The 238,485-nt window shown below is 50.6% G+C and overlaps 3 protein-coding genes across 6 annotated transcripts; 2 read left to right on the forward strand and 1 right to left on the reverse strand.

Moving 5' to 3' along the window:
* Positions 1–13,842: 13,842 nt before the first annotated feature.
* On the reverse strand, positions 13,843–23,317 carry MBOAT4 (membrane bound O-acyltransferase domain containing 4). The gene is made up of 3 exons (XM_030565094.1): positions 23,199–23,317; positions 16,003–16,227; positions 13,843–14,806 (listed from the first exon to the last, which is right to left on the reverse strand). The coding sequence occupies exons 1-3, from the start codon at positions 23,315–23,317 to the stop codon at positions 13,843–13,845; spliced, it is 1,308 nt and encodes a 435-aa protein (XP_030420954.1).
* Positions 23,318–30,889: 7,572 nt separating this feature from the next.
* Positions 30,890–43,080, forward strand: DCTN6 (dynactin subunit 6). 2 transcript variants are annotated; one of them, XM_030565269.1, is made up of 7 exons: positions 30,890–30,963; positions 32,587–32,651; positions 37,080–37,185; positions 38,669–38,757; positions 39,488–39,535; positions 41,606–41,748; positions 42,620–43,080. In XM_030565269.1, exons 1-7 carry the CDS (start codon positions 30,941–30,943, stop codon positions 42,716–42,718), a joined length of 573 nt encoding a protein of 190 aa, XP_030421129.1. In that variant the 5' UTR covers positions 30,890–30,940; the 3' UTR covers positions 42,719–43,080. The 2 variants fall into 2 exon arrangements, with proteins under 2 accessions (XP_030421129.1, XP_030421128.1); XM_030565268.1 differs by lacking the exon at positions 30,890–30,963 and adding an exon at positions 31,306–31,496.
* A 41,758-nt stretch (positions 43,081–84,838) lies between these two features.
* On the forward strand, positions 84,839–218,781 carry RBPMS (RNA binding protein, mRNA processing factor). Of its 3 annotated transcripts, none has more exons than XM_030565273.1 (8): positions 84,839–84,969; positions 121,163–121,240; positions 134,174–134,212; positions 135,613–135,675; positions 158,776–158,926; positions 187,823–187,953; positions 204,941–205,010; positions 218,693–218,781. In XM_030565273.1, exons 1-7 carry the CDS (start codon positions 84,907–84,909, stop codon positions 205,001–205,003), a joined length of 588 nt encoding a protein of 195 aa, XP_030421133.1. In that variant the 5' UTR covers positions 84,839–84,906; the 3' UTR covers positions 205,004–205,010; positions 218,693–218,781. The 3 variants fall into 3 exon arrangements, with proteins under 3 accessions (XP_030421133.1, XP_030421134.1, XP_030421132.1); XM_030565274.1 differs by lacking the exon at positions 218,693–218,781 and adding an exon at positions 207,699–207,784; XM_030565272.1 differs by lacking the exons at positions 204,941–205,010; positions 218,693–218,781 and having other exon boundaries at positions 187,823–188,413.
* Positions 218,782–238,485: the final 19,704 nt, after the last annotated feature.

The following is a 238,485-nucleotide window of genomic DNA, read 5'->3' on the forward strand; positions in this document are numbered from 1 at the left end:
CTCAGGAGCAGGTAGGATTAATGTAACAGGATGGGACACTCCTCATCCCCAGCAGGGACTGGGATTAGAGAAGCTGCAGATTTTAAAAGGACCTCAACGCCGAGATGTGTGTACAGTTAGGAACAGTTCCTTTTGCTAACCTTTTCAATCCCCCGTTTCTGTAAACCAGCTTACAGCAAGCACATATTTGTCATACCTAGGCTAATCTTTGCATACTCCTGGGAAGGAGGGGCATGCCCATAATATCCCAGTGTTTCCACCACCAGGTCTGATTCATTGGGGGTAGTGATGAGGGAGTTCCATCAGCTAGGCACTGAGGCACAAAGTCTGGGATCTGACTACATGTTCTGAAGGGTTACCAAAATCCCAGACCAGCTTGGCTCCATCTGATACCAGAACCAAGCCAAGGCCGCACGCGGCTCTTTAATCCACCTTGTGAGACTGGGGAACCTCCGGCAATGGGCTGTTAGTGTGTATTAACTCTCAGGCTGCAAGGGGGCTCCCGCTTAATGCTAGTGAGCCTTTTAAAGTTAATTAGACTGGAACTCCACCTCCAATGGCTTGGGAAGGTGGAGTCTTAGCCAGAATCTTATTTTCCTGACTGGCCTGAGTTTAAAAACTATTTGAATGGGCTTGGCTAGCTATAGTGACGTCCCAGAGCTGCACCACCAGCCATAAGAATGGCCATACTGGGTCAGACCAAAGGTCCATCCAGCCCAGTATCCTGCGTACTGACTGGCCAGTGCCAGGTGCCCCAGAGAGAGTAACAGGTAATGATCAAGTGATCTCTCTCCTGCCATCCATGTCCAGCCTCTGACAAACAGAGGCTAGGGACACCATTCCTTACCCATCCTGGTCACTGCAGACTCACCCTTGTGACTAATGCTTATATGCCTGTCTCCACGACAACCTCCTTCCACCGCCCTCTGTTTGTCTCTGGGGTAGAAGCTCTCTTTGTGTTATTGGCTTACTGTGCTTAGTAGAGTGGTGCCCTGATTTTGGGGTCCCCCTCCAAGCCCTTCAGAGGAAGGTGAACAAAGCTATAAGGGGCCTGCCATTGAGGTCTAGGGGCTGGCACTTCCTCCCTGGCACCATGTAGTAATGGGCTGGTGCCCGGCAGCAGGAGCAGCCCGAGCAGGAGTGCCCAGAGTCTGAAGCGTGTTGTGCCAGCCGATGCCCTCGGAGGCTAAGCAGGGGTGTCCGTGACACTTAGGGAAATGGGGGTGCTTGCTTGGAAAAGATGGGAGAACCTAGCCCCCCGTGGTTCCTGTGTCAAGCCAATAACGTCTGGTTGGGCTAGAACAGATGGTATCGGTTTGAAAAGCATTTGATCTTTGAAATATCTTAAATCTACGTGTAGACGAAGAGCGACCCCAAGCTAACAAAAATCCCCCCAGCTGGCTTTGCTGGCTGCTTTTCAGCACGCTGTTCTCTGGCGGGCTCATTCAGCAGAGCCACATGTGCTGGCACAGCAGTGAATGAACTCGCCCAAGAACTGTTTGCAGCAGGGAAGATAAACTTGCTGAGCCTGGGCGAGAGCATTACTCAGCAATGAGTGCACATCCTGTCAGCGAGGTGAGTCCTTTGTAAACTAGCTGTGCCCGGAAAGAAGGAAACCCTAAACACCTAGCGGGCCAATCTGTTCAAAGAGGAAGGTGTGGAACAACGGAATCCCCACGCAGCTGAGCTGCAGCGTCTGTTCCATTCATCGTGGCCGGCTTGGACGTCCTCCCTCTCTTCCATGCAGCTCGAATGGGGGAGACCACCGGGCACTGTTGGGTGCACAGCTCTTTTGAAAATCAGAGCACCAACTCAGCAGCCTACTTTTAGGCTCCTATTTTTTTGGAAATCTTGGCCTTTATTTTTAGGAGTAAGCGTGTGGCTGGAGCCAAATTTACAGTTCAAAAGGGCATTTGATGTTCCATGTTACAAGACCCTAACGCATAAAAAGGGATAAAAATCCCAACGTTCCTGTCGTCATTTCTGGTCCTGTCATAACGAATGACCCCCAAGGACCTGAGCCAGGTCCCTGTGGTTCTGTGTGCTGGTAGCTCAAGGAGGTGACCCTGTCCCTGGTAAGGAGGTGAAGCCAAAGGCAGACTCAGTCTGCTCAGCAATCGACAGGGAGTGAGATGCCCTTCCCTGGGCGCTCGGGGGGGTGGGGAATGATTTTGGAGCAGTCTGGTGCCAACCAGGGAAAGGGCAGGACTGGCTGCTTGGGGAGCTGGCGAGTCCCAGGCCTGCGTGCAGGGGCCTCCTGAGAACTGGCCTCTGGGGACCTGAGAGCAAGATCCCTGAGCCTTTCCGACTCCACGGTGACTCCCCATTTGTAGAGTTTTGCTGGGAAAACTCCCCAGGCAGGCTGAATTAGCCCCCCTGCCACTCTCCAAGTGAGATGAATCACCTGGCAGCTAGTCCAGGGCTGCTGGGAGTGTCTAGGCACTGGGGACGGAGACTAAAATTGGGATTTTAGTAGGGTTCTGGTTGCAGAGTGGTAGCCCTTGAGCCCTGCATTCCTTGGTGGTGATGGGAAATCTTGGGACCAGAAACAGCCTGACTCCTGAATGAAGAGGATGCCTGTCAGCGATAATCAGCCTCTGCAGGGACTGAGGAGTCTAGAGCCATCTCTAACCCTGAGGAGTCATCACAAAGTTGTAAATGTGTCATCTTTTAGTTAGCCAGTTAAGGAATTGTTTGACAGACCCTCCCTTCCTCCCTGAACTGTGTCCTCAAGCCAGGGGTAAAGGTTTGGGGATTGTATTACCTGCTACCTACTAAACCTGCAGAGGGACTCACCCCCTTATCTCCCACTTGTGAGTCTTCAGGACTGTACTGAACCCCAGTCACCCAAGTTGCTAACTGCTGCACAGAAGATATGGTCACAGGTCATCAAAGGCCCCTACAATGTATGCCTCCAATGGGGTGCTAATTTTAGGTCACATGTATTATGTGTGGGCACCAGTCCCCCTGAGAATAGTGTTTTACCCTGGTATGTTACATTGATCTCCTGTTTAACATCATTACTGTGTATGTTTGGGTTATTTCTTGGGAGTCTCACACTATCTGGACGATAATTGGGAGGTTACCCTGTGGTTAGAATTTTCCTCTCAAGCTGCCCTGGTGACCCTGCCGGGAAGGAGCAAGGGGGTGGAGCACTGCCAAATAAATTCATATAGAAAGAAAATAAAGAAGTTACACCCTGTTGAGTGGGTGGCAGGATCTGGAAGAACCCAGGCCTGTCCATTAAAACCCATAAGAAGATTGGTATTAAAGGAGGTAACCTGGTGGAGAGGGGGCACGACATTCTGGAAGAAAGATTAAATCTCCTGCTTCAGGACTTAAGCTGATCTTTGACTATCAGAGACAGAAAGCGACCCACTTCCACCTTCTGCTGAAGCATCTGGGGCCAGTTGTGTCAGACTAACAATATTGTGTAATGTCCTGAACAAACCTTATGGAATTAAGATTAACTTCACTGAATTTAATTAAACCTTATCGAAGTAGGGTTAACACCCTTGGCATTCATTGTATTACAAATGCAAATGTTTAAGTACATTCCGAGATTGTATGGAACTTCTTTAGAAGGAAAACAAGATTACGGCAATATCTGGAATGTATGAGGAAGTTCAAAGGTCTCTTTGGAACAATAGGTGTGAGGTGGATTTCCTTAGGAAATACCTTGAGGTGAGGGGAATGCAAATTCCCTCTGAAGCCAATTCTTTGATGATTCACTTGGGGGTGTAGGGAGAGAAAAAGAGACCCTCTGTATTAACTGCATGTGTCTGGAAACTCCAGTTCAAAGACCCCTGAACTGCATAAAAAGGAATCTGAACACGTTATGAGTGGGCTTGTTCTGAACTACCTGTAGGGCTGTCTGACTGTACGCTGGGGCTTGGGAGGAGTGTTCATTCAGTGCTTGCTTCTGAGGTGCTGGAAAAACCTCACCCCCTGTCAAAAAAGCTAACAGAATGTGAGGAGCCATTAGGAAAAAGATAGATAATAAGATAGAAAATATCATAATGCCACTATATAAATCCATGGCATGCCCATTCCTGGACTATTGCATGCAGTTCTGGCTGGCCCATCTCACAAAAGATATATTAGGATTGGAAAAGGTACAGAGAAAAGCAATAACATAATTAGGGGGTATGGAACTGCTTCCATGTGAGGAGAGATTAAAAAGACGGAGACTATTCAGCTTGGAAAAGAAATGCTTAAGGGGGGATATGATAGAGGTCTATAAAATCATGACTGGTGTGGAGAATGTGAATAAGGAAGTGTTGTTTGTCCCTTCACATAACACAGGAACCAGAGGTCACCCAATGAAATTAATAGGGAGCAGGTTTAAAACATGAAGTACGATGACGTATGGTCAACCTGTGGAACTCATTGCCAGGGGAGGTCGTGCAGGCTAAAACGATAACTGGGTTAAAAAAAGGACTGAGATAAGTTCATGGAGGATAGGTCCATCAATGGCTATTAGTCAAGATGGTCAGGGATGCAAACCTGTGCTCTGGGTGCCCCTAAATCTCTGACTGCAGGAGCAGGGACTGGATGGCAAGGGATAGATCACACAACAACTGCTCTTTGTGTTCCTTCTGGAACATCTGGCACCGACCAGAGTCAGAGACTGGCTACTGGGCTAGATGGCCCACTAGGCTACCTCAGAATGGCCATTCTGATGAGTTGAAGCTCTGATGAACTTGTAACCAGACGAGCGCCCTAAGACAGAGGATTAAAACTGTACTTGTCAGAGCCTATATGAGAGGTGGGATGTACTGTGGCAAGCTTATTAGCATGTGGGTAGGTTCTTTTATTGTTTAATATGTTTGTAATGCTTTGTACTTTGACTAAAGTAGGGTTGCTTAAAAAGAGCAGTGTGGTAACTTTATATCTGGAGCAATTACATTGTGACCCATCTCTGAAGAGAAGAGAAGCTAAGCAACCTGGCTGTGCTGGGAATGACCCAGTGAAGGCAAGAGAAGTGTCCAGTCTGGGAATAGCCCGATCAGAAGGGAGACAGTGTCGCATGTCTCCACCGCAGGGAGGCACCAGCTGGGGGGTGGAAAGCCAAGAGTGGGTGCCCTTACTGAACTGCTGCTGGGGAATCCAGGAGCAGTTGTCCTGAACTGACACGAGTCATTGCCAGAGGCAAGACGGTGGATTAGGTGGCCGGCAGGTCTGCTCCCGTCTGGCAAGTCCTATGTTCTTATGACACATGACTGCCGCTAAAAGGGCAGCTTTAAAGAAGCACTTGCCCTTCATCTGCTGGGCCTGAGAGGCTGTCCTGTCTCATGGCGGGACTGGGGAACAGAAACGGGCAGGGTCTCACCACATCGTTCCCGCTTGGCAGCCCAGGCTTGCACTTCATTGATCGGACTGATGGAGTGACCTGCCTGGCCAGAATTGAGTCCAGGGAAGTGCCAAGGGGAAGGAAGGCACTGAACAATGCCCTCCGTCAGACCGCTGATGTGTGGCGTAAATAGCACAGACAGCAAAGCTGCACGTGCTTCTACACCCATTACTATGAGCAACTTATTGGTGATGAGGCCTAGCAATGGGCAGGTTCTCTTGTGCTGTCTCGGTTTGGTCCTTTTTGATCATTTGTCATGTACACCTTTGTCTAGGGGTTCCCTCGGAGTTCACAGTTCACTCCTTGCCATCTGTTCCTGCCCCGAGGCCTTGTCTGCCCTTGGAAAGGGGGCGAGGCCGGCAGGGGTTCCCCTGGGTTAGCTGGCACGTGGTCACTCACATGGTAAATAAGCACCTTTTGCCGAGGGTAGCTGCACCCCTATACTAACCTCTGTTTGAGCCCTGCCTTGGGATCTAATGAACACCTCCTGAAAGTCTGCTCAGACAGGCTTTGCTGTAGCACGTGCTAGGCCTTGTCTGGACTAGAATAAAAGGTGGGATGTTAGCTCAGACTGTAACCCAACCGCTTACCACATGCTAAATTGTACACAGACACAGGTTGCCTTGGCTGCCTAGACTTTAATCAGCGGGATCCCAAGGCCTCCTGCCCCCCTCTAACTTGGTGGTGTCCCCCCACCCTGCTTTGTTCTCGCTTTGCACTGGCATAAGTGCCAAGTACCCAAGGGCACACCCTTGGGTGTACACTGAAAGGCACGTCCATCAGTCCCCATGCTCCCATCTCCAGAGCAAACATTGCGCAATATTCCGTGCCTGGGGGCGGGGTGGGGGGGTTCTGATGCTCGCTGTGTTTTGAGAGCAGGTCGGGTGTTTGCTCACCGAGCCAGACCACAAGGTAATGAAACGCGGGTGGGTTATTGTTGGGAAAGGAGCTAGGTAGGGAATATTTGGCTGAGGTACGAAAGCTGGAAATGTGTCTGGTCTGCTCCTGGCCAAAGTCCAAGCCGTCCCTGAGCGTGGGGCGGAGGGAGCCTGCCATGGCACGCCCTCCTGCCGTGGCTGAGGGGAAGGCAGTCAGTGCTGTTCACGCTAGTGCTTGGCAGAGTTCTGCCCAGGCCTGCAGGCCACATGGCACTTGCCCAGGACCACTCCCAGGAAGCCAGGACATGCCCTGAGGCTCCCCTTGCACATCTGCTGACAGATCATCACGTGAGACAGGGAGCTTTGCAGCTGCCCCCCAGGGGTGCCAGCCTCCACCAGAGCCCCTCCCCATATGAAGTTCCTGATTCCACAGGGCAGCTGGTGTGTCTCAGCTCTCTGTGAGCTCTTGTGGGCAGGGACTGTCTCTGGCACAGGACAGCACAGCACAATGGGGCCCCACATGATTAACAAACAGTAACGCTGCCCCTCCTGCAGCGCTGCCTGCAGACAGGAGGGTCCTGCTTTGCATCACTAACAGCATCAGCACCCTTCATAGATCCTGCCCAGCCAAATCGGGGGCAGGAGTCTGAAAATGCCTCCTGATGGGGCGCAGGCTGTGTGCCAGTTAGGACTCAGGTGTGGGGGAACTCCTTTCCGCCCTGGCCCAGCCCTCTTAGCCTGCATGGGCTGCCTCTTCCCAGGCCCTTGGGGCTTGCTTGGGACCGACAGAAATAGAGGGGCCTGACTCCCTGAAATCGGACCACAGACGGTGTTGTTCCCTTTCCTTGGGGGAGCCACCAACGGGATGTAGCCACCTGCATCAGTTCGGGGGACGTGCAGGTGTTGAGGGAGCAACACACAGAGAGGGAGGTTGCAGGGAGCCCCCTTTTAATTGTCTTCTTCCACACAGCCGGTTGTCTGCACAAACGATGACCCAGCTGCTCTGCCTCATTGACTTCAGTGTTGGCTGTGAGATGGTGGAAGTGCACCACGTTGGGGGCCGCCGTCTCCTGCTCCTGCTGGAGTTTCCTCAGAGCAGCCTCAGCCATTCGAGCCCAGCACAGGCTGTGGAATGTCACCGCCATGGACTGGTGGGAACCGTTCCTGTTCAACGGTATCGAGCTTTCGGTCTCCAGCAGGGAGCAGGCCCAGTCTAGCACTTCTCCCGTCTGCACGTTGACGTCCAGGCTCACCTGGGACCTGGAGGCACGTCAGGAACAGGAGGAGAAACTGATTCACGAAGCCCCGGAACTGCTGGCAGGACCCATAAAAACGTTTCAGTAGAGGAGCCCTATGACCCTGTTCAGGGCAGGGCACTGCAAGGCGTGCCTGAAAAGTGGCCATCGCTGCTTACAGCTGGCCTACCTCTTCCTGGAGTAGCTAGTTCTCCATGGCCACCTGCATGACCAATCCTGCAGGACTTGGTTAACCACCTAAAGGTGGGTGGCCCATTTGGGTGAGTCTGCTGCTTCCAGCGACAGCGGCTGGGCAGCTTGATCCATTCCTCTCACGCCAGGCCCGCTCTTGTGGGTTACAATAGTCCATACGAGCTGTCAGGGCCAAGGTGTGGGCAGCCTGGCCTAAAGGTTAGCGTTGGGCATGGGTCGAGAGGCCAATTACCAGGAACTGGGCCAGGGTGGAGCGCCAGGAGATCAGAATTGAGACCCAAACCGGAGGGTGGGACCCAGGCGGCAGTGACCAAGAGTCAGGCGGAGTCAGGAGGGCAGGATCAGAAGGCAGGAACAGGTAAACACCGGACTCGCAGTCCGTGGCAGGGTGAACTGGTCCTGCCCAGCCCCACACAGGGACTGCTTGCCCTTTGCCCCTTGAATTGGGCCTGCTCAGCCCCATACAGGCTGGTGCAGGAAACCACTCTCAGCATTGGGCAGTCATATTTATATGGCCCCGAGAGCTAGGGCAGAGGGGTTATCACCAATCCAGCCCTTAGACTGGCAGCTATCTGTGGGAGGAGAGGAGAGGATGCGTTAGCCCTGACCCCTGGCCACGCATTGAGGGATAGCTTTCCTCTCCCTGGCTACCCCACACATCACTTGCTAGGGGCCTGACTGCTTGGGCTCAAACTTCCTCTGCACAGCGCCTGTGGCTTTCCGCAGTGCTGGGATGAGTCTGCAAACAGGCCCATGCTGCCATCTGCTGGGCTATCCAGGGCTAAAGCCCATCTGTGCCTTTCCTCAGGTGCACCCAGCGCTGCAGCCGCCTCGCTGCTGAATGGTGTGGCACAGATTCACACCCTTACCATTGAGACTGGGCATGCAGGGTCGCAGGGCCACTCGGCTTCGGCCCGGCCATCCCTCCGTCGCGGAGCGGCCGACAAGCCAAACCGGAGTGGTGCTGCAGCCGGCTTTAGCCACTTGAATGTTGGGAGGGACACAGTGGGGAGAAAGCTGGCAGGAGCAGCAGTTGTGGGGGGACTTGCAGTTACTGGAGGGGGCTAGCAGCAGCCCCTGATGGGAGAAGCCAGGGAAACCTGCCAAAGGGCAGTAGGTTGCTGAGGCAGCTATGGGGGGCCTGTGGTGGCTCCCTGTGGAAAAGGACGGAGCCAGGGCCGGCGACTGCAGGGGGAGAAGGCCCGAACACCACAGCCGTGAGCCTGTGGAGCTGGGAAGTTGTGGGGTTAGAGTCCCTAGACTAGCAACCATAGCAGAGGGGAACCACCTAGAGACAAGGGGTAAAACCCTGTGAGGAGGGAGGCAGTTAGGCTGACAGTAGAACCAGGGCCGGCTTTAGGCCGATTCGCCCGATTCCCAGGAATCGGGCCCCGCGCCTATGAGGGCCTGGCGCCTTAGACACTTTTTTTTTTTTTAAACTTACCTTGGGTCCTTGGCTGCGATCTGCTCAGGGGTCTTCCGTGGTCCCACTCCCTTGAGCGAAGCGCAGGTGGGAGCTCGGCAAGCCCCACTCTCCCGGCTGGAGTCCCGGCTGGAGCGCAGCAAGTCCCGCTCTCCTGGCTGGAGCCCCAGCTGGAGCGTGGCAAGTCCCGCTCTCCCGGCTGGAGCCCCGGCTGGAGCGCGGCAAGCCCCACTCTCCCGGCTGGAGCACCGGCTGGAGCGCAGCAAGTCCCGCTCTCCCGGCTGGAGCCCCGGCTGGAGCGCGGCAAGTCCCGCTCTCCCGGCTGGAGCTCTGGCCAGAGCGCGGCAAGCCCCGTGGCCCTGCTCTCCCAGCTGGAGCTCCGGGCCTTTAAATAGCCTCCAGAACCCTGGGGTAGTGAGGGGCTCCGGGGGCTATTTAAAGGGTCAGGGCTCCAGCTGCCTGCCTCTGCCACCCCGGTCCTTTAAATAGCCGCCAGAGCCCCGCCACCCCCATGCATTCCCCAGGGCTCCCGCAGCTATTTAAAAGGTCCAGGGCGGGGTAGAAGCTGGGGAGCCCCGGGCCCTTTAAATAGCCCCCAAAGCCCTGGGATAGCAGGGAGCTTGGGGGCTATTTAAAGGGCTGGGGCTCCAGCTGCCTCTGCTGCACCCCCTGCCTTGCCCACACCAGCCCCGCTCCCCCTGCCTGCAGCCAGCTCTGCACCCCATGCCCACAGCCAGTCCCTGTCAAACCCCCTGCCGTGTCTCCAGTCAACCCCTGCCACACACCCCTGTGGCCCTGCCCAAAGCCAGCCAGCCCCACACACACTGCTGCCCACACCAGCCCTGCACACCCTGCCCTGTCTCCAGCCAACACCCTGCTGCATCCCCCTGCCTGAAGCCAGTCAGTCTCACACTCCTCTGTCTCCAGCCCTGCCAACCCCTGCTGCATCCCCCCACGGCCCTGCCCGAAGCCAGCCCGCCCCACACGTCCCCTTTCTCCAACCAGCCCCGCGCCCCTTGCCCTGCCTGCCAGTCCCTACCTCCAGTCAGCCCCTGCCTTGCCTCCAGCCAGCCCCAGGTCCACTTGTGCCCTGCAGTTCCCAAGGCAGTAACCCTGCACACCTGCTTCAATGAGGTGGGCAGGGAGCTGCTGGGACCCACACATGTGAAATGGCAGTCATTAATAACAAATCAACAGCATATATGATGCAATGTACATAATTTATAATTTTATTATTTATATAGTTATGGAAAGTAAATAATACATGAAAGAAATGAAAGACTTTTTTTCCCCTTTTTTTCTTTTTAAGTCATCCCTGCCAGGGCCCCGCCGAAAATGTTCGAATTGGACCCCGCACTTCCTAAAGCCGGCCCTGAGTAGAACTGCAGGGCTCTATTAGGCCGACGCAGGACCAGCATAGGATGAGTGTGCTGATGGCAGGACCAGCATGAGGCGACAGGGCCGACAGCAGGACCAGCATGGGATAACTGGGCCGACGGCAGGACCTGTGCCTGGCAAACAGGCTGACGGCAGGACCAGCACCAGGGATGAATGGGCTGATGGCAGGACCCACATCAGGGATGGATGGGCCGACGGCAGGACCAGTATGGGGAGACTGGATTGATGTCAGGAGCAACGCTGGGCAAACAGGCCAATGTCAGGACCAGCGTGGGTCAACCGGGCCAACAGCAGGACTAGCCCCAGGCAAAGAGGCCAATGGCAGACCCAGCACTCTGTGTCTATGTCTAAGTGACCAAGTGACTGATGATTTGGGTACCTCAAGTTTTGGGGCTCCGGTTTTCCGAGGGCGGGGGCTCTGCACTTCCTGAAACTCAGGCCCTTTAAAGTAACTCAAGTTGGGGCCCCAAAATTGCTGCTTATTCTTTTTAATTTAGGCCTTAACTCTAGCATGAGAAGCGGGGACTTGGAGCCACCTGTGTCAGACAGCTAAGGAGTCCTCTAGCTCCTGTCAAAACGCACATGCAGGTGGAAGGCTGGGGCTGGAATGCACATGAGCACATGTGTAACGGGGACTGAGGTGGGGTGAGCGACTGTCAGGAATGGGGCGTTACTGAGGTATGGGGGAGGGACACAGATCTAGCTCGGCCCTGGCTGGCTGGGCTCCACAGGCATCATGGCAAGGGGAGTCTGAAGGTGGGATCTGATGGTTCATGGGTTTCTTATCAACAGTCTTCACTTGCCCCAGACTAGCTTTATTGTACATCATGCAGTATGTGTAACACCAGGTACATGGCAGTAGAAAGCTTTGGTTTATCTACATGTAAGCAGGGGCTGAATGAGCTCTCCCCTGACCTCTAGTGATGAGCTGAGGGACAAGACTTCAGGAATGGCCCATGTTTGCATAGAGACACTTACACTGCCTAGGCGCGCAGCATGATGGGGCTGCTTTGCCAAAGGGATCACTTTTGGCTGGTGTTGGGTTACGAGTCACTTGAGTGTAGAGGTAATGAAATGTTGTTGTCCTTATTGTATGAGTAAAGGGGGACAGAACTGTACTTAACCTGTCCTGATTGAAGGGATCACTCTGACTTGAATATCGCTCACTAAGCAGGATGCCAAATGCCAGTGAAGGAAAGAGAAGGTAGGAACAACAGATGTTCTGGTCTGGTGATGTGGGCTTTGACTTAAGGAATCCAGGACACCATTTGATTCTCTCCTCTCTACTGCTTAAAGACAGCTGAGTGGGTTCAACTGAGATTCCTTGTTTTGTTCAGTGATCACTAGAGCTGAAATCACTGATAACCAGGTGCTGAGCCTCAGGCCTGCTATTGGACGGTGTTGCAGTGAAAGAGACTGTGCAGCCTGCAGTAGTAGTGCAGTTCCCCACTGCCCTCTGAAACCTCTGAGAGTGGGGTTAAGTGGTGGAACCTCAGAATGTAATGTTGCAGCAGAGACACTGCGGTGGCAGAGGGCGGCAGCAGAGAGCCTGGTGGCAGAGGGATGACCGCAGCGGAGCAACCCATAGCGCCATGGCCAACAGCTGCAGAGTTTAACAACAGTGGCAGCTCCGTGAACCAGTTGCAGGGGTGACTGCAGCAGCTGAGACTTTGCTCAACTCATACCCAGCTGGGGGTGGGCGGTGAATTCATGTGAACATACTTCTGAACTCTGGGTCTTCGCTGACCAAGGACAGCACCTGTGCATAGGGTGCCGAGGGGGAGAGGAATGGCAGGTTAAAGGAGCATTTGTTCTTCTGACTTTCACACTGTGGCAAAGGACACAGCCCAATGTACTCTGGGGTGAGTGTTGGCTCGTGGTCACATACTTTCGAATCATGGTTGGGTGTTTTCCCAGATGAACGCTGGGTTTCTTCCCCTTTTTATTCACCATTTTGTTTGCAATACACAGACTCAGTGCTTGTGAGAGGGAAAATATTGCCTCTTAGAGTCACCCTGGGGTGGTGCTTAATTTAGGGTGACCAGACAGCAAATGTGAAAAATGGGGACCGAGGTGGGGGGATAATAGGAGCCTATATAAGAAAAAGACCCAAAATCGGGACTGTCCCTATAAAATTGGGACATCTGTCACCCTAGCTTAATTTTCCCAGTTTATTGGGTTGGGACTGGAGCAGGTTCTGTTTTGTATTGTTAAGAGGAACCCCTAAGGGGTGCAGTTAGACACTCAGCCATCCTGCACCCTCAGTTATGTTGTGCAGCCCCAGGGAATTCATGGCTAGTGCCCAGGACAGAACATGGACTTCTCCACCCTGGACTCTCTTACTGAAAAAGGTGGGCTCTGCTGGTCACACGGCGAGTGAGGCAGAGTCTGTGCTGCCAGGAAAGCCCAACAGCAGTGGTAAGTCTCAGAGCCAGGGTACACAGACTCAGTGTCGGGCTACTGTGATAAATATAACTGTGCAGCTGTTCCCATCCAGGCTGGAGCTTGGGGTCTGAGACCCACCCCTTTTGCCCGGTTTCAGAGCCCAGGCACCAGCCCAAGCAGAAACGGCTACACTGCTATTTTTAGCACCATAGCGCAAGTCCCCTGCACCTGAGTTTGTAGATCTGGCTTCTGAGGCTCGCTGCCATGGTGGTTTTTTGCAGTGTAGATGTGCCCAAAGTTATCAGTGGGTCTTTTTCGGGGGGCCTATTTACTAATAGCACCACCTTGCTCAGACACTCAGGGCCTGGGGGGACTTCATTCTTCATGGACTATTTAGCACACCAGCTCCACTCACATAAATGAGACTGAGTCCTGCCATATGAGGACTGGTTCAAATGAAAGGACAATATGGACACTCCTCCCCCAATCCCAATCTCTCCCCTCTAGCAAGGCCCAGTGGCTGGAAGGTGAAGACAACAAAGTTCAAAATGGAAATAAGATGCAAATGTTTAACAGTCAGAGTGTCTGATCAATGTCACAGTTTACCTAGAGACATGCTAAATTCTTCATCACTTGGACCCTTTAAGTCAAGACAGGATGTCTTCTTCTAAAAGATATGCTCTGATCCAACCCTGAGTTATTTGTCGGATGCGGGAATCACTGGGTGAGGTTCTCTGTCTGTGCTATGGGGCAGGTCAGCCTGGATGATCTAATGGTCCCTCCTGGCCTTCGAATGTGAGAGTCTAGCTTATGTGATGAGATGATAGTTTTAGGGGGGACTAGGGGCATATCTAGACCTAGAGAAAACCTCTCCCTACCAAGGGGACAATCTCCATCTCTCCTATGTTCTCTATGGCTCCTGGTGAATAGCCGGGGGGTGGGAGCGAACAGTGTGGGTCAGACACATTTTTCTTTGGCTCTCACGACCAGCCACAGCAGTGAAACACCATACAGGAGAGGGAAGAAGCTGTTGAAGGAGGCGCCCAGCAGCCAGAGTGCAGAGAAGCTCCTCATCTCCACCGCAGCCATGATGTATGCAATAATCAGCTGGGTCTGGACCCAGGTCAGGGCATGATACAGCACCTTGGTGTGCCAGGACTTTGCAAGTGAACGGAGAAAAGGGTGAATCCGGTAATCGGCCTCCACCATCGCTGCCCAGCACAAGAAGCCAAACACTTGCCCTGGGTGAAGCCCGTGCCACCAGGCCGAGAAAGCAAAGGTGGCCAACAGGGGATGGGCCGGGCTGCGCTGGAAGACGAGTCTCCTCAGCCACCAGGAAGTGCTCCTGTTCCAGGTCCTGGTGAAGAGGGCTATTCTGTTAGTGGTCTCCAAGGTCCATATGTCTGCATCAGAGAGGTCGCCACAGGCAGCCTCTGCACCGGGGGCATGGCCAAGCTCCAGCCCAAAGCCTGCTGTGCTGAGGAGAGCCTCGTCGAGCACCCACTGGGAGTAATAAGCCAGTCTGAAGAGCAGGGCGGAACGCCACATGACGTACACGCAGCCAAAGCCTGTGCAATCCGTCATGAGGGCCAGCGGGGCCACACAGCTCCTCACAGCTGTTCTCAGCAGGTGCAGAGCCAGAGCACGAAGGCATTCCTGGCCTGCAACTCTCAAGGGAGGTGTGGGGCGTGAAGTGCATGAGCCCTGGATCTGGACCTGAAATCTCCGGAAGGAGCATAGCGGGCCTCCCAGCAGGGCAGGGAAAAAGAGCAGGTAGCTGCATAGAGGCAGCGCCCGCAGCAGTGGCTGCCTCCCATTCCCCCACTCAGCTGCCATAGTCACCTTCCCTTCGTGGATATCCAGAGCCAGCGATGTGACCTTCTGCGTCTGCAGCATGAGAGACGAGAGGGCGATTGTCAACCTGCAAGGAGGGGAGAGAGCAAGTGGAGTGGCGGTGAGCGGAGTCCCGTAGTGCACGCCAGGGCTGGTGTTGCCCTGAATGGACACGTAGCGATGCTGCGTGCGAGGTCACGCTGTATGGAGGGCTCCTGAGAGCGACATGGCCTCCTCCACGCGGCATGACCTTGTGAAAGTGCTGGAACACAGTTCTGTTCCAGCCACTACTGCCAGGGGGCAGCTGCAGCATCAGCCCCTTCTGTGCTGGCTTGGATCGAGACATTCTGGCTGCATGGGGCTGGACCTAGCCTGTATAAACATCAGGTCATAGCAGGCGGAGCTCTGCCTCAGCCTCCCTCTCTGTGCTGCAAACATAGCTTAATAAGCAGCCACTCACCACTGCCCTGCCCCTCCCATTTTCCTGCCTTACACAGCTGTACAGATGGCTGAGCCAACCCTGCTGCATGTCTGCAAAAATCAGTTGACGCCGTGAGCCATATATAGCACCAACCTCAATACCCACGCCACACACCCGGACCTTAAAGCCTCAGCATGCTTAGTGACTGCCTGGTTATTTGCAGTGGGCCTGCTCCACTTCTGTCTGTTCCCCTGAACATGCCTGGCACCGTCCCTGCATCTTGCCAGGAGGAGCTGGCTGGACCCAGTGCACAGTCAAAGCGTGGGATGCCCAAGTGGGACAGCTGAGTCAGGACAGGGATGGGAGCAGACTGACATCCTGATGGACGAGAAGTGATTCCACCACCGTCAGTGCTGCCCTGGGTGGATGCTGAGCGCCCAGCCTGCTGAGCGAATGCTGGAAAGGTCATGAACATTTCACATCTGGAAAGGTATATGGAAAAGTAGGGGCCACCTGATTTTAGCTCTTAATGACTCTGGAAGGTGCTGAGCATGAGACAGAAAAGGCAAAAACCAGGCTGTTAAACTGTGGGGGGAATCTTCTCCCTAGAATGCTGAAGCAGACATAGGAAAGACAAGCTTTGTGAAATACGGGGACAGCTTGCTATAGCATTTCATGTGAAAAGAGAGTGCATGGTGTTAAGAGACACCAACTGTCCTCAGGAGAGTGTGACTGCCTCTAGAGACCACACAGATTCTGCTCTCAGTTATGCCCATAAAGCCCAGAAAAATCTGGATAAGTCTTGATGCAAAATCTATCCCTGTTTGAGGAAACAGGAGGGCTTGTGCATTGCTGCCTGATACCTGATGCATGGGGCTCCTTGCAGATAATGTTCTCTGTAGTGCAGGCCAAGGTGGCAAAGAGTCTGCCAGGACATCTGGAGCACAAATGCCCACGTGTGGACTTGTGGTGGGCTGACAGAGTGGAAAATGGCCATGGAGCAGAAGGTGGGGATGAAGAGCAGCAGGGCATACCATCCCATGGCAGCACACGCTAGAAGGCAGCCTCCCACCAGGAGCAAGACGTACCTAGAAGAAATCAGAGATGTTTGCAAAGGCTTTCTGAGGCCACGGAGGTTCAGTGAGTTTGACGTTGCCCAGCACTAAGACAGCCTGCGGGTGAGGAGGGGCTCTCGATTCTCTCCTGGGGTGGCTTTGCCATCCCTTGTAGCTTCTTGCTTTTGTACAGATTGCCCCTCCCGCTGCCCTCCCTTGTTAGCACTGCTTCAGTGGTCTAACAGACGGTCCCTACCAGACAGCTCATGGCACTGCCTTCCTCTTGCTTCATTTCCAGACTCATCCCTCCACCAACCCCAAAGCAGACTTGGCCAAATGCTGTGTTTTCTCCAGGCCTCCTCCACCCAAGCCCTGCTGGGTTCCCTCCTTGGATGCTCTTCAATGCCAGCAATAGCTGGTGATTCTCAGGGTTAAGTACATTTTGTCGCTAAATCTTTACAAACTCACCAGTGTAGCCCTGCTCTTTAGCCAGCCCTGCCACAACATCGTCCCTGGGCCAACGGAGGCTTAGTTCCCCATGCCAGTGCGGCTGTGTTTGACATCACCCATCTTGTCCACACACTCTTCTCTGAACCCCTGCCAAAGTCTTGGGTAGCAGGTGAGACATTCCCCACACTGCTGTGCTCAGTTCTTCCTGGCAGAGCTCAGCACTCACCCAGGGGCAGAGGGAAACCATCAGAGCACTTGAAGCTGTGCCTCCCTGGGCAATTTCCTAACCCTAACAGAGCACCATGCGGCTGATCATCACAAGCACGAAAGCGCTGAGCACTGCCAGCTCTCTGATCTCCAGGGACTCACCACCCACCAGCATCGTCTTACGCTTTTCTCTGCTTTAGCTGCCCATAGTTTCCTGTTCCTCCACTCGTTAGAGGCTGGGTACCTGTGCAGCCTAGATACGCATCTAACCTGATTGCTGCTGTGACTGACAGGGTGGAGGATGCCACATTCTGTGAGCCAACCCTTTGGGCCTGTGGGAACTCTTCCAACCTTCCAATGAGACAGGTGCCACTTGTGAGTTTGCCCTGCTAGCCAGCCAGGCAGCTTTCCAGAGGACTGTAGTCCATGGTGGATACACAGTAAGGGCTCCGGTGAAGTCCTCTGATTTGAACTTTGTATGTGTTCTCGAGGCTGGCAAATCCTCAGTGGAGGCTTTGGCCCAAACTGTCCAACCTGGGCATCCAACCCAAAGTCATTTGATTCCTAAAAGTGCTGGTGAGTTGCAGTGCCCTCAGGGCTGGTGCAACCATTTAGGCGGACTAGGCTGTTGCCTAGGGCGCCGAGATTTGAGGGCGCCAAAAAGCACCCCCAATTTTTTTTTTAAATGGTTGAGCAGCCGCTGCTGCTGGGACAGAGCTGCCGGCGGCAGCCGGCAGTCCAGGATGTCCCCTGGGTTAGCGCGCCACCGCAGCAATCGGCAGTCCAGGGTGTCCCCTGGGTCAGGGTGCTGCCGCGGCAGCCCAGGGGGTGCCCTGGCCCAGGAAAACCCCAGGCTGCCGGCTGCCACGGAGGCGCACTGACCCTGGGTCAGGGCGCCGCCGCAGCAGCCGGCAGTCCGGGGTGTCCGGAGGGGGCAGCAGGCAGCTCCCGTGCAGCTGCCGCAGTCGTGCCTGCGGACGGTCAGCTGCTCGCGCGGCTCTGGTGGACCTCCCGCAGACACCACTGCGGCAGCTCCACCGGAGCCGCGGGACCAGTGCGCGGGGCGGCAAAATTGCCGTCCGCCTCGGGCGCTCAAAACCCTAGCGCCGGTCCTGAGTGCCCTCACATGCTGGTGGGAGAGGGGGTGCTTGACATCTCTGAAAATGTAGGCTGGTGCATTGAATCCAGCTGTGGCTTTCTGTTTGGTTCATTGTTCTGTAACTCCTCACTTAAAGTCGTCCCGGTTAACGTTGTTTCGTGGTTACGTTGCTGATCAGTTAGGGAACATGCTCATTTAAAGTTGCGCAATGCTCCCTTCTAATGTCGTTTGGCAGCCGCCTGCTTTGTCCACTGCGTGCAGGAAGAGCAGCCTGTTGCAGCTAGCTGGTGGGGGCATGGAACCAGGGGGGAGTGTCAGCCCCCCATCAACTCCCCCTATCAGCTCCCTGCTCCCCTATGCGGCAGCCGCCCAGCAGGCTATCAATTGCCAGAAGTTCAGCTGTCCCTCCCCCCGCTGCCATGTGCTGCTCCTGGTCTCTGCCTTGGAGCTGCTCCCAAAGACTCCTGCTTGCATTGTGGGGGGCTGGGGGGGCAGCTAATGTCAGGGTGTCCCCCTTCCCCCTACTCCTCCTGCCCCCCCCACTTACCCCTTCTCCATATAGAGCAGGGAGGGGACACAGAGGGAGAAAGACAGAGAGAGCTTGGGGCAGTAGCTGCTGTCTCAACTTCCTGATCCACTTAAAGTAAGTGGGTCAGCTTACTTAAAGGGGCAGTGTGCATCTCTCTCTCCACCGACACACACAGGGTGTGTGTCTGTCCCTGTATGCTATGCTGTTTCCCCTCTCTGCATTGCTGCCTTGTGTGAGAGGCTACATTAACAACATGTTAACTCTCAGGGCCTGCTCTAGGTTTTTTTGCTGCCCCAAGCAAAAAAAATTTTGGCTCCCCCCCCCCCCGCTTTTTTTTTTGATTTTACATGTTTGCACTTTGCAGTTTTGTTTTGACTATTTAAAATTTTTTAAAAAATGAAAACAGAGAATTTGTAGTTAGTGAAATAAAACAATTTCCCACTAGTGTAATTTTAACATTAATTTTAACAAAATCTCACAATTACAAACAATTTGGGTTCAACTATTCAGTAATGAAAAATGTTAGTGTCTTCCAATTTCTCATAAATTGGAAGAATTTATATGAACTGAATTTTTCTGTTCTTTACACTTGCGTTGTCTTTTAATAAGTCAGTGAAATCTAAATTTTTTGCAATAGTACTTTCAACTGAAATTAATGTGAGTCCTGACAAACGATTTTGAGACATGGTGGACCTCAAATAATTTTTAAGTAATTTCAGTTTTGAGAAACTGCGCTCACCAGAAGCCACTGATACTGTTAATGTTAAAAGACTGTGCAATGCTATAGCAGAGTTTGGAGTGAAAAAATCATTTCTTGCTATAAATTCTAATACTTTTAGAGGAGACGTTTTAGGACTTATTAGCTCAGATAAATCTATTAATTCATACAATTCTACTGAATCAATGTCAGCAGCATTATCAGTACTGAGTGCTAAATGTAGGTTTTGGCATTGCTTCATGAGGTCGTCTTTGGAAAACTGATTTTTAATATTTCCAATATCATATAAAAATTCAGAAGTTTCACAATGACCATACAACTGATAATCTTTCTTCAGTGGAAGTTATAGCTACATCCAAAATACAATAGAAACATTCAACTTTAAACCTTTTGTTTGGATCGAGAATAGGATCATCATGAGCCTCATAACAAAACTGTCTTGTTTTTTTCCGAGGACGAATGAATTGTTCAGGTGCAAACATCAGTTCAAAATCAAGATCCTCTGCTATTGTTGTTGCTTCTTTGACAGTTTCTTCAAATCCTCATCTGAACAGTATTTTTTAAATATTCCAGAGTTTTATTCAAAATCATCTTTGCCTCGGATATGTCTATGGTTATGTTTTGCATAACTTAGCTCGTCAAATTAATTTGATTTAGAATATTATGCCAAATAACCATGCAACATGAAACATTGAAACTGCGTCATTTTCTGAGCCAATGTTTCAGCTTCATGTTGAAATGAAGGATCATATGACAAGTCCTGGTTTATTTCATATAGTGCATCGTAAATCTCTCCTGATGAATATCGGAATGGTCTAATAGCATCTATGCTGCTTTCCCATCTAGTTTGACTTAGAGGTTTAAGTGTGAGTTTTTGTTCAAAATGCTTCTTCAAGACTGCCTAACGGTGTGTGGAAGCACTAAAAAAGTTGTACATTGCTTGCACTGTGGTAAAATATGAAACGGCATCTTTAGATTTGGCAGCATCACTAACAACCAGACTGAGTGAATGCACATGGCAAGGAATGAAAAAAGCTCGATGGTTTAAATTCAATATTCTTTGCTGTACATCCACATGTCGTCCTCGCATACTTGAACCGTTATCGTACCCTTGGCCGTGCATATTTTCTAAAGGTATTCCATAGTGTTCCAGTCTCTTTAGAATTACATCTGTGAGGGCTTTCCCAGTAGTTTCGTTCACTGGCATAAATTCTAGGAAGTGTTCACAAATTTTCACTTCTGCATTTTTATCAGCTTTCAGAAATCATAAAACTATTGACATTTGCTCAGTTTTACTCAGATCTTGAGTACAATCAACTGTAATTGAGTAATATTTGGCATGTTTCAAATTCAATAAAATTTCATTACGCACTCCATTAGAAATTAATTCTATTATCTCATTTTGTGTATTTTTACCCAAATAATGGGTGTGAATCTCTCCAACTTTCACTCGTCGTACATGCTCAGCCATAACATTATCAAATTTTGCCAATAACTAAACCAATTTTAAGAAATTTCCATTGTTATTCTCATATAAAATATCTGAGGATCCACGGAATGTGAGGCACTGTTCGGCTAGGAAATTAATGATTGCCAGAAAACGTTCCAACACAGCTTGCCAATGTAGAATTTCTGAATTTAGTTGACGTTGCTGTACCACATCGATTGTTGTACCAAAACATAATCTGTTTGACAGCTCAATCCAATTTGTCAATGAGCGTAAATGATTTTTTGATGTTTCATGTTCTTTCAAATGCTGATGCAAATTTTGCCAGTCAATAAAACCTGCAGTTGCCAGAAGAATGTCCAAGTTACAGAACAGTTTGCAGCAAAAACAAAAAACTACATCTTTGGTCTGTGAATACACTAACCACGAGCTATTAATTTGTTCTCCATTTTTCATTTTTTTTCTTCATAGTGGATGGCATAAATAGATGATTCAGCTCATTAAATGGATAATCAAATGTAGGATCTAGTTTTGAAGGACCTTTTTTTACAATAATCATTCACATTGCATCAGTAATTATTATTGGCCATGTACTTGGATCCGATCCTATGTCAGTCTCTCCACCTTCCAATAATTGTTCTTCAGTTTTAGATTTGGATAACAGTTCTTCGTTTCTGGACTCTTCAGCTGAAGTAGTAAATCTTTGGATAGATTGCGATTGTTCATCTTTATCAGTTAACGAAGATAATCTTTGGTCAGATTGTTGTTCATCTTTATCAGTTGATAAAGATAATCTTTGGTTTGATTATTCATCAACTGATGAAGACCAATCACCTTCAATACATTGCTTAGAGCTTTCTCCTTGATTGTTAACTTTTTTAAAATACTTTTTTGAAGTATGAGATAGTTTTCCTAATTCTTTTTGCTGTTTCTCCCTTTGTTGCTGGTAGGCAGCACCAGAAAGTCATTTTAGTTTTTGTCCCGGCAAGTTAGCCCTATAACCACTGGCACCGACATGAAACAGAAATTAGCGCGAATGGCGCTGATAGGGCAGCACAGTACATACACGTAATCATGATTTGAGCGACAGATATTTTTCACGTCACGTTCCTTTTGCACTACTGTACTTGCTGTAGGTAAGGCGCTAGTCACTGGGGCAAGAGAGCTCCCCACGAGCTTGGATACACACTGGACCCAGCCCTGCTGGCATTTTCCCAGCGCTGAGGCTGCCTACCTGGGAGCCCAAGGGGCATGCAATAGAGAGAGCTCTGGGGCTGGAGGAGTCAAGGAGGAGGGGCTGGGCTTGCTGGACAGATGCTGCTGCTCTCTGCCAGGTTGCTCACCCCCTGCAGGGGGAGGCAGAAGGAGACACCAGTGCACTGTGCAGGCCCACGGGAGAGCAGCAGGGACACACTCCCCACTTAGCCAGCTCTCTGCTCCTCCACACCCCAGTGGCAGAACAACAGGCTAGTTACCGCCCACCGGGGCACTCAGGATCCAGCCCAGGATGCTGCCTCAGGTTTGAGCTGGGGCCCCAGTATTATGCCGCCCCAAGCACCTGCTTGTTTAGCTGGTGCCTAGAGCCGCCCTTGTTAAACCTTGAGGGCTCAGCCGAGTGCTAGTTCATCATTTAGCGCCAAGGCATTCCCTGGGAAATATCCTTCCCTCTTCCACCCTCTGACTTCACAACCTCACCCAAGCTTCAGAATCATCATAGCTGTGAACAGTATTCAATTGTTTGTTTAAAATGTATGCTGTGGGTATATCTATATAATATATAGTTTTTTGTCTGGTGAAAAAAAATTCCCTGGAACCTAACCATCCCATTTACATTAATTCTTTTGGGGAAATTGGATTCACTTAACACCATTTTGCTTAAAGTTGCATTTTTCAGGACCAAGGTTAAGTGAGGAGTTACTATATCACTTGACTGACCTGCAAGTCCCGTTAACTCCAGAAGACCTGAGTGAACTTGGTGCACTAATTTCCTCTCCCTACTCTTTCCTCAGACTATAACCCGTGACTACTGCCTCCATGCCCAACTGCGGAGGTGAGCTTTTATAAATCACCTAACAGAAACACTAGTCCCTCTGCAAATCAGGGAGACTTGTGCTTCTGAGTCATCTAGGTGCCTTTGAAAATCCCACCTGAAGGTCACAGGTTCTTCACTGATTCCTTGGCACGACCTGTGATTCAGATTCATATAATCTCTACATCTTCAAGCCAGATCTGCTGTAGCTTGCAGGTCTTTAGGCATTTAATGATACTTTATGATTCTCCAGGGCTGTTCATCTACGTATCTCAAAATACTTGACAAAGATTAATTACATGGGGTGAAACCAAGACACACAGAGGTTGTGACAAGGTCACAGTGTCACTCAGTTGTAATCATGAGTAGATACAGAGAGTTTTGATTCCCTGATCCTTGCTGTGCCCATCCCTCTTCCCTAGGAAAGAGGTTAGCAAAATTGCCTCACCTGTGAAACCTGCACTTAGACTAGAATCCACCACCAAAGCCCATGAGCATGGACTTAAAGCAAACATGAAAGCATACCTGGCATTTAGCGAGAGACACCCAGAGGTGCAGAGACAGTGAAAGGAAACAGCAAATGGAAACGCAACCAGCTGGTAGTAAGCTATAGGGTGCGGAGCAAGTGGACTTGCCCAATCCATTGAGTCTGCTTTTCTAGAGAGTTAATTCTGCAATGGTCTTCAGTTCCTGGGGCACCTGGATGAAGAACTGAAACTCGAGTCTTTCCCCCTTCCTTTTTTATGTGGCAGGAAGGCGGGGTTAAAGCCAAACCCCAGATAAGCAGTGTAAATGTGTCTGTAAGACAGCAAAGCCAGCGTGCTAAGAAAACAAGGTTATCTGAACTGGGGGGCCTGGCACACCGTGATACATGCAAGAAGAAAAGGAAAATATTCTCTCTGTTTCCATAAATGCTATTTCTGCTAAGTACCTACGCCCCAGGACCTGTGTTCACATGGAAAACATGCTGCTTCATATTTGGGCTGCTAAGTTCCTGAGCAACCTCCTGCTTCTCGATCCGAGGGAGTGTTACACGCAGAGATATGCGAGCATTCTTTGCCAACATGCAGCTTAAATACCAAGCTATTGGAACACCTTGGCGATGGGTGAAATGACTTCAGCAATTATCTGACGACTAAAGCAGGGCAGTCGCGTTTGCTTTGTCTGTGTGTTCTGATACCCCACCGCTGCAGCTGGATGGCGTCTCATTCAAGCTGTTGGAAGGGTATGGAGGAGCCAGTGGAAAGACAGCAAATGAGCTAGGCCTGCTGCCAAGGCTGCAGGAGGAGTTCAGAAGCAAGACAGAGACACGACAGCTCCTTGCATGCACCCCGAGATGCGTCAGGCTCGGGTTTTCCCTTCCCATGATCTCAGGGTCATTCACAGCAGTCTTGGTTTTGTCCCTGGCCAGTTTACCTTCAATATGGTCTAGGTGTGTAACTTCAGGCTTTAAAACATTGGCCAAAATGTATCGCAGAGAGCTCCAAAATGTGCAGGCAAGAGCCACACATCCAGCAGCCATGGTGCAGACAGTTCTGGAGTTCTGCTCCCTATGAGAGCCGCCCTGAGAGCCCCTCACTCCAGGGAACATCTGAGTCCTGGACATGCATTTAGCCAGCTGGCTTTGTTGCACGTAACAGAACTATATTGGATGTCTTGCTTCATTTGAATCCCTCAGCTCCAAGTGGTAGCGATGACTATGCCTTCGAAGGGGTTGAGGGGACATGCCAGTGGAACTGGCTGTTCCCAGCTTCCCTTGTCCAGGCCAGGTCTTTATTTCTATGGGGGATTCACAACACGCAGGGGTGGCAGGTGAGAAATGAGAATATGGAACAGGAGCCTTCCTGTCTGTGAGGTCCCCAAAGGCCATTTCAGGGCAATAAACGTGCCGGTGCTCCTATCCCTGCTGTGGTAACACAATTGCAGGACTGGGAATTTCAGGGCAACCGTCAGGCATTTCTGAAAGCTGGACCCTGCACCAACACTAACCCCAGGTGCACAAATATATATAGGGTGACCGGACGTCCCAGTATTAGAGGCCTTGAGTTATATAAGCACCTGTACCCCCTACTCTGAAAAGAGTATCCTGATTCTTCACACTTGCTCTCTGGTCAACCTACAGCTGCAGTAAATTAAAGGTCCGTTTAACAGTGGTTACACATTCACCTACAGATCACTTTGTCCCCATGGAGGGGAGGTAACTGGCACTCAGGACTGCCCTGTGCTCCTCCCACAGTGGACTCAAAGGCTGGCAAACCAGGGCATGCAGAGGAAAGACCCCCCACAGATAAAAGTGGCTGTTCCAAGAGCAAACAAAACACAGACATCGGCAAACCAGGCAATGTAGAGTTAAGGTGTCATAGCCGCGTGCCCTCTTTGAGCACTACACAGTCCCTCAGGCTGATTGGTGTCTTTCCCCTGCTGTCCAGCTGCAACAACATGCATTCCCTGGGTCAGCGGTGCTGCAGAGGGGCCCAGCAGTGGTCCATTGCAGGAAATGAACCAGACGGGTGAGTGGGAGTCATGCCGGGCATAGACAATGGCAGGGGCTGTTAGGGAAGCAGGACCGGTGCTAGGGGTTTGAGCGCCCTCGGCGGACGGCAATTTCGCAGCCCCGCGCGCTGGTCCCGCGGCTCCACTGGAGCTGCCGCAGTGGTGCCTACGGAGGGTCTGGTGCTCTGTGGCTCCGGTGGAGCTGCTGCAGTCATGCCTGCGGGAACGTGACCGGAGCCGCGTGAGCCGACCGTCCGCAGGCACGACTGCGGCAACTCCACCAGAGCCGTGGACCAGCAGACCCTCCGCAGGCACCACTGCAGCAGCTCCACCGGAGCTGCCTGCCACCCCTTCCGGCAAAATGCCGCCCACCAATTATTCTGGTGCCCAAGGCGATTGCCTAGGCTGCCTAAATGGTAGCACCAGCCCTGTAGGGAGGGTGATGTTATATGCCCAGAGTTAGCTCCACAACAGGATTTAGACACCTAACTGCCTGATCTGCTATTGATTATGCCCAGTAGTGCAGGGATTAAGGCATTTGCCTGGGATGCGGCCAGGCATCTGATGTGCATAGGTTGGGAGGGACGACACCTTGGTGCCTGAGGAACTGATTGGGGAAGTGGGATACCTGCAGACAAGTGATCCAGGATGGTGGGATAGACCCATAAGCCTGGACCAAGAAAATAGACTTGGGAATGCCTTCAGGATCTACAGAGTAGTACAGTTGATTAAGAAACATGAAAAGGCTTTCTCACAACATCCTGTGGATTTCAGGTGTGTCACCCAGATACTGGACACCATACCCACCGCAGTACATCCTCCAGTTAGGGAATGATTGGGAGCAATTGCTCCCGCTTTGCATTAGCTGCCGTAGGAAAGGATAAGAGGTGCTAGAAGCTAATGTAACAAAGGAGGGTCACTGTCTATGGGCTGTGCCCACTGTGCTGATTAAGACAAAAGACAGGAAACTGCACTTTTGTGTAGATTCCTGAAGAGTGAACCAAGTCACTCATAAAATAACTATCCCTTACCTAGAACTGAAGATTCCTTACTGGCATTAATGTCAGCATGTTTCTTCCCATGGTGCCAGAAGACCAAGAAAAAACTGCCTTTGTAACACCCTTGGTACTTTATGAATTTACAAGAATGTCATTTGGATTATGTAGTGCTCCGGGGACATTTCAGAGATTAGTAAAGCATTTCCTGGGGTCTGAGAACTTTGATACTGTTTTATTATACACCTCTAGCCCGATATAATGCAACCCCATATAACACGAATTCGGATATAAAGCAGTGCTCTGGGGCGGCAGGGCTGTGCATACCGGTGGATCAAAGCAAGTTTGATATAACACAGTTTCATCTATAACGTAGTAAGATTTTTTGGCTCTCGAGGACAGTGTTATATCGGGATAGAGGTGTATCTAGATGACAACACTGTATATTCCAAATCCTTTGAGAAACATGTGCAATACTTGCATGTGGTATTTGACCTATCTGGGACATACAGTGTCTTCTGCAGGGTGGCTACTGATCCAGAGAAACTGAAAGTAGTAGAGGAGTGGCCAGTATCTGCTGCTACAGTACAAGATGTTCTTGGGATTTGTCTGATATCATCGTTGATTTCTTGAGCACTTTGCTAAAGTTGCTCTGCCACTGAATGAACTGCTAAGAGAAACACCGGAGGTGAGAAAATTTCTAAAGCTGCTCAGGTAAAATGGAGTGCATAGTGCAGCATTTGAAGAACTGAAATCCCCCCTAGTGCAACCACCTATCCTGGTATATCCAGATTATGAACTATCCTTTAGAGTGTACATTGATGCCAGCAACAAGGATTGGGAGCTATTCTTGCTCAGGAGCAAGATGGCAAGGAGTGAGTTACTGCTTATGCAAATCAGGGCTTAAAGAGATCTGAGAAAAAAAAAGAAAAACAGGAAATACAAATCATTCAAATTGGAATGCCGAGCTCGTCTGGGCAGTAACAGAAAAGTTTCAGCATTATCTTACAGCAGCCTCATTTGCAGTCTTTACAGATAACACCCCATTGACGTATTTGCAAACCGCAAACTAGGGGCATTGGAGCAGCCAGGGGCTTCCTCTCTGGCAAATAACTTCACTATCAGAACAATCAACTGCACAGAATGAATATGAACGCCAGTGTCGTCTAGGCTGCCACAAAAGGTGATGCCAAAAGGAGATTCAGGTGACAAGGTGGCTTTAGAAATGCCGCCGTTTCTAAGTGTCCCTATCGAGGAAGTACAGGTTTATTAACAATATTACTATGAGGACGCAACTGGTGAAAGAGCAATTATCAATGGTTCACTGTCAAACTAAGCGGGTGTTTATAGTGGGATCCGACAGGGGCCAGTCCTGGGTTGATACTATTTAATATTTTCATTAATTACTTGGATAATGGAGTGGAGAATATGCTTATAAAATATGCAGATAACACAAAGCTAGGAGAGGTTGTGAGCAGGTTGAAGACAGATTTAGAATTCAAAACAACTGACAAATTAATGAATTGATCGGAAATCAACAAGATAAAATTAAATAAAGACAAGCGCAAAGTACTTAAGAAGGAAAAATCAAATGCACAACTACAAAATGGAGAATAACTGGCTAGGTGGTAGTACTGCTCAAAAGGATGATCTAGGGGATATACTGGATCACATATGAATGAGTCAACAATGTGATGCAGTTGTTGAAAAGGCTAATATTATTCTCTGGTGTATTAACAGGAGTGTCACACACGGGAGAACAACTGATGGCTTCCTCTTTATAACAGCCCTTAACATAGTTGAAAACTGTTTTCAGTTCCCCTTCAGCTATCTTTTCTCAAGACTAAACAGGCCCGGCTTTTTTAATCTTTCCACATAGGCCAGATTTTCTAAACTTTTATCATTTTTGTTGCTCTCCTCTGGACTCTCTCCAATTTGTCCACCTATTTCCTGAAGCGTGGCACCCAGAATTGGATGCAGTACTCCAGCTGAGGCCTCACCAGTGCCAACTAGAGCAGGACAATCACCTCCCGTGTCTGACACTCCTGTTAATACACCAGAAAATGATATTAGCCTTTTCAACTGCATCACATTGTTGACTCAATCGAAGGAGATTTAGGTTAGATGTTAGGAAAAACTTCCTAACTCTAAGAGTAGTTAAGCTCTGGAACAGGCTTCCAAGGGAGATTGTGAAATCCCCATGACTGGAGGGTTTTAAGAACAGGTTGAACAAACACCTATCAGAGACAATCTGGGTTTACTTGGTCCTACCTCAGCACAGGGAGCTGAAAGCGATGACCTCTGAAGGTCCCTTCCAGCCTTACATTTCAGATTCTATGATCAACAGGAGAGATTTAGAGAGTCCCAACCCAATAGCCTGGCGGTTATGGCACCCACCTGGCATGCAAGAGAATGGCAGAGCAGGGACTTACCCTGTCTCTCTGACAGTCCAGGTGAGTGCAATAACCACGGAGCTATTGGTTATAAGAGAGGACACCCCCCCCCCTCTTTTTTTTTTTCTGGTGAGAAAGGGCTGACCTGACACACCTAACTCCAGGAGAGGATTCACAGCTGTGAATCCGGGCAGCACCAACTCTCCTTGGGCTCAGCCCCCCCCCCCCCCTCCTTGGCATTTCCTAATGATCAGTTTAGGCTGCTACCAAGTTAATGTCCTGGCCTTTGGAAATCCCTTTCTCTCCCCATACACTGTACAGAGAACTGAGCACTTAACTTGGGACTGAGGAGTCTGCTGGGCTGCAGGGTGCTTAGTTAGGTGTTTCTATACACAGCAGTCCAACACCTGAGCCCTTGGGGTATGTTTATACTGTGGCTGGGATTGGGTCCCCAGCCCAGATAGACAGACTCCCACTAGCATGCCAGTACTAATGGTGTGGCTGTTGTGGCTGCAGTAGAGATTCGGCTAGCCACTGACCTCAGACCCAGAAGGTTTGAGAGCTCGAGTGACACATCCTCACTATTTTTATCATGCTGGCTTGAGCAGCACTAGTACAAGTCTGTGGGAGGCTTGCTGCCAGGTGCAGTTTAGACTTACCCTGAATAGCTCCAGCCCATTCCCATTGCCATCCCCCCCGGGACTGTTAGCACAGGACAGTACTTGGTGCAGTGTCCACCTCACCGCTGCACCCTGGCCAGCATTGGGAGGAGCAGCCCAGTGCAGTACGGAGCCATGGGGCTCACGTGGGAATATCTCGTTTGTGAGAAAGGGAGAGGGGCACCATGGCAGGGACTGGGAAGGATAGAGGGGGTGCTGCAGAGCAGCATGCTGGGCACCTCCATACAGTCCCTCCCTGCCAAGGTCCCCCAGCCTGTCCCCCTGTGCAGCCCCTCCCTGCTAGGGATCCCCAGCCTGGCCCCCTCCCGGGCACCCTGCACAGCCCCTCCTTGCCAGGTACCCCCAGCCTGCCCCCCATCCCAGGCATCCCCACAGCCCCTCCTTACCAGGTACCCCCAGCCTGCCCCCCATCCCAGGCATCCCCACAGCCCCTCCTTGCCAGGTACCCCCAGCCTGCCTCCCATCCCAGGCATCCCCACAGCCTCTCCTTGCCAGGTACCCCCAGCCTGGCCCCCATCCCAGGCACCCCCACAGCCCCTCTTTGCCAGGTACCCCCAGCTTGCCTCCCTCCCAGGAATCCCCACAGCCCCTCCCTGCCGGCGACCCTCTGCCTGTTCTCCTCCCCAGCACAACCCACAGCCCCTCCCTGCCAGGGACCCCCAGCCTGCCCCCCTCCCGGGCACTCCCCACAGCCCCTCCCTACCGGCGACCCCCAGCCTGCCCCCCTCCCTGGCACCCCCCACAGCCCCTCCCTACTGGCGACCCCCAGCCGGCCCCCCTCCCTGGCACCCCCCACAGCCCCTCCCTGCCGGCGACCCCCAGCCTGCCCCCCTCCCTGGCACCCCCCACAGCCCCTCCCTGCCGGGGACGCCCAGTCTGCCCCCCTCCCTGGCACCCCCCACAGCCCCTCCCTGCCGGCGACCCCAAGCCTGCCCCCCTCCCTGGCACCCCCCACAGCCCCTCCCTGCCAGGGACCCCCAGCCTGCCCCCCTCCCGGGCACCCCCCACAACCCCTCCCTGCCGGGGACCCCCAGCCTGCCCCCCTCCCTGGCACCCCCCACAGCCCCTCCCTGCCAGGGACGCCCAGTCTGCCCCCCTCCCTGGCACCCCCCACAGCCCCTCCCTGCCGGGGACCCCCAGCCTGCCCCCCTCCCTGGCACCCCCCACAGCCCCTCCCTGCCAGGGACCCCCAGCCTGCCCCCCTCCCGGGCACCCCCCACAGCCCCTCCCTGCCAGGGACGCCCAGTCTGCCCCCCTCCCTGGCACCCCCCACAGCCCCTCCCTGCCAGGGACGCCCAGTCTGCCCCCCTCCCGGGGAACCCCCACAGCCCCTCCCTGCCGGCGACCCCCAGCCTGCCCCCCTCCCAGGCACCCGCACAGCCCCTCCCTGCCAGGGACGCCCAGTCTGCCCCCCTCCCGGGCACCCCCCACAGCCCCTCCCTGCCGGGGACCCCCAGCCTGCCCCCCTCCCGGGCACCCGCACAGCACCCCCCCCCCCCCGCCCGGTCACGCTGGCCCCAACCCCACCCCGCCCAGGGGCGGAACCCCGCCCACGGCGCAAGCGCGCAGAACGACCCCCTGAGCCGCCCCGGCCCCGGCCCCGGCCCCGCCCCCTCTCGGCCAGGAAGGCCAATCGAGCCCTGACGCCGAGAGCCCCCCCCCCCGCCCGAAGCGCAGGCCGAGCAGTCGCTGGCCGATCGGGGAAGATGGCGGACAGGACGCAGAGCAGGTGAGGGGGCCGCTGACAGCCCGGCCCGGGGCGGGCGCTGGAGACCGGGACCCGTCACTGGGAAAACACCCGCCGCTGGCCCCAGCTTGGCCCTGCCAGTGTAACGCCCCGAGCCGCTGCGCCCCGCTCCCCGGCTGAAGCCCTCGGCCTCCCCCAGGCCGCCCGGCCCCGCTCCCCGACCCCCTCCCGGGCCGCCCTGCCCAGCTCCCCGGCTGCAGCCCCGGCCCCGCTCCCGGGCCGCCCGGCCACAGCCCCGGCCCCGCTCCCGGGCCGCCTCGCTCCCCGGCTGCAGCCCCGGCCCCGCTCCCGGGCCGCCTCGCTCCCCGGCTGCAGCCCCGGCCCCGCTCCCGGGCCGCCTCGCTCCCCGGCTGCAGCCCCGGGTCTTCCTTGTGTCCGGTGCTGGTGTCCATCATTCAGGAAAGCTGTTCCTGCATTCAGGAGGGTTCGGAGACGACCCATGCGAATGATTAAGGGACTGGGAAACGTGCCTTGTAACGAAAGATGTTTCCAATGTCTTTTGGGAAAAGTTCTCAGTAAGTGGCAGTGCTGGCCTGTGAGTTAGGGGTGGCTGAAGTGCAAGCCGGGCAAAGAGAGGTGGTGTTTGGTTGAAGAAACTTTGGGGCTTCGAGCCTTTCCTGATGATGGAGGAAGAAGCGCCCTAGCCAGGGAGCACCCCATCTGCTTCTCTTTCTCTAAAGAAAGATCTGTCCCACCCTACTGTTCCCTTCCCCTACCAGGTGAAGGGGGGAGGAAAGAGACCGTCACACCTCACTATCCCTCCCATGTAGGGTGTGGGGAAGAGAGAGAATACTATTGCATAAAAGCTCTCTTTCAGTGTCCTTAGATACCCATCCTCTGGGAAATTCCACCAGGTTTTCTAAAATTCCACAGGTTAGCACCTGAACCTCCCACCCCCACTCCCAACTGTATATATAGATTCTCCATCTTGGTAGAAGTTGGGATGGGGAATAGCAGAGATGTGCCACTGCATGGCCTGACACACTGTGTACGTATACTTTTGTTTGGCTGGTCACAGTCCTGCCTGCAGATGTGAACTTGTTTCAGGTCCATTATCGCTTTCTTTCCTGTCTCATCCTGTCTGTGGATGCTGAAGTGCTGCATTATCACATAACCTCAAGACCTGAGTCTGATCAATATTAAATACTACTACTGTCTCCCGTGCCATCTCAATGCAGTTCAGTGTCTCGTTTCTTTGTGTGGGAATGAAATGTTACCTATGATCACATGACTCAGACTTTTTGTCTCATCTGTTTAGTTAGTGCTGCAGAGATGAGAGGAAATGCAAAACAGAGGTGTTCATGAATCTAGATAGAGTCGCTATTTTTATCTTTCATTTCTTGGCAGAGTGATAGATTTTAAAAATTCACATTTAGAGCCCTGAGGATTTTTCTCACTGGTTTATACAGTTGTAAATTGGGATGCTCACGTGTCTCTTTAAATGTATGTTTGATCTTCTGAACTGTGGAGCTCAGTGAAAATGTTGAGAGTAGGTGCAGGTTGGGTGGAATCCGTTAGTACAGATCTACCCAGCTTTCTTAGGCTTCTTTCTTGGCCTTAAAAAGCATTATGTTTATTTCTTTTAATATTAATTTTTGGTTGCAGTGTGAAGATTGCTCCTGGAGCTGTTGTCTGTGTGGAAAGTGAAATCAGGGGAGATGTAACTATCGGTAAGAGAGATTACAATGCTGCTTCTTTTGTCTTGTTCTTCCCCAGAAGCATTGCCCTATTGAATTTGAATCCGTACTTTTGAAAATGGAAGATAGTGTATGGAGCTTCAGTTCTCTGGTAGTCAATAACTACCCAGGATTTAGTGACAGAAGACCATGTGTTTTCCCAGTAAGTTATCTGTGGAATGCTTGCGCCTCTGTGGTGGAAATCTAGCCCGAAGTGAAGACTAGTGCAATAAATTCTGTCTTCGTGTCACTGCTATCAATATTTCCTTTGACACAGTGGAGACCTCAGGAGTGGCACATAAGAACGGCCGTACCAGGTCAGACCAAAGGTCCATCTAGGCCAGTATCTACCGACAGTGGCCAATGCCAGGTGCCCCAGAGGGAGTGAACCTAACAGGCAATGATCAAGTGATCTCTCTCCTGCCATCCATCTCCATCCTCTGACGAACAGAGGCTAGGGACACCATTCTTTACCCATCCTGGCTAATAACCATTTATGGACTTAACCATCATGAATTTATCCAGTTCTCTTTTAAACACTGTTATAGTCCTAGCCTTCACAACCTCCTCAGGTAAGGAGTTCCACAGGTTGACTGTGCGCTGTATGAAGAACTTCCTTTTATTTGTTTTAAACCTGCTACCTATTAATTTCATTTGGTGACCCCTAGTTCTTGTATTTTGGGAATAAGTAAATAACTTTTCCTTATCCACTTTCTCAACATCATTCATGATTTTATATACCTCTATCATATCCCCCCTTAGTCTCCTCTTTTCCAAGCTGAAGAATCCTAGCCTCTTTAACCTTTCCTCATATGGGACCCTCTCCAAACCCCTAATCATTCTAGTTGCCCTTTTCTGAACCTTTTCTAGTGCTAGAATATCTTTTTTGAGGTGAGGAGACCACATCTGTACACAGTATTCGAGATGTGGGCGTACCATGGATTTATATAAGGTCAATAATATATTCTCAGTCTTATTCTCTATCCCCTTTTTAATGATTCCTAACATCCTGTTTGCTTTTTTGACCGCCTCTGCGCACTGTGTGGACGTCTTCAGAGAACTATCCACGATGACTCCAAGATCTTTTTCCTGACTCGTTGTAGCTAAATTAGCCCCCATCATATTGTATGTATAGTTGGGGTTATTTTTTCCAATGTACATCACTTTACATTTATCCACATTAAATTTCATTTGCCATTTTGTTGCCCAATCACTTAGTTTTGTGAGATCTTTTTGAAGTTCTTCACAATTTGTTTTGGTCTTAACTATCTTGAGTAGTTTAGTATCATCTGAAACTTTGCCACCTCACTGTTTACCCCTTTCTCCAGATCATTTATGAATAAATTAAATAAGATTGGTCCTAGGACTGACCCTTGGGGAACACCACTAGTTACCCCTTTCCATTCTGAGAATTTACCATTATTCATACCTTTTGTTCCCTGTCTTTTAACCAGTTCTCAATCCATGAAAGACCTTCTCTTTTATCCCATGACAGCTTAATTTACGTAAGAGCCTTTAGTGAGGGACCTTGTCAAAGGCTTTCTGGAAATCTAAGTACACTATGTCCACTGGATCCCCCTTGTCCACATGTTTGTTGATCCCTTCAAAGAACTCTAATAGATTAGTAAGATACGATTTCCCTTTACAGAAACCATGTTGACTATTGCTCAACAGTTTTTTTTTCTATGTGTCTGACAATTTTATTCTTAACTATTGTTTTGACTAATTTGCCCAGTACCGACTTTAGACTTCCCGGTCTGTAATTGCCAGGATCACCTCTGGAGCCCTTTTTAAATTTGGCGTTACATTAGCTAACTTCATTGGCTAACTTCATTAGCTAACAGTCATTGGGTACCGAAGCTGATTTAAAGGACAGGTTACACACCTTAGTTAATAGTTCCGCAACTTCACATTTGAGTTCTTTCAGAACTCTTAGGTGAATGCCATCGGGTCCCAGTGAGTTGTTAATATTGAGTTTATCAGTTAATTCCAAAACCTTCTCTAGTGACACTTCAATCTATGTTCCTCAGATTTGTCACCTACAAAAGCCAGCTCAGATTTGGGAATCTCCCTAACATCCTCAGCCGTGAAGACTGAAGCAAAGAATCCATTTAGTTTCTCCGCAATGACTTTATCGTCTTTAAATGCTCTTTTTGTATCTCGATCGTCAAGGGCCCCACTGGTTGTTTAGCAGGCTTCCTGCTTCTGATGTACTTAAAAAACATTTTGTTATTACCTTTGGAGTTTTTGGCTAGCCGTTCTTCAAACTTTTCTTTGGCTTTTCTTATTACACTCTTGCATTTAATTTGGCAGTGTTTATGCTCCTTTCTATTTGCTTCACTAGGATTTGACTTCCACTTTTTGAAGGAAGTCTTTTTATCTCTCATTGCTTCTTTTACATGGTTATTAAGCCACGGTGGCTCTTTTTTAGTTCTTTTACTGTGTTTCTTAATTTGGGGTATACATTGAAGTTGGGCCTCTATTATGGTGTCTTTAAAAAGCACCCATGCAGCTTGCAGGGATTTCACTTTAGTCACTGTACCTTTTAATTTCTGTTTAACTAACCCCCTCATTTTTGTATAGTTTCCCCCTTTTGAAATTAAATGCCACAGTGTTGGGCTGTTGAGATTTTCTTCCCACCACAGGGATGTTAAATGTTGTTATATTATGGTCACTATTTCCAAGCTGTCCTGCTATAGTTACCTCTTGGACCAGCTCCTGCGCTCCACTCAGGATTAAATCTAGAGTTGCCTCTCCCCTTGTGGGTTCCCGTACCAGCTGCTCCATGAAGCAGTCATTTAAAGTATTGAGAAATTTTATCTCTGCATTTCGTCCTGAAGTGAAATGTTCCCAGTCAATATGGGGATAATTGAAACCCCCCACTATTATTGGGTTCTTAATTTTAATAGCCTCTCTAATTTCCCTTAGCATTTCATCGTCACTATCACTGTCCTGGTCAGGTGGTCGATAATAGATCCCTAATGTTATATTTTTATTAGAGCATGACATTTCTATCCGTAGAGATTCTATGTAACATGTGGATTCGCTTAAGATATTTACTTCATTTGAATCTACATTTTCTTTCATGTATAGTGCTGCTATAGTGTCTCTATCATCAGACTCTCCCCTAAGAGAAGTCTGTGTCCGATCCATATGCTCCTCTGCAGCAGTCGGCTTTTTCCCATGCAATCTACCTCACTGTGAGATGCATTAGATGTTCTGTCACAGAGCACCCACTTGCAGTGCCCTCACAGTCTGAGCTACTCAGACTTTTAGACTAGAGGGCAATTTCGAAGAAAAGTGGTAGGTTTCAGACTGGCTCCCCTTTCATACACATGTGCATAATTTACACACAGCCCTATTGAAATCCATTGGACTATTCACATACCTAAATTAACTCATGTAAGCATTTGCAGGAGTGACAGTTCAGTTCTTTGTTTTTTGTTCTTTATATTATAGTACCACAGTTCGCATAGTATAATTCCCCACAGAAAGCCTTTCTTTACTGAAAGTTCAGGATGCATGCACATATCTGCATGAAGTCTGCCTGTCAAGAATTAGTGGGGTCCTGTATCATTTGATTCATGTATATACATTTCTAGTCCTAAGCCCCCAATCAACCCAGTTTTTCTGCAGGCAGATTCCTGTGCATGTGCAGAACAGCAAGCAGGATCAGTGCCTGGCCTTTGCTTTTCTTGTGTTCTTTAATTTCTGGACTGAGCACGTCTCCTGTATATGGAGACATGTCATCTCTGTCTGTAATGGCCATTGGAATTGTAGGGTTCAGTTCTCTGTGTGTGTCACTTGGCAGGATTAGACCTCTAATACAGAGTGAGCAGTTATTGCCTTCAGTATGCTTTTTGCCAATCAGAAACTTGGGTAGAGGAAGGAATCTTGTATTTGTCTGACCATAGAGAGTTTCACATAGCCCACCCACTACCCAGTTCAGGTTGTAGTAGTCTAGCTTTCCTGGGGTCACTGATAAAATGAAACTCTGAATGGAGATAGTGGTGTGAGATATTTATTCAGGCCATAGCTATAGGAGCAGGGCTAAGATTGCTTGGCATTCTTACTTGAGAAGCACAGCCTGAAATGTTTCTAACATTTAGATTGTTTTGAATTCTGACATTCTTGAATGGTGATACTCATTGTCCAAGGACATACAGGGAGACAGGCAGATCTAGTCCCAGGCCAGTGCCTTAACCACAAGAGCACCCTGCCTCTCAGTTGAGTTGAAATGTATTTTTCCTGTGTTTCGAGAAATCATGTCCATGTCCCTTTCCTTTGTTTCTGGAATTCTTGTGATGCTGAAGCACACATGACAAATCTTCAAATGATTTCCCCGCTTGGGGCCTTCTCTCTGATTTTAGCAATATCAGTTGTTTAGATTCTGCTAGTAACAAGCTTATCTTGTTTCCACAGGACCTAGGACAGTGATTCACCCTAAAGCGCGAATCATTGCAGAAGCAGGACCAATAGTGATTGGTGAAGGCAATCTCATAGAAGAGCAGACATTGATCATAAATGGGTTAGTAAGAATCTTTACAATGCTGTTGAAGGCACAAATATCTATGTTTAATGCCATCACTGGCAGTCTCAGCAGGCGGCTCAGGACTGAAAGAACATAGAAGATAGATTATCTCTTAGCCCTAGAATTTGTCTCTCCGGATTGGGGCAGTGAGTGGGAAGCCTCAGCTGTGGCTTCCTGTGTTGTACCTGTTCTGACCTAAGCAGAGGACTGGAGTCTTCTGAGCTGTCACTCTAATCTATTTATCAAAAGTGGGGATGCTTACCACAGCTGCACAGTATTAGCTGTCTGGAACCACTTATAATATTTGGAGGCAGGAGAGAGATGGCCCAGGTTTCAGTGCAACATTTGTCCCTAAAACTCTCTCAACCCAGTACTGCTGTTATTGCACACCCTAGTCTGACCACCTCCTCAGCCACAAAGTCATGTTTACACGGCCTGAGAGGGAGAGAAACCTTCATCACTGTGTTAGAAACACAAATTATTCCTATTTGTGCTTGTCAAATACATTTGTCACTTTGTCTAGAAAAAAAAAATTGCCTGCAAAATTCTTCCCTCAACTTCACCGCAAAAACCAGACTGTCAATCCTTTTGAAATAGCTAGCTTAAAATGTTGCAGCACGTTCCTTGAGATTTGTCTGGAGTGTAGGTAGGGCCGGGGCTTGAGCAGCTTTTGCCTTCGCTAGGAGGGTGGTGAAGCACTGGAATGGGTTACCTAGGGAGGTGGTGGAAGCTCCCTCCTTAGAGGTTTTTATGGTCAGGCTTGACAAAGCCCTGGCTGGGATGATTTAGTTGGGGTTGGTCCTGTTTTGAGCAGGGGATTAGACTAGATGACCTCCTAAGGTCCCTTCCAACCCTGATATTCTGTTATTCATAGCAGTATGGTGAAGCAGCAGTCGCAGAGCTGGGGTCCATAAGTTACTATTGCCTACTTTCTGTTTCCCTCTTAAATAGCCTTTCTGAGAGGCAGTATAAGGATGTTTATGAATTAGGAAACGGTCCTCTTCATCCCTCTCTGTGTTCTCAGTATTTCATCACTACTGAGATTCAAAAAATTGACTTTGAGCTTGCTGTGTTGAATTTGAGGTTCATCTCAACCCTCACAGCAGGCTTGAGGTCAAGACAACATTTTACAAAACTTTCAAAGCTCATTAGAAATATTTCCATGACTATTCAAAGTTCTAATTTTTCCAGCTGTCCTTCTGACTAACTCCTTCCTCTGCTCTGTTTGTATCTTAAACATTGCAGCATTCCGTGACTGCATGAGACTCTAGAAACTGACTAGCCTCTCTTCATTGTCCAGGCTGGGAGAAATGGACAAGTAAACCAGCAACCTTATATTTACAATTAAATGAGTAGGATTTAATAATCTAAAATGCTGTAGAGATTCTAGGGAAGGACACTTTTTCCTTTCACTTGATCTCTAAGGAGACACTACCCTTTGAATGTCAAGTTCTAAATGTATTCTTCAATCCTCTTGCAGATATCCTGAAAATATTTCACCAGACATGGAAGAGGTGGAAGCAAAACCAATGGTCATTGGCACCTATAATGTTTTTGAAGTTGGCTGTTGTATCCTTGCTAAGCAGTGATGTAAAATGCAAACTTGAACACGTCAGTATTTGATATTTTCAAAGCCCTGTACAAATGTTAACTGACTGTCATACCATTCCTTTGAGGTAACTAACTTTTATTCCCCTTTTACAGAGGGGAAAAAAGGACACAGAAGAGTTAAGTGACTTGCCAAAGGTAACACAACAAGTCAGTGGGAGAACAAGGGTTAGAATTTGGGGCTTTGAAGAACCACAAGGAAAACAAATATGTGCACTGGCCACAACCTGCTCTTGTCTGCATCACTGAAAGATCTGGAGACAATTTGTGTTCAGCCAGAAGAAGGCAACTCTTGTGGTTTGAATTTGAAACTGAAGTTAGTCATTTGAAAACACACATCTTTATATGAAATAACATGGGGGATTTATAGCTTTCAGGACACAGGAAGCACAAAATCTTTCTGGATTCAATGTGACAAAAAAGAACAAGATGAAATATTAGGCAGCAGTAATTTCCCACACGTTGTAACCTATAGGCTTTTCTGCGTGTCTTGTTGGAATACTATAGTCACAGCTTCAGTGTCCTGCCTAAGCAATGAAAACCAGTGCAGGACACCTGCATAGGTCCATGAGCACTTTCCTTCCTAGGTTGTGGGCTTATGATTTTGAAGGAGAGGTTATGTGATTATTTGTTGGTGGGAATTTGAGATATGGGCTTAGAATTATATATTTTCTTTAACTATAACTTGTAGGTTCACAAGCAATGAAAATGGGAGATAACAATGTAATTGAATCAAAAGGTAAGTGTTACTAATTGTGTCTTCATGCTGAAATATCAGACACTTCTTTGGCAGGTTTGATGCCTGTTACATTATGTTGTGTTCTGTTAAAGCCAGGGGGGCTATGTACTTGCCTGTTGCGTAAGATCTAGTGCATGGGTCTCCAACATGCAGCCTGCGGGTCGCATTTATTTCCTGCGGCCTGCCATAGACGCCAACTCCACTAGCAGCCAAGCTCCCCCTCTAAGCGCGCCATGTCTCCCCCTGAGCACGCCACGTCCCTGCTCTTTCGTCTACCTCCCAGTGCTTGCCACTGCCAAACAGCTGTTTGGCGGTGCTTAGGACTTTTCAGGAGGGATGGGAAGGAGCAGGGATGCGGTGCTCTCAGGGGAGGAGGTGGAGAAGAGGCAGGGCCGAGGCGGGGATTTGGGGAAGGGGTTGGAATAGGGGCAGGGAGAGGGTGGAGTTGGGGTGGGGACTTTGGGCAAGGAGTTGGAATGGGGGTGAGGAAGGGGTGGGAAGAGGTGGGGCCTTATGGACTAGACGAGCAGTCTGAGGTATGAAGTTCAGCATGTCTGATTCTTTGCTGTGAGCAGTTGGGAAGAATGTTAAAAGTGGCAACGTATTTTGTATGAATAGCTCCTTTAAAAAGTTCCTGCAGTGCCTGCAGTTACGGCTATGTTGATAGATTGTTAGTGTAAATCGTCATCTGTGTTACTGACCACATAAGAGATAGTTACAGGTGTTTATATTATATTAAAACCCCTCTTGGCATTACAGTTTTAAAAAAGTTAATACATTGACTTTTAATAGCATACTATATTACCCTTCTTTTTTTTTTTTCCATTTTTGACTATATTTTTGTATCGTTCCATGAAAGGGTTTCAGTGATGCAGCCCTCGGGCCTCATGTGGCCCTCATGGTGATTTGAGTTTGAGATTCCTGATCTAGTGCAGCATTGGTTTGGCATCTGTTAAGTCTTCTCTCAGGCCATGTTCACAGTAGGAGGGAAAGGGACAAAGATGTGGTTTTTAACATGGTAGCTGGTCAAGGCAAACCCTGGTCAGGAAGCTGACCAAGCAGCATATGTTAAAACTACAACTGCCTTTGTCTGCACTAGAATTGTAACATGGTGGTGTTAACACCACACCTTTTTTCCCAGTGGACTGTCCCCTACCCTTGCAGAGTGGTGGACTACATTATTGAATGGCTTATGCCATCTCTAACCCCTGTGATTCCAGTCAATTAGCAGGGTTCCCATTTGAAAGCACAGAGCCCAGCAATTTGAAAGCAACGTTTAATTGTCCTTAAAAGTGGTGAAGAGGGACCGAATGCAGCGGTGGCTTCTGTTCCTGCTGCAGAGCTACTGAATTGGGATCAGAAGGGTTTCGAGTGAATTTTCTAAAGACATTGACTTTTGGATGCTAGTCTATGAAAGCTAAACTTCTGTTGCCTGCAGGCTGTTGGAGCACATCTCCTGATACTTGCACAGATATGAAACGGAGATTGATAACCAAGGGAGACGTGGGAGTGAAATGAAGATTCAGTTGGGCTGTGCCCAGGATATGGAAGGGGCTCAAAGATAGCACGAAGCCAGCTGTGTGGCACTCCCCCTCTTGGGGGCTGCAGTGAGTGCACCTCCCAGGATTATTGATTCACTTTGTGTACACACAGCTGCTCTGCAGTAACTGTGAATGCAGCTTCCTCCCTGTGAGACTGAAGTGATATACATTAGATTTGATTTGCTTGTTGTATAGAGGATCTGTGACAGGGTCGCAGCGCAGGGAAGGTTTTCCTGCACAATTGGATGGGGAAGTGGCTGAGTTGCCTTGGGAGACCAGGGCATGGAAGTGCGAGCACTGTGCAGTTACGTGAAGGGAACAGGGTGAGGGGCAGGTCTTTTGGAGCAGGCGTGAAGGCTGGTAGAAGTCAGGATAGAGAGGGCTGGATGAGCGAAAGGAGGTTTGAGACCAGGATGGCAGTTTGAATGTATGTGAATATTGCCTGTCCTGGCTCGAGGCACTCTGGTTGCTTTGATTGTCTCTGCCTCCCCTTTCCAGCCACGGCAAGGGTTTTTTCTCTGTTTTGCAGCCGTTGTTGGTCAGAATGTGATTCTGACCAGTGGCTGCGTCATCGGGGCCTACTGCAACATCAACACAAATGAAGTGATCCCGGAGAACACAGTCATCTATGACGCGAAGTGCCTTCGCCGAGTGCAGACTGAACGGCCACAGGTGGGTATCTTGTACTGCCAGGGCCTGCAGTCTGCCGCTCCTCACTGAGCCAGGTAGTTCATTTCCATTCATCTGAAGCAGGCACACTACCCCAGGAGAGAGAAGAGCTGCTAAACATGTGATGCAAGACAGGGAAGCAAAGCTGGGAGGCAGATTTGCAGAGCTTTCTTCCAGCAGGAAAACACAGTGTGTCACTCCAAAGAACGGCCCTCCGTAGCAACCCTGCATAGTGCCTCTGGGGCAGCAGGCAGGGCAGCCAGTGGCCCCCTTTGAGGTTCACTATCCTGCTCTTCTGAGAGCACATTTAGTTTTGACAGCTTTTTAACCAACTATACTCTGGTCCTTCACTGGGAGCTTCAATTTAATTTCCTTCCATACAGTTGGTTTGCAGAATGTCAGAATTCACTGGGCCAGACATTGAAGGCCTGTCACCTAGGAAATATCTGGAGTGTGTCTCCCCCTCGCTGCCCAATACAGCATAAACATTTGCCTTGTGCGCTCAGGTTAAGGTTCTGTGCATCTGCCACTTTACATGCCTGTGTTTAACAGTCCATCCTTTGGTCTCCAAAACTTGGAGTGCTGTTTTAGTAATCCAAGGGCCTTGGCCCGGGACCTCTCTAAAGCATGTTAGTGACCAGGTGCCTTGGCTTTACACAGATTGGTGCCAGTCCCACAGTTGGCCCTGCACTCTCAGACTCATGCACTGGGTTAGAGTGCTGTGGCATCAGTGGAGTCTGCCCATATAGATCTTGGGGCAGGATTGGGGTCTAAATTAGGTGACTGACTTACAGAGCCAACTCCACTGTGTTTAACATGCCTTTGTTTCTTACCCCTTACCAGTGCTTGTCTAATTATATGTTGTTCCTACTAGCCACAAACACTGCAGCTGGATTTCTTGATGAAAATCCTGCCAAATTATCATCATCTAAAGAAGACCATGAAGATGACATCTACTCCTGTGAAGAGCTGAGAGTTTTCCCCCCAAGTACCATTCCCTCGTCGGCAAAAGGAATTGATTTGGGAATTTTCCCTCCATTTCTAGCACTCCATACGCACGGGAGGTAGCTGATCTTTCCTCATGTGTTCCATTGGGAGAGAACTTTTTTTGTTTTTTTACTATTTATATTTAGTAAAATATCTGGCTCTGAAGTCTGATTGACAGTTGCCTTGGTTATAATATTGTACACAATTCCTTCTGGATAATGATATCCCCAGTTACTCCTGTGATGTAGGACAGAAATTGTCTTTCAAAGGGGCACAAAAGGGACAGATGATTAAAAAATATTTCACAGCTTATTTTATGCTATTAATAAAGATGTTACCCACCCAGCTTTTTCATTTTAATGACCCTATTTCATCTTGAAGACTTTCAGGGAATAGTACCGTCAAAATGACTAGAGGCATCCTGGCCTAGCAGGGAGAGCCAGTAATGCTGGGTCTTATATACTGGTGTTATGTTAGCACCTCCAGGGGCCCACAGTTTATAATCTAAGTAAAGTTTATAGTCTAAATAGATTAACTCCTGTGCTCTTATTTCAGCCCTGACATTGCCCCCTGGGTGGTGGTGGTAGTGGAAAAGGCACTTAATTTGCCTAAAGCAGCAAAGAGTCCTGTGGCACCTTATAGACTAACAGATGTATTGGAGCGTAAGCTTTCGTGGCTGAATACCCACTTCATCAGACGCATGTGGTGGAAATTTCCAGAGGCAGGTATAGTGTTTGAGGCAGCTCCTCCATTTATTTACTGTGATGCTGCTGCTCTGACTCTTATGGTCTGGCAGAGCCTCAAGGACGTCTCCTATTCTAGTCGGGGGTGGGGAGAATGGCTGGTGAAAGGTTTCTGCTGTTTGTTTTAAATAGATTTCAGAAATTTCAAAAACATCATTCAATTTTCATTCTTTCTGAACCAAAACCCCATCACAAATCCTTTCTGATTGACGATTTAATACCTTTCTGTTAACCGGTGTGTTAAAACACTGGAAAGAAGTTAGTTCAGGAAATGGTGTATTTGATAATCAATGAGTTGTTCTGCCACTGTTTCTAAAACAAAAGGAGCCCTGTTCTGTGTGTGTACTGAACCGTGTCAGCACTCACAGAGAGTTGTGGAACAATGGAGGCTTCAGAGGAAGGACCTCAGGAGTGAATATTGAAAAGTGCCCAAAGCCTGGAACAGAACCTTAGCTGAGACCTGCAGACATTTACCAATCCTTCAACCCAGAATTCATTTTCTTGGTGAAAAGTTGTCTGTATTACAAATATTAGAGAGGGTGAGAGTGGCCTTGGGGAGCTGGATGTTAATTCTAATGGGATTTGTGGGTCTTGAGACCTTAAATCAGTTCTGAAATTATCAACCTGAATGACATTTTGGGGATGGGTTAAGCATACTAGGAGCTGTACTCCTATAACTCCATAGGTAAATAATCACACCCCTAACTACCCTGTTATACCAGTACAATGTTCCAGTGTGGACCCCTACCAGCAAACCTGCTCATGGTTCAGGGAGGCTTGCTAATCTTCCCAAGTGCCATTAAAGCACGGGGAGGAAGGCAGATAGTGTGAGGAGACCCAAAGTCAGTGTCAAGACACTTCAAATGGGCCAACTCATCAGCAATTTGCCCCTCTGCTAATCAGCAGCAGAACAGCATTCACTCTTGGCTGCCATGGGGCAGAGGGCTGGGCTGAGAAACCCCTTTCTCATGTCCCAGCTGTGGCAGGCAAGTGGATCCCAGCAGCCAGGGCTTTTTGGGAGTTGGCCTAGCCCAGAGATAGTCCTAATGCTGCAGTCTTTCATGTTCCCTTGGTAGGTCACCACCTCTGCTCCTCGCTAGTGTGTCCTGTTGTCAGGGCGTGAGGATGCTGTTGGCTCCAGGTGCAGGAGCTAGCAATGCCGTGTGCCTGTGGGTTTCTTGCACTGAGCTGACGTTTTTACCCAGCCGTACAGGATCTGTGGTGTTCTCCTACGAGCTGTTGCTCACATCTCACCTGCGATCCAGGTCTCGTTACCCCAGTCAGTGGTCTCTTGAAGACAGTCATTGATTAGCCCTTTCCTAGACAACATCCAACCCAAAGTTCTTCCCCTCGCACAAGGCATGAGAATGAACGATCCTTGGAGCTGTACCGAGGGAGCAACAGTAGGAGAGTGTGTCTGGGGTCCAACTTCTCACCAGGCCCTCGTGGACTAATTGGGATTTATTAAACAAGAGGCATTTCTCTTGAACTTCAGGCCTCTGGCGGGTGTTTAAAAATCCGAGTCCAAAAAAACCCAACAAAGAACAGCCCCCTTCTCCCCCCCCAAGTGCTAGACTCCCCACGTAACCTGCAGCATAAATAGCTCACCCCCACCTTTCCTGATGGCAGTGCCTTTGTCTTTTAACTGTCACAGGCCGGCAGCCGGCTGAGCTGGTACAGAGTGGGATGAGCGAATGACTGAGGTGTAGCACCTTCGTTACATAGCAGGGCCCAGCCAGGCACGGGGAGGGGAGAGCCACGTCCGAAGCCAGTTAGAGCTTCCAAGGTCAGTACCTGCACTGCACCCAATCCCCGCAGCCTCCTGTAAGGCACACTGCTGGGCAACCAACCCCCCCTCACTGTGGCCTTTTGCTCACCGACCCACCACCGTATTCTGCACTGGCTCTCAGGTCCTGCAGGGCACCCATGTCCTACAGGCACCTCCTGCCTACATGGCTCCTATGGAGAGCTCTGGCCTGCCCTTTCCTATGCGTCCAGCTTCCCGCAGCCAGTGCGCCTTCGTCCTGTCAGCCCCTAGCACCCGCCTGGCCGGAACTTCCTGCATTCTCCCAGAGAGCTCATTTCCCTCCAGAACATCCCACTCCCCCTGCCAGGGTTGGGCGCTTCTCAGGGCCCCCAGGCCACATATCCACCAACTACCCCTGGCCTTGCTGAGTCCCATCCCTCCCCTCTCACTCTGGCCTGGGGTTCGGGGGCAGGCACAGTGGGATATACAGCTGGGCACCCCACTGAGCTGCTGTCTCTGGGATGCCCTGTCCCACCCCATATCTACAGGCCTCTGCAGGGGGCATCACTGCGCATCCTATGCTTCAAACAACAAAGCTGAACTGCAAAAACCACAGAGAGACCTGCTTGTTGGGGAGGGGCAGCAGAACCATGGGTGGAGACCCATAGGGGATGGGCCACACACTGACCACTCTGTCACCCTAACAGCATCTCAGTGCAAGAGGCCAAGGCGCTATCTGGTAGTGAGTCCTAGCTACAGGTCAGTGAACCCCAACTCACTAATGCCATAACCTGTACCTAGAAGGTGTTGGGTAAGCTATAAATGGAAAGCTAATAACACACAAATCATTAGTATTATTGTGTGGTGTGGGGACAGAGGACAAATTCAAAATTACAAACCTATTGGGAATTATGTTCTTAAAGTGTGTCTGCTAGGTAGGGCAGACGTTACCCCACCTAGACAAAGGAGTGTGGTTCTGCCACCTTGAAAGTACTTCCAAGGTACATTAAGAGGCCATGGGAATGCAAGTTATATAAAAGGTAAACACAACCATCAAGCTAAGGGGAGGAGATAACGACTCAGCATCACAACAGGGAGAGGAGTCTACAGGAACAGATCAATTTGCGTTTTAGCAAACACCAGTGGGGGAGGAAACCAGCATGGGGCTAAGAAAACAAAGGAACCGAGCACTTAGGACTTTGTGGGGAATCCTGACCAAGGGAGTGATCAGCCATTTGGCTGGAAGGTAAGTGTGATAAAAATCTTACCTTGAACTAACACTGTTGTTCAGTCTTAACCTTTAGAAAGCGTTGTTTGCTTTTGAGTTGCTTGCAACAACTTCTAACTCTGTCCTTTGTGCTTGGGCTCACTTAAAACCCTATGTCCTCTTGTTAATAAACTACTTCTGCTTTTGATGTGAACCAGCCCACTGCTGCTCTGGAATGGAAGTGATTGTTAATGCCAGTTAGAGTAATCAGCTGGGCAGTTTGTCTCAGTAGAGGAGCAAACATACGTTATTGCTCTGAATGGCCCAGGAAAGGGCTGGACATTGCAGAGCACATGGTTTGGGGAAAATTCAGGACTGGGGGTGTTGGGGTGATAGTCACAGAGTCCCCGAACGATGCTCTGGAACTGTTCCCCACCAAGCCAGTCAGGACTTTGGGGAACCTCCTCTCCCTTGGTGCAGACTGTCTTCAGGGCAAGAAGCTCACACGGCTTCACCTTCCTGGTTCTCTCCTTGGAGCATTCAGCATATAACCCTCCATGCACTTCCCACAGCGAGTCCACCCAGGTGGGTCCTGGGGAAGCCAGAGGGTCCTGCATGCACCCCCACTTCGCTTCGCAGTCAGATGTGACTCTTAGACAGCCAGTAAAACAGAGCTTTATTAGATGACAGGAACATGGTCTAAAACAGAGTTTGTAGGTACAGAGAATGGGACCTCTCAACCAAGTCCATTCTGGGGCCCAGTGAGGCAGACACCCACATCTGCCCTTACTTCCAGTCCCCAGCCAGCTCCCAACTGGAACTCCCTCCCACCCCTCCTTTCTGGCCTTTGTCTCTTTCCTGGGCCAGGAGGTCACCTGATCTCTTTGTTCACTGACTCTTTTAGCATCCCCTTGCATGGGGGAAGGGCCCCAGCCATTTGTTGCTAGGATACAAAGTGTCGGCAGTTTAGGCACACTGGAGACTTAAGAAATGCATTGGGGAAACTGAGGCACCCACACAGTATTCAGAGGAAACATTAAGAACAGTCGCACTTCGTCACAGTGATCTTGCCAGGTGTAACCAAGGCTGGTGGTGTAACCAGCAGGCTGCTGGAGTCAGAGCTGCTGGCCCAGAACAGCTGATCTCCCACACTCAGTGTAACGTGTCTGCTGGCTCAGAACGTCCAGACAAAGGAGCTTCAGCAGCAGAGCATTTTAAGGCATGCAGGGTTACAGGGCTGGCGATGACAGTGACAGAACATACCCCTGTGTTCACACCCTGCACACTATTGTAATAATCTTTGGACAAGGTACGCCTTGTAAGGCATCATTTGAAAAGTCATCATATGCTGGTCAGCATTGTCCTGGTAAAATGTGTGTGACACCTTTGTATGTGAAGATATAAGATTCCCCTGTATGATGATAGGAGTGCATGTTCCAAACTCTCAGAGCATTGAACTGGTCAGGCTTGTCTTCAACAAAGCAGTGTATGTTTGCTTTAAGCAGTAAACAGACAGCTTCCGGGAGCTCCCTCCACCTTCCAATAGTGCTCCTGGACTAATCAAAGGTCATAGGGATGCTGCCATTTAGGTCTTCTGTGGGCAGCGCTTCCTGTGGTGTTTAGTCTCCCAGGGTTTACAGTGCATTGATCAAAGCTCTGCCACAGCTGCTGGAGGATGGTGTGGAAGTGGTGGTTGCCTGGGGTCTAGCCCCCATGATCCTCATTTCACATGCACCCACCTCTTGAACATCATTGGGCCAGTGTTGGGCAGATGGTTCCTGTGAAAACTCTCTACCAGTCTGGGGCACGGACATTATTAGGGGTGAAACTGAGGGTGGAATCTGTACTTGGCAAAAAAAAGGGGCTCTGCCCAGTAGAGGCAGGGTTGGTGTTATTGTACACAGATTCAAAGTAGGGCAGGAGGGTGGGCCAGTCATCTCGGTGATAGTTAATGAAACATCATAGCTAGTGCTCTGTTACTTGATTCACCTTCTCTGGTCATCCTTCTGGGGGTGATATGGTGAGGAGGCATAGGTATGGACATCTAGTAATCGGAGGGTCTTGCACCATAAGCTCAGGATGAACAGTGGTCATCAGACTGAAGTGATGCGGACGGACAGGAAGTCCATGGAGGTGAATGACGTGCACCATTAGGAACTGAGCAGTCATCTGAGCTGAAGGCGAGTGGTCACAAGGGAGGAAGTGAGCCAGCTCGGTCAGTTAATACACAACCTGGCACCTCTGGGGTGTGCTAGGCAGCAGGAGGCCCGCCCTCTCCATTCTATTATTGGGGCTTCGTCCAGAGAGAGGTCTGAGGTAGTCTGTGCAACAGGTTACAACTAGGACGTGGGTGGCCTGGCCTCATGGGTAGGACCAGGCGTTACTCCTAGTGTTTTGTTAGCAGATTTGCCCGTTACTTTGGGGTACACTCATTTATTAGGGTGACTCTTCTGGGGTGGGGGGTGTTCTGTAATTCTACCGATGCGCTGCTTGGGTCACTCGTGTGTTCATATGGAGCTCTACTTCTCCCTTCTTTGCAAGTCCCCTCCCAATGGAGCTATCCTGCAGGACCTAGGTTCCTCAGGGCTGGGTTCCTCCAGCCCCAGAATCAGATGAACACACACATACACATTAACAGAGCAAGTCTGAGTGGACCAGGTCAATCAACACTCTCGGGCTTATATGCCTCTGGACTCAGTCGTCTGGGTCGAGCAGCACTTCCAAGCTGCCACCGTCGTATGTCATAGGTTCAACACATCCCTATCCCCACTTTCACGTTACAATTGTTCTGGTAGTAACCCACTTGATGAGCAAACCCCACAGGATTTTGGGCGCTGCAGGGATCTTTAGCTTAGGTAAGAGCAACGTTGCTGCAGAGCAAATGGAGGAAGCCAAAAACACAAAAGAGTAAAGTTCAGAGAGAAGGAGAGAAGCAACCAGTTTAACCATAAGTTATTTATTGAATAATAGTGATAACCACACAAGAAGAGCCTAAACAAACATAACAGTTACCTTATTAAAGATTACAACACTCAGATACAGCAAACTATACCTGATCAAACAAGTCAAGTTTAAAAAGTTACACCTGAGGTAGAAAACGGGGGGTGGGTCTCACCACTCCATGAAGCTTGAACTGGTCGAGGTTACCAGGTGATGGTGGTAGCTCAGGGCACTGAGTGCTGGAGACAGGCAGAGCCCCCAGTACGATCAGTCAGGAGAAAATGAAATCCCAGGCGTCAGCACACTGAGGGCTTGTCTACATCACAAAGTTGCAGCGCTGGTGAGGGGGTTACAGCGCTGCAACTTAGGAGGTGTACACATCTGCAGGGCATCACCAGCGCTGCAACTCCCTGTTTGCAACGCTGGCCGTACTCCCGTTTTGTCTCGGGTGTAGAGGATCCAGCGCTGGTGATCCAGCGCTGGTAATCAAGTGTAGACACTTACCAGCGCTTTTCTTGACCTCCATGGAATAAGCAGGTATCCCAGCATACCTGAGGAAGCCTCTCTGGTAATCAAGCAGGTCTCCTTCCCCGGTTTGCTCTCGCATTCCCCGAACCCCCAAGCAAGCAGGTCTCCTTCCCTGCGGTTTGCAGGGGGGTTCGGGGAACGCGAGAGCAAACCGCGGCGAAGCTGGCCTCCTTCCCCGGTTTGCTCTCGTGTTCCCCGAACCCCCGTGCAAGCAGGTCTCCTTCCCTGCGGTTTGCAGGGGGGTTCGGGGAACGCGAGAGCAAACCGCGGGGAAGCTGGTCTCCTTCCCCGGTTTGCTCTCGCGTTCCCCAAACCCCCCTTGAAGCTGCCCAACAGCGCTGCAGTGTGGCCACATCTAACACCACTTGCAGCGCTGGTTGCTGTAAGTGTGGCCACTCTGCAGAGCTGGCCCTATACAGCTGTACTAATACAGCTGTAACAACCAGCGCTGCAAAATTGTAGATGTAGACATACCCTTACTGAGCGTGGGTGGGGGTTTTTGTAGGGAAACAACAATGGGTCAAGAGAGATTTGTTCATGGGTAAACACTAGATTTGTTTATGGGTAAACTGATGACTCAGGGGATTTCTTTAGGCTAGACACTAGGAACTGATCATTCCTGGCTATGGGCGGGGCGTTCCTTCCAAGGAGCTCACAGTGCAATTATCCTGGATACCAATCAAGGATTCATTACTAGAATTGGTCTGATAACTGCTGAGCTGGGGGTGGGCAGGTGTGGGCTCATTAACATCTGGGGCACAGATCCCCCATCATGCAGTGCTTCCCAGCTGTTCTGGTCCCAGAGTTCAGTGCGGTTCTTGCCTTGGAATCTCTGCTCTCCATTCTGTGTGCTAATGGAGATGCCTCCTTGCCCCGTCGCCGATGCAGATGAGGCTGGGCAGTTGCCTTAATCCTGTCACCCTTGTCAAGAGGGGTTTAGGTGTGTCTCTCATTTCATTCCTTTCTGTAAGTCTTTCTTCTGATTGGTTTTGGTTCAAGCAGAGGCTAGGGGCTGTATCCTTCATGGGTCAGACAGGCTGGATAGTGCGCCCTGGTTCTCCAAGAACACAGAGCTGCCTGGTATCAGTTTGGAGCAGGAAGCCAGGAATCAGGCCCAGGATCAGAGCCAGAGCCCGGAGTTGGAGGTCAAGCCAGGGGTCAGAGCCAGAGCAGGGTGTCAGAGTAGGGTGTGGTGTAGCAGAAAGCCTAGCACTGCCAATTTGCACAGACAGTGTCCTGGGACTGCTTCCATGGTTAGATAGTGCTCCTGGGCCAATTTGAAGTCATAGGGGTTGCTGCCAATCTGGTCTTCAGTGGGCAGCGCTTCCTCTCCCAGGCTTTAGAGCACATTGATCACAGATCTGCCGTGGCTGCTGGATGGAAGCATCAGTCGTCCTGCAAACCTGGCTTCTAGTCTCAAAGCCCTCACCACTGGAGAGGAACGGTGCTGTGCATCTGTCGCCCAGCACACTCTGCTGGGGAGTTAGAGCCCACTGTGCCCGTGTCGGCCTGGTCACACCCGCTGGCGTGGGGTTAGTTTCTCTCTCCAAAGCGGCACTGCCCAGGTCTGCGGTGCCAAGACCTGCCCAGGTCTGCGGTGAAAAGGGTCAGTGAATGATCAGGGTGACCTCTGGCCCCACCTCCCAGCAGTAAGAAGTGCTTGGTCCCACAGGGAGTAAGCAGAGACCACTGTGCGGTGAGAGCTGGCGTGCTCTGACATCAGACAGGCCCAGCAGGTTAACCCGGCACTGCAAACCATGCCAGCTAGACTGCACTAGACCCAGCACTGGCAAGGAGAGAGACTCGAGGGAGGAACCCCAGGCCTTTCCCATCGCTATGGCTCTGCAGAGGGGTACACGCATGTGGCATTCTCGGCATGCACCAATACTGCTTGTACCCTTATTGTCCGTTCTCCGTTGACCAGGGCCAGAAGGCTCAGCCCCAGACAGGCGAGCTAAGGCAGCTTTAGGCCAGCTTTGCACTTCCCAAAGTCATGGCTGCTTCAGAGGTTGGCACAGCCCAGAGCATGCACCATCCAGCTCTCCATTACCGCAGCCCCCCATTGCTGCCTATAGGCTTCTGTGCAGCTGGAACCCCAGATCCATCTGTCCTCATATCCAGGCACACATCCAGAGCGACCCAACAGCTGTGGTAGCTGTGTAGGCTGCTGTGTGCTGGTCTGATGCTGTCCCAGTGCTGGGGAAATTCCCCAAGGAGTTGTTCTGGCCCCTTTACATTGCAGAAGGATAGGGCAGCAGAATCTGGCCTCGTGTTCTAGGAGATTAACTACCTCCCAGAAGGGGCAGATAACATAGGCATGGAAATCATTGGGTTTTGCCTTTGTGTCTCGGTCAGAGCACAGCCCATGGGCATGGTGAAGACGGGACCCTGGCGTGTTTAAGATTTATGCTGAAGCAGCGAGGCTTACACAGGACAATGGAACCTCTTTTATCCCAGTCAGCCTGGAGAGTTATGCTGAATTTGTGGTATGGGTGAGCACCAACCACAAGGCAGCGTGACCCATGTTCACCGCAATGCACTTGTCCTAAACTTCCTGGCCCTGCCCAATGGCTGGTGTGTAACCAGGAACTAACCATTAGCACAGCTGGAATCAAAATACTGTGGAGGTTTAACTGCTGTTCAGTCCCAGTCCTTTGAAGAGCAAATCAGCATCTCCTTAGTCCTGCAATCCTTAGGCAGGGCAGCGTGAACATGGCCCTGCGATTCCTCCTGCAAGGAGAGCTTCAGGCTCTGTCCAAGAAACCTCCTGTTTTTTCCCACCGAGGAGAAGCGAGAGGGCTGTGAAAACCTTGGCTGTCTTGTATCAGAGGGGTAGCCGTGTTCGTCTGGATCTGTAAAAGCGGCAAAGAGTCCTGTGGCACCTTATAGACTAACGGACGTTTTGGAGCATGAGCTTTCGTGGGTGAATACCCACTTCGTCGTTGCATGTAGGCTGTCTCCTATCCCTACATACACACAGGACACCGCCGACTTCTTTGGCTGTAACTAATCGGAGCGCTGACGTTGATTACATTTTTTGGTTCCCCTTCAGTGGAATGTATCTAGAGTGTTCTCATTAGCCTGGCTTTCTTGCCAGCCAGCTATTTTTTGCTATTACTTTCTGTCCTACCATTAGTAATCTTGACTTTCCCCAGCCCCCTGCCAGAGCCCTGGTGTGTTTCATATCACCCTGACAGTTGTCTGCAAGCCAGGAAGAGATTCCCCCGCCCCCCCAAATGTCTGAGGTGCCTTTTGTCTAAATTGGTTCTCTCTGGGACAAGCAGATACGTCATGGCTCTGGTGTGTTTTCCTCATCGGTTCCCCAAACCCCAGCTATCGTAACCCTATACAAACGTACACCCAAAGGGGCATTTCACTTCCCCTCTCTCTCCAGACCTTGCTGGAGGGATAACGGGGAAGGACGGGGATGGGACAGGTCACTGTGGGGCTGGGGTTTGTTTGAACATCCCAGCACGTGTCTTGCTGCTGGCGGGGTCTTCAAAGTTAGTGTCACAAAAGAGCTGTGAGATGAGTGGGGGGAACACAGGGGTGGGGGGAGCGGGGCTGACACTGAAGAAGGAAAAGACAGGTGGGGGTTGAGGGAGAGAGGGAGGGAGTATGATGGGCCCCCAGGCCAGGAAGGTGAAGCCTAACACCCCATCCTGGCAATGAGCAGCCTCTGCCTGTTGGAAATAAATACCAAGTGGGGAGAGCCAGGAGATGCGGTGGGCAGTGGGGATAGGGTCAGGAGGGACTGGGGCAAGCCCGCTGGCTGCAGGGGGGAGCTGTGATGAAGGGAGTCAGGCGGTGGGGGAGGGGAGTGGCTGTGTAGCCAGGCTGCCCCCATGGAGCTATCGGGTCAGGCTGGGGAGAAAAGGAGGAGCTGCAGGCTCAGGCTGGCTTCAGGGATCTGTGGGGCAGGCTCTGGGGCGGATGGGCTGTGGGGTCAGTCTGACTGGGTGGGGGCTGTGGGGGACTGTGAGCATCCAGAGCTCCCACTGACCTCAGTTACAGTTCTGAGTGCTCAGCACTTCCATAAATCATACCCCTGGCATGTCTCACATCAGGCACCCAGAAAATGAGGAACGCCCAGTGAGTGACCACCTGAGAAGTGTTTGGAGCAAGGGACTTGCCCAGCATCACGCAGGAACGCTGTGGCAGAAGCAGGGACAGAAACCAGTTCTCCAGGGCAGCATTCATCTGCCTTAGCCATGAGACTGTCCTTTCTCTTCCTGCAGCTCCTTGCGTCCTTCACTACACACCTTCCGACCCTCCAGACTTTGTTGTCCGGCCCCTGCACCATGAGCATCGCCGGCCGCCCTGATGCACCACCTGAGCCATCTGTATGGTATCCAGCCGGTCTGCCTACGGAGCATGCCCAGGAAACGGGTTTACATGTTCGAGTTTCACATCATCCACTTCCTCGCCCTTCTGTCCTTCCCCGATATCAAGGGGCGGGACCTGCTGCTACCTGAGGAGGGCAAAGAACCCAAGGGGCCATTCTGTACTCCGTTCTGGTCCCACGGCCCACCAGCAATATTCCTGGGCAGCTACTTCCCAGAGCCATGAGAACGGACACGTATCTGGTGTGGTTCATGGACTCCCAACACCTGCCCCTTTTGCAGCGAGAGGGAGACCCTGGTGCACAGGCTGCAGCCCCTCTTCCAGCTCCTCCAGAACCTCTTACAGAGGCTGCACTTCCCCCACACCCTGATCCTTGTGCACCACATCCATAGCCCCACAAAGCTGCAGGACTGCCTTGTCAACCTCTTCCTGGCGTAGGGTGACCAGATGGCAAGAGTAAAATATGGAACACATGCCGGGGGGGGGGGGGGCGGAGGAGGGGAGGGGCAGCCACAGGCTCACAGCCCCCATTGGAGCCATGGGGGAGGGAGGCACACAGTCCTGGTTCCAGGTTCCGGGGGGTGGTTACCTCAGGCAGCTCCCCAGAAGTGGCGACATCTCCCTCTGGGTCCTAGGCTGTGGAGCTGGGGCTCATGGCGGAGGCAGCACGCAGAGCCTCCTGGCCATCCCTGCGCCTAGGACCCAGAGGGAGATGTCGCCACTTCTGGGGAGCTGTGCGGAGCTGGGTAGGGAGCCTGCCAGTTCCGTGCCAACCGGATGCCTGGCAACCCTACAATAGTGGGACAAATGGCGTCCCAATCATACATCGGACAAAGAGTTAAATATCAGGACAGTCCCAATTATATTAGGACATCTGGTCAACCTATCCCGGCACTGGCCAAGATGCCCCTCCATCACTGCAGGAGGAGGAAGCTGGACCGGGGTGCTCTGCCACTGAGGCAGAGGCCTATTTCCGGTCCCTTACAGTCACGCCTCTGAGCAAAGTTACTCTGGACAGCCTCCACTGAGCAGCAGGCGCTGTCTGGGGCTCGCTGCCCGGCACCACTTCTCCAGATTCCTTGTTATTAAACTTTGACCCCACTCCTGAGCCTCTCTCTTTTGTTATCCCCAGAAATCAGTAGTCACCTGGGCTCAGTGGTTCTGTCCCCTTAGCTGAGAGGACAGGCCTTTTTGGGGGGGCCGGCCTTCACCCGCCCAACCCCAGTGCTAATAGTATACACAACAGTACATCCCAAGTTCTGCGACAGACAAGGCAGGGGCCCCCAGACAGCAGCCGCCTTCAGTACATAACCCGCTGCAGCCCTAGCGCCAGGGCCATCCCGTGCACTGAACGAGGCGGGGCCTGTGGAAGGAATAACTCGTGCTCATGTGATTAAAGACAGTTTCCTAATGCACCAGGGAGCTGAATTCAGGTTGCACAGGCAACCATAGGTGCCGACTTCCCCTCTTTCCTGTGGGTGCCCGACCCCCACTCCACCCCTTCCATGAGGCCCTGCCCTGCCCCTCCAACCCCTTCCCCACCCCCATTCCAACCCCTTCCCCAAAGTCCCTGCCCCAACTCCGCCCCCTCCCTGCCACTATTCCAATTCCTTCCCCCAAATCCCCGCACCAACCCCGCCACGTTCCTGCTCCCCCCGCCCCCACTGGACCTTGCTAACACTGCCAAACAGCTGTTTGTCGGCAGCTGGGCAGGACATGCCGGGAGGTAGGCAGAGGAGCGGGGACACAGTGCACTCAGGGGAGGAGGAGGAGGTGGGGGAGGTGAGGAGAGCGTGGCTGCCGGTGGGTGATGAGCACCCACCAATTTTTTTCTGTGGGTGCTTCAGCCCCAGAGCACCCACGGAGTCGGTGTCTATGTAGGCAACTGTAAAGATGGCATTGCCTAACTTTGGAGTGCTTGACGTTGCATCCTTACTAAACAAATTCTGTTACATGCAAGTGTGACACTCCCCTTTTCTGCCAGCAGCAGGGTTACATCCCTGAGCTTCCAGCCTCACAGCACTGACCTCTACCACATATTACTACTAAGCAGTTCACATTACCAAGCACTGGAGTAGTGCTGTTCTCATCTGTGGATTAGTGGTTGGATGGAGGATGCATAACACACTGCAACAGCAGGGTGCATGAGCTCAGGAACATTTTACAGGCAGCATAGCCCAACTCAGACGTTTGGCTGCCTTCTTTCTTTGAGGCAGTGTTGCTAACTGGTTACACCAGTGTCATGCTCTGGGTTCTAGTCCCAGTTTGTGTAACCTCTGTATATGCTATGGGACTTTATTCAGCAATAAGGTTTAACACCAGTTAGCAGAAGATGTGCATTTAGAACTCATGACCTCTTTACTCCTAGTCCAGGGTGTTTTCCTCTAGGGAAAGAACATTAATAAGAGGCTGCACTCTCAGTTGTGTGTGTGTCATGCTGAAGCTAGAGGCTTCAGTCCAGATAGAATAGCCAGGGCTTTAACAGCCTGCCTCTAGCAAATTCTGCTGAGAAAAACACAGCTGGGAAATGGTCATTTTTGACAATTTATAACTTGGTCACATCTGAACATATTTTTCTGGACCAGCAAAAGGCACCTCCCTGACCCCAGGACCAGTCCCCTACCAAATTTCAAAGTCCTGCTGCAAACCTGGGAGGTTCTTGAATTCTTTAAAAAAACTGCCAGGGAAATTGTTAGAATGGGTTTGGTGCCGCTCCTCTTATTACTGTATTAGTGTACAGTACTCTAGGAAAGGCTTATTTATAAGTGGCGTTATTTAATTAAATTATAAATCATTTTCTGAATACAGACCAGTCACCAGCTGTCACTGCTGCGCTTGTGATAATAACGTTTTATAGCAGTTGGATAGTAACACGTCCCAGAGGGCTGTACAGGTTTAATAAATTACAGAAGTAAATAGAAATAAATAAAGAATGGTATGTTCTAGAAAACACATAACAGAGTTACAGAGGCTGCCAAGCAGAAGGGAGTAAGAAGCAGCAGCTAAACTAGGCATCTAGATGAGATTTGCTGTGAGGCAGAGGGGGACATGCCAACTGTTCCAGATCTGGGGGGGTCACAGAGGGAAAAGTTCTTTGCAGGAAGTGATGCAGTTTCTGAGCATATCAGAGCTGAAATTCACTGAGGGACAATGAGCCTGGGGCCACCGTTCTAGTCCCTTTTTAGGCTCAGCCGCCCTGCTGACAAAGCTGCCACTTGCATGAGCAAAACTTTTGTCCTTCGCGGGGGGCGGGTTTAAGTATCTGTGAAAGACAAAAGTTTTGTCAACAACTTCGCAGTGTAGACATATGACAGTGAAACAATCTGGGGCTAATTGGCTTCCTGGCAAAGCTGTCTCTTTGCTTAGGGAACAGCCGCTTTCCTCGGGGGACCCAGATTTTTAGAGTCAATCTTGCCCTTCCTGTGCTGTCTACTTTGTCTTGGTTGGATGAATAACAAGGCAAGCTCATGCTCCAAAACGTCTATTAGTCTATAAGGTGCCACAGGATTCTTTGCTGCTAAGGCAAGTACTTGTACCTGGGGGCATTGCTCATCGTGTCATCCTGTGCAACCGGGTACCCATCCCGGAGAGCACTGGTGATGGGCACAGTCATGGAGGAGCGCTTGGCTCTTCGACCTCCTGCTCTTTAGGTAACCAGTAGCTACAGCATGTTTGTGTCCATCTTTTCCTGTGTGTTACAAAGGAATTACTGTCTGACCTGCTAAATGTGGTAAGGAACCAGACAGGATTGCTTGGGGGCATACCTAGGGCGACCAGACAGCAAATGTGAAAAATCTGGGAGGTAATAGGACCCTAAATAAGAAAAAGACCCCAAAATTGGGACTGTCCCTATAAAATTGGGACATCTGGTCACCCTATACCGCACAGGGGAACTGCACTGGGGTCAGTTTCTTGCAAGCACTAAGGCTTGTCTAGGAACTGTCCCAGGATCTCATGGCAAATGTACGGCAGGGAGATCACTCTTCTCCGCGACCTCCAGTAAATGGAGCTGTTCTGAACCTGTAAATAACATTACCGGGTGGGGACCGATTGGCATGCACTTCCCTGGATTGCATTTCTTAACCAAGGTCTCTGCATCTGTGCCTCAGAACAGCTTGGGTGAAATGTTTCATTTCTCAGCTATTTGTCTTACAAACATTCACCCCTGGCAGTGGCCCAGTCCACTCTGGCTTTATGGCTGATTACAACAACCTGTAACCTGCTAACCCCCTCCTTTTGTCTAATGACTGCAGAGGTGTTAATGGGCCATTCTACCTCGAATGGGCCCTGACAATACACGCTAACTGCTTATGGGAAACAATCCCTTCCACCTTGTATTGAGCTGTGATGCTGGGAGTAGCTGTCCCACCCCGGAGAAGAGCTCTGTGTGCCTTGAAAGCTCCTCTTGCTCACCAACAGAAGTTGGGCCAATAGAACAGGAGTTCTCAATCTTCTGCTTTCTGAGTCCCCTCTCCCCGGCCTCCCAACATGCTACAAAAACTTCATGGCCCATCTGGGCCACAACAACTGTTTTTTTGCATCTAAAAGCCAGGGCCGGCGTTAGTGGGTCGGAAGCAGGGCAATTGCCTGGGGCCCCATGCCACAGAGGCCCCGTGAAGCTAAGTTGCTCAGGCTTCTGCTTCAGCCCCCGGCACTGGGGCTCAGGGCCCTGGCTTCAGCATTGGCTTTCTGCCTTGGGTCACAGCACGTCTGACACTGGCCCTGCTTGGCGGACCCCTTGCAACCTGCTTGCAGCCCGCCAGGGGGCCCCAGACCCCTGGTTGAGAATCACTGCAATGGATTCATAGAAGATATACCTCACCCACCTTTCAGAGTAGCAGCCCTGTTAGTCCGTATCCACAAAAATAACAGGAGTACTTGTGGCACCTTAGAGACTAACAAATTTATTTCAGCATGAGCTTTCGTGGGCTACAGCCCCTTGTCTCTCTACAGCTGCAACCACACTGCACACAACAAGAAATGACTGTTGGCCGTCACTGTCCTCTCCGATCCAGGGCTGATTCTAGTAGCACTAGGCATGATAACTCGCATTCTGGGAGTAGCGTTCAAATGTCAGTGTGGTAAGGGATTTCCCCCCCACACACACACAATCATGGTAGCAAAACCCAGGCTAGCCAGAGAGTGAGGAGGACATGGTGTTTTAAACAGAAGAGAAACTGGCACTTCTGGATATGAATCTCATTCTGTGGTTCGGGGCAAGTCCCGGTTTATGTTTGCCTCAGTTTCCCCAGGTGTACCATGACATTTGGCCATTGTTGGTTAGTGCTTTGATATACAGCTCTGGGTACAGGCAAGGCCTCCCTAGTGAGTCTGTCACTCCCTAACTGAGCTCCTGGGTAATGGTGTGTGTGGGGGGGTAAGCCCCCCGTGTGCTCAGGCCCATGGAATGAGTGACAAATGCAGGTGATGTCTGGAGACCCAGGCGGCCTGGCAATGCTTTCAGATGGATACAATTTGCTGGGATTTCGAACAGCATCGAACGGCGGCCAGTTCAATGGGCTTTGGGGACCTGCTTTCCAGATTTTTTGTTTCGTGTGTTTGGTTAATAACCAGGAGGAAGAACAAGAGAGACGGGGACTTCTAGGCTGAGAAGCTTCTTTGAATCACGCTACAGCGACTCAGGCATCTTCCCACCTTGTTTATTTAGTGGCAGATTCTGAGGCCAGGGTAACAATAACAATGTCACTTTGGAGCCAGTGCTTATTAAAAGCAGCCCAGCCTGGTTTCTGTCAGCGAGCCCTGTCATCGTGGGCCGAGGGGAGGGGGGCAGAAACGCGCCTGCTGACCTGTGGCTGGTTACATGCCGGAGGGTGCAAATGAGGTCAGTGACTTGGGAGCTGGGATGAGTGGATCTGGCTTCGTGCTTGGTGTTAATCACTCACCTGGGGCTTGAACTTGTGAAGAGGAATCAGTGGGGGGTGGAGGGTGCTCAGCTCCCCCATGGGGGGAGGGATAGCTCAGTGGTTTGAGCATTGGCCTGCTAAACCCAGGGTTGTGAGTTCAATCCTTGAGAGGGCCATTTAGGGAACAGGGGTAAAAATCTGTCTGGGGATTGGTCCTGCTTTGAGCAGGGAGTTGGACTAGATGATCTCCTGAGGTCCCTTCCAACTCTGATAGTCTATGATCAGGCATTTACTAGCATTAAATATACCAGGGGCCCAGCCCTGCCCCATGAACAAGGACAAAGCAAAGGTTTGCCCTGGCAGCATGGCTTCATTAAGCTGGGGGAGCGTCAATCCATCTGCCATGGGTAGCAATGGGAGCCCCCTTGCCAGGACTTTGAAAGGAGAAATACTAGCAAATGTCTTGTGAGGACAGATCCTGCCTGGACTGCAATACAAGACCTGCAGCATGGCCTGGCTCGGCTGACTTGGGCTCATGCTGCAGGGCTGAAAATGCTGGGTAGATGTTCAGACTGGAGCCCAGGCTCTAGGACCCTCTGCCCTTGTGGGATCCCAGGGCCTGGGCTCCACTCTCGGCCCAAACAGCTACAAAGCTGAATTTCACAGCACCATTCAACCGCCCAAGGCCAGGCGGGAGTGTTTAATCACATGCCTTCCTGCTGATTCTGCAATTCTATTCCTATGTGTTGGAAGCGGGGCTGAGAATGGGGAGTTACTCCAAAAGATCAGAGCAAGCACTAGCCTTGTGGCTATTCTATAGCATAGCCCCCTTTAGACTCATGCTAGTCAATGAGTGGGGCCCTGGGGATGTTCCAGCTGGGAGTAGATAGTGGTGACAGCCAGGTATTTCTTTGAAGCTGTTTGTTGACGTAAAGACTGCACAAATCCCTGTGTCTCCAAATGCAGAAGGAATGAAATAGCAGGAAACAGCTTCATTTGCTCACAGCACCAAGTGAGCTCTTTGCAGCCTGCACTCCTAGCCCAAGAACCTCTCCCCAGGTTTCTCCCAGATCAGCCACCATGCTGCCAGCTGCTGTTAGTCCTGCTGGCTGGCCGGCTGTGTCACCCTGATTGATGTTCTCTCTCTCGCTCACTCACACCCCCCCACCTCTCCAACACTCAGCAAAAGCCCCTCTGCCCACACAAGCCAAAATTCCTGGGCTGACTCTATTAGGCCTCCTTTCAGGTATGGCCCCTTAGCTGCCTCATGGTGATCTTAAGTGAAGGGATCACACATCAATTTCAAGGAGCTTTTAACTCCACCCCTGACAAGGTTTAACAACACAGCTCCTGCGAGCACTCCCGATGCACCAGTGCTTATAACAGCAGCCACCTCAGAGCAGCAGCCTCCCTGCAAGCAACTGCTGGGGACCCTCCCATAGGACAACCCACCTGATCTGCCCCTCTGGGTTCTTACCCATCATGGGGGGGCTCTGGGTTGAAGATTTGAGCTGTGGGCATCCCAATCTGAGCAGATGAGCAGTAGGGTCAGGCTGACAGCTGCACCGTCATTACAGGATTTCAGCCTAGAAAAGGGGGCTTTACCCTGAGGGATAAAGCTCGTGCCAAGTAAGCCAGCTCTTCCAATGTTCTATTCTTCCTATTGTTTTCTCTAAAGAATTGCCCCTGGATCACTTTTTATCTGAGTGCACTTTCCAGTTAGTCTTGCCATGCCAAGATATGCTTCAAAGATGCAGTTAGGGAATTGTTAAAGCAAGGAAAGGCCCCAATCAAAATGTGCGATTAAGGTCAAACTGACCCGAAACTCAAGATTTCAACATTTCCAAATCAACTTTTTTCTGAACTTTTCATTCCCCCAAAAGATCTATTTTGACTTTTCATCCCAATTTGGAACACCACCACATTTTGAGCTATCACAATTTCCTGTGGGACAGAAAGTAAGACTACGGTGAAGCAAACCCAAGATTATGGCTGTGCTGAGTTTAGATGCAGATAAGGAGTTTGTCTTGGTGTTGTCTATTTGGAGTATTAAATTAGAGGCATTGTGGAACCAAAATGTTTAAAATGGAACATATTGTTACACACCAAAGCAGTGGCAGACGCAGGAAAAATAATCAGGTTGTTTCATCTCAAATACAATTGCATAGAAATCAGAAGTTGAACTTCGGCAGCAAAATTGCAAACCTGGAGGCCCCCAAACCATGTAGATATTCCACTGAATAAAGTTGGTACATAGAACAAAAACACTGGATAGTGTTAAAGATACAACAGAGCCATCATCTGACTGGACTGTACCCAAACATGCCTTGCGTTTAGACAGTCAGAAAGGCACTACAGTTGAAAATAAGATAAAAACTATGACAAGCTGAGTGAACAATGCAAATCCTCATAGATTCCACTTTCTTCAAATGATATCTCCTATATACTTAGCAGCATGATTTCAAAAATGAAACTGATTAATAAATTACCTAGATCAGGGGCTCCAGTCAGAAGGGATTTACGCCTTCTAGCTATGAGCTCATATTTCATATAAGTTACATGGAAAACCTCCGTTACGAGCTTCTCTTCTGCAGCAACTTACTCAGATTGGTAATTCAACAGCCGAGGTCTCTCAGCACGCAATGCTAGACTCATTTAGGGTAGAGAGTGTGGAGTAGAGGTGAATAGAGACGGACACACCCTCTCCTTCTCTAGTATTATCCTTCGAAACTAGTTGTTCCAAGGAACCTTACAAAAATTGTTCATTGATAATAACAGCCTGATGGTCTAAAGAGGAGCTCTCCAGTTCTACGGGTAGGAAGAACAACCCTCTTCAGAGCCTGAATGAAGGGAAGAAGAGAATTGCACTAGTAGCCACAAAGATATTGCTAGTTAATCAGGAGAGCAAGAGATTCATGTCTGCCTTTCTAGGCATGACCACATGCAAGCATTCCTCATGACTTTAAACAGAGGACCATCTCTGATCTTACCAGGAAATAATTTCCAGAGCAGGAGACTGAAAATATTTGCAACAAAACCTAAAACTATGTGATAAAACCTAACCGCCCCCTGGGGTAGAGACTCTGGAACAGATCCTCCACTGGTGAAAATCACCATAGCTCCATTGATGCCAACTTACCATGCTGGAGTCCACAGACTCCAATGAAACGATGGCTGATTTACACCAGCTGGGGATCTGGCCTAATGACTCCACTGGAGCGACAGCTGTTTTACACTGCCTGGGATGTGGCCAGACACCGTAGAATTACCAGAAGACCTTACAGTCTCACTGTACATCCAAATCGCAGAAAAGAAGAATGCTGCGGATTGTAATGACTACAGACGGGGAAAGATTGATAAGAAAATACATAAACAACACTATAGCTTCAAACATGGAAAGGGCACGATGAACGCCATTATGAATTTGAAGCTCATATTAGAAAGTTAAGTTGAAATTGGGAAAACAATGTACTTGTGTTTCATTGGCTTCCAGAAGAGCATTTGGCAGAATCTACCACTACAAATTGCTCGACACATTGAGATCTGTAGAGACTGATGGATACCAAACACTCAGTAAGGAAAACAATTACACTGGAATCACAAGGTGATTATAACGGGAGATAAGAAAATGAAAATCTAAACAACATTTATAGTGAATGTTTGATTAAATGAATTAAAGAAACAGAAGAAGATATTAAGATGAATGGAAAATGAGTGAATAATGTTTGCAATGCAGATGACACAGTGCTGGTAGCTGATTTCAGAAGGTCTGATGACATTAGATGATATATGAATATGGGTTAGCATGGGATGCGGACAAGAAAAAAAAATATGATGGTATGCAAGGATCCTGGGAAAATACATGAGATTCCAGTGAATGACACAGCTGTACAGCTAGTGAGAAATTATTGCTACTTGGGAAGCATCATTACAGAAGATTGAAGATCGGATAGTAAAGTCATCACCAAGATAGCAAAAGTGAAGGAGACATTCAGGAAGAACAAACATCTGATGAGAAGGAACATAAATCTGAAGACTAAATTCTAACTTTTGGAAGTTTTTGGTCTGTGTCATATTACAGCTGTGAAACATGGACATTCAAACAATCGATAATACAGAAATTACAGTCCTCTGAATTATGGTGTTATACGGTGCGGCTCTACACATTTTGCTGCCCCAAGCACGGCGACATGCCGTGGGGGGGCGCTCTGCCAGTCGCCAGTCCTGTGGCTCCGGTGGACCTCCCACAGGGGTGCCTGTGGAGGGTCCGCTGGTCCCGTGGCTCCACCGAAGCCGCGGGACCAGCGGACCCTCCACAGGCATGCCGCCGAAGGCTGCCTGCCTATCATCCCCCCGGCAACCAGCAGAGCGCCCCCCGCGACATGCTGCCCCAAGCACATGCTTGGCGTGCTGGGGCCTGGAGCCATCCTGGTGTTATAGAAGAATTTTTCTATATCATGGACAGATTGCCTAACAACCGAAAAAGTGATGGAGATGACTGGAACTCAGCAAACACTAGTCATCTCTCATGAAAAGTAAGATTTCAATTCACAGGGCACATTTTAAAGGGATCAGTGGACAATGCCTATTTACGGGCAATGGAAGGCAAGGTTGATGACAGAAGAACACGAGGCAGAAAAAAGAGATCTTAGCGGGATGATGTGGTATTCTGGCTGGATCAAAAAGGCTATTCATCCACAAAGAGAGCAGGGAATCATGTAGAACGGGCTACCATGGTTGCAAGCTTCCCGTGATGGAGATGCCACATAAGAAGAAGAAGAGGATGTGGCCCATTGACTCCAGCGGACAGGGGGTGATTTTACCACATTTGGGGCTTTGGCTCCTTCCTGTTGCTATAATTTCTGTAAAGCACTGTGCCTCCTGTGGTTGTTTGCCTCTATTCTGTTCAGGGGAAAAAAGGTTGTCTGGACATTCTCCATAAATAAACAAGACTGCAACAAAGAAACCACTGACTCGTATCATCCATTTCTTCCCCAGTGAAAACAACTCAGCAAGGCCCTGGATATTGGCTAACTGCTTGGGCTTAAAAGAGACGACCGTACGAATACATGGGAATCTCTCCTACTGAGGAGTGTGGGTTTCAAATGTGGCACCCAGTCCAGGTTTGTCTGTGGGGTCATTGGAATCATAAGGGCAGTGAGTGAGTCTCAGCTGACTGAAGACTTTGTTCATCCACAAGAAACACATCAGTTTGGGTTTATTATGAACCCAGGAGAGAGGTGCATTTGAGCTGAGTTGCAGGCAGGACTTCTTTCTAATAGGAGGCTTCTGGCCTGGCCTTTCCGGCTCCTTGTTGTCCTGCATGTGCATATAGTTGGGCTGGAAGTTGGAGGGAACACCAAGTTTTTTTAATGCTCTTTTCCTTGTCACGTTTTCACTTTCTTGGTTCTTTGCCTCCACCATCCATGCCGTGTCAATCTGGGAGCATTTTCATTCTCTTTGGATCCCGCTGTCCTGTTCCCTATTTATTTTCATTCGCATCCCGGCCCCTCCCCCTGCTGCATCCAAGCTCTAACCCTCTGGAAATGGAGTGGCCGGCACTGAATACAGGAACCAGGTGAAGGTACACCATCGCATCCCCATTCCTGCATCTTACTGTTTTCTGTGGGTTTTTAACTTTTACTGCATGTTCCTTTTAACCTCGTTTTTCAAGCTGATGGGAGTCACTTTGGTTCCTATAAGAGATCTGTGCCACACCACAGCAGCAGCAGCAGCTATTATTTTAGGAGTTTGAGTATAAACAAAACTCTTCTTTTCCTAAGTGCTAGGTACCCTGGTTATGGGTCCACCACTAATACCTAGACAGCCAATGAAAATCTAGGGAAGTACTATGTCAGGTCTATGTGTTCCACATGTGTGATTTCAGCTCTTGGAGACTCTCTCACTGAATCATGGCATTTCATCCCACACAAGATTCCTGTCACACTTCCTGTCACACCTGTATTCCTCCTCCGTGGTCCACTCTAGGCTCCAGGCTCCTCAGCTGTCACCTCTTGGGGGCAGACCATGTCTTTCTCCCTCCTGTCTGGCATGGGGGGCAGGTGAACTGGCCTTTGGGGGAGGCTAGTCCCTGGCTCCTTCCCTTCTACCTGAGACCCCATACCTCCCTTTTCCTTTCACTCATCCCCCCGCCAGAGCACCCCCATCATGGCTGCTGAGCCCCCTGACTCCAGCCCCAGAGTACGGGGCAGGTGACATGACTGCAATGCCTCCAACCCCAGCCCCGGAGCGCAGGGCGGGCCCCAGCCTGCCCCAGCCTCCCCAGGTCCCAGGTGGCAGACCGTCTGGCCCCAGCCAGATGGGAACTCACTTCGGGGGTGGAGCGTTGTGGGGCCATGCCAGGCTGTTTGGGGAGGCACAGCCTCCCCTACCTATGGTACCCACTGCCCAGGCTGATCGGGGTATTTGCAGGTTGAAGAACTCCCTGACTATACTGTGAATTCCGCAGCAAAAGACAGAAACCTGGGCCATGGTGACCCCACCCCGCCTCTTCCCCTCCCTGCTCCACCCCTTCCCCGAGGCCCCTGCTGCCTGCTGCTGCTGCCTGGTGAATCTTTCTCCTCCGCTCCCGCCCCCGAGGTCCCCACATCCCTCCTCCTCACCCCCTCCCCACAACTCACAGGGGGCGAAGGGATGGGGAGGGACATGGCGAGCGGTGGGCAAGTGGGGGTGTTGCGCTTTCAGAGCTTGGGGTGACAAAAAACCTAGAGCCAGCCTTGGTCACTGCCATGCCAGCTTGTTGAGCCAGGGTGAGAATTGTGGCTGTGCAGAAAGGGGTGCGAAAAGGTTTGAATCTGAGAGCATTTTGCACTCACTCTGCAAGGCAGGAGAAAAGTTTGGCCACTTGGATGGAGGTGTGAAGTCATTTGGGCTCAGCTGCCTAGCGTTAGCTCTACAAAGAATATCTGTGCACTGTTTTAAACAAGAACTGGTCTGCACTGGTGTGTCACTGCACCCCCACCCAGCCCCTGAAGGGGGTAATGTGGTTCTGGGCAGTGGCGTAGCCAGGTTATAAGTGTAGGGGGAGCAAACATAAAAAAGGCGCCCCCTTGGCTCCTCCTCTGGCCACGCCCCCATTGGCTCCTCCTCTGGCCACGCCCACCTTGGCTCTTCCTCTGGCCATGCCCCCCTTGGCTCCTCCCATTTCCCCCCCAGATTAACCCCGGGGCCAGCTCAGGACGCCTGTGGGCTTCCCGGGGAGCAGATACCCCCCGTCCCCGGGAGAGTATCTCCTGCCCAGCGTGCTCTGCAGTTGTCCCCCTCTGGGCTGTGCCGTCCAGCCCCCACCCGCAGGGTCCAGTCCCCCCTACCCCATGCTCCAGGCTCCTGCGCCCCGCCAGGGCCCCCTGTCCAGACAGCACGGCCTGCGCCGCTGCCCTGAGGGGCTAGCCCCAGAGCCCCTTGCCTGGACCCCCCAGTGCAAGGCACTGGACCCCTGCTGCTCACCTTCCATCCTGAGCTGCCGCCTGTCTCCGGCCTGCTCCCAGCTCTCGGTGCACTCCACATGGGTCTCACCAGCCAGGCGGCCTTAAAGGCACAGGGGCCCTTTCGCCTCCCCTTGCCGCATTAGCAAGGGGCGGGGAGCACTTGGCTGCCGAGCCCTGAGCCGCCGCCGCAGAAGGTGGCTGCAGCGATGTTGGGGCCGCGCTGAGTGTGGGGCGCGTTGGCTGAGGAGCCGTCCCCCTCGCTCCTTCAGCTGCACCTGCTGTCCCCCCCGACTCCTCCGGCCGTGCTGTCACCAGCGCCAGCCCAGCTGGCACCGCTTTCTGAAAACATGCTGAGGGGGAGCAGCTGCTTCCCCTGAACCCTGCTAGCTACGCTACTGGTTCTGAGTGGCCAATTAACATACCTGGCAGCACCTGTGAAGGAGACAGCCAGGCTTAATTGAGGATGAAGCCCAACTGGGGAGGGACTAGGTGGTGATTATGCAGCCAGCCAGGAAGTTTGGAGTAGACAGAGGTTGAACGCGGGAGTCTGCAGTCACTCTCTGGGGAATAGAGGAGGTAGGAAATAGTTTATGGAGGCAGTAGTTCTTGGCTGCCAGCTACAGATGCCTGGACTGGAACCCAGAGTAGATGGTGGCCCTGGGTTCCCCTACCAGCTGCCGAGGAAGGGCTGAGGTGAGGGGTATACGGACCATGGAGCTCAGAGACTGATGGAAGACTTGCTGTAAGGTCATTGGACTATAGCTGGGTTAGACTCTCTGTTACTGTGGAAGGGGTGGACTAAACTGGGACCTGGCCAGAGGGCTAAGTTGGGGGAAGAGAGACCACTGCAGTGAGGGAGTGACTTTCAGCAGGGGCACCATAGGGGGAGACAGCCACTGTGCCATGCCTGGCCATGAGGAGGCGCTGCTGTGGTGCGTGAACACTTTTATGTGGTCGAAAAATATATATATATATTTTTGTTCTTGATAAAGTTTTGAATTTTTTCAGCAGAAATGTGAATACCAAAAAAAGTGACTGGAAACTAAAATATTTCAGTCAAAACTGGAAAAATTTCAATTGTGAAATGCTGCTCTAGTGCTTCATGGGAATTGTTCTGTCTCCTCATGCTATCAGTCTGCTATGATGCCCTACGGTCTCACCTCTTGGAGTTGGGATATGGTGCATCATGGGAGACATTGGCTGGCTGGAGAGCCCAGACCATAGGGGAATGGAGACATAACACCATAGAATTACTCCCTTATAAGGAATTGCAGCAGCATTTCCCAATTCATATTTTTAGGCCAGAAGGGTCTCCCAAAACCCTCAAAATCAGGGCTCTATAAGTTAGGCCCTTAGGGACAGATTTTGAAAAGTGTTTAGGTGTCTAAAGATGCAGACAGATACCTGGGAGTGGGAGTTAAAAGTCCCTAGGTGCCTTGGGAGCTTCTGAAATCCCCACTAGGTGCCTATCTGCATCTTTAGATGCTTAACTCTTGTTAAAAATCTGGCCCTTCAATCTTTATGAAGGAGTCTGTAATGGATTTAAATGCTTAACTTTAACAGGCTGCTGACTCTCGCAATCTTAAAGCAAGTCTCACAATATTTTGTTCTTTTATTTAAAGCCCCAGCTCCTGGAGCCTGGTGTTTGAGGGAATCTCAGCTTTTGTTTGTTTGTTTTGGTTTTTTTTTAAATGTATGTTTCCACCCTCCCTTCTGGTGGCAGAGAAAAGCCTGAAAATGTTTCAGAGTAGCAGCCGTGTTAGTCTGTATCCGCAAAAGAACAGGAGGACTTGTGGCATCTTAGGGTATGTCTACATCTACAATTTTGCAGCGCTGGTTGTTACAGCTGTATTAGTACAGCTGTATAGGGCCAGCGCTGCAGAGTGGCCACACTTACAGCAACCAGCGCTGCAAGTGATGTTAGATGTGGCCACACTGCAGCGCTGTTGGGCGGCTTCAAGAGGGATTCGGGGAACGCGAGAGCAAACCGGGAAGGAGACCAGCTTCACCACGGTTTGCTCTCGCGTTCCCCGAACCCCCCTGCAAACCGCAGGGAAGGAGACCTGCTTACACGGAGGTTCGGGGAACGCGAGAGCAAACCGGGGAAGTAGACCAGCTTCGCCGCGGTTTGCTCTCGCATTCCCCGAACCCCCCTGCAAACTGCAGGGAAGGAGACCTGCTTGCACGGAGGTTCGGAGAACGCGAGAACAAACCGGGGAAGGAGACCAGCTTCGCCGCGGTTTGCTCTCGCGTTCCCCGAACCCCCCTGCAAACCGCAGGGAAGGAGACCTGCTTGCACAGGGGTTCGGGGAACGCGAGAGCAAACCGGGGAAGGAGACCAGCTTCGCCGCGGTTTGCTCTCGCGTTCCCCGAACCCCCCTGCAAACCGGGGAAGGAGACCTGCTTGATTACCAGAGGCTTCCTCAGGTATGCTGGGATACCTGCTTATTCCACGGAGGTCAAGAAAAGCGCTGGTAAGTGTCTACACTTGATTACCAGCGCTGGATCACCAGCGCTGGATCCTCTACACCCGAGACAAAACGGGAGTACGGCCAGCGCTGCAAACAGGGAGTTGCAGCGCTGGTGATGCCCTGCAGATGTGTACACCTCCTAAGTTGCAGCGCTGTAACCCCCTCACCAGCGCTGCAACTTTGTGATGTAGACAAGCCCTTAGAGACTAACCAAATGTTGTGACCTGAGTGCAATCTGCAGGCTCAGAAGCTAGAAGGGGAAGTAAAGGATCTCCAAATATATTAATTAAAAAAAAAACAACCTGATTTTTAAGCACATCTCCTGAGGTTTTGTGGGTCTGACTCCTGGTTTTACTGCTCTGGTTGGCAATGCTGCTGAAAGCTGCTAGTTTTGATAATGTTGATGCTAGGGTCTGTTCTGTCAGGCAGGGGGCAGGAGTCCTAGGAACAGGCTGTTGGAGCATTTGGTTTCTTAGGCCGTTTTTTCAATGATATCAGCAGTGCAGTGGTGCCTGTGAGGCCTTTGGGTTTGCCTCATTTCGCTCAGAGGCTTTGTGGGGAAGATCTCAGGGCACAGTTCCAGCTGCAGTGGTTGGCTTTGCTTGTAGGGGTCAGTTATCAAGGCAAGGGGGGATGGGCTCGGTGTGCCCCAAACAGGGCTGGGAGTAGGCTCATTTCAGAAGCTGGATTTTCCCTGCAGAAGGATGGCAAATCCTGATGTTTGCTTCTCTTCTTTCCCACCACCCTGGATCTGATCCTCCCTAAACTGCTCCAAGTGAGGCTGGTGAAAGGCCAGGCCAGGGGTCCTGCACAAAGCTACGGGGAGCCGCTTCTGCAGAGAGTGGCCTTTGTGGAATGTGCCTATTCTGAGCCGAACACGTGCCCCCAGTGTGCACACCGGGGAAAGCCCCTTCAGGACAACAGCTGCCTTTCATCTCCCTTATCTCTGGCAGCCTCGCACAATCAGCATTTCTCTGGCTCTGGGGCCTTCTTGAAGCTGGTGTCTTGGTCTGAGCAGCTCCCCATCCCCGTTCTGATCCTGCTGAGGATGAGCATACACCTCTGAACTTCCTCTTTAAAGGAAGCGGAGAGCCAGGATCCTTCCAGGGCAGGGGGCAGGAGGGAGGGATGTGCTCACAAGAGAGTCACATTTATCTCCACTGGATCTGCCCTGCCATTGCCTGGCTGCTGTTCTCGTAAGGCCCAGAATCCAGTGAGGGAGTCGATAGTTGGGAGTAGTGTAGCCAAGGTATTTTCTCTCACTCCTCCAGCCCCTTCCCACATCTCTTGCCCCTTTTGCTGCTAGAGCTCTCCCATTAACCGACTCTGGCGTCAGCACAACCCCTGCATAGCTGCCTGCCATCCTCAAACCCAGCAGGACCTGGGCCACAGACATCCTGGAACTCCCCACATGGCTCTAAACCCAGTGAAGGCCCAGGCCACGTGAGTCCTGATGAAAGCCACCAGCCAAGCAAAGGAGAATCCCAATGTTGTGGAGGGCAGTGAGCAGAGTGAGGTCGAGGGCTGAACTCAGGCCAGCCCTTCTCTGGACTAGCAGCAGTGAGCTATGTCACCAGGCTCCAGCCCCTGACTGGCTTGCACACATCGGGCCAACAAGCCTATGGCAGAAAAGATGTCTTTTTTTTTTCTGAGCAGTGACTAGCAGAGAAGAATGTTCTGCTTTGTTTCCATGAGGTCCCAAAGTTCCTGCTCTAGGGCAGATACATTTTGGGTCTCCATGCTGTTAATTCCATTATTAGCTCTTGGTTCCCCAGAACAGGTCTACAGGGAGACAGCAATGGGTTCTGACATGCTATATTTAAAGAACTCCGGTTTTACTCTACTCTTTCAGGGTTCTTCTATCCATCTGTTCATGGGTCAGGCAGGGGACAAGCCAGAGTACAGAGTGCTCAGCACAGGGTCAGAGAACTAGCTACTCACTGTGGTGTATTGAGGCCTGTTGGAATTGGAAGCTATGGGGTGTTTCCTGGGCTTGCTTGCAAAGTGTGCTAGCAGCAATCAATCTGGAACTAGCCCTTAAAGCCAGGGGAGGTGAGAGGCTGCTTCCTAAGACAGGGAGGCACTAGTTTTCTTTCTGTGTGTGTTTTCGGGTTCTTGGGTGCTAGTGTTGTTTTGACTTGCAATTCAACCTTTCAGCCGGGTATTTGTTTTTATCTAATTTCTCTGTGTATGCCATGAACGTACCAGAGAGAAGCTGCCAACACGGATGTGATTAAAAAAAATAAAGGCGAGAGTGAAGATAAAATGTCTGCCCGTGGCAGTAAGGGCAGTTTCCAATTTAATAAAAAGATTTTTGCAACATATACACAGACTTGAGCAATGTTTTTGTGCAAATATTGGTAGGAAAACAGCCCTTTGTTTAACACTGGTGAGAGAAGTCACATTTATCATGCTTAACCTTATGTCTTCCACAATAAGCTGGTGAGCTGGAGTATAAGGGCTAAACAGAGATTCCATTTTTTTTAAAACCAAATGTTCAATCTAAGAAACCAAATGGAAGGAGAAAAGTACCTCTGCATTTTTTGGCAAGCCAGAAAAAAAAATTGCTGCTACTTGTTTTGGTAACTTTTTCTGAAATAGGCTCTCAGAGCTCAATCTGGTTTTGGACACTTTGAAGGCTGTGTATAAAAAGGAGCTGCCCCTAGAGGAAGCTGTGGAGACTGCTCCATTTGGATCTATAAAGAAAACTGTCAACATTTACCAAGTGGAAATTTTCAGTAATATTTTTATGATTCGTGTGTGTGTCTCAGTTTCCTTCTGTATTTTGCATTGTTACTCAGTGGGTGAAGAAGGGTTAAATTGTCCCCTGAGGCAGAACCCGAGACATGAGGAGGTGTCATGTAACTGTCTGGGTTGGTATGAATGGGTCATTAAAGGACTGGTTGAAACCAGACCATCTCAATGGAGGATCAAGACAAGGGGAGTCCCAGGGACTGAACAATTAACATCGGACAAAGGGTACCTCCAGCAGGTGGAGCATGTGAACTCAGCATGGCTCTGCAGGAAGACAATGGCCTGAGAACTGCCTGGAGGCTAGGGTAAGAATTGGCCTTTGGACAGAGGGCCCTCACTTGGGCCTGAAAAAGAGAGATCGGGAGAGAGCCAAAAATGGAGACTACGGCTGCTTGGCTGGGGGGAGTGCTGGCTTAACCAGAATGGACCAGGGCTGCCCAGAGGAGGGAGCACATGGGGCAATTTGCCCCGGGCCCCGCAGGGGCCCCCATGAGAGTTTTTTGTGGCCCCTGGAGTAGGATCCTTCACTTGCTCTAGAGGCCCCGGAAAACTCGTGGGGCCCAGGCGCCCAGAGTGTCTTCTGCTCCGGGTCTTCGGTGGTAATTTGGCTGTGGCGGGTCCTTCCGTCCCAGAGCGGAAGGATCTCCCGCCGCCAAATTGGTGCCAAAGCATGAGCCCTTCACTGCCGAAGACCCCAGGCCCCCTGAATCCTCTGGGTGGCCCTGGAATGGACTATGACTAACCCTTTATATGTCCGTACTAGCCTAGGGACTTCCGATGCTGTGTTGCTACTGGCTAATACACCCTGCTCTGTTTTGAAAAGGCTGCCTGAGGTCACTGAAAATACTTGCTGAGGTACATTCTTCAGGGACCAGTGAACAAGTCTTAGACCAGGCGTCTATCTCAGCTGGCCTTGCTGGGCAGAGCTCTCGCGTGAGGCAGGAGGGCTGGAGCACAAAAGCTCAGACTTAAGGGCTGGCCTTGCAGCCTCACAGCCTTCAAGGAAGAGGTGGGGCCCTTTGGGGGTCTGGCACACTGAAGGGTTCCTCCAAGGGCCTGTTTAAAAGCTGGGACATAGCATAGATCCTGTGGATTCCTGACATCCGTCCCCATTGTGCCAGGCCTAGGAAGAACTCCCTCAGCGGCAGGTGAAGAAGCTGATGGTCATCCAAACAAAATGGAGGGACCCCTATTTATGCAGTGTGGGGACATCACCCTGGCAGGAGCAGCATGTCTTTAATAAGTTGCAGTGCATCAAGTGTGGTAGGAGGGGACACACTGCCCGGGCTTGCCACAGTGCCCCGCAGCACAACGAAAGAGTCGCCAAGAGGAAGCCATCAATGCCTACAAGCAGGAGTCACTGAACTAGTTCTGTGACTGGAAGAGTCGGGCTCAGAGGCTGGTTTTCCCTGGATGGAAAGATGCTGGATATGGCCCAGAACTGCATGTGAAGGCAATGAACAGACCTCTCACGCCCCCCTTGTTATGTTAAGGTAATGCTGTGATAGTGACAATGGGAATGAACGGAGAAGTGGCTGTGTCAGTGATTTCTGAGGAGGGTTAGAAGTGAACTTTGCCTGGGGTGAGATTGAGACACTCATGTGCTTTTACAGAATTACCCTAGGGGACAGATAGGCATGATTGCCAATGTCACTTGTAAAGTATTGGTTAGACATAACTGGAAGGGAAGGAAATGGATGCCCAGTGATGGGCAGAAAATGGCTATACAGTGGAGTCGCATCATAGGCACATTTAACTTAGCATAGGTGATTTTAACTATACGTGCTCGGCAAAACAAAAAAGAGAGAAATAACAATTTAAATGCTGTACCCATAGTGCGGGCGATTCCACCTGCCATTCCACTCAATGAGTGTTTGACTATACACGATTTTCGCCTTATGTGCTAACTCAGAACCTAACCACCGCATAGGATGTTACTCCCCTGTACTAGCTGAACCTGGACTGGAGTAGGATGCACCATATGCCAGACAGAGTGGGGGAACTGAAAGAAAAATACAAAGCTAGGTCTGCTCCACAGTCTACAATGCAGATGAGTCCAACAAAGCTGTTCTCAAGATGTCCGTTACGTAGCAGAGCTGATTTATGTAGATCAGACTTACTGAGAGCACTCGATGAAAGACAACAGCCAGGGAAAATCCCCACAGCATAACCCTCTTCCTAGGGCAGCCAGTGTTGCTGTGAAATCACAGGGGAGGGATGAAGTGAGGAAAAGCTGTGACAAAGCAGATACTGGAACCAGCGGCATATTTGGTAGAGGTAGGGGAGTTAATGAAGAGGCTTTTTGGTCAGCTGTTACCAGATAAAAGCTCAGAAAACACAAGAATGTTCTGGCCCAGTATGGCCAATGGTCCCTCTAGCCCAGTATTCTGTCTTCTGACAGTGGCCAATGCCAGGTGCTTCAGAGGGAATGAACAAAGCAATTATCACATGATCCATCCCCTGTCGTCCACTCCCAGCTTCTGGCAGTCTGAGGCTAGGGACACCCAGAGAATGGGGGTTGCATCCCTGCCCATCCCCTGGCTAATAGCCATTGAGGGACCTACCCTCTGTGAACTTATCTAATTCTTTTTTGAATCCTGTTATAGTCTTGACCTTCACAATGTCCCCTGGCAATGAGTTCCACAGGTTGACTGTGCATTGTGTGAAGAAGTACTTCCTTTCGTTTGTTTTAAACCTGCTGCCTAATAATTTCACTGGGTGACCTCTGGTTTATGTGTTATGTGAGGGGGTAAATAACACTTACTTTCTCCATGTCATGCATTATTTTATAGACCTCTATAATATCCACACCCTTCTTAGTCTCTTTGCCGAGCTGAACAGTCCCAGTCTTGTTAAACTCTCCTCTAGGGAAGTTGTTCGGTACCTCTAATCTTTTTTGTTGCCCTTCTCTGTATCTTTTCCAATTCTAATATCTCTTCTTTTTTTTTTTGAGATGGAGTGTACTGAACTTCACTCAGTATTCTAGGTGTGGGCGTCCCTTAGATTTATAGAGTGGCACTATGATATTTAAAATCTTGAGAGGCCCCGCCTCCTCTGGATGAGGCCATGCCCCCCTCAGGACTACGGCAGTATCGGTAAGTCCTGTAAGTTACTTTCACCCCTGGTAATAGGTGCCTATGTAAGAAAAAGCTCCAAAAATCAGGACTGTCCCTATAAAATCAGGACATCTGGTCACCCTACAGTACTTGTATGAGATGAATTGAAAATACTGTTTCTTTTGTTTACCAATATCTGTGCTGTAAAAATGATCAAAAATATAAAGTGAGCACCATACACTCTGTGTTCTGTGTTGTAATAGAAATCAATATTTTTGAAAATGTAGAAAAACATGCAAAATATTTAGTATGATCGTGATTAACTCTTTTAGTTGTGAGTTAATTGCGCTTAATCGACAGTCCTATTTATTAATTAAGGAATTTACTGGAGAGGAGTGTGGTGTATGGATAGTGGAAGCAATCACCTATTGACCAGGGCTATACTAATATCTTGTCAGCGTAGTAATGTTGCTTTTTTAACATCTTCTGCCAGCAATAATCCCAGTGTAGACAGTTATCCCAGCAAAAGCACTTTTTCCCCAGTATTCCTTATCATGTTTGGGGAACCAGTATAAGCTATGCCAGCAGATGCAAGGTTGCCTATATTCCTGGCATTCCACTAGGAGGGAGAACGCCATTTGCAAAGCTTTTTAGTGTTGACTGGGGCAGAGTGCCCACCTAGGGCATTAAACCGGTGTAGCTATCGCAGTTCAAATTCACCCCCTCCCTTATACTGGAATAACTTCCCCAGGTGAGAGGCCCCAATGACGGCACCCCTACGTATGCCCCGTTGTGGCACAGAATGGAGAGAGCAGCAGGTAAGCACTGGTGCTGGGTTGCACTGAGCCCAGAGAAGTTTTATAAGCAGGCACGGTGTTGGCTACACTGCTCTCTGCTCCTCCCCAGTCGATCACTGGGGTTTGCCTGAGTACGGCTATTCCTGCTGGCATCCTTGGGGGACCCAAAACAGTAAAGCACTTCACTTGTGAATCTGAACTGCCCTGCTGTGAGAAGGCCCTGCCCATGGTGTGCTGGCACCACAGGGTGTGAACTGAAGACAGGGTAGCAAGCTCCTGTGAGCATGGCACAAAGGATTATTACACAGCTGTTCCCAGCACTCCCGCTGGGGCCCCAATATAAGCGCTAAGCTACCTCAGCTGACCCAGGCCCCAGGAGTCTTCTCTCCAGCAGACCTCCTGCCTGTGCTGGCATCACTTCAATGGAAGCACCAGTGGAGATGTCTGCTCACTTTCCTGGCCTAGTCCCACATCCGCCTTCTTTGGGCGGAGAGCTATCCCGCCCACATCAGGGCTATTGGCCTCTCTGTTAAGTTTGGCCAAAAAATCTTCTGTCAAAGCTTGTCTTCAACATTAAACATGAAACAGGGTTTTCAACACAATGAACTATTTCCTGGGGAAGATCTGCTTCCCCATACGTCATAGACACCGCATGGCTGAACACTGGCCTATGTCCATTCAGAACGGTGCCATCGTGCCTAAAAGGTGTTGCAGGTAAGGTACCTTACTCCCATTCTCTGTGGGCCAGGCTGTCTGGCCAGACGACCTCTCCCATGATGCACCATGGCCAGGGGCTCCTCTGACACACCCCTCCCCTCCCAGTGGCTCTATTTTTAATCCAAATATTTTGGGGGCTGATGTTTTGCCAGAAAGTTGGCATTTCCCATGGAAATACCTCTGCCTCCCATTTTCCCACCAGTTGTCCTCAGCCTGGTCCTAGTGTGGCCACCCACTGAAGGGAGCTGTTCTCTCATGGTATGCCCTGGCTGCTAGGAAGCCACTGGGCATTTGATAAGAGTAAAGGAGCCTTTCCTCCATCGCTCTCCTAACTGCAGGAAAGACTTCAAGTAATGGCAGCTCAGGGGATTTCTGCTTTGCCCCCTCTGAGCAGTGCCCTGATGAGCCCCAGGGAGAGATCATAGGGTGGGGGGAGACCTGGCAGGAAGGGCATGGGGCATTGCGAGGGGGCTCTTCAGCCTGGTCTTGACTGGGCAAGACACTGCCATTTGGTTGGGCTCAGTGGACAGGAGAAAACTCGGCCTGAGCTGCCCTGAGCCATGTTTCCTAGTTAAGGCAAACAGCCCAGGTATCTACTCCCGTTCCCCCTAATCCTAAGATTCCTGAGTGGTGGGCATCTAACCTGCTTGGGTGCTCCTGGAAATCGCCCCACTCCCCCCGCAAGCTGCCTAGCTGCAGCTTTAGGCACATAAACACCTTTGAAAATCCAGCCCTGGGTGACTCATTCAGTGACCCTGAGTCTGGGGCAGAGATGGGAGCAGAGCCCATGTCCCCGGCCTGTGTTAGTGCTTCAACCACAAGCTGGTCCTGCCCTGCCATCGGTGAGCCATTCACTCTGCATCACTGCAGGGGGCAGCGAAGTGGCTTCAGCATGGGGCATGGTTTGTGCAGCCCCTTTCGCATCTGCATCACCTCTCAGCAGGGTTCAGCCTTACAAGCCAGGACCACGCTCTATTTCTCAAACATAGTCCCAAGTCAATGCAGTGAGAGTTCTCCCTTGCCCCGCCCCTGCCTGGCCAGCCCAGATTCCAGGCATTCTGGCCTTGATGGCTCATACAAGGTACCTATCATCACCTGCTCACAGGGCTCAGGCAGCAGCCGCCCACGGTTTACTGCAGGCATTGGACTGGGAGCTGCATTTAAACCAAGCCCATCTCAGCCGTCTGCTACAGGCCATGGTCTGGGTCACTGAAAATGGCAGAGGAGGAGGTGGGGAGGGGGAAGGGAGAGATTCTAGGCCCGTCTCAAGAAAACAGCATTAACTGAACACACTGTTAAAAGGCAGGCTTGCCTAAAGCTGCTTCAGTGTGCATGACACCATATAAGGAGCCATCCACATGCTGCAATTAAAAACTGACTGGGGCACTCAGGGCTGTTTTATTGTGGGGGTAGATGCCTGAGCTGGAGGCCAGGTTCTAGGACCTGTTCTGAACCAGTTAAACAGCCCCTTAACCCCCTGTGCCTGAGTCAGCTGGCACAACAGGCTAGCTGAGGGCTTCTAATGGTGGTGTAGACACAGCCCCCTCACCACAGTGTGGGTGCACCTCTGTGCTGCGGGGAGGTGATCTTGCCCCCACTGATGCCCAAGCACCTCTGCCCATGGCTGCGTGGGAAGCCTGAGGCACAGCACAGACTTAAACCCACATTTTGGAAGTCACAGGCCTTTGCCCTGCTCACCAGGTGTCTGCTGAGCACTAACCTGGCCCTTGCTCTCAGGCAGGGCCCTCTGCCGGGGGATGAACGCCGTGTACAGAGAAGGGCTCAGCTGCACTCTGTGTGCTGTCTCCATACGCACACAGATGGCACTAGAACACTGGTCCCCAACCTTTTCCGGGTGACGGGCGCCAGACGAAGAGCCACCGAGGACCGTGGCCGGTGGACAAGCATCCGCCAAGAAGCAGCAACGTCAAGAGGCATCACTGCCAAAATGCTGCCACAGCAGCATCAAGAGGCGTCACTGCCGAAAATCAGCGGCATTTCGGCGGTGGCGCCTCTTGGTGATACCGCTTTTTGGTGGATGCTTGTCTGCCGCCCAGTATGCGGGCGCAGATAGATGCCCCGGTGGGCGCTATGGCACCTGGGGCACAGCGTTGGGGACCACTGCACTAGAGGCTGAGTTCAAAGTGCAATTCAGGTCATCTCTGGGGGTTAGCACATCCGGCAGAACCTAGGGACGGGGGTGGGAGGGAGCAAGTGGGCTACAGTGCAGAGTGACTGGGTTAATAAAGCCCTGAGACTGGAGAGGAGATTTTAACAGGCCGGGAGGGATTCCATTAGGCACAGGGGCTGTTCTAAGTGCCATGGGCAGCCCGAGTACAGGATCTGTTCCCTGGCAAGGAGAGGGCAGCCAGGGGAGGGCCGCACCATAGGACGCTAAGGCTGGAAAGTTTGTGAAAGATCCTGGAGACAGGACATGGTGTCTGACAAACAAGAGGCCCAGCCCTTTCCCTGGATGTGTAGTATTGATGCAGATCACTGCCTGTGCTGGCTCTGGACCTTCAGCTTTGTGATACATACAGGGAGAGGCTTGTCTGACTGTATTAGCCCCAGACCAAGAGAAGGTGGTTCCCTGCTACCCCAGGAACACTCTACAGTGCTGCACTCGGTGTCTGTCCCTGCAGCTGGCTCTGGTGGCTCGTGGTGAGCTGTGGCTCCGGACCCAGTCTGCAGACTACGTTCTCAGAGAGAGGAGTGCTGCTCAGGCAGTGAACAATGCGGGAGAAGCCGTGTAGGACTGATCCAGCTATGGGCTGTGTTAAGCCGTGGGACGACAGGACATGTTTAACGTACAGAGCAGCTCACCACAAAACAACTGCAGGCGTCTTCAGCCTTCCCTATATCCCAACTGATGGCCCCACATGGTGAGATTGTGGGCTAAGAGCATGAAGCGTCCTACATCTCACCATTGCCAGTGCCTGTGTGACGTGTGTTGTTTCACCAACCTGCATGTACCACGCAATGCTGAGATCTTCACTGTAGTGTCACAGAGTTCCTCTGAAACATCCCTAGGTGAAAACAACCGCTCTTACTCCGAGACCTGCTCCCAGGGGGTCCCTTGTGCTCACTTCAGTGCAGAAAATGAGGTTTTCTTGCTTTGAGCTCCTGTCCATGCTGCAGAGCCAGCCCAGGAAGGGAAGCTGGATGCTGCCCTGACTCAGGCATCATCAGCTGCAAGGCCAACTGGTCTTGCTTTTGCCCCTTGTGATGTGCAGAGAGCTACAAACGGACATGTGTGGTTCAAACCCTGTTTCGAGCAGGGCATCTATTCTGCAAGTGACTTGCGAGTTATCTTCTGTAACCGACCCGCCCTGCTACCAAGCTCACTCCTCTCTGCTTTTATTAGGTCACATTTGCTTCACCCGCTACTTCTTGAAGATGCTTTTCCTGTGTAAATTCCCAAATGCGGAATGTCAGAGAATGATGCCACACGGCACGGCACCGCTCTAGTTCTGAGGAGCAAAATCCCCCACAAGCGTGTTTGCAGCTGGCAGGTCCATAAAGGGGCAAGTTGCTTGTGTTGTGTTTAAAATTAAAATGGAAACATCCAAGTGGCTTAATTTGGGAACTAAGCCTAGATCTTATCAAAAATGGCAAAAACCAAAATTCAAGCAGCAGCCTTCGTGGGCATGCACAGAGCCAGCAGATTGTGCCTGCTTCTTGGGGGCTGGCCTGTCAGTGACCATTATAATGACATTCATGGGTTTGTGTCTCACTCAGAAGGGCATGCCTCTGTCACTCCAGCTTTTAAACAGACAACAGCCCCTTGTTGTGCCAGACCCCTAGGAGTCCCACGCTTTTTTTAGGGTAGGCCTCAAAACTTCTTAGACAGCTTCTGGGCTCCATCTTTCCTGTTGCTCACTCTGAGATCTGCTCAGTGAGTCCAGCTGAGAGAGACTCCTTTCCTCGCTTCAGGGATCATTGCATCTCAGCAAGCGGGGAAGGTCTCTGGCCTGATGCAGACAGGAGGTCAGACTAGATTAGTGGTTTTCAAACCATGGGTCACGACTCAGAACTGGGTCACAGAATGGTAGGGACGGGGTCGTGCCAGCTCTGGTCAGGACTGGGCCGTTAAATGTTCCATCGGTGGTGCTGCCCGGCTAAGGTAAGCACTAGCTGTTCTGACACCACGCTGTGCCTTGGACGTGGCCAGCAGCAGGTCTGACTTCTGACTTTGCTGGTTCCTGGCCAATGGGAGCTGGGGGGAGGAGGCGGTGCCTGCAGGCAAGAGCAGCACAGAGCTGTTTGTGCACTTCAACCTAGGAGCCGGACCTGCTGCTGTCTGCTTCTGGGGTGCAGCACAGTCCACGGTGCCAGGACAGGCAGGAAGCCTGCCTTAGCATCCCCGCTGTGCTGCAGACTGGGAGCTGCCAGAGGTAAGTCCACCACCCAACCCCACACCCCAATCCCCTGCCCCAGCCCTGAGCCCCCCCAAACCTGGAGCCTCTTCCTACACCCCAAACCCCTCATCCCTGGCCCCACCCCAGAGTCTGCACCACCACCCCAGAACCCCCTCCCACACCCGAACCCCTCATCCCAGCTCCACCACCACACCCCAACCCTGTGCCCCAGCCCTGAGCCCCTCCCACACCCCAACCCCCTCATCCTCAGTTCCACTGGGTTTCAGGCATCAAAAATTTTCTTCAACTGGGTCATCAGAAAAAAAGTTTGAAAACCACTGGACTAGATGATCACAATGATCCCTTCTGGCCTTGGAATCTATGAAGCATTTGCAGTAACCCCAGGCAGCCTGGATGGATTAGCCAGTTGGAACACAGCATCGGGATGTCCTTAGGTTAGCACAGAGAAACAAAGATACAGCATAGTCCATACTGGCCAAGCCATGCTCCTATAGGAACCATCTCTGTCCCTTTGTCACTTGGTCCCAGCAGGTGAGAGCTGCTGTGTCTGTCCAAAGGCCACCCTTTGTTCTCCAGCTCAGGGCCTTTGCCCTGTTTCTCTGCAGCCAGGTGGGGGGAAAACCACCTTAATCTTGGTTGGTTGCTAGGTGCAAATGTCCCAGCCATGGTATTCCCATTGTCTTTGCAGATCCTTCATTGATAGGGGTCCTTTCAGCCAGTGCTCTAACAATCCACCCATTCATCCCATCTCTGACCATTCTGTGAGGTGAGACACACACCTCATGTCTCCTGCTCTGCCCCACTGCAGCTGCTTAACCCTTCTGTACCCACTGGGTAGCAACTCCTGGTCAAGTAAGTCATGGCCAAGCGTATCCTTCATAACAATATTCCAGTGCAGTACAGCAGCACCCTGCCACATGCTTTGGCCTGAAGTTGAACTAGGCCTGGACAAATATTTTGAATGGGATGCAAATTCTTCATTCATCCATTTGTTCAGGGTAGCAATAATTGAGGTGGTCCCAGAAGTGTGTATACACAATCCCAAGGATAACATGGAGCAGCATGTTACTGGGGCCCAGTACAGGCCACACCCAGCAATTACCGCCAAGGAATGAAGCAACTCCCACAGGTCGGGAAGATGTGTCATTTTGGACCCTTCTCCAAGCATCTCCTGCAAGAGGCTCTGGCCCATGGACACTGACAGCGTGTGCTTCCCTGTATATGCTCTGTTCAGCGGAATGGGGCTGCGTGGGCCTGGCGAGCTGTGCAAGTGCTGCTAGGGTGCTGGGGAAGCTGGGCTCTGGGGCAAGGGGGGGGTCTGTCAGAGTGGGCAGGAATCCTCCAGGGAAGGGAGCAAGGAGCCAGTGGGTCCCTTTGTTATTCCTGTCCATTCCCACCCCAGTGACAAGGGATTGCACAGTGTGACATCTTTCTCCCTCACAAGGGCGAGCTGCATTTCAAAAAGGTGCCTCTTCTGGCCCCTGACAACTGAGGGGATCTCTCGCTTGCACTCGGTCGGGGTTTGGTGTGTGGAGGGACAGTCCGGTCTCGCCCCTGCCCTGCCTGCAGCACGGCCACTCCTCTCTGGGCTCAGACTGTGCTCAGTGGGGCGAGATGAGGGCGGGGGGCTGGCAGTGGGCAAGGTCCGGGGGTGTAAATCGTATGGGGGAAGTAGGGACCTGTGCAGGCAGAGCCAGTTGCCATGGGAGTGCACTGCTTCAGTGGGGCTCAGTGTGGATGGATCCGAGCCCAAGCCAGCACCAGGAAATGCAAAGAGATGCCAATTTGAAAGCGCCCTTGGTGGGGGAGGCTGCTTCCAGAGCATGCTCGTTTACTCATCTCCTACTTGTGGTGTATGTTCAATGTTATGTTCCTCCTTAATGTAATCCACAAGTTCTCTGGCTACCCGCTACTGGAGGGAGCCCTTGTGGGCTGTTGCCTTTTCCAGCCCCGATTTCAGAGATTCCCAAGGGGTAAGGCCAAAAGGAATCACCGTGATCATCTAGTCTGACCAGCACTTTGCAGGCCACAGAATCTCATTCAGGGATTCCTGCATCCTGCCCAGCAACTGGTGGTTAACTAGACTGTGTCTGTTAGAAGGAGACCCCCCACCCCACCCGTCCCCAGACTGGATTTAAAGATCCCACCTGATGGAGAATCCACCATGACCCTAGCAGTGGTTAATTAATCTCACTGTTAACAAATCTGCACCCTTTTCCTAGCCTGAATGGGTCCCATCCTGCCTGTTCAATTGCAGTGATTCACGCTTGGCAAGTGAGAGGTGAGTTACTCAGGGATCCCCAAACCACCCCAGCCGAGTGGCACTCCAGCCATTGTAGAGTCCCTTTGTGCAATGCCATAGGGGTGGGTGCAGGGTGCCGTAGAAATAATAATGGGTGGTGCCAGCCCCAGGAGTTTGCACTGCCAGGGCCCCAGGGGGTGATGCCAGTTTGGCTGTTGATGCCAAGAAGGGAGCAGGATTAGGGTCTGAATTCCAGCACCAGTGCTCTGTGCGGCCCTCCGAGTCCCATGGGAGGGGAAGCGGGAGAAGCAGGTGCTAACAGAAAGGAGGTACAAAGTGTCCCAACACAAGCACAGCTGGCTGGTCTGTGACCCTAGCAAGCCCACAGCCATGGGAACCCCTTGGTGTCAGAACCCATCAGGTAAAGGACAAGCTCCGCGTTCATGGGAAAAGCCAAGTTTCAAGGCCTTGGCTTTCTGGGAAGCCTGGACAGGGTGAACCCCCAGCTAGGGCTGAGCCATTGTCAGTGATGGCTCCCAAACATCCCAGGGTGCTCGTGGGAGGGAGCTAGTGCTGAGACCATGTGCTGGGGACAGGGGGAGTTTAGGGTTTTCCCCACACCCAGCCCGGCCCCCCCTGCCTCTCATGCCGCCCAACTTCCCCTGTCTGCCCTGCCCTGCCCTGCCCCCAGCCAGGCCTGCCCCCTCCCCCGGGGGGCCCGGGAGGGAGCTGCCCGGAGCGCGTAGGGCGCACGGACCGGGCACCCCTGGCCCAGCGGCGGCAGCCCAGGCTCCCCCGCCCCCCGTCCCTCCCCCGCGCCGCAGCTCCCTGCCGGGCCGGGCTGCCGGGGCTCAGTGCAGCGTCGCCAGCTCCTCATGCTGCCAGCGGCAGGGAGCAGCCTCTCCGCAGCCGGCTGCGTGCGCCCCGGGACGGCACCATGAGCAGCCTCCCCGCCGACAAGGAGAGCGGCGCGGCCGAGCCCGGCCTGCCCGAGGAGGAGGTACCATCCGGGCGCGGGGCGCGGGGGTAGTGGGACCCGCGGGGCGCAGCACGGGGAGGTTGGGGGGCGGAGGGGGAGCGGGGCAGGAGGGTGAGGGGGGGCCGGGGGGAACCGGGCAGGAGGGTGAGGGGGGGCCGGGGAGCGGTGCCCGGAGGGGAGCGGGGCAGAGGGGCCGGGGGGAGCGGTGCCCGGAGGGGAAGAGGGAGCCGGGCGGCCCGCGGGGAGCGGGACAGAGGGGAAGTGGGGAGCCGGGCAGGAGGGTGAGGGGGGGCCGGGGGAGCCGGGCAGGAGGGTGAGAGGGGGCCGGGGAGCGGTGCCCGGAGGGGACTAGGGAGCCGGGCGGCCCGGAGGGGAGCGGGACAGAGGGGACAGGAGAGCGGTGCCCGGAGGGGAAGAGGGAGCCGGGCGGCCCGGAGGGGAGCGGTGCCCGGAGGGGAGCGGGACAGAGGGGACAGGAGAGCGGTGCCCGGAGGGGAAGGGGGAGCCGGGCGGCCCGGAGGGGAGCGGTGCCCGGAGGGGAGCGGGACAGAGGGGACAGGGGAGCGGTGCCCGGAGGGGAAGAGGGAGCCGGGCGGCCCGGATCGGAGCGGGGCAGAGGGGACAGGGGAGCGGTGCCCGGAGGGGAAGGGGGAGCCGGACGGCCCGGATCGGAGCGGGACAGAGGGGACAGGGGAGCGGTGCCCGGAGGGGAAGGGGGAGCCGGGCGGCCCGGAGGGGAGCGGGGCAGAGGGGAAGGGGGGAGCGCGGGGCAGTGGAGCGGGGAAGAGGGGCCGCAGCGGGACGGGGTGGGAAGTTCCCGAAGGGAGCGGCCGGGTCCCAGGACCCTGGAGCCCGATCCCGGTCTGTCCATGGCCGCCCCGCCCGGGACTGCAGCGGGCTGGGGGGTCGCTCAGGTGTTCGCCCCGCGCCGCTGCTGGGACAGAGCCCGGCCCCAGAGACTCCTCCGGACGCCGGGCCGGGCCGCCCGCACTCGCGGGGCCATGGAGCCCCCCGTCCCGTCGGCCCACGGAGCGCTGCGCTGGGCTTGTTCGCTGCCGGGCCCTGGTAAGGCCCCCACCGCCCCCGGCACTGCAGGGGGCTGGGTGCCCGGCTGAGCCCCCCGCCCCGCTACGGGCTCCGGGCACTGCTGGGGGCTGGGTGCCCGGCTGAGCCCCCGCCCCCGCCCCCGGCTCCGGGCACTGCTGGGGTCTGAGTGCCCGGCTGAGCCCCCCCGCCCCGCCACCGGCCCGAGCACGGCTGGGGGCTGGGTGCTGGGCTGAGCCCCCCCGCCCCGCCACCGACCTGAGCACTACTGGGGGCTGGGTGCCTGGCTGAGCCCCCCCGCCCCGCCACCGGCCCGAGCACGGCTGGGGGCTGGGTGCTGGGCTGAGCCCCCCCGCCCCGCCACTGGCCCGGGCACTGCTGGGGGCTGGGTGCCTGGCGGAGCCCCCCGGGCCCCGCCACCGGCTCCGGGCACTGCTGGGGGCTGGGTGCCCGGCTGAGCCCCCCGCCCCATCACCAGCCTGGGCACTGCTGGGGGCTGGGGGCCTGGCCGGCGCTCCCCAGACCCTGCATGGCTGGGTGATACCAGGGCAGCAGGGAGAGCAGCGGAGGCGGGAGGAGAGTTAATATGCACACTCCATAAAGTACCATATGGCAGGGGTGAGCCGGGGCAGAGTCACTGTGCTGTTGAACGTTGCCAGGGCAGTGCGGTTGCACCCGTCTGCATGCAAGTCTCAAGTGCTGAGACACAAGGCCAGGGTGGTTGCTTGCACTCCCCACAGGACAGGACAGGACAGGACAGGACAGGAGAGGCATCTCACAAAGAACACCTGGCTCCTAGTGGTTGGACACTTTTCATGACTTTTAGTAACTCTCAGCTTCGTTTGTTTTAGTCTGTCTGCTAAGAGAGAGACAGGTCAGACTCATGGGCCCCACCTCATTTTTAAGCCCAGCAAACCATCTCATCTGCTCCATTGTTACGCTTTCCTCCTGCTCTCTAAAAACTGTCCTTTTTGGAAAACTTACTGTCAAAAGATAACGGTTCCCCTGGGGATCATACTGTTCTGCTGGTGTGAAAGCCACTTCTCCAAGGCAGGCTCTTGTGGCATCTACCAACCTTTCTGTCCAGTTATGAAAGACATTTCATCTTTGCCGCTTGCCTACCACAGACCACAGAGGGAGTTGTGAGCAGGGAATCGGTAGCTCCCAGTGAATACAACAAGCGTCTGTGACTTCTTAACTTGGGGATGGCGTAGTGCAGTGACCCACACAGTAGGGTGGGATTCCTGATGGCCAGTCAAATCTCACCTGTCTCACCACCATTCGGTAAATATTCTGTCTACGTACAGTTCGTCTACAGATACAGTGAAAGGAGTGGAATGGTGTGTTTATAGGTGTTTCAGATAATGAAGTAACTCTCCTGTCCAGCAAAGTGCTAAGTTTTCCTGAACAAGTGCCCATTAATGTGTCCACCCACATGGTGTGTGATATTTTATAGCACATAGGAGTTAGGGTGACCAGATGTCCTGATTTTATAGGGACAGTCCTGATATTTGGGGCTTTATCTTATACAGGTGCCTATTACCCCGCCTCTGTCCTGATTTTTCACACTTGCTGTCTGGTCACCTTCATAGGAGTATAAATATTTGGAGTGGTTTAAGTCTCAGGACCTGTCCTTCAGGTAGCAGCTGTGCGCTGAGTGGTACTTCCCCCAGCTCTGCAGGAGGGGGATCATAGAGAAGGTTTGCCAGTCTGGAGGGCTGCGGCTTTCTGCAAAGTACTGAAGTAGTTACTTTGTCATTGTGCTTGGGACGGGGCCTCCCATCCCTGGTTGGGCTCACCCACTTAAAGGAAAATACCCAGGTTTCTTTTGGGACTGGCTCACTGAGTTAATGGCACAGATGTCTGTAAGCATGCATGTGCACACCCCTCCCCCCATCCATGCTGTTTGTGTGTCTCTGGTTCAGATACAATCTTAGCAAAATACTTACATATTAAAGTATCAGAGGGGTAGCCGTGTTAGTCTGCATCTGTAAAAAGTGACAGAGAATCCTGTGGCACCTTATAAACTAACAGACGTATTGGAGCATGAGCTTTTGTGGGTGAATACCCACTTTGTCAGACGCACGACGAAGTGGCTATTCACCCAGGAAAGCTCATGCTCCAATACGGCTGTTAGTCTATAAGGTGCCACAGGAGTCTTTGCTGCTTTTCACATGTTAAACTTAATCATATAATGTGAAAGCAGCAAAGAATCCTGTGGCACCTTATAGACTAACAGACGTTTTGGAGCATGAGCTTTCGTGGGTGAATACCCACTTCTTCAGATGCATCCAAAACGTCTGTTAGTCTATAAGGTGCCACAGGATTCTTTGCTGCTTTTACAGATCCAGACTAACACGGCTACCCCTCTGATACTTGATATCATATAATGTGGAGATTCTCAAACTGCTCCTAGACTGATGGAAGGTGAAATTCAGACCGTTTGTATGTCACTGGAAAGAGAATATTTTCTAGATGTCCAATGAGCTTTCGGGTTTTACCTGCGACTGGAAGTCAGGATAATCTAGGTCAGGGGGTCTCAAACTTCATGGCACCGCACCCCTCTTCCGACAACAAAAATTACTACACAACCCCAGGAGTGGAGACCGAAGCCTGATCCCGCTCCAGCCTGGCTGCCCCGGGCAGGTGGGAGAGGGGGCAAAGCTCAAGCCCAAGGACTCAGCACCAGGTGTAGGGGCCTGTAACTTGAGCCCTGCCACCCAGGGCTGAAACTTGAGAGTTTTGGACTTTGGCCCCGGGCCCCAGCAAGTCTAACGTCAGCCCTGGTGACCCCATTAAAATGGGGTCGTGTCCCACTTTGGGGTTCCGAGCCACAGTTTGAGAACCACTGATCTAGGTATTCTGAGTGTAATAACAGCCAAATATGAGCTCCTCCAAGCCTGTTGGCAGAGGGAGGACGTATCATATCTAGTTGGACAAATTCGTAGATTCCAAGGCCAGAAGGGGCCACTATGATGATCTGATCTGACCTTCTGCATAGCACAGGCTGGAGAGCTGCCCAGAGCAGATCTTTGAGAAAAGCATTCCATCCTGATCTGAAAATTGTCCATGATGGAGAATCCACCATGGTAAATTGTTCCAAAGGTTAAAACCCTCACCCGTAAAATGTATGCTTAGTTTTCAGTCTGAATTTGTCTAGGTTTAGCTTCCAGCCATTGGCTCGTGTTGTTCCTTTCTCTGCTAGACAGAAGAGCCCATTATCAAATATATCTCGGATTCTACCCCAGATCTGAAAGAAGGTATCAGGTTGATGCAACACGAGATTGGCGGCATTCTTAAACTATTTGTTTTTCAGTTGGCACCTGACTATCATAATTTATATTCAAATACAGTATATGCATCAAACTTGCCAACCCTTGGGAGGGTAATTTCAGACCTAAGCCTTTTCTGTGTTCAGCTGGATGTCACCACAGAATACAAACACCTGTTAAATGGACAAATTGCATTATTTCTGACACGGATTGTAAAAGTGGCTTGAAAATGTATCCGGTACTAAACTACTTGCCCGCAGGGCTTCCCGGGGGGAGGGAGGGGCAAATGGGGCAATTTGCCCCGGGCCCCCTCGAGAATATAATGTTCTATAGTTATACAACTTTTTTCTTATGGAAGGGGCCCTGAAATTGCTTTGCCCCAGGCTCCCTGAATCCTCTGGGCAGCCCTGCTTGCCCGCCTTTTGCACGGATAATAATGATAACAAATAATTATTGATTTTTGTCCATAAAACCAGTACTCTTCCCAGGTGAGCGGGAATGTGGACCGTTGTAGGGCTGTGACAAAGTACTTTTCTTTGGATTGCATCACTCCATTGTATATCTTCCTAGCACGGAAGGCAGGTTGTAGCTATACCGGGCTTTCATTGTATTTAAATAGGATATAGAGTGCTTTTTACTCACTGAGAGCTTAGCCCTGCTTCCAGTAAAGTCGTCAAGCCGAACACTGAATAGGAGGCGGAGCAGGCCCAAAACTTTGGCCTCATGTCCAGCAGAAGACGGAGGGGGAAATCATTGTGTTTGGAACGGTGTCGCTGTGCAATGGAGAGTGCAGATCATGTTGTGTAAAGAGTCCTTGACCATTTGGCTGCACTGTTCCTTAGTGCACGTTACCAAGAGTGGAATGCTCCCGATGAATCGCTATAACTGATACTAACATGGCTTGGGGCAGGGGGAGTTACTGGTGGTGGACTCTCTTCTGATATGAAGGCTTGAGGTTTTGCTGCAGACAGTGAGGACAGCTAGTTGGGCCTTGCCAGCTAGTTAGCACCATAGGCTTCCTTCCTTTGGTCACAAAGAAATTCAGTTGCAGTTCCAGGATCACCAACTCTAAGCCTCCAGGGTTCAAGCCCCCCAGACTCATTGGATTGTAAGACATAACAAATGTTGGGGTCTTTTCCTTTGCTGTCTGGTCTCTGAGCCTTCAGATTGCAGCCAGGTCACATTTTCAAGCTGCTCTCTCTAACCATGAGATCTGGAAACTTACTTTTACAATGAAAGGGAATCACCTGACTCCAGGAGCTGGGGCTTTAAAGAAAACACTAAATATCATGAGATGCAATAAAATGGTGAAAGCTAGCATCAGTTTCCCTCACAGAGTAGATTTCAGTGAGCATCCTCCCAGATCTTTCTCCATCTGGGGCGTGGATGTGAATGGAGCAGCGCTGGTGAGAGGATCACTCATTCCATCGGTGGGGTGGGCACATCAGATCTTGGCACAGTGAAGGGGGAGACATGGCAAATTTCCATAAAAATCAAAGTTTTGTTTTACAGCATGAGTCACCCTGTTGTCTCCCTCCACCCATCACCCCACTCTGTGACACTCCCTCTATTCTGTGACTCTTCCTTCCCTGCCTCCAGTCTGTGACATCCCCTCTAATATTAGCACGATTTTCTGCAGGGCACAGCCTCCCTTTCATGGCATCTTTTCCCGGCATTTCCAATGGGCTGCTCGGGGAACCAGGGGGATCATAAGCCATGTGACTTGATTACCCAGCACCCTCCTAAAAGCCAGGCTCTCCCTTGGGAGATGTGGCTGTGAGAGGCACTGCCTGGTGCTGGCTGGAAGGGGCATGCGGGGTCAGCCCCATCAGTTTAGCCATCAATCGCGAGTCAGAAACATGGTTTTGCCCATGGCCTTTGCCTGTCTCTTGACTTGTCTACACAGTGTTTTAACAAGCCCAGGCTAGCTAACATGGTTCCATCCTTCTAGTGTGAATGTGATTATACCAGCATAAAGGTACTCACAGCTAGCCCTGTATGGGAAAAGGAATGGTGGTATCAGTGATACAGACACCTTCATATCAGTATAACTGCACCCACGCTAGGGGTGGTACCAGTAGAATGACCTGTACAAACTCACCCCCTCCCCAGCGTAGCTCTCCTAGGACAGACATGGAGTCGATGTATGCATGGGAGAGCCAGCCAGGACTGGCTGCATGGAGGAGGGCGCCTTTCAGCTCACCCAACCCATGCCTTGCCACTGTTTGTTTTTAAACACACAATTTGTGGCAGAGTCTGCCTGCTGACACATATGTGTGGCCTTTGTAGGGAAGAGACAGAGGTGGATCCTTCTGACACGGCAGGGAACTTCCTTCCAGTTCGGGCCCATCTGGGGGCAGCCAGAAGGACGGTGGTTCTGCTGGGTGTGTGGAGGATGGTGGTGAGCACGCTGGGTTTCCCTCGTTTATTCTAGGCTCCAGGCTTGGAAATTGGCTGTCTATACCTTTGAGGGCCAGGCACTGAGAGGCCTTTGCACCGTATTGCAGCCTTGCTGGTATCACCCCGCAACGTACACATCTCCCCTTTTGGAGCCACCTGTATCTGTGCACTGGCTTCCAGCACAGGCCTTGTTCTGCCCGGCATGGGGCTGGTTAGGTCAAACCCTTCCCTCAGCTGTTTTCATACCATGCAAACCAGGCCGAGAATTAATGGGTGTCATCACAGCTAGACTAAGGGCTAGAAGCAAACCCCTTTATCTCGCCAGACCCCCAAGGGCAGGGCTCTGAGCACCACACAGACAGGAACCCAGACCCTTTTCTTTGGCTTTGTATCCTGTGGAACTAGCCTGTTAACATGCCCACGGAGCTTCGTGCTCGGGCTAGGGGGACTGGATTGCTGCGTATGGCAAACTGCTCCTGGCTGTGTTAGTCACTGTTACCATCCCGCGGGGTGCCATCCAGGCAGCGTGTCCCAGACAGCGCCTAACTCCCCATCTATGGAACCCGGCCTATCAGCCCTGTCCCTGCAGCCGGATCTCTCCGCTCTCCTTATGCTCAGCTGCGTGGCCTTTGGTGGGAGCGAGGGCCAGGGTGGGCCTGAGTGATCAGCTGCAGGGCTGGCACACGAACTCCTGTACCATCCTCCAGCAACGGGGCTCTCGGGCCAACGGGGCCAGCAGGGGCTGAGCAAGCCTCTCCCGGAGGTGCTGTAACACGGGGATGCATGGGGAGCACTGCAAGAGGCCTTGCCTAACAAGTCTGTGCTAATAGCAAGGGACCATGTTCGCTGGTGGGAGGTGCTGGCTCTGTTTCCTACGCCTGAGTAGTGCTTCGTGACACTGGCTCTTCGGCAGGCCCGTGTGTCTGAGGCTGAGATTGCACATTGGTGGAGATCGCGAGGTGGCTGGGAGGGAATGTGCCACTGAGACGATCTTCTGGCTTTTGTAAATGAGAATGTCGAACTGTAGACTGAGAATGGCGTGGATCTTAGCAGATGCCTTATTTGGTAGTGGGGTGGCTTTGGAAACCCCAGCACCTGCCTCCCCCCAGCCAGATCTTCAGACCCAAATCCCTGATCCTTCGTGGGTAGGAGGTGGGAAGACTCCTGCTGGAATCTGGTCTCTGGTTTCTATGTTCAGGGTGCAGAGCAGGCGGAGGAGAGCTCCTCTGGATGCAGGGACCGAAGGACAGACATTCTCGCTCTCCAGGCTCTGCAGCCCCCTAACTGGCTTTGCACTAACGGTGGGCGCAGTACTGGGCGGCACACGGCTCTTGATTAACAGGGCTGTGGCTGAGAGGTGAGAGGGGCTCAGACGGAGCACCTTCCCAGGGTGCACCCCTAGAGTTGGCTCTGCTGAGTTCCCATAAGTAAAGAGCGGGACCGGCCGCTCGGGGTGTGGGGGGAATTCCCAGCGGGAGGCAGCCCTGCTGAGATGGAAGGTGCCGTTTCTAGGGCCTGCTGCGTGCACTGATTTCCCCAGGTGCCTTCCCACGCGCTCTGCTGCCAGGAGCGAGTGCCCCTCTGCAGGGGAGCTGCTGGGCTGGCAGGTGGCTTAGGGCTGCCAACTTTCTACTCCCACAAAACCAAACATCCCTGTCCCGCCCCTCATTTGAGGCCCTGCCTATGCCCTGCCCCTGCTCAGTCCATCTCCCCCTCCTCCGCGCGCCCATTGCTCGCTCTCCCCACCCTCACTCACTTGCTCATTTTCACCGGGCTGGCTCAGGGGGTTGAGGGGCAGGAGAGGGTGCGGGTTTGGGAGTGGGGCCAGAAATGAGGAGTTATGGGTGCAGGAGGGGCTCCGGGCTGAGGCAGGGGGTTGGGATGCGGGAGGGGATGAGGGCTCCAGCTAGGAGTGTTGGCTTTGAGGTGGGGCCAGGGATGAGGGGTTTGGGGTGCAAGAGATGGCTCTGGGCTGCGGGGTTCAGAGTATGGGAGAGGGCTTTGGGCAGTGGCAGGGGATTGGGGTGTTGGAGAAGGTACAGGCTGGGGGTGCAGGTCCTGGCATGGGCCAGAAATGAGGGGTTCGGAGTGTGGGAGGGCGCTCTGCACTGGGGTGGGGGCTCTGGGGATGAGGGCTGTAGGAGCGGGGAGGCCAGTGATCGCTGTTCAGGAATCCTGAGCCGGGAGGCAGCTGAAAATATTCCAGGATTTTCTGGCAATAATTCTGAGTGTCAATCTAATTACGTATGTCCACGGAGCCCACCCATGTGCCAGCTGAGCCCCTCCCCAGCTCTACCCTTGCACCCTGGGAGGTAGGACAGGGCTGGGCCTGCCATTGTACACATGGGAACTGAGGCTGAGTGACTTGGCCAAGGTCGTGCAGGGAATCTGTGGGAGAGCTGGAACTGAACTCAGGTCTATGAGTCCCCGGCTAGTGCCCCAACCACTGGGCTATCCTTCCCCTCTTAGAAACTATTGGGCTTTTAGGCTGTTTCACAAATAGCCAGTTTCCTTTACTGCTTAAGTGCCCTAGAGAATACTCAGAGGCATGAACTAACTCGGTGGTAATGCTGCCTCAGTTCTCTGCCCTTGTCCTTGCCCTGGGTTCCCACTTCACATCCATAGTGATATCCTGCCTGAGTGCTTAGCCTCTTGCTTTCTTGTGCTCATTTCCGTGTTCCAGCTCTCATCCTTTTCCCTCACTTTACCCGCCACTTTTCTCCCCTGCTGCTGTTTGCCAGGGTCTCTGGGATTTCATGACAGTTCTTCTGTTTGTGTTATTCTGCAGTGCCAATGGCCTTCACACTGAGCTGTTGCAGGCAGGGCCAAATGAAGGCCCAGACAATATAGACCCAAGCCTAGGGCTCCACCCCCTGGAGTCACAGGATTGCATGAGAATCTCAGCTTGCATTGTAAAAGCAATGTGTGTCTAGCTCTCAGCGGAGAAGAAAAGCTTTAAAATAAGCTTGAGTCTGCATAGAGCCTGAGCCCATTGCTCTGAGGCGGGGAAGCTGCCAGGAGTGTAACTGATATAGTGACGCTACCTGAGTCTGCAGAGAGCCTGAGCCCATCGCTCTGGGGAGCGGGGAAGCTGCGCCATGCGTTCGCAGGGGTGTTAATTCCAAGTCCCTCTGCTCTGGGGGACCTGCCAGCCAAGCAGAGGGCTCTGCGCTGTAGGGGGAGATGCCCCTCCCAAGCAGAGACACTCTGTTGGCGTAAGTGCTGGGAGCACACCAGCTGTCACCCCTGCCTCTCAGAAGGGGAGGGGAAGCCCATACTGTCCCTCCTGGCGGGGAGGAAGGGCCCTGTGCTGCTGGGCCTGCCTCTCTGGGAGGAGGGGACGCCCTGTTATGCTCCCCCCAGCTGGGCCTCTACTATCATGGTGAGCCTGTGGGCCTGGCGCACCTGTGTGCCATGAGTGGATGGCATCAGCAGAGCACTCAGCCCAGCCCAGGACGAAATCTCTGTTGTCCTTTGCTTGCCTTTTGCAGGACTCGGATGGCTGCTGTTCATGTGGTCATATCCTTTTCCCAGGCAGTGCCGCTAGAACAGTCAGCAAATGTCCCCCTCAGATGGCTGAATGACGGCCAGAGAGCCGGCGTGCAGGTGCCCTTGGGAGCAGGGCTGCATCCTGTATCGGGTCACACAGCTGTGCTTGGTGGGAACAGGGGGAGCAATGTGGCAAAGCCCCAAGCCCTGCTGCCTACGGAAGCACTGCTCCCACTCTCCTGCACTGCCTCACGCTGGGGCAGAAACCTTCCTCCTCCCTTTTTGCGCCCCTCCAGGCCACGTGGCTTTGAACTTGGTTCTAAACACAGGTGAGCATCAGGCCCTGCGTGGCAGGGGTGAGTCCCGAGGCCGGCAACCAGGCATGCGGCAACACTCAGCTGCAAATCCCAGTTGGGGCCCAGCGAGGACGGTCTTGTTTATGTCAGTGAATTTGTGGGTTTGCAACATGCTTAAACAGACCCTGGTAATCTAAACCAAAAGGAGAGCAACTCCGTTAATGGAGAGAGTATTTATGTCAGGACTAATCCCCGGGGCTGGAATGTCCCCTGCTGGCAGAGAGTGCTGGGCGTACCACGTGGCTCTGCTGCCGTCGTCCTGCGCTGGGGACGTTACGCGTGTTTCGCGGTTGTGGTGAAATTCCACTTTCCTAAAGGACAGGCGCATTTTACAGGTCAATTTCAGGAAAGCGGTTCTGTGTTGACGGGAAAGAAGCCTGCCAGCACTTTGGATACAGCAGCTTTTGAGGTTTTAAATGATGTTCTTCTGTCTCTTCCTGTTGGCTCTTGCTCCGTTGCCCCAGCTCCTCTCCCGCCACTGCACACATTCACCCCTTGAAAGCCCTTTCCTTGAGGAATACTGTTCTGCTAGCGCTGGGGCTTGTCACGGCAGCCAGCACTAACCAGCCTGATGCTTAGAGGCACTTCAGAATCATCCGGTGCTCATTGAGACCAGATGTCAGTTTCACTTGCGTTGCCGGCTACTAGCAAAGACAGAGAATCCCATAGGCAGGTGAACTGTTGGGGCAGGACATAGGTCCCAGATCTCACTATCAGGAACTGCTTCTTGATTTTCACTTACATTTTCCTTTTCTTATATTCATCCCAGCCTCTTGTGACCGATAGAAATCCACTGAGTGCAACGCACCTCCTTCCTTATCGGACATACAGGCCAGATTTTCCCTCCCTTATGCCGCATTGATTTCCAAGGGACCACTCCTGCAGTAGAGAGCTACTCAGTGTGAGGAAGGGTGACCAGTCAGGGCTAATAAATTAACCTGAGGCTGAGCAGCTTCATATCATCAATCACTCAGAAATGGCCTTTCTGTAGGGAGCTAGATGATGCGGAGGGAGAGATTATGCAGTGATGATGCAGCCCTTAGAATTGCAGAAACTTTTAATGATGTGATCTCTATTGTCATCCTTTGACAATATTACCAAATAATTTCTCCAAGGAAGCTTCAGCTTAATTCACCCTCAGCAGGACCTGTAGAGTAACTGGAAGCAAAATAATCCTGTTGCAAAATTGGTTTGATGTTGACAAATATGAATGTCAGGCCTTATGACTGTGGGGCAATTCTGGTAAAATATTCCACTGCCGTCATTTTATTCTGTAACCAGGAGTCCAGTCTTCTGACTTGTCAGGGATTATTTTTGGGCAGTGGGCAGCCAACCTGTTAAACCACGAGTAGAAAATTAAAGTTCGCTCTGCTGAAGTGTGGCGATTCGAAGGCTTGGTTTAAGTATTAGTTTGGCGTACTTAATTAAGTGCCTTGCGAGTGACTCATACTCGCTGCCTTGCCAGTCACCTTTCACCCTTTCAAGTTAAAGTTTGCTTGGGAGCGTGTTGTACCCGTCAGGCAGCCTTGGCTGTATTTTATCTGTAAATCCCGGGTGTTTGGAGTCCTCTTGAGATGGCCGGGTTGCAGAATGTGACCCCAGCCGGGCTGGGCAAATAAGTTATTGCATCCCAATGTCTCTGGAGCTGTCTGCAGGTGACAGATTGTTCCCAGTGTCAGGAAATGCAGGGGAGGAGACGCTTTCCAAGTGATGGGGTCAGTCAGGTGTCAACTGCTATGGAAACCGCTGATCACAAGGGCCTTCTGGCTGCATTTGCCATGGTCTGTTGTCATCACCATCTAGCTACATAGCACGTGCTGTGGGAACCCTGATAAGGGTTTGCATAGGGGGGTGTGATTTCCCCACTGCCTGTGTCTCTTGTGTCCCACAGACGCCTGTGCACAGGGCTGGCAAATGCTTCCGTTCTGATGTGGTAGCATTTGCACTCACAAGGGTGTAAGTGACCAAACCAGGTGCAGAACAGGAGAGAACCAGCCTCCGCATGTGAAAGAAATAGGGAGGAATCTCATGTCTGAGGTCTATGCGTGTAAACTGCTCTCTGGGGTCACCTGGGAGCAGCCAGCCTTCCCCACCAGGCTGAGATCAATACAGAGGAATGAGGCAAAGCTGGGGACAGGGATAGAAACAAAGACACTAACACTTTGAATCTCAGTCATGTCAGGCCCTGCAGGGTCAAATACATGCAAAGGTACAGTGCGGTGTAATCGCAGAAATTCTGTTCCATGGGAAAGTCCAACATTTTGAAATTGGTGTTTGTTCCAGATTGGAATGAAAACAAAACATTGTGATGTTTCCCGTGGAATGAAAATTCTGGGGGAAAAAAATTATTTTAGGTCATCAGAAACATGAAAAAAATCAAAACGTTTTGTTGCAGTTTTGAGTGTTTTTCTTATTTTATATTGCATTATAATTAATTAAAGTAAAACAAACGTCAAAATGAGAAGTCATTTCTAAACAGAACATTGAAGATTCCCCCATTTTGCAGCGAGGGAATCTGTCCTGGGATCCATCCCTTGGTACAGACTGAATTCCCCAGCTGAGCTTTCACTGTTAAATCACTATCCCCCACGACTGTGACTCTGACCCGAGTGGAACCTTGGGAGAGTTGTTGCATGAGGACTCGCCTGTACTGAAGTTGCTGCAGTTTAGATGAAATTCATTGAAAAACCTGGAGTTGTATTTCTGCCAAACCCTGTGCGGTCAGTTATAGGGGTTTGAACTTATGTCAGTAAATGTCCAGCCCCCAGGTCTGATTCAGCCTGCCAGTGCCTCTGCTCCCATCCTTCACTCCCGGCTGTCTCTCTTTCAGTTGCTCCAGAGCCCACGTCAGGGCCAGAGAAGAGATGCCCAGGAAATCACTGAGAACAGCAGTGAAGAGTGTATGAAGCTCCTAGAGGAGTATAATGTGAGGGAGAAACAGGAGAGTAAATCCTGCCCCTCGACCTCACTGAGAGCTGGCTGAAGGGGTTAATGGACTGGTGGCAGCAAGGGGTGACTTTCACAAGGTGCTTAGCTGAGGTGTCCCTCTCAAGTGGCTCCCAAAGTGCAGTTCTGTGAAGTGGCCCTGTGGAATTTCAGCCTGTAGACTCAGTGAGCCTAGATCAAAGGTGCTCAGTTTAAAAGGCAAAATGTTCGTGTTCTACCTCCCAGTGAGGCCGTATCTGTGCTCAGAGAGCCAGGCTGGGTTCTCTCTGGCTCTCACATCACCCCCAGCAGTCATGATCCTTTGGGCACATTGCACCCACCCTCAGTTATTTCCCTCCACATTCGTAGGTGCAATCAGGGCAGAGTCTAGCCCAGCAGTGACGTAGTCAGCAATCCTGCGGCTGTGTGAGAACAGAATCCATCTGTCTCTCTCCTCCAGGGCAGGTTGGCAGAGGGCCTGTGGGTTTTTCACCTTCCTTTGCAGCGTGGGGCACAAGTCACTTGCTGGAGGATTCTCTGCACCTTTAAACGACAATTTGAGGACTTCAATAGCTCAGACATAGGTCAGGGGTTTGACGCAGGGGTGGGTGGGTGAGTTTCTGTGGCCTGCGTTGTGCAGGAGGTCAGACTAGATGATCATAATGGTCTCTTCTGACCTTAAAGTCTATGATTCTGTGATTCTCTGAGCTGGGTGGACTCTGCAGGGGTTATATGTAAGCAGGGGAATGGTCCCGCTATTGTGGGGAACTTTCCTGGCTTCTGCACTACCCCAGTGAAGTGGGCTAGCGAAAAGATCTGAGTCCTCGCTCCCACTTCCTTTACCCAGAGGCCTCCCTGCCCTTGAGGATTCCCTTTCCACCCTCCTGTCTGGCAGAGTCCTTGTAACCCCAACAAGGCTGGGCCCAGGATTCCTGGGGGGCTCAACCCCCAACCCTGCTGTGATCACCCAGGGCAGGAGCTAAGGTGTCCCCACTCCGGGGTACTCTCTTTGCACTGCGCACCTCCCTGACCCACTGATCACATCATACAATTTAAAGCAAATACAAGTTATTTAATTAACAATTAATTTTAAAAAAGAATAAGGAAAAATGGGAAAGCTTAAAGGAAAACACATCACCCTGCTCTGTGGCAGGGACCATCACAAATAGTGTCTCTGGACATCAGGGCACTTCACAGTCTGTTCCTTGTAGGTCCCAGGCCTCCTTCTCAGGCCCTGGCTGTGCTGCAGGGACGCTGCGGGTTGGACACTTGCTTTGGCAGTGGCCACATGCCCTCAGGCTCCAAATGGCAGGACCCTTCTCCCCAGTGTCACCCCCGCCCTGTCAGGGTTACGATCCCCCTCCAAGTCCGGCCTGCAGAGCCTCTTGGCTGAGGCGTGTCCCTGTACTGGACCCACTGCCCAGCGTCCCCCTCGCTCTCCCCAGCTGCTCACCGCACCCAGCTCTGGACTGCTCCAGCCCCAGCTCCACACTGCCTCAGCACGGCTGCTGCTGCTGCTCTGTCTCCAGCTCCCTGGGCTGCTTCTCTGGCCTCTCTGGCTCCAGTTGCTACAGCTCTGCTCCCAGGGCAGGTCTGCTCTGCAGGCTGCTTCTGTCTCTCTCTCTCAGCTCTCACCTGCTTCCTGGGCTGCTTGTCTGGCCTCTCTGGCTCCGGTTGCTGCAGCTCCCCTCGCAGGGCAGGTCTCTCTCTCTGGGCTGTGCTCTGGCTTTGGGGCTGCAGTTCTGCTCCCAGCAGCTTATCTTGGACCCCTACTCTCTCCTTAGCTCAGCCCCACTCTGTCTGACCCAGGCAATTTCAGCTCATACGGAGGATGGGACCCACCCTGGCCTTCCGTCTCCTTGATTAGCCTGCCTGCCCCGTCAGTCAGGCTGACCTGGAGCATTGGCCTCTCTCCATTGTTCCTGGGGACCGTCAGTCTCAGGGCCCTGATTTGCCATCGATCCTTCTCCTTTTAGTGCTGGGAGCTAGCAACCAAACACCCCCACTGAATGTTAGTAAGGGGGCAACAGTCCCCTTACATGTAGGAGTAAAACAGCAATAAAACCTTGGCTTTGGTGACCAAGGTCAGTAGCCCCCTTTCCGAGCACACCTGAGTGAGACAGTGGCATTTTTCATAGCTTTGCAGGTCCAAAGGGTAGAAGAGACTATCAGATGGGCAGGAGAGTGGAGACGGCTGCCAGGGGTGATCCAGTCTGTTACGGCCCTTGAAGTTAAATGGACAGTGAGGCATAGGTGCTGGCACTAGGGGTGCTGGGGGGGTGCTACCAGTTTGGTTCAATGACTCTTAGCACCCCCACTATAGAAATTGTTCCAGCCCCACAGCAGTGAGGCATCTGGGAGGAGAGGTCAGAGAGACAGCTGAGGGCAGGGAATGGGTAGAGGGAGATGGGCCAGGTCTGGAAAGGCATCAGTGTTCAGAGGGTATTGGAAGGCCAAGAACACACAGAGAAAGGGTGCGAAGGGGGAGGCCAGAGACATGTGGGACTTGCCCAGAGCAGTCAGAGCCAGCAGAAGAACTGGTGGGATGGGGATTGTGGGCAGGGCCAGGAGGACCTAGCTAAATTCAGGAACTGGGTGACATATTGTAGATGAAATTCTGTGCAGAAAAATACAAGGTCTGTCCCGGATATGGGAAGGAAACATTTTCCACTGACAACTGCTGAACGAGCAGCAAGAGAGAGAGGCCTCATGGAGAAGGGACCACGTGCACAGCAGCTTTCTGAAGAGCTAGTAAGTTGGGCTAGGCTAAGAAGGAGGCAGAGAATATGAATGCAAATATTTTGTTGCTGCTGTTTGAACAGCTAGACCGTGCCAGGTGTAATGTAGTCTGCAGTCGGGCCCAGGATCGCTTTAGCTTAGCCAGAGAGGCAGTATGATGACCTGTAGGCACAGCAGACTGGGGTAGCCAGGGGAGGAGTGAGATGTGGGGAGAAGTCTGGAGGATCTGGGTCAGGGCCCCAGTCCTGCACTACAGTCTACTAGCAAGAGGGTGGCACTAGCCGATTGCATGGCACAACTGGGGCCTAACGGGTGACTGCCAGCTGACTCAGTGAGAGCGCGTTTGAAAGCAATATTCTATTGGAGTGACCATAGTTTGCAAACTCAGCTTAAAACGTTTTGCCCTCCACCATTTGGGCTGGCCAAGCTCTGGTTAAAATGCGGTAGCCTGGCCTGGTTTAAAGCAGGGCTGGAGACTCCTCGTGGGTTGGACGAGGACAGGGCAGCGCAGGAATTGAGATTGCACTTCTCTTCCAGGCCTCATTTCATCCCACTGTCCCAAGTTTTCCCCCAGGCACTATACAATTTCACCTAAGGCCAGAGAAGAGGCTCTGCCTGATTTTTGAATTGAATCAGTAAAATCAATTGAGTTTTAGGAAGCTTAAGAATTTTCCATATTTCAAAATCTCAAATTTCCTTTTTGTGTCCCTATGTGTCACCTCTGAGCCACTGCACCAACTCCTGCCACTAGTTTGTAGCTAGAGGTTGCTGCAGAGACAGCAGTGGGTGTGTGTGAGGGCCTCACAGCAAGGCTGGGGATTCACAAATGGAAACACCACCATTGGCCATACTTTGCTGGGGTGAATAATCCAAAGTCTTCACTCGCCTCCTCTCTCTGCCAGGTACAATTCCTGATCGTTCATTTCTGTCCAGACACACTCAGAGGTTGTTTCATTTTCAGTCGTATAAGGGGTGAAGAATTTTTATTCAAGTTGGCAATTGGGCCGCCACCAGTATTAACTGCACCTTGACACAAGCCCCACTGCATGCAGGCGACATGCAGATGTTCACTGAGCATGTAGCCAAAACACACATGGCTGTGTGTTGCTTTTCCAGGGGCTCCAAATAGTACATTTTACATATGGCAGGTGTAACAGCGTCACACTCATTTGGCTGATGTCTGGGATCCAAAGCCTGCAGCTGCCATGACGTGTTTAGTCAGCTACACGGCATCATCATAACCAACCACACAAGCCCAGAGGCATCATCAGGCCATTGGGTTTCTGTACTTTTCCTCCACCCTGTGATAAGCTTAAGACCCCAATGCCCTGTGCCTTCTCATACATTTGCAATAGGAGCTGGTATTTGCGGTCATCGCTCCAACCCTGCTAAAGCGCTGCTCTTGCAGAGGGGTCCATGCAGGCGGCTCTAGCTCGACCACAAGTTATGGTCTGGGTGCAGGAATCACTGGGGAAGGTTCTGCAGGAGATCAGCCTAGATGGGCGTAAAGGTCCCTTCTTGGAATCAATGAATCTGTGAAAAGCCAGCTTGAAGCAGAGCTAGTGTGGCCTGGTTTTTGATCCTGACAATTTTCTGCTCTTCCACTGTCACAGTAACAATGCAGCATCTGCTGTCGGTTCGAAATGCGGCGACACGACGATTCACCCCTCTGGTTTCCTTGTATTGGGCCCTCTAGCAACCCCTTCTTCAGGCTCCTGAAAAGTAGCATGAACGGCAGAATTGCCCCCCGGTTTATGCCGTTGCAAACCTGTGCTGTGTCAGCTCTGGTTTCTGTGGTCCTGCTTTGTTTCTGGGGCTCAGCTGCAATCTGGGGAGGGAGCTGTGATTGCTCACTCTCTTCTCTGGCCTGCAAGTCATTCCCAGGGTAAATTAACACCACTCTTGAGGACGGGGCTGTCAGACTTGAGTCACTGATTTTATCAGGCTTTCTAAAAAGTTTTATCTTTGGAGCTTTTTTCACTCCTTTCCTATGGACTGTGAGGCCCTGGAATGTTCTCTGCAGATAAGGCAAAACCATCCTAATTTCCATGTAAAATCTTTGTCTTTTTCAACGTTTAATGAAAACATCTGCACGGCTTGTCAAGAATTATTGTGGAGAAACTACATTTGTGTATCATCTCCACCTCATTTTTATAGGTGCCAGCTCCCCACTCTGAACATAGCAGCTTTACAGAGTATTGTTTATGTAGGACCTACGCTACTTGCTGTTTTAATCTGTGCAGGAGGGTGCTGTGTAACATAACAATAGAACAAAGCACACATTTCCTGTGGTCTGTCTGTAGATCTTACATACAGTTTGTGGGCTAGATGATCTGAGTGTTTCCCTTTTAGATTAGAAATAATGTTCTCCCTGACTTCTCCACTAATGTAACATAATGATACACTCCAGGGATTTGTTGTATTGTTGATACACGCCCAGGCATCTACTGCCTTGGCCAGGTCCCTTTTTATTACTGAAATCAAAACAAATATATAAACGCCAGGTCTAATTTTCACATTTCACTAACATCGCCAGTTAGGTCTGATTTCAACTGATTTCAATTGAAGATGCTTCAAACACAGACCCCATCTGCCACGCCGGACTCCCTCGCTGCTGTACAACACGGGGATAGGTCGCCGCCACTCCAGTCTGGTCACATTTCCCAGCGACCCCGCACAGGTTAAACCCCTACTCCAGGGGAATGAATGCAGAAGCAGGCCCATAAAGTTGCAGCCATTTCTGAGAAAATGTTTGTACCCCGTCGGGATGTGGTTACTAATTGTGACATTTCTTTAAGACTTTGTGGAAAGGTCGTTCATTTTAGTGGCATTAACAGGTGATTTGCTGCACATGGGCACGTACCTTACAGTTACCTCCTGCTGGATCTAGGGAACCTGGGCACATTCCAGGATTGTTTCTCAGGCTTGCCCCCAGAGTTTGAATGGCCCAGACGCATGCAGTGGCGTGAGTGAGATACAGTTCACTGACAGCTGTCGTCTCACTTCCAGCGCTGCTTCTCTGGGGCTCGTAGAGTGACCAGATATCAAGTGTGAAAAATCGGGACGGGGGTGGGGGGTAATAGGAGCCCATATTAAAAAAAAAAGCCCCAAATATCGGGGCTGTCCCTGTAAAATCAGGACCTCTGGTCACTCTAGGGGCTCTTCCTCTTGTAGCTTCTTGATGGAGAGGATGAGGTGGGGGTGGCCTTGTCTGCAGGTTCTGTTAAACTCTCCTAATCTTCTGCACTGTGGAAGCCTGAGCAAAGCCGGACAAGCCTCAAATCTAACCTTTATGTCTGTGTGTCCAGGCTGTGGGGGCGTCTGCAGAAGGGAAATGTGGAGCTTTGATTAAATTAGATCATAGAAATACCTGTCCCCTCCTGCCCCAAATGCTGATGATCTGATGGGCTCAGGAAAGAGGTACTTTTTGGTATAGACACCAGAAAAGAGATCCTTTAAAGATGACTCTTAACCGGCACTCCCCCATCTCCCCCTCCCCTCCTTGACTAACACTGCAATATAATTTTATAGTTTAAAACTTGGCTGACCTGAATTTGAACTCTCAAAGAAAACAAGGCATTATTAAAGTGATGCCATGGCTTTCTGAGGTCTAATTTTAGAGGACTTCTCATAACTTTTCTCTCTAACAAACTGTAGGTCAAAATTATAAAATCTATGTTGGGCTGCAGAGGATCTGAATTTCAGGATTTCTTTGGGTCTCTGGGATTCTTTCTTACCAGCCCCCGGATCTGATCCAGTCTGCCAGTGCCTCTGCTCCCATCCTTCACTCCCGGCTGTCTCTCTTTCAGTTGCTCCAGAGCCCACGTCAGTGCCAGAGAAGGGGTGCCCAGGAAATCACTGAGAACAGCAGTGAAGAGTGTATGAAGCTCCTAGAGGAGTATAATGTGAGGGAGAAACAGGAGAGTAAATCCTGCCCCTCGACCTCACTGAGAGCTGGCTGAAGGGGTTAATGGACTGGTGGTAGCAAGGGGTGACTTTCACAAGGTGCTTAGCTGAGGTGTCCCTCTCAAGTGGCTCCCAAAGTGCAGTTCTGTGAAGTGGCCCTGTGGAATTTCAGCCTGTAGACTCAGTGAGCCTAGATCAAAGGTGCTCAGTTTACAAGGCAAAATGTTCGTGTTCTGCCTCCCAGTGAGGCCGTATCTGTGCTCAGAGAGCCAGGCTGGGTTCTCTCTGGCTCTCACATCACCCCCAGCAGTCATGATCCTTTGGGCGCATTGCACCCACCCTCAGTTATTTCCCTCCACATTCGTAGGTGCAATCAGGGCAGAGTCTAGCCCAGCAGTGACGTAGTCAGCAATCCTGCGGCTGTGTGAGAACAGAATCCGTCTGTCTTTCTCCTCTAGGGCAGGTTGGCAGAGGCCCTGTGGGTTTTTCACCTTCCTTTGCAGCGTGGGGCACGAGTCACTTGCTGGAGGATTCTCTGCACCCTTAAACCAAGATTTGAGGACTTCAATAGCTCAGACATAGGTCAGAGGTTTGTTCCAGGAGTGGGTGGGTGCAGGACCGGTGCCAGGGTTTCTCGCGCCCTAGGCGCACGGCCATTTTGCCGCCTCCCGCGCTGATCCCACGGCTCTGGTGGACCTGCCGCAGTCATGTCTGCGGGAGGTCCACCGGAGCCGCGGGAGCAGCTGACCGTCCGCAGGCATGACTGCGGCAGCTCCACCGGAGCCGCGGACCAACGGACCCTCCACAGGCACCACTGCAGCAGGTCAACCGGAGCCGCCTGCCGCCCCCCTGGCAAAATGCCACTCCCTCAATAATCCTGGCGCCCTAGGCAATTGCCTAGGCTGCCTAAATGGTAGCGCCGGCCCTGGGTGGGTGAGATTCTGTGGTCTGCGTTGTGCAGGAGGTCGGACTAGACGATCATAATGGTCCCTTCTGACCTTAAAGTCTATGAGTCTGTGATTCTTAGCGTGATAGAGTCTTAATATTGGATTGTTTTTCGGTGAAAACCCATTCTGTTTTCTCCAGAGGAGAGAACCAAGCATCAGATTTTAACCAGTGAGCGTTAGAGAACAGTTGGATTTTCTGGGGGAATTTTAGTTATTTTCCTATGCCACTCCCTCAGCTATGGACCTGATTCTGCTTCGGGTACTCCATGAATAACAGAGTGAGGTTCTACGCCACATGAGTAGGGCTGGTCGAGTCTGGCCCTAGAGCGCTAGCCGTCCATTGTGTTTTTGAGTAGCCGGAGCTGAAGGATGTAAGACTGGAGAGGAGAAAGTGTGAGCAGAATGTCATTTTGGGGTGTCAGGTCCCAGCTCTGTTTTTTCATATTGTTTTCAGTGTTGCTCATTTGTACGTCTCACGATATGTGATGATTTTCCTGAAGTCCTGGCTCCCGGAGTCCTGGGATTATGTGAAAAATCTCAGCTTCCATTTAAAAAAAAGTAAGTTTCTAGCCCTTGTGGATGCAGAGAGAAGCTTGAAAATCTGACCCGAGCCTGACCTAAACATTCAGGCACCAGAGAGAAAAGAAAAAGAAACCAAATGTATTATTTTCTTAAAAACATATTCGATATTTCAGCCAATCCTCTAATTTTTTGAGGGCAGACTCAGGATTTTAGAGTGTCTGGGGTTGGCAATCCCAGCTTTGCAGCAAGGGGCTCACTGGTAAATGTGATTTTAAAAGAAAACTCTGGCATGATAGACATTTTAGTCACTTTACATCATTGCAAAGGAGTCGAAATCACTAAAACAAAGCACCCAGGACGAGTGAATAAATGCTGGTTTGTATTAGTAATTGATTAAAAAAATAATTGATTATCAAACAGGACGCAGCTGACCTGTCTCCTGGGTAGATGAGGAATGAAAGAATTCAGGGCCAATTAAGAAGTGGGGGAGTGTCACAGTTCTTGTACATGAAATGCTGCTTCTTAAATATTTTGGGAGAAAAAAATTGGTTTTTCTTTTGTAAATTCACCTTTTAACAACTGTCCAACTCCGATTTCTAATAGCGGCCAAAGGGAGCTGAATGTTCTCAACCCCCATCCGCTTCCCGACACTGCGACTCCTAGGATGGGCCATGACTGGGGCTCCAGTAATTCTCCCAGGCAGTCCAGCCTTGGCCAGGTCACTGGAATGCACATGCCATTTCAAATGCCTGCTGGATTGTTTTATTCCATTCAGCTGGCAGGTCCAGTTGCTGCCCAGGTGCTGTGACCCTTCACCCAGGATGTAGTGTGAGGAGTGGACCTGGAGAAAGAGGACTGGGGTTCAAGAGGACCCTGGTTAAGGGATGGCACTGGATCCTGGCATGCAAAGTCCAGTCTGCTGGCTTGCTTGCTGTGCAGCCCTAGCATGTATCCCTGGCCTCTCAGCACACTCGGTAAAGATCTCTCTCCTCAGTGGGCAGGGCATGGAGCCAGATAGTATGCTCAGACACAGAAGCAGCCCTTCCCCATGTCCCTTTGTGCACATTATGGAACATCTGGAGAGGGCTGCTGCTCGCTAGTCCTGTGTGAGCAGCCTCCATGGGCAGTGTCTTTGGAGGGGGTCTGGGCGCACTGAATCCAAATCTCCTCCGCGACAGATACCAGTCTGCTATGGCTGAGATAGCTTTGCCCTGAACCCAGACTGTCTGCTTTTCAGTCCCCGAGCCTGCATGCATAGTGCTCATTCCGACCTATATATGGGTCGTTAAAGCTCCTGCTTTGGCCACAAACATGAACATGCGTTCAGCGCTGGGGATCGGACGTGTGTAAATGCCGATGAAGCCATGGCGGAGCGTTGGCTCTCGTGGCAAGGGAACGAAAGTCAGGTTAAACTGCTCTGGAGCCACGTATCTGACCCTTGCAGACGAACATCCCACATAAATACTGACAGACGCACTGGGATTGGCTCTTTCTCCTTTTATGGTGATTTTGACATCTTGCACTACATTTCTGGCCCCAGGCCAGTGAGATTATAGATGAGATTGCAGCACGCCAGCCTCTTTGCGAGCTCACCATCTTCCCTGCGGCTTTGTCCAGATGTCCCCTGATGAACTTCTGTAAAGATCTCTGCAGCCACCTATGTCTTGCTTGTCTGGACTTGCTGCTAAGCTCTGCTAACACTCTGGCCTGGCCTGCCTGCAGCAACTAGGGCACTCAGAGGTGTGTGTGTGTGTGTGTGGGGGGAATCCTCCTTTGTTCTCAACGAGAGACCCCAGGTGCCCACACTTCTGACAACCAGCCGCTCTAGGTAGGTGCCAGCTGAGCTTTTTGGGCAGTTGGTGGCAGAATGTGGGGGCCGGGCCCTTCTGAAAATCTGGTCCAGGAACTCTCTGTTTAGCCAGCCAGATGCGAGGACCACGTTACCATATGGAGACCCTTCTGCAGTAACAGAGGCAGTGCCATGCTGCCCGAGAGCCCGCAGGCTTTGGCATTGCCCTTTGCGGGTGTCAGAGAGCGGGACATGGGCAGCCATGCCTAGTGGTCGGAGCGGGAGTCAGTAGCCAGGAATTGGGGCAGAGGCCAGCTGCCGGGCCGAAGTCAGAAGTGAGGAGTCAGAGTGAGGCAGGCCGCATCCGAGGCAGGGGCAGGAGCACTCGCAGCCATGGACTGTCAGGCATTGCAGTTGATCAGGCCACCTGCTAAGACCAGCGGTGCTTGTTGGGCTGTCCAGGGACTGGCTGTCTGTGACAGGCCAAGGTAGCCTGGGTCCCTCATTTACAGAGCTCAGAGGAATTTGGGCTTGGGGTGCCCAGTTGCCGCCCGTTTCTCACATCTCATGGCTTTTGCAGTGTTTTAAAATGCTGCTCGTGATCTCGCAGCTCTCAGCTCCAGCTTTCGGGCCAAGCAGCCGTTGCTGGTGCCATGCTGTCTGACACTCACCAGAGGGCACTCTGGGGCGCCTGAACATGTGGTTTTGGGGTGCAGTTTTCCATTGCCCCAAGCAGACACTGCTGCTTCCCCTGCCCGCTCTCCATGTTGCAGAGCCTGGGGGAAGAAGTGCTGGCAACTTGGCATCTTCTCACTAGGCTTGTGCCAGGAGGCATTTTCATAAAGCCCCAGCTCCTGGAGTCATGTGAGTATATTAGATTCTTAGCTTCCATTTAAAAATAGTAAGTTTCTGGCCCTCCTGGTGATGGATCAAAACAGGAAAACTGAGGCTCCAGCACGAGATGGCAAAACCCCCAGAACTTCCCTGTTTCCTAAAATCCCCTGGTGCTGGGAGACCTGACTTTGCGCACACGGGGTTGGTGTTGCTGGGGACAAGCTGCGAACACAGAAGCTGGGGCATTTGTCCACCAACCCCATGGACAATGAAAAGGAGCTTCCCTGGGGTCTTTCTCCCTGCCTACTATCTCCCTGATGACACAGCTGCCCTCTCCTCCCCACTGCCACTCAGCTCCCCGGCAGGGCCCAGCAGCAGGGGAAAAAAGCCCTCATTGGCTCCTGGAGGGCATGGGATGATTTGTTTAACTGAAGATGTCAACAGTAGCTAGAGAGTTCTGTATCTATTTGTTTCCTTGGCGTGAATAGACTGGTATTGACAAGAAGGCTAATAGCCTTGCTAGGTGATTTTATTGCAAGTCTTGTGATTTTGGGTGTGTCACAGAGTCCCCGGGCGATGCTCTGGAACTGCTCCCCATAAGCCAGTCAGGACTTTGGGGAGCCTCCTCTCCCTTGGCGCAGACTGTCTTCAGGGCAAGAAGCTTACACAGCTTCACCTTCCTGGGTCTCTCCTTGGAGCATTCAGCATATGCCCCTCCATGCACTTCCCACAGCATATGCCCCTCCGTGCGCCCAGGCAGGGTCCTGGGGAAGCCAAAGGGTCCTGCACCCCCACTTCGCAGTCAGACGTGACTCTCAGCTAGACAGTAAAACAGGTTTAGGCACATGGTCTAAAACAGAGCTTGCAGGTACAGAGAACGGGACCCCTCAGCCAGGTCCATTCTGGGACCAGCAAGCCAGATAACCCCGTCTGCCCTCACTTCCCATCCCCAGCCAGCTCCCCGCTGAAACCCCCTGCAGCCCCTCCTTTCTGGCCTTTGTCTCTTTCCCGACCAGGAGGTTACCTGATCTCTTTGTTCACCATTAGCCATCCCCTTGCAGTGGGGGAAAGGCCCTGGCCATTTGTTGCTAGAAGACAGATTGTCAGCCATTTATGCACACTGGAGACTTTTAATGCATAGGGGAAACTGAGGCACCCACACAGTATTCAGAGGAAACATTAAGAACAGTCCCACTTCGTCACAGGGTGCATCTCTCAAACCCCTGGGCTTGGTAAGAATCTCAACTTTCATTTCAGAAAAAAATTTCTGCCAGGCCTTGTGAAAAAAGCTCGAAAACACAACTCAGATGCTGCTTCCTAAACACTCAGAAGCCAGAAAGCAGCTACAAAGAATTTGTTATTTTTTAAAATCTCATGATTGGCTTAACAATCTCATGCTTTTGGAGCCTGACTCCTGATACTAAATGTTTGGGGCTCATTGTGCTGCATTCGGTGTTTTTACCCAGCCTCTGAATGCACTTTATTTACGGTACAGCCACATCAAGTTTCAAGTGTTAAAACCATTTGTAGATTAGCAGGATAGCAAGGGGCATCCGACACAAGGTGTAATATTCCCGAAAGGAGTCATTTCAACTCCTTCAGATTCCTGAACACAGACTCCACTAGCTTGCAACTTCAAAGAGAGCAAAATCTGTACTCCAAGCCTAAGTGGTGTAAATTCATTTGATAAACACGTGAATAACAATAAAGGGTTTTAAACTGAAAATCTGAACTGCCTGATACTGATGGAGCTGTTTAATGAGGCCTCCCCAATTATTCTGGAACGACTGTGTAAGTGATGTCAGGCTAGAGGGCCAGAAATGTTTTCTGTACCGGTTAGTTTTGTTTTTCTTGATTTCCTGGAACAAACTGAACGTCTTGTTGCATTTTATTGAAGCTATTAATCTTCTGTCCCAACATGCTGGGTAGTTATCCAGAAAGGAAGGAATAAGAAATGAAAATAAGCTTGCAACAAAGATAAAATCAAACGAATTTCGTTGTCGACTCTCCACCCGTACACTCTACTCTGGAACTCTTCCTTCTTAAACGCTCCGCCAACGCTCACTCAAACGGTTCCCGTACGGCTGCCCAAAGCTGCTGCATTCCTTGCCCAGATCCCTTCTGTGTTGGCATGGGCCAGCCCAGCCCTGCCCTGGGATGGCATCCCTGCTCCCCGGCTCCCGCTGCAAAGAAGACACAAAGCAGGGGTCTCTGTGGAAGGGAAGTAACAGAGTTAGGTGATGAGGTTACATAGATGCTTGTATCAGTAGCCAGCGGCCTGGTGTCTAGAACCATGCTTCTCCCCTCTTGGGCAGAGCTGCCAGTTATCAGACTAACATCTGCTCCCAGGCTGTGCCTGCTGCTGTCATCCAGCCCTGGGCATACTGGTTGGGCTGCTCTCGACCCCAGTGCGAGTACCCATGGGCCTGGGGCTGGATCCAGAAGAGAGGCCCAGGAAGGGCCCACTTCTTCCCCTCATCAGAGAAAGGTGCTGCTCAGAGTGAGGGAGGGTGGCAGAATCTGGGCCTAACATCCAAGGCAGGAGCGTAGCCCACACTGGTCAGGAAAGCCTCTATTTTCTGTCCTGCTGGGGTGCTGGGGCTCCAAGGCATGGCTCCATCGCCGTCACTCCCACACTGAGAATGGCCCAGCTCATGCTCCCCATAAGACCCCTTTACACTGGCAGAAAGGGCCCTAAACCAGCTGAATCTGTCTGCCAAGGAATTCCCTTGGCATTAGGGGCTTCTCTGGCAAAGGCTGTCCCAGCCTGCTTCAGATACGAAAGGCCAGAGATAGGGGAGGTGCCGAGTGGCTAAACACCTCTGGCCCAGTGACGATTCCCTAAGAGGCTGGGTGTCCTGTGTTTGTGGCATCTATGAGAGAAATTAACAAGACTGGGACTGTTCAGCTTGGAAAGGAAACGACCGAGGGGGGATATGATCGAGGTCTATGAAATCATGACTCGTGTGGAGATAGTAAAGAAGGAAGTGTTATTTACTTCTTCTCATAATGCAGGAACTGGGGGCCACCAAATGAAATTAATAGGCAGCAGGTTTAAAACGAACAAAAGGAATTGTTTTTTTCACACAACGCACCGTTCAAAAATAAGAGCCTGGCACTCCTTGCCAGAGGATGTTGTGAAGGCCAAGACTATAACAGGGTTCAAAAAGGAACTGGATAAGTTCTTGGAGGATGGGTCCATCAATGGCTGTTAGCCAGGATGGGCAGGGATGGTGTCCCTAACCTCTGTTTGCCTGAAGCTGGGAATGAGTAACAGGGGATGGATCACTTGATGATTTACCTGTTCTGTTCATTCCCTTTGGAGCACCTGGCATTGGCCACTGTTGGAAGACAGGACGCTGGGCTAGATGGACCTTTGTATGGCCATTCTAACCCCGTTGCTAGGCTCTGTATCGGTTATTCTGTAACCCGTGCAATGCACAGTGTGAGACAAATTGTAGCATCAGTACCTTGGGCTGGGGGTTTTAGGCCTAAATGACCTTGTTATAAAGCATCAGGAGAAGTCTCTGAGCGGAGCCGACGTCCCCGAGTTAGGTTATTAATGACAGAGCTAGCTTACATATTACACAGCCGAAGGACAGGGGGAAGTGCTGTGGGCGCTGGCTGGCAGTCAAGTGTAATTACAAGGGGAAGGGATCGTCGGGGGTCAGTAACTCTGGCTGCTGATTGCGGGGAAGATCTGGGTCTAATATTAACTGGAGTCTCTCTTGTTTGTGTGCTGCAAGTTGAAACCATCCTACATCAAAGGACGGAGGAACATGCAGGTCCAGCCATGCCAGTGAGAACTCATAGGGCGTGAGGTGAAGCCCAGCAGTAATGTCAGGGGACAAAGGACTCAGTCTTACTCCTTTGACTGAGTTCCTGATGACTTCATTTGGGGGTCACCAAGGTAGGAATGATTAAACAAGGAATCCAGCGAGGCCTGTCTGTGCAAGGAATGAGTTTCCCTCAGCGATAGGTTCCAGGGTATGGATGCTTCCCCACCGCCCTGGAGATAATTTCACAAGACAACAGATATGCTCAGGGCCCTGCAAGAAGTGCTGCAGTGGGCAAGTGGGGACCTGGGTGTTCACCCCGGACCTGGCCGAGATCATAGGTGAAATGAGGTAGGTGGCTCCACCTTGTCACCTGAAGACGTCCCTCCAAAGTCCAACATTGGCCCTGAGCATCCTGGATGGGATCTGGACCCTTTGTGATATCTCTGGCAAAGCTCCCATTGGCTTCTGAGGGGGCAGGATTCCCCCCATGGCTTGTCCACACTAGATGTGATGTTTCCATTCTGCACGCATCCAAGGCTCGAGAACCTGTGATTGCTCCTACGGGCATTTCAGGGTGATGGCTTGGACTCCTAAAGCAACCAGGGCTTTGATCGCTTCGTACATTAGTTGGATACCATAAAAGCCAAGATCAGCTTAACCCTGCCCTTTCCCCCTTGCTTCTCCCTGCCCTGCTCATTCCCCATGCACTTTAATGCTCACTGCTCATGCCGTCATGCCTGCTAGTTTCTGTCGTGAATGAGGTAGGGCTTCCCCCTTCCTGGTGACTGCTGCTGGTCTCCCCTGGCCATGCCCTGCTCTTTCCCGCTGCTGGCGACTGTCTAGGAGAGTCTGCATGGAGATTTCGGGTGTGGCAAACTGGGTGTAACTCTGCAGCGCACCAGCCTGCTACACACTAAGTGTCCGTGTGGACCCTGCTAGCGCGTGCTAACAGTGCAGGGGTGCACATGGCTGTACTCACATTCCAAGCAGCGGTAGGTCTGTGCATGCCAGGGAACTGTGAGTACGTGGCAGCAGGCTCCACGCGGACAGGGCGTGCGTGGCAGGCTGGAGGTGCTGAAGATGCACACCTGGGCTTGTCGTGCACCAAGTCTGCGTGTGGACAAGCCCAAAGTCAGTGTCTTGGGTGTGATGCAGCATGGGCAACCTTAACTTGGGCATTTCCTGGCTCAAACCATGCAACTGGAGGCCGAGAGGTTCAAAAATAAGAGCCTAACTCGGAAATCAGTGGCCCGATTGTGAAAAGACCTGAGCAACTAGCAGTTCCCATTGGCTTCAGTGGGAGCTCAGCATGTCTGGAAGGGAGATGACTGACGTAGAAGCAGAAGAACTGAGCTGGCATTATGTAGCATACAGCGGTTGGTTAGACCATTACTGGAGTCTGGGTCAAGTTCTGGTGTCTGCCCTCTGATGCAGACGGTGAAAACTTGGAGAGAGTTCTGAAAAGAGCCACAAGAATGATCTGTGAGCCAGAAACCTGGATTTTACCCCATTGGAGCCGCTGGGAGCTCAGCGCTTTGAGAAGTGAGGCCACATTATTTAGGTATCTAAACAGAAACGAAGGCAACTGATTTTGAGACTCATCCCCTGGTGTCCAAAAGCAATACATACATATATATATCTATAGAAAAAGAAGAAGAGACCTCAGTTTGCTGCTGGCACCTTGTGTGTGCTTTTATGAAGCTTCCCGATTAAAGCAGTTTTATGACTCTGATAAAAGCCCATTAACGGACTGAAAAGTGGAGAATGCCATAAAGCCCAGGCAGAAAGATTCCCTGGGTCTGTCTGTTATGTTGGCACAGAGGGCAGCAGCCATGCTCGTCTGTCACCGCCGTGCCTGGCTTGTCTCTTCCAGGTTTCACCATAGCCAGCGAACGTGCTCTGGGCTCACAGGTCTTTCCTCGATGGGCTAATAGAGCTGGATTATGCACGGTCATGTCAGATATCAAATGAGCTACCCCCAGCATTATCCCCGCCGTTGACACGAGAGTTGTGTGCACTAGGCCAGTGAGGTGTAGCCAGTCTAGGATACCCTTCTCCATTTAATAGCTGTCTGCCTGTAGGTCAGCCAGGGGTTATTTGTCACACAAACCAGGAATGCTCACACTCCAGAGCTAGCCAGAGATTTGGATAGATATCGGTTATCTGCATGGGAAGAAGCAAATGTAAAGAAGAGAAATTGTCCTGACTTGGCAGTTTTATGGGCATCTGAGCACACGAGCTTGGCTGGGGGCTGGGCTGACTGAGCGTTTCGCTAAAAGCAGACATTCCTCTCCTCCACCCTAGGCAGCCTTCACTCCAGTGCAGCCCCCTGCTGACTCCCTGCGTCTCCTTGGCCCACTAAGGTCTGTAGGTGCCTAACTTCTGCTGAAATCCATGACAGTTAGGAGCCTTTGTGGATCCAGGCCTTCGTGTCTCTGTGCCTCAGATCCCATCTGTGCCATGGGGATAACAAGTCTACCCTGCCTGACGGGTGTGTGAGGAAAAACACATTAAATACAGCAAGGTGCTCAGAGAGAAAGAGATCCCTCCCTAGCCTCTCTTCCTGTCTGGCTTTCATGTTGTCAGGGCACACTGACATTTGTTCCCAGCCAGCCAGACACACAGGCTTGACAGGCTGGGATGGTTTCAGTTATTTACCCCTGAGTTTCAGTCATCAAGGAAATACTAACTGGGATTTGGTGTTTACTGGGTGGACAAGCATGGGAGAGGCCAATCAATTTCACGGTGGTCTGGAGCGAAATTGCTGGATAAGCCGATGAGGAATGGGCACTGCTGTGACCTTTCATATCTGGCAGTAGCAGAGAACAGAACATGCTCACCTCTCCTCCGGTTGGAAATTTATTAAAAAGCCACAGGTCTTTGTTAGATAACCTGTATGTTCCTTCATCATTTTCTGTTCCCTCTTCAATTTATAGATATCCTGATACTGCTCAGACAGTCCACCTCACATTCACATGCGGGGTGGAGTAAGATTTTTACTTGGGGCTGAGTTTGCTGATATTTGGCTTGCACATGAATGGAGAAGCCTGAATCTTGTTTTCACCCAGAATACGCTTGCAGAGAGAGCAGCAGTTTCCTTGTGTTGAGGTCAGCTTGCCTCAGTGCTGAAACTCCCCTTCATCGAGCAATAACACAGTCATCTAAAAACGTTTGCGGTACATTTCAGGCTGGATAGACAGACCTTTCTTTGGCAAGCTGCCCTGGGTCACAGAGCTGAGATGAACTCTTGTGCAGAGCCGCCATGTGTCCCTGAAAACTGGAAACTTCCCTGTACCAGGGCATGTCCGGGGATCCTTGTTGGTTACGTGCATTTGGTCCCGTGTCTGTGACCCCTGCAGACTTCTGCATGAAGGAGCCTCTGCCCAGGGGTGCTGGTGAAACTGAGAAGAGACTGGTGGAGTGTGTATGCTTTTCAAGCCTACACCAGGTGGTTGCCCTCTGACACTCCTCCCTAGTCCCAGCAGCATGGCCTCTGGGGGAGTCTCCCCACCCAGTCTCACCAGGGTGACCAGACAGCAAATATGAAAAATCGGGACAGGGTGGGGGGTAATAGGAGCCTATATAAGAAAAAGACCCAAAAATTGGGACAGTCCCTATAAAATCGGGACATCTGGTCACCCTACTCACCTGCTCGCTCTTCAAGGTAGTCTCTGTAAGGTTACCAGCCTCCCTGCAGAGGTGTAAACATCAGGCTATTTTAAGTGCTGGCAAACATCTGGGTGAGTTTGTTACATTCCCGTTCCAGCTTCCACCTTGACATGCCAGTGACTGAGTGGTAATGCAGACGTGATTCTCTAGGCAGATGCTTGGGCCGTGGTCTGTGGGCAAGGAGGAGTAAGGACGGAAAGATCTCTTGGGAGCAACATTGTAACACCCCACAGCTCGGTATATGGACTTGTGACTCATGGGCCAGATCCTCCGCTGGAGTAAGTCAGACTAGGCGAAAGTGGAGCTCCAGGGATTTGACCCATTGTCTCCAGCGGAGCTATGTCAGTTCACACCAGCTGGGAACCTGGCCTACTGACGCCAGTGCCGGTGACCTGTTCTACACCAGCTGTGCATCTGCCTCATTTACTCCGTGGAGCTACAGCTGATTTCCATCATCTGGGGATCTGGCCCATTGGCTACAATAGAGCTGACCTGGGAGACCTAAGAGTAGAAGCCCCAATCTGGCCCCAAACCAGTGGTCCATGTGCTCCCTGACTGGCGGGGAAGCCTGTTGTCATATAGCCCTATCCTGTTTGTCCAGCAGAATGTAAAGAGCAAAGGTTCCCCTTTAAAAGGCGGGCGTCTCAAGTGCAATTCCCCCTCTTCTGACTATCCCCCCTGGCTTTTTGAGCCTTTGAGTGTCTATTCGAGTGTCCCTGGCCCGGAGGAAAGGCACTGATAGCAAATCTCTTTGGAGCACTGCAGGGGTAGTGAGCTAGTCCAGGGGTGGGGAAACGTGGGTGTTCTGAGCAAGGATTCATGTCTTTCTGACTAGCCTCAGAGCAGAGTGTTTCACACAGACATTTGAAATATGATTTCAAGGAAGGTGCAAGTTAAGGGAGCAGATTATGATGAGATTCCCCACCCAGAGAGGAAGGAAACACATGGCTGAAAATGCATCTTTCCATGATTAAATGTCAGGATGTACCTTGAATTAAGGACAAGGACCGTACCACGTTTGCCAATGGCTGGTCTACACTGGGAAATTGCATCTGCATAGCTACTACACCCCTGAGAGATGTAACTGGACCAACCCAACTCCCGGGGTAGCCAACATGAGGTCGATGGAGGAATTCTTCCATCCACCATCTTTCGGGGCAGCGCATTACCTCTGCTGATGGGAGAACCCTTCCCATCAGCATAGGTAGTGCCTATACTGAAATGCTTACAGCATGCATTGTAGACATACCATAACTGTCAGTCAGGCTTAGAAGAGGATTTGGCTATTATTACATACCATTGTGGGCTTTCAGGGCTTATTTCCTCAATTTCACTGCCAGGGAGACCATGGGCACCTAATCTCTACAGGATGGTTATGAGGTTATAACATGGTGTGATCCTGTCTACAGAAGGGATCTAGGCAGAACACTGTCAGGGCATTATTTTAGAGTAATATGAGCTACCAACACAGTCTGACTTGCTGTGTCGAAGGCAGCTGAAGACTTCCGATGGGTTTCATTGGGTAGATTCTAATTTCCTAATTAATGCTGAATTCTGGAAGTAAGATTCATTCGAGCTGTCCTCATCTTTACGATGGGGCACCCTGGTCAAGGCTGTGTCCCTGCTCTCAGGCTCACCCCAAAGACCCTTCTAAACACAAATAGTGGTGCAGAAAAATCCTTGGAACGTTTTAAAAAGGAAATTGTAGTAAATCAGGACATGCAATTTAAAGGGTGCTGCTGTATCAGAGAAGTGGGGTTTTTCAACACTGAAACTGACCATGATCCTTTCCACATTCTTGGAGCACGAAGTGATTTGGTTTGCCTTTCTCAGGGCACACCTACACTGCCCTGCAGTTTGGATTATGGAGTTGTGAATAGCAGCGTTTACCAAAGTGCTGCACTGTATCTCCCCTGTGTGGATGTGAACTAAAATTAACTTGTTCAGGGGGTAATCTTCAACGAGCCAGCGGACATTGTTTTCAGAACAGTGGTTCTTGTAGATTCTCCGGTACATCATGTTTTGCAGACAGTGTGGGAAGAATCTATCCTGAATGGAAGTCTGCATGCCGTAGAGGAGCACCTCTGCAGAAGATGATTTTTAGCAGTACAGAGTCTTCAACAAATGAATCACAGTAGCTACAGTGCAGCTAGCTTATGAATAGGGCCCTACCAAATTCACGGCCATGAAAAACGCATCACAGACCGTGAAATCTGGTCTCCCTCCATGAAATCTGTTTTTTTGTATGCTTTCACCCTGTACAATACAGATTTCACAGGGGAGACCAGTGTTTCTAAAATTGGGGGTACTGACCCAAAAGGGAGTTGCAGGGGGTTGTGGTATTGCCACCGCTACTTCTGCGCTGCCTTCACAGCTGGGCGGCCCGAGAGCAGTGGCTGTTGGCCAAATGCCCAGCTCTGAAGGCAGCGCCCTGCCAGCAGCAGCAGCACAGAAGTAAGACTGGCAATACCATCCCATGCCATCCTTACTTCTGCGTTGCTGCCTTCAGAGCTGGGCGGCTGGACAGTGGCAGCTAGTGACTGAAGGCCCCGCTCTGCAGGTAGAGGTGCAGAAGTAAGGGTGGCAATACCATCCCATGCCATCCTTTCTTCTGCACCGCTCTCCAGCTGCCCAGCTTTGAAGGCAGCACTGCCACCAGCAGCAGCACAGACGTAAGGGTAGCAGTACCATACACCCCCAACCAATAACCTTGCTACATTCCCACAACTGCTTTTTGGGTCGGGACCCCTACAATTACACCACTGTGAAATTTCAGATTTAAATATCTGAAATCATGAAATTAACAAATTTTAAAAGCTTCTGACCGTGACATTGACCAAAATGGACCATGAGTTTGGTACGGCCCTATTTATGAATGACAGCGTTTCAGAAGGGGCATCTTGCTGTTGCCGTGTGCTCCAGTCCACGTTCAGGAATTATTCTATAGCCCAGACTCTCTTCTATGCCAAGAGTTGCTTGGTGCAGGGTCCTGGCATAAGTTATAGCAGCCTAAAGGCTGTTTTCACTTGTAGCAGCCAGCTGTGGTCCCCAAGGGACTGTACGGGGGCTACAAATCGGTGCAACACAGGGGCACTCCACTCCTATGCTGGGTACCGGCAGGGGAAGTTGGCACAGGAGTCAGCTATGCCAGCATCGCATCCACCGAGAAGTCCCAGATACTGGGGCATTCTTAGCTGTCCAGGTGGAGCCAGATCCCAGCCAGGGTGTATCCCTGTTTTATTCCATTCCAGAGATATGCTTATACCACCCTCACCCCTGTCGTGGCTGTGCACCTTAGTGGAAAGCTGCTGGAGCAGAGCCTGTAGCCATGGCTCTGCCTCCCTTTGTCCATTCATTATGCACACCTTTTTCCCAGATTACGTTACAGAGTTGTGGGTGGTTGGTGTAGTAGCTGGTTCTGCTTGGAGATGGTAGCCTGGCAAAGGGGTGTTACAGAATAGCAGTGAAGAGGTATGATCAAAGGTTGCCATCTCTACAGGCAGAGTTAAGAGTGCAGATTTTTGTGTATGAACTTTCTAGGTTTTTTCATGCTTGAATTGGAGAGGGGTTGGATAGGAGGGGGCTACACCTCTAGGGGAGTGGGAAAGAAGTGCAGCTGCTGGCAGAGAAGATTTTATCCACCAGCAGCTGCAAGTGAAAACTTCTCCATTGTAGGCTAAAGTCTGAAAGAAAAGTGTAGCTCCTGATGGAGAAGGTTTTGCATGCGCCTGGCCCCAGTCAGTCAATCAAGTTTCTGTGTGCCCAGCTGTGCCCAATCAGGGTTAGGTGCCCAGTACATACGTTTTCAGTTCTAGCATGAATAATAGTTAAAAGTGACCATCAGTCCAAATTCTGTTTTTTAAATAGCTGTTGCACAAGATCTACTCAGGACTCACCTCTCTTCAAAGACCTGTGTGGAGAAACGTGTTTAAAGCAATAGCTGTGCTGCTCAAAGATTTCCCATTAAAATCTAGATAGAGAACCAAACAAACTGTACAGAAAATCAAAGGACCATAAAAACTATTCCGGTGTGGAATTTAATGCCAATTGGTCACCTACTTTTAGGGGAAACCAGGAATTCCTGACCCATTTCAAGCCCAATTTAAAACTCAGCCTTAACTATGGAGTTGCCAGCCAGGAGTCTTCAAAATGTTGAGAGATTTTCATGTGCTGCCAAAAACAGGCTATATCGTGTGAACTTCAGACAGGCAATGGCCATTGTCAACCACTTATAACAGCCACATCTGGACAGAATTTCCCAAGGCCAGCAAAAGGCACCTTCATGACCCAAAGAACAGTCCCCTGCCAAATTTCAAAGAGCTGCTGCAAACCTTGTGAGTGTTAAAACTTTTCAGGAGAAGGTCAAAACAAGCTTTATCAGTGCATCTCTCTCCTTTCCCACCAGGCTATAAGAGGCATCTGTATTTACACCTGAAGCGAGTTTTAATTAGGTTCTTCATATGGATTGTCTAGATAATTTCAAAGCCTGCAGTAGATTTTGGATGTGTATCTCAAATGCATGTTTGTCTTTGTTGCTTTCTAGGTCCGGACTCTCTTTGTGAGCGGCCTTCCCCTGGACATCAAACCGCGGGAGCTCTACCTGCTCTTCAGACCCTTCAAGGTACTGTTTGTCTGCTCTGCAGGAGTGCTGGGATCTGAAAACACATGTACTCCTCAGAGGAGCATATTGTTGTATCTGACACACTTCTCCACTAACGTGGCCATGTCGTTATATAGCTAGTGTCAAAAGGGGGTGCAAGCGATGTGAGTAATACACAGTGATGACAAATGGCTGAGTATAGACTGGGGAGAGGTGTCTCAAGGTGTGAGCCAGAGGTCAGGAATAGATTTGGTCTTACTTAACATACTCATTAGACAACTACCAATTGGCCAAGGGTGGGCTTGTGGGATGGGGCTCAGGAGATTTGGGTTCTGTTCGAGGCCTTGCCACAGACTCTCTATGGGTCATTGGACCAGTCATTGGGGCCTGATGTTCTGTGGAGCTGCAGATCCCATTGACTTGAGTTGGGGACGCTCAGCACATCTGACAATCAGCCCTTCATTAATGTGTGCCTCATTTCCTCATCTGTAAAATGGGGTATCATTCTCTCCTTACATCACAGGCGTGTTGAGAGCCTATATCCATGAATGTCTATGATGCACTCAGATACCGTGCCCTTTGGAGCCACAGAAATGCCTGTTATGGGGTAGTTAGTGGCAGCGATGCCTAGTTCAAACCAGACTCTACTTTACACTTAAAACAAGAGTTCATCCTCTGCTTTTCCCATGAAGCACAGCATGGCCAAGAGTTGCAAAGGTCGGGCATCTAACTAAGGAATCTGATTTTCAGACATGCTGAGCATCCAGCACCCTCTATAGACATTGCTGGACACTGCTCAGAACTTTTGAAAATCTGGCTAAGTTTAGATTTCTGGGGTGGGGGTTAATCTTGGCCTGAGACAGAAGTGGGCAACATGTATTTGAACTTGGAATGCATGTGATGTAGCATGGTCTAGTGGTGTTTGGAGCTCATACTGTGCTAACATAAAGGCAAGCTACAGGTGTAAGATTTCTCTACTATATTTTGTGCTAAGTATTGTGATACTAAATATGCCAGGAAGCAGGAATGAATTCAGGTAGTATCATTTATTTAAGGGTCTAGAGAGACTGATTTAAAAGAAAAGATAAAAGCTAACTCTGTATAGTTTGTACTCATACTTGTAAGGTGTAAACACCAGTGGGCAAGGAATTGTTTAAGCTGGTCCAGGGAGGTCAAACTGAAAGTAGTTAGATAATATTAAGGCAACAAGATGGGTGAGTGTTATGGCATGCACTAGGCCACAGGCTCCCTGCTGAAAGCCTCAGAGTCCTGCCACACCAGTCCCAGGAAAGGAGCAGTAAAGGAGTCCTCCAAGCAGCCTAGAGTGGCTGCAGAGGGCAGCCAATCAGGGCCCAGGAGGGCAATATTAAAAGGAGCTGCAGTGCAGACCATACTCAGTTCCTTGCTGGAGCCAGAGGAGTACACATGGTGCTCCTGGCTGGCCAAAGGGAACTGCAGCACCACGGATAGCTCAGTGCTGGCAGGGACTGGGGAACCGAGACCAAGCTCCTGGCTGGCTGCTGGGCCTGAAAGTACCTTTGCCCTGAGGTCAGGGTGAAGCATCGGTGAAGACTGGGGCTGAGGGGAAGTGACCTAGGGATCTGAAAGTATTTTTTTGTATAGGTACACAATGGTGCGTGGCTGCTATTCTTAGGGTCCCTGGGCTGGGCCCCGGAGTAGAGGGCAGGCCTGGGTCCCCCTGTAGGCCACTGGGGAAGTGGCCCACAATTAGATAATGATAAACGTCCCAGAAGGGGATCTGAACTACTCAGTGGCCCAGCTGGGGTCAGAAGGTTCCAGAGAGGTAAAAAACATTGCCTCCAAGGAGGAAGCCCTGTAGGTATGACCCGACCTGATGCCAGGCTGGGAATGTTTAAAGATTACAAATACACCTGACCAGAAGGGGAGCTCATGAGAGGTGGATGCCACGTTGTTACAGTTGATCTTTTATTGGATCAGCTTCTGTTGATGAAAGAGACAAGAAATGGAAAACCTGTCTTATGAAAGGAGACTAGAAGAGTTGGCTTTTTTAGCCTAACCAAAAGAAGGCTGAGGGGAGATATGATTGCTCTCTATAAATATGTCAGAGGGATGAATACTAGGGAGGGAAAGGAATTAATTAAGCTCAGTACCAATGTGGACACAAGAACAAATGGATATAAACTGGCCAACAGGAAGTTTAGACTTGAAATTAGATGAAGGTTTCCAACCATCCCAGGAGTGAAGTTCATGAACAGCCTTCCAAGGGGAGCAGTGAGGGCAAAATACATGTCTGGCTTCAAGACTAAGCTTGATAAGTTTATGGAGGGAATGGTATGATGGGATAGCCTAATTTTGGCAATTAATTGATCTTTGACTATTAGTGGTAAATATGCCCAATGGCCTGCGATGAGATGTTAGATGGGGTGGGATCTGAGTTACTACAGAGAATTCTTTCCTGGGTGCTGGCTGGTGAGTCTTGCCCACATGCTCAGGGTTTAGCTGATCGCCATATTTGGGGTCGGGGAGGAATTTTCCTCCAGGGCAGAGTAGGCAGTAACCCAGTGGGCATTCATCTGGGATGTAGGAGATACAGGGTAACTCCCCAGTCTGCCATTTTCCCTCATGCCAGGTGAGTGAGCTGACCACCAGGCTGTTGGCCATTGGGGGGCAGGTCTCTCAGTATCTCCTGCTGGAGATGTTCCACTCCATAGGAATAATTAAATTGCCATTGAGACAGAGAAAGCAAGATAGTGATTGGCTCCATAGGCTGACGGTTAGGGCACTCATGTGGTAGACCGAGAGTCAATTCCCTGTGTTTCTCACATTCCAGATGAGTGACCTGACCATCAGCCTGTAGAGTCAGTGTGTCTCTCTCTCTGCCCAGTGAATATGAAATATTGATACCATGTTGTATAACAGGTCCAGTAGGAGAGGTCAAGAAGGCCACCCTTGGATAGCCTGGTAGTCAGGCTACTCAGCTAGTATATGGGAGACCCAGATTCAAGTCCCTGCTTCCAATCAGGCAGAGCAGGGATTTGAACCAGGGTTTGCCGCATCTCAGGAGAGCGCCCTGGGTTCAGGCTCTCTCAAAAGGTCTCTGTTTCATTCCCATGCAAAAGAGGGGAAAGTTTGAAATCTTGCTAAGTTTCATGCAGTAAGAAATCTATTTCCACACTAGCTCTATAACAGTTCCTTTCCTCACCTACCCCCTCTGTCCAGCTGCCAGTCAATGCCCTTCACTACTCTTATTCACCCCAAGTCCCCTCCGTCTACCCAGCCCAGTCCCACAGGGAATTATTCAGCCTCACTCTAGTTGGAAGAGTTCTAAAAGAAACTAACCTGCAAAATTGTGAGAAGATCCCAGCCGCTGCCCATCCTTGCCTTCTATGCTTGGTTTTCAGACTTTGCATGAGAAGGAGCAGCTACTGACTTCGTCTCAGCTGTGTCCTCCATACCTCCACTGACCCCTGTGAATGGGTATCAAACCCTGCACCAGCACGGGAGGGGTTAAGGAGCTGCTTTGGGCTGGAAAGTCTCAGCCCTCCATACCTGCAAACCAAGCCAGGGCTGGAGGAGGAGTTAAAAGGAGGGAACTCCGCTGGGATGGAGGCAACTGGCTGTTGAGTTCCCCAGCACCCAGACAGCCAGCAGTGTCTCTGCCCTTGCAGAACTAGGACAAGAATCCCCTGGGCTAAGACGAGGAAAGAGACTGACTTGCACTGGGAACCCAGTGGACTCTGGAGTGGACTGCAATGGTACGAAGGCCCTCAGGTTTAAGAGAGGCCAGTATCTTGATGGAAGCTACCTTCAGGTTTTCTTTCTCTTCCTCTCCACCTTTATTAAACCTTCATCCAGTGTCGAGATAAAAGTTATATTAATGGTGTCTTGGGGGAAACTTTTTACCCCAAATGCATTCAGAAACCAAGAATAATCCTTCAGTGTTTTAGGTGAAAACACTTTCTTTAATGAGCAAATTGAATGAACTAGCAAGAGTCCCATTCAGCATAAGCCTATATGCAGTTTTCACACTTCAGCGTTGATGTGTAGTGGTCAGTGCATACAGAGTCACTGCGTTCTCCACGTTGTTTGCAGTTCTTCTGGTCAAGTATGGCAGCATCCACTGCTGAGTTTACCAGGTGCTCCAGTGGTGGCTGGTTTTCAGTGGTAGCCAGGGGACAAGAGTGCTGCTTTGATGAGCATGGTGAGATGATGGTTATAGAAGATTCTTCTCTTTATATGTGCACCTACAAGTTGTTCTCCTAAACTGATATGGAACAAGGTGTTTTCTTTGTCTTGGTCAAGTGTGGTGCCAAACAGGATTGTTATTGATCCAAACAATGAGATTTGCAAAGCCAGCAATGTCAAGCATGTTGACGAAAAGAACCACTGGCCACTTATTTATCTTGCATCTGCAGGAGTGCATTCTTGCAAGATAATCCATGTCATCAGCACCACTTTTAGTACCAGTGTAGTGGAGAATTATGTGGGAAAACTATTTCTTTTTTTGTCGTCATCGGAGATTTGTGGCCTGTCCTGGGGGGCAATGCCTCACTCTCACAGACCTTGGAGGACAGACTAGTCCTTGCTTGCAGATAGCCCCCTCCACCTGAGGCAAGATCCCGGTGCCAACTCTGTCCACGAGTCTATTTGGGAGACACCATTGTAGGACCTGGCCACATCGGCCGCACCATTCACCTCCGCATCTGCCGGTGTAGTATGTGCCATTGTGTGCCAGCTATGCCCCTTTGCCATGTGCATTGGCCAGGTTGGACAGTCTCTGGGCAGAGGAATGGATGGACATAGGTCTGACATCGGGAATCGTGGCATTCGGAGACCGGTGGGATAGAACTTTGGTCCCTCTGGTCACTCAATGATGGACGTCAAAGTGTCAGTTCTTCAGTGAAGGAACTTCAAAGACAGACTCCGCCGTGAAGTTGCAGAACTGGAATTGATTTGTGGACTGGATGCCATCAGGTTAGGCCTGAATAAAGACTGGGAGTGGTTGGGTCATTGCAGGACCCGAAGTTGATTTCCAGAGTGCTGATTTCTCCCTGCTGTTGCTCACACCTTCTTGTCGGCTGTCTGTGGGGAGCCACTCTCTTGCTACTTCAGGAGTTGTTTTGCTCCCTTGGTGTCCTGCTGTTAATTGATTTGTCTCGTTGGACTGACCTAGTACTTGGTGGAGCACCCCCATCCTTACATGTGTTTGTACCTGCTCCTGTGTTTTTCACTTCATGCATCTAGTGAAGTGGGTTCTGGCCCATGAAAGCTTACGCCCAAATAAATGTGTTAGTCTCTAAGCCCTGGTCTACACTATGGGATTAGGTAGAATTTAGCCACGTTAGGTTGATTTTAATATGAATGTTTCCACACAACCAATCCCGTTCTGTCAACTTAAAGGACTCTTAAAATCGACTTCTGTACTCCTCCCCAGCGGGGAGAGTAGCACTAAAATCAACCTCGCTGGGTCGAATTTTGGGTGGTGTGGACGCAAATCGACGGTATTGGCCTCTGGGAGCTATCCCAGAGTCCTCCATTGTTACTGCTCTGGACAGCACTTTGAACTCCAATGCACTAATCAGGTACACAGGAAAAACCCCTGGAACTTTTGAATTTCATTTCCTGTTTGGTCAGCGTGATGAACTCAGCAGCACTTAGCAGCACAGGTGACCATGCAGTCGTCCCAGAATCGTAGAGTGTAGAATGTTTCTACGCTTCCCCTATCATCTCTGTCCCTGATGTTATTGCAGATTAGAAGGTGAAAAAAACGCACCCGTGATGACATGTTTTCCAAGCTCATGCAGTCCTCTCACACTGATAGGGCACAGCTTAATGCAGGGAGGCATTCAGTGGCAGAGGCCAGGAAATAATTAAGTGAGTACGAAGAGCGGAGGCAGTACGCGATGCTGAGGCTAATGGGGGAGCAAACGGACACGATGAAGTATCTGTTGAGGGAGCAAATGGACATGATGAAGCCTCTGTTGGAGCTGCAGGAAAGCCAACAATAGCACAGACCCGCGCTGCATCCACTGTATAACCGCCTCCCCTCCTCCCCATGTTCCATAGCCTCCTCACCCACATGCCCAAGAATGCAGGAGGGGAGGGAGGGGAGGCTCTGGACACCCAACCACTCCACTCCAGAGAGTGGCCCAAGCAACAGAAGGCTGTCATTCAAACAGTTTGATTTTTAGTGTGGCTACAATAAGCAATGTGGCCTTGTCTTTCCCTCCTCCCCAACCTCACCTGGGCTACCTTGTCTGTTATCTCATTTTTTTTTAATTAATAAAGAAAGAACACATGGGTTTGAAACAATAGTGACTTTATTTCGAAGGGGAGAGAGTGTTTGGCTTACAGGGAATTAAAATTAACAAAGGCGGAGGGTTTGCATCAACGAGAAACACACACAACTGTCATTCAGAAGCCTGGCCAGTTATGAAACTGGTTTTTAAAGCCTCTCTGATGCACAGCATGTCTTGCTGTGCTCTTTTAATCACCCTGGTGTCTGGCTGCTCAAAATCGGACACCAGGCGATTTGCCTCAACCTCCCACCCCACCATAAACGTCTCCCCCTTACTCTCTCAGATATTATGGAGCACACAGCAAGCCGCAATAACAATGGGAATGTTGGTTGTGCTGAGGTCTGACCTCGTCAGCAAACATCACCAGTGAGCTCTTAAACGTTCAAAGGCACATCCTACCACCATTCTGCACTTGCTCAGCCTATAGTTGAACTGCTCCCTACTACTGTCCAGGCTTCATGAGCCATGGAAGCAAGGGGTAAGCTGGGGTAGGTGCAACCACGTGGTGCTGCCAGCTGGGAGAGCAGCTCGAGACAGAAGCCTCCAGCTTGCATGATATTCCAGACAGGACTGAAACTCCATGAGACAAAGCTTAAAGAAGAGAATGACCTGGAGTCTGTGGCTCCCATTCGGTGCTCTAGGAGGAGGATAGCCATATCTGTCCAGGTGCCCATGATCGACCTCACCGAGGTCTGCCAGGAGCACCCAGGAGACATACAACAGCTATCAGTTCTACTGAACCATCTGCCACAAAGGCAAGGAGCTGCTGCTGTGTAACAATGCTTTGTCACATCTGCCCGCCGCACCCAGGAAACGTACGGTGACAGTGAGCTGAGCAGGCTCCATGTTTGCCATGGTATGGCATCTGCATGGGTAACTCCAGGAAAAAAGGCGTGAAATGATTGTATGCTGTTGCTTTCATGGAGGGAGGAGGGCCTGATGACATACCCAAAACCACCCGCGACACTGTTTTTCCCCCGTCAGGCATTGGGAGCTTAACCCAGAATTCCAATGGGCAGCAGAGACTGCGGGAACTGTGGGATAGCTACCCACAGTGCACCGCTCTGTAAGTCGATTCTAGCCATGGTAGTGAGGACACACTCCGCCGACTTAATGCGCTTAGTGTGGACAGACACAGTCAACTGTATAAAATCGACCTAATTTTGTAGTGTAGACATACCCTAAGGTGCCACAGGGACTCCTTGTTTTTTTTTGCTGATACAGACTAACACAGCTACCACTGAAACTAAGTCATGATGCATCGTCGACAGCATTATTATCAACTTGCCATTCTTTGGAACCTCGGAAACCAGGCTGAGTGGCTTAGCAAACCCAAACCCTAATGATAGTTATTCTCTGCTGTCATGTGGATGCATCTTATTGAGTATAGTCTGGCTTGTTTCATCAGATTGTTCTAACATAGGTCAAATTTTTATTGAGTAGATCTCCACCAGTATTCAGCTAGCTGAAGAAATTATCCCCACTTATATTTCTACCAGTCTTACACCAGGGCTGAACCATAATCTCCTCATTGTCTGTTCATCAAATTTGTCTTCAATCAACAGAAACAAGGTGTTTCTTTTTTAGAGCAACTCTCAGCATGGTCTGGCACAAAGTCACTATCACATAATACACTGTCATAACACAATAACTTGCTTTCAGAGTTGCAAATCATTTTGATAAGGTCAGAAGCAGAATACTGTGCCGATGTGTTTGCACTCTTGAATTGTGCAGCTCGAGAGTCTCCTGAGTCTGCAGTGTTCGGAGCACAATACCTAGACAGAAAATCCCCTGAAGAGTATTATGAAAAGAGAGCCAGCATCAGTCTGCTCTGTTGAGGATACCTGACAAGCCTGGATTTGAAGGGACCAACCTCTCTGGAGTACCTTCTGTATTAGGATGACAGCATACAACAACCATTGTCACTGCCATTACAATATAAGATACTCTCACTAGAAGAAAATGTGTACATAGAACTACTAAAAATAGAGTATAACAGTGCAACACATTTGCAACGCACAAATTTTTTTGATACAGAAAAGATGTTTTTCATGTTAAATTTTTTTAAAAATTGATGAATTGTGTACATGTGCCTAGGTGACAACAATATTACTCCCACGAATGTGGATGAAGGTTACCACTCAGCTCCTAAAGGAGGTGCTCTGCAAAGATTTGTGACAGACCCTCTCTCTTTTTATGCACACTGATTGTGTGTGTATTATCTACAGCATTTCCTGTACTGATGGTATAACCAATGAATCCCTGTTTAAATTGTCTTTCATCCGCTTTCCACTCCCTGAGGGAATTTTGTTAAGAGGGAGACTCCTGGAGTCTTAAATTCCCCAAAGTAATGCGGAGGACACACATTGTATATTGGAGCCTATGGACACAGAGAGTTTCTCTTGAATCCCAAATCTGCGTTAATGTTTCTGTTTGAAGTTTATTAAACTAGGATATAGCCAATACAGTGTTAAACACCCCTCTCTCGTCGTTGTTTACTGACACTTAAAACTCAATATTCAGATTTGCATCTGGTTTTGGACAAAACGGCTGAAGCGTCCCTGTGAAGCTGAGGAAAGTCCATGAATGTATTTGTGCGCCACCTACCACAATGGGGTCCTGGTCCAGGAGTAGGGCTCCAAGCTGCTATTGTAATGCTCCTAATTAATAACAACGTTAATAATTTAAAATACTTTGCCAGACTGTGGAACCCAGTAGCGCCGTCAGAATCCATACGCTTTGCTGAGCTGGGGGATATTGCAAAACAATGGCTGCAAACAGACTGAATTTTTAAACAAATGAGCTTCAGCTGTAGCCAGGGCTATGCTGGTGGGGAGGGGTTTGAACTAAGATCTGAAACTTCAGCTACGCTATTTGCATAGCTGAAGTCGAAGTATCTTAGTTCGACTTACCTGGCTGTCCTCACAGCAGCGAGTCGACCACCGCAGCTTCCCCGTTGACTCTGCTTACTCCTCCTGCCGAGGTAGCGTACAGGCGTAGTTTCGGGGATCGATTTATCGCATCTAGACGAGACACGATAAATCGATCCCAAATACATCGAACACTACCCGCCGATCCAGCGGGCAGTATAGATGTACCCTGTGTTTGCCCTCCTTTTGTGCTCCCTTTCACAGCTATGCCAGCAACCTTGTTTATTGGCAGGAATGTTTGCAGGAATAGCAAATTGTCCATGAATATTGCACACTATTTGCAGAAAGCCTCTTTTGGCTTTGTAATCCTGAGTATTTTCACTGGATCCCTGATTCTAACAGCTGCACTCCTCTGCTCAGGGAACAGACACACTGTAGGGGAGGTGACAGGCGAAAACTTATTCACACCGAGTTGGATTTTCAAAAGCACCTAAGAGTGCTGAACGTGCAAGACCCGTTGACTTGCAGTGGAACATGGGCTCCTAACTCATGTAGGGCCTCTTGGGAATCTCACCAGAATCTATGTGGTGAACCTTTGCATATAATGAGTGCTTACAATCAAAGCTCTTGGGAATTTGGGAAAAGAAAGTGGTGACATGTAAATAAATGATGAAGTATGAGTCACTCCCCTAAGAGCTGAATTCTGTATAGGGGGCACAGTGAAAGCTAGCAGTGCTGCGGAATCTATCGGGTCTTGTTTTGCCTGTTGCATCATCAGTTTCCCCAAGAAAGGCTACTTCATTGATCATTTCATTCACTGCCCATAGACATGATGACAGAAGATGTTGCAATATTTTTTCCTGGCAGAAGACTGAGAAGCTATTTCAGTCTGCCTGATTACATGGGAGGTCCAAATGCTGCATTGATTTACATTTAGCCGCATGACCATGTCACTTTTAACCCTCTCCAGACCCACAGAATCTCTTAACCCTCAAGAACTGAATCTTGGATATTGTCTCTTTTAAAATATGAGACCCTATTATCCACATGAGGATCACACTTCAGATATCCACACAGCAGTTCTATGGACTACTGTGGAATTCCAGATGCTGGGATAATCCTAACAAGCTTTCTCTTATTTCTTACTTCACTTCAGTCTTAAATTAGAACCACACAAAATGAGCATTTCCAGTTATAAGGAATAATTGGGCACAGGCAGGCGGTTCCAGCTTTTGCAGCTAGAACAGTTGTAAGCACTGAATCCCACAGCTTAGGCTCTTTGGGCTTGGCAAAGCTGGGCTTGGCACAGGCCCTGAGGTGGTGGACAAAGGTGGCTATACACCAGTTCAGCACCTGCAATAATTTAAAGCAACACCCCTGTGACATACTAGGGGACGATCCAGACTAATGAGTAGCTCTGTCCAGAGGCAGATTATGATTTTGTGGGGCCTCCGGCCAAAGCAAGTGGGGGACTCCTCCCCACTCCTTCCATCTGCAGTCCCTTCCCCTTCTCACACTCCTGCTGGGGAAATGGGGTCGGGATGTGGGGGCTTTCCCTGCTCTGCCTGCCCAGCGCTTGTGCTGGGGAGTGGGGTTGGGGTGTGGGGACTTGCCCTGCTCTGCCCACCTGGCACTTCTGCCATGGGTGAGCTGGACAAGCACCTGTGCCCCGACTCCGCTCCCTAGCACAAGCGCCAGGTGAAGCTGGACAAGCCCCTGTGCCCCGACCCTGTTCCAGGCAGGAGTGTTGGGTGGAGCAGGGGAAGCTCTCATGCCCCAACTCTGCTCCTAGGCAGGAATGCCGAATGGATAAAGTGGGTCGGGGCATAGAGGCGCCTATTTTCCTGGGGCCCACCAATTGGCCGGGGATCCTGGGCACAGGCCCCGTTGGCCCAGTGGCTAATCTGCCACTGGCTGTGTCACCTCTACTCTGTGATCTGTTGTGTTCTTTACAATTTGCTGCTGTAGCCTCCAGCCTGGCCTGCTCAAAACAGCCTCCAGCATATCAGTCACTCCCAGCTATGTCTGTGTGTGTGCTGGGCCCAGCTAGCCATGCCTTGGCTGTTACCAGCTGATTATACTGCACGGTGACCCCAACGCACTCCCAGTCTTAGATTTCCCCCAGAAGTGTATGTCCTATACTGCCCAGCCCTCTCCTGGACAGTACAAGTTTATATCAAGTCCGTTATCTTCTTTGGTAGAAATAATTTGCAGACAACTTGTCACCCTAAATGGAGTTTCCCAAATACTTCAATTTAAACACATTGGATTAGATAAAACAGTCAAATTAGTTTATTAATTACAAAGGGAGATTTTAACTGAGTGCAAGTAATGAGGCATAAAAGTCAGAAATGGTTACGAAAAAAATAAAGATAAGCCCATAGGCATTATCGACATGTACAGTGCTACTGCTGCACTGGTGCAGCTCACCACTGTAGCACTTTAGGGAAGACGCCACTGCCCCGATGGGAGAGCTTCTATTGTCAGCGTAGTTAATCCCCCTCTCCGAGAGGCAGTAGCTAAGTCAGCAGGTCTGTAGTGCGGACCTGGCCTAACTTAACAAACTGTTCAATTCAAAGCAATGTTTTCTCACTACATGCTTTTGGCAGTCTTACTGACCAAACTTCTTAGGCCAGGAAACCCTTTCCCCAAAATCCAACAAATGCTTCCTTAGTCTTGTTGCTTCAAGTGCCTTGAATGCAATGGGCTGGGAAGGGGGAGGGCAGGGGCTTTGCCCCTCCTTTTTATATTTTCAGTCCCCCTTTTGGAAAACATTTCCAGCTGGGTACCAGGAGACAAAAGGTCTATATGGAAGGATGTTCCCTGCTGCTTTTTTCTCACCGGTGTAAGGTTCTTTTGTCTCTTTCCTGCTTGACGATCCTGTTTACTGCTTAAATGCAAATTAAGCACAGCACTCAGCCCTTTATTTGAGACCGACCTGTTTGCCAGCCTCAGTATGGAACATGTGTTAACACCGTACAATGGAATCTTATAACTTCACATATAATCTTGCTACACATTTTACCAGGACAATATTGACGAGCAAATTATGAGTTTTCAGAGGATACTTCACAAGGCATACTTTGTACAAAGATGATTACAGTTGTGTGTAGGGTGTGAACACAGGGGTACGTTCTGTCACAACCCACTCCTGTGGGCAGCCCCCAGCACATCCCCTAGGCTGTGGGGGAGTGAATCAGGGCTAGGGGAATCCTCACTTTGGGGAACTGTACAGCCCCTTTGCACTGCTTTGGTAACACCAAGGGCTGTAGCGTGTGCTGTTTCTATGCCTAGCAAAGGGGTGTTCTCTGTGCCGTATCCTTTATAGCTGTTGGGCAGCTTACCCCTCCCCATCCTGGGAGCTCTGACCCTGGGAAGGATTATTAGCTGGCTGAGCCATCCCCAAAGTATGCCCACTTCTCTGCCCCACCCCAAGGACCCTTCCTCGGGGTTCTGCAGAAACTGCACCGAAAGCTGGCCTCCTAGGCCTCCTGCCAGCCACCTATGGTGAGATCCAGAGTGCCTCTCCCAGCCTCTGGCTTTCCCTGCCCATTCCCCTGGCCCCTCCCTGCCTCTATATAACTTCCCTTCCCAGCAGGCCTTGCTGTGGCCTATGGTCCATATGGCTCTGTTCTAGACTGGCACTGCTAATGGCACTCTGCTAGGCCTGTAGCCTGCCCTGTAAAACGGTGAAAAACAATGCCGAGCCCTACTCCTTTTGCCCTCTTAGCGCTAAGTGCTGACTGTTCGCCACGACCTGGTGAGTGCCTTTTCTAAACAATGCTTTTTCTCTTTTCCTGCAGGGTTATGAAGGCTCTCTGATAAAACTCACCTCTAAACAGGTAGAAGCCTAACCAGTGCTCAGAACCTCAGTATCAGTCGTGAGCTGTAAACTGATTAGAAACAGCAAATGATTACGCCTAGCGGCCTCACCACATGCCCAGATCCAGGATGTTCCCTTGCCCCCAAGCTCCCCGCAGCCTAGCTGCTGTCTGTGCTGAATACAAGGAGCAGAAGCCTGTACTTCTTGGGGGGAGGGAGAGGAGGTAATTTAGGAATGAGCAGCAAGGTAATGAAGTGCCCCCGATGGGGTATGTACTGCGAAAGTAGCACTGTGTTATGGCCCCAGACCTGTGAGCTCTCCGTGAAGATGCTGCCGAGTCTGTGCTTTCTGTGAACAAGCGGAACCATGAATCAAATCAAAAACGCTTGGGAGAGGCATGACGAACGGCCCCGCCCTCCAGCACACCGCAGTGTTACACTGCAGCGTCTTTACCCTGTAAGGGAAGGCGTGCAGGCCAGCTGGAGCGAGCGGCTCCGGGCAGTACCTGTTCTTTCATTAGCATTCCTAGGGGAAATCAAGCCTTCGGGAAAAGAGCTCAAGTTCAGCCTCACAGATAACGGGATTTTTTCCCTTGCATACAGGGAGAGCTGCCCGGTGTGGGGAGCATCCCTTAGCCCAGCATCTGGCCCAGCGCAGGGAGAGCCTTGCGCTCAGCCAGTTCTTCAGTTCTTTCCCACTACACATAGCCCAAGCCCCAGCAGCAGCATCCTCTGGGCAGAGCTCATAGTTCTGTGCCACAGCTCCCCTGGGATTACCCAGCAGGGAAAATGGAGGGAAGCAAGGATTCAGGAGTAACCTGGAGACTCCAGACTCATCTTCTCTCCCAAGCACCTGGAAGAGAGCAGGAGTCCTGTGGTCACCCCCAAACACAGCTTTCCTGCTCAGTCATAGCACAGCCCTTCTCGGCCTTGCCTAAGAGGTAGGAGTCCCCGGCCAGTTTGTGGCTGTCCACAGTAGAGCATGACCTAGATGAACGATGGAGGGTCCCTGAAGGCTACACTTTAAGAACATGATTGTAGCAAACTGGGGAAGCCAGTGCTGTTTCAGTTCCACTGTACTAGGCCTTTGGGTACACAGTGCACCCCATGTCTCCCCACACTGATCTCAGGCCCTGCACACTTACACCTTCCAGAGGAAGGTGGGGAAGGCAGCAGAGGTTGTGATTTTATAGCAGAGGTGGCCAAAGTGAAGCCCACTGGGCAGATACGGCCCTTGGAGATCTGCAGGGTGGTTCTCAGCTCCCCTCAGCTCTGAAACAGGGAGATGACTGTTGGAGACTACAGGTCCCAAGTATCTTTGGTGGGTGGTAGTGAGCAGGGTCCCTGTATCTGTGAGACGAGGGTGCTGCTCTTTCCCTGAGTCATCCCCTGACCCTCTCCTCTTCTCTTTTCTCCTCAGCCTGTAGGCTTTGTCAGCTTTGACAGTCGCTCAGAAGCAGAAGCTGCTAAGAACGCGCTGAATGTAAGTGCCTGATGCTGTAAGCAACAGTTCCCTTTGGCTGATGCATTCACGCTGTGTGTGGAGGAGGGCTGGGGGGGCAGCACGGGCAGGGGAATGAACTGCAGATGTGCATTGCTTCTATACATACATGGGGTGAGAGATCACCTTGACAGCAGACTAAGGGCTAAGCCCTCTGAAAGTTGCTCCTGAGTTGTGCAAACAAAACATGGAATTCCTCCCGTACGATGCGCTGAGATGCTGTATCCAACATTTAGCAAAGTGCAGATATTAATTGCACTGTCATCTTCCATTTTATATCTGTATCCAAAATAGCAAAGAGATTGATTGATTGTACACAGGTTGCTCTTCATAAACATGCTGCTTATTGCCCATGTTTTCATTTTCCTCTGGTGTGCAGGTTTACAGATTTATATTCTTTTCCCAGGGATTTTAGTTAGATTTACTGATTCACATGGTTTTTGGGTGCTGGGGAAGATCAACATTTTTTCTCCTGTCCTTTTCTATTTCCCCCAGTTCTCAGGGCTTTTCCCCAAATGATTGCCAATAGTTCTCTAAATTCCTTCAACACGGGGATATATATCATCTGCCCCTGCTGATTTGTAAATATCCCGTTTTCCCCAGTGTTTCCTGCTCTGCTGTTTGTCAACTGCTTACTGAACATTCCTCACTACTTCCTAAGTGTCCATCTCTCTTTCCCATTTTTATAATTTGCTGTCCACATTCCTCACTTTATTGGCATATACTCGAATCAGTCTCTTTTCAGAAAGACAAGGGCTTCTGCAATCTTCTCAGTTTTCTGCAAATCAGGGGGCAACTTGCAAGGAGACCCTTGATACCAGGAGCTCAAAGTCTGAGCATGCTACATCAGAGATATGAATCAGATTTACTCTGTAAATCTCAGTTTGAGCAAGACCCAGCTCTTTCAAACAAGGGCTACAACCAAAACTAAGCCCAGTGGGTTGAATTTGTACTCGTGGAGTTCTCAGGAGTACCCTTTGTCTGCTGACTCCAGGAGCTCACCTGAGAGACTTAGCAATGCTACCACAGAGATATACCAAATCAGATCCTCGGCTGCTATAAATCAGAGCAGCTCCACTGAAGCCCGTTTCCACCAGCTGAGGATATGACCCCACATAGAGGTTCTTATGGGCAGGACTAGTTGTGATGTCTGAATTTAATGTTGCCTAACATTTTCCATCATAATACTTTATTTTTAGTTGCTAATTCTTTTGCCAAACTTTAACTGTTCGGTTTGAAATTATTTTCATTTGCTCTCTGACCCTGATGAATTCCTTTTTTTGTTAAGTTTCCCTTCTCCACTGGAAATATCTCACTTGATGTATCCTAGGATCACATTAGCCTTTTTCATGGCTGCTTCACATTGGCAGCTCTTAGTCATCCCGTGAACAACCAATATACCCAGGTCTTTCTCCTGCTCTGTGCCTTCCAGCTGATACAGCCCCAGCTTCTAGCAAAAACTCTTGTTGTTCGTCCCTAAGTGCATGACCTTGCACTTTGCACTGTTAAATTTTAGCCCATTTCTATTACTCCTGTTTAGAAGGTTGTCCAGACCTCCTTGTGTGATATTCTGCTCCTCCTCCATATTGGCAATACCTCCCAACTTCTTGTTATCCGCAAATTGTATTAGTACACTCCTATTTTTTGTGCTAAGGCCAGTAATAAACGTGTTAAATAAGATCGGTCCCAAGACTTTAGCCTGACAGTTCACCTTTCAGTATGACAGATTGTAGTCTCCCCTTTAACCAGTTCCTTATCTACCTTCAGTTCTCTCATGAATCCACATCTTCTCCATATGGAACTATATCAAATGTCTTACCAACATCCAAGTAGATTAGAGCTACTGCATTTCCTTTGTCTAAAAAATCAGTTTCTCCTCAAAGAAGATCAGGTCGGTCTGACATGATCTTCCTTTTGTAAACCCATGTTGTATTTTATCCCAATTACTGTTCACCTCTGTCCTTAAGTACTTTCTCTTTCAAAATTTGTTCCAAGACCTTGCATATGATTGAGGTCAAACGCACAGGCCTGTAGTTTCCCAAATCACCTTTTTTCTTTTCTTAAAAATAGGAACTATATCAGCAATTCTCCAGTCCTAGGGTTAAGACACCCAAGTTTACAGATTCATTAAAAATCCTTGCTATTAGTCTTGCAATTTCATGTGCCCGTTCCTTTAATATTCTTGGATGGAGATTATCTGGGCCCCCTGATATAGTCCTATTAAGACAGTGGTCCCCAAACTTTTTACCTTGTGTTCCCCCCCCTTACCCCTCTCTGCATTCCCTTGGAGCCAGGGCCAGGAGCGGGACCACGGCTCTAGGATGGAGTGATGCGGAGAGGAGTAAGGGGGCTGAGACTGGGGCCATAGCTAGGTCTGAGAGGGGACCCCTGGGAGCGGGGATACCCAGGCACAGGGCTGCCAGCTGCGGCCTGCAGTCAGAGCCCTGGGTCCAGGGCTGGGGCTAGGAGTGGAGCTGGGTGGCGCTCCACAGATTGGGGATCTCTGCATTTAGCTGTTTGAGTTTGACTTCCACCATGGACATTTCTACCTCCATATCCTCATTTCCATTAGCCACCCTGCCACTATCCCTAAGCACCTCTTTACCCTTATTTAAAACCCAGGCAAAGTATTTGTTGAGGTGCTGGGCCATGCCTGGACAATCTTTAATCTCCACCCTATCCTCAGTGCTCAGAGGTCCCACTTATTCTTTCCCTGTTTTCTTCTTACTCATATGACTCTAGAGCTGTTTATTATTGGTTTTAATTCCCTTGCAAGGTCCAAATTTGCTTGAGGACCAAATATTTACTAATGGGTCTTCAGTCTAGCAGAGAAAGGGATAACACGATCCAAAGGCTGGAAATTGAAGCTAGACCAATACAGAGTGGAAACAAGGTGGACATTTTTGACAGTGAGGATAATTAACTATTAGAACAATTTACCTAGGGTCATGGTGGATTCTCCATCACTAGCAAGTTTTAAAGCAAGATGAGATGTTTTTCTAACAGATCTGCTCAAGGAGTTATTTTGGGAAGTTCTCTGGCCTGTGTTATACAGGACATCAGACTCGATGATCACAATGGTCCCTTCTGGCCATGGAATCTATGAAGCTATGAAAGCTGTAATTAGATAATCCGTTAAAAATTAATTTTAAATTCTCCATTAAGAAAAGTCTGTCAAACTTATTTTTGTCCTTAATGGTCTTAGTAACAGAATAACACAGACTATTCAAACTTGTGCATGGACTATATTTATAGTATCATTTTTAGGATTCTTGGTCTTTTTTTGCTATTATTCTTCAAAACTGAAAGTTTCTTCTTCAGCAGAGGCTCACAGATAAGGTGAGAATTCCACAAAGATCTTCCCTCTTTCAAAATGGCTAGCATCGAAGTGGGGCTGAGGGCACAGGCTGCCTTAGCAAAGATGGCCACTGCTTGTATTCATTCACCTCCTAGCGCAACTCTCTACCTCCAACAGCACAGTGGCAAAAAATGACCATAAACCACCACAGGGCAAAGTGAAGGTTGTTCGGATGCACTTCTTACCGCCACATGTTTGGATGCGTTTTAAGTTTAACCTTCTCTGCAAATTTCTGGGGATCAGAATGCTTGGTTTTGGGATAATTACAACATCCCTGTAATGTAATGATTTTAATTAGAATCATAAAAAGTAATGTCGGGCTGGAAGGAACCTCACTCAAGTCATCTAGTCCAGCCCCTGCGCTGAGGTGGGACCAAGTAAACCCAGACCATCCCTGCCAGGTGTTTGTCCAGCCTGTTCTCCAATGATGGGCTTCCACAACCTCCCTTGGAAGCCTGTTCCACAGCTTAACTAGCCTTGTCGTTAGGTTTGATATTAGGGAAATCTTTCTAATTCTCCCTTCCTGCAGATTAACCCCATTACTTGTCCTACCGTGTACTCCATCTCAGCGTGATTCTGTCGGGGATTTTTTTAATAGCTAGGCCAGACCTAGTAGTCCAGGTGTTTGTGTGACCCCAGCAGCAGCTGAAAAGCAGCTCTGGGGCAATGAGGAATGCCCTGATAGAGGGGAATCACCAGCTGGTTTCAGGCTAGCTCTAAGCACCTCCTCCTCCCCTGCCTGTGAAGGGGCTGTGTCAGGGTATGCCAGGGGAGCTGTACCTGGTGCTTTTTTGGCTCCCACTAGCCCAGAGTCAGGCGAGCAGGAAGGCTGACATTGCCCCCAGCTCTCCTCAGCTTCACTGACTGTAAACTCACTGTGGGTGCAGATCTGGCCCATGCTGTGAGCACATGGTCTATAGACAGCGTACCCATGAGTACGTCCCAAACAGGAGGCTGACACCACAGGGAAGTGCAAAGTCAAGAACTCCCAAGTTACCAAATGCCCATGCAACTCCCTCCTCTTCAGCCCCTGACCCCTCCACCTCCTATCCCCTACCCTCTCTGCTCCTATCCAACCAGCGCCAGCTGCTTCCTCCCGCCCCCTCCAACCGTCAGCTCCTACCTGCCACCCCTTCCGGCCTCCTCCAACCGCCAGATCCTACCTCCCACCCTCCCACCCCCTCCAACCGCCAGATCCTACCTCCCACCCCCTCCAACCGTCAGCTCCTACCTGCCACCCCTTCCTGCCCCCTCCAACCGCCAGCTCCTACCTCCCACCCCTTCCTGCCCCCTCCAACCGCCAGCTCCTACCTCCCACCCCTTCCTGCCCCCTCCAACCGCCAGCTCCTACCTCCCACCCTCCCACCCCTTCCTGCCCCCTCCAACCGCCAGCTCCTACCTCCCACCCTCCCACCCCTTCCTGCCCCCTCCAACCGCCAGCTCCTACCTGCCACCCCTTCCTGCCTCCTCCAACCGCCAGATCCTACCTCCCACCCCTTCCTGCCCCCTCCAACCGCCAACTCCTACCTGCCACCCCTTCCTGCCTCCTCCAACCGCCAGCTCCTACCTCCCACCCTCCCACCCCTTCCTGCCCCCTCCAACCGCCAGCTCCTACCTGCCACCCCTTCCTGCCTCCTCCAACCACTAGCTCCTACCTCCCACCCTCCCACACCCTCCAACCGCCAGCTCCTATCCCCTACCCTCTCTGCTCCTATCCAACCAGTGTCAGCTCCTCCCTCCCAACCCTTTCTTCCCCCTCCAACTGCCATCTCCCACCTCCCACTCTCTCCTGCCCCCTCCAGCCGCCAGCTCCTACCTCCCACCCTCCGACCCCTCCAACCCCAGCTCCTATCCCCTGCCCTCTCTGCTCCCATCCAACCAGCAACAGCTCCTCCCTCCCACCCCCTTCCAACCACCAGCTCCCGCCTCTCACTCCCTCTTGCCCCCTCCAACCACCAGCTCCTATCTCCCCTGTCTCCTAACCCACCTTTCCTGTGCTCCTATCAACCCCCCAGCTCCTATCGCCCACTCCTGTCTCCTAGCCCCCTACCCTCTCCGCTCCTATCCAACCCCTGGCTTCTATCCCCCATCTCTACTCCTATCCAACCCCCTCTCAATATCCAGATGAGTCCATATCACCCATTCCTATCCAAAACCCAGTCTCCTCCTCCTCCCCCATTGCTCCTATCCAACACCCTGTCTCCAACTCCTCCCCCATTGCTCCTATCCAACACCCTGTCTCCAACTCCTCCCCCATTGCTCCTGTCCAGCACCGTCTCAGAGATGCACACGCCCCAGCTCCTATCCAGCACCCTGTCTCAGAGGTGCACACGCCCCAGCTCCTATCCAGCTCCCTGTCTCAGAGATGCACACGCCCCAGCTCCTATCCAGCTCCCTGTCTCAGAGGGGCACACGCCCCAGCTCCTATCCAGCACCCTGTCTCAGAGGGGCACACGCCCCAGCTCCTATCCAGCACCCTGTCTCAGAGGTGCACACGCCCCAGCTCCTTCCCAGCTCCCTGTCTCAGAGATGCACACGCCCCAGCTCCTATCCAGCACCCTATCTCAGAGATGCACACGCCCCAGCTCCTTCCCAGCTCCCTGTCTCAGAGATGCACATGCCCCAGCTCCCATCCAGCACCCTGTCTCAGAGATGCACATGCCCCAGCTCCCATCCAGCACCCTGTCTCAAAGATGCACACGCCCCAGCTCCCATCCAGCACCCTGTCTCAGAGGTGCACACGCCCCAGCTCCTTCCCAGCTCCCTTTCTCAGAGATGCACATGCCCCAGCTCCTTCCCATCTCCCTGTCTCAGGGATGCACACGTCCCAGCTCCTATCCAGCACCCTGTCTCAGAGATGCACACGCCCCAGCTCCTATCCAGCACCCTGTGTCAGAGGTGCACACGCCCCAGCTCCTTCCCAGCTCTCTGTCTCAGAGATGCACATGCCCCAGCTCCTATCCAGCACCCTGTGTCAGAGGTGCACACGCCCCAGCTCCTTCCCAGCTCCCTGTCTCAGAGATGCACACACCCCAGCTCCTTCCCAGCACCCTGTCTCAGAGATGCACACGCCCCAGCTCCTGTCCAGCACCCTGTCTCAGAGGTGCACACGCCCCAGCTCCTATCCAGCACCCTGTCTCAGAGGTGCACACGCCCCAGCTCCTTCCCAGCTCCCTGTCTCAGAGATGCACACGTCCCAGCCCCTATCCAGCACCCTGTCTCAGAGATGCACACGCCCCAGCTCCTATCCAGCACCCTGTCTCAGAGGTGCACATGCCCCAGCTCCTTCCCATCTCCCTGTCTCAGAGATGCACACGTCCCAGCTCCTATCCAGCACCCTGTCTCAGAGATGCACACGCCCCAGCTCCTATCCAGCACCGTCTCAGAGATGCACATGCCCCAGCTCCTTCCCAGCTCCCTGTCTCAAAGATGCACACGCCCCAGCTCCTATCCAGCAACGTCTCAGAGATGCACACGCCCCAGCTCCTATCCAGCACCCTGTCTCAGAGATGCACACGCCCCAGCTCCTATCCAGCACCCTGTCTCAGAGATGCACACGCCCCAGCTCCTTCCCAGCTCCCTGTCTCAAAGATGCACACGCCCCAGCTCCTATCCAGCACCGTCTCAGAGATGCACACGCCCCAGCTCCTATCCAGCACCCTGTCTCAGAGATGCACACGCCCCAGCTCCTATCCAGCACCCTGTCTCAGAGATGCACACACCCCAGCTCCTATCCAGCATCCTGTCTCAGAGATGCACACGCCCCAACTCCTTCCCAGCTCCCTGATTGTGTTGTTGGAAGTTGTAAAAGCTTGAAACAGGGAGTTATAATGAGAAGTGTTGGGTAATCTTAGCTATGGGCATCACTCCCAGCTCTGCCTAGAGCAGTGACTCTCAACCAGGGGGACGCATACCCTGGGGGCACACAGGGTCTTCCAGGGGGTGCAGCAACTCATCTAGATATTTGCCTAGTTTTTCCCCAGGCTACGTACAAAGCGCTATGGAAATCAGTACAAACTAACATTTCATACAGACACTGACTTGTTTATACCGCCCTCTATAAGATACACTGACATGTAAGTACAATATTTACATTCCGATTGTTTTATTTGATAACGCTATGGTAACGAAGTCAGCAATGTGTCAGTAATAGCGCGCTGTGACACGTCTGTATTTTTATGTCTGATTTTGTAAGCAAGTCGTTTTGAAGGGAGGGGAAACTTGGGGTACCCAAGACAACTCAGACTCCTGAAGTAATCTGGAACGGTTGAGAGCCACTGGCCTAGGATACTGTGTATGCAGGTATATCAGTCTATAGAGACAATACTTGTGCACCTGCTTTGCTGAAAAGATAAATTCTAATTTTGTCCAACCCACAAAGTGCTAGGCAGGCAGCTATAAATGCAGTCTTCTTTGGTGAGATCTTGTGTGCTCCCCATCACTTGTGAGCTGGATCCCGCTCTCCCCGGCGAGGGAAGAGAGCACTATGAAGAGTGTTTGGGGGGAACATTATTTAGGGGGTGGTTAAAGTTTCCCTTCAGGAATGTACAGTGCCTGCCACACATGGACAACAGGAGGCCCTGTCTCAGGCCCCTCGCTTGACATGAACCAGTTCTCCAGCCTCCGACGTCCCCTCGGGGGTGAGGATTATTGAGTAGGTGCTGCTGAAAGAACTGTCGTTTCATCTTGACCCCGGATAGCCAGACAGCTTTTAGACCTAATTTTGGACCAGTGATGTATTACCTATGGCTGACAATCCCTCCCTAGCAACAGGCCCAGAGAAACCCGTTATCTCTAGGAGCAACCTTTGATCCCACTGGCCAGGAGGTGTTGTTTCACATCTGCGGGACCCTCCAGGAGTGGATGGATTTATTCTTCCCTCTCTGAGAAATTGGAAAGTGTGGTACCAGGTACTTTACTTTCTTCCCATTGTCTGCCCTGATTCATTCACCTCCTGGCTGTGCACTCATGGGAAATGCTAGCTAACACAATGCATGGGACAAGGGGGGAAACAATCATGCAGCTATTCCCCTGCCAGCTCTGTTCCCCTGCCTACAACTTGCTACCACCTTGCTCTCTTGCAAAGTTCATTCAGGACCTTTTCTGCAGAACTGCTGCTTAGACAGTCAGTCCCCAGCCTGTAGCAGTGCATGGGATTCTTCCATCCTAAGTGCAGGACTCTGCACTTGTCCTTGTTGAATTTCATCGGATTTCTTTTGGCCCAATCCTCCCAATTTGTCTAGGTCACTCTGGACCCTATCCCTACTCTCCAGCATATCACAGAATCAGGAGGTTATCTAATCCAACCCTCTGCGCAAAGCAGGACCAATCCCCAGATAGATTTTTGCCCCAGATTCCTAAAAGCCCCCCCCCCCCCCAAGGATTGGGCTCACAACCCTGGGTTTAGCAGGCCAATGCTCAAACCACTGAGCTATCTACCTCTCTCCCCAGTTTAGTGTCATCCACAAACTTGCTGAGGGTGCAATCCATCCCGTCGTCCAGGTCATTAATGAAGATGTTGAACAAAACCGGCCCCAGGACCGACCCCTGGGGCATTCCACTTGATACCGGCTGCCAGCTAGACATGGAGCCGTTGATCAGTACCCATTGATCCTGACAAGCTGGTCAGCTTTCTATCCACTTTATAATCCATTCATCTAATCCATACTTCTTTAACTGGCTGGCAAGAACACTGTGGGAGACTATATCAAAAGCTTTGCTAAAATCAAGGTATATCACATCCACCGCCTTCCCCATATCTACAGAGCCAGGTATCTCATCATAGGGGGTTCATCAGGTATGACTTCCCTTGGTGAATCCATTTTGACTGTTCCTGATCACCTTCCTCTCCTCTAAGTGCTTCAAAATTGATTCCTTGAGGACCTGCTCTATGATTTTTCCAGGGCCTGAGGTGAGGCTGACTGGTCTGTAGTTCCTCAGATTCTCTTCTTCCCTTTTTTAAAGATGGGCACTATATTTCCCTTTTTCCAGTCATCCAGGACCAACCCTGATAGCTGCTCATAGACCTTACAGGGGTCTCAATTCACTGTATCAACTCAGGGAAGGGGAGACTGCTCAATGGAGACCTCTGCTCAATGGGCAGCTGCAGTCAAAGGATCAAACAAGATGTTTGTATGGGAAGGAGAATAATACTGATAATATTATAATGCCATGCTAGAAATCAGTGGTATGGACGCATATGGTTACTGGGTGTGGTTCCAACATCATGAGTCAGACCCTCCCCAAAATTAAGAGATTGATGTGAAAAAATGAGATTTAAAAAAAAGAATCAATAGGAAGTTATTTTTATTGACCGTCTGGCATTTGAGCCTTTAGGTGGTCACATTTTCCAGTTTTTCTCTGCAACTATGAGGGCTGGAAATTTCCCTTTTTAAAAATAAAATCTAAGAGTCTCACAAATCACCTGACTTCAGGAGCTGGGGCTTTAAAAATAACACCAAATATGGTATAATTTCAGTTACTCAAATTCCCTTTATCCCCAAATCCTAGTTATCCGTATCTACAGTGCGTCCCCCATGTAGCCCTATGTAGGTTAATCACCACTAACAACTTCCCAGTTAGTCTCTTGGCATGCTAATCAACGGTTTGTAGTTGTATAGAACAAGGGTTCTCAACCTTTTGCTTGCTGAGGCCCACCCCAATATGCTATAAAATCTTCACAGCCCACCTGGGCCACAACAGCTGGTTTTCTGCATCTAAAAGCCAGGGCTGACGTTAAGGGATAGAAAGCAGGGCAATTGCCTGGGGCCCCATGTGACAGGGGCCCCCACGAAGCTACGTTGCTCGGTCTTCAGCCCTTTGTGGCAGAGCTCAGGGCCCTGGGATTCAGCATTGGCTTTCTGCCCTGGGCCCTAGCGAGTCTAACACTGGCCCTGTTTGACGGACCCCCTGAAACCTGCTTGCAGCCCCCCAGGAGGCTCCAGACCCCTGGTTGAGAACCACTGGTATAGACATTCTGAGAGGTCACCTGCAGTTATGCTCACAAATGACAGACTGTCATTCATTAGTTTATTTTAAAAGATAAGTACTTCCAAAATAAAGTATGCCCTACAGCACTGGTGTTTTAATAAACTCAGTCATTTGGGGTTTTTCACTCTTTAATAAAGTAGAAAGTATTTAATAAACATAAGAATTACTCCCTTCATTCCCTGAATTTCTATCCCAGTAAAACTGCAGCTCAAACTAGCGCTTCCAGTTACCTGAGTGCTCAGTTCTCCTATGGGCTTAGCTGTCCCTGGGCTGTACTGGATCGTGAGATTTACAAGAGGACTATGATATTTAGCAGCTCTGGGAATGTCTTTCACGTGACAGATGGATCCAGTGTCCTGCTTGGAGAGGAAGAGGTGGCTGGTTAGCCAGAACCCCAGAGCCTGACAGGCTCAAATCAGATAGTGCCTTGAAACAAGCCCTGAGGCCAATGCGATTGGTGGAGCACAGGTAATACGCAGCCTGTGAGCCACACGCTAAGCATGCCCTGCTCTGCGTTAGCTGAGGGCAGGAAAGGGTAGGAGAGCTCAGGCAAGATCCACAACATCCAGGAGCAGCTGGACGCCCTTCCTGTTGCAAGTTTGAATAACAAAAGGCAAGGAAGCCCCCTCGGTGGAGGCTGATGTCTACTCCCTCACCCTGTTATTCTCCCAAGGCTTCCACCCTCACCTTTGTTCTCTCCTAGCATCACATAGCAAGCCTGCCACCATCCCAGCTCCCGCCTCAGCTAGAGATTGACCCTGCCCTTGCACGGGGTGTTTCCTTTTCAACCCTCTTCCACCCACCTCCCCAGCTCTTTCTCTCACAGAGGCTTCAATGCTTTGTTTCACCAGCTACTGAAAGATTAACTTCTACCCAGCAGAGTGTAAGACCCACTCTCTCCTGGGGGCAGATAGCTGGGGATATGGAGAAAAGGTCTTGAGTTTCTACAGAAAGATTCAGAATGGTTGCAATGGCTCATGGGAAGCCCGAAGCCTGTTTGCATACTTCTTGGTGGAGGCTGAGTCCAGCCCGGCCCCTGGAACACAGCAGTGTGCCAGGGAGAGGCTAGCAGGTCTCGGGAAATGGGAGCCGTGTTCTGGACCCCAGGCGAGCGTGCGCTGCTGCTGTTAGTCAGACTGTGTCTTTCTGTGGCTTGTCTCTGAATGCGGTGGCTTGCCTTTTTAAAAATGCAATAAGATTCCTAAACCACCTCTGTCTGGCAGGCTGAGGGAGGCCAATCTCACCGAAGCAAACATCACGTCCTTCTTCAGGAGAGAGAGAAGCTTTTAGAACTGCCCTCAAAGTCCTGGAGATGAGTGAGACTTGGCAGCTCTGCATCCATTCTCCAGGAGGAACCTCACTCCAGCCTGTGCTGTTAGCTCGACAGACTCACCCTGGGGCTTTTTTTTTTTATCTCTTTTCTCTTTTCTCTCAAAGTGTTTCTGGGGACTGTGGTCCCTTTCCGTATGTACAAAGAGAAGATATTCTGGAAACCATATTCTCTCTAATGCTGAAAGGGTTCTAGCCTCCAAAAGCCATATTTGCACATAGACCTCTGCCTTGATATAATACTGTCCTCGGGAGCCAAAAAATCTTACCGTGTTATAGATGAAACCGCGTTATATCGAACTTGCTTTGATCCCCTGGAGTGCGCTGCCCTGCCCCCCCCCCCCCAGCGCTGCTTTACCGTGTTATATCCAAATTCGTGTTTTCTCGGGTCGTGTTACATTGAGGTAGAGGTGTACCGACAGTGCTGGATAAAGGGAGCTGGGGGTTGAGTTTCCTTTCTGACCCTTATAGTGATCAACTGATGCACTGATGCACGATATGAAATGATGCCCTGAAGCATGAGATTCATGCATGAGCCCTGAAACATAAGATTAGATGGCTCCCATCTTAGCATGTTTAAGTACAAATATTATTGGTCATAAAATTATCCAACCATCTCATAGACCTTTCTCCTCTTAAACTACTTAAAGCTTCATCTCAGTTAGGTTTAGTCTTGTGCGTTAGTGAGCGAAGGGCTCATTTCACACATTTCTTCTATTGGCAGAACAGGGGTTAAAGCTGCGGGAGAGCTTTAGAGGTATGAAAAAATGTGTGAACCATGTCAGTGGAGCTCTGCACTTCCTGCCTGCAGTGCTGACTTTCACAGGCATTGTGCCATATGAGATGAGGTAAAAGTAGATGATGCCAAGGCTTGTCCACGTAGGTAAGAAAAACTTCCTTGGAATGCAGGGTTAGCCGTTCCGTGCTTTGTGGTGTTTGTAACTGGGCAACTTTTGTAACATTGCAGCAGAAACTGGGGACGAGAAATTATTCTCCGATAAGTATCCCATCCTATCCGGTGCTCCGGGGCTCTTTCACTGAAAGAAAACATAGGGCCATGGGAACTGCCACGTGGGATCACACTTGTGGTCCTATCTAGCCCAGTATCCTCAAACAGTGGTAGCACCAGATACTTCAGAGGAAAGTGCAAAAAACCCTCCAGTGCGCAGGTGGGGGTAGGGTGGGGAGGTGTCACTCTTTCGTGAGGGTCTTATCCAAACTCTGACATATGGGAGATTGGCTTCAACCCTGAAACGTGACGTTTGGTCTCCTTTCACCATTTGCTTTGGTAGCATGTCTTACAGCCTGGCAGGGAGAGGGGGAGATGCCATGTCTGCCAGAATCTAGGGTGACCAGACGTCCCATTAAAATCGGGACTGTCCTGATATTGAACACTCTGTCCCATGTCCCAACCGATGTACAATCAGGACGCCATTTCTCCCAATAGGGTAGGGTTGCCAGGCCTCCGGTTGGCATGGGGCTGGTAGGCTCCCTTCCCGGCCATGGCGCTGGTAGGCTCCCTTCCCGGCCATGGCGCTGGTAGGCTCCCTTCCTGGCCAACTCTGCACAACTCCTCGGAAGTGGCAACATCTACCTCTGGAGCCTAGGCACAGGGACAGCCAAGGGGGCTCTGCATGCTGTCCCTGCCATGCGGGCCGGCTCCACAGCTCCCATTGGCTGGTTACCAGCCAATGGGAGCTATGGAGGCGGCACCTGCCAGCGAGGCAATGTGCAGGGCTGCCTAGTTGCACTTCTGCCTAGAACCCAGAGGGAAATGTTGCCACTTTCAGGGAGCCACCTGAGGTAAGCACCGCCCAGAGCCTGCGCCCCCTCCCAGACCCCAAGCCCTTGCCCTAGCCCTGAATCTCCTCTTGCACCCAAACTCTCTCCCGGAGTCAGCACCCCGAACCCTCCTCTTGTGCCCCAACACACAGCCCCAACTCTGAGACCCCCCGCTTGTGGCTGCGCCCCCCCCAACCCACAGCATGCGACAGGGTGTGTAGCCAGGGTTGTGCGCCCACAACTTGCAGCTGGGGCTAGAGCCGGGCCGTGCATTCCGCAGTTTGCAGTGGGGCTGGAGCTGAGGGCTAAACCTGGCCATGCGCCCCCCTTTGCAGCTTCCTAGGACTGTGCACCTCCCATGGTTCCGGTGGGGGCTGTGAGCCTGTGGCTGCCCCCACCCCCTCAACGTGTCCCAATATTTTACTTCACCCTACCAGAATCTCACCTCCCTCTGTCCTAGCAAATGGGACTGATGGTCCCTCCTGTCCAGGACGTCCCTGTCACTGTTACCCAGCAGCCTCTGCCACCTGACAGTCCCCAGCCAGCTGGGTCGGGGGAGTGGATAGCTGTTTGGCTGAGTGTATGTGTCATAATCTGCCTCATCACCACTGCTCATGCCCTGTAGGAACTGTCGCATGTTCCCACCCTGCCCCATCACCTGCAAAGCATCTCCCACCCCATCTCTCTAGTGTAGCCACACCCATCCCTGTGGGATCTGAGCCAGCCGGTTCCCAGCACACACAGTCAGATCCCTGGGGAGCCACACGGTGCTGGGAGTGCTGGGCAGCTAACATAACGATTCCCTGCACCCACCCCCACACACCTCCAAAATTCTCCTTTACGTTCCCCTTCCCAGAGATCCTGGCCTTTCCCTTTCAAAACTGGCTGTGCATCCTAATCTTGTCTGATGCCGTACCTCTATCAGTGGCCTATGCCTGATGCTTCAGAGGAAGGAGCAAACACCCCGGTAACCCATAATGCATTGTGTCAGTTGTACAACAGATGGGGTATGGGCAAGTCTCAGCAGATACCCAAGCAGTAGAGTTTGCCTGCCTCAGCCTTTAGAGTAAATACAAATGTTATTAGCAGAGAAGGAATTATCTAGCTCCTTTTAAAATCCAACACCAGGATTGGTTGTTGGATCCTATAGCAGTGCATTCTACACGGCCATCACTACCCCTTTTATTTGCTCTAAATAGGCCTGCCTTTAAAGGACAGATTCATAGATTCCGAGGCCAGAAGGAACCATTGTGACTGTCAAGGTAGTATTCCCATTCTGAACCTTAGCCTTCCCCCCTCCTCTTTTCCCCCTCACCACTCCCTGAGAGAGAGACAGATTCCTAACACAGAGAGAAATCAGGCTTTTCTTCCCCACTTCTCTCTTTTCTCCCACCAGTTCCCTGGTGAGTGCAGACCCCCTCCCCTTGAGTCTTAGACAAGGGAAAAATCAATCAGGTTCTTAAAAAGAAAAAGCTTTTAATAAAAGAAAGAAAAAGTAAAAAATTATCTCTGTAATATCAAGAGGAAAAAAATGTTACAGGGTCTTTCAGCTTATAGAGAATAGAGAGAATCCTCCCCCCAGCACAATACAAGTTGCAGCAAACAGAAATACAATCCTTCCAGCAAAATACACATTTGCAATAAAGAAAATAATCAAAAGACTAAACTGCCTTTCTAACTAGCACTTACTAAATTTAGCAGAAGAGACTTTTTCAGAAAGATTGGAGAAACCTAGATGTATGTCTGGCCTCTCCTAGCCCCCAGAGAGAGCAAAGTAAAAACCAAAAAAAACCACAAACAAAGGCTTCCCTCCACCGAGATTTGAAAGTATCTTGTCTCCTGATTGGTCCTCTGGTCAGGTGTTCCAGGTTTACTGAGCTAGTTAACCCTTTACAGGTACAAGAGACATTACCCTTTACCATCTGCTTATGACAGTGACCATCTAGTCTGACTGTGGGTATAATGCAGACCAGAGAACATCAGCAAAATAATTCCTAGAGCAGATCTGTTAGAAAAACATCCCATCTCTATTTAAAAATGGTCAGTGCTGGAGAATCCACCATAAAAATTTATGCTGCATTTCTAGTCTGAATTTGTCTAGCTTCTACTTTCAGCTATTGAATCGTGTTAGACCTTTCTCTCCTAGACTGAAGAGCCCATTAGTAAATATTTTTCTCCACATAGATACTTATAAACTGTAACCAAGTCTCCCCCTTAACCTTCTCATATTAATGTGGTGAGGTTCAACAAGGACAAGTGCAGAGTCCTGCACTTAGGAAAGAAGAATCCCACGCACTGCTACAGGCTGGGGACTGACTGGCTAAGCAGCAGTTCTGTAGAAAAAGACCTGAGAATTACAGTGGACAAGAAGCTGGATATGAGTCAGCAGTGTGCCCTTGTTGCCAAGAAGGTCAATGGCATATTGGGCTGCATTAATAGGAGCATTGCCAGCAGATCGAGGGAAGTGATTATTCCCCTCTATTCAGCACTGGTGAGGCCCCACTTGGAGTATTGCATCCAGTTTTGGTCCACTGACTACAGAAGGGATATGGACAAATTGGAGAGAGTCCAGTGGAGGGCAAGGAAAATGATCAGAGGGCTGGGGCACATGACTTGCGAGGAGAGGCTGAGGGAACTGGGCTTGTTTAGTCTGCAGACAAGAAGAGTGAGTGGGGATTTGATAGCAGCCTTCAACTACCTGAAGGAGGGTTCCAAAGAGGATGGAGCTTGGCTGTTCTCAGGGGTGGCAGATGACAGAACAAGGAGCAATGGTCTCAAGTTGCAGTGGGGGAGGTCTAGGTTGGATATTAGGAAACACTATTTCACTAGGAGGGTGGTGAAGCACTGGAATGAGTTCCCTAAGGAGGTGGTGGAATCTCCTTCCTTAGAGGTTTTTAAGGTCAGGCTTGACAAAGCCCTGGCTGGGATGATTTAGTTGGTGTTGGGCCTGCTTTGAGCAGGGGGTTGGACTAGATGACCTCCTGAGATCTCTTCCAATCCTAGTATTATGTGACTCTATGATTCTCTTTGTGAAGTCAAGTAGATTGAACCCCTTGAATCTCTTGCTGTTTTCTAATCCTTCAATCATTCTTGTGGCTCCTCTGTGACCCCTTTCTGATTTATCAACATCCTTCTTGAATTGTGGGCACCAGAGCTGGACTCAGTTGTAACTGAAGTGCACTTGTGGCCAAGATGAGTCCGCTCTCCGGGTGGCTCTGGCCAAGAAAAGGCATGTGCAGGAACGAAGCAGGGAACCTCCCCCTCTCCCTTACCAGGGGGAACCTGTTCCAACACCCCTGGAGTAAACACTCCCACCCCCACCAAAACAGTACAGTGAAAATAGAAAGGGAAATACGTGTTTACACTGTTTCCCAGGATAGAGTCCCCCATCACGTAAGGATGGCCTCCATTCTGTGTTCCTGGATGTACACATTGACCTTTAGCCATATGAAATCACACATTGTTTGCATGTGCCCAGTTTACCAAGCGATTGAGTGACCTGTCCTCTTCATTATTTACCACTCCCCCAACTTTTGCGTCATCTTTATCTGGGATGATTTTATGTTTTCTCCCAGGTCGCTAATAAAAATATTCAATAGTGTAGGGCCAAGAACCAATCCCTGAGGGACCCCACTGGAAACACACTCGCTTGGTAACAATTCTCTGTTTTTAATCACATTTTGAGACCCGTCCGTTAGCCAGATTTTAATCTCTTTAATGTGTCCCATGTAAATTTGATATCGTTCCAGTCAGGCATGAGGCCCCTTGTTCTCTCATAGAATAGGATGGGCCAGAAAATTGATACTCTGGGTACACACCACAAACATTTCAGGTAAAAAAGCGGGCACTGTCCCCTGGGTTATATAGCTCACCTTGCACATCTGCAGATTATAGCTTTCTGAATGATGGGAAAAACCCATTGAAATGCCATCCCAAATGGAAAACCCTCAGTCAATGCCACTGGCAGGGCTGGGTCTGTGTGCCTAAACTGGCTGGCCATTCTCCCTGGCAGGGAGAGGAACAAACACATGCGGACAGAGTCCCTCTAGACGTGGGCTGTGATTCATCCTGGGTATAAGGAAGTGCAATTCCACTGGCCTTACTATGGCTCTGCCCTTTTACAACCGGGCTCAGTTTGGTCGCTGGTCCCCTGCGATCAGTTGCCTGTTTTCCTTCACATGCTCGCAGTTTTGTGAGCTTCTTCCTTCCTTGCGCCGGCTGAGGCAGTGGCTTTGTTTCCAACTCTGGGATGGGTGTCTCTGTGCTGACTCCGGCCCAGTTCCAGGTGAGGTAACTAGTGCCGGGCTGGGGGTGGCCTGGGCTGTATGATACTGATTGTTGGGAACCCCGCCCCCCGCCTTGATTTCATGTGATTTTAACTTGATAGAAAACCCAGCTGCTCCCCTTTGCAGGGTTAGCTTTTGCCTCTGCTTTGATTCATTTGGGTTTGCACCCAGAGTCTAACCCTTTAAATTCCAGGTTTGACAACAAGGCCCCAAAAACTCAAACCCAAACCAGGTGAAGCAGCTGAGTTTCATCTGAATTTGCATCAGAACCAAACCAAAATGGGTCCAGGGTTGTGCACTTAAGTGACTCTTCCCTCAAACCTTGTAGTGAAACCTTAGAACAGGGGAGTTTTGCTTTGTTTTGTGCTTTGCAACAAAAGTTTTGCACAGATCTCATTATGGCAATCTGGACCTGATGATTGCCATCCCTAGCCCCCTCGGGACCCAAGAAGCAGTGGCCTTGCCATGAAGGAAGCCATTTTCTAGCCTCACAATTAGTGAATTACTCATTTACAGCCTGCTTTTTCCCATGGAAAAAAAAAAGTTGATTTCAACAAGCCCAGCTCTCCACTGTCTGTACAAGATTAATCTCATGACGATGCCATTCTGGGTGAAATCACTGAGCCCGCTGAGTAATCTCATCAGGCAGGGATAACAGCAAACAGCCCGTTCTCTAATTTCTTTCTCTGTTTTTCCTTGTCGTCTCTTTAAATTTAAAATATTTTTGGCTCTGCTAATCCCTGAGGAGAAGGGCTCTGTGGAGCAGGATACTGACTGCCAAATATGGTGCTGATGCTAAAGATGTTAGAGGAATGTGACTTGTGCTAAGCCTATGGACTCAGAATTTGCTGCCAAACAAATTAGGTCATTTAAACTTTGCAGGCTTTAAAGGATGCTGGAACTTTAATTTGGAATGAAAATTCTGGTGTTATTTTTGCTAAACAGCTCAGTGTCCTGGGGAATTTAGTTTGGCATTTTCTCAGTGTGACCGTTGGTCCCAGCTTTAGTAAGATCTGGAGTGACTTCTGCCGTAATTTAGATGCACCATTGTGCACACAAAGCTTTTACGTGTGATCTGTGTGGATGTTCACCATCATGACACGTTTGTTTGTCTGTGGATGTGGCCAACCAGTTGCGGAGCTATTTACACATACAACAAGGTGATTTGCATGCACAATTTCATGTCTGACTTTTTGGAGGTGAGGCCCATTATATCCTGCTATGTAGCGTTTAGATGAAAATGATGGTTGACAATAGCGGGAGGTGACCTAGCGGCAGCCTCCAGGCAATGTGACCCATAGATTCTGCAATGTGAGCCCTAGCCACCTTCCCCTTTAATAGAGAAGTGGTCCACAGAAACCCAAGTCCCTGCATGCAGTGCTCTGTCTTGTTCGGGGCAGCCCAGCCAGTAGCAGCAAGAGGGAGTTTAGCAGGAGTCGTCCCAGCAGCCACTCTTTCATATATGTAAATTGTTTCATTTATGCCAACTTGGGTAGGGCCTCGAGCTTCTGACAGCTTAGCGGGCCCCCAGTTTTACCACATGTGTCCTTCCCCCCGCTCCTAATGTAGTGGATGTACTGACCCCCAGCAGTCGAGGTGCAATAAGAGCCTGGGGCTGCCATTCCACTTTGGAGACATTCAGCAATTCCACAGTAGGAAGAATCGGGTTGCTTTGGAAGACAACAGTGATGCACAGTGCATGCACCTTCTCTGGGGGAGGGCCCCTAGTGTCGGCATCGCCCTAGAACTGCCAAATCCTAGCGGCTACTCGTGTGAGTTTTGTTAAAGCGAAGTGGCTGTCATCTGCACTGCGCCGTCACTGCATCGGTACCGCTCCTTTTGCTCTCCCCGTGCCCTTCCTGGGGCCCATGGCCCAGCTGGGCAGTCGTCGGGACGGTTCTGTACCCTAGGAGCATCTTCCCATCCAGCTGTGGCAGCATTAGCCACTCACCCAGCTGATTGTTCCGTCCTGCCCATTCATTCTTTTCTGCTTTCAAGAGAGAGTCTTGCTTTGCTTAGAAGAGTTCTGTGCCACTTTATAGACTAACAGACGTATTGGAGCATAAGCTTTCGTGGGTGAATGACATGACATGCATCCGATGAAGTGGGTATTGACCCACGAAAGCTCATGCTCCGATACATCTGTTAGTCTATACGGTGTCACAGGACTCTTTGCTGCTTTTACAGATCCAGACTAACATGGCTACCCCTCTGATACTTGCTTTGCTTTGAGGCTGCAACTCGGCATTTTATTTAACGTTTCTCACTCTGCATGGCCTTGGGGGCGGGGGCAGAGGATTTCTTTGAAAGACAATTTTCAAAGTGTGGGTTTGTGTGGAACAGCCCCTTCTTCCTCAGGTTGTCAGACAGTCTGAGAAGAGAAGGGGCTTTGAGACGTCCCCACTGATCCTGCGAGTTATGGATTGGAGAAGTCACAGCGCTCTGGTGAGACCGTGCCCCTGACCCTGCTGGGTGGAGTTGGGTCATCAAAACAAGGGCCTGTTTCTATGCCACATAAGCAGAGGCCTGCTACTGGAGATCGCACAGGAATGGAGACCGTACACCCCTCCAGGCAGATCCTTCTTCAATGGAGTCCTGATCATTTACCCCAGTGGAGGATCTGCCACCATGTTTTGAAACCAGATTTGGCCCTTATCAGCTAGCTCCTAGTGTGCAACATTACCAGTCCCGGGTGTTCAAAACTCACGAGCAAGGTGCCAAAAGATCCTGATATTAAAAACCATGAGATTTTACAAAATACTGACGACGTTTTCTTCATTTGCTTTCACATGTGGGAGCACTGGGGGAAGCGGTGTCACACTCTCCAGCTTGCCCCAGAAAGTCTCTTTTCTTCATGAAAAGGGAGAGTCTCGGCTAAGGACCTGACCCCCGCAGCTGGGGCTGTACGAAAAGCACCAAGCATTGTGAAAGTCATGAGCGTCCCAGTGCCTGTGTCACCGTGTCTCGCCTGCCCTCTCTCCTGCTGTACATAGCTGTCATTACCCTCTAATAGCAGTAAAAGTAAGAATAAATACACGATCAACTGCAATGGCACCCGGACGCATGCTGTCCTCTTGCTGAAGAATTGCTTGTAGTCAATGCCAGAACCATAGCTCTGGAGACCACAGGGCATTACTTATCCAGAGCAGGCCAGCAATGGAAGCTTTTCTCCCCCTTACGGCAGTTCCACCTCCTGGCTCGCTCAGTCCTTGGTTTCTCTGCAGTGATGACATGAGAGCCGATGAGCCAGTCAGTGCCTGTTGTCTGGGAGGCCTGGGCTGTGGACACGTGTCTGTTGAGCAGTGTTGAGAGGACTGGCTCTCCTGACATGGGACATCAGACAGCTGTCAGAGGTCACGGCTTTTGGTCACTGCAAGCAATGGATATGACAGCCTGGGCAGGGCTAGAACCCCTCATCCCTCCCCCACACGCAAGCTGGGAGCTAAACAAAACTACCATTGTGGTTAGTTGGTTCCACATGCTTCTACACCTCCGTTATTTGTTGTAATACTTAGCGCTTTCTACCAAGGGTAGGGCCCCGTTGTGCAAGGGGCTGTATCATGTCCCTGAGCAAAAAACTTACCATCTAGGCAGGCAAGTCAGACAAAGGGGGTGAGAAAGGGAGGCACAGTCTCCCCATTTTACAGATGAGAATTGAGGTGTAGAGACACTATAGGCAAAAGGTCCCAAAGCGCTTCAGTGACCCGTAAGAGTGACTCGGGAGCCTAAGTCTCATCACAAGGCCACTCTGTACGTTCCTTCTGAAAAGCTCTCCGGAAGTGACCTGGCCGGGATCACACTGCGTCTGTGGCAGATCTGGGATCTGCGAACGGAATACACATCTCCTGAGCCCCACTCCCATGCCTTGACCACAAGCCCCTCCTTCATCTCCTAAAAGTGGACGTAAAAGAGAAAGTGCCAAAATTCCAGAGTGGTAAAGGTTGTCGTGGTGGGTATTTTTGGTCCATGCATAAAAGCAGGAAGTTCTGGAGATCTCACAAGCCTGTTCTAATGAGATGTTCAGTTCTGTTTAGCTGGAGGTTCTGAGAAGATTCTCATCAGTTGAGTCCTATATAACAGAGCCATTTTATAGCTGTGCATCATCACTGTCGGGAAAGAACATTCCAGCTAGACGTGCCCTGAGCCCTCAAGTCCAGAGCTGGTTCCTAGCTAGTTCGGCATGGTTCTAATTCCAGCTTGGGGCTGTGCTCTTCACTGCCTTCAGGGGAAAGTCATTTCCAGCTCCCCGACCCATCTGCCCTGACTCTAAGAAGTGTGACAGTTCAAAGCCGGGGCATTAATGAGCCTGCCTGTCACCCAGGGCAGGTGTTTCTCTTATCCTTTATTTGTCCCCTCCTCCTTGCCTTTTTGAACCCTGATTGGGTTTAATTCTGGAGCTTGGGAGCCCAGCCTGAGTTAAACATGAACATTTCTCCCTCTTTTTAATCTTAAAACTATTCCCAGAAGGTTCCTCACCCCCTGCCCCAGCCTTCTCAAAATAAAAATCCCTCCTTCCTTGTCGACTCTGAGCCTTTCAGCTGCTCTCCCTTCCCCTGATTTTAGGATTGCTGCCCTCTAGCTCATGTATAGCCATCCTGCCCTTTCTTCCCAAAGCCTCCAGCAGGATCCACTATCACTTGACAGTGGAGTTAGTGATAACTGGAGTCCAGAGATCAACTCGCTGCCTTGTGTCATTAACACTGCCATGTAACTGAATAATGCCGTCTGAGGTTGGACATCCCATGGCCTGAGGGCGCCAGCCTTCAAAGGCTGGTGCGTGTGAGATGTCTGCCTTGTGAACTACGTTATGGTCACAGCGATTGCAGTTCCAATTTCGTAGTGGTCTATAAACCAGATGAAGGCAAGTTCTGTTATTTGTGAATAAATTAAGGAAAACAAAGCCCTTATTGTTCCATGTTTTATCAGTCGATTCAATAAAGATAAAAATTTGCTTTAAAAACAAGTCATCGGTTTCAGCTTTAAAATTGGAATTTTGGTGCGTTTTTCTATGTACAAAGTGGTGGAGGCCCTTATCCTGCAATCCGACCCATGCACCAAGACCCTAGTGACCCCCAGAGCCCTATGCAAGTGCTGGGGTCTGCCAGCGAGGATCTCACTGTGGGATCCCCGAGTCAGAATTGTGGAGAACCATGCCAATCCCAGTGTGAGCTGTGTGTGCTTTGTTTGGCTTTCAAGCAATGTGCTTGAGGTGCTGGTGACCTGAGCCACAGCGGTCTGGTGTTCGGGGCACTCGCCCACAGTGCTGATTTCATTCAGTAGTTTTCCATGTTGGCTATACAGATAATTGACACGCTCTGTTTTCTTGCTTTGACAAAGGGAATTCGCTTTGACCCTGAAATTCCGCAAACGCTACGACTAGAATTCGCCAAGGCAAACACCAAGATGGCCAAGAGCAAGCTAGTGGGAACCCCGAACCCAAGCACTCCTCTCCCCAGCACGGTACCACAGTTCATTACCAGGGAGCAATGTAAGTGTTTGGTTTTATGGTCTTCTTAATTAAACAGCAGGTAGAGATGGCCAAGGAGCTGAATCCTGTGGCGCTCTGTGACTTAGACAATCTGAAAGAGGAGAAACCACTGCATTAGTGTGGTGTCTCTGGCAAAGCAATGTTAGATGTGAATGACGTGTGCCTTCCTCGCGCTTGCTGGAAGATGAGGTGGTTTTGTCTATGACCAAGTCCTTTGTTTGTAGATCAGGATCTGGAGGTGACCTTCTGCCTCTGGCAGGCTGCTTAGGTAGCAGGTACAACAGGGTGGCCTCTTTTGTTGTTGGTGCTGTTGTTTTCTGGCAGTATAGTTGATACTGGTACTCTCTGGATCTTCCATGCACAGCAGTGGCATCACTTGCATGGGACATTTGGGTGGACCCTGGCTTTGGGCAGGCAGGCAATGATGGGGTGGGACACAGGGGGGACAGGAGGCATCAGAGGGCCCACCTCCCACCCACCCCCTCCAATCCAGCCGGCCTTGTGGGGGGCGATGGATGCTCTGGGAAGGAGTCCCCCGGGGCCTGCTCTCCACCGTGCACGGTTCCCATCCCTATTGCACTGACCAATGCCGGGCCTGGCTCCCTGAGGCAGCAGGCCTACATTTTTTAATGATCACCGCCACTGGGTGGGCCAGCTGCCCTCCTCCTGCTGCTGCATGCATGTATGTGTGGCAGGCTAGTCAGGGGCTCCGCTGCTGTTCTGCTGTGGTCCCAACCCTCTCCGGTTGGGCCGGGGTTATGTGCACCTGGCATGTGGTATCCTCCACATCTGGGTGGGGCTGGAGCAGAGCCGGGGCTGGGAAGTGGGCCTGGATGCTAAGTGGGTGAGCTGTGGTCCACCCAGGGCCACCCATAGCTACACCCCTGATGCACAGTCACTTCTGGAAGCAGAGATTGAATGTTTATACATGACAGAGAACACTGGATGATGTCAATGTCAATGTGTACATCTAAGAACAAAGAGAGCAGGCCGTACTTACAGGACTGGGGACTCTATAATCTGGGGACAGTTACTCTGGCAAAGATTTTGGGATCGTGGTGGACAATCAGCTGAACCATGAGCTTCCAATGTGACACTGTGGTCAGTAAGGTTAGCGCAATCCTTAGATGCCGAAACAGCGGAATCTCAAGTAGCAGTAGAGAGTTATTTTACCTCTGTATTTGGCACTGGTGCGACCGTTGCTGCATACCATGTCCAGCTCTGGTGTCCACAATTCAAGAAGGATGTTGATAAATTGGAGAAAAGAAAGAAAGGCCACGCAAATGATTAAAGGATTAGAAAACCTGCCTTATAGCAATAGATTCAGGGAGCTCAATCTGTTTACAAAGTGAAGGTTAAGGGGTGACTTGATCATAGTCTATAAGTAACTATATGGGGAACAAGTATTTAGTAATAGGTTCAGAGAAAGGCATAGCATGATCCAATGGCTTGAAGTTGAAGCCAGACAAATTCAGACTGGAAATACAATAATTTTTTAACAGTGAAAGTAATTAACCATTGGAACGATTTACCAAGGTTCATGGTGGATTTGCCGTCACTGACAATTTTCAAATCAAGATGGGATGTTTTTCTAACAGATATGAGCTGGGAATTATTTTGGGGAAGTTCTCTGGTCTGTGCTATACAGGAGGTCAAACTAGATGATCACAGTGGTTCCTTCTGGCCTTGGAATCTATGACTGTGTGTTGAAAACCATGTCTGCTCTGATTCTGGTAGCAGGGCACTGGAACAGACCATCCAGTTCAGTATCACGTCTCCAAGAGTAGCCAACGGTGGATGTTTCAGAGGAGTTAGTAGACAATGGTGGACATTTCAGAGGGGTTTGTAACTCCATCCCTACCCCTTCATGGGGACAATCCCTTCCTCACTCTCTCTGGCTTTTCACATGTAAGATCGGCTTTCTCTGGCATCCTGTGCAGTCACTTAGCCCTGTGCAAATTGAGTGTCACACACTCTGATGTGGTGACAGCATGTGCCCTCTACCCCACCTGGATGGGGCACATCAGGGAGTCACACTGAGGAAGATGAACATGCCCATAATCTCAGCTGGGGTCCTTGTGCTTGGGTGCCCTGTCTCAATGTTGCCCTGGTGCCTTGCAGTTAGAGTGGGGCCAAGCTGTGTGTTTTTTTTTAATTTGGAGGGCTGGAGGGAGTTCAAAACAGCTCCCAGAACTTGCTCAAATTCTCAGCCCTGAAACAGGCATGTGAACTACCCTGTAGTCACTCTGCAGTGAGGCTCCTGTGTGATAGAGGCCTGGACCACACACCAGTTTATCCTGCGGTTACAGTCTGAATGAAAAATAACTTGGGTTTAGTTGGGCCATGCACATTCTTATCCCACCATTCTGTTAGTGGAAGAATAGTGCCATTAGGGAGCTAGAGATGTCAATAAACATATTTCTTAAGCACTGCACTGCACTGAGACTAACACTATAGTGCAAATAGCATTGTTTCTATATGACGGATGTCTTTTTACAATTGTACACGTTACCGTCATAAAGATAGTTTGTCTGAATTTCTACAAATAGGCTAGAGTTCACATTGTATTAAGTTATGCATCTCAACAAACCATTTCTCCTCTGCAAATACAGCTGTGAAAGAACAGCAAAGCTAAAAACACCCTGTTCGGATAGTCTCTGTCAAGGTTGCCAGTGAATGTTAGTTCTCTTTAATTAGTAAATCTCATTCTTAATAGTGAAATTAAATCCTAACTCAGCCAATACAAGTCACTACAGACAAATACCTACCTCATCATGGTAGGGGATCCGCTACAGACCACCCAGGCGGAGGACGTGGATGAGGCATTTCTAGAACAAATAACAGAAATAACAAAAACATCAGACGTGGTAGTGATGGGGGACTTTAACTTCCCAGACGTCTATTGGAAAAGGCGTACAGCAAAACACAAAAAGTCCAGTAAGTTCTTGGAACATCTTAGAGACAGCTTCTTGTTTACGAAGATGGAGGAAGTAACCAGGGGGACCATTTTAGAATGGATTCTGACTAACGGAGGAATTGGTAACAAAGCTGAAGGCAGAAGGCAATTTGAGTGAAAGTGATCATGAAATGAAAGATCTTATGATTCTAAGGAAAGGAAGAAATGAGAGCAGCAGAATGAGGACAATGGAGTTCAGAAAAGCAGACTTTAACAAATTCAAAGAACTGGTAGGTGAGATCCCATGGGAAGAAAATCCAAGGGAAAAAGAAATTCAGGAGAGTTCACAGTTTCTCAAAGAGACAGCATTAAAGGCACGACAGCAAACACTTCTGATGCCAAGGAAAGTTACAAAGAATAGTAAAAGGCCAATGTGGCTCCATCAGGAGCTCTTTTATGGCGTGAAAATCAAAAAGGAATCCTACGAAAAGTGGAAACACGGCCGAATTGCAAGGATGAGTACAAAAGAATAGCACATGTATGTAGGGACAAAATCAGAAAGACTAAAGTGCAAAATGAATGATAGCTAGCAAAGGACAAAAAAGGCAATGAGACTATCTCCAATACCTTAGGAGCAAGAGAAAGACAAAGGAAAGTCTAGGTCCCCTACTTAGTGGGGAAAGAGAGCTCATAACAGACAACACCAGAAATGCTGACGTATTTAGTGTCAGTTTTGCTTGTCTTCATTAAAAAGAAGGTTAATTGTGACTAGATACTTAACACACTTCATATTAACAACAAGGGGGAAGGAACAGAAGGTGGAATAAAGAAAGAACAGGTTAAAGAATATTTGGAGAAGTTAGATGTATTCAAGTCTGCAAAGCCGGATGAAATTCACCCTGCGTTACTTACTGAAGCAACCTCAGAACCACTAGTGATTATCTTCAAGAACTCATGGAAGACGGGTAAGGTTCCAGAGGACAGGAGAAGGGCAAACACAGTACAGTAAAAGCTGTTTTATCGATCACTTCACCAACCGGAAAGCTCTATAAACTGGCATTTCTGATTTTCATTGAAATTCTGGTTTAGTGTCTGCTTGGCGCAGGGCCGGCAGGGGTTTGGGGTATGGGAGGGGGTCCGGGGCACAGGCTTTGGGAGGGAGTTTGGGTGTGGAAGGGGGCTCGGGGCAGCAGATTGTGGCATGGGAGGGGGTGAGGGTGCTGGATCCGGGGGGTGTTCCCTTTGGGCGGCTCCCTGCAGGTGGTGACCTGTCCCAGCTGCTCCTAGGTGAAGGTGTGGCAGGTGGCTTTGCATACTGCCCCTGCCCCTCCCTGAGCACTAGCTCCACAGCTCCCATTGGCAGGGAAGAGCAGCCAATGGGATCTGCGGGGGGCAGCATCTGTGGGTGGAGGCAGCGCACAGAGCAGCCTGCCGCACCTCCACCTAGGAGCAGCCGGGACAGGTCACTGCTTGCAGGGAGCTGCCCAAGGTGAACGCCCCTGGATCCAGCACCCCCCTCCCACACCTGAATCAACTGCCCCAAGCCCTCTCCTGCACCCAAACTCCCCAGAGTCTGCGCCCTGCACCCCAACCCCCAGCCCCGCACTCCCTCCTGCACCCAAACTCCCTCCCAGAGCCTGCGTCCTACACCCTCTCCCGCATCCAAACTCACCCTCCTCTCTCTTAGTTAACTGGCATTTTTCACTTACCAGCACCCCCCATTCCCTCAACATGTTGGATAAAACAGCTTTTACTGCACCTGTCTTTAAAAAGGGGGACAAAGAGGACCCAGTGATTTATAAACCAGTCAGCCTAACTTTGATACCTGGAAAGATACTGGACCAAATTATTAAACAATTCATTTCAAGCACCTACAGGATAATAGGGTTATAAGAAATAGCCAGCATGGATTTGTCAAGAGGAAATCATGTCAGACCAACCTAATTTCCTTCTTTGACGGGGTTTACTGGCTTATGGATGGGTGGAAGCAGTAGATGTGCTGTATCTTCATATTAGTAAGTCTTTTGAGATAGTCCCACATGACACTCTCGTAATAGAGAAATGTGGTTCAGATGAAATTATTATAAGGCAGATGCACAGCTGGTCGAAAAACCACACTCAACGAGTAGTTATCAATGGTTCGCTCTCAGATTGGAGTGTGCATATCTAGTAGGGTCTTGCTGGGGTCTGGTTCAACATTTTCATTAATGACTTGAGTAATGGAGTGGAGAGTCTGCTTATAAAATTTGCAGATGACACCAAGCTGGCTTGCTAGCACTTTGGAGGACGGGGGAGTTGGTCTGAATTCAACAAGATGAAATTCAATAAAGACAAGTGCAGAGTATTAAACTTAGGAAAGAAGGCACAACTACAAAATGGGGAATCGTTAGCAAGGCAGTAGTACGGCTGACAAGGATCTGGGGTTTATAGTGAATCATAGATTGCATATGAGAGAACAGTGTGATGCAGTTGTGAAAAAGGCTAGTATCATTCTGGAGCATATTAACAGGCATGCTGTATGTAATGCACAGGAGGTAATTGTCCCACTCTACTCGGCACTGGTGAGGCCTCAGCTGCAGTGCTGTGTCCAGTTCTGGGTGCCACACCTAAGGAAAGATGTGGACAAACTGGAGAAAGTCCAGAGGAGAGCAACAAAAATGATAAAAGGTTTAGTAAACCTGACTTGTGAGGAAAGGTTAAAAAAAGTGGGCACGTTCTTGAGAAAAGGAGACTGAAGGGGAACCTGATAACAGTCTCAAAATATGGTAAGGGCTGTTATAAAGAGGGATCTCCATGTCCACTGAAGGTAGGAGAAGGAGTAATGAGCTTAATCTGCAGCAAGGGAGATTGAGGTTAGAGATTAGGAAAAACTTTCTGACGGTCAGGCTAGTTAAATGCTGGAGCAGGCTTCCAAGGGAGGTTGTGGAATCCCCCTCATTGGAGCTTTTTAAGGACAGGTTGGACAAACACCTGTCAGGGATTATTGAGACTTCCTTGGTTCTGCCTCCGTGCAGGGGGCTGGACTAGATAACCTCTCACGGTTCCATCTAGCCCTACAGTTCTATGATCCCATGATTCTGCACTGGCTGTTATTCACACATACTGTACTCCCCCAGCAAAATACAAATATTGTAAACTGACTGTAGACACCGTGACATTATTTTTCATGCACTTTGCAAGTGGTTAATGGTGACGTGCAAAGCAAAAACCAAACACCCACAGCTGATGCCCTCGTTGCCCCTTCCCCGTGGAAAGATTTGGCTTCTGGGTTTTTTTCACAAACAATATCTGAAGTCAGTTGGATTTGTATTTTTTGCCTCTTTCTTTATATTAGATAAATCCAGGGGTCAAATTGGGCATAGCAGGAAGTGGAACTCTTCCAAGTCCACTCACAAACCAAGTTCCACCTTCTCTAGATGCCAACATAAGATGCTGCTGTCAGTATAATGTGCAGATGTTCAGATTATGATCATGTATGCTCTCTGGCATCCACTGTGCTCCAGGGTCAGGCCACCCCTCCTGGGGCTCAGATGTCCTGTGACATCCTTGGGCCTGGCCACTCCACTGTAGGGACACAGGTGGCCCTTGGGCTTCTTGGACCTGGCTTCTTTTTGACTGAGGAAACAAATAAATGAGAATTTCTCCCAGGACAACCAATTCTGGCCCCAGAATGAGCACTCGGTCCGAATAGATTGTGCACAGCTGCATAACGTGACCGTCTCGTTTCTCACATGCTGCAATGATCAGGGAAATTGTTTCCACTATTTGCATTTGCAGTGTCCTCATTGGCATCTGAATTAACACTCATCAAGTTGAATGGGGCAGTTCACAGCTCAGAGCTACTGTTCCAGGCTCTCTGCAGACTCAGGCAGAAATCTCTGACACTAGAGAATGAGGAGTGCTGTCTCCTGGCTTCTTCACTGACAGCTGAACTCAGTTACAAACAAAGGAGAAGGCCGAAAACTGTTAAGGAAGATCAAGGATCAGACACAGTCAGACTAAGAAGTGTGTCCCTCAGACTGCATGGACAGAGTCGTAGAGGTGACATAGCCTCTGGGCTGAGAGCTGCCACTCTTTGGGGACAGAGGTGCTATTATTAGTGCAAAGCAATTAATACACGATCTAACAGTGCCCCCCCCCACGCCAAGGCCTTGTGCTTGCCTTCTGTGCAGGGGTGAATTTTACCTTCACAGCATGTGCGTGAGACTGAGGGGGAGAGGGGGCATTTTCCCAGAGTTCCATGCAGCTGGTACTCCGAGTGGGAAAAGGAGTTTCACAAACTTTCTTTTTCTGCAAAAACAGCAACTTGTTTACTAGACACAACTGCCAGCTCTGCAGTATTTTTACAATCAAGCAAGCAATGTTTTAAAACCTACTATGACTGCAAATTCCTACTGTCTGGAAGTACTTTGGTTACTTTTTACAAGTGCAGTGAAGGCAAATCTTTTTAAAAGGAATTAAAATTCACTAAAAGGAATATTCAATTATGTAAAAAGAAATCCAAGTATAAGCTTCATCCCCTCCTCTCAAGGAGACCATATTTTAAAGAGCATCTTACGTGGAAAACAAATGGAATTTGCTTGAAACAACAAAGAAGTTCCCAGTGTTGGGGCTACATTAGGAAGAGACAAAGTGAATGAAAAACAAAAGATGACCAGGAATGATTTTTATGTAACACTTTAGTTTTTTTTAAAGGATCTGTCAGCTGATTGGACTTTTGTTTGTGCAACAAAAATAGCTACAAATTGCTTTCGGGAGGGGGACGGAAAATGAGTTATGCTGCTAGATCCATGAATAAAACCCAATTTTCAAAAGGGATTACAAATCCCTGGAGCATACAGTGCGCTGAGCCCGAAGCGTTCAGATTTTCCCATTCTCCTCTCCCAGACAACCCTTTTCTAAAGAACAAACATTCAGGAGGGGTGAGGTTTTCAATCCAGGGCTGAGGCTCTGCCCAGCCACCGGTTGGATTCAGTTCCCGTCTCCCCCATTCTCTATCCCTAAAGTGAATGGCATGTGAACCCCAGGTTTTCGTTTGGGCCTGAAGAGTGCAACTCAGCAAGATCTAAAGAACGAAGGCAGGGGGTGTTTCATCTGTGATGCTCTAAAAGCAAATGTTTGTGGGGGGTAGTTAGATAAATATTGAGGTTAATATGAAAGTCAACATTGTGAACAGCATGCGGTGTGCAGGGATCCTGGAATAGCCGTAGGTGTAAAGGCCAGGAGGGACCTTTATGCCCATCAATGTGAGCACCCGTATAGCACAGACTGGAGAACCTCACCCAGGGATTCCTGCATCCAGGAATTAGCTGGAGCAGAGTCTTTCCCCTTTTCTGCCCTCTGCCCTACAGAACGTAACCGTGAAAGGGGCCCATTTCGCCATGTAAAATTCACAGGTTCGAACACGAATTGCATCCAAGTGTAACCAAACATCAGCAGCGGCGAGTGGTGCTGTCCGGAGAGCTGGCTGGTAAATGGAAATGGAGTTCGGCAAAGAATTTCACTGTTCCAAACCTGCATGGCAGGTTTCAGAATAGAACCATCTGCCCTTTTTCACAAAAGCTTCAGCGACATTTTTATGCTTGTTTTTAACCCACATTTTATCAAGAGCATATGCAGAATTGTGATCACTCATTTTCATTTCCTCAAACCGTGTAAACAAATTCCAAGAGTGATGCACAGCATCATAATCAACTCAGCCACGTGTGAGCTAGCAAGAGATTACAACAGAGCATCTTGTAGGGCCCATATCCTGGCTCCAGTCAAAAATCCCCAAAATCAATGGGTCCAAACTGTAGTGATGTTTGACACAGCCCAGTGCCTCTCATGTAGGAAACGACCTGCTACTGGATCCCTCTGAATCAGTGTGGAGAACAGTGTCACTGCTAGCTCAGATACCAGGAAGGCATTTTCACCTGGACAGATCAGGTCCTTTGTAGCTCATTTATAGCAAACTTCCCTCTGTGCAGAGGGCAGCACAGGCCCTGCAGGGAGAACATAAGTAGGGCCTAGGTGGCACCTTGGCCTCATGCTGGTGGAAACATCCAACCCTTTGTTTTCTCCCCATACTATCATAGAATCTCAGGGTTGGAAGGGACCTCAAGAGGTATCTAGTCTAACCCCCTGTTCAAAGCAGGACCAGTCCCCAACTATTTTTTTTTGCCCCAGATTCCTAAATGGCCCCCTCAAGGCTTAGAGCTCACAACCCTGGTTTAGCAGGCCCATGCTCAAACCACTGAGCTATCCCTCCCGCTACTATGATTTTGATGGTGGGCCGAGTCATTCACCAGGAGAGACAACGCTTTGCAAGTAGTTTCAGGGTGGACTGCCCGTTCTGTATTCCATTCCCTCCCACCAGATAGCTGGAGTCCCTCGGCTCTGAGTCAAGCTGAAGCCCCTTTGGGAAAGGTTAGGGTGCCCTATTTGGCGTGTGCTTTCCCCTAGCAATGAGCTCTGGCCTTAGGAATGAGTGGCGGGAGAGGGAGTTGTTTATGTTAGACCTTGCCAAGTTTTCACTGTTTATCTTACTTTAAAGTCAACAGTGTAAACTCTTAATCTCCTGTGTCACTCAAAGGCTTCCCAGGCAGGCTTTGCTCCTCCTCGGTTTCTGCATGGGGGGGAGGTTATTGACTGTTTCTGCTGTTTTGGCTTAGGATGGGAGCGGGAAAATGGTTTGGAACAAGACAAGGGACAAAGGTGCAGTGAAACTTTCAGGGCCATTGCCAAAGGGGGGCGGGATGGGCAGCAGGCAGCCCCCACCAGGCTGGGGGAGCAGCTGAAGGATTCTGGCAGGAAGGGGGAAGCAAGGGAAGCTAATAAAATCTACAGCCAGTTGTTCCCATTACTGGATAGTTAAGGCAAATGGCTCTTATTTTGCAGGCTGCTGCAGCACTCACAGATCTGCAACCAGGGGCAGCACTGGGTGCTTGGGGGGGTGGGGGAAGAGGGCTTGTGGGGGCTATAGCCAGTGGTGAGCTGGAGCCAGTTCCCACCAGTTCCCAAGACCTGGCTGCTAAAATTAGACTTCCGTGGAGAATCGGTTGTTAAAGGTACAGGGGGTGGGCAAAGAACTCCGGTCCGCGGGCCGGACCATCCTGTTGCTCCCAGGATTCCCAGCAGGGAAGGCTGAGGTTCCCCCGGCCCCTTCCCTGTTTCCCCCGAGCTGCAGCGTGGCCAGCCACCGGCACCAGCTGGGTAGCTCAGCTGACCTCCTGAGTCGTCCTGCTGCTCTGAGCTGCAGCCAAGGTAAGGGGGTGGGGGGGCTGCAAGCTCCAGGGCCGCTGGGGGTGGGGAGGGCAATTTTTTCCAGGCCCTGCAGGGCCCCCGGCCCCACGAGTATGTCTCCTCCCACCCCTTCCCTGCTTCCCTCCCCCCCTTAAATCAGAACTTTTTATAGGGAACCGGTTGTTAAGATTTTGGCAGCTCATCACTGGCTATAGCCACCCCAAGACTTGCATTAGCCACACACACACCCCCATAGCCAACCCATAGCAGCTGCTGCTCTCCGGTGCCCAGCTCTGAAGGCAGAGCAGAGAGAGTGGCGGCTCCTGGCCAGGCGCCCAGCTCCAGCAGCATTGGAGCAGTAAGAGAGCCTGGCCTGGGGCTCCCCACAGCAGCCTGGACTGATCCACTCTGGCCTAGGCTCCTGGGCCTTGCCCCCTGCTGTCACTGCTCCTTGAGGGCTCTGCCGGCTAAATTTCTGTATGGCCACCTCGCCCCCCCCATCGAGAAGAGGCTGGCACTGCCACTGTCTGTAGCAGAGCTACCTATCTATGGCATTTATCCGCTCCATCACCAGAGTGCCTGAGATCCTCACAATCTTTAATGTATGTATCCTCCTGTGAGGCAGGGCAGTGCTGTGATCCCCACTGGACAGATGGAACTGAGGCACAGAGAGAGACACAAGGATTTGCCTAGGGTCGCACAGAGATCTGTGACAGGGCAGAGAACTGAACCTAAGTCTCTCAAGCTGCAGGCCGGCACGGTCCCAGCCTTGCTCTCCTCACTGTGCATGAGGGCTGGGCCTCTCGGTCCTGACTCAAACACAGACTGTCAACTGAGGAGAAAGTCTGGTTTCCCCCAGCCCCAGCCTGGAGTGAGGAAGAGGAGCAGGAGGAGGAAATTGGCTGAACTGCAGGGAGTGTCTCAGGCTACCTAGCCTCAGGCTGCTAGTCTGGAACTCAGGTCGAGGCGAAGTTTCTTAGAGCTTGTCTACCCTAGAAAGTTTTGCCACATTAACGGTAGGGGTATAGTTGAAGTGACCAGAACTCCCTAGCATGGGTGCACTTCTCCTGGGTGAAAGGCACTTACGCCAGTACAGCTTATTCCAGTTTGGGAAGGGAATGAGATGTACCAGGCTAGTGCACAAGGGGTTGCGCTGGTATAACAATATCGATAACAAATCACACTCCTAGTCATAACTCTGCTAGACACTGAAAATCATGGACTGACTAGAGATACTGAATTTATGGCTTATTACAACAACCTATCACCCACTAACAACCTTCTCTCCAGCTGCTTCCTCCACCTCCTACCTTCCTTTCCTCCCTAGGACTGGAGGGCTGGTAGCGGGCCACTTCACCTTGAATGGTCCCTTGAAAAGTGTGTTAACCACAGGCACCAACTTTCCAAAGTGCCAGGGGGTACTTGACCCCCAGCTCTGCCCCAGGCCCTGCCCTCAATCCACCCCTTCCCCCCAAGGCCCCACCCCTTCCCTGCCTCTTCCTGCCCCTGCTCCACCCCACTCTGCCGCTTTCCACACAGTTCTGTGTCATTTCTCCTCCCACCTCCCCCCAGAGCCTCCCGAATGCCGCGAAAAAGCTAAGAGGCGCGGGGAGGGAGGGGGCCTGCCAGAAGGTGGGAAGCACTAGGAGACTGGGGTGGGGGGCTGATAGGGGCGGCCAGTGGGTGCTCAGCACCCACCATTTTTTCCCTGTGGGTGCTCCAGCCCCAGAGCACCCACGGAGTCGGCACCTATGGTATTAACTACTTATGCAAAACAGTGTTCACCTTCCGGCCATGCCTACAGTGCAAAATAATACCGACGTTGGACTAGAGCCGCCGCAGTTATTACATCACTTGTGCATGTGCGCCCTTTGTTCCTGTATCAGCCGTGCGCATCCTCACCTGGAGTGCAGTGCACCGCACCATGGTAGGAATCCCACTGTGCAGCTTGCCACTATCCAGTGCAGGGTGTTTGGGGAAGTTTTTACAATGCCTGATGGGGCTAAAACAAGTTGTCCAGGGATGACTTCCCATAATGCAGTGTTCTCCATCCCATAATTTTCTCTGCATCCCATAATATTTCATGCCTTCTTTTCAAAATCTGCACAAACCTGCGTGGCTCTCCTTGCTGCCCACCATCTCCGACAGAAGCATGGAGACTGCCCCGCTCTGCACTATTGTTATGAGTGTTGCAAGCATGTGATCCTGCAATATTTGTAGAGCTGCAAGAGGGACCATTATGATTCCTTGGAGGCTACATTGCTGTGGGAGATAGAGAGAAAAACAATTCAAGGCTGTTGGTGGAGTTCACAGAGCAGCTGGAGATGAGGGGTGTGGGTTCTGAGCCTGAGAAACAAGCACTAACTGGTGGGATTGCATTGTCATGCAGGTTTGGGATGATGAGCAGGACTTTTGGATGTGCAAGACCACATTGCTGGATCTGTGTGCCGAACTCACCCCAAGCCTTTCGGTGCAGGGACCCAGAATGAGATCCACACTGACAGTTGAGAAGAGAGTGGTGATTGCACCATGGAAACTTGCAAAGCCAGATTGCTACCAGTCACTTGGGAATCAATTTGGAGTGAAGAATTCCACTGCAGGGGTCATTCTCATGCAAGTGTTCAGGGCCGTTAATTGTCTTCTGCTGTGCAGGAGTGTGACTCTTGGCAGTATGCAGGACCCAGTAGGTGGTTTTGCAACAATGGGATTCCCAAACTGCAGCGTGGCAATGGATGGCACATGCGTCCCTATTTCTGCACCAGACAACCTTCCCACAGAGTATATCAACAGAAATGGCTACTCTTCTGTGGTAATGCAAGTGCTGGTGGATCACCAGAGACACTTTACCAACATCTATGTGGGCTGGTCAGGGAAGGTGCACGACACTCGCATCTTTAAGAACACAGAACTGTTCAGAAAGCTGCAAGCAGGGACTTTCTTTCCTGACTGGCAGATAACCATTGGGAATGTTGAAATGCCCATACTGATCCTGGGAGACCCATCCTACCCCTTGCTCCCATGGCTCATGAAGCCATACACCAGCCATCTTGACAGCACCAAGGAGAGCTTCAGCTATAGACTCAGCAGGTGTAGAATGACATTGAATGTGCTTTTGGTCATTTGAAGGGTCGCTGGTGCTGTTTACTTACAAGATTGGATCTCAGCGAGAAAAATAAGCCAATGGTTATAGCTGCCTGCTGTGTCCTGCATAATATATGTGAAACAAAGGGTAGAGGAAAGAGGTGGAGCAGCTGTCTGCTGGATTTTCACAATCAGATACAAAAGTTATTAAAAGATCTCAGTGTGGAGCTATGCAGCTCGGAGAGGGGTTGAAAGACCATTTTAGTAGTGTATGTTGTAGTATGCTTTACCTGGCCTTGCTCATTGGTAGCCTGGTATGAATCTTGTAGTGATTGCTGTGTATGTAGGAATATAGCATTGTCAGTGCACCTGTTAATATTGTCTGTGAATGATGTTGTGTGTTCTGTGACAAAGTGAAGTAACAGGAAATTGGTGGGTGTGAGACCTGGCAGGTCTGAAAACCCCCAACAACAACCATCTCTAATAGCCCGCTCAAATACAGTAAAACCCTCCAGATATACAGTAGTTTTAGGGAAATAAAGCAATTTTCTGGTACTCTTCCTGTCTCTCATATTGCTTATTCAGGGGCTGGTTTGATGGGCCCTCCTCCTCTCCCTCCTCTCCTCTCTTGTCAGGGGTCCCTCTGACCCCCATCCTCAGCCCTCACCTCTTCTCTCTGTGCCTTTCTGTGGGTTCTCAGCCTCAGCCATGGCTCTCACAACCAGCTCTATGCCGACGGCTCACAGATCTGCCTCTCTGTGTGGGATCCTCCATCCTAACCAAACCCTGGGCCTGTCTCTCTGACATCTCCTCTCGGGTGTCCAGTCTTCACCAAAACTTAACATGGCCAAACCAAGCTCTGGATTCTTCCCTTGAAGGCTCCCATCACACCTCCTGTCTGATCCTGATGTCAGTAGCATCAAACGCACCCAGAGATAACCCACAACCATAGCGTTATCTCTGACTCAGCCCTCTCCTTTGACCAGCACAGCCAGGTCATGCTAGGTTCTGCTGCTTCTCCAGGTGATGAGACCTTCCCCCCTGCCCTCCTGGCCAACACTCTGGTCCAAGCTCTGATAATCTCGCTGCCAGACTCCTCTCTGGCGTCTCACTCACCCGCGCCCAACCTGCCTTCTGACTACATCACACCCTTTGAGTCCTCCATTGGCTCCCCTCCTCCACCACCTCAAACCCCACTTCCTGCCCTGCCTGAGAAAGCCCTCCGCAGTTGGCCCCTGTTCTACCCAACCTGCTCCCAAGATGGATTCTGCCCTTTACATCACCACCAGCTCTATGCCCAGTCAGCACTTCTCCTCACACTCTCTCCCAGGCCTTGTGCTAATCAAAGCACCAGTGGGACCCAACACCCAGTGACATCCAAAGGCGGCTGGGCACCTAGCTGCCCTGCGTGCCCGGGAGACTTTCCTCAGCGATAACGACAGCCCAGCAGCCACATTCTAACAAAGGGCCGGTGTTCAGAGCTCACAAGGGTCATACCGGTGGGATACTTTTCTGTGATCTCCCTCCCTGCTTTGGCTGGAGGAGGAAGATGTTTTGCAGGCAGCCAGAAGCTGCTCCTAAAATATTGGACAGCATCAATTTTCTTCACTTCTTTATGAGTCAAGACCTATGTTCTTAAAGGGCTGGACTGAGCTTTCCGTATAGCAGCCGCTGGGCCATAGAACAGTTCTATCCCTGAGCCCCTCTGGTCAGAGGGCAGGGAGAAAGATTCCTCGTTCTTTCATGGGTGCACTTTATTTCCCCGGCACACCCAGCAAACTCTGCCAGCTCGCATGTGGTGATGGGGGATGCAGAGCTATGCATCTGCCCACTCGTGCATTTCCATGCCCGCTTGCTCACAGGCAGTGGGGTTTTGGAGCCCACAGCAGACTCTGCTGTCCTGAGCTGTAGGGTGGCCAGGCATGGCTGCATTAGGGCATGGGACAATCCAGCCCTAATTAAATACATGAAAACAACGCCTCCTGAAAACCCCAGGCTGAGGCTGCTACTCTGGGGAGTTGTTCACAGAACTGGAGCATTCTTATAAGTGGGGTTTGCATGAAAAATGCAAGAGACATTTTATAAATGCCAGTGCAATGGCCGTGAGTGCACACACCAGCCTTGTAAGTGGTAGGGGAAATGAAATCAGGTCACCCTGCCAGTGGGGAGCGTGGAGGAGATAAAACATGCATTAAAGCAGGCACTCTCCGGTACACCAACTGAGGGGGGCTGTTCCTCCATAGATGAACCAGCTACACTCTGTCTGCAGAGGACCTGGTCACCTTGGGGTGAGACATAAATTGCCAGCTGCTTCCTTTTTAGCGGAGTGAGATATTTATGCAGGTGAGCAGCTGCGCCTCAGAGCCCCCCGCCCAGGAGGGAAAGGGCAGCAGAAGTGGAGGGGTGAAGAGAGAAGGTGGCAGTCGCTCTGATTGAAATGACATGGCTTTCCTGCCAAGCCCGAAGAGCAGCTCACACATTGCAGCTCCAAAGGATCCAGGGAACATTTGTTCTGTAGTGCAGTGTTTTCCAAATGGCAGACCTGATCCACATCCCCCAGAGGGGCGCCCTCCCCTGTATGCTCTTGCTTCCCCGTGGCAGCTGGCTGCTGACTCTCTGCTCACTGGCCCACCTGCTTCCTTCGCGGCACTGCTGCTTCCTGGATCCTGCTTTAGTGTGACCTCACCCAGGTCCCAGTCAGGCCCTGGCCCCGTCAATCCACCCCCACCCCCCAAACACATACATGCTTTTTACTCGTTAGAGGAGTGGCTGATGGTTGCAGTCAGGCACTCTTTGATTATCACAGTGCATGTGTACAGAAGGGTAACAACAGGCCAGGTGCACAGGCATGGCGGCTCAGCCCCCGTCACGTGGAGCCGAAGCATAAACAAGCCTGTTCATTGGAGAAAGTTGTACATGGAGGTTCGGAATCCAGATAGACAGGGCTGCTATTGTGGCATAATGTTACTTGCAGTAATCTCAGTAGTCACTGGCTGCTGGAAATGCTGGTGTGTTTTCATATTACCTGGCATAAGGGAACCAGCCCAAACTGCTCTCACACGTCCACGTCCCTGAAACCAGGCAATTAAAACACAGGCTGCTCTTAAAGCTATAGACACGATGCAGCCCTGCCAGGTGGGAACATCTCTGCTGTGGACGCTACAGATATACAGTGCGAAAGAGACACAACCGTACAACGTTCTGGCGGAGCACCAGCACCACTATAATTCAGGTGGCATCAAAACATCAGTTTAGAGCTCGGTCTTTCTATACCATCTAAAATCGACCTGCTTAGTTGGATGCCTTTGCTATGTGGTGTGACTCAGATGGGTATGGGGGTGGGCTAGTGACCCAGATTTGGAGTTATTTGAGCAGGGGTTCCAGAGACACAAGCCCAGAACTAATACCCATTTTTAAAAACACTGTTTTAGGTGGGGATTTTTCTTGTCCAGAGGTAGCGGTCAACTATTGCTGTGAGGCAGGTGAAAATATCTCACTCTATTGAGTTTTGCCCACAATAGTGCCTGGCATCCACTACATTTTTGTGGGACCCAGATGGCGAACAATATGTCAGCAAATGGACATTTTTACACTGCGCATCTGCCAATACAGAAAAACAGCAAGCGTGTTCCATTCCTGCCATTTTACAGGCTTTAAAACTCAACTCTTGTAAGTGCTCTAAAATCCAAATGGTTATTCCTATTGCTTTGAAATTTACTATGCTTTGTGGGGGCAGGTTGTAGAGTTAGTGATCCAAATTTGGGGTCATTTGACCTAGGGGTTCCTGAGTTATAGGGCCCCCCCAAAGAAGGTTTCCTTCTGCTGCCTGGCACTGTTAAACAGGGCAGTGCTAACAGCTGGATGAATCACAGCCCGTATTGCGTTTGAGGGCTGCGAACTCCCCCTTGGTGGCGGTGAACTCACCCTGCCATTAACATAACTAAGGACACATTAATCCTAAGCCTCCACCTTAGACCAAAGGAATTTTGGATTAAGTGGCTGGAGATTGCTACAATTTGTGGCCTGGTCTACACTAGTTTAACTGCGTTGGTCAGATGTATGAAAACGTCCCCGTGTAGCCAGCGCTAGGTGGCCGGAAGAATAGTTCCATTGACCTAGCTACTGCCTTGCAGGGGTGTGTGGATTACCTGGGCTGATGGGTGAATGCCTCGTCAGCGTAGGTAGCATGTACCCCGCAGCGCTACAGGGGTGCTGCTGCAGTGTTTTACGTGTGCCGCCCTGGGAGGGCAGGTCTGCACTTACAATGCCTCATTTAATGGAGATGCTCTACATGGACAGGAGAGCACTCGCCCGCCGGTGTAATTCATCCGCCTCCCCGGAGGTGGTAGGAATGCTTCCCCTGCTCACATAGCGCTGTCTACATGGGGCGTTAGGTCAGAATATCTCCATCACGCAGGGAGGGTGAAGAGTCTACCCTCCCTGGAGCGACACAGTGCTACTGATATAGGGCTGTAGTGTGGACCTGGGTCATGAGTGGGGGCTTGTCTACATCAGAAAGTTGCAGCGCTGGTGAGGGAGTTACAGCGCTGCAACTTTGAAGGTGTACACATCTGCAGGGCATCACCAGCGCTGCAACTCCCTGTTTGCAGCGCTGGCCGTACTCCCGTTTTGTCTCGGGTGTAGAGGATCCAGCGCTGGTGATCCAGCGCTGGTAATCCAATGTAGACACTTACCAGCGCTTTTCTTGACCTCCGTGGAAGGAGGAAGCCTCTGGTAATCAAGCTGGTCTCCTTTCCCGGTTTGCTCTCTCGTTCCCGGAACCCCGAGCAAGCAGGTCTCCTTCCCTGCGGTTTGCTGGGTGGCTCCAGGAACGCGAGAGCAAACCACGGCGAAGCGGGTCTCCTTTCCCGGTTTGCTCTCTCGTTCCCGGAACCCCGAGCAAGCAGGTCTCCTTCCCTGCGGTTTGCTGGGTGGCTCCGGGAACGCGAGAGCAAACCGCGGCGAAGCTGGTCTCCTTTCCCGGTTTGCTCTTGCGTTCCCGGAACCCCGAGCAAGCAGGTCTCCTTCCCTGCGGTTTGCTGGGTGGCTCCGGGAACGCGAGAGCAAACCGCGGCGAAGCGGGTCTCCTTTCCCGGTTTGCTCTCTCGTTCCCGGAACCCCGAGCAAGCAGGTCTCCTTCCCTGCGGTTTGCTGGGTGGCTCCGGGAACGCGAGAGCAAACCGCGGCGAAGCTGGTCTCCTTTCCCGGTTTGCTCTCTCGTTCCCGGAACCCCGAGCAAGCAGGTCTCCTTCCCTGCGGTTTGCAGGGTGGTTCGGGGAACGCGAGAGCAAACCGCGGCGAAGCTGGTCTCCTTTCCCGGTTTGCTCTCTCGTTCCCGGAACCCCGAGCAAGCAGGTCTCCTTCCCTGCGGTTTGCTGGGTGGCTCCGGGAACGCGAGAGCAAACCGTGGCGAAGCGGGTCTCCTTTCCCGGTTTGCTCTCTCGTTCCCGGAACCCCGAGCAAGCAGGTCTCCTTCCCTGCGGTTTGCTGGGTGGTTCCGGGAACGCGAGAGCAAACCGCGGCGAAGCTGGTCTCCTTTCCCGGTTTGCTCTCGCGTTCCCGGAACCCCCCTTGAAGCCGCCCAACAGCGCTGCAGTGTGGCCACATCTAACACCACTTGCAGCGCTGGTTGCTGTAAGTGTGGCCACTCTGCAGCGCTGGCCCTATACAGCTGTACTAATACAGCTGTAACAACCAGCGCTGCAAAATTTTAGATGTAGACATGGCCTGGCAATTTTGTTTTGAGGGAATGTAATCAGAGTCGGTGGGGGCAAGACTAGACGTGTGACTGGTTCCTGGGAGGGGAGGCATGATTAGGTGATGGACAAGTGGGGGGACTAGAGGAAGAGAGGTTCAGGGCTGTGGCAAGAGGAGGGGGCTGGGGAGGGGGATATACGGGGATGGGTGGGAGGGGAGGGAGGGGTTGGGGCTCAGGTGAGGAAGACTGTGGGGTTGGGGAAGTGAAGGGGGCGGGACAGTGGGAAGGGAAACGTGAGGGTGAGTGGTCTGGGGAAGATTAGGGGCAGGAACAACTGTTAGCCCCTCAATTGCCCCTCCCATGTGGATGCCCAGATCTGGGAGGGGGGGAGACTTTTGCTCTTTTTGGGGTGTGTCCATGCCCCCTCGTATGAGCTGGGATATGCCCCATGGAGGCAGGGTCTGAACCCTCTCACTGCCTCCATGCATTCCAGGAGTTGAACCCTCTCCCTGTCTCTCCACATGAGCCAGGATCTGGGGAAATCCTGCCCCTTTGGGTGTGGAACCGGCATGTCCCATGCATAGCAGAGGCTCTAATACACTCAGGAGGGGGATGGGAACACCCACTGGAGCAGTTCACATGTCTCGGTGCTTTTGTTTCAGGGTGTATTCGCCTGCCTGGGGTGTTCTCATTCAGCTGCTGCAATGGGTGTGGAGAGAAGCCCTTTCCCTCCTTCCTGTTTAAAGGACAATGCTCTAAAATGTGCACACTTGCACTGATTGTCTCGGAATTTGCTATGCCTCGTGGGAGTGCAGAGTAGGGTTAGCAAGCCACATCTGATAGCATTTGAGCCAGGGTTCCAGACAGCTAAGCCCTGAAAACATAGCTCCTTTTCAGAAAAGTTTCTAATTGTTTTTTTGCTGAGATCTAGAGCTTAAACTGTTGCTGTGATATAGGTCAAAATGGTGTCAGTTGTTCACCTGTGCAATACACATGTAATAATTCATGTTTGGTTGCTACAAGTTGCCTCTGTAACAATGTACGGTATTGACCCTGGACACAGCAGAGTAGTCAGCAGCCTGTCCAACCAACATTCTTGGAGCCAGAGGACTTTGTCGGGGGGCAGACACGGATGGGGCAGACAGGGAGAGGTGCTGTGGCTGTGAAGGGGTGGGCAATGTGGATGGGTGGTAGGCAAGCCTTGGATTGGTTGTTTGGGACCTTGTGTATTTTACTAGCCTCTGGGGAAGCTGGGGCAGGGCTGGGGAGAGTGGCTGCTCCCTGCTCTTTGGGCAGATGTGGTGTTTCCAAAGATACATAGCGTGCAGGTTTGGAACTCACAGCGCAGGTGCATTGACTGCTGAGGGAAAAGTGATATGTGCACTGCCAGAGTTGCTAACTGGCCATTGAACTGTGGGGCTGGCAGAGTAAAGATGTCTGTGTTAACTGGACATAGTGGAGAAGTGCGGAAAGAGGGCAGAGTTAAGGTTGGATGGGCAACCTTAATTCTGCATTTTCTGGTGTCCAGAAGTTTGTGTTTTGCTCAGCTCGGGGCAAGGCTACCCTTAAAACGGTGCAGCTGCACTGCTGTAGTGCTTTAATGAAGACACTCTATGCCAACAGGAGAGAGCTCTCCTGTCAGCAGAGTTAATCCACCTCCCCGAGAGGCAGTAGCTGTGTGGGTGGGAGAAGCTCTCCCATCGACACAGCACTGTCCACACTCAGGGTTTGGTCGCTCCCAGGTGTGGAATTTTTACAGAACACTAAGTATAACTTCAGTGTTCTGCAAGGGAATGACCTACCACCAAGCAAGCTGAACTCGGCATTAATATCGTTTTTTGCCATTGAATTAACTAAGGCCAGGTCCACACTACAGACTTACATTGATATAACTACGTCACTCAGAGGTATGAAAAATCCACAGCCCTGAGCAACATACTACACCGACCTAACCCCCCAGGTAGATAGCACTATATCGATGGAAGAGCTTCACCCACCAACGTAGCTCCCGTCTCTCGGAATGGTGGATTTCTCTAACTCTTAGACCACATGGTGCCTTTCTCCAGGGGCAGTCCACACGTAGAAGATAACAGCCTCCAGGCCAGGTTTGGGTAAGGTTGAAGTTACGAGCAGATTTCATCCAAATCTGCTGTGAACCACCTTTTGCACCTCTTGGGGACTTGCCTGGGTGGTTTTATATACTGTTATCCCACTGTCTCTGTGGATACTTGCAGCCTCATGCTCCATCCATTCTTCCATAGAGAGTAATTTAGGCAATTGGTAGAGGGTCATTCTAGCAACATGGGCAAAAAATTGCAGTTGGGATCTTTTGGTGACTGTAGTCACACATGGCACTTTCAGGCTTCTGAGGTGTTGTCCTTTCTTAGTCTATCTAAACTTGTCAACATTAGCACATGGCGCTGTTCAGTTGTCTGCAGCTTTTGCTCCACATGCTTTGTCATTATCAATGTTTCACAACTGTAAGGTAATGGTGGTGCAATGAGCATTGTGTTTAATCTGGGTTTAGCTGTCATGTACTCTGATGTATGGTTCCAACTGTTTTTATTCAGGCCTGCAAACATCTTGCTGGCAGTAGCTCTCCACTTGTCAATGTCATCTTCATAGCAGTTATCATGTGGTGTGATGGAACCCAAGCAGCAGGAGCCGTCTGCTTGTTCAGTGTCTATATGTTGCATCCAAAAAAGACCAGTAAGGTTGCAAAGTTGATACTCCAGAACTAGGAAAAGCCAGAACCAAGGCAGCCCAGGCAACCTCAGCCCGGCTCCTGGGTACTTATGCATTATGGTATTGTCTGTAATTACATTAGCACACACTGTTTTCCCCTGCCTCATTCGATGCACAGAATGGATAGCGCTCACTTTTTATCTGTACCATTCAGTCAGTGGTCCCTTCCCTTATTTCCTGCCCACCCTTCATACCGAATTACTCAAATAATACACTCTCCACCTGTGGCTCACCAGTCTGAAACCAGCCCAGCTCAGCAGTAATTAAAAGTCATGCCTAGCTGATGGGTGGCTGGTGGCCCCCAGATGAGCTGAGTTTGGTGGGCCCCAGTTCCAGCTCTCACATCACAAACGCAGCGCTCAGCATAGGAAGGCTCATGAGAAAGGCCAAGAACTGCCTGGGCCATGGAGGATGAATGGCCCCTTTGACCCCAACAGATCAGAGTGGGGCAGGTTGGCAGGGCAGCCCTCTAGTTGAACAGAGACCTGCAGTGACCCGAGCTGGCAAAGCAATACCTTTCACCAACAATAAATCCACATCTTCAAAACAATGTTAAGCTGAAGTTTAGTGTAATATGCAAATTAACTCAACAACTAATTTGCATACAGTGTCAGACAGGGAGCTGTGCAAGGCTTGGCAATTGTGATGCTGAAGGTCACAGGGTATCAATGATTTCTAGTGGAAGAATGAGGATGGACCAGCTGCTTGTTCGTACCACTGTTCAGATTGCACAAGCTGGTGGGAGGGGTGAGTTGGAGAGCAGGGGGGCAGCGTGGGGAAAGCTGGAAGGCTTTGAACAAAGGTGGGGGGGTGTCTCTTTACAGTGTTTTCAAACCTTGTTGGTTGCTAAAAGGCCATTGTCAAGCCAATCAGTCTGACAAGGACCTTCAGGATTTTCCTCAGCTTGTCTTTCAAAGGGATGTTTGGTTCACCCAGAAATGAAGCCTAACCAAAGCCGTTACCAGCTCCTGCAGCTTTGCCTGCAGCACCCCACTCGGGAGGGCTGCACTGACCTCACTGCCAGGCTGATACCCAAGGACGCGGGCCACAGGTAGCATGCAAACAAAGCTGTGCATGGAAACATGCGGCTGCTATGAAAGTCTAGCCAAAATGAGGGAGCTGATTGGCTGACCAGGTTTAGCTGCTTTCATGAAGCACAGTATGGGGGGGATAGCTCAGTGGTTTGAACATTGGCCTGCTAAACTCAGGGTTGTGAGTTCAGTCTTTGAAGGGGCCAGTTAAGAATATAATCTGTTGGATGATTTAATTGGGGATTAGCCCTGCTTTGAGCAAGAGGTTGAACTAGATGATCTCCTGAGGTCCCTTCCAACCCTGGTATTCTATGATTCTGTGCATGTTCTCTTCTGAGAGCTGAGTGCAGGGGCTGCTTTGGGTGTGCAGGGGCTGCTTTGGGTGTACAAGGGGAAGGTGCTACTAAGGGGAGTATTGTCATCCAGAAAATCAGCATTGGCTGAATGGGAGAGCTTCCAAAAGTGATGGGTTTGTAACATCATCCTATTCTGGCTGTGCTGGTGGTAAATGCAGGGAAGCAGGCAGCTCACTGTGCATCTCCATGAACTCAGACACTTTTGTTTGTCCTTTTTTCTGTTTTCTTTTTTTAATTTAAAAAAATGAGACTGAAATTTCTCGCTTTCTGACTTTGATGTTTCAGATTTGTTGTTTCTGACTCAGCCCATGTACACGAGATGTTCTTCTCCCTCTGTCTCAGAACACTCCATCAGTATCGTTAGATGTAATTCAGTCTATGTGTGCGTGTACATGTGTGCGTGTATAAAATGTTCAGTAGAGCAGCCTACGCAAGGCTAGCAAAAAAACACTTGAGACTCTGGAAATGCCAACATTAAGGCTGCCGGCACAATGTCCACTCTGCCTCCTTGTAGGTAGACACTATGATACAGTCGTCTCACTTCTTATTTAGTGGTCTTGCGGTAGTGCCTAGAAGCTTCAGGTGCAGACCAGGCTAGGGGCTGTACAAACGCAGACCCTGCCCCAAGGAGTTTACAATCAAAGTATAAGACCAGACACAGCAGGTGGCTACAGACAGATGGGGAGCACACACAAACGATGAGACAGTCAAGTCTTTAGTTGCACTTAGGACCAGATTTTCAGAAATATTCAGCACCCACAGTCAGGGCCAGATTGGCCAAGAGGTGGGCTCCCAACATGCAGAGGTCATCTGAGAATTTGGCCGTATCTATCACAGTGGAGCTTCTGGGTACTGAGCTCTTTGGAAAACCTGGTCCCAGTGTGGGTGCTAAGCACTTGAACCTCTGCCTTTAGTGTCCATGAAAAGTGCCACACTGACGGTTGTGGAGAGGAAAGTGCTCCGTCCATCCAGGAAACAGGCAACGTATGGGAAGCATCCCATGTTACTCCTGGGACAGCAGCGCATCAGTTCCTGCAGGTTACACTGCACTGGCACCACAAAAAAGCAGCTAACAGCAAACTCATTTTTTCAAACTTTTATTTTATGTTGAAAAAATATTGTGGTTTCTGACCAGGGAGCATTTAGTAGTAAGTGAACAGCACCATGTTCTGAGTGGGCCTGCGTTCCCTAGCTGTTTCTGATCATCCGTCACTGGCACAAAAATTGAATATGCTTCTTTTTATGGAAAAAAAACCTCATGAATGAATCAGGTCCTAAGCATTAGCTGTAAATAAACCTCCAATAAAGTTCAGTATGGGTAAGTAATGCAAGCCCTGGGAGTAATAAATCCCACAATTTAAACTTGGTATCAGCTTCCCTACTGTTATTTATTTTTGGGGGTAAGCACCTTTTTCCATGGTTGTTACCCCACAAGTAATTTATGATGCTGTTAAATCATTCACAGCTGTGGAGTTCCTGTGGCGTCTACACAGATCAGAAAACTGAAGGCTCACAACTAACCCAAGGAAAACAGTAAATTAAAAGAGGCAGGTTCTAAATCAAGGGAATTATCTAGCAATTGCAGCAGTTTTGCAAGGCCAGTGTTCTTGTCAGATATGCAATAGGCCAGAACAACCTTAAAGGGGCTTGTACTGAGCCTTCCTGGTATGCTCCTCAGCGGGCATAAATCAGCATAGCTCCACTGATGTCAAATGATCTGTCCGATTTACACCAGCTGAGGATCTGACCCTCCCATCCCTGACAGTCCCTGCTGTGTCTGAATACCGCATGCCACCAGTTCTCTAGGACGTCTCTCCCAAGAGAGCCTCTGTTGGAAATGGTCTGGGACTGGAATCGAGAAGAAGACCAGCTCCTGCGACTCCTTGGAGAGATCCTGCTTCCTGCAGAGCATAAAATGGGATGGAAGCTGCCAGGCCAGGCCAGCACACACTGGACAATGAGGACTTGGGAGCCAGGCTCTCCCCACGCCACATCTCAGCTGAAATACCCTGCGAGCGCTGAGCTATCACCTCCCTAGGGCTGGCGAGGCCCTTGCAACTGAGGAGGGGGTAGGGCTGGCAAGGTTCATGCGGCTGGGAAGAGTCTTGAGCTGGTGAGACCCACATGGCTGGGGAAGGTCGGGGAGGGGGAGGCGAGGCCCCCATGGCTGGGGAAGGTCTGAGGCTGGCAAGGCCTCTGTGGCTGGGGAAGGCCTAGGGTTGGTAAGACTCCCGTGGCTGGGGAGGTTCTTAGGCTGGCAAGGTCCCTGTGGCCAGGGAAAGTGAAGGCCCCCATGTCTGGGAGGGTCTAGGGCTGGCGAGACTCACGCAGCTAAGGAGACTCCAATGTGAGTTAAAATTAATTAAAAACTGGGCCCTTAAAGAAATATAGCATCTGTCAGACTTTTCTTTGTCCCGAGTGATCCTAACAACAGACTAGCACATATACTCTTCAAACTCTCTCTACAGGGAAAGTTAATGACGATCCTGCACATGGGCTCTATTGGAAGAAATGGAGCGAAGCCATCAGTGGTAGTTGTCTTTAATTGCTATTATTATACAAGCTACAGCCAGGCCCTATAGCTTAGGTAACTTTTACTTGAGGCCATTTTGACATCACAGGTGACTCAACCCGTCACCATTCTTCCTCTGCAGCTAATGTGCATTCAGCATCGGGTTATCTGTAACAACTCAGGGATAGGATAGAGGCTGGACGTACGTCCAGAATCTTCACTGGTAGATTATTTGGCCCAAGTCCTTTTCTGTGGCTACCTGCTGGCCCAGATGTCAGCACCTGAAAGGTTTCTCATAGCGCTGCTGCCTCGGCTCCCCCGTGCGCTGAGACACAAGCAAAGCAGGAGCTTTTAAAGCACAGACAATTGGACTCAGGCATTGGATTGCCCCTGCCCCACTTCACATGGTGCCATCTCACTAACATAGCCCTTGAAACAATAGGTCAGTGGCAAATCAGGGCTGGATTCACCAGTGTGCCTTGCCTGCTTCAGTGATGCAAAGCAGCTATAAACTCAGCCTAAGTGATTGGTGCACTCCAGCTTCCTTGTGCTGGCCTGGTGTACTGGTGAATCTGTTAGAAGTTAACATTTAAACTATGGTTTAAGGGTGTCTATGTAGCTTCAGATAATTAGAAATATCACACGGCAGCATGGTCTTTGGGTCTCTTGTGTAAGTATTCACATATGACATTTTAAATAATTTTTACCAAACTAAGGAAATTCACACCAAAAAACCATCCTTAAAAATGGAGTTATATTGAAATTATGTATCAGTAATTTAAGGGTAAAAAAATTACAGGGATTCTATAATTACCCCCCAAACCAAGTGTTATAAACCCAGGAAATTCACAGTTAAGAGTACACTTAAAAGAAATCCAAACTTGTTAAGATAAGAAATGCACAGTAGGGCACCTGAAGAACCTTAACTCTGCCCTGCCATAAGGAAAAATATGGAAAAAAATGAATGTGTTTTTAGGAATAAATGCAATCCAATCTGGGACCACAAACACTGAAATGCCCTACCCAGACCCATGGGGTTCTCACGGGAACATAAGAACGGCCATACTGGGTCAGACAAATGGTCCATCTAGCCCAGTATCCTGTCTTCTGACTGGCCAGTGCCAGATGCCCCAGAGGAAATGGAACTGATGCAGGCACTTACCAAGTGATCTGTCTCCTGTTGTCTAGTCCCATCTTCAGGCAGTCAGCGGTTTAGGGCCATCCAGAGAATGGGGTTGCGTCTATGCCCATCCTGGCTAACGGCCATTAATGGATCTATCCTCCACGAACTTATCTAATTCTTTTTTGAACCTTGTTATAGTTTTGGCCTTCACAACATCCCCTGGCAATGAGTTCCACAGGTTGACTGTGCGTTGTGCGACTGTGCATTCCTTATGTTTGTTTTAAACCTGCTGCCTGTTAAGTTCATTGGATGACTCCTGGTTTTTCTGTTATGAGCAGGAGTAAATAACACTCGTTATTTCTTCACAACAGCCATGATTTTATAAACCTCTATCATACATCCCCTTGGTTGCCTCTTTTCTAAACTGAAGAGTCACAATCTTTTCAATCTCTCATGTGGAAGCTGTTCCATACCCTTAATCATTTTTGTTTCTCTTCTCGGTACCTGTTTGTATTCTAATACACCTTTTTTGAGACAGGGTGACCAGAACTGTACATAGTGTTTGAGGCGTGGGCGTACCATGGGTTTATTCAGTCACTTTATTGCATTTTCTGTTTTATTATGAATCCCTTTGCTAATGGCGCCTAACATTTGACTGTCACTGCACATGGAACAGTTGTTTTCAGAGAACTATCCACGATGACTCCAACAGCTCTTTCTTGAGCGGTAACAGCTAATTTGGACCCCATCATCTTGCATGTTCAGTGGGATTATTTTTTTCCAATCCACATTACTTTGCCTTTATCAACACTGAATTTCATCTGCCATTCTGTTGCCCAGTCCCCCAGTTTAGTGAGATCCCTTTGTAACTCTGCCACGGTGGCACTACCAACCATCTGGATCTGCTCTGCTGCCCTTTGTTCTAACATGTGCCCCATAGACACTTCCCACGGAGAGCGTTCCCTGTAGAGACCCCATTGATTGATGATACTAGAAAGAGACAGGGAGATGGCCAGATGGCCACTAGCTGCCATTTCCCCCCAGCCATCCTCCTCCTTGTGTCTCATCTGCCTTCTTCTGCGCCTCTCCTTTTTCCCCATACGGCATAATGGGCAGAGGATTTCTCTTGGTGATTGGGCCCCAGCTGCGCATCTTGGGCAGCCGGTAAATGGCTCTGACCAGACAATCAGGACGTAGTTTGGGCACTCAGTTGCCACAGCCATGCTGATGTTCCCAACTCCCAAACCGACGACACCATCAGCTTCCCTTTCCCACTGGCCAGCAGAACTCATGCTGGGCCCCTCTGCAAACACCCGTGTTTGTAATGGTTTGAGTTGCTCCGTCACCCCTTTTCCCCTGACAGGCTGGCACAAAGGGCCCAGCGGGCAGGAATGCTCCTGGCTCAAGGGGCCTGCGCACCATGCACAGAACCAGTTCTGTGCCACGTCCACAGAAGCCCCAAGGTGGAGTGGGGGGACGTCCTGGGGCAGGAAGGGGCAAGGCCAGTGTGGAGGCACCCGAGGGCAGGCCAAAGTGGTGTCCCACCCTGTGGCAGAGGGTGCAGTGGTCCCAGCCTCTGAGCAGGGGGGCACGACCCAGGCCCTTTCTCCTTGCACCGGCAAAGCAACGATCTGGTCTGTGGTGCATCCCAATCCCTCTATTGCCTTTGTCACACACACCCCCAGGCAGAGTCAACACTCAGTCTGTGTGTCTGTTTACTGTTTGCTGCTTTGCATCACCAAACAGTGCCGTGTCCTGCCTGGCCCAGCAAACCAGGTCGGTGGCTCAGCCTGTAACTATGGCTAACAGCCGCCACCCAGGGGAAATGCTCCCCCTTGGTTAGTACTTGGAGCGACACCGTGACAGCGAAACACCTCCCGTCAGTTTTGGAAGGGCTACGTGTTCTGGCAGGTAAATAGTCCCCATTGCAGGAACCCTGGTCCCTGCGCAGTACAAGTCCGTCCGAGGGGAGTCTCTTCTGTCAGCTGTCATCCCAGTTGCCTACCCTCCCACCGCTACCTGTCACGTTAGCACACGGTCCTGCTCTGATCACTGGGGCTCTGAGACCCTCCTCCAGAGCAGTGCTTCCCCCCTGGGCTTTTGGCTTTTCCCTCTGAGCTTAGGTAACAGTTGCCGGAGGAGCTGATTGGTGTGAAGCGAGCTCTCTCGGTCGGTTGTTTTGAACATTGCTGTTTTGTAACCATGAACTCTCCTTATTCTTTTCTTGCAGATGAGCTCACAGTGCCTGCACTTTATCCCAGTAGCCCTGAAGTGTGGGCGCCGTACCCTCTGTACCCAGCGGAGTTAGCACCTGCTCTACCTCCTCCTGCTTTCACCTATCCCGCTTCATTGCATGCCCAGGTAAATTATACCAACCAGCCACAACTTCGCTCACTCTCCCACCAGTCCTTTCGGAGCTGGTCCCCCAGCGCACCCTGTCCAACTAACCCTGTCCGGCTAACAGACACTCCTCCAGAAGATTAATGATCTCACCCCAATCAAGCTGACACCTCCTCAGGGGACGAGTGGGGACAGGCTTCCCGAGGTGAAGCACACACTGCCTGATGTATCCCGGACACCTCTCTCTTCCTTAATCCTTTCACTTTCATTCACACCAAGGCCACAGGAGGCAGTTCTAGAATCTACCGGGTATTGAAGAACCCTGTACACATGTGCCTCTGTATATGGGTACTGTGCAGCCCAAACTGGCACTTGCGGCTAATTATCTGGAAGGCCATTGGTGTGGTGTGTGTTTGTGTGGCCGGGTGTGTTCGGAGTTGGCCATCTGTAAGGTCAGGCTTTTGGTGCTATAGCCTAGATGTCAGTGTTCCCCACTTCAAGGCAGGTGATCTACTGCTGAGCTACAGGGGCAGCTGTCACTGCGTGGACAGACCCATGTGCTGTAGCTGCAGGTGGTTACTGCAGAGGTGTTTGCTGGTGAACGATGCCTTATTAATAGTGCTCCCTCCACCTCACCCACCGATGTTTTCAGGTCAGTAGCCACCGCCACTGCTGAGAGGAGTAGTTCAGGCTCCTTAGCCTGTCACATCCCTGGCAGGTCTGGTAGGCTGCAGACAAAAGTGGGGGAGGATGAGTCATTCTCCCCCCGCTTAGGTCTGGGGTGCCCAGGGTCTGCTTGGGGTACATTTCTGCAGCTGCTACCCAGCTCTGCTCTAAGGAGGGCAATGTGAACAAGGAGACGAGGATTTGCAACAGCCCCAGAAACATTCTGGGTTCAGGTGATCCCAGCCGAATGAAAGACGAGAGTCTGTGCACGGTGCAGGCAAGGGTTGAATAACGCGCCCGGGCACGATGGGTTGAGTAAGTTGGGTTCCAGCTTCTTAAATTATACAATGGAAGAGAGAACAAAAGAACTCACTTTTGATCATGTTCAGAAAAATTATTTACCAGAAACGTTAGTAACTGTAGTCTTAGTCCTTGAAACCTTCCGACGCTGACTCCTGCAGGCAAGGGGCCAGGTGAATCCCTGTTGTGAACTGACCATAGGTGACGACCAGCGGCGGCTCCAGGCACCAGCGCTCCAAGCGCGTGCCTGGGGCAGCAGGCCGCTGGGGGCGCCCTGCTAGTCCCTGTGAGGGCGGCAGTCAGGCAGCCTTCGGTGGCACGCCTGTGGGAGGTCCACCAGTCCTGCGGATTCGGCAGCAATTCGGGACAGGTACCCACAGGCAAGCCACCGAATCTGCGGGATCAGGGACCTCCCACAGGCAAGCCGCTGAAGGCAGCCTGCCTTCAGTGCTTCGGGCGGCAAAAAAGCTGGAGCCGCCTCTGGTGATGACAGCTACATGTAAGTGGCAACCACCACCAAGCAAATCAAGTTTCCACCTCCCTGAGGGGCCGAGCCTGCAGCACGATATTACCAAAGCTAGGGAGCTGCTTCCATCCGAGACCCGTTTTATCACTCCTTGGTAGCGACTGCATGTGTCTCAGTATGCCTGGCTTGTCTGGAAGGACTTTTCCTGCATTAATAATCCACATACTCTGATGCTCTTCTGATCTTACATACAAATACATGTAGTCATGCACGGAGTATCTGAGTAGCTAAGCTGGAGTAGATGCTAGTGATTTCCATGACACTATGAGCAATCTGTAGCCCAAGAGATAGTCAAGCAGTGGGAATTCCCTAGAGGGACAGACAGAAACCCTGTTCCAACATGGTATGGAGCAGTGTAGGTTCCTAAGGGGCATAATGGACAGCAGCCCAGGAGCGTTCACACTGAGATAAGCAACAGGAGAGAGGCAATTCTTACTGCTGCTAGTGATGCCCTTCTCCTCCACCCCATGTCCCAATACAACCCAGAGAGCAGAGCACTTGAGACAGCACCACAGCCAAAGAAGAGCTGTTCATCCATATGATCCCATGAGCACCTCCTCCCAGGATGACCGTCAGAGACAGGTAGCAGCACCAGGAAATGCCTACACAAACCAAAGGGCGGGTGTTACATGCCTGCAAGCTGTGGCCACTGAGGTGCCCCACTACCAAGCCAACTTGCAAGTTGATCCTCTGAGCTAGGTGAGTTCGATTTTGAGATTTCATAGCTAGCTCTGGTCCCTGCAGAGTCTTTTGTTCCTCCGTCTCCATCGGCAGGTGACACCGGAGTTGGACACAGACTAGGCCATCTTTGAAAAGTGCACAAGCACAATGAGAATGGCCATTTTAGAGCCAGCCTCTCACCTTTAGAGCTGTCACACTCAACTGTGATATCACAGCCCCTTCCGGGAAGGGCCGTTCCCTGTACCCGGTCAGCAACACATGTGAGGGAGGAGCACTTCTCGAACTACTTTCTGCAATGCCTAGTAAATCCACTCCTGACTGTATCTGCTCCCCAGTCTGTGGGTAATTATCCTCCTCCCAATATTTATGCTGAATGCATTTCCCCTGGTGCTGAGCCCAAGGGTTACCGACTAGCGAGGGTGGCTGAAAATGTAGAAAGGGTGACCTAGTTCAAGGGTAAATGTGGGAGAATTCCCGGTCAAGTTGCTGCTGCAGATCTGTCTGTGACTGAAAGTGTTGAGTGGGGGGTACATGTCAGTCCAGGATGAAAAGCCACCAGACAGTGAGAACAAAACTCACTGCTAGATTCAGAGATTTTAGGGCCTGAAGGGACCAATAGGATCATGCGTTTCTGTTCTGGTCTGTAAAGGTTCTTTAAAGGGCCGGACTGATGGACAGATAGCCATGCCAGGTGATCACGTAGGGCAGCTGTGCGGAAGGCTCGGTATAAAACCCAAGGCCTTTCCTGCTTTCCCCTGCCCAGGGGTCAGTGCTTAACACGTGGCAGCTGGGGAAGGAGGCTCTAAATACATGTGTTGATTATAGGCCAGTTTTTCAAAAGATCCTCAACACCCAGCAGCTCCCAGTGTTTGCCAGTGTGGGTAGGGCCTGCTTTTGGAAAGGCCGGCCTAAACTTAGCCTGTAGAGTCTCAAGAGAGGGGCCTGGACTAGACCAACAGGCCAGGATCCAGGGGCAAAGGCCAGCGCTGAGCATAAGCACAAGCTGCCACTTGGGGCTGCCCAACCACTTGCTGACTCAGTAATTTGGCAGACCCTGGCCCTGGAGGGGCGGAAACACTTGACGCTGGATTTCCTTCCCCTTGGCAACGTACGTCCATGCAGCTGGCTTGCCAGCACCAGGCCTACCGCTAAAGAGACCCGCTGCAACCAGCACTTCCAGCTAGTAATGCAGGGACCTTCCCTACAGAAATTCAGATAGTTCATGGAAACGCAGGAACTCGAGTGAGCTCGTGAACTTCAGCGTGAGGCAAAGTGACTGTGACAGGGATGAAAAGGAAAATGAACTCCAAATGAAGGGCCATGTTTTATTCACAACAAGTGGTGGAGCAGTCTGCTGGCTAACGCAGCCCAGCAAAGTGGAAAGCAGAAACACCAAGTAATGTACGCTCTGTCACAAGCACTTTTCTGCTGGTTGAACCCTGAAGTTGGGACCCCCTAATGGCCCTTGATAGCAGGAGTACTGTAGTTAAAAATTAACGAACAAAAGGAATAATTAAATATGGATGACGAGCACTCACTGTGGACTTGGCCTGCCAGCATGTTGAGTACGCCTGGCTGCTCCTGAACGGCTCGGCACGGCCGGCAACTCTCGTACATCTCAGTCTGCTTGAGGGCGTTCCTGAAAGCAATGCCTAGTTAGCGCTGGTGGGAGGGACTCATTCACAGGCAGCCCTGTTGCTAGGAGAAATGGGCCCAAGGAAGGTTGTCTATGCGAGGGCGGAGGGCAGAGAGAAGGCAGGCAGGCCATGCCTTCTTGTCAACCTCCTCGCCCAAGCAACAACCTTCCCTGTTCCCCCTCCCCTCTTGTCCCCACTGTGCAGCATGACATGGGGTAAGAAGAGTGAGTCTGAGTCACCTGGGGGAGGATTGAGCCAAGGACTAGTGCAGAGGAAGGGCCATGGTGGTGACATGTGATTTGGCTGGTGGGGGGTGTCCCTTGGATGTATGTGCTCAGCTGGCCACCAGACGGTCTAGCTTGCCAGTGGCTCCTGTGGGTCATCAGTCTGCTGGGGTTCACCAAAACCAGAGCAAACCAGAAGAGGTGCAGACACAGTCCTTGCAACTGGGCCACATAGTCCACTTGGGCTTGGACCAGAACCCAGCTCAGAGCTTCCCTGACACATTGAAGCAAAATCACAGTGCTAGTTAGCCGGTTCTGCCACCCATGCTCACACGGAGCAACCCTCTGGGCACAGCCCCTCTCAGTTCTATGGACATGCTGGCGGAGTAAGGCACTGCTCACTGGGCGTACACATGGCAGGATTGCACCCAATGGTTACACTGTGGGTATAAAAGTCATGTGGCTGGCCAGGTCTGAGACCTGGCCTCACGCTTCCCCTCTCTGAGCCTGGCCGGGGCAGGGAGCCACATGTACTGGTTTCCAACCCCGGTGAGAGGCCAGGCTTGTTATGGGAGGGAGCATTGGGTGGGTCAGGTAGAAATGGGAGTCTGCATCGTTCGATGAATGCAGGAAAATTAACCACCAGCATGTGGTGGATTCACCGTTCATTGGAATGAACATTGGCTGTATCTTTAAAACAGAGCCACTCTAGTTTAACCACACGCTAGCTGGGCTGGATGTAGGAATCCCTGGGTGGGATCATAGGGCTTGTGCTATGCTGGGAGTCTGACCAGATGATCACAATGGTCCCTGCTGGCCTTATATGCATTCAAGGGCTCAGCCCCACAGGTGATGGCATTTGTACAACTGTAAAAGAAACCAGGCCACGTAAGTTATGAGACTGAAGCAGCCCAGAGACAGGTAGTTGCAGATGATTTTTTGTGCTTCTGTAACTCATACTGGTCCCTATTCTGCGCTGGCAGTGTTGGGATCTAGTGGTGAGCAAACAAACTGAAAATTAAATTGTTAGTGAGCCGGTTAGCGCTCAGATTATTTGCTATGAGCTAGACGTAGGCCGTATTTCTAGAGTAATACGTGCCAATGACTTTTCCAGGGGAGTGGATTATTACTTATTTTTAAAAGCAGCAAAGAATCCTGTGGCACCTTATAGACTAACAGACGTAAGGTGCCACAGGATTCTTTGCTGCTTTTACAGATCCAGACTAACACGGCTACCCTCTGATACTTATTTTTAATGCACATAAAAGATGTGCATGAACTTTGTAATTATGAAAACGAGGGCTAACAGCCCTGGCTTTTGCCACGTACCGGCTGGGGATTCCCTGAGGCCAGCTATGCTAATACGTCTGTGCCCTGAAACTCCAGTGTGGGGGGGCCTCTCCTAGAGGAGGCTGCCGGTCAGCCCAAGATGGCTGGTGGTTTGATAAAATGGGGAAATAGCAATCCATGGCTCATTGTAATCCAACAGCTCACCCGTAGTGACCAAATCAGGCTTTAAAGGCAGCACACCAGAGACAAGCTGAGACTCCAGAGAGCTCTGCACAAAATACTTACATCGTTAGCCCTACTTTGGGGGGAAAGGAGTTAGCCAGAAGGTACAAGATTTCCAGATTTGCCAGAGAGGAGTTTTCCTGCATGAATGGCCACCTCTGACCCACTGAGAACCCATTTGCCGAGGGCACCAGGTCATATCTGACCCACACTGAGAACATATTTTCCTGGGACACCTGGCTGCTTCCGGACCCGCATTCAGAATGTGTTTGCCCAGAGCACCAGGCGATGCCTGACCTACACTGAGAATGTTTGCCCACGGCCCCCAGCCACGTCTGCCCCATACTGCAAATGCTGGTCCAGTGGGGGCTGGAGCTTTGGGTTATTTTATAACATCATTGTGTTTCCACAATGAAAGTGGACTTAACTTCTCCCCGGTGGCTTTTGTTTCTTCTCTTTCAGCTTGTGCAGCTAGAGGAGCTGGGGTTTGCTCATCGTCTGCCCATTTTTATTCAGCAATGCACTGGAGGTGGCTGCAAATAGACAAGGGTTTTCTAGATAAGTTCCACCGTACCTTTAAAGACTTTTGGTGCAATCCCATCAGTTTCACTGAGGCAAAACCCCTGTAGAGGTCAATTAGAGCAGGCGCCGTCCATTTATTTACAAGTAACAGGTCACAGTGTGCAGCGCCTGAATGATCAGAATCCAGTCCTGAAGCAGAGCTCGCCAGTGGAATCTAGCTAATCGGTAAAGCTATCTCAGGAATATTCAGCCAGCTTTTAATTACCTTATTCAACTTTCTAATTAAAGCTAATTGGGAGAACAGTTGAGAACTTCGTAGTACGTTATCTGGGGATCTGAAAGCACTTTCTAAGCATTAATTAATTAACCCCGATGAGGCAGATTAGTATTCTACCCCTTTTACAGCCTGGGAAGATGTGTCACAGTGAGGGAGTGACATGGCCAGTGGGTCACAGCACAGCATTTCTACAGCACACAGTAAAGCCCTGGCTTGTGGCCCCCTGCTCCAGGGTTACCCAGAGGATTCAGGGGGCCTGGGGTCTAAGGCAGCGGGGGGCCCCTACCACCGAAGATCTGGCACTTCAGCAGCGGGTTCCGGAGCAGAAGGACCTCCCCGCCGCCAAATTGCCAATGATGACCCAGAGTGGAAGAAACTCCGGGGGCCCAAGCCCCATGAGAGTTTTCCAGGGCCCCTGGAGCAAGTGAAGGACCCTGCTCCAGCAGCCCCGAAAAACTCTCGTGGGGGCCCCTGCGGGGTCTAGGGCCTGGAGCAAATTGCCCCACTTGCCCCCCGGTGACCCTGCCCTGCTCTGACTAGGCAACAACGCTAAGAAGTTAATCTCTGGAGCCATGTAACAGAGATGGAAACGAACCTTTTGTGGAGGAGAGCTGAATACAACATTACTTGAAATTGGGGTTGGACAAACTCCTTTGCTTCAAAAACCATCTTCAGATTTGGGCAAAAGTCCAGGTTTTCAGATACTGGTATTTACGGGAAGAAAGCTGATCAATATTACTGCAGATACATAGTTGTCTTGTGAAATAGCATTTGACAGGCAGCACCTGCAATGGGTCTGAGACACAGAAAAGAGCAGAAAGCTTACTGGGTTGGTGAATTACAAGAAAATGCACATAGCAATATGATCCTCCCGTCTCTAACAAGATTGCAAATGCAAGATACAGAATCGTTTAATGTGCATCTTAGCCACATCTAACTTGAGTAATAAACAGTGTGTCTGAGGGAGCTTTATTGCTACTTTATCAGCCCCTCTAAATCTGATGATTTCGCTCACAGCTTTTATTATTGCAGAGTTCTGGTAATGAAAGCAAACAGACACAGGATTAGATTTTGCACCGATGAATGTACAGAGTTAAAGTCAGCATGGTCTCTGCACAACTGTTCTGGAGTGTAATTGAGTGAGCGCTCCCTGGATAAGCATGGCTAGGCCAAGTCATTGCTGGAGCAGGAGCCTGACTACGCTCGCCTACGTGCTGCAGGTCATGGCACTGGCGACTCAATGCAGACACTGCTTCTGTCAGTTGTGAGCCAGCCTCGTGCTGGAGGGGATGTCGTGGCTGGAGGCTTTGTCTTTCCATCAAGACATGAGACTCACGGTCATTTCTTCTCATTTGATCTCATGGCCCTTGCTCCACTATCAGCTGTCCTTGGGCACATTTTAATTTGAGTAATTAGGCATTCCCCCTACTTAAAATTCTCTGCAGAGTGTAATTTAGGTGTGAAATCCTTTGCCTCCTTCTATCTTTAACTGGTGTATAGAATTGCCACGTGCCGTTAAAAATCTTCCATGTGCCAGTCCCGCTGTGGTTGCATTTCAATTTGTGCAAATGCTTGGAATTCTTAGTGATGAAAGGCCCTTACAATAATATAAGCAATCATTATTATAGAAGGGAAAGTGCCAGAACTTCAGCTGGTATATGAAGAGATACTATAGCTAAGTTTCTATTCAACATAATGAAAACACAGTTGCAGACTGATAGGGATAATGGTCAAGAGATTTTAAAAACACAGGTAGCCACACAATTTCCTAGTGGCTACCAGCTGAGGTATAGGTTAGTACCATAAAAGCCAGCTGTGAGCCCTCAAGAGAGATGATCGTAGAGGAAGAGTGGGACAGTTTTCACTAAATTCACATATGTGGGGTAAGAATGTTCCTGTGTATGAAGTCACTGACTGCCGATGGAGGAAGGTAGCTCAGCTAATGAGCATGGCTTGGCCCATGGCAAAGTTCAGGCAAACAGGAATAGAAGTGAAGTGATAGATTTCAGTCCCTGGTGAGTTCAGGAGATGAGCGGTACACATCTGAGGGCCAAACGTGGCCCATGCTCTCAGACAGCAATTCCCTCATTTGTATTGTACGAAGCAAGAGATTGTCATGCTACGAGAGCCGTGGATGGAGTCCTTTCCTGTACCACAGGTCCTGGCCACACTCTTACACTGGTTGAAAGGGCCAGAGTGGCATAAAGGGTACCTAGCAGCCCTGCTTCTGGGGGCAGAGGGGAAGAGGATTCCCCCACTGCAGGGAACCCCATACAAGCCCTGGTGTAGTGGGCATGCTGAGAGCAGAAGAGGTGTGCCAGGAACAGGGCCACAGAATTATGTAGCCTCCTGGCAGTGCTGCAGCCCACAGCACAGCCTGGGGAGACTGCCACAATTCACCAGGCCCCCCCAGGGCGGTCTGAGTGATGCCACGTGCCTCTCCAGTCCCCAGAGCAACACACACGCAGGACATGCATAGGTTGCTTAACCCCCCTCTCCAGGGGCTAAGAGGTCTGTGATGCATCTCTCAGAACATCTTGCCTGCCAAGGTCAGAGAGAAACAATGACACTGCAGTGCGTTTAAAGGCAATACAGCACCAGCAGGTCCCACTGTGAGAACAGCTGGGTTCTAGCTGTGATAGGAACTACACAGCTACTCCCCCATCAGCACACAAGCCTAGGGCGAGAAACCATTCTCTGTAGTTGCTATACCCAGGGATTATTTCAGAGCCCCCAGCACTCTCCCTGCTAACCAAGTTCTTCTTTAGCTCGTGCACCAGAGGCCCTGGTTTGTGGTGCTGAAGGTCCCTGGCTTTCAGGGATGAGAGGATGTGTTGTAGGTGGCCACAGCGGGGGGGAATGGCATTATCTTCTGTTTCCATGGTGGCTCATGTGATCTAGCTCCTGGTTGCCCAGAGCTGGACTAGGCCAGTCTCAAGCAGAGCCGGCTGACCCGTTAGCATGACGTGTTACAGCAGACAGGTAACAAAGTGAGCGTGGTGAGCGCGTGGGAGTGTGTGTGCAGAGGTGCGGTCGGGAATCAGGGTAAAGCACAGCTCCAGGAGCAGGGCGAGCTGCCAGTCCCGGGCACAGAGTGGGAATCAGACTGTCTTCTGCCTTCTCCTCTTCATTCTTTCCTTTCTTCCTCTCTGGAAAACACCAGCTCTTAATCATTTTGGGTCCCTCGGGCACCTTTATCCAACCCACAGGATGCACCAATCTCCACCTGCTGCACCCTGACACCGACAGCAGTTACACACATGTACCCTTCCCCCCCTTCTGTCATGTGCTGTCCTGGCTCTGCCCCCACCCACTGTGATAGCAATGCCCCCCTCCCCTTATTACCTATCCCAGGAAGGCAACGCCAGTGCTGCTATTTGACTAGTGACTTCATGGACTCAGAGGCAGCAAACCACAAGTAAGGGGTAGGTGTTTCCTTTTATTTCCCCCTCACAAACATTTCTGTTACAAAATGGGGCTATTTCAGCATGGTGGGGGAAGACATTCAGAGTCTGTTAAGCCTAGTGGGAGTTAAACAACTCCACCTCCTTTTATCCTGCTGAAAATTCAGCCCAGAATTTTCTACCAAGATGAACAAACTCCCATTTCCTCTGCTGATTCAAAGACAGCCATTACCTCACCCCTCTGGGGGTGGTGAGTAGCAGGGGCTTTGGTGGTGTGCTGCCCAATGGCAGTTCTGTGCAGTGCGCGGCCAGGCAAATAAGAGAAGCAATGACATTACCCTCAAACAGTAGATACAGAAACAGCCGATTCCCCCTCTCAGATGCAAGCTCTACCTGCTGCCGACTCCTGGGTGCTTCGGCTGGGTACCCAAGTAATGCCTTGGAAGGACGCTCCAGCATGTTCTGTAATAAGGCCATGCCCAGAGGGAAACGGACACACGTGGAACTAGACAGGGGAAAACACAGGAATGGTTGTCATGTTCAGAGTAATAAATGACTGAAAAAGGGATCTGTCTGTCATAGGCTATGGCCCTAGGACAGCACCAGTGCTGTTTAACAGGGGTCAGGCAAATAGGCACTTGACCTCCCCTCCCTGTGTTTACATAGCACCCAGCTGGTTCCAGACCCAGCTTTGTTCTGAATAACCCAAGGAGGAAGTACCCCCAGCTCCACAATGTCCTGGGCGCCGGGGCAATGGGCGTGTGGGTATGGCTGGGCAAGGAGTGAGGGCCTGTCACATACATCTCGAAATCTGCTTAGAGCTGGGAGTCTCAAAGCAGGTAACCTGCCCCTGCTTTAAGGATGGGAAGGAAGAAGGATGTACAGAACCATGGTGTATTGGCACTGTATCGGCCCCTGTATGAACAGCACGGCAACCCCACAGGCTGCTCCACTCAGGCCAGTAACGTGGCTGCATTTGGCCCTGGGAGCGTGCCTGCACTGAAGGCTAATTCAGCAAGAGAGCTGCCTACATCACTAGCTCTGTGATATGTTCCCACTTGGGCCAGAGCAAGCACACGGAGGTGGGTCTCCATGGTCTCCACCAGCGTCAGCGCCCACCTGATTAACAACGAGCTGTAGTTAAAGGGATACTGGCAACTCCTTTCAGCCTACATTTAACATACCTTCCAAACAACACCGTCCGCCTGGCAAGGCCAGGCTGATAGCACTTTCATAGGGAAAGGTGGCCTCTGCAGAGCCCCAGAAACTGACGCTGCAGATCTACAGAGCACACAGAACACGGACAGCAGCAGCACATGTTCCCCTACTGTGCCCCTCAGCCGAGCCAGCCAAGCAGGGTGCCTTCACCAGGTATCCGTATAGCTCCCAGGTGGTCCTGAATGACCCTCACCATGCTCCTGGCAGCTAGGGGACCATTATGGCCAAATTTACAGACCCGGTTGGTGAATGGCGCCAGGATTTCTACAGGGGTACAAAAATCCCTGTGAGAGGAAACTGGGGAGGCTGGCGCCAGGGGCAGTGCTGTGCAGCCTAAAGTAAGTGCATTCATGGACCCAGTGCCTGGCCCTCGCTCCAGGGAAAGATGGGAAATGGCAATAATTTTCTTTAAATCCCAGCAGGGAAGAAGTGAAAGAAGAGTAGGCAGGAGCCTATAGGGCAGGTCCTGGAGTCAGGAGCGTGCGTGGGTGGGAGGAACTTCCTTTGCTCACTAGGCCTTGAAATGGGGCCTGTGAGCATTTTGGCTGGATCAGTGCCCTAGTGCCGCTCAGTCGTACAGCTGCTGTTTGAGCTGAGTATTATTAGCTACTAGTTTTGTCCGCCGTGGGGCCAACTCTCACAGCTTTATCACGGCTCTCGTGCTTTTGGGTTGTTTGCACTTTCCTCATGAATACAGGATGAAAGGTGCCAACACAGGAATTGGCCCTGATTCCAAATGGCCGCCAGCTGCCACGCCAGTGAATGGGGTTGAAGCCAACATGCTGGGCACCGTTTCCCTACAGTCTGTCTGCATGGGGAAGGGAGGTTGCCCTTCAGATAGCGGTCTGCCACCTCCCATTGTTTCCAATGAGATTGAAGCCAGGCCCACAGGCAGTGTGGCTGTCACTGCATGTTTCAGAGGGCTGGGCCGGGCACAAGGGGGATCAGGAGCTTGATTTAGGGGCTTCAGGGGAATGGGGTTACAGGGAGAAGCAGAGGACAGTGATGGAGTGGGAGACGGAGGGGGTCCAATGGCAGTGCCCACAGCCTAGGGGGAATGGTGGGGACGGGTAGCAGCCACGGGAAGGACTGCCAACGTGCAAAGGGACTGTAAGATTCTGTCACAGGATCTCAGCACCTGCAGGAGGAGCTGGTGCTATGACAAGAGCAGCACCTCTGATCCCATGTTTTTCAGGGCTGGCAGAGCTCTGCAAGAGGACACAGACCTGCCCTGCTACTGAGCCCTGCCTACATTTATGACCCTAGAGCAGAGAGCAGGTGCCGAGGCAGGGGGAGGAAAGGGAGGGAGGGAGTCAGGGAGGGGTGCTGCTGGGTCTGAGGGCGAGGAGTCAAGACAGTAATAGGAAATGGCTGGCAATTCCCCCATTTTAGGGGTGGGTGGAGTCTCCCTTTGAGCTGCCTGGAAGAGAAGTACATTAAAGGCTCACTTTTCAACTTGAAAAAAAACCACCCACCCACAAGAAAAAGTCAAAAGATGGACTAAGTAGTATGGCTTGCTGATGTTTTTTAAATCTCATGATGTGTGGGACAGGTCATGATTTATAGGAATTTGACTTATGATTTTTAATCTCTTGACTTTGGCAATATTGTGTCTGTGCTGGAGCGACTGGTGGATACCCCGGCAGGAATGAGCCCGCTGTGCTAGGTACAGCACATACACAGACCTAAGCTTTAGCAATTGTCTCTGTCGTCTCTGTTCACATGGTTTTACTAAGCAAGTAGAACGCTTCAGTGCTTGTATTCAGGGCTGTTCTCCTCCACAGAGCCCTCTGGCCTGGGGGCTGGCTGCTAGGGCTCCCAGACACATTCATGGCACAGAAGCAGCCACTGGTAAAATTCTTGGTGCCCTCCAGGTTCCACCCATACATGCCTGGGCCTGGGCACTGTGTCTGCCACACCAAGCAGCATCTTTCAGCCACTCTGCTCTCAGTGGGGTGATTTAGGCTGCAGGCTCTTGAGTTTGACACCAGTTCTCCTCCTCCCTTTCTCCACACCAGCAGTCTGGATCCACCTGGACTGTGGCCATGGGGTTAAGGTGTGGTCGATCCCAATGCCTTGGGTCCAGACTGGGTCAGACTTCAAATAGCCAAGGGTATTGCTGACCAGGTTCTTCCAGCCTGCAGTGATGCTCATTTCCTGCTTTGGGCACCAGGGCATTCACAGCTTCTGCTACCTGGACGTCCTGCTCATTTGGTTCCCATATCAGCACAATGGCATCCAGGCCCCCCAAATGATAAGTCCAGCCTGGCAGAACCACCATCGGCAAAAGAGCTCTTACTCCTTCTCACATGTCCAGCACCGGGGACAGACTCTACACTAGTCTGCGCAACGTGCCACATGCCTGGCTAGTCCCTCAGATCAAGGGCTTCACAACCTCTCTGATCCACAGTTAGCAGCCTACTGTCTAGAGAGCAATCCGCCCGCCACACCGACGGCGCCCACGGGCCTCTGTCCGCCAGCCACACCGACGCCGCCCCACGGGCCTCTGTCCGCCAGCCCCGCCGACGCCGCCCCGCCGGCCTCTGCCCGCCCGCCCCGCCGACGCCGCCCCGCCAGCCTCTGCCCGCCCGCCACACCGACGCCGCCCCGCCGGCCTCTGCCCACCCGCCACCCTGACGCCGCCCCGCCGGCCTCTGTCTGCCCGCCACACCGCCGGCCTCTGTCCGCCCGCCACACCGCCGCCGCCCCGCTGGCCTCTGCCCGCCCACTACACATGGACACTGCCCCGACGGCCTTTGTCCACCTGTAACATGCAGATGCTGCCTTGTGAGCCTCACCCCCTGCTACACACAGATACTGTCTTGTGGGCCTTTTTCCATAAGCAAAAGCAACTACAAACAGTAACTGCTAGAGTTAAATATTTTGAAGTCAGCGAGACCAGGTAGCTTGCATCCAATAGACCAGTTTAAAAGATATTGGCTGAGGCGATCTCCGAAATGTTGCTATTCATTTTTAACAAAACTTGGAACACTGGGAAAGTTCCAGAGGACTGGAAAATAGCTAATGTTGTGCCAGGATTGTAGAAAGCTAACTACAGGCCAGTTAGCCTAAGATCAAACCGAAATCTGATAGGGCCCCCCCAGGGAGCGCCAACAGCAGTACCTGAACAATGAAATATCAAAGGGTATATTTAAAAATGAGTGCGCAAAATTGTGGCATGTAATTTGTCCATGTAATAACTGCAATTGCATATCCAAATGATAAGTTAGACATGTAACTGCCTATTTGCATGTACAAATTATTTGTGCATAGTTGTGCTTTCAGGTCTGAAATTTCAGGACTCATTAACAGCATCCTCACTGATTATTAATGAAATAAACTGACGACATTATAATGGATGCACAGAACAAGAGTCTCCATGAAGCAACCCTCACGTACTTCAATTCACATGTTTGAGCCCCTGCATTTCGCAATGAATTTCTGGCTTCAAATGAACCCAAAACTTAGTCAAAATCATCAGGTTTCACCCAACTTCAAACTCTACAATGAGAATCTTCCAAGTTTTGCATGTCAAAGGGCCCAACTAACCTGATTAACCTGGAATGAAACCCAGAGCCAAGAGAACTGCTGTTAGTTTCAAGCTTCATAATCTGAGGGTGAAGATGTATAAAAAAATCTGCCTTCATGCTAAGATATTTGAATAGAGGTAAATTGTGCAAGGTGTGGAAGGGGGCTTGAATTTTGTCTCTTGCTTTGACTCCCCCCTGTTCTCTCCCCTTCCCCCACCAGTCATGCCCAACTCTTCCCCTCCTGAGCCCCTGTCCCCATTGGCCATATAAGTGGGCTGTTTCTTGTCTTTCCTTTCTGCCTTGCTCTCATTCACGCATTTCTGCTGCCTGCACAAAAGGCATCAGCGGGAAATGATACGTTTCCATATAGCTGGACAGGCCGCTCAGCAGCCAAGCAAAAATTGCCCAATTTCACTCTGATGGTTGTGGTTGGATATGGTCCGTGCATCCTGGCCTGAACAGAGAGAGCTGGTACACAGTGAAGCATGTGCAGGACAGAAGAAAAGGATTTCAAGGCCTGCTTCTGCCACCCTCATGCTGATTAGCACCTTATACAACAGCAGGCCCAGTGACATCAGAGCAGCTCTTCACATGTCAAGGGGAGTCACTTGACAAAATCAGGCCCTAATGCAGTCCTTGCATTTCACGTAGGACTCCACACCATATTTGCGAGAGGAAAAGCAACTTTTCAGGCCAACCGTGACAAAGTGCCTTCTCCAGAGCAGAGTTGGCAGGGTGTTCCTTCCTTCTGCATCTGCAGCTTTAATAGTGTTGGGTGCTACATGTGCCGCTGGAAAGAAGCTATATCCCCTCAGAGCGCAGGCATTTTGCTGTCCTGAACCCATCTACTGGTGCAGCGAAGGAGGGCGAAGCCATCCTGTCAGCAGTGGAGGATATGCTAGTATCTTAGTGACTTCTCTGTTGCATAACAACAGTTCCTCAAGCTTGCTGTCGCGCGTATGTGCTAGAATGCAGTGCTGTGCTATATAAAAATGGCACCTCCTCCTTTCTCAGCAGATGTGCCCGCTCTGCAGAGCCAGGGTCCCAGCTGCTAGCTGCAGTCACTGAAAGAAGCGTTCACTGCTTTTAGCTCCATTTGCCCTGCAGAACTAGCAGCCAAGAGCGAATGAGCAAGTCCATGCCTCTTTGTGCAGCGCTGCTGATGGAGCTCCAGCGAGTTACTGCTCTGCAAAGCTGCCCAACGCCATGGGGTTCGCAAGTGCAGCTTTGGCCTGCAAAACGTAGACTGCTACTGATAATGCATGAGAAAAATTGGGTCTGAACTTAGGCTGAGATTGCAGAGCTGGATCTTAGAGGAGCCACCTCTTTGCTTGTAAATGGAGCATATTTTCAGAGTCCCTTGTCAGATCAGAACAGCATTTTCAGACAGCCTGGTGCAGCATCTCTGCAAAGCCACGCAGGATCCTCCTGCTATGCTCAATTTGAGCATTCATACCTAGGGTTGGTGTGACTGGCGCCAGGATCAGCCAGTGCAAAGGGGTCCTCTGGTGTAGAGCCAGCACAGGCACTACTGTTCTCCTTTCGTCTGCCAGCATGGCAGGGAGAGGGACATGTTTAAAGGAAAGGGTGCATGGGACACTAAACTACACCCCCCCACCCCCACCCCGCAATCCCTGACTTGAGTTTGGATTCCCTTAGTTTGGTGTTTGGGTCAGAGCTGCCCTCAGGCAATACCGTCTCTGCAGGAAGGACCACATGGCAGCAGGAAGAGGATAGTGAGCAAGAAGATGAACTCTAAGCCAGTGGTTCTCAACTAGGGGTCCAGGGCCCACTGGAGGGCTGCAAGCAGATTTCGGGGGGTCTGCCAATCAGGGCTGCCATTAGACCTGCTGGGGCCCAGGGCAGAAAGCCAAAGCCCCACCGTGTAGGGCTTCCAAGTCCCACCACCCAGGGCTGGAGCTGAAGCCTGAGCAAGTTAGTTTCACAGGGCCCCTTATGGTGTGGGGTACTGGGCAGTTGCCCTGTTTGCCACCCCTGGTTTTTATAGGCAGAAAAACCAGTTGTTGTGGCACAGGTGGGCCGTGGCATTTTTACAGCATGTTGGGGTGGGGAAGGGGGCTCAGAAAGGAAAAGGTTGAGAACCACTGTTCTAAGCTACAGCTCCAACGTCGGGGGCACAGCTTGAGCACAGGCACAGCTCTGCCCCAAATCCAGCACCGGGGGGGGCTCTGGCAGAGGGCCCCTATCAGCGGGAGTGCTGTCCTTGCCCCCTCCATTGAGTCCGTTGTGCACTGCCACAGGATTGCAAGTGGCAATGGACGGGTGACATAACGTTGGGTCTGCAGCTCTGAACCACCCAGAACTGAGGAAGGGGATGGTGTTTAAAGCAGGGGTTTGGGGCTAGGCCTGTCTGGCACTTCGAGTGAGCCCAGAACAGGGACCAGCTCTTGTCCCCTCTTCGCAGAGGCCCAGGATGTGGTTTGTGTAGGAGTTGAAGGCATGTGATGCCTTCTAGCTCATGTTTCACACCTGCCTCTCTTGTCTTTTCAGATGCGCTGGCTCCCTCCCTCAGAGGCTGCTTCTCAGGGCTGGAAGTCCCGTCAGTTCTGCTGAATACTGTGTAAGTGTACGGCTCTGCGTGGGCTTCACTTTCCCGGCACCAGCTGGCGGCAATGGATCCTTCTAACAGTCACTGCGGGCAGGCGAGGAAGGGGTGTCCTGCCATAGCAGAATTCACGTCGCTGCCCCTGGCTCTGCTCCGAGTCTATAGGCATGGGAGGAATGTCGGTATCTCATGAGGCATCCCCAGACCCTTTCCTGGCCATGGCTGATTGTACTATCTCATCACTCCACTACATGGATAGTTCACATACAGGGTGTTGTAGCAGCTTCTCCCCTAAAGCTTGGACCCATAGGGAGAGTGTTAGAGAGTCTGGGGGAGACAAGGCCCTGCACCCCCAGCTTCCTGTGATTCACTATGATTCTTAGCCAGACAGGTTTATTAGATGACAGGAACACAGTCCAAACCAGAGCTTGTAGGCATAAACAGGTCCTTTTGGGGGGTAGGGATCTTAGACCCCAGCTTGGGGTTCCCTCCGATTCCCCATCCAGCCCAAAACTGAAACTCTGCTGCAGCATCTCATTCCCCCCTCCCCCAGGCTCCTCTCCCAGCCTTTGTCCAGTTTCCCGGCCAAAGGTGTCACCTGGCCCTATCCCCCTCCCGGCTCAGGTAAAGTCTCCCCCCGGCTCTCCCATCCTCCCAGTAAAACTAGACGACATTCTCAGGTCAATCCGCCCTGCTCCCTACTGCGTCACAGAGAGTTCCTACGTTCCTCTCCCTTGCTGTCACCATGTGATAAAGTGATTCAGTGCCCGTGGCTGGCATTAGGGTTGGGTGACAGAGCCTGGCGCACCGAAACTGGCACTTGAAGGAAGTCACTGGACAGTGCTGTTGGAGTGGCTGTGTTGCCATTCATTCAGTACGAGGCTGCCCCTCAGGAGCGGAGCCAGGAGGAAATACCGCTGGCTGCAAGGGAGGGTGCTACACATGGAAAGACAAGATGTGTGCGTGTGTGAAGGCAAAAGGGTGAGGGTTGGGCTCTGCGGGACTCGTGGAGCCCACTAAGCTGAACCACGTCAAAGGGACAGAAAGGGAGAAAATGCCCTACGTCTGTCGAGTGGGAGGCCACAAGGAGGCTGCAGGTCTAGTCCGATCTGCGTGGCTTAGGCTGTATCCTTCACTCAGGGGCTCCTCCCTGTGGGTGCCCTAGAGCAGATCATTCAGAGCACTCACACGTGCTCAAGGGAAGCTTGGGTTATTGCTAAACGTTGACTGTGAATCCCTCTCCTTCGGGTGCATGTTTAGCTGAACAGAGCGGTAGCGGGCTCTGCTGTTGGAGTGACTGGCTTAGCCTCCGTCCGGCAGAGATGGCAAACATTTTCCTTCACCGTTGCTTTGTGTTTCTGTCACACCCCCTGGAGAACAGGGCCCCAGACGATTACAGCTGAACTAACTAACCCCAACAGGCAGCTCCTAGCCGCATCATTCCCAGCCTGGCTGGGTGGCTGAGTACCCTGATACCACAGCCCTTGTGCCCCATGCCTAGAACCCTTCTGTCATCCCTGGGCAGGCTTACCTTGGGTCTCCCTCTGTCTGGCCTGGCCATGCGCTCTCCTGTCCTTTGTTTTCTCTCCACCCTCTCCCCTCTCTGCACCTTGTTTTCTCTTTCTAGTCTTATCCCCTCACCATTCCTTGCTCTCCCTGCAGCCCAAGGGCTCAGAACACAGGCTGTACCCGCAGAGCTGGAGCCTGGCACCCTACTGGCACAAGCTGCTCCAGGCTCAGCTGTATTGAGGCCCCCTGGAGCAAGGGAGGGGAGAGGATTGCAGACACTACCCACAACTCTGGCCACAGCAGCGTGTTTGTGCTGGGAGGGGAGTCATGGATTCAAGGTCATGCCCGGACACCACTGCTTATCTCCTCAGCCCTATGCCCCCCAGTGCCATGCTGGCAAGTGACAGCTTGGTGGGTTTGGTGCTGTGGCCGGGCTGTACTGGGAGCAGTCTCTCATAGCTGGAAGCAGTGGGCATGCGCCTTCACAGATCCACCCACAGAGATGTGACGTTATCGCATGTCTCACACTGGCTATCAGCTCCGCTGAGTGTGGCCTGGAGGTGACTAGCAAGGGCTTCCAGGGAAGGCTGGAGAACATGACATGGTGTCTGGGTGGTTCAGTGGAACGGCTCCGGCTTGTGCGCTCATCCCCAGGCATTCCTCATTCACAAGACGTGGCTCATTGTAGGCACCACGTTCCCTAAGTGCCGCACAAAGCTGGGGTCCCCTCTTCACATTCCTTGTTGGGAACTACCTACCTCAGCACGGCAGGAGTCCACAGCTGAGGTCACAGAGAGGTCTTGCAGTGCTTGGCACTTCTGGCCTGAGTTGTCTCTCTTGTTGTGGGGACCTTGTGCCCACGACAGGCCCTGGCACGCTGAGGGGTGCCCCACATGCTGCTGCCCATGTCTATTGCTGACATTTGTGGGTGGTCCCTCATGCAGTTGTATGCAGGGGAGATTCTCCCCGATAGTGGCCCCATCACTGGCTGATGGCACCTCTGGCAGTGCAAAGCCAAGGACAGCCTATCTGAAATACCCAGGCTACCACGCAGGCCCAGCCCCAGACAGCAGGTCTGTCAGTGCCAGTGGAGCTTCTAGCTACTCACTAGTGTGCATAGGGAGTAAATGGCACGAGGAAACTGCTTTTTACCAGCTTCATCACGGGGGGGGGTGTCCTGTCACCTTCTGGTAGGACATGCTGTGGTCTCACTGATGCCCTCCCAGTGACTGCGCCAAGCCTCGGTGCATTCTCCTTGTCCAGCTGATTACCATCTCAACTATACTGCATCTTACTGGCCTTGAAAGTGCCTGCAGTCTGCATCCCTCTCAGAACCATCCCTGTTAAGAAACCAGAGGATATACTTCATTTAGAGAGAGACAACCCTAATAAGCTGGTGTTTTCTCAGCTGAAAGAATGGCTCGGTCACACTGCCACTGAATGTTGTGCAGGGGTAGTCAAAGCTGTAACCCGACTCATTCAGCATGGCACCGAACTATTCAGTAAATCTTCCAGAAGCCTGGCCTCAAGTCACCTGTAGACAACATACGCCACACGTCTGAAGATCCTTGTGTGCATACGCAGAGAGGTGGGATCACCTCTGCTTAGGACCTTAGTGAGACAATTACTGTTACTGTGTCCCACGCCGATGTCTCTCACTGCAAAAAGGATGCTGAGAAATTGGAGAGGGTTCAGAATGATCTGCACTCTGGAAAAACCTGCCTTCAGAGAAATACTAAAGCAGCTCAGACTTTTAGTTTATTCAAGAGAAGGTTGAGAAGTGACTCTCACAGTCTGCAAGTACCTGGATAGGGAGGAGCTTTCTGATAGGAGAGGACTCTGACCTACAGACCAAGGCAAAACAAGATCCAACAGCTGGCAGCTGAAGCTTGACAGTTCGGACTGGAAATAAGGGGCAAATGGGATGGTGATTAACTGCTGTAACAAACTACCAAGGGACGGGGTGGATTTTCCAGCACTTGACATCTGTCTCTCTGGACTCTCTTTGTAAAATATATGCTCTGGCTTAAACGAAGTTATAGGCTGGATGCAGAGATCGCTATGTGAGGTTCTCTGGCCTGTGTTGGACAGGAGGTCAGGCTAGACAATCACAATGGTCCCTTTCTGGCATACAGAATACAGCTTGCACAGAAAGCAAGGAGGCTCCATTCTCCCTGAAATGCATAGATCCTTCCTTACTCTCTACAATACGCATGTCCAAACACAACAAAAATGTCTTATTAAAAGTTAATGAAAACTCCCTTGGCAGCAGATCATGTCAGGGTCCATAAATGGAAAACACATGTGGTTACTGAGCACAGATTACCACAGCAAGGGGAGAGTTTATTTTATTACACAAATGTACTCTTTTGATGCAATCCGTCCTGGAAGAGGAGTTAGAGAAGATACAGTCTGTAAATATTGCAGCCATTTGTGGATAAATAAACTGTGGAAATTAAAACAAAAAGTAAAACCATTAGGCCAGTAGCAGTGCTAAGCTCTAATGCATCTACCCAGCTGTTCCCAGGCGTCACTTACTTTCACAGCACATCAGTCTAAGCTCCTTGTGATGCTTGACATGCAGCTCAGATAAAAGGGTTCAACAGTCTTCCCACCATATGCATGTCGAGGTCACCCCCCACTGCTAGCTTCTGGAGTCTGGGCGGACTGTCCCTCCCGGTGATACGGACTATGGCCAGACAGTCTCCCCCTTTCCCTCACACTCCCCACTAGCTGTGCATTTTCAATATAAAGTTCAGGTAACTGTCCCAAATAAAACCCAGAGGTTCCAGTTCTTGAGGGAGCTCAGCAAACGCTGCCGCATCTGGCTAGCTGTGATGTTGGATGTAACGTCCAGCTGAGCACATGTCCTCAGTGAGAGCTTAGTGCCCAGCAAAGGGGCCAGGCTGCCAGGGCTAGATCCCTCCATCCTCTGCTCAGCCACAGTGCTTCACTAGCGACAAGCGCCTCCTGCCCCATCACTGGGCTCCGGGCCTCTTCTGAGGCCCTGCTCTCCCACGCTGATCTGGGCAAGCAGGCCAGTGCCTACCCCGTGGTGCTCAAGCTTGCAGCTTGACCTGAACCCGACAGGAGGACCTGGGCCTGCATTGGGGCAGGTGGGAAAACAACTGGACTCTCTCGGGCTTCGGGCAGATTGGCTCCTCATCCTGCCTGGGTGTTGGTGTGACGATGGCTGCTTGCCTCGCTCTGCTGTGCAGCGAGTATGCCAACATGTCCCAGCACCACTCGCTCCTTGACACACAGTCAGCAGGGGGCAGCAGCTGTCAGGAGCAGGGCACACAGCTGCAGTCACCACCATGCCAACCGCCCGGGCAGGAGGCGGTGCTGGTACTCACTCAGTTTCAGGGGGAAGTGTTGGGTCAGAAAATGATTCAAGCCTCTCAGGCTGGGGCTTGGGTCTGGGCTGGGTTCAGGTCGGGCTCAGAAATCAGGCATGAGCAGACCTCTGCTCTGAGGCTTATGGGAGCAGCAGCAATGGGAAGACATACTGACACAGATGGGCTAGAGCCATTGCGGGCAAGATTTTTGCAAACAGCTAGTGCCTTTCAGTGCCCAACTTGAGACCCCTCAGAAGGGCCTGATCTCCAAGGCTGGGTCTGACCAGCAGTGCTGGAAACTTGTGCCCGGGCACCTGAAAAACAAACACCACAAGCTATCACAGAGTGGACCCCAGAATCACAAGTCACTTTAGAAGATCTTGGCTTTAATTTTTAAACCTAAGGGTATGTTTACACGGCAGCTGGGAGTATTTGTTCCAGCCCGGGGAGACCAACATGAGTGAGCTCTGCTCAAGCCAGTGTATTACAAGTGACAGGTCACAGCTCGGGCCAGCCACCTCGAGTATGTGCCCATGGGTCGGGTGGGATTGTGCTAGAGTGATTAACCCAGACTGCTGCTCGTGATGCCACAGCCATGCTGCTATTTTTAGTGCTCTGCCTCCAGCAGAGTTAGCACAAGTCTGTACCTCCACACTGGGAAACACCCTAAGATAAATAAATAGAAGAGACCCCAGTTTCAGCCAGGTGTGCCACCTCTGAGAGATCCCAGTGCCTCAGAGAGACTTCAGTGCCAGCCGGGTGTGCCTCCTCAGAGAGAGCCCAGTGCCTCAGAGGGACCTGAGTGCCAGCCAGATGTGCCACCTCAGAGAGACCTCAGTGCCTCGGAGAGACCCCAGTGCCAGCCAGGTGTGCCTCCTCAGAGAGACCTCAGTGCCTCGGAGAGACCCCAGTGCCTCAGAGAGACCTGAGTGCCAGCCAGGTGTGACACCTCTGAGAGACCCCAGTGCCAGCCAGGTGTGCCTCCTCAGAGAGACCTCAGTGCCTCAGAGAGACCCGAGTACCAGCCAGATGTGCCACCTCAGAGAGACCCCAGTGCCTCAGAGAGACCTGAGTGCCAGCCAGGTGTGGCACCTCAGAGAGACTCTGGCACCTAAGACCGACCTACACGCTGGCACGGTGCCCCAGCCCTAGCTAGGTGTGCCATCTCAGAGATACCCCACTGCCTCAGCAAGACCCCAGCACCAAATAGCATGCCACCCCAGACACACTCCAGTGTCTTGGGGAGACCTGAGTGCCAGCCGGGCATGCTGCCTCAGAGAGATTGTAGTGGCTTAGAGAGACCCTGGCACTTAAGAAAGACCTAAGGGCCACCAAAGTGCACTGCTTCAGAGAGACCCTAGCACCAGCCAGGCATTCCACCTTGGAAAGACCTCAGCACCTCCAAGAGAGCCAGGCGCTTCGTACAGACCCCGGGGCCGGCCCAGCACACCGTCTCTGAGAGAGCCTGGCGCTTCCTACAGACCCCAGGGCTGGCCCGGCACACCGTCTCCGAGAGAGCCCGGCGCTTCCTTCAGACCCTGGGGCCTGGCGCGGGGCACTGTCTCTGAGAGAGCCCAGCGCTTCCTACAGACCCTGGGGCTGGCCCGGTGCACCGTCTCCAAGAGAGCCCGGCGCTTCCTACAGACCCTGGGGCCGGCCCAGCGCTTCCTACAGACCCCAGGGCCCGGCCCGGCGCACTGTTTCCGAGAGAGCCCGGCGCTTCCTACAGACCCCGGGGGCCGGCCTGGCGCTTCCTACAGACCCCAGGGACCGGCCCGGTGCTTCCTACAGACCCCGGGGGCCTGGCCCAGCGCACTGTTTCCGAGAGAGCCCAGCGCTTCCTACAGACCCCGGGGCCCGGCCCGGTGCACCGTTTCCGAGAGAGCCCAGCGCTTCCTACAGACCCCGGGGCCCGGCGCGCCGCACCGTCTCCGAGAGAGCCTTGCGCTTCCTACAGACCCCGGGGCCCGGCCCGGTGCACCGTTTCCGAGAGAGCCCAGCGCTCCCTACAGACCCCGGGGCCGGCCCGGCGCTTCCTACAGACCCCGGGGGCCGGCCTGGCGCTTCCTACAGACCCCGGGGCCTGGCCCAGCGCACTGTTTCCGAGAGAGCCCAGCGCTTCCTACAGACCCCGGGGCCCGGCCCGGTGCACCGTTTCCGAGAGAGCCCAGCGCTTCCTACAGACCCCGGGGCCCGGCGCGCCGCACCGTCTCCGAGAGAGCCTTGCGCTTCCTACAGACCCCGGGGCCCGGCCCGGTGCACCGTTTCCGAGAGAGCCCAGCGCTCCCTACAGACCCCGGGGCCGGCCCGGCGCTTCCTACAGACCCCGGGGCCCGGCCCGGCGCTTCCTACAGACCCCGGGGCCCGGCCCGGCGCACCGTCTCCGAGAGAGCCTGGCGATTCCTACAGACCCCGGGGCCGGCCTGGCGCACCGTCTCCGAGAGAGCCTGGCGCTTCCTACAGACCCTGGGGCCCAGTGCACCGTCTCCAAGAGAGCCCATTGCCTCACAGGCACAACCAATGGCTGAAGATGCAGTCAGCAAGCATCAAATTGGAAATCTGATGCAGAATTGTACCAGTAATATTATTAACCACGGCAACTGATACTTACTAAAAGATATGCTGGATTGTTCCACTCTCAGTCAGCCACAGGTTGTGGGCTTGAAGCGGGAGTCACTGGGTGACAGACTGGCCTGTGCTGTGCAGATCAGACTAGATGAGCACAATGGGCCACTCTGACCTTACAGTCAGTGATTCTATAGAAAGCCAACATGACTAGAGAAAACACATGTGCCCTGAACTAAAAATATCGACGTGCCTCAGACTGACGTTGCTGAAGTGAGCTGCTACATCTATGAGCTAGTCCGGAAGCACTGACCACAGTCTGGCGGAGAGAAAGCCTGCATCCCTGGGGATTTATAGCTTCCGAGACCGGAAAGGACCATTGTGATCATCTAGTCCGACCTCCTGTGTAACACAGGCCAGAGAACCTTCCCACAGTAACTCCTAGAGCAGATCGTTCAGAAAAACATCCCATCCTGATTTTAAAATAGTCACTGATGGAGAATCCACCACGATCCCTGGTAAATTGTTCCAGTGACTAATTACTCACATTTACACACTTGTTTCCAGTCAGAATTGGTCTAGCTGCAACTTCCAGCCATTGGATCATGTTATCCCTTTCTCTGCTAGACTGAAGAGCCCGTTGTTAAATATTTGTTCCCCACGGAGGTCCTTACAGCTCAGAGGCTGTCACGTCCCTCCTTAACTTTGCTTCTCTTCTTGCAAAAGATCCATTCAGGGCCTGGCTGGCCCCCACATTTCTGTTCTTTATAGGACACTCAGGTGCCCTGGCAACAAGCTCTCAGATCCTGATCACATGGTCTTATCAAACCTGTTCAGTTGGACTCCTCTTTGCTCAGCCTCCCGTATGTATGTGTGCGCGCTGGTGTTCCTCCCCACCAGCTGGAAAGAGACCAGCAGCCATGCCGAGGTTAGATTTCTGTCCCTTTCTTCAGGGCTCTGTGTATTGTCTTTCCAAACAAGAAAGGAAAATGTGCAAAAAGCAACACAAACAACAGTTTGGCTAGGGGTTCAGACTAGTCCTCTGGCTCCACAGAGGGGGGCACCCCAAGATCTGTCCACTTGCCTGCAGCCTCTTACTTTGGTTACCATCTCCTCTCTCCTGGTTCCCCCCCTTTATATTGTCCAGCTGAGGGCACGAGCTAATTATGCAGTGCTGATTCTCTGCACCTGCCTGCTGGGCTTCTGTCTGGGGCATGGTCAGCTGCTCCCTGTTCCCCCGGTCCCCAGGACTTGAAGGGGCAGGTTGTGCTATTACATGCCCTGCCCTCCCCCCAACCTCCAAGAGTGGTACGCGGATACATTCTTTGTCCACCAACCTGCCTCCTTCCCATGAACAAAAGTCTGCATTTACATGTATGGCTCTGGACCCGCAGTGAACTGTAAATGCACACAGTTACAGGGCTAGGTACCCTTGTGTCTATCTGGGGGTTTGTCTTGCACATGGCATGGTCAGTGATGAGGATGAAATTTGCTCCAGGCAGATAATACCTCAGGGCCTCAACAGTCCACTTTATCACCAGGCACTCCTTTTCAAATCACTGCACAGTTTTGTTCCCAGGGCAGGAACTTTCTCCTCAGATGTCACATGAGGTGTTCCCCATCCTCAAGGACAGCTCCTACCCCCATTCAGAGCAATCCGTCTGCAGGATGAAGTGCCTAGTAAAGTCTGGGCTACGTGGCACTGGTGTGCTGCAAAGGATTCACTTGAAAATCCCCAAATGCATCTGCGCGTGCAGGAGCCCAGGGCACCTTCTGTGGTGCCTTGTGCAGAACGTTTGTTAAAGTGACTGTGATCGTGAAGAACCAAGGTATAAATTGCCAATAGTATCCAGCTAGACTCAGAAAAGATTTTACTTGTCGCTTAGTGGCAGGTCTACAAGAGCCTCTACCTTGTCTACCAGCAGCTTGATTCTCCCATTTCTCCAGGATATCTCAGGTATTTTGTCTCTGCAAATCCAATCCAACATTTCATGGGGTTGGCAATGAGATCCAGACTAGAGAACCGCTCTGACCTGCTGGAGATGTTCTGCCCAGCTACTTGTATAAATCACTACATCATCCAGATAGGCCGCAGCATAAAAGCGAAGGGGGAGGGATAGCTCAGTGGTTTGCGCATTGGCCTGCTAAACCCAGGGTTCTGAGTTCAATCCTTGAGGGGGCTACTTAGGGATGTGGGGCAAAAATTGGTCCTGCTAGTGAAGGCAGGGGTCTGGACTTGATGACCTTTCAAGGTCCCTTCCAGTTCTAGGAGATTGGTATATCTCCAATTATTATTACCCATCTCCTAGAACTGGAAGGGACCTTGAAAGGTCATTGAGTCCAGACCCCTGCCTTCACTAGCAGGACCAATTTTTGCCCCACATCCCTAAGTAGCCCCCTCAAGGACTGAGCTCACATGCCACACCTAATGGCCTCTACCAATTCCGAACCCTGCTGTTTGGTCTCCATGGGGGCCCAGTGACATTTCCAAGATGTATAGATAAGCTATTCCTACCTCGTTGGGTATATCTCCAATTATTATTACCCAACGAGGTAGGAATAGCTTATCTATACGTCTTGGAAATGTCACTGGGCCCCCATGGAGACCAAACAGCAGGGTTCGGAATTGGTAGAGACCATTAGGTGTGGCATGTGCAGTCAGCTCTGGGGTGAAGGGATAGCTCAGGGGTTTGAGCATTGGCCTGCTAAACTCAGGGTTGTGAGCTCAGTCCTTGAGGGGGCCATTTAGGGAACTGGGGTAAAAATCTATCTGGGGATTGGTCTGGCATTGAGCAGGGGGTTGGACTAGATGACCTCCTGAGGTCCCTTCCAACCCTATGATTCTATGAAGGGGCTTTGCCAATAACCCCTAGTAAGGGCCAGCATTGTTAGGTTTTGGGCCTGCCCCAGTTCATCTAGCATCTCATCAATCCTAAGCATATGCTATGCATCACATTTAGCAACTGCATGTACTTTGTGGAAGTCAATACAAAACTCAATACTGGGGTCAACAGGCCTCAGCCACCTGCTCAAAGGTCTCTCGGAATGACTCCAGGTCATCCTCTGGTCCCATCTTAGTGAGGGCTCCTCTTCTCACACTGGCAACCTGCACCAACCTCTAGAATGTGGGGGTCCCAAGCCACTATTTTGAGCATGAATTGCTGATGATCCTCTTGATGCTTCTGCTGGAATGACGTTTGCTGCTGCTGCTGCTGCTGCAAGTGTAGTTGTCAGGCCCTGTTGCGGCCGCTGCTCTCCTTTCCATGTCACCAAAGCAGCAAGACCCAGGCTTCTCCCCAGGCCATGGAAAGCTATGCCCGCATTCTCCATTATGTGTACCCTGGTGGCTCTACTCACCAGCTGGAAGCAGACAATCAGACATGCCCAGGTTCATTCTGTCTATATCTTCAGGGCTCTGTTTGTTGTCTTCACAAACAAGACAGACAAGTGTACAAAAAGCAACATAAAAACAGTCTGGTTAGGGGGTTCAGACTGGGGTCTTCTGACAGCTACCAGCTGTGGCCCTCTCTGACCCTGCAGGGTTGCTTCACAGGTTTGGTTGGTCTGCCTGCAGTGGTTACCAGCTCCTCTCTCCTGACTTTCCCCCTTTATATTGGCCAGCTGAGCGTGTGTGCCAATCATGAGGTGCTGAGCAGCTGTGTCAGCTGCTTCCCAGCATCTCTCTGCTGGGCTTCACGCTAGGGCAGAGCCAGGTCTCCCTTGCCCTCTCCCTTTGGGCTATTAAAGGAGCAGGTGGCCCTGTTACGATGGGCAACAAGCCACCTCCACTCAGAGTGCTCATGCCCATCCAGTTCAGTATTCAGAGCCTTCGGTACCATTTCAGGGTGGCCTTTCGTTCCTGAGTGCTAATTCCCCAGGCCCTGGGGAAAGAGATAATGTAGATTTCATTCCACTCCCAGCATGGTACGCATGGAGCAATCCAAGGCAGTTACAATGTGTCATGAGTTCCCTCCTGACTTGACCCCAGCGTGCCCACAACGCAGCATCGCGCCCCTCCCACTGTGCTGGGCCCTGCACAACACGGACTAAGAAGCAGTCTGTGCCCTGAAGCGCTTACAAGCCAACCAGCCATAGGGGTGACAGACGGACGGACAGCCAAAATCCCAATGGTGCATCTTGCAAAGTGCTTTTTAACCAAACTGCTCCAAACCCACCTACCCCTCCCCATCGTCCAGCTACCCCTTCCAAAAAACTCTCCCAGCCCACCCCACAGAAACAAGCGCAAAGGGGGAGGAGCCTGCTCCTCTGTCCCAGTCCCACCCACTCGCTAGTAGTAACCAGGTCAGATTCCCACGCCCACTAACACCACCTTATAAGATGACGACAAGAAAAATTCCCACCAGTGAGAAATGAAAGCTCACCAGCTGGACAGACTGCAGAACAGACTGCAGAAAGGGGGGTTGCTTACTGTTTGAGGGAGCGCTCCCCACTCCAAGTCACCAATCCCACGCACGACTCCACCCCTCCACATCGTTAGCTTGACTCTTCCCAGGCCCTCACAGCAAGCTGGAGACCCCAGAACAGATCAAAACCGGCATTGCTGGAAATAGCCACACTTGGAAACGGAGCGTGCCTCTTAGCTGATACCTTAATTTATGGCTGTCGCATTTAAGCCTCCACATCTTGGTACTGTCTTTTTAGGAGAGGACATTATGTCCAGTGGCTATTTTCATGCCTGTGTATTAGAAAGCGATGCATGAAGAATCTGTTTTGAACGTTTGGGAAGCAGCTTTTTTTTTTCCAAAATACAGATTGCTCCAACTTCACCAGTGGAAACGTACACAATGCCGTATTTGGGAATGGTGTATTATTAGTTCCCCCGCGGTACTCTGGCTGCTGCAGCAACACAGCCTGGCCCAGAAGAGAACAGCTCCTGCGCCTCGCTGTAAGGAGCCCTCAGCATGTGGGCAATTAGCACATCGTCTCGTTTTAAATGAGACCCCCACATTTCTCTCCAAAACAGACTGGTGATGGAGCTCGGGCAGGAGAAGGGCTCCCCCTGCGAGGGTCTCGGAAGGGCAGGGTTCTGTCTCTAGCAGAGTTCTGGTGGGGAGAGCAAAGTTCTATTCCCAGCTCTTTTGCAGACTTTTTGTGACCCTGTAAGAATCCCTGAAAGTCTGAGAGGCGGGGAAATGTTCCCCCTGCAGCACAGTCTAATTCATTAACGGCTCAATCGTGCTGTCACTATTGGGCTGCTCAGGGCCAGGCACACCAAACCCCAAGAGTGCCAGTAGCATGCTGGGTGTACTGTGACTCACAGCAAGCATGGTAGGTGCTTCGGCAGCTAGGCCTTGTAGGCACCTGCCCTGGTGGATCGCACTAACCACTCACATGGCTACAGCAGAGGGTATTTATTAGGGCTGGCAGAAAAGGGGAAGGCTGCAGATGCCCTAGGTACAGAGGCGACACTTACAGTTCAGAGTGAGTAATAGCAGTAAATGTTCAGACTGCCCAGTCCTTCCTAGTGGGAACATGGGAGCAGGATGCATCTCTGTGTCCCAGGCACACAGGGTCACAGTCGCTCCTCCCTGGTTCAGACTGTGCCGGGTGCCTCCTGATTTGCACCTCAAGTGCATGGTCACTGCCTATTTCTGGGGAGAGGCTGCCTGAGCTTTGCATGTCACTGTAGTAAGGTCTTGGGACCGTGACAATTCTGGGCAGGGATCTGTGGCCGCCGGGCTCGCTGCGGTGTTTGATTTGTTCTGCCTAGCGACTCGTTTCAGTTACCAGTCTAGTATGTTGAACATCTAATAAGTGACCATTTGCTCCTGGGGTCAGGGTGTTGGGATTGGCAAACCCAGTGCAGATGTTTGCTGTGTTTAATCCACCAGTTGAGGAAGTCCAGTGGAGAGTTAGGAACTGGACAGTGCGTTTATGAAGCGTAAAATTAATTCAGCTGTAACTGCACAAACAACAAAGAGAATGGCAGTTCTAGCTACTTTCACGCACAGCCTGTCCCCCACAAACCTCTTCAGCAGGATATGAGCCAAACTCCTGACATTGCTATCACAGCCGTCTCCCAGGTCACCCATGAAGGCATGAAGTCGCTTCCAGCAGCTTCACCCTTTCCTGGGGCTGTGCATCCAGCCCTTTGCTGCTCTGAAACATGTTATCACCTCCATGGTTGACAGCTTGGACATGAATGGCAACAAGTTCTTTGTTATATGGTGCTCCACCTCTTGGATTTCTAGACCTCAGTGTCATTCAGAAACATACACGGTTCCTCTGGAGTTTCTGACTGTGCCTGTCTTTTTTCTGTCACAGGTATCAGGTGTGTGATGGTGGCTACAATCAGTCTTGTGGGTATTAATGGAGCCTTTGAAGGTGGCTACTGGTTTCTCATGCCCTCCTTCAAAACTACAGTGTGCTGGTAAGTTAGAGGCAATAGTCTAACCCATGAGTAGGCAACCTATGGCACGGGTGCCAAAGGCAGCACATGAGCTGATTTTCAGTGGCACTCACACTAGCTGGGTCCTGGCCACTGGTCCAGGGGAGCTCTGCATTTTATTTAATTTTAAATGAAGCTTCTTAAACATTTTAAAAACCTAATTTACTTTACATACAACAATAGTTTAGTTATAGATTATAGACTTATGGAAAGAGACCTTCTAAAAAGGTTAAAATGTATTACTGGCACGCGAAACCTTAAATTATAGTGAATGAATGAAGACTCTGCTCAGCACTTCTGAAAGGTTGCCGACCCCTGGTCTAACCACACACTGCTTTGGGGATGAAACCCTCCTGGCAGCAAAGGAGCGAGGTCAGCTTCTTCACCCCCCAAGCTGCAGCGGTGCTTACAGTCATAACGTGAGAGAATTATGGTCTCAGACCTGCAGTAAGGATGCAGTGTCCAGCGCAGTGAATCCTGGGACTGGCACTTCACCATGCTCCTGTGTCTATGTGGCAGATGACACAGATGTAGTAGCAGGGGCACATAGAGAAGAATCCATTCACTAGCCCATATGCTGGGTGCAGAGCTGGACAGCACTTTGCAGCTGTACAGGAAAGATGAGCGCCACCTAAACCGAAATAGAACCAGACTGCTGGCATGCAAAATTCAAAAGGTCACACGTGATCCTATCATGGATTTTTAAACTAGGGCCTGGGGGGAAGCCAGGAGGGGGGGAGGGATAGTTCAGTGGCTTGAGCATTGGCTGCTAAACCCAGGGTTGTGAGCTCAATCCTTGAGGGGGCCATTTGGGGATTGGTCCTGCTTTGAGCAGGGGGTTGGACTAGATGATCTCCTGAGGTCTCTTCCAACCCTAATAATCTATGATTCTAGGTGGAGAGCAGCACAAGATTCAGAAAGAAAGATCCCTTGGGGGAGGATCTATTATCAGTGATTCTTTATAGCCTAGTGAAGCAGAGAGGATAGAAGTTGATAAAGTCTCAGAAGCCACGGAAGAGAAGCAGTCATTTGAAAAAGAATCCTATTCAATGACATCACATGACAACTAAATAGTGACACATTTTATACATAATAGAAGTCTATACAGTAAGATGAGTGAACTTGACTGCCTGGTACTAAATGAGACTATTATTATAATACGCATCACAAGGACATGGTGGAATGAGGATAATCAACGGGACACAGTAATACCAGGCTACAAAATACACGGCGATGTGTATGGTGGGGGAGTTGGGAAAGAAAGAAAGAGTGTCAAATATAGTAAATACCTTAAATGGATTAAACTGTACCAAGGAATCTCTATGGATAGAAATTCTATGTTTGAATAAGAAGAGTACAGCAGCAGGAATATACTACCAACTACCTGACCAGGATGGTGATGGAATCTGAAATGATCAGGGAGATTAGAGAGGCTAAAAAAATAGAAAACTCAGTAACACTGAGTGATTTCAACGATCCCCATATTGAGTGGGTACGTGTCACTGCAGGACGGAATGCACAAATAAAATGTCTAGACACCAGTAATGACCATGTCTTGGAGCAGCTAGTCCTGAAACCCAAAAGGGGAGGAGAGGCAGGTCTTGATTTAGTCCTATGTAGCACACAGAATCTGATCCAAGAGGTGAATATGGCAGAACTGCATGTTATTAGTAACCATAATGTAATTAAGTTTAACATCCTTGTGGGAGAGAAAATACCAAAGAAGCCCACTACAGCAGCATTTAACTTCAAAAAGGGGAACTACGTGAAAATGAGGAAGCAAGTTAAATGGAAATTAAAAGGAACAGTCACAAGAGTGAAATGCCTGCAAGCTGCATGGAAACTTTTTAAAAATACCATAATAGTGGCACATGCTAAATGTAGACCCCAAATAAAAAAACAGTGAGAGGACCAAAAAAAATGCCACCATGGCTAAACAATAGACTAAAAGAAGCAGTTAGAGGCAAAAAGGCATCCTGGAAAATAGAAAAGCTAGAAAATAGAGAAAAATAGCAAGGAACATAAACTCTGGTAAGTCAGGTGTAAAAGTATAATTAGGCAGGGCAAAAAAGAATTTGAAGCACACCTTGCGAAAGACACAAAAACGATCAGCAATTTTTTTAAAGCCCACGAGAAGCAGAAAACCTGCCAAACAATCTGTGGGGACCACTGGACAATCAAGGTGCTAAAGAAGCAGTCGAGGAAGACAAGTCCATTGCGAAGAAGCTAAATGAATTCTGCAGAGGATGTGACAGAGATTCCCACACCTGAGCCATTCTGTTTAGGTGACAAATCTAAGAAACTGTCCCAGACTGAGGTGTCAGTAAAGGAGGTTTTGGAATAAATAGATACATTTAACAGTAATAAGTGCCCAGCACCAGATGGCATTCACCCAAGAGTTCTGAAGGAACTCAAATCTGAGATTGCAGAACTCCTACTGTGGTATGTAACCTCTCGCTGAAATCTGCCTCTGTACCAGATGACTGGAAAGGAGCTAACATAACACCAGTTTTTAAAAAAGGCTCCAGAGAAGATCCTGGCAATAATAATCGGGTAAACCTAACTTCAGTACCTGGCGAATTGGTTGAAATTATAGTAAAGAACAGACTTATCAAACACATAGATGAACATGATTTGTTTGGAAGAGTCAATATAGATTTTGTAAAGGGAAATCATACCTCACCAATCTATTAGAATTTTTTGAGGGGATCAACAAGCATGTGGACAAGGGGGATCCAGTTGATATATTGAACTTGGACTTTCAGAAAGCCTTTGCTAATGTCCCTCACCAAAGGCTCTTAAGCAAAATAAGGAGTCATGGGATAAGAGGGAAGGTCCTATCATGGATCAGTAACCGGTTAAAAGACAGGGAAAAAAGGGTAGGAAGAAATGGTCAGTTCTCACTGTGGAGAGGGGTAAATAGTGGGATCCCCAAAGATCTGTACAGGGACCTGTGCTGTTCAACATACCCATAAATAATCTGGAAAAAGGGGTAAACAATGAGGTGTCAAAATTTGCAGATGACATAAAACAACTCAAGATATTTAAGTCCAAAGCAGACTGCGAACAATTACAAAAGCATCTCACAAAACTGGGTGACTGGGCAACAAAATGGCAGATGAAATGCAATGTGGATAACTGCAATGCAGTGCACATTGGAAAGTATAATCCCAGCTATACATAGAGAATGATGGGGTCTAAACTAGCTGTTACCACTCAAGAAAGAGATCTTGGAGTCACTGTGGATAGTTCTCTGAAAACATCAGCTCAATTTGCAGCAGCAGTCAAAAAAGCAAACAATGTGAGGAACCATTAGGAAAGGGACAAGAACCAGAGGCCACCCAAAGAATTTAATAGACAGCTACTTTAAAACAAACAAAAGGAAGTATTTCTTCACACAATGCACAGCCAACCTGTGGAACTCATTGCCAAGGGATGTTGTGAAAGCCAAAAGATAACTGGGTTAAAAAAAGAATGACAAATTCATGGAGGATCAGTCCATAAGATGGTGTGAGGCAGAACCCCATGTTCTGGATGGCAGGGGATGGATCACTCAGTAAATGCCCTGTTCTGTTCATTCCCTTGGAAGCATCTGGCCACTATTGGAAGACAGGATACTGGGCTAGGTGGACCATTGGTCTGACCCTATGTGGCCACTATATTGTTCTGATGGTCCCTTCTGGCCTTAAAATCTCTATGTCTAGTATGTGGTAATAATTTCCCTCTCCAGCAGCCTTCTATCCACTGTACGTACATACAAACATACACCCATGTCTTATTTAAAAATAAACTCTCCCTGTTGCAGGTGCCCAGAAAGCTCATTCATTAGTGTTTGACCCCTCTCCAGACACATCCTACTGCATGCAAATGCATCTAAAGCATCCTTCAAATCCAATTACTTTTAATCTCCCCCATTCCAAGATCTCAAATGCCGTCCTAACACATGTTCCTCTCCATTGTTGCAGGCTTGAAAAACCTCACACAAGTTTTGATTCCTTCAAGACTTTGCCACAGCCTCTATCACACATCTGCTCTCGTAGAAGAAAAAAAGCATACAAACTAATGAAGTTTTCCTTTTTTACACTGTATTGTTGTAAGGAAGAGTGTTACTTGTGAAAGCATGGTTGGACAGTCATTGCTGTAGAGTTTGAAACGTATTTTCAAACAAAAAAGCAAACTATCAAAGCAAAAGGAGAGCGAGTATTTTTATACCAAACATTGTGCATATAACAATCTTACACCGGGTTAGATCACAAGTTTTGTGCTCGACTTTTGAATGCGTGCAATTAAGATCCTCTCTCTTTTTTTCTTTTTTTGTAAGCTGCATGCATTCAAGACATGTTTTTAAATCTTGTTCAGAATTAAATAATTGTATTGTTAGGTTTATAGGCATTGTGCTTAGCCTGGGCAGAACTACAGCTCTGGGTATATTTACAGTATTAGGGTTTTATTCCCCAGTGTACCATATTCTATCAGGCAGGACAATCAGAAAACAATTTTTCTACTTTAGGGCTACAGTTACCTTTTGCAGTGTAAGGCTTTAGTGTAACAGAGAGCTGTGCAGGGAAAAGCCATGCCTGGAGCAAGTGGAGACTTACTAATGAGCGCTCTCCCTGTGCTTACTTCAGGGACAGTTACATTTGCTGGGGTCACTTGGTATCTGCCCAGGGACAGGAAGGGCTGGTTCCGGTAATGGCTTGAAATTTTTACTGGCAACGTAAACGGCTGTAATGAGAAAAAGTTGACCCCAGTTCAGCAACACACTCAAGAACATGCTTAAGTCTAGTTGAAGTTAATGGGAGTTCAACACACGCTTACAGTTACGTGCTTTGTTGAATTAGGGCCTTAATGAATAGTTTATGCCTGTCCAGCTCCTTGCTATGTAATATGCTGGTATTTTCAATGCAAAAGTGAAGCCAAAACGGGAGGCTTTGGCGTTTTCTGCTAAACCCTGTTCTTTACTCCAGTTGTTGTCCTGAAGCAATATTTGTAATGTTTACGGAGAATACTGTACCAGGAACAAGAAGCTTATTTCCCCAGTACATTCCTTTTTCCCCTATTGCTTTTCACTCTGCATAGGAATAGAATATAGAAATGAGTCTTTGTTTTCTTGTAAAAGGATTGACAACTCCTGACCCCCCAAAGACGACTCTCTCTCCGCCCACTCACCCGTAAGGAATGCTGTGCGCAGCCTGCACTGATTGGTTCAAGAAGGACCTGATTGTTGACAAGTGTGGTGAAAGTGTGCTCACAGGTTTCCCTGTAGGTTTGTTCACGTTGTGCTGAACACGTAGTGATGTCAGTGTTTTTATGACGACAACACAATTGTTCTTTGTGGAAATGCAGATGTTGAGAATTCTTCAGTCCCAAGACCACAATGATAGTTGAAAGCATAAGACAGAAAAACATAAATTCTACTTTTGTTTAAACAAAGTGACAAGGATAACTTGAGAACAAATTAAATTCTAAGACAAATGTTTAAATAAATCTAAACAGATGTGTATACGTATTCTAACCAATAGACTAGTTCTTTAGAAAACTGATTTTCTGTATTCGTTTTGGGTAATAGAGGAAAGAAACATCCACATTGTCTACTCTGCTTTTTTAAAATATGTTTAAAGGTACTTTTCTATTGTAATTTTTAAAAAATAAAACAATGATTATTATAACTTATACCACAGCCTAGGGTGCTGATTTGCTTATGGCAGGATGACGAATCCATGCGCATCTGGGAACCTCACATGTGACTGAGGCTGGGGTCCCAGTCCTGCAAGAAGCTCTGATGGGCATTACATTGGCATACTAGCTCTAGAATGAATATTACAAGGCCCCGATATCAGAAAACAAATTACAAGATACAAGCACTGTACGTGATTGTTAAACATGGCGAACCATTTTCGATAACTCATCATTGTTGTCAGGCAACCAACCTAAGACAGGGCCCCCCAGAGGATTCAGGGGGCCTGGGGCAAAGCAATTTCAGGGGCCCCTTCCATAAAAAAATTTGCAATACTATACAATACTATATTCTTGTGCTGGCCCCTGCGGGACCCAGGGCAAATTGCCCCACTTGCTCCCTCCCCCCCACAGGCGGCCCTGGGAAAAATAAACCTTCTGCATCTCGGCACAAACCCAGTTTTGAGAAAACTTCTTTACAAGGTATCACTGGTTCTCAGCATCAGCTAGTGCTAAAAGGCACTAAAGCTCATTAAAAGGATTGGACAAATATTTTCCATCAAAACTTTTTTTGGATCGAAAACTAGGAGTTTTTAAAAAGCAGAAAAAAAATCACGGACAATGTCTGCTTTCCTTCAAAATTTGTTGTGGTTTCTTAATTGAAAAGCTGAAATTAGTCTTCCAAAACCTGAATATGGTTTGTGGTTTCAGAAGTGTGTCCAAATATTTGCTGCTTGCTGTGTTTGATTGTTTAAAGAAACAATAAAAAAATTCTGCTTAAAAAAAATCCAAAACTTTTGAACCACCTCAGCTTGTGACCAAACGACTGAGCCCATCCAGTCAGAGATTTTTCCAGGTTTCTGACACTCTGCTGGCTTCCTTGACTCATACCTGTCTCCATAACTTCAGGTTCATTTAGGTTAGAACGTAAGAACAGCCATACTGGGTCAAACCAAAGGTCCATCCACCCCAGTATCCTGTCTGCCAACAATGGCCAATGCTAAGTGCCCCAGAGAGAGTGAACCTAACAGGCAATGATCAAGTGAGCTCTCTCCTGCCATCCATCGCCACCCTCTGACAAACAGAGGCTAGGGACACCATTCCTTACCCATCCTGGCTAATAGTCATTAATGGACTTAACCTCTATGCATTTATCTGTTTCCTAGGGACTGGCTCTATGGGGTCCCTCACAAACTGGAGACGGTTACTGTGGGTTTGTTTTTAGTATAGCTTATGTACATACTCCATGAACTGAGCATTTGAGCTTGTTCCAGAATCTGGGATGAGCCTATCTTGTGAAAACTGAAATGTTCAAAATAGCACATGCATGTGAATGGACACAGGGTGCTAAAATTAAATTAACCCAGGAGTTCTCAAACTGGGGGGTCGCACCCTCTCAGAAGTCACAAGGTGTCTGCCTCCACTCAAACCCCGCTTTGCCTCCAGCATTTATAATAGTGTTAAATATATAAAAAACTGTTTTTAATTTATAAGGGAGGGGTCACACTCAGAGGTTTGCTATGTGAAAGGGGTCACCAGTACAAAAGTTTGAGAACCACTGAATTAACCCCTCTGAAGCCTCAGGGAATGCAGGGCAGGAGGGTCTCCCTTGCTAGGGTTGGGAAGGAGGTAGGTAGTGTAGGATATTGCTCTTCTTATGTGATCCCTCCCCCCAGTGGCTAATTTTAAATGAAGCTACCCTCCCCTGACATGAATCTCCCTACGGCACTGAAATTAAATATAGACTATAATTTGGCATTTGAGAAGTGAAAGGGATGGTAGCCCTAATGGAAAAGCTAACAGCTTGGCTCTTCTACAAGCCTCAAACTGCTGAATGAGCTTTAGGGTAGGGAAGGCTGTGCCTCCCAAACAGCCTGGCCCTGCCCCCTATCTGACTCCCCACCCACGCTGCCCCCCAATTGTCAACCCCCCTCAGAGTCCCCGACCCATCCTGCTCGTTGTCCCCTCACTGTCCCTCTGAGACCCCCCCACCACCACCACCCCAGGACCGCACCCCTGCTCCCTGTCCCCTTGACTGCCCCAACCCTTATCCACCCCACCCCGCCACTGAGTCCTGACAGACCCCCGGAACACCCATGATCCAACCTCCCCCATTCCCTGACCGCCTCCCCAACCTCTGCCCTCTCCTTGTCCCCGGGACTCCCTGCCCCTTATCCAACCCCACCCCCAGGGCCCCTTACCCCTAGCTCCCCCCTCTCCCAGAGCCTCAGCTCATCCAGGAGCGTCCCTGTACAGCGGTGCAGCGTGGGTCTGGCAGTGCCTGAGCTCCTCCCTGCTCAGAGCCGCGTGGTAAGGGGGTGGGGCTGCAACCTCCAAGCCGAGTGGAGGGAACTCAGGCCCCGCTGGAGCTCGCAGCCCCGTCCCCTTACCACGCAGCTCTGAGCAGGGCAGAACTCAGGCCCCACCAGACCCACGCTGCACCGCTGTTCAGGGACGCTCCTGGATGCTCTGAGGCTCCGTGAGAGGGGCAGAGGCGGGGTTGGGCCGGGGCCGGGGAGGGAGACTCAGTCATTCTCGTGGGGGCCCCTGCGGGGCAAATTGCCTCACTTGCCCCTTCCTCTGAGCAGCCCTGGTTCTCTGCTACGCCAGCAGAGTCAGTGGAGTGTGAGAGGGATGCTATTCTGGCTTGAGTATCAAAAAAATACAAACGTTCCAGCTACAGAAATGTTAGCTGGGTCTGCTAGGGCTATTTTCACAAAGAAACTTCTAAGACTAGAATTCCACTTACGTAAAAATTCCACCCCAAGTGCTGCCCGGTTTAGTGAGGTTTAGGTTTAGCTAAGGGGCAGCCTCTTCCTTTTCGGTACTGAGTTTGTGACGCTCCTTCCACCTCATCCCAGCAATGAGGGGTGTCCATACAGCCTGTCTCTTTCAGAACTCACCCATGTGCCGACCATTCTTCTGGACGTGCTTCAAGTATGTGGATCAGTGTCTGCTTCGATATTGCGAGCAGAGTGCCTGCTAGTTATGCGCACAGCACAGAACAAGGATGGCCTGCTTACCCAGAGAGCTGAATGGAAAAAGACAGCAGTTAGATAGTCACGGTTACGGGTCTTATCAAAAGTGAGAAAACCATGGGTCAAACCAGTTAAACAAATGTGGCTAGGGCAGAATATAAGTTTCATAGAATCATAGACCAGGGGTAGGCAACCTATGGCATGGGTGCCGAAGGCGGCATGCAAGCTGATTTTCAGCAGCACTCATACTGCCCAGGTCCTGGCCACCGGTCCGGGGGGCTCTGCATTTTAATTTAATTTTAAATGAAAATTCTTAAACATTTAAAAAACCTTATTTACTTTACATAAAACAATAGTTTAGTCATATATTACAGACTTATAGAAAGAGACCTTCTAAAAATATTTAAATGTATTACTGGCATTAGAGTGAATAAATGAAGACTCGGTGCACCACTTCCGAAAGGTTGCCGACCTCTGTCATAGACTTTAAGGTCAGAAGGGACCATTATGAGCGTCTAGTCCGACCTCCTGCACAACGTAGGCCACAGAATCTCACCCACTCACTCCTGTATCAAACCCCTAATCTATGTCTGTGCTACTGAAGTCCTCAAATCATGATTTAAAGACTTCAAGGTGCAGAGAATCCTCCAGCAAGTGACCCTTGCCCCATGCTGCAGAGGAAGGCGAAAACCCCCCTGGGCCTCTGCCAATCTGCCCCGGAGGAAAATTCCTTCCCGATCCCAAATATGGCGATCAGCTAAACCCTGAGCATGTGGGCAAGACTCACCAGCCAGCACCCAGGAAAGCATTCTCTGTAGTAACTCTGTAGTAACTCAGATCCCACCCCATCTAACGTCCAATTACAGACCATTGGACATATTGCTAATAGTCAAAGATCAATTAATTGCCAAAATTAGGCTATCCCATCATACCATCCCCTGCATAAACTTATCAAGCTTAGTTTTGAAGCCAGATATTTCTTTTGCCCCCACTACTCCCCTTGGAAGGCTGTTCCAGAACTTCACTCCTCTGATGGTTAGAAACCTTCATCTAATTTCAAGTCTAAACTTCCTGATGGCCAGTTTATATCCATTTGTTCTTGTGCCCACATTGGTACTGAGCTTAAGTAATTCCTCTCCCTCTCTGGTATTCATCCCTCTGATGTATTTATAGAGAGCAATCATATCTCCTCTAGCTTCACAGGCTTTAGGGCTACAAAGGACCACTATGCCCATCTAATCTGATCTCCTGCATAGCAAAAGCTAGAGAATCCCAGACAGTGATTCCTGCACTGGAGACCGTCACTTCTGGTTGAGCTGGAGCAGATCATTTAGAAAGAGATGCCCAGTCTGGATGGACAGACGCCAAGTGATGTAGATTTCAGTGTCATTAATTCCTCTCACTGTGATTAAACACGTTGCGTGTGGACACAAGGCATGACTAGAGCCTACCACGTCACTAACTGGTTGCCAGCAGGTCTGAGCAGTTGTGTAGACAGAGCCTAAGTATTGGTGGGGAGATTTTCAGGGTTGGGCACTCAGCTCCTTCCCAGTGCAGGGCCTGGGTGCCCCTGGGCCTGGTCTAGCAGAACAGACTTAGCAGGGGGAAGGGATAGCTCAGTGGTTTGAGCATTGGCCTCCTAAACCCAGGGTTGTGAGTTCAGCCCTCGAGGGGGCCATTTAGGGATCAGGGGCCAAAATCTGTCCAGGGATTGGTCCTGCTCTGAGCAGCGGGTTGGACTAGATACCTCCTGAGGTTGCTTCCAACCCTGATATTCAATGACAGCAGGCTTGGGTCCTTTGGCAAAGACAGGCAGTGGGCACAGGCCCTAGTTAGACAAAGTTACCTGGTAAACTCTAACCATTTTCATCCCCACTGCCGCTGCCCTTCCCCAAGACATGGCTGCTGCTGCTGCTAATAGTCTCCAGGCAACAGCACATTCCTGAATTCCAGGCTGGAACATTAGCAGCAACCTGAATATGAGCCACAAAGCAGGAAATACTCAGGTATCATGGCTATTACTTCCTCTAAGCATCCTTGGTTTCCAATCCCTCCTCATGAGAAGGTATCAAGAGCCCAGCAGTCCCCTGTGCCGGCCTGCACATACAGGAAGTGACAGCAGCAAGCTTACCGCCGCCAAGTGGGTATCCTTGGTCCAGGCTAGCTTGCCTCTCTCTTCTCCTTTCTCGAAGAGCCTGGAATGATCAGATGCACTACACACTGCCTTATGTCAGTGTTCTTATTCAACCATGCAAAATCCTGCTATCCCCTGCCCTCCCAATCAGTAACAACCGGGAGGGGGGGATGGAAGAATTCTTCAATCGCGGTAACTTTGTGGGAAGTAGCCAATGCACTTGTGGGTCTTTTATTGCAGTGCAGACGTACCCAGAGAGCTCAATCTGTTTTGCTTAACAAAGAGAAGTTAAGGGGCGACTGATTACAGTCTATAAGTAATTACACGGGGGAAAACATAATGGGCTCTTCAATCTAGCAGAGAAAAGTTGAACGGCAGTATGTAATTTCTCTCTTAAACCAGCCTCTGTACCACATAACTAGTGGGTAGCTAATGTTTTGACAATTTTAAAAAGGCTCAGAGGTGATCCTGGCAATTACAGTCTGGTAACCCTAAGTTCAGTACCAGGCAAAGCAGATAAAACTATAGTAAAGAACAGAATTATCAGCCACATAGATAAACACAATATCTTGGGGAGGAGTTGACATAACTTTTGTAAAGGGAAATCGTGTCTCAACAATTTATTAGAATTCTTTGAGGGGGTCAACAAGTATGAGGACAAGGGTGATCCGGTGAATATAGCGTACTTGGACTTTCAGAAAGCCTTTGACAAGGTCCCTCACCAAAGGCTCTTAAGCAAAATAGGCAGCCATGGGATAAGAGGGAAGATCTTCTCATGGATCAGTAACTGGTTAAATGATAGGGGGGAAGAAAGGGGTAGGAATGTGGCCAATTTTCACAATGGAGAAAAGTAAATAGTGGGATCCCTAAGAATCTGTGCTGTTCAACATATTCATAAATGCTCTGGGAAAAGGGGTAAACAATAAGGTGGTAACATTTGTAGATGACACAAAACTAGTCAAATCCAAAGCAGATTGTGAAGAGCTACAAAGGGATCTCATAAAACTAGGTGACCAGGCAACAAAATGCCAAATTAAATGCAATGTAGATAACTGCAATGTACTGCACACTGGAAAACATAATCCCAGCTATACATATAAAACGATGGGACCCAAATTAGCTGTTACCGCTCAAGAAAGAGATCTTGGAGTCATCTTGGCTAGTTCTCTGAAAACATCTGCCCAATGTGCAGTGGCCATCAAAAAATCGAATCATGTTAGGAATCATTAGGAAAGGGCTTGGTAATAAGACAGAAAATATAATGCCACTGTATCCGCGTTTCTCAAACTGGGGTCCATGAGGATACTCCAGGGACTCCGCAAGCCATGTCCGGGGCCATCGGCCCCACTGATCAACTCCCCCCTTCCTCCTAGTGCCTCCTGCACACCGTGGAACAACTCTGCCCCCCCTCCTCCCAGTGCTTCCTGCACACCATGGAAAAAACGGTTACTCACCTTTTCATAACTGTTGTTCTTCTCGATGTGTTGTTCATGCCCATTCAAATCAGGTGCGTGCACGCCACATGCAGAGTCATCGGAAAGTTTTCCCTTAATAGCTCCCGTCGGGTTGGCTGTGGAGCCCCCTGGAGTGGCGCCTTCATGGTGCTGGATATTGGGTCCTACTGACCCCGCGCTGCCTCAGGTCCTTCTTCTCAGCTACTCTGACAGAGGGGAAGGTGGTGGGTACTGGAATGGACATGAACAACACATCTTGAAGAACAACAGTTATGAGTAATTGTTTTTTCTTCTTCAAGTGCTTGTTCATGTCAATTCCAAATCAGGTGACTCTCAACCTCCACCCTGGAGGTGGGGTCAGAGTTAAGGAATTGCTGATTGGAGCATCATCCTGCCAAATGCTGCATCATCTCTGGCGTGCTGGGTGATAGGATAATGAGAGGTGAACGTATGCACCAAAGACCAAGTTGCTGCTCTGCAAATTTCTTGTATCGAGACCTGGGCCAGGAACACCACTGAAGAGGCCTGTGCCCTCGTGGAATGTGCCGTAAGTGCGGGGGCTGGGACCTTAGCCAGCTCATAACATGTGCGGGTGTTTGCTGTGATCCAGGAAGATATTCTTTGAGATGAGACCAGGAGCCCTTTCATCTGGTCTGCTACCACCACAAACAGCTGGTTCAACTGCCCGAATGACTTTGTGCATTCAATGCAGAATGCTAGCGCCCACCCAACATCCAATGAGTGCAGCCTCTGCTCTCGACTACTGGCATGAGGTTATTGTCCTGGCTAGTATGAAAGAGTGACACTACCTTGGGAAGAAAGGCTGGGTGAGGCCTGAGTTGCACCTTATCCTTGTGGAAGACCATGTAGGGTGGATTAGAGGTCAGGGCCTTTAACTCCAACACCCTCCTAGCTAATGTGATGGCGACCAAGAAGGCCACCTTCCACGACAAGCAGAGGAGTGAGAAAGTTGCCAGTGGTTCAGATGGGGGCCCCATTAGTCTGCAGAGGACGAGGTTAAGGTCCCACGCAGGAACAGGCTGTCTCATCTGAGGATGTAGCCGTTCCAGACCTTGAGGAAATGTCCTACCATGAGATTGCTGAATACAGAGGGTCCAGATTCTCCTGGGTGGAAGGTTGAGAGAGCAGCGAGATGTATTTTGATGGATAATGCTGCCAGTCCTTGTTGTTTCGGGTGCAGAAGGTAGTCTAGGATGAGCAGTATAGGCACCTGGAGTGGAGGTGTGTGACACTGGGCACACCAGCAAATGAACCTTTTCCACTTAGCTAGATAAGTGGCCCTGGTAGATGGTTTCCTGCTGCCAAGTAGGACCTTTCTTATTGGTCCCAAGCACAGAAGCTCCATGGGGTTTAACCATGAAGCTTCCAGGCCATGAGATGGAGGGACTGTAGGTCTGGGTGGTGAAGATGACTGCGGTTCTGAGTGATCAGCTCGGGGTGGAGTGGTAACGTGATCGGGGCACCTCTGGCAGTTCCAGGAGTGTGGTGTACCAGTGTTGTCAAGGCCACGCTGGGCCCACTAGGATTACGTCCGCTCTGTCCCTGCGGACCCTGAGAAGTGCCTTGTGCACTTGAGGGACCAGGGGAAAGGCGCACAACAGGCAGCCCCCCCAGGGTAACAAACACCCATGATTGAGCCAGGGCTATGGTTCTGGAAGGAGCAGAACACTGGGCACTTTCTGCTGCTCCAGGTGGCGAACAGATCAATCTGGGGAAACCCCCCCTCTTGATATGGAGAGAGAGCTCATCCTGTGATCATAGGCCCTGCATTTGGAGATCTCCCAAATGCACACCCCAACCCAGAGCCGATGCGTCCGTTCTCAGGGACAAGGAGGGCTGTGGAAGGGGACTCCCTTCACACACCGTCCGAGGGTTGAAACACCATTGGAGGGAATCGAGTATGTGCTCTGGTGCTGTCTCTACTGAGTCCAGGCTGCTGCAACCCGGGTGGCAGACCAATGCGAGCCACACTCGCAGACGTCTGAGCTTCGGTCTGGCACGCTGGACCACACAAGAGCAGGCTGCCATGTGGCCAAGGAGACTCAGACATCCCCTTGCAGTGGTGGTCGGGTACCACCTGAGGCCTTAAACAACATTTGACATGGCTTGGAATCGTGTCTGCGGTAGAAACGCTCTTGCCTGTACCGAGTCCAGCACCACGCAGATGAACTCTGTTCTCTGCTCGGAGACAAGGTTGACTTGTTCATGTTGAGGAGGAGGCCCAGCCTCCCAAAAGTGGATGTGACTAAATGGACCTGAGATTCCACCTGCTCCCGGTGGGTTCCCTGAGCAGCCAGTTGCCGAGGTAGGCGTATACCTGCACCCAGGGCCAGCTCCAGCTTTTTTTGCTGCCCCAAGCGGCGAAGCAGAAAAAAAAAAAAAAGGAAGAAGATAAAGGCACCATTGGCGTCACTTCGGCGGCAGGTGTACCACACTGCTTCATTCTTCGGCAGCAGGTCCTTTCCTCCGAGAGGGACTGAGGGACCCGCCACCAAATTGCCGTCAAGGACCCAGACGTGCCACTCCTTTCCAGTGGCCTCCCCAAGCACCTGCTTCCTTTGCTGGTGCCTGGAGCCGGCCCTGCCTGCACCTGCCTCCTTCGGAGGAAGGCTGCTACAACTGACAGGTGAACACTCAGGGGGCTATTGATAGACCGAGTGGGAGCACCGTAAACTGACAGTATTTGTGGTCGACCACAAACGATAGGAATCGTCTGTGTGCAGGTCAAATGGCTATGTGGACATACACGTCTTTCATGGCAAGGGTGGTTTACCAGTCTCCTAGATCAAGGGATAATCGTGCTCAGTGAGACCATGCAGAACTCCAACTTCACCATGACCTGGTTGAGTCCTTGAAGGTCTAGAATAGGTCTGAGACCCGCTTTGCCTTGTGGATTAGGAAGTAGCAGGAATAGACTCCCTTGCCCCTTAGTTCCTGAGAAACCTCCTCCACCACTCCTATGGTGAGCAGCGCCTGCACCTCCTTGATAAGGAGTTGCTCATGAGAAGGATCCCTGAAGAGGGATGGGGAAGCGGGGTGGGAGGATGGGGAGGATCAGAATTGGGGAGCATATCCCACTTCTACCGTGCAAAGAATCCAGCGGTCCAATGTTATTTGGGACCAAGCATGGTAGAAGTGGGATAGACAATTCATGAAACAAAAGGGAAGGACCCCTTTTTGTGCTGTCCTTGGGCACACCTTCAAAAGGCCTGCTTTGAGCCCAACGATGGCTTGGTTGGGCCCTGGTCCTGTCTGGGCGGGGGATGGGAAGGCTTGCCCCTGCCATTCTTGCCCCTATGCCTATAAAAATCCTGCCTCTGCCGAGAAGGATATGGATGCTGCTGTTGCAGTTGGGGCTTGAAATGTTTTTGTTAGCTTGCTGGAGTGTGCATGGACAACAGTCTCATACTCACTCAGGAGTCCTTTAAGCTGTGCAGCTTGGAGTTTGTCTGCTCCAAAAATAACCCTGTGCCTTCAAACGGTAGGTCCTGTGGGGTTTTATGCACCTCCAGGGGCAACCCAGACGCCTGTAGCCATGAGCTCTTCCTCATGGCTACTCCTGAGGAAAGAGTGCGGGTGACCAAGTCCCCTGAATCCAACGAAGCCTGCAAAGTGGTTTGCACCTCTGCCTTCCCTTCATCAACTATAGCTGAGAACTCAGCTCTCAAGTCTGGTGGAATCAGCTCCTTAAACTTCAACACAGAATCCCACAAGTTGAAGTTATATCTACTGAGGACAGCTTGCTGGTTAGCTATCCTCAGCTGCAGGCCACCAGTTGCATAAACCTTCCTGCCACAAAGGACTCTTTGGATTTAGGGGCTGGCCCCTGTTGCCCCATCTCTCTTTCTCAGTAACCGCCGACAATACCAGAGAGCATGGTTGCAGGTGAGAGAACTGATACTCGTATCCCTTAGAGGGGGCAAAGTACTTGCGCTACTCACCCCTGGCAGTAGGCGGAATTGAGGCAAGAGTCTGCCACAGTCTTAATATTGCTCTGGATTGTTTTTATTAGTGGCAAAGCTCCCTGGTGATGGTCCTTCTGGCATGAGGATGTCGATCAGGTCCTCAGATTCAACCACTTCCTCTGCCTGTAACCTCACTTTGTGGGCAATCCTCTGGAGGTGGGCCCTGTGGTCAACTGGAGGGCCCGAGGTCGAAGATCCTGCCACCGCCTCGTCCAGGGATAAAGATGAGGAGGCCAGAGGCAGTACGGGGTCCTCCTGGCCCTCCGGCTCCGACCTCCTCCTGGTCAGTGTCTGGGGCCTCTGTGGCGACCGTAGCCATGGTGGCGGTAGCCTGGCCTCGCAATAGGTCTTGCCTTGGAGACACCTCTGTGGCGGCCTGGGCCAGTGGTGTGGCTTGTGCCAAAGTTGCCTTGGATCCCCAGGGTGTGGGCCAGTCCTTGGCTGGATGGTCGGTGCTCAGAAGCCACCAAGCGGGAGCTGCTGGAAAAGGAGCCCTGGGCCTGATGGTAAGCCCAGGGGGTCCAAAAGGGCCATTGTTCTGGAGGCTGCCCAGGGGGTACCATGCCACTGGTACCTCCCTCCATTACCTGTCAGATCTGTGTTGGCTGTGATGGGAATAGAAGCAATCATCGTCCAAGTCCAATGAGATGGAGCTCGACCATGACCACCACGGTGGAGCCGAAGGGTCCTGCACAGGGGACCAGTGCCAAGTCGATGATGTGGGGGACCAGTGTTGAGGTGCCCCAGAGCCTGAGGCGCCACTCCAGGGAGTTTCCCAGCCGACCCGATGGGAGCTACTAAGGGAACCTTTCCGATGTCTGTGCATGCAGTGTGCACCCACCTGACTGGAACGGACATGAACAAGCACTCAGAGGAGAACAGCTGTTCACCAGTGTGCAGGAGGCGCTGGGAGGGAGGGGAAGGAGCAGGGATGGGACGTGCCCAGGGGAGGGGGTGGAAAGAGGTGGGGAAGAGGAGGGGCAGAGGTGGATTGGGGGTGGGAAGAGGTGGGGCAGGGGATAGCCACAGGTGGGCCTGGGTGGGCCGTGGCCAACTCACTTAGCATCCAGATCCACCCCTTAGCCCCAGATCTGTTCTGGCCCAGCGCTGTCCCCCTCCACTCACCTGCCTGGTGCTCCTGCCAGGGAGCGGGGTTGGGGTGCGGGGTCGGGGTGCGGGGTCTTGCTCTGCTCCACCTGCCTGGGGCTGAGCAGGGACCTTGGGGGGTCTGTGAAATTTTTTAAATCAAAATGCGGGTCCTCAACCTGCTAACATTTGAAAACCACTGCACTATATAAATCCATGATATTCCCACACCTTGAATAGTGTGTGTAGTTCTGGTTGTCCCATCTCAAAAAATATCCATTAGAATGAGAAAAGGTGCAGAGAAGGGAAAGAAAACAGCTTCTGTACAAGGAGAGATTAAAAAGATAGGGGCTGCTCGGTTTAAAAAAAGAGATGACTAAGGGAGGATTATGATAGATATCTAGAAAATCATGGCTGGTGTGGAGAAAGTAAATAGGGAAATGTTATTAGCCCCTTAGATGACACCTGAACTAAGGGGCACCAGATTAAATTAAAACTATAACGGGGTGTTGAAAAGATTAGATAAGTTCATGGCGGATAGATCCTTCAATGGCTATTAGCCAAGATGGTGAGGGATGCAAACTCATGCTCTGTGCCCCCCTAAACCTGAGTGCTAGAAGCTGGGACTGAACGACAGGGGATGGATCATTCAATAGCTGCCCTATTCTGTTCATTCCCCTGAACCATCTGGCACTGTCCACTCTCCAGGATACCGGGCTAGAACGACTATTGGTGTCATTCAGTGTGGCCATTCTTCCGTTCTTACAACCCAGGTCAAGGGATGAATGTTGAAGCATGACAAATTCAGACTGGAAATCAGGCATAATTTTTTAACCATTAACCATTTGAACAAAGTGGATTCTCCATCACAGATCATTTTTAAATCAAGATTGGATGTTTTTCTGAACGTTCTCCTCTAGTTTGAACAGAAATTGATTCAGTGAAGTTCTCTGGCCTGTTTTAAACAGGAGGTCAGATGATATGATCACAATGGTCCCTTCTGGCTTTGGAATCTATTAATCTCTGAATTATTTGCTGCCCTACAGAAAACAGGCCTCATTTTATTACACACACACACGCACAGCACATGCGCGCTCCTCCTCAGATTAGTTATATCTAAAACACAATATAAAATACAGACCATTGCTGCTGTTGCACAGATGACGTCTTTGCCAGAAAGAAGGCCCCAGGAACTCCACTCACTCCAGGGGGGTAAGAGGCAGATCACACCTCTGATCTAGTCCAACCTAACTTCAGATAGACCAGTCTGCCCCGAAGACGAGAGCCACACTGCAGCTTGGCATTGTCAACAATCGCCTTCTACCAGCACCAAAAAGCTGCAGGGCCGGCTCCAGGCACCAGCCGACCAAGCACGTGCTTGGGGCAGCACCTTGGGGCAGGGCGGCGGTTGGGTGTTGGTTTTGGGTTTTTTTTGATTCGTTGGGGCAGTGGTGGAGGGGTTTTCTTTTTTGTTTCAGCGGCGCGGCACTCGGGGGTGGGGCTTGGTGCAGCACTGGGGGAGGGGGGACTGGTTTGGCGGTTGGAGGGGGGTGGGGGCTTGGGGTAGCGCAGCGCTCAGAGAGGGGGTGGGGGCTTGGTGCAGGGCAGCATGGCGCTCGGAGGGGGGGCTGGTGCTCAGGGGGCAGGGCTTTGGGCAGCAGGGCACTGACGGCAGGGCTTCAGGCAGCGTGGTGCTCAGGGGTTTCAGCAGCATGGCGCTGGGGGGGAGTACGGCGGGGCAGAGCTCTTCTTTTTCACTTAGGGCGGCCAAAAATTAGACCCGGTCCTCCTTTCCCAGTCTTCTATTCTGACTGATTAGGAGAAATGACTTTATAGCACTTGCGCCTTTGTAAGCAGCCAAGATGATTCTGATTTTACTATCGGCAACATCCCTATCATTTAAGAACAGAAACAAAGCTAGTTTTGTAACTTACGATGCTTCCTGCACACTTAAGTTAATAAACCAGAAGGGTTTTCCCAGTTTTGTTTGGTTTGTTCTTTTCATTGCTTTTCATAAAGGAACAGACAATAAAAAGTCCAAAAGAAGAAATGACTTGCAGCTTGTATGTGGTTCCAAGTATCGCCCACTTTAACAGAACTGTGCAATTGCACAATTTTACAGCTCATCACAGCTGAAAGACCAGGCAATACAAAGCCAGACAATACTATGAAAACATAACGTTACAGCAGGGGCTTGGGTCAAAGTAGAAGACATACATGAATAGGCAGAAGAGGGAAGGAGAGGACCCAGGGGTGGGGTGGGGAGGGGAGAAGAGGAGGGGATTGATAAAATGGAGGACTGCCATTCTTTGCCTCATCTCAACATTTTTATCCAAATGAATCTAGAAATGGGAC

This window comes from Gopherus evgoodei, chromosome 5 (genome assembly GCF_007399415.2).
Source record: "Gopherus evgoodei ecotype Sinaloan lineage chromosome 5, rGopEvg1_v1.p, whole genome shotgun sequence".
NCBI lineage: Eukaryota > Metazoa > Chordata > Testudines > Testudinidae > Gopherus > Gopherus evgoodei.

What these genes read in the sequence shown, in the direction of transcription:
- MBOAT4 (XM_030565094.1), bottom strand. Translation starts at nt 23,317, where the DNA reads ATGGATTGGGCAAGTCCACTTGCTCCGCACCCTATAGCTTACTACCAG. An exon ending in TGTCTCTCGCTAAATGCCAG is followed by an intron (nt 16,228 to 23,198) that starts GTATGCTTTCAT and finishes GATTTCTTCTAG; the next exon opens with GTACGTCTTGCTCCTGGTGG. An exon ending in CAAGGAGCCCCATGCATCAG is followed by an intron (nt 14,807 to 16,002) that starts GTATCAGGCAGC and finishes CCCTCCTTGCAG; the next exon opens with GTTGACAATCGCCCTCTCGT.
- DCTN6 (XM_030565268.1), top strand. Translation starts at nt 31,465, where the DNA reads ATGTTTCCAATGTCTTTTGGGAAAAGTTCTCA. An exon ending in TCTTTTGGGAAAAGTTCTCA is followed by an intron (nt 31,497 to 32,586) that starts GTAAGTGGCAGT and finishes TTTTGGTTGCAG; the next exon opens with TGTGAAGATTGCTCCTGGAG. An exon ending in TGTTTTTGAAGTTGGCTGTT is followed by an intron (nt 38,758 to 39,487) that starts GTATCCTTGCTA and finishes TATAACTTGTAG; the next exon opens with GTTCACAAGCAATGAAAATG.
- RBPMS (XM_030565272.1), top strand. Translation starts at nt 84,907, where the DNA reads ATGAGCAGCCTCCCCGCCGACAAGGAGAGCGGCGCGGCCGAGCCCGGC. An exon ending in TGCTCTTCAGACCCTTCAAG is followed by an intron (nt 121,241 to 134,173) that starts GTACTGTTTGTC and finishes CTTTTCCTGCAG; the next exon opens with GGTTATGAAGGCTCTCTGAT. An exon ending in TAAAACTCACCTCTAAACAG is followed by an intron (nt 134,213 to 135,612) that starts GTAGAAGCCTAA and finishes TTTTCTCCTCAG; the next exon opens with CCTGTAGGCTTTGTCAGCTT.